The sequence below is a fragment of the Excalfactoria chinensis genome, chromosome 3 (genome assembly GCF_039878825.1).
Source record: "Excalfactoria chinensis isolate bCotChi1 chromosome 3, bCotChi1.hap2, whole genome shotgun sequence".
Lineage (NCBI taxonomy): Eukaryota > Metazoa > Chordata > Aves > Galliformes > Phasianidae > Excalfactoria > Excalfactoria chinensis.
The window spans coordinates 69,300,061-69,588,418 of NC_092827.1; the positions used below are offsets into that span (position 1 = coordinate 69,300,061).

The following is a 288,358-nucleotide window of genomic DNA, read 5'->3' on the forward strand; positions in this document are numbered from 1 at the left end:
GGAATATTACAACTAGTATATATGTAGTGCGAAGTACACTTAGTGGTGTTTCATTTCTGTTCAATTGCTGGATGTAAGTAGTTTTATATAATCAAACTTTCTTGATGAGGCAGGGTTTTTATCTTGTTTAAAACTTTTATACTCGCTGGCACTTCTGCTCTTTAATTTATTCTGGCAATTTATCACAGTGTTTATACCGATACTGTGTCATCCAGTAGTCATAGAATCATTGCATCATGGAATGGTTTGGGTTGAAAGAGACCTCAGAGCCCACCCACCTCCCTGCTGTGGGCAGGGCTGTCACCCACCAACTCAGGCTGCTCTGGGCCCCATCCAACCCAGTCTTGAGCACACACAGCTTCTCTGGGCAGCTGTGCCTGGGCCCCCTGCCCCACTCTCTGAGTAAAGAATTTCCCTCTTCTATTTTCTCATGTTAACTTTTCCGTTTAGTATGTCAACTTGAAGATATTCAGTTCACAGTTGTGCAATTTGCAGTTCAGCTCACAGGGCACAAAAGAATAATTGTTTATCACCTTCACTTGGTGATCCCCTTTTCCACTCAAACCTTTCTTCCAAATGTTCACGTGCACGTCTCTAAATCCACACTTCAAGCCAGAGTGGCATTTTCTGTCATTTGACTTGCTGCTGGGGAGGCACACCTATGGTATGTGTTAAATGAACTGCAGCAAACGTGCTTCCTTTTAGTTGTGTTCTGCTGCACTAGGAGTGCTGTGCTACATATTGATTCTCTTGCCTTTGCTGTTATTCTGTACATAATGGACAGATGAACTTTGAGCTCACAATCCCTCATTCAACTGCAGAACCAGGTTTTTAGGATCTAATCTTTCACAAGTTTGTTCTGCAGCAAGATACAATCTCTAATTAGTTAAAACATATCATTGCTATTACACTTATCGCCGTTCTCCTCTAAGACTATTTACTTGGTTATTTTTATCTACATTCCTCTTCTCTTGCAGTTGTGATAGAAATGCTGCTGGCACCATCCTATGTACAGATCTAGTTCTTTCTTCTGGTGTAGCTCTAAAATACTTCATTAATAAGATGTAGGTAATGTGAGGGGAAAAGCCTACTCTGCAAATGCAAGTGTGTAGAACAGTGGAAGAATGAGATTCCACCTCACTTTGCACCATCTCATTCACATTGTTAGGAAAGGTAAAAGAGTGCGTTCGGTTTCCCTGTGCTTCCTTTCTTGCTTTCCAAATGTAAGAGATATTAAAGTTATAAATAATTTGTCGGTTATTTACGTAACTTGAATATACCATCTTAAGGTTTTGATTAAAAGTACAGATTAAGACTTACGTTGTTCCATTACTGACTGTAATTTTCTAACAAATTTTCTATTCTTGAAGCCAAGGAAGTGTAATCTGCTACAGGCTGACTTGACTTGATCCTCACATTAACATCCTTCCTGCATAAACCCTATTAAGCCTCAGCACCAGAGTTTACCTCTTCTGCAGCGTTTTCTTTTAAATGCCTTTGGAACAAAACTTGGTGACAAGCTGATGAAATAGGAACAAATCATTGTTTTGATGCAGACGTACTTCCTGCTTTAAGGCTTATCAATGTTATAGCAGAAAATAAAGGACTTTGTGCAAAGATGTTAATTTAGTGATGGCTGCTTTTTAAATGAGCCTTTCCTGTGTTTTTCTTTACTTCATCTGTGTGTACATATTCACCCTTATTGCTGAGCCTAATGGTTCAGCTGGTGGGGCTAGGAGTAATTCATGATTCATGGATCCACTTCTGTTCAATTGTATGACCTGCAAAGTTCATAGCAATATGCAGGTTAAACCCTGTGGATTCTGATAATGTTTCTCACCTGTGTGCCCTATAAGCAAGTTCTTGCTCACTGGAAAAGCATTTGCTGAGCAACCTGGTTTATTATGGGATACCCCAAAAAAGGCCTACTGTCATGCTGCCAGGGAGAGCACTGCAAAACATGTGGTGAAACTCTGGTGTGAAGAGAAACCTCAAATATCTAATTTTCTGCTTTTGAACTCAAAAACAACCCATGAAATTACTCTCTACTCCCTTAGTCTATGAATTATATTTGGTGCCAGTGAGCACTTGTATCTTCCCTGGATCATAGCAGATTATTTTCACTCTTGTAATGTTCCGGTTGTCATCTCTGGACCATCTGGTAAAACGTACTTTATGACTACAGTAGTAAATGAAGTCTGTTAAAAAAAAAAAATAGAAAAATGGCCAACTCATACAATTTTGGTTATGCTGTTTGGAAATATACATAGGAACTGGCCTGTTGTCTTTCTGCCATCCAGCATATGGTAGCCTGCAGTTAACTTCTGCTTGCTGGGGGAGGAATAACAATTCTGCACTGGTTGCAGTTGTTAAGTATCCAGGTACTTAACATTTGCTACTTGTGTTCTCTTCATTTTGGGGGTGAGGTGGGAACATACAGGTTTAAGTAAAAAAAAACAGCATGTGAAAGAACTGTCATTGCTATTTCCAAAGAAGTACAAGGGGTGCTATAAACACTTACATTCCCTTTGTAAGAACATGTATGCTTTCTAATGCTGCAGCTGCTGCCCAGAGTTGACTGGTAGCTTCCAAATACAATACAGCAAGAGAGCATGACGTACTGCCATGCACACACATGAAATAAAGTAGTAATTCATACAAAGGAGTTTGACTTCATGTTTTATTTGGTTGATTTAAAGGTCAAGACTCTTAATGTAAATAAAACCCCCAAGGAGAGCCAGGAGAAAAGCGACTGGTCAGAATTACAGGGCTGGCTGGAAATCCACCAAGGCTCCTTTCCAATTGAAAATGCCTCTGGTGATTCAGAATGGTATATCTAACAAAGAGGTTAAACCAAAGGAACTATCTCCTATTCATAACCCGGGTGAATTTCAACTCCTCACGCTAAAACAAGTTCTCAGGTTAGTACTTGGGAACAGCGACTGACTCAGAAGCAGAGCAGGAGGACTTGGTGCTGCGCTTGTCGTTGTCCACGTAGTTCCGAGGCTGCCCTCTGCGGGAGAGGAACAGTCACAAGAACCCGGAGGAAACTGCAACGCCAGCAACTCAGTGTTGTGCTACATACTTAGGACTCACTATCCAAACCGCTTTGACTGGCATGTACTAGTGTTACCAAAGACCTGCAAACAGTGCCACAGAGCCAGCTGAGCCGTCTGCCCCAAGAACGTATCGAGTTATTTGAACGTCAGCAGAGGCACAGCGCTGGAATAGCCCCTTTGTTAGTTACCGGCACAGCAGTTCCAATCCTCGCGGCCCGAAGCTGAGGCAGTATCGTTTCAATGAACAAGCGATTGCTACTTACAGAACACATCCAAGGCCTTCAGCTTTCATCAGCGCGTACCGGTGGGGCGCAGGGCAGCACCGCCAAGAGCCGGAGGGCCGATGTCGGCAGCTCGCTCGAGGCGGCCGTCTGCACCGTCTGCACCGCCTGCACCGCCGGCACCTCCCGCCCCGCGGCGTTCCGGGGCACCGCCCAGGGCAGGCCGGGCCGCACACAACGGGCGGCGCCGCCGAACACCGTTACCCAGAAGGCCCTGCGGCACGTCCGCCTCACGCCTATGGCTCAGGGTGGCGGTGCGGAGCCGTGTGCGGGCCGGGATAGGGCGGCTGTGCGGCCGCGCGGCCAATGGCAGCGTGCCGGCCGACGGGGGAGGCGGGAGGTAGGAGCCCGGCTGCGGGACGCGGAAGGGGCTGGGGATCGGCGTGCGGGGGGGCGGCTGCCGGCGGATTCCCTCCGCGCACAGCCACCGATAGAGCAGCTGTGTGACACCGGCCGGCGCGACCCTCCCCTCCCGCTCAGAGCTGCCGCAGCCGTCGCGCCGGGCCGAGGGGCTGCTGCTTGCTCTAACGGCCTCGCGCCCGGGGCCTCGGGCGCCCGGAGGGTGCGGGCTCTCGTCCGCAACCAGCCCGCTCCGGGAGGAGGAGCGCTGGGGCGGGCGGGCACAGCTTACCTGCAGTCATCGCGCCGCTGGGTCGTGCGAGGAGAGCCCGTCGTAACAGCAGCGCCTCGGGCGTGTTAAGGACGTCGGTTCCGTCCCTGCAGGTGTGTGAGGACCGGGATGGCCGGCTGGGTGCCCGCTGACGCGCTGGGCCGGAGGGTGCTGTGTGGCACAGAGTACGGCACCGTGCGCTACGTCGGCAGCGTCCCGCCTACGGCAGGTAAGCAGCGCCGGGGCAAACAGCTGTCACGATGGCCGGCTTCAGTTATAGTGGTGCTTTTTTAAATTCAGCCCTGATAAGCAGAAGCTGACAGTGTGTGTGTGTTGTATGTGTGTGTATCCTCCCTGCGTAGATAAGGACACTTCTAACACAGGTACAGGTACAGGCACAGTGTCAGGGGGAGGCAGCCAGCAGTGAGAAAGTAACGGTCTGGGCACTTCCGTGATACCATACTCCAGTGCTTGGAACCAAATAAGATCCAGCTCCGTTTGCTGGAAGATCTGACCAGTTCAGTTGTGAGAGCACTCTATGCCGTCTTTGTATCACTGATGATGGGATGGGAAGATTGCTTAATGCTTGGAGGTGACTAGCATTGCATTCAGTTCTAGAAAGAGCAAGAAAGATGACCAGGGAACCGTAGGTTCATCATCCTCACTTCACATCACAGAAAGATCATGAACATGTTCCCCTGGGATCTGTTTCCAGGTATATGAAAGACAAGATGGTAATTGGGATACCTTGATCTTTATCAAAAATAAAAGGTCTAGTTTTGATGATACGACTAGGAATGTGGATGAAGAGAATTCCTTAACTTTAATAAGGCCTTTTAAACATTTTCTAATTATATATGTATGTATGTATAAATTGTTTGGAAGCTGGAGAAATACAAACCAGATGAAAAGAGTGTTAGGTAGATTGAAAGTCTGTCAAGCAGAAAAGTGATAATCAGTGAGTTGCCACCTGCCTGGTAATATGTGAGTAACCCAGAACTAAACTCTGGGATCGTTATTGTTCATCATCTTCATTAATGTCTGGAAATGAACAGAGTTCACCCTCAAGTGTCTGGTGTAACAAAAAGCTGAACTGCAATACAGGCCAGGCTTAATGAACTTTAGGCTTGGGCCTAAGAGATTCAAGAAATGTGAATTTCCACATGTAGGGTGAAATAAACCCATGTATCAATACAAACTGGAAATCACTAGTAGCTTACAGGGCATGTTGTAAAGGATTTGATACTTTACATGGATGGATGTGAACCAAGAGTGAACTTTTGTCATAGGCAGAGTGTGTGTTTTACTGGGTTACTGTAGAACAATGAACATGGCCAACAAATTAAGGGAATCTTTTGCCCCCTTCTGAGGGCAGAGGTTCTTTGTATGTTTGCACTCAATAATGTATCTGGTTTGAGTCATTCCAGTGCAAGAGGTATGAGGATAAACTGGAGAGTATCCAGGGGAGAGCTGCACAGAGGGTCAAAGGTGTAGACCACATGTCTCGTGTAGACAAGTTGAAGGAGCTGGACTTTTGGGTAGTGTGGTAAAGAGCAAAATTAAATGACATCTAATGGTAGCCTTGCAGCCATTTGGCAGACCGTTACAAAGATGACAGAGGCAAATTCTTCTGGTAGGTATTAAATTATATAACAATGGGCAATAGCCACAAATAGTGTCATGGGAGGTTCAGGTTTGATGACAGGAAAATCTTTTTAAGCACAGAAGTAATGCAGCACTGGAACAGGCTACCCAGGGAGATTGAAATCTCTCAGAGGTCTTCAAGACCCGAGTAGGTGGAGACTTAGCTGTCTAACTTGGTCTAGGGCTAGTTATAATCTCCTGTTTTGTGTGGAAAGGCTAGGCTAGGTTAACTTCACAGGTTTGTTCCATGTTTCTGTGTCTATGATGCCATAAATATGAAAGCGTAGCTACAATATTTTTCAGGAATTTGGCTTGGAGTGGAATGGGATGATCCTCAGAGAGGAAAACATGATGGTACCTATGAAGGAACACAGTATTTTAAATGCAGGTGAGTTTATTCCCGGTGTTAACATGTCTTGCATATTGGCAAAATGGTCTTGAGAAAATGCGCTTTCTCAATCTTTGTGGCAAATCATTTTGTTATCAGTTTGCCAGTTTATCAGTTATAAAGATAAGTCTGAATGTTGTGACTAGCTGTGCCACAAAGGCTGTTGTGTAGCTATTGCTCAGTTACAGGGATTGCAATGGGTAAACCCTTAGAAAGTAAAACTGATGGTTTCAGGGGTATGTCATAAAATGTAATTTTTTTGATATTATTACTCCTAATGTTACCTTGAGTAGCCCTTTACATTCTACTTAAAAAGGAGAGCTGGTATGTGCTACTTACCTTTCTACGTATGTAAAGTATTGATTAACGATCTTAAACGTAGTTTTGGTTTGCATTTAAGATGATTTTCATACGTACTGTTGTGACAAAATAGCAAATTCCTGTTAATTATTTGGATGTCACTTGTATCAGTGAGTAATTATTAAGTTCAGTTGTGCTTAATGTGTGGAAAATGCAGTGTGGTTGTGTGGGCTTTTTAGAAATCACTTTTGTAAATGTTTAATGTATCTGCGTACATGGTATTTAAGTTTGAAGACTCAAACAGTTAAGACATTTGAAACTGGGAATGCAGCTCTCCAAAGCCATCGCTAACAGCAGCAAGTTGTTGTTTTGTGTCTCAGAGGATACTGCAGCTGCTAAAAGCTTTAAGAACAAAAGTAAGAATTAACTGAATGAATTCATAGAAGAAAAGTCCATCAGAGACTCCTAAAATATTAAGGGCTACAAGCTCAGTGAGTTCTTAGAGTGATAAAGAATACAATAATATTTCATGGCTGTATCACAGAAATACTTGACCTGCTTTCATACTTTTGCTGACCATTTTCTATTGCCTGCTTTCAAAGATTGTGTGTGGTGTTATATGAATGGTGTTTTCGACCACTGGATCACAGCAAGTGTTGTGTTAATGAGCTGTAATGAAGATTTCTAGGTGGTTCTTCCAATTCCTATTTTCCAAGGCTGGTAGTAACTGCAAAAGGGTAGTTTGATTAATACTCATTCCTAACTTTCTAAGTGCTCATTCAAGTATGAACACACAAACACAGGCACTATATATGTATATATATATTTCAAATTATTTGACAGTGAACATGTGGAATTAATTGAAAGCTTTACAAAATATGAAGGGAAGTGGCAAAACAAGGAAATGGATTAGAAGTTGTATGTGATCTTCTACAGACATCCTTGCTTTAGGATGGAGTTTCACTTTGCTTTATCAGAAAACATAAGACTGAAAGGAATTCCCCCTGCTGGTTTACATAGATAAAGTTTAAGTTACTGACAAGAAGATAAGGAGAAAATCTTTCCTCTTTTCCTCCTTTCTGAAAAGATCTGAGATTAAAATTAATTTGACTTTGCATGATTTTTCTTAGCTAAAGAGTAGAAAATTATTCAGACAGCCACATCTTCTGAATTTATTGGTAGAAGTTGCTTCTTAGATGCTTTGAATTCAACTGAAGCATTTTCCAAGTTGAAGCCAGTTTTACTCTGCTGTAGATGATGAAGTTGTCTCCCTGTGTGGTGCTGCTGTACTCATCTGCGACTTCTGCCCTCTGCTGGCAGTAGAAGGGTGTAGAAATAAATCTGCTCTTAGTAGTGCTTGAATGTAGAACCTTCAAGTGAGCATCTGGAACTGCAGGTGTCCAGTTTTTTTCTTCCCTTGTTTTGCGAAAATTCAGCCCAGTTTTCATGTCTGTTTGACTGAGGTTAACTTGCAAGAACTTTAATTACTTACTGACATCTTCAAGGTTTCTGCTGTGTAGTCAGGAATTGGATACATCATAGCAGATTAATCCTAGGTGTTACTCACAAGCTTTGTTTGATGTCACAGTGATCACAGCCTCTATTCTAAAATGAAATTTGAAGGATTTTCATTATTACAGCATGTAGCTCCTTCTAAAAGGAGTCTGATTAATTGAGAACCTCCCCCTAAAAGGAAAAAATCTGTTTACAGACCATCCAGACAAGAGGTGCATGGATTCAAATGGCTATCATTTCTGATATCCTCTGATCCCTGTAGTGTGTATGCCTCCACTCATGATAACTATCACAGAATCACAGAATTATCTTGAACTATCTTGATATATTCATTGTAAAACTGGGCAAATAAATTTTTCTGTCTACCTTTACTATCCGGGACAATAATACCAAGATCTCTCTCACTAGCTGGTTGTCAGAGCCCCACTTGGATGTATTCCAGAATATAAGAATATAAGAAGGGCATAAATGCTGTCTCACAGGAGGGCTGTAAAGGCACTGTAAAGACAGTGGCTGTAAATGTCTAGGCTACAAGGGTCTAGAGGTCAGGATGTATGAGGAGCAGCTGACGGACCTGGTTGTGCTCAGCACAGAGCAGAGGAGGTGAGGCCTCACAATGGCTGCAGCTCTTCATAGGGAGCAGAAGGGCAGCGCTGAGCTCTGCTCTGTGTGACAGTGACAGGGCCTGACTGTGCCAGCAGAGGGGCAGTGGGGGTTGGAGATGGGGTCTGCACCACAGGGCAGTGGGCACAGCCCCGAATGCTGGGAGTGTTTGGGCATCACTCTCAGACAGAGGGTTTGGATTTGGGGTGGTACTGTGTAGACCAGGAGCTGGGCTTAATGATCCCTGTGGGTCCCTTCCACTCAGGATATTCTGTGATCTCTTTGTTTTCCAGTTATGAAGACTGGTTGCCTCTAGGCATGCTTCTTCATGAGTCCATGTGCTGTACATTGGTTGTGTGATATGGGCATGTGGCTTCTACAGCTTCTATTCCCTTGTGTGAAGTTATTTTAGGGAAACAAGTTACTGGGTGCCGCTCTCCTTGAACATGTAATCATTTTGCCTGAAAATAGGGTCTTATTGCAAAATCTCTTCTGTCCTTCTCTTGGACAGCTCTTAAAAAGGTAGGTGAAATTAATAAAATTGAACCAAAAAGAGACTGTGATATGGATTTGATTATACACTACATAAGATTGTGCTGAAAGGGAGAATACTCAGAAGTGACACAAATAGGAGAGAGAAACCCCATGATTTTCCTGTCATCAAAACAAGACAACAACAACAACAACAAAATAGGAGAGGTTTGAGAGAGGAAATGTACCATATTTATCTGTAACTTCAAATCACCCTATTGCCTGAGAAAACAGGGCAAGCTAGTTTCCTTTACTTTTTTTTCCCCCTTTTTTCCTTGAGGGTAGAACTGGCTTCTGCAAAGGCAGTGAGAGAAAAGGGGTGTCAATGGAAACAGTGACCCAAGAGGTAAGAAATGGGTTTAGAAAGCAGTATGATGATGGGAGGTCCAAAGGCTTTGTCTGTGCCAGGGATAAACAGCATGACAAGAAGGATGCTGGTATGGAGGTTTTAAGATCAACTCTGATGAGAGAGCTGGAGAGAGGAGAGAAGAAACCGATTTTTTGAGTGCAAAGGAATAGAGATGACAAAATGGGGAGAGACAAGGGGATAGGAAGGAGAACAAAAGATTTCAGAATAAACATACAGCAGGATCTGAGGTAAGTTACAGATAAACAGGAACAATTGCTAGAGCTGGTAGGGTATTGAAGCATCTGCTATCTACAGAGCTGTTTGACTTGAGTAAGTGCAGAAGCAGTAATAATGTATTTCACAAGTAAGAGATGTAATTATTAAGGTAGTGAAAATGTGATTTATTTTTAAAAGTGGTATTAAGAAAGTGTTGCAAATTTACGTTGAAGAAAATTTAACATCTGAACTAATCAAATGTTTGCAAATTATGAAGAATAACCTCAAAGAAATGGGAAGAAGGGCTCAAGAAGGGGTTGCTGGAGCAGAAATGTACATAATTGAAAATATGTGTTGAGTACAAAAAGTAAAGTATTTAAAGTAAATAATACCTTGTTTCTCTCCAGATTCTTAATTAGGATATGAGAGCACTTATGTAAATATTACAAATGTTAATGAATAAAACTAGCACAGGCACTTTCCAGTACTGATTTATTTTATTTTATTTTATTTTATTTTATTTTATTTTATTTTATTTTATTTTATTTTATTTTATTTTATTTTATTTTATTTTATTTTTTGTAATTATATATTTTTTAAATTAATATTTGAATATATGGTGCCCGTATACTTGCAATGGATCCATAGGATTCATGGTCTCTAGTTACTGTTTTTCTGAGCGAATTTTGGATTCAGTGGAGTTGATGATGTATGTTATGGTTTATTAATGAGCCACTTGATGCTTACATGATGTTTTGAAAAGAATTTTATTTACATAAGTGGTTTCTTCCTCCTGGGTACTTTCCAATCAAAGTCAGTACTCTTCTCAGCTGGAAGGCAGACAGGTAATCATAACTACCAATTTTCTTCCTGCTGTTTCCTGGCTGATCCTCCTATTATATCCTCCATCTGTTCTGTGATACCATTCCCACAACTTGTCTTTGCCAGTTCATCCTACTATTTCCCTTCTAATTTTGATAGAGATTTTCAAAGCAATTTACATGGCATGAAACTGTGTATTTTTTTTCAGCATAAGAAAAACTAAGATTTCATAGGACTGTGTAGAACATGCAGTAACTCGGAAATTTTGTTGAATATTCAGTTTCAAAATTTTACGAAGTTACTTTTAGTTTATTTATATGAGTTAGTATGAGATAAGATACAGATTGTACCATTTCTTAAGTCATTTTTTTGGATGAAACATGATTTGCTGGATAAGACTGAGTTCATAAGTTTGGAAACAACAGGTGTTGGTGCTGGTTTTTTCTGGTGTTGGCGCTGACATGGTAATTTTCATGTTTAAGTACCTTTGGCGTTGATGTGTTTCAGTTCTTACAGTATCTCTCAATGTAAACTTGTGTCAAATACTAGCAGTTATACTTTGTAAATGTTGCCTGGTTTCCCTGAGCAGGAGTAGAGGTGTCTGAAATTAGCCAGAGTTGCCCTCTGGCTGTGTTGGTTCATGGTACTTTTTAAACCTTAATAATCAATTTGCAAACTTTCTCTTTTTTTTAATCATTCTGATAGTAACTCTTCATCTTTCACAATTTCCCTGCTCTATTCCAGGCATCCCAGAGGAGGATCATTCATCCGCCCAAACAAAGCAAATTTTGGAGTAGATTTTCTTACTGCAGTAAAGGGTCGGTATGGACTGAATGAAAAACAAAATGGTCAAAATGGAATAGAGAATACGTGTGTATTTGGAAAGAAGACCGTGGAATTTGTTGGCAGAGATTCTATTGAAAAAAAACAAAGGCAAGTGTAATATGAAAATCTTAAGATACACTGATGTCAAATACTAGTTCGATAATAAGAAAAGCAAAGTGGTATGGTCCTCAGATCCTAAGATAATTATTCCATGGCTATTGGAATATTGTTTCCTCTAAGTTCAAGAAACTTGCTGATAAAGTAAAAGGTTGCTTGAAATTTAAGATATTGAGTGTACTATTTCACACAGTATTTTTTATCTGACGTGACTGCTGCTGACAAAAGGAGTGACCTTGCTTGTTCCTTGCTTTCTCTGTTTCTGCTCACCAAAAGGTGAGCTGGTTCAGCTAGTTGAGCCAGTATGAAACCATTCATTGTTTTGTAGGCTAGTTTTCTGTTGGATCAGTGTATTGACTCAACTCGTGTAGCAGCTACATGGTTGCCAAATTGCATGCAGTTAAGATAATTTTTGTATCATCAATAATGTGTTTTGTAGCTCTATATATACACATTCCTAGTCCTTTTCAAATAGGTGTAGTATGGTCTTCCTTGTTTCATCTTAGTTTAATGATGTAATGTAATGAAGAGAAGGAATTCAGAAAGTCATTGTATTGCTACTTGTGTCAGTCCATGTCAATTTCCTTTTATTTGTGAGGGTAAGAAAAAAGGAAATGATTTAATGACGTGCAATAGACTGCAGTTTGAATGACCTCCAGCACCAGAGAGATATCAGTTCAGTAGGTGACAGTCTCCTCTCTGAGCTGATACTCCACAACTGTATTCCTTGTCTCCCAGAACAAATTTAGCAGTCAAAAATGCCTTTTTTTTCCCCTTTTTTTTCATGAGTGATATGAAGAATGCCCAAATAACATAGAACTCCTTGCAAAAACTGTTACCAAAACAAAATGAAACTTGGAAATGCCAACTGAATTCCAGTTTGCATACATTTGATCTCTTTTATTACTTTTTCTTTTGTTGGATGTTTATCAGTTGTGATCTTTGGGAGGCAGAGGAGAGGTGTGTAAAGGGGAAGAGGAAAGTGGGAGAGAAGAAAGTGTGATTCAGCCAGACCTGTTTTGAAGTACAAGTAGTATTACAAGAAAGAGATACAATGTATGACACTCATCCTCCATGAGATATTTATGAGAAGAATATTATTTGTGTGTAACAATCAGGTGCTTATGTATTGTGCATGTTTGTGTTTGAAGATTACTTAACAGAATGTTCTTTTTTTAGCCAGCTGAACCAACTGGTACATATCTCAGTGCATGAATGCGCCGTGAGCCATGCTGGTCAGAAAGAGGAAATCAGTGGAACGTGTACTAGTATCCTTTTGGAAGGTGCTATATAATGCAGTGCCACAAATAAAGTTTGTATTGTAGCACTCTGAGTGCTCACCTCAAGGAATGAGGAACAGTATTTTTATCCTTACGTTATGAAAAATGTTTAAAACTGAGGCTTATATTTGTAAGCTCAGTTCAGTGCTTACAGAGTTAGAATGTAGGAGCCCACAGTTTTTGAGGCAGAACGTGGACAGTGACTGAAAATAGCAATATTATCATAGGTCATTACTGTGACTGCAATTTCAGAAGGTTCCAGCAATGGGATTTATTTATTTTTTACCATAACTCTAGAGTAGATATCCATATAAAAAATACAGATGATTTGTTTGTAGGTACCACAGGTTTCAAATATGTAACGAAAAGTGTATTCAGTGGACTGCATGTTGTGGCAATGTTGCAGAAAATCAAAGCTAGTTAGTTCATTATGGGGACTGGTAAAAATTGCTATCGATGCAGAAATTCATCCTTTTTAAGATTTGTAAAGTTAAACTCTTTTATAACAACTCTAAGCCATTTCTGTGCCACAAGTCAATGTAAAATTTGCTGTAACTGAATGGCAGTACCTCTAAGGGCTAACAGAAATACGTTCCGTCTTAGCTTATTTGATTCAAAACCGAAACCTAATTCTAGTTCCTGAAAAAGGAAGATCAGGCTTGAGATGTTTGTTTTCTTAATGTGAAATTTCAGATATCAGACATATAGATCTATCCAAAAATCTGGTGTCATTCTGGGATACAGTAATAGATATTGCTTCTCAGATTCCAAATCTGGAAACGCTTGATATCAGGTATAAATATTCATATTGGGATTTCTGTTCCTTTGGAGGTAAGGACAAAAAAGAAGAGTCTGTTTTAGATAGGAGGTCAACTTTCAAAAGATAATTGAGTGCTTCGGTATGGATTTTAACAGCAGCTAAGTTGTAGTTACTTTTATTTTTTTAAATCTCACTGTTGAAGAGTATATATACATGCTTGCATATGTGATCTCTGTCGTCCTATTAGCAGTTTCCAAAACCTTTGCTGTACGATACACACAGTGTAGCTAAAATAAAGTGAAAGCAATGTCAGCTAAACTGAAATAAACACATAGTTACTGTTATAAGAAGGCGTGCCCAATGTTTGTATTTGTTTTTATAGCTAACCTGACAAATATATATTTTTAAATAGTTGTAGGTGTTCTGTATTCTTCAGTATTTAGCACTGAATAGGTATTGCAACCTGGTACTATTTGTAAAGTTAGGGTTGAATAACAGGTGAATAAATATGCATCCATGAAGTAGGAAGGTAAATTAGGAAAGAATGAGTTTGAATGTAAGTAGAATTATATCTTGTCGTGCTTTTAGGTGCATGCAATGCAATCAGTGACTGTTTTTGAATTATGCTTATATTATTTTTGTCCTCGCTCTGTAATTCCAAATGAGTGACTTCATGAACGATTGGATTTATTTAAGTTTATGCTCACGATTACTTTCTTTACACAGTGGAAACAAAATGAAATTTCCATCTACATCAATTTCTGTGTCCAATGCATTTTCAAAGTTGACAACACTGGCACTTAATCAGACTGGGATAACTTGGACACAGGTAATAACTTTCTATATCTTTAATTTTTTTTTATGCTTCTAGATTTTTATACAAGTGAAGCACAGTAAATATTTATACATTATATTATTCTTCTGAAATGTGATCATCGTTAGGAAAGGTGCTGTAACATAATTGTATTAGTTGGAAATGCAGATTATATTGGCACAGGAGTTTAGTAAGAAATGTTGGACTTCATTTACTTCTGTAAATTATCAAGTCAAGATAAAGCAGTTAAAGTATAATTTAACTTCATGTTCCGAAGATTTGAAAAGTTTGTTTCCTTGTACTTAGTAAGAATTTGTATATACTTTAATGTAGTTAATAGAACAAATGCAAAGAGAAAGAACATGTGTCAGCATGACATAAAATAGTTGCTTTGGCACCACTTTGCATCAGCCTTAATTTCTCTTAATATCTTTGTGCCTGATAAAAATACTTTTAATATATTATACAAAACAGATTTAGCACAGAATAAACTGAGCTCTGACTTGTTTCAGGAGCTGAAACATGCACATATTTCATTGATTCTGCCCTAATATCTCATCTCATTAAGGGTAAAGTTCTGTCATCAAACATGTTAGCAATGGTGGGGGGAGAAGGACTTATGAATCCCTTCTCAGTAGTGCTGTGTTACTTATAGGGACTTTTAAGTACCAGTCCATTATTTGGATTTCTTGCATCAGATCTGATAAGTATTGCACTGAGAAATTAGCTGAATCTTCAAATTTCTGCTGTCAACTGCTATCCAGTAAAAGCATACTTAGCAAAACTGGGGTTCTGATTGAAGTGGAAGTGTTTTCAGTGTCTTGTCTAGAAGCTAGAAGAGGGTCATTGCTATGTTTTTTTAGCATCTATTTATTGTCCTTTTAAACGTAGGTGCTAGTTGATAATCTTTCTGTAATGGTAGCAGTATGAATGTTGAACTGAGTGGAAGAATTCCATGATTACGGACACTCTAAATGTTGTCTAATGCTCATCAGAGGAAATCTGTTCATTGCAAAGACAATGGCGCTGTTGGTGGCTTGCATCCCAACCAGGGTGACTAAAAGAGTTGTGTAGCTTTGATTTAGAATTGTAGAATCACCAAGGTTGGAAAAGACCTGCAAGATCATTCAGTCCAACCATCCACTTATCACCAATAGTTCTCACTAAGCCATATCCCTCAACACAACAGCTAAACGTTCCTTGAACACCTCCTGGGCTGGTGACTCCACCACCTCCCTGAGCAGCCCATAATAGCGCCTGACCACTGCTTCGAGCAGGTTGCAGTTCAGTATGGGTAACAAAGGTTCAAAGCTAAGCCTCTGGTTAGTCAGAGCAGTTTAACATTAGATAACATTTTGCGTTTGTTTTTGAAAGTTCACTCTAGCTGACAGTTTAGCATAGATGGTAAAGATGCTTTTGATGCAGAAGTCTTTTTCTGTAAAAGGAATATTAGTTTGATTTGCTTATAGACCTGATCATAAATATCTGAGGTGTGGAGGGCAGAGTGGGGAGGCCAGACTCTTTTCAGCAGTGTATGGAGACAGGACAAGGGGAAACTGCCAGAAACTGGAGCATAGGAAGTTGCACATGAATGTGTGCAAGAACTTCTTTATGGTGAGGGTGACAGAGCACTGGAACAGGCTGCCAAGGGCAGTTGTGGAGTCTCCTCTAGAGATATTCAAGACTTGCCTGGATGCCTATCTGTGCGACCTGGTGTAGGGAACCTGCTTTGGCAGGGGGGTTGGACTCGATCTCTGGAGGTCCCTTCCAAACCCTACGATTCTGTGACTCTGTGATTAATTCCTTCATAAGACACAAGCCTCTGCTTAACAGAGGTGGTGTTCCTGGGCACACAAAAGGGGAAAAATTGAAGGCACTCCATGTCATTAATACTCTGTGAAGAAACCAATTAAAATGCTATTGCTGAAGCTGCATGGGAAGTTACATCGAGAAATTGGCTTTTTAATAGAAAATAATAATGAATGTAATCCAAGCCACAGAGAAATGCAGAGACTGTTAATAGAGAATATAAACCAAGTCTGAAAATCCTGGAAATGTTTTCATCAAAGTTAGAACAATTTAGAGTATTTCAAAATAATATGTTGCCGTATGTAAGGATATTTGGCATGGGGATTGTTCTCAAGAAAGAAGACCTGCATTTCTGTTTTCATTTGTTCTTCTATTTTGAAATGCTGTAAGAGTAGAGACTGTCATATAGACTCCCATATTTACCAGTTTTGAGCATCATTTTTTCTGAAAAGTTATTTCATTTGTATATTGTATGCGTTCCTCAAAATGCATCTGAGATTTCTGTTAGTGTATCCCTAAAAGACCATACTACTGTATTATTCATTTTGGTTGTTGAACACTTACCATATAATCTTCAGAGGGACAAGATGTCCTGTAAAATAGCTTAGAAACCATTGAACTGGAAACTAAGATAATCCATTTGAGAGTAATTCGTATTTCTGACTCCAAAACTACGTTATTATTATTTTTTCTCATTCAGCATTTAGATCATAGCAATCTGTTTGCCATTCTGCTCTCAAACTAATATCTTTTGAAGTCATACAGGGGAAAAAAAGCACAGGGTTGGAGCAGAGGTGCAGCACTGAGTAGCTGGCATCAGCAAGTGGCAGGTAGTTGGGATATATTAGAGGCAATAGACAAGTATGTAGTGAGAGCTTCTTATCAAGCCATCTGGAATTCCAAGTCTTCCTGAGCTGGCAGCCATATATATATGTCTGTATTTCAGTAATCTTTGTGGGTTTTTCTTTCATGATTTATCTAGCAGCATTGAGGGCCTATTTGAAATTTGTTGTATCCACATCTTATAAAATCAGTTTAATTACATGCTGTATGAAATATATGTACATATATATATATATCCCTTTTGGCTTTTGATCTTGCTGCCTGATAATTTCATTTAATAATTCCCAACTTTTTAAAATGCAAGTAGCTGATAACAGCTCTGTTACATTGCTTTGATGACTCTTGTTAAGTTTCTTTCCATCTTTCCCATTTACACTATTTACTTCCTGACATGAAGAGACTAAACATATAGGAGCATCACACACTTGCATGGTGACAAATTACTTATCTTTATTTCTTTTGCGATAGATCTTGCGTTTATGTTTCACTTTCCTGATCAGCAATGGCTGCTCAGTGCCCAATCCTTCCCAGCCATTCCAACAGATTATCTACAACATGCCCACAGTCTTTACTGGGCTTTAACTATCTGTGTTGATAGTTCTGGACACAAGAAAGTGTCATTTGGAGGAAAGAGATTGTTAGGCAATCCGCAGTGCTTATTTCTGGTTTTGAGTCCTATGGTTAGTTCTGAATATAGTGTGAGGGAATCTGCATAAAGTATAATTTCTGGAATATTTTCTTCCTAATTTCTGTTGCATTAAGTGGTGATTTGCTCTTAGGTTCTCCTCTGTGCTCCAGGATGGCCAGTTCTAGAAGAATTGTACCTTACTTCAAATAATATTACAGTTTTGGAAAGGTAAGATGGGTAACATCCATCAGCCTTTTGTGACTGATGTACTGCTAAGTTATGTATCAGATAAAGGTTCATGCCTGCAGAGTTTATGTCACCATGTAAAGCAAACACTGCAAGCTTCGTGTGATACACTTCCAAATACTTGATATAAGTACAATCATTTGCATGCAGTTATATACATAGAAAACTAGTATTACAATTAAAAATAACCTCAAATATTCTGCTTTTGTGTGATGTTTTGTCAATGTGGCAGGCCTGACCATGTCCTGCAGACCCTGAAACTGTTAGACCTTTCAAACAACCAGCTACTGGATGGAAGTCAGCTGCATCTGATAGGACATCTCCCAAGGTAGCTGTTAAACAAATTTGCTGGAAGTTCTTTGTCATATCCTGGATATTCAGTCTTCTCTGTAGTCTTTGTGGACTGAAATATGTTTTTGTTTTTGTTTTTTTTAAGTTGCATGGAAGGTGAATGGAATCTTAAAACAGAAGCATTTTCCCCTCTCAAGGAGAGTAACTGAATCACTTAGTTGAGCTATCTTAATACAATCTTGGTTTGTTGTAAACAAGTCATTCTTAAGTTGTGTGTTAATAAGTTTTTGTTATGTAGTTACAAAACTGAAATTATTTATCACTTCACCGAGTTCTTTAAGTGTTACCATCTACAGCATTTTATCTGTGACAACAGGACTGCAGAGAGTTGTACAAACACAAAAGAGGTTTGGATGTGGCTTCTTAGGAATGGTTTCACGTCCATGACTGTCACAGAGGTTCAGCAGCAGCTGCACAGCCATCACAGTTGTTTGAGTGTGCAGAATGCTGTTAGTCTCTTTGGTGGAAGGTGTGACATTAAAGGCCATTGGCGATGGGCATTTTCCAAGAGCAGGCTATCCCATAATGGCCATCTGTTTGTCCTTTGTAGGGAAACAAAAAAACAGGCAGAACATTGAGTCTGGAGGGGAGGCAAAGCTTGAAATGATTGCGCTTGTTCCCTAAACACTCTGCTAAGGTCTGGGTGCTGTGTACTGCTGTTTGCTTGTCACTGACCGTTCATGATGTCTAAAGTCTGTTGCATCTTTGTTTTTTAAAATACAAAGCAAAACTTCAGGTGGGTTTTTGTGGAGGAGGTTTGTTTATTTTTAATGCAAAATGTTCTGTGCCAGTTACAGTAATGGTTGTATCTATTTCATTTCAGATTAGAGCAGTTAATACTTACAAACAATGGAATATCTTCTGTACGCTTTCCCGATGCTGAGTTTGGTACGTAAGAGAAGCAATGTGTTGTAGTCTTGTAATTCTGTCCACTAGAAGTTTTCATTATTGTTTGGACTTATTCTTTTTCCTAGGATGCAAGACTAAAATGTTTCCTTCCTTAAAACGCCTGGCAATAAATGACAATAAAATCTCACAGGTACGTTTGCATGTGAGAGTTCCACATTTTGTGTGTGCATCCTTGTATAAGAGTAACTCGCAATTAGCTCTTTTAAGATTAGTTTGATTGCTTGCATAAGAGCCTGAGGCAACTACTGAGTTCTTTGAAATTCCCACCTGTGACTTGACTAGCGTTTAAAAGATCCTTAGCATCTCAGAGGAAGAGATTTATGGTGGTGAGTCCCGTCCCTCCGCTACCTCATCATTCCTCATGTGGAACTGTATTGATCTAAAATGCAGAGTAGCTCCCAGTTTGTTTAGCTTTTTAATTGAATGTGCCGCAATTAGTTTCTTCATCAAAGGAACAGGATGGAAGTAGCGGGTGCTGCTGTCCAGAAGAATTGTTTCATTCGCAGTTATTGTACAGGAAAGGCCAAAGTCACCGCTTACTGTTCTGCAATGCAGTGCGCTTTATGTTTCCTCAACAGACTCTTCTCCTCCATTTCAGTGGTCAGAGATCAATGAGCTTGATAAACTGCCAAGTTTGCAGGTCCTGGAGTGTCGCAATAACCCTCTAATGGACACAGAGAAGAATCCAGAGACCCTGAGGCAGCTAATTATTGCCAAGATCAGTCAACTGGAGGTTTTGAACAAGTCTGAGGTAGGCGATGCGTCAAGAAATTGCACAAGTCTGCGGAAAATCAGACTTTAAACTGTTGCTTGATTAATTTCCATTCAGCTTCTTTTAAGATGGTTTGCTTGGATGTGGGAAAAGCAACGGACTGACTATTCCATCACTTTGTAAGTGGGGCACTAAGTGGGACCACAAAGTACTGCCCTGTTTGTTTACATTGCTAGTTCAGTGGGCACTAGGACATGGGAAAATGTAAAACAGCACCAGCATTTCTTCATCAATTCCTATTGAAACTGCAGGACCATGAATAAAAAGCACACACTTGCCAAAAAGCAAAGAAGCAGCAGCATAGTTAACCCATTGCAGTTATCTTCTGTAATAGGAGGCTAGAACCATCGGAATCAATACTTACATATTCATGTATGGATCAGTCAGTACGTGGAGGCAGAGCTTCTAACATTCCCCATAGCTGAAGGTACCATAAATGTATGGTGATATCAGTTAGTACTTAGAGGCCGGGTTTGTAAGAATGTTGGTGGAGTTAAAATGCACTGAACACGTAAGTCGGTGTTGTGAGTTAGCTTTTCTTTTTTGGAAAGCCCTGTAATTTGGTTGTGCTCCATTCTTGTGTCAGTACAGATTTTTCCTGATGAGAGAAGAGGAGCAGAGCTCGATTATCGCAAGATATTTGGGAAGGACTGGCTAGCAGCCGGAGGGCACTGGGATCCAGCGAGAAACAAACCCAGTGAAGAATTTCTTGCTGCCCATCCCAGATACCCATCTCTTTGCCTTAGTAAGTACAAATCCAATCCTGAGGTTGCTTTTCTTTGGGCTGCTGTTGAATTTTAGTCTCAAAAGAAGTGCTCACGTCTATGTATGTGTGCTTTCCTTTACGTAGAATATGGTGCGCCTGAAGAAGGAGAACTGAAGGGACAGGAGCCTTTGACTCTGAAAAATCAACTTTTGAGTAAGAGGCCAGAAATGGTCAAAGCCTTTCCTTCTGCTTTGAAAATGGTTTATGAGTTCAGAGTTTCCTGGGTGTATATGAAATACAGGGGGCTCAAAAGCCATTGAGAGGTCCTGGGGTTGCAGCTTGTATTTCTGCTCCTCGGATCTATACATATAGATGAGTTTGACTGCATACCTGCTTATCTGCACTCCATCTCCTTTTCCCCTGCAATCTAACCTGGATGATTTTCTTAATTAGGACTTAGTGAGGAATAGAGGTATTGATACTCTCTTCTGCCAGCGTGAATGATTTTTCCACAGAGGATATTTGAGATTTTAACCTTAATCCTGGAGCTGTTTCCTGGTTGTTTTAATTTATCTGACTACTTAACTCAGCTCTAGGATGGTCAAGGGAAAATATGGCTAACTTTGGTATTTGGGGCTGTTTACATACTTAAACTAGGTTGCATCCAAGATATAGAAATTCTCTTAGCTTCATTTCCTATTTATTTGACTGAATTTATCCTGTTGGTTTTGGGTTTTTTTCCCTCCCTTTTAAACAGTATTTTAAAGCATTCTATTTTTACATTTAGTTAGAAGATTGAGTAGAACGAGGAATATAAGGCTGGGGGGAGGAAACAGTCTGTATAAAAGCCAACTTACTTAGAATGCTTTTGTGTCCTGCCAGAACAGGGCCTGACATTCACTCACTAATGCCTCACTGTTCTTCCTTAAGCTTTGACAATTAAATGTCCTGACAACCCTGAACAGAAGCCTGTAGAGAAAAAACTACCAGGTAAGTCTTGTCTTGTTGTTTTAGCAATTGATTTGTTGCTCCTTTGCAAGTGACTGTTATAAAGGATGTCAGCTGCCTCTAGCTTTGTCAGCTCCTGAAGACTGTCCCCTGATGATTCTGTCATATAAAGGAATGAGAAATGTAGAACTCAGTTTAAGAAGTCATTTTGCTAATCCTCATCCACTTACTTTCAGTCCAGTTTGAAAATGGCAAGTTGATGCTTGTTATTATTACCATGGCTGCCACTGGTTTCGTGAGGCAATCAGAGGCCAGCTGCTGCATTCGAAAGCTGGTGGATGTACTAACCCAAAAACAAGAACAAAGTTGTAAGAGCCAAATATCTAGACTGCAATTCTAGATCTCTGTAAGGTCTCCTGTCTGTCTTAAAAATGACATTAGAGACTGATGTACCTGTACCAAATCTATCACAGAGAGATTGATTTGATCTGTGAAGTTTTAGCACCTGTAGTGAAAACTAAAATGAGCAGACTTGGATCTGAAAGTTTGGAAAGAGGTGTCAGAATAGAGTCTGAAAGAAAACAACTTAGTCAAGCTTTATTCTAAAATAAAAATCACATTTATTATCACAAGTTGCATAAAATCAGATAGATACAGCTTTTACAAAAACGTCTGATAGAAAAATATTTGTTTTCGGTACAATGTGTGGGAGTAACTCACTATTGCTGTGCCTTTAGGTAAAGCTTCAAAAGAAGTACAAGTTGAGTTTCTTTTTTTGTATTGAGTAGATCTATTGCAAACAGCTCTCACCTCTGGAGCAAACTACACTCACTCAAGATTCATTACAAAAAATATCCCTCGGTGTAACTGACTTCATAATAGAAAGGGCTGTACAGCTCTGCTGGCAGTCTGCTGGGGCCTGCTTAACGTAGCAGCACTTACTGGTAGGAATGGCATTGGGACCACAGTGATATTTGTGCCAGGAAAGCCAATTCAAGGTACAAAAACTGGAAGGAATGGGCACCAGCTGCCAGCAGTCAGAACCTGACTGGTACGTGTCCCAAAGGCCACTTGGTTTTAGCGTGGAGTAAATTCAAACTCAAAGGTAAATTATGAAGCCATAACACTTCAGTTTGGTACGTGGGATCCAAACACTTAAAACATGGTAGCGTGTTCTGTCCGATCCACCAGAGATTAAACCATTTCAACTCGATGTTAGCAGTTATCATTTCAGGTACAAAATACGTTATTGCAATGTTAGAACTGAAGCAGCATTACAGCCTTCCACTGTTGCTATGAGCAAGCATAGCTGAAAAAACAGTACAGCTCTGTGGTAGCAGCATGTTTCTATAAACCTTTCTCCCCCCATCTCCCTTTTGCAGAGTCCATGACTGTTCAAAGGGTCAAAGGATTGCTCTATCGCCTACTTAGAATTCCTGGTTCGGAACTGAAACTGTCCTACGAAAGTTCTAAAGTGAGTTAAAATTAAGTAATTTAGCAATAAAATGCTTCATGCTGATAAAGGTCAATAGTATGTTCTAAAGTACTGCCTCATGATGCTGATTTCGCACAAGGAGGGTGCTCTTCCTGCTGTAATTTAGGACCCCTGTAGTATGACAGATGGTCCTCATCTGCCTGATCTAAGTTTGGTTAGAATATAACGAAATTTATTGCAGTCTGATCAGGTTACTTTTTTCCTTTCTTATTCTAGCTGAAAGGAAAAGAAGTTGAACTTGACAACGACTTAAAGCCTTTGCAGTTTTACTCAATAGAAAACGGAGACTCTGTGTTAGTACGGTGGTAACAAGAGACACCCTTGGCAGACTGAAGGAAAAGCCAACACTGGAACTGCAGAAGCATCATGGACTGCCTGCAGACACCATGTACAGCCTGTGCCTGAACACGTCTGAGAGAACACGGTACCTGAGGGCGCTGTGGTAATACTGCCAGCTCCTAAGCTTAGTAGTGGTCTCCAGTAAAGCTTTTACTTTTGATAGGGGTGTCTTATGTAAGAGCACTTAAACTCTTCAGTTAAATAAATCTCCAGGGAACCCTTTTGCCATTATTTTATACACCTTCCCCTGCAGCAGTGAGAATTTGTTTTTACTGGAAGGACACCAGGATCGAGTTGTGATATCTTTGCTTATAGTAGCCCTGGGACAAAATCAGTTCTGTGCTGAAAGAAACTACTCGCTCTGTTTTCATTACTGACAAAGAACTTAAAGCAAACAAAAATAAATCAGCAGTAATTGTAGAAGTATCTACACAGCCTTGAAATATTGAAGGTCAAAATCTGACAAACCATAATTCTACCTGCAGCATTAACATACCACAGTATATAAATAAGTTCTCAGCATACCGCAGGGTGTTGCTGTTTATTTTACGTTCTCTGTTGTGCTATTCCTCTACTGTGGTATTTCACTTCCACTCATGTACACCCAGGTTCACAAACAGCACACTGAGCTATCAGAAATCCCGCCTCATCAGGCTAGGTTTGTAGTACTTCAAGATTTGGTATAAGCGAACTTTGATTTTATCTTTTTAATCTAAAATGACAATGGTATCAACAAACTGAACAAGATAAGATAAATCCCAAACCCTCTCGCTGTCTCAGCCCCTCCAACAGCATGGAACCTGCTGCAGCAAGACCGACCAGCTGCCCTGGTACTAAGCACAGCTCCCACTGGGATCCGGTACAGCTCTGTACAGTGTTAAATCAGTAGTACTTAAATTTACAAAAGACAGGCTAGTTGGCATTCTTATGTGCATTTATTAATTACAAGTAGGTCTTTGACTTTATATAAAAAGGAAATTTTTGTCTTAAACATTTTGGTTTTTGTCAGATCAACATCTATACTATAGAAATTGAATAGTATCAGTCCACTTGGAATTATCAAAAGGGATGTGCAAATATTGTTACACTTCAGTTGAAACCCAACAGTAAGAGATACCTCAGTGTTCCAAATCCTTCCAAGAATGAAGCCCAGTGTACAGTTTTCCATCATCGTGATACGCCACGATGTCGACCAATGTAAGTCCATTATCTTTCCTCACATCTGCAAGGATCTCCACACAGTTCCTTTACTCTCCAGAGCTCGCTCAGTTCCTGCGGGGAATACTGAGGGGAAGACAGCATGCCACTCTCACATGTCTTCTCACACAGCCACAGACTATCCTGTTTAGAGAGACAGCGATTTCAGTACTTGTTCTTTTAATGTATTTCCAAGAATCAGGTTTTCTTTGTCTGTGTGACAAACACAAAAGCTAAGAAGTCTCACCAGTTGGAGGTGTACATCCCTCCTTGAACTGCTGGAGCTGTTTGGAGTACTTGAATGGGGGTACTGGTGCTTGTTTGGGGTGTGTTTTTGTTCTTTAAATCGATATGAACAAGTGCTTTCTGGCTTTTAAGCCAGTAGCTGGTTCAAGCTTTGCAAAAGGAAGAAAACCCAAATGTTCCTCCTGTGTTATTTATTCTAATAGCAGTCATCATCTCTTTCCATAAGACCAGAGAATTTCTGCAGACTTACTTGGTATCGCTTGGGTCCTATAGCTGCCATCCAGATGCCCATACTCACATCTTCACCCTGAGACAAAACATAATCAAAGCATTTGCACCAGGAAAGCCTAAAGCACGTACCTACATAAGAAAGAGTAACTACAAAAAGCTGTGACTGAATACAGGAGTTCCAGTAATCCTTCCGCTTTGCTGAGAAAAAGCAGGAAACTGTTTCCACAAGGAAAAAAGTACAAGAAAAACCAAGATTACAGACCAGAGCTCCTCAGTCCCAAACAGCTGTGCTGCGAGCTGGAACATCACTGCAGTATAGTGAGCACTACAAAAAGCCAAAGCATCGATCGGGAAAATCCAGCACATACTTGAGCAGTGTGCTTTCCAAATCAATCAGCAACACGACATGCTGCTCCTCACACCAGGTTAAGATAGAAGTGAATCGCAGTTTTAATACCTGGTAAGTCTTTAATCTTTCAGAGTTGCTTGCCAGCCACTGAACGATGTCTTTGGAAATAACGTAGCCAGACCCACAAGCAAAGGCTGGATATGCAGGACTTGGGTACTCCAGCTCTTGCCATTTCCCAGTTCGATCAACGGCCCAGTTAAGTCTGAAACTGCAAACCACATTAGACCTGTGAGGTGTTTATACAAAGCTCTGTGTAAACCTATGAACACAGCTACCCTCTGAACTAACACTAAAAAAGAGCAGTACTAAGAGGACGAAGTAGAAGGCGGTCCCAAATAGAGTCCAGATGGACAGCCTCATTCCTCAAGAGCACGATATCTAATCCAGCACAATGGTTGAAAGTGATATTTTTGTCTGGTTTTCATCTTGGGTAGTAACAGGAATGAATGTAGCACTGACAGCCAGGTCTCTCACATGGCTACAGCACTGCTGTGTTTGGATCCAGGAACGTACAAGTGTCCTTAAGAGCAATCTCCAACAAACAGCCACATCTGTGTCCAACCCCGCCTGGCTCCCAGTTCCACACAGTCAATGTCTGCAAGAGGCATGCAGTCACAGCACTGTTACACATCCCATCTTCCTGATCAAACTAATGGCTGCTTTAAAACAAAAAAGCAAGATACAGTACTGAACGTTATGTGCTGTCTGCAAGACCAAGGTAACTTAGTCACAGTCACAGAAAAAGCCATCTTTTGGGAAGGAATGCTGGACAGGGCTTTATTTTCTCAACACTGATTTACTGTTGAAGCTTTCTGGGAGTCACCTCCTCTTCTGTGCTCTTTTCCAAATGAAACTTAACAAAGCAGCTGTTCAACAAAGGCTGCCATCACTCTGCCACAAACATGTTTTGGCAGTTGCCTCCTTGAGGGGACATTTTATTTACTACCAGACACCTGCAGGAAGCCAGAAGCTCAGCCTGCCCACTACTGCCACACTGACTCCCGTACCCAGGCAGCGCAGCACAGTTTCAAGGTGCTATCACACAGTGCCGTACTGCTGACCCCATCTGACTGCTGTGTCAGGCAGCGAGGAATGCCCTCCTGTATATTTCAAGGAAACACAGGCATAGCACTTGCTTTGCAAGTCTCTCGTGCGCTCACAGCTAACTGGCATAACTGTGTCAATGCAGCAGGCTCTCTGCTTTTTGCAAGCAGCTTCAAGAACTGCTGAATTTAGTCGTAAGCATAAGCTAAAACCTTGTGTGAACTTTCCGAACCGTCACCTCAGACACCAGCTGTGTAACAGTGAGCAATTACAGCTGTGTGGCAGACCTGTGTCCTTTCAAGTAATCTGTTGAAGACTTAACAAAAAGTGACAGAACCCAAAACCAACTCACTTTCCCCACCAAACGTTTGGTCTGTCCAGTTTTTTCTGCATTATCCTGTTAAAAACAGCCTCCAAATCGATGTAACAGTCGTCATCTGTTTTCAGCAACAAATCAAAACTTGTTGTTTCAACTGTCCTGTAAAAGGAAAGCGATGAGATGCTGAGATGCTGAGCTGTAGCCCACAGTTATGCAACAAAACACTTCACAGGGTTTTTTTGGGGAGCAGAGTAGAAAGGAAGAGGTAGGTGAAGACACTTCCTTCCCTCAACTAACTTGTAAATGGTTTCTCTGTTGCCTAAGGGTTACTCCTTTTCTTGTCAAAAGGTTAATGACGTGCACCCTATACTGCCCTTACAGCACGGATCTGCAAAGAAGAATCTTGCAGTCCTGTTCTCCCATCTGGATGGGGGATTTAGAAATAAATCTGCCTTTAGCAGTATTGGCCTCACAAGGATATGAATCCCCAGTAATGGCGGCCACACAGCTGCTAAAAGCTGGTGGCTTGCATTAGTGAGATGGTCAGTTCAAGGGCAGTGCAGCTGTAGGAAGTTACACGGAACACCTGAGGAAACAAGGCAGTACTCAGGCTCCCTCTATAAAGCACACTTCCAATAGGAAAAAAGCTATTTTAAACTGTCTGAAATACCCATCATCTGTAAATTAACCAAAGCTTGAGATTCAAGGGATTATTCCTCAGTCTAATCTAACTTTGTTTCAGAGGACGATCTCAGGCAGAAGGGCATTTTCCTTCAGTTTTACATTACTAAATCCTGAGGATTTTGCTGACCCGTAAGAAATGGTCACTGAGATCTACATGAAAGCATGTTTCAGTTTTCAATTACATTCTTAACCATGACATTCATTAAATAAATGTAGAATCCTGCAGGCAACTAAAACTGTCAGCTATTATTTCTTACTCCATTCGAGATCAACTAATTGAAACAGCTGTCTGAGAATAACACAGATCATACATTAGATTATGAAAATGCTTCCTCTCATCCTTTCTTCCCCACACTATGCAAAGCCTCCTGTCCTTCTCCTCCATTCAGCAAGGCTGAGAACACAGCTGAAAGACAGCATCCAGTTTGGGGGCCAACCAGTAAGAAGACATAGATAAACTGGCTGGAGAGAGCCCAGTGCAGAGCCACTAAGAGGACTGGGGACTGGACCACTTTTGTTATGAGGAAAGGCTAAGAGAGCTGGGCTCTCACCAGTAGCTACAGGTACCTGAAGGGAGGGTGTAAAGTCAACAGAGCCAGGTTCATTTCATTTGTATCCAGCAACACAACAAGAGGCAGTGGGCACAAACTGAAACTCTGCATTCACAAGCTGGCCAAAAACCATCCTTTAGAAGACTAAAACTGCTTTATCAGCAACAAAAGAAATTCAAAGATGCAATAATTTTGTCACCTGGACTCTTAAGGTCTGCCTTGCCATGTCACACTTATTTGAGGCACCGAATACTTTCAGATATACCACGTGCCTCAAAACTGTGAGAGAGAAACACACCTTAATGAAGGAAATCAAGTAAGGTAAGCATTTTATGAAAGCTGTCATCTAATGTAATACAGTGGAATATCTCACACCACAAACAACATTCCTAAGAGGAAACGCCATCTTTTCAACTTACCATCGGTAGAAGTTCAGCAGTTTAGATGGAACATTTCTGTAAGTGTCAATAACGTCTACAAAAACAATATCATCGTAGGTACTGCTTTCTTCCTTCAGTAAAGTATCTTCCTTTTCAACACTTTTTATGTGACTCGTAAACCTTTCTGGGCGAGTATGGAGGCTTTTTAAAAGAGCGTCACCTTCTGAAAGAAGCAGCAGCCATCATTAAACAAAGATGCATATCTACATAATATTTTACATTTTTCGTTTGGATCATGTGCAGCATACAGACAAATCTGAGAAGGCGTTTAATGAGATTTACAGAAGTCCTACAATGACTTTAAAAGTGTATATGAGGTTAAAAGTTGCAGAACAAGTAAAAAAGTACTCTTCAGTTACAAAAGGATTCGACCTTTTAAAGCTGTTCAGTGTAAAGAGCTGTTCACTGCTACTCTTGCCAGCAGAACAGAAAGGCTGCTGTTATAGAAACCTCAAAACAAACAAAATATTCTTTGCTAAAGATAACCAACCAGGCACTGTTCTGATGTAGCGTAGTTGGCCCCTGCTGAACTTCACCACGTACCTGACTATAGGTAAAAACTACAAAGATCTTGCAATACTGAACTTCTTGGTAAAAAGAAAGTCTGTGGTACTGAGGAACTTACTCAGCATCAGGAGGGATGGGCCTTAACGCACCTCAGTTTATGTTTCTACACAAAAGACAAGATGAGAGGACTGCCCAGTTGTATCTCTACATCTAGCTACAAAAAGACAGGAGTTAACACTCTGGAAGTCACTGCCCATGTCAGCTATGCTGGACAGGTAAGAACACATTACGGTACTATGTGGCCAAAATCATAAAGAATTGGAAAGGGCCCTTATAGAGTCTCTGAACGTCCTGCTGAAATAGCTGTGAAACGACAGCAGCGAACAAGCAGGCTGTATCAGGTCACTGCTGTTTGTTGGTTATTGATAGCAAACAATAATAATAATTCTGAAAGTAGCAGGACGGGAGCAAATGTGAGCGTTACCAAGGAAAGATCTCCTGAGGACCACATTGCACACAGGGTTTATAAACCTGGGTTTGGGTAACAGAAAACAAGGACAGAGGAGACTGTCTACTGAAAAATGCTGTTTTCTGTTAATAAAAAGACAATGAGATTAAAGTCAATTGAAGCAGCAAAGGGCAAATAAAGAAGCTACAGCAGGACATGGACGCTGCGGCATTAAAAAGAAATCATTCTTTTAGTAGAGTCAATAAGCCGGTCAAGTTAATAGAGCGAACGCTAATTTTACCTCAGAAAAGTAACTTAAAGTTCCTGTTTTATCATAACATCAAATGCAGTGCTGGCTGAGGGCTTACCTTGAATAGTGTAGATGAAACCACCTGCTATCCCCTCCACACCTTCTGTGAGTTCATGTGGCAACAGCCCTTCCCCTGCCTGTTGAGGACACGGTAATGGAAAGAAATTAATTAATCTCTCATTACTGACCTGCTTTCCACTGATTTTAGGGCATGACATTTTCCAGAAAATAAGATTGCAAGAAGTTGAAAACAACTGTAATTTAAGTGCCTGCATAATGACAGACTAAGATTTTGAACTGTGAGGTTTTATGGCATTTCTGAACGTTTCACTTAAAACTAGCGCGCCCTGAATCCAACACCACAGTAACACTCGGCATCTCTATTATACTTCTTTCATCACCCACTGAAAGACAATGGGTGAACTTTACCTCACTCAGAACACAAGAACACGTCCCATGCAGGCATCATTTCTTGTGTGCCCCAGTTCTTTTCCTGGGTAAAGCAAACTTACGCTCTGAGACATCAGAAGCCCAATGGAATTGATGGTTTACAGAGAAATGCAGGAAAGCAAAATGCTAAGCTGTGAGAGTTCTAGGAAAAATGGAAATGTGGAAGAGAAGATAAGCTGACTCACTGTAATGACTCTGAAAACACCCCCTCCGTCATTCACCATCACTTTGTGAAGGTTTCTTGAAACGAGGCCCTGAAGATCCTGGCTCTCCCATACAATGGTGCCTTCAAAACTCTGTTAAGAGAGCACGAGGTGGTCACGCAGGTATTCAAAGACTTTAAACAAATCAAACAGTTTTGAGTGGATGTTTTTTTTACATTTCAAAATAGTCAACTTCACAAAATGGACAGTTTGAACACAGCATTAATGTTGCACTTATACTTCAAAAGAAGCCTCAGAAAAATACATCTGTGGAACTCGGTAATACAACCCTGCTTTTAGGGCTAATCATGAATGTGCATTAGGAACATTAAATTTTCAACAGAAATCTCTATTGCAAAAGCCTTTGCCTTTTTAACATCAGCAAGACGTATGTTAAAACAGATTCGGAAATAAGTGTTGCTTTCTAGTTACCTGCCATACCCAGAGATCAGAGCCTCGAGCATGACATCAGCAAAACTCAAAGGAAAACAGCACCATCTTTATCCTGGCAAAGCTGTCACAAACTACTGTAGTCACAGAACTCTGCCATGTCATCTTGGCAGGAAGGGAAAGGAGGAGGAAAAATAACCGAATCTCTTCAAAACAGAATATTTTTAACTCTTAATTTATGTCATTGCTTTAAAAGATATACTGCATTTAAAAGCATTTTATCTCAACTTGAAACTCATCCCTCCAGCAGTCCAATGTATTACCTTTGTTACGTAAGACTTCCCAAAGACCCCTAGGAAGCACAAGGGGTATGCTGAAGAGTGGTGTAATAGAATATTGTCTTTTTAAATCATCTCACCTTAATCTCAAGGCAGTGTGGAGTAGTTGCAGGGATATTACACTCCAGATTGCTAAATGATGAGTGCATTCAGTTTTGTTTCTCCCAGTTTCATAGGAATAACACTGGTATCTAGCATGGGCCTCAGAACAGAAACAACGTGTTTCCACTGTTTGTGGAAGCACTTCTCTTTAATTGTACTAGCTTCTCAGCTTTATCCCACTTATGCCTCCTTGTACATCTTTCCCAGAAGCCCTCCAGTTATTGACTAACCACTGTGTCCAGCTTACAGCCCTGCTCGATTCTTTGCTTTTCTCTACAAGTAGGTCTTACCATCTGCAACAGTCTCAGAGGTTAATTACAGCTGCATATTTCAGAAGGTTCGCATCTATTATTTATAATGCCAGCTTTATAATCTAATAACAGAACTAGTCAGTGTTTACTCAAGCCTGATTTGCACGCTCAGTATCTTTCCCTCACTTCTGCAATTACCTGTTGGTTATCAAATCAAATGGGCCACTAAGACATCTCTTGGTATCAGGACCCATTAAACATCCACGCACAGTGAAATCCACACACTGAATTTCCATGTTTGCAGAGGATGTCATCTACCATTCTAGCTTGTCTTCATTTTTAAGTATGGACTGGGCTTTAATCCCACTTCTCTGCCTCACATACAGAGGCAACCACTGTTGTTCAGTAAGCTTCTAAGTCCTTTCACCATTCAGCAATCAGAAATGTTACAACATTAAAATTCTTACTGTTCAGTATTACTGACTTCAAACATGTTCCAGGAGTCTTAATCCATTGTTACCAGTGAACCCTAAATGCAAGACGTTCCAAAGCTGCAAACTATCATTACTTTCCAGGCTGAGAGAACTGTAAGCAAATTTCCTAATTACTTTAGCCTTCAGCTATTCTTACTCTAAGCTGTTTAATGGAAGCTGAGGCCCAAAAATGCTGAAAGCAAAGCATTAGTGGCACACCTGAGACTACATCATCTGTTTTTCCCCATTTAAATTCCAGCCTTGTTGTTACCAGAACACAGCAGCAATTACAGTGAATACCGAACAGGTGTACTGACATAATGCAGCCCTGCCAAACTCCTTTCCTAATGTTAAGCAGCACCGTCCTTTTTGTCTCTCCAGCTACTCCCCATCAGTGGTATGGAATACATATGGCACAGAGTTCCATTTTCATGCAAGCGGCCTTTGGCTTTTTGTCAACATAAGTGCATTGCTAGGACTCGGCTGTAGGAACCCCACGTGTGAGTTTTAGTTATCTGCTGCCTGTTCTGCTCTTCTGTGCCTCCAGTCGCTGCAAAGCGGAACCATCAGTTCAGCCTCCAGCAATCTGGCTTGCCAGATGCTTCTTCTATGCTGTATTTCCCTCCCTGTCCCCCAGATGAGGAGAAAGAGCAGCACTTCAGTTGGAAGATGAATGAAGCTCTTCAGCAGTCTGTACAATCCATTAATTCTTGAAGGTGCAAGGGCAGAGAATAGATATTGTCACAGAAACCATCTTGTGATAATTAAACTGTTCACTAAATTTACTGCTAAAGAAGTAGGTAGGAACACGTGGGCGTTCTATCTCTTCTGAATCATCTTTTATGCTTCGGCATCTTAACTATCGCAGAAGACATGCTGTGCATAAACCATATTAATCTACATTAGAAATATGTTATCCTGTAAGCACTCAGCGCATGACATATATCAGATTAAGGATGCCCACACAAAGAAATAAGTGAATACCAATATCCTCTTCCTAAATGAAATACTTCCCATCTGCCTTTCATGAAAAAATGCAGTCATTTAAATTACAACTGCCTAGAATTGTAGTGTCTCGGAACAAAGACTTAAAGGAGCGAGTCTTCCTTGTTGTACCAGCAAATTACTGAGTGAGCAACATAAGAGAATGTCTCAAACCTGATTAAGATGACAAACCAATTAATCAGCAGCAGCCCTCTTAAGAGGAGCGGGTTTCCAACTGCAGTCATTTGTACAGAGCCAGGGGAATAAATCAGGGATTAAACTGGCCCAAATGCCTCCCCCTCCCCTTCAGTTTTCTTCTTTCATTGCATTCTTCCATAAAACATGTAATTTGCGCCATAAAAACAACCCAGACCCAAAGACAACTTGTGTAAATAGCAGCAAAGACCCAATCATGTAGAAGAGCACTTCAGTGAAGAAAAGCAGCATAAAACGACAGTTGACATATTTAAAGTGGTACTGCTGGTCCATCAGGAAAAAGCCCTGGACCCAGGAGGATCTACTGAATTGGAATCCTCATTCGGAGTCAACTTGTATTAACTAACCTTTCACTGTAACAAGATCAGGATCTTTTTTCCTTCCTACATTCTGTTCCTTCTGTGTTCAATCACGTTCCTTCCCAAGCTGCCACAACTATAGTCCTACGCCAAAACCCATCTTGGACTGCACCTCCCAAAGCCAATAGGAACAAAACAAACTAACAAACCCTTCAGACCCTGGCCTTGAGAGCTTGGCTAATGGTATCTCAGGACAACTGAGAATGCCAGTGCTGTCACTACTGCCCAGAATAAAGGTCTTGCCCAAATTTCAGAGGGAGCACAGCCACAGAACAAGTTTTAAAACACAAGTTTTACTATGTGAAAACCCAAAAGTCAGCCTACTCTGTGCCACGTCCTCCTGCTTATATTTTACAAGACAACTCCAACAAAGACCTTGAGGTTTCCCCGCGTGATTCAGAGATGGAACAGTTTTCTTGCCAGTGTTGCCAGAAACACAACTAGTGAAATTTCAGAAGATCTAAGTAAGCACATCTTAATAACTATGTGGCTAACACTGTCACTGTGACCACAACACACCGCTGCTGGGTCCAAGACGTTGGAAGCAGAAACATCTTCTCCAACTATTCACGTTTTCCTTTATAACAACTGGTGGTTATCAAAATGGTGAAAAAGAAATTCTGGACCCCAACCAGCATCCTAGAAGTCTCCACCCGCCCTTTTCTGCCTCAAGCATAGGCCAGTTCTATTAGTTAATCACTCTGTCTGACTTAAAAGAACTGAATGCACTTTTGATCCCACGCATACCTCTGGCAAAATGAACTGCTCCACCGGCTTGTACCACAGTCTGTTCACTTGCACTCCACAGCTTGGCGGGCTAAAGCGTGCACTGAAGAGAGCTTCCTGTGAACAACAAATGGAGCACAAGTGCTGTGAGATTAAGCAAATCTCGACCATCTCAGTTACAATGGAAACAGACTTACAGATTGTATAAAGATTAGTGGAAACTGTCCTCCCAAGACAGCCTATGAGACTCCACAATATTCAAGCACTGGACTGAGCAGGGGGGAAGCAAGCAACAATAGAACAAGAGCGTGAGCTCGACCAGAATCCAGCCAAGGCAGCACATCATCTAGAAGACTCAGTGTCCCAGATAAAAGGCTTTCTATCTTCTGTTTAAATACCTGAGGACTATTTATTGCAACAGAGGATGCTGTCCCCTAAAACTTAATTAGGACTGTATTCAATAGGCCACCAAACAGCTCTTAGGTTGTAAAAAAGCAACATAAAGATGCTACATCACCAGATTTCCAATCTTTAGAAAGGTCTCCAAGCTTTCCTTTGATACTAATTTTTCATCTCCACTGAAAGTAAAAACCTAATGCAGATCAAGTTATTAGGTTGTTAACATTTAGTATTCTACATTTAGCAAACAGAAATCTCATTATATTATACCTTTGTTTTTTTTCTATTATAAAACAAGCTCTTGTTATTCATCACAAAAGCCATACTTCAGTATATTTTCTGTACTTCATTTTAATTATTTTCCTAAATTTAAAATTCTTTCTACTGTATTATTGTCAGGAGTCTTGACCTTGGCCCACCACATTATTAGGAGCGAGAAATACAGTATATTAAATGCAGTGAACTCCACAGGATCACGGCATGGCTGAGGTTAGCAGGGACCTCTGGGTCCGTACGCTCCATCCCCTGCTCCAGCAGGGACACAGAGAGCAGGCTGCCTGGGGCCACATTCAGGTGGCTTTTGGAGATCTCCAAGGAGACTCCACAACCTCTCTGTGCAACCTGTGCCAACGCTCTGTCACTTTCACAGCACAGAAGTGCTTCCTGATTATGCTCAATGATTTTTTTTCCCCTGCAGACACTAATTTAGTCTGTTATACCCACATCTGAGCTCGGGATTTAGGAGAATTACTACTGTTTGAACTGCACTGGGGGGAAGTTTGTTGTTTGTTACTTGTAAAAAGCAACACTCAAAAACAAAAGTCAAAACATCTTGCCAAAGAACAGACAAGAAAAAATTACAGACATACACTGCATATCTTTGTCCCAAAGACAATGCCGTGTGTTTTACATCTATTAACAGATTATTTTTTAATCCTTAAAACCTATTAATATTTTAGAATCTCAAATGTAACCAGAAGCGTATCTCGGAATTAGCTATTAGTGTTCATTCAAAAAGCACTTAAAGTAACTCATAGCACTTCATGAAATTGTTCTTATTTCCTTTTCTTTTTCTCACCTGTACTGCATACATATAGCTGTGAAATAAGAATTTATGTTGCAACTGAAGAAAAACATAATTCCTGTGCTTGCCATTTAAGCATGGCTCCTCTAAATCACCAACACAGCATGTTGCTCTCTGTAAGAAATAAGTTTGCAATGGAGACAACATGCCTCGGCTAACTTGTAACAGGTAAGCGCGATACTCTACCTCATGTTCTGCCTGGTACAGTTTGACGGTGATGTTCCTCTGGAATCCCACCCCATCAGCATCATAAAAGACCCCAAGACTGGTGATGACAATGGGGTAAAGCACGCGGAAGTTCACGCTGACAACTCTGTCCTCAGATAGCACAGAAGGTGTGTCCTCAGGGAGGCTGAATGCTTCAATTTCCTGATTCAAAACTAGATGAAAAAAGAAAGGACAGAGATAATGTGAGAAGGTTTCACAGTTCTGGAACTGCACATACACAAAGCACACTGGATACACGCAAAGCATGCTGATTAACTTGCATGGCTGGCAAGTGCACAAGGATAACCAAACGCTGGAGGAATAGAAAAGACAGCTGACTGCAGACTGCAGTAAGGAGAAACTGAGCGATGCAGCAGTCTGCAGGTTACCAGCAACAGCAAGTCAATGCCTCTGCATCCACAGAGAAAAACAATAAACCCACAGGGGGAAGATAAAAATGCTACCTGATCACATGTATGTCTGCATATTAATATATTAAAATAATTATGTACCAAAATGGCATACATTTTTGCTTTACTTGGCTGCCTGTTTGAGCATTATACCCTCCCCCGTGCCCTGAGGCAATGTTTATTCTTGGGAGACTGGCTGAGCAGTGGTTGTTGTCATTCATATCCAAAGGTTACAGAAGTTACTCTGGCTCCACAGCCAGGCAGTCCTTACATAACTCGGAATTAAAGAGCAAAAATTAAATAGAATAATAATAATAATAATAGTAATAATAATAATAATAATAATAATAATGATGATGATGATGTCAGGAAGAAATTTATCATTTTAATTGGATATTTTTGTAAGGCAGCTTTTCACTTTGCCCTTGAAAAATCTATCAGCCAGATGCCAGACCTGCTTGGGACTCACTTCACCAACAGAGAAGTCTGCCTGACACTCGTTTTCCTGCCCTGCTACTGTCTGTGCTCATGTACGGTACTGGACTGGGACACTGAAGCTCTCTCCAACACAAGGATATAGTAAAAACGTACAGTAAAAATAAATCACATGGGAGGGACCATTCCTTGATACAAGAAGAATGCGAATTCATTAGAATCCAACAGCCTCCCCTTCACACCCTCAAGACCTCTCCTTTCCATGCCTGCACTTGGCACTTACAGGCAGGTTATGTGACTGTCAGCACAGCAAATTCTAGGCAGAGTTCATTTAAGGACTATCCATCTCAAGTTATTCTCATAAAAGGCGATTATTTCTAGTTCAGATGATAGGATTTCCAGAAGTTAACTTCCATACCTGGATTACTGATGTTCAGAAGCTTGCAGGAATAGGGGTCTTCTCTGTCCTCCACCGGCACAGCACAACCACGCGCACCTATTATAAACTTCACAAGGACACTAAAATAATTTGGTTTTATTAACACCAGTTCTTTTCCCTCCTCCCTTCACCTTCAATAAACTTATTTCATCACAGCAGCCCGTCTTCCCCAGGATTAAGATTTAAAATCCCTTAAGATCAACAACGAGGGTCTCTGTGTAGAGCAACTGTATGAATCCCTGCGTGGGGACTCAGCTCCAAACACATTCCAGCCTTTTATACTCACACCACTACACTTGGCTCAGTGGGAAATACACCTCAACTTTACAGTTGAAGCTGTTAAGAAACATTTTGTGGTGCTCTCACCAAAGACAACTGGGCTTGCTTTCAAGTATTCTGGATCACTAAGCACCTCAAGCAGCATACCATACAAAGCGTACACTGCAGTGCAAACAAGGGAAAGCCTGATACACTGCTAACAAACAACAGCAATTCACTGTAAAAAATGAACAGCAGTGAGCAGTTAAACCATCAAAAGTTTCTGTCTACAGCCGTACCATTAAAATCACCTGTATAAAACAGTTCCAGTGGAACAAGCAGTACTTTTACACAGCACTAAGCAGATTTTCAAATGTCAGTATATGAGATGCTGAAAATGAAGGGGAAAAAAAGAAAAAGAAAAAAGTGGAAATCCTTTAAAAAACGACAAAGATTAACTCAAGAGATTTATGCATAATATCGTTCTCTCCTCACAGCCCCCAAAGTTCCAAACACTAGAGAATACCGTTGGCTCAGTGTCGGGTGTTGTTTCAAGTGCTGGAACCAAGTGTTCCTTATAACACTGCGCAGTTCATGGTTGTGGCGAGCTGACAGGACACCTACAACAACATCATAATGTTTCGGCTTCCACTGAGGAAAGAAGGCCAGCGGACCTGGAAATATAAAGTAACAACAGATGTATTATATGCATGGTTCTGAGCTGCAAGCAGTCATTAAAATGCACATCAAAAGCAAGAGTACTGGGTACCCAAAACACTAAAAACAGGAGGTAAAATTCCTGTTGCGTTCTTGGTTCAGAGGCAGGACAACATTTTCAGCACACCAAAACCTTTGCTAGCAATCTGTGTGAACACTTCTGGAATGAACAGAGCAAGTCAGAAATCCTGTGGGTCAGGTACAAGGTCCTACTGCACAGTCTGCCAGTCTCACGGGAGCCCCAGCCTCCTGCTTGTTTGCAGGTACTTCTTGCAGAACAGCTTATCCTAAAGCCTGAGCACCTGACGCTGCTGGTACCAGGCATTCACTGATACAATTCACCATGATTGCACCTAGAAAATAAATATTTAAACCAAGCCTGTCAGATTCAGAAACATGTCAGTTCTCCCTCTGCTTCTTCTTAAGGCTGCTGGAGCCAACAGCTTCACCACTTCAATCTAACACACCACAACCCGTTGCTTCCAGCCACTGCACCCCGTGCTTTCACCCCCGGTTATGACATGCCTGCAGAGTGGCTGAGCATCACAGCCAACACTTGTAATCCACGATTTAGCTTGTGCTGGTTTCACTTAGAGAACACAAAACCTGGGAAGCTGCAACTTGGAGCCTGAGAACAGCCACGCAAGCAGCTCAGACAACACCCAGAGCCTTGAGGAGAATCCTTTTTTGCTCTAGGGTCTGTTCATAACGACTCCCAAATCCCACAGCCAAACAAAACAGCACTCTGCTACTGATCCCTAGGACAGCACAACAGCAGGGCACATAGGCTGTGGTGCTTCCATAGGCAAACATTTCTCAGTCTATTTCCCACTAAATATTTCTGTTCTGAGCATGCGAATAGTGATTTTCAAGGGGAAAAAAATGGTTTTAGTTCCATCTTATTTCAATGAACCCATGCTGGCAAGTTTATCAGTAACTTAAGCTGAGCATCAGCACATTATGAGTAGTTTACATCAGCTTACACTCAGTAGGAATTAAAACCCAAGCAGTTATCCATTATTCCCATTCTCCAGCATCAGTTTTTCACTACAGTCAACTGCAATACCTCCTATGGAAATGGCAGACTGAATGGCTGGCAAGGCTCAGGAATATTATACGTGTGCTGATGGAGCTGAATTGAAACTGGTTGCCCTATAAAACACCCAGAGAAACTTATAAATGAAATGCATCATTCATTCAATCTGAGCACAGTTTTAGCCTTCCAGTAGGCTGCGAAATACTGACTACCTGGAACACCTGCAAGTCTTCAAAGGCCATTAAATAACCAAGATCTGCCACAACTCCACAACAGAGGTACCTGATACAGCCACACACGTCTCTAAAACATTACAACAAATTCCTCTAAGGTCTCATAGCTCTCTGTGATTATCCTCCCAGCATCCCTAGTTGCAAGCTTCCTAGCACCTCACAGGAGGACAAACGTGTGTGCTGAGTGAACATTAGACATCGTTTGTACAGATTCGGACTTTAAAAATATGGCTTTGAATTCAAAGCAGAGCAATTTCATTCAACCAAAATTTAAGACAAATGAAACTATGCACAGATGTCCATGGGATGACTTGATTTACAGTACCAAAAGTTGGCAGCAATCAATTAAATCTTGAATCAAAACTCCGTGTTTTTACTCAGTTTATATTTTAAATTGAGTGAAGCTTTTTGCTCTGAACCATTCGCACGGGAACAACATTAATGTAACAGATGCTTCACAGTCAGAAGCCTACTGCGCTGAGAACAGACAGCCCTTTCTCCTGTTTCATGCAGCCTCTCGGCTTTGTAAGGTAGTGCTGCAGCAGCCCGTACTCAGAAGAATCTCTTTCTTGTCCCCAGGGCTATGCTGTTTTACTTTCCACATCACCGAGAATGGAAAAGAAAGAAGAAAGAAGCAGCACAACTTTCTACTGGGAAGTAGTAACAACGTTTTCTAAGCTTCCAGGAAAACAGATTCAGACGTTTCTCTCCGCATCAGTACTACCAAAAAAGAGCACGACAAAGGCAGAGAGGTGGGGAAAAAAGATGAGGCTGTTGTTCACTTATACATACAATTCGTACATGTGCATCTCTATGATCTGGTGCAGCAGAAGTCACAAGAAATCAATGCTGACCTCCAAGTCAATAGGAGCTAAGTATTTATACAAGCAATCAATACTTGACACTGGGGACCAAAGTGAATTATCATATCTTCTATTTTTGTGCATTCTTAGGCCAAAATGTGAAGCGCCGATAACAAGCTTAAAAAAATATGTATTTACTATATTGCTGTTACCTTGCATTGATTGTGCAAGATAACCAAGCCATTACTATTTCCGGTTACAAAACAAAGGAAAACCTGCAAACATGTTGGGTTTTTTGGTGGAAGATGGAGAAGGAAGGTGAGCAGAAGCCTAATGTCAGCTACGCTATTGGCTCTCTGCATGATCCAGTGCACGTCTCTCCCACCCTGTGCTACTCACACTTCCATTCGCTTCACTGAGAAAGCATCTGACAGGGATGTGGTTACAGGCCTGCTAACCGTGAAAAACCATACACGAAAAGAAAAACCAACCAACAACAGGAAAACTATGCACCACGTTCCTCGATAAATCCTGAAAGTGCCACCAACTGAAGGGATGTGGGAGGGAAAGCCTTTCCAGCTAACTGGTCACGCTCCCATTAGTTGCCTTGCTTTTGAATTCTTCCCATCTTAGAGCAGCACGGCAGATGCACCAAGCATCAAGCCAAGGACTTCTCAGTAAAGCGTAAGCAGCCAAACATGCAGAGCCTACCCCACACTCCCCCAGCATCAGGCACAAGTTGCTTTCACTGCCGTTTTGCTTAAGCCCTTTATCCCACAGCAAAGCCATGAATGGAGGCAGCCTGCTTCCCAGCCACTGAGATCCGTTTCATACTACACAGCAACCATAATGAGTACTTCTGTCAGCACTAAGAATGACAGAAGCCCAGCCTGCCAGTATCTTGTACCAAATGCCTAATAAGCTCTTTCAGCAGCTTTCTTAGGCTGGGGTATTTGTAAGGACAGGCTTCCACACAGTTCTTTGACATCAGACCAAACACGTTTCTCTACCGGTGCAGTGTTCGCCTCGGTATGACCTGCCATAAGCTGCCACACCACCAATGGCTGCAGTGAAACTTGGGGAAAATGGCAGTCTTTGTGACCTCCACCTCTCTGTCAAGCATGACTGAGAGCTACCAACAGATCAACACAAGGGAGAGATGCAGGAGGAGGGGAGTAAGTCCACACAGCACAAAGATGTGCCCTTAAAAGACGAGGCTGAAGACGAAGAAGTGCCTCCTAATGAGGTGACTGTGGGAGGAGGTCACTGCTGCCAGGCAGCCTGCTGGCCCTACCCTGATTTGAACCGCCTCAGCCGCAGCCAGCAGCTCCAGAAGCATTACTTCCCACACTACAAATATTAACAAGCACCTCTCCTTCCTGTGAGACTGGCTCTCAACAAAATGTCAAGTTAAGCTGTTAATTATATTTACTGCCATTACAAGGACATGAAAAGATTGAGAGATCGTTTAGCTTGATTTTGTCAATAAACAAAGTAAATGTGATCTTGCTGCACATACCTCTATTGATGAGTCCCTGAGCAACGACTACATCTGCCCAATGTTTTCAGCCAAGTTTTACCAGGAGCACAGGCCCCAAAGCGACCCAGTACCTACATGTTTCATGGAACTGGACAAAGAAGAGACTCGCCATGAGCTCTTGCCTGGAGAGGCCCAGCACTGCATGCCTCACTGTGCTATCAGGCAGTAATCCTCTGCTGGCAGCTGCAGGAGGAAGCAAGCTGTGCAGAATGCTGGGCTCTGTGCCTTCTGCCACCCCTGCAGCTACCCGCATGTGTAAGAAATCAGTGGAAAGAACTAGGTAGGCTGCTCAGAAGTTAAGAATATTCTCAACTAATCCACTTCATAAGATAAGGCTCCAAAGGAAACCCCCCCCCACACACAAATCCAGGTGTTATTTTTGCCTATTCTTGAGACTCTGGAGATGTATCCCTGCTTTTAAATGCCTTTCTCTTCTGTGCTGCTTTCTCAAAGATCCAAACAAACACTGAGGAAGGAATTAACTGAATATAAAGAAGGTTTGTGTTCACAGAGTGCTGACACAGAAAAAGAACAAACCAAAGAGCAAAAGCAGCTCTTCCCCTACCTCTAATCTTCTTCACTTAAAGTAATCTGCTATAGCTTGTCTACATTACAGGTTTCTGTGCGAGCAGAGCTGCATGGCCTCACTGCAGGACCTTTTTTAGACCAGAGCTAACAACCAACAAGATGTGCACACATCCTGGTTGCTGCAGGAGCACGGTACTCCTTAGCACAGACAAGCCTTTAAGCAAGCTTTTAAGCACTTACAGATTCAATGAGAAAAACCTCTGCAGGCAGAAGATTTATTTATTTATTTAACATTAACGTCATTCCTTTCAGGAAATATAGAAAAGCAGGGTCCCATAGCATTACAAAGCAGCAGTCGTAATACCGGTGGGCTGACAGTGCTCTCAACACCATTAACCATACAGCACTAGCACAATTCCAGGCAAAGCCAGGAATGGCACGCCAAGCCTCAGAAGCACAGAGGCAAAAGGAACTAAGCAAATCCTTTTTGCAACCCCTAAAGTGAAGAGCAGCACCGTTACCTGTTGAAGAGTAATTACCTCTGAGTACAAAAGCCATCTCCCAGAGAAGGCTGCTTGCTCCTTTCTGGCTGTCCCAGTCAGCAGACAATTTAGAAGAGCTTTCTTCAGCCACAAGCCTGGCTGCCCAGCTATGGCACAAGTGGTGGGTACCCTTTGGCTCTCGCTCCAAAGCGAAAATGCCTTAAAATGCATTTCTGATGTTACTTATCAGGAGTTCGCAATGTATCAGACACAACAGTTATAAGATTCAAAATACAATAAAATCTCAATTCAGCTGACAAATATTGCATTGCCAATTATTTCATGCTCATCAAAGGCGAGGGAGTTGTTTTTGTCTGGCATGGCCCAACGCTGGAAAACAATGTTCTGGGAAGATCTTGTGGACCAAGACAGGGAACAATAGGCATTTTAGGCAGAACCACACAGCTAGAGCCAGCACCGAGCCTGCCTGCTGCCAGACAGCTTCAATCTCCAAGGCCACCAGACTAATCAGTCTTAACATGCCTACGAAAGATGAAACAGCTCTATGACCAAGCGACGTACTGCTCCCTGACAGACAGGATTAACAGACGCCAAGAACATTTCTTCTTTATGTTATCCCTTTCTGGCAGAATTTCTCCTTACGAAGCAAAGTTTTCACTCATAACCACAGAAGATTGTTCTACCTTTAATTATTTCCATGTCAGAAAGCCAACAGTGGGCTCAGCTCTCCCCGTTCTCTCACCTGACACATGCACAGGCCAGTTCATGCAGGACACAGCCCTAATACTGTGAGGTACGTCACTGACTGCCAGCCTAACCAGCCCCGTATGTGGATCCATTAGGACAGTGCTGGAAAAGTACGTGCTGAACCACAGGACAACAGATGGCACACAAGCAGCTTCAAAAAAAAAAAAACAACACAAAAACAACAGTGTTTCTTAATCTGCTCCGTAATATTCACTAGTAAAAAAGTGACTTCAACAGAACCACAAGGGCCGCATTGTAGCTGCCACATACCCTCAGAAACACAACTAGAATTACATCAGAAAAGGCATTACCATCAGCAAAGTAGTTTGTTACACTGAACGTGTGGGGCATTTCATTAGGTACAGTAACTGAAGGCTCTTACGTCATACTCAATAAGAATCGTGCCACCAATTAAAACCCACAATTAGCAATGAAGCAATGAATCCATGTGGAGCATTAAAAGCAGGTCTGTCCTTTATCAAGTTTCTGAGGTCATTTTATAATTAGCTGCTATCCAAGATTTCTACAAAAATTAGCCAAAGCTTCCTACCCACAAACTTCCTTTGGATAGAACCTGTTTGTAACCAGGCTGACTTCAGTTAAACCTAAAGGCATCTTCTTGCACATCTTGCTCAGATGCATGAATTACAGACCTGTTCACTGGTGAAGAAAAGGAGCAGAGAGGCAGAAGCCAAGATACTACATCAGCCTTTCATCTCAGGACTGATCCCATTTACTTTTTCCAGTTAATGAGTAAAGAAGTATACTGTCTTCTGCAGCACTGAGGTGGAAGTCATCATGAGGACAACCAAATTCCACACTGGGCCAACGAGTGCAGGCAGGCTGCAGCCTTTCACACGGGCAGTCAGGAAGAAGGTTCTATTAAAGGAGGCTCTTCCAGTGAAGGAGCAGCAGTAGAAGGACAAGCAGGACCATAAGGTCCTGGAACAGCCCTTCCTAAAGCAATTAGAATCCAAGAGAACAAACAGAGCAGCCCCAACCCTTTGTTAGATATAGACCATACAGCCACCAAACATGCAGATTAAGAGCTGCTTATTAGAAAGGGTGAGCAGAATGGGCAGTCAGAGACATCTCTTCCAGTCTTGTGTTCATGAGCCAATTGCTTCAAGGTAAATAATTGTTATAACAGGTCATCAGATTGAAACGGAAGTTTCCGTTCTGCATCTGTGTGCATGCAACTCAGTGCCACCCTCATGAGGGGAACACAGGCACAGTGCACCCCAGCTCCCACCCTGCTCACCCACCACCCGCGGTACCCAGCAGTTCTGGAAGCCTGCAGACTCGGCATCGCTGCATACAGGACCTGCCCCAAAGCATGGCTTTGTTACCCGATGGGCTGCTGGGTCTCTCAATAAAGCTCGAGGACAAAACACACCGTTCTTTCCTGACCGTTTCCCACACGCCCTATAAAAAGAACGTTTCTTAACGCTCCCAGACGGCACCTACGGGCGTCTGACAGAAGTTTCTACCCCAGCAGACGCTTATTTCTACCCGCCGTGCAGAGCTACGGCCTGAAAACCGCAGGTCGCACGATGAAGAACGCACCGCAGCCCTTCGTGATCCGGTTTCACCCGCGCCGGCTCGCCCCCAATCCCATAAGAAGCTCTTCGCCCCCTTCGGGGCTGTTACAGGCCGCCCCGCAGGACCGCCTGGCGGGCACTGCCCGGCCCGGAGCGGCACGCAGCGGGACCCGTCGCCGGCCGGTCGGCACCCCGCGCTGGAAACGGCCGCGGCCCCTCGCCGCCGCCGGCAGCCGTTGAACGGCCGGCCCCGGCTCCCGGCTCCCCGCCCCGCTCAGCGCCGGCCCCTCCGCGGGAGCGCCTCCGAGCCCCGGGCAGCGCCTGCCCTGCCTGCCCTACCTGCCGGCTGCCTCCCGGGGCCGCCGGGGCAGCTGAGCAGCAGCCAGAGGTGCAGCGCGACCCCGAGCGCACAGGGGCACAGCAGCACCAGCCAGTTTCGCATTGGCCGCCGCGGCAGCCGGCCCTTTTCCCTCCGCGCCGGGACTACGGGCCCGCTCGGCGGAGCGCGGCTCCTCCTCCCCGCGCCGCCGCCGGGCCGGGCAGGGCCGAGCTGCGCTACCCCGCGGCCGCCGGGAGCTGCAGTCCCGCCCCGGCCCCGGCGGGCGGCGGCGGCGCGGGCGGCGGCGGCGGCCGCCTACAGTCCCCACAATGCCGCGGGGCGGCGCGGCCCCGGGAGGTTGGGACCGGCGGGGCGGGGGCGCGGCGGGAGAGCGGAGTCCCGCAGGCTCGGCGAGGTGTCGGGGCGGCGGGGCTTCGCCTCGCGAACGAGCGCGGCGGGACGCGGCCGGCTGCAGCCGCGCACCTAGGCTGCCCCGGGGCTCCTCCCGCCGCCGGGAGCAAAGCCGTGCCTCGGACGGCGCGGGGGGGCCGGGCAGCGCGGGAATCCCCTGAGGGCCCCTTCTCCTCACGGCAACTTTTATTTACGCACGGCACCGAAACATCGGCGGTGACGCGAGATCCTTATATAACCGTGCCGAGGGAGGGCCGTCTGCTGGCACGGCTCTGCTGGCACCACGCGCGCCGCGTTCCAGATTTCTGCCGTCTGGAAAGATCCTCGTGCCACCATCCGGCTCAGCCCGCGGCTGGGCTCTGGGCGCGCTGCCGCCCAGCTGAAGCGCGGTGTCTGTCAGCCACCCACCACAGTGCCGCAGGCCCCGCGACCCCGGCACGGCTGCGTGTGGGCATCTCATCTCGGTGCTGGGCTTGGGCGGCCCGTCCTGTGTGCGGCTCCCTGGAAAGGAGAAAGGGCCTTGAGTTAAACGGGAGCGCTTCGCTGTGAGGATGCCCCAGCACAGCGCTTAGAGCTGACAGACGAGGTGGTCCCACTGCTGCACACCCCATTTTTACCTGCTCCTCCTCTGGGGGCAGCCCAGCTTTCCTATGTGAGATTTAGGAGATGTTCATAGTCCAAGCTCAGTCTCACATCTAACCCACAACTGCCACTCTGAGGGTAACTTCAGCCTGATTAAACAGGTTTCAATAATGTTAGACGAAGGAGAGCAGAAGATTATCGGTACCTTGAGAAGTAATTCATCCCTCTGGTCCTTCTGAACACAGACAGCAAAGAGAAAGATTTCCTTGACCTTCTGCATGGCGAATCTGTTTGAAAAAGCAATGTGGATGAGTAAGCTTCTCAGAAGCTAATGTATAAACCAGAAGTTATTGTGTAATAGCCCTAAGGCTTAAGTGAACGCTTTCTGAAGCCATTCTATCAGAAACACATAACTTAGTCATTGAACCTCTATGAAGTATAATTAAAAGAAAGGATTGAGTTTGGAGAAAAGAAGCCTAAATCTGTTCTTGAAATGCTCAAGCTGTGAAAATCATTGGAAAATATTTAAAGCCCTTTCACACAGCTTAATTAAGATTCATTTTTCAACTGGAGCGAGATATTGAAAGGAAAATCAATGACTTTATCATACATACATTGGGTATAAACAGGAAAAAGAAAAAAAAACCACGTTGAAAATACATCTGCTTTATTGTGTTTGCATACATAAACATATTTAATATGCAATTGAATGTGTATTTGTCAGCAAACAATAGCACTAGGTAAAGTATTTGCACAAATATGCTGTTGGTATTAATGGCTATTTACACTTGCCTTGCCTTTCGGCAGGTTCAGCTGCAGAAATAACAGCAGGTCCAACAGCTAATGCTGCTGTACATTTGTATGTACTCCTCATAGTTTGTTAGGTTTCCTCCGTAGGCAGGTGAGCTGATGGGAACTTAATCATAAACACATCCAGGAGTTATAATTACTTACAGGCAAAACAGAGGGTTGTCTTCCTTAATGCCTTGCTTTCCATGCAATAGTACACTCACAATGTATCCTTCAGTCCAAACGCACCATTTTCATTCTGTTCTTACTGTGCAGATGTACTCTTCTGACGTTACACACTCAGACTGGCGCATGAAGCACGACACAACATGTTGGGCACAGGAGCTGGAGAGAGAAGAGACCAAAATGTAAGTCCCCAGGCTGCCTGCAAACTCAAGATGCTTCTGTTAGATTTGTATGTTTCTGGGTAGGCACTGTCCTTTCTGACACACCGGAACTGCAGTTACGTACCACAGTCGGCCTGTCTGCAGCATTCAGATTGTTAATGTTTGTTAGCCCGTGTATGTAATTCTCATAAGCTAAGCTCATAACCTAGCCAGATTCACTGTGTGTATCGAGGGTTACCAATCCTTTCCTTAGGATCTCCAGAAGATAGAGATCTTGTTTATTTTAACAAATGGAAGCAGTGCCTCCCTGCTTCCACGTCAGGGTGAAGTACAGAAGCAGGTGTGTCCCTGGACTCTTCTTGGCTATTAACAGAGTCGGTATATTTGGGGTCTGCTGAGGACAGACAATGGAATTCCTGTGAAAACAGATCTCTGGAAAGCAGGCTGTCTCTCTGAAGGGCTGCCAGCTCATACAGCTAGCGGCAGGAAAGACAAGTCAATGGCTTGTGACCAGGCAAGTCTAAGGGTTGATGGAGAAAGGAAGAGAGATCCTATTAGAAAGCTTTGCACACAGTGTGCAGCTGGTGTGGCATCAGGCCTGTGCTCATTTGTACACTGGATAGAAGCAAGTATCTAACAATGTTTTGCCTAGGGCTACTTTCCTTAATAGTCTCCCAAGGGAGACTTACTAGACTCAAAAAAAAAAAGATGTTATGACTACTGATTCTACTCTTTGTGCCCCCTTGTTCAGAGATTCAAAGAACTAAGAAGGTCAAAAAGGCAGCATTTCCTTCTCAGAAACCACACTGACCAGCCTCTTCTTAGCAATACCGCAGTGCTTCAGGGCTTGGCTGCTCCAGAGCTAAATCTCACAATCCCTTCATATAGTTACATTAAAACAACCTGTAGGTAGGACCTGTAAGACCCACCGGAACTAGAGCACTGCAGGGTGCTGTATAAGTTGCATTGGTTTTATTCCAGGGGCTTTATTTATTTGTTTGTTTTTAATGAAGGCTGTCCTATGCTTTCCAATTGGAGAATGCAGCTTCTTGAAGCTATTTTACTCTGTCACTGTTTGGGCAGAAAAGAAATCGTACTTGTTTTCTCTAAAATTATCAGTTACTTTGCTGACCCCTTTTTTCAACTTAAGTTTCAGCATCTCACGTCCATACACAACAATGCCTTTAAGCTTGGCTGGTTTTTGTCAGCAAAACAGCACTGCCACTTGCTCTTCTTCCACGATGTTTCCTGTACAGAAGCTTTGACCGTTTTGGCACATGGCTCCTATTTGTGGCAGGAATCACAGTTTAGAATGGCTTCTCTGAGATCTGGCAATGTCCTGTAGGGTCCTCCTTTCACTGGCACTGCAAGAACCTGACACTGAGACAGCTCTCACATCATATTCAGACAAAGGTAATTCAAATTCCTCGTCTCTTTTTCCTTCATGGAAAGATTGAGGTCCATGTTTCATTTCCTCTTCACCAAGGGGTCACATGAGCACCCTGGTAACAACAAATCGCCATGCTTTGCTGTATAGGGAGACAAACAAGAACAATCCTTGTAATCTTGGCAAGAAAAGGTTGTTGGGTTTTATTTTTGTTAATTGGAGTCACCCAAACCTGCGCAAGAATTTGTAACTACCACACAGTCATTTTGCAGAGCACCACGGTGATCCAGATCAATACAGCAATAATAACTTCCATTTCTCAGTTAACAACTTGTCATTATCACAACAATCAAAAATATAGAAACAGACTCAAAACTGCCTATATGGTAGCAGCAACATATTGACAGGCAAAGAACAAACAGGGGTTTCCTGCAGAGAGCTGGATTAACCTGAAATAGCCAATAAGCAGGCAACAGCCAGGCATGGGGTTAGGTACTTCGTGTCTAACAAACAGCTACTTTAAACAAGCGGTAGAAAGGCATGAAGATGTGGATAGAAGAGATTAGGGGTTCCAGGAAGTCCCGCTGAGACCTATGGCAGCAAGTCTGCTTTTTAAGCACTCTGCTGGCAGAGAGTTAAGCTGCTGGGGGTGTTACAAGACAGACTGACTACACGCTAGTTATCATCATTTGATTATTAAGTGTCAGTGGATAGACAGTACGCAGGCTCATCTCTTAAAAATAATTTTTCATAACTGGGGGCTCTTCTGCCCACACAGTGCTTACCCCGCCTGGGATGGATGTGCAAACGCACCAGATGGCTGATTCATTTGTTGCAGAAGATGCTATGTGAGCGAGGTGGGACCATGGGACCACATTACAAGAGTAAGGTAGGTTCATTGCTATCCAGAACTCAGAAGGATTGGATTTGTCATTGCCTTGTGAGCTAGCAGAAAAATCATGAAACTGAGTACTGCACACTGCTTCATTCCCTTTGTTTCTGGGCACTTGGCTTGCAAAAGTCACTCCAGTTTGTAGCAGTGAGCAGTTGCAACTGAAGTGCGAGCGAGAAACATTGCCTTACATACTGCAAAAGCTAAGCACTCTGGGAAGGCAAGGACTGGCAATTCCATCTGTCCTGCTCAGCTTCTGCCTCAGCTTTGCACTGTACTTGGAGCACTTCCACCCTCTTGTTCCTGCAGGGCACTGGGGAGATACTTTATGAAGCAATCAGTCAGGAACACCATAGCAAAGTCCATCAGAGTCTGCTTCTGCATTGAAAGCAGATTTTGTAAGTAAATCAGACCTGGGGCTACACAATGAATAAAGACAACAAAACAGGACTGAAAAACTGCTCATTAACTGAGCACTGCCTTGTGGGAATTCCTGCAGTGTGAGTGTGTAATAGTAGCGCATACAAATTAGAGAGGCAAATGGAAGCTGCATAAGCAAATTTAGCTCTGACATTTCTCAAATGAGCGCCACTTTGGTGACCTTCTAATTTATTTGTGTGCTCAGATGCTGTTTTAATACCCATAAATGCATTCAGTCCTGTTGCAAACTTTTTCTTTGTTAAGCTGATATAAACAACACCTTCGCTTACAGCCTTCTGATTTTTTGTCAAATAGGTACATTATAGCTACTCTCTATAGAGGTTACCCAGAATATAAAGCAAACATGTACATACAGTCTGAGTGAGTAGAAAAGACCTTGAAGAGGATATTACCTATGATATTCCTTACATTTACCTATGACATTCCTACAGCATTACCATTTAGATACTGTTTTCTTGAGAAACGTTAAAACTGAGGTTCCTTCTTGATCTTCTGAGGATATGACTGTAGCCATATGAATACACCTACATTCATGTGTCAACACTGGAAATCTGTATGTGTTGTGTTCTGGCAAATATGATCAAAGATTCCTGTGCTTTCTTCAGGGAGATCTCCCAGACAAGTATCAGTTGCAGAGCAGTGGTAGTAAAAGTCTTTGCAACGAGAAAGTTACAAACAGTTTTACAGACAAAATTCAAGCGAGCTGCACTTGCCAGAGAGCAGCAGTTACACTGCAAAGATTTCTAAAGCCAATTTGGCAGACTTGCTGCAGCACACCTCAGGAGTTACAGGTGTTACCTCACTAAACGCAGACCATGAAAACTGAAGCACTCCCTGTCCAGCATCTAATGATTTAAGGTACTCCTTGTAGGCCGTCCTAGTTGAAGCTTGGCATTTTGTCCTGTCTCAAACGGCTGTTTGTCAGTGTATCAGTAGGTGGCAGTCATAGACAATTCCACACAGACAATTTCTGCTTCATAAAAGAAATACAGGAAGGAAAAAAGCTTATTTTAGGGTAAAGTTACTCCTTTTTGTGCGTTCACAAATGCAAGCAGTGAAAATCTACTTCCCAGCCTCATACTTACACCTTCCTATAACAAGCAGAAAAGTTCTTCCCGTAACAGTTCTGGTATTTTTAGGTGCACTTAATTTAATCACATCGTAATCCTGAATTGAATTAGATGCAAATATGCAATGTATATTTCAAATCCCATTTTCCCCAAAGATTAATTATGCAGATGCCTTTAACATTTCATATAGCACTTCAGTAGTTTTGCCTACTGTTTTTCACACTTTATAACACTATTTAAGACAGTGAAATGACTTAAACTCATTATTATTACTTATCAATACAAGAAACCCCTATTTCTTAGAGTCCATCCATTCCCCCACATCTCTTCTAATCTCTCTGAAGAAAGAAATCCAGCTTCTGATGCAACCCCAAAGATTAGGCACAACCGTGGCACTTATTAAGACAATACCAATACAGCTTTTTATCTTTGTTCAACAAAAATATAGGAAAACTGATACTTCAGGACATCTCAAAGCCCATTTTTTTGTTACTCCTTTCACAAAAGGAAATTCAACTGGATAAACAGTTGCTGCATTAATGTTAGTAACCGTTCTTTCCTTCTGCTAGAGTTAATGGCACTGTTGTAACTCACTGCAATCAGATGCCATTGTCTCATTATTCCTGACAGGTTCTTCATTACAGCACCCCTCAGAACCTGTTGGTAACAGCTCCTGCATTTACCTGCGTGACAGCAAAGTCTGTATTTCTTTTAATCTGTATTGTGACATAGAATGACTTACATTTACCCCCATTTGCTCATCTGCTTTCTGCATAGTTTCGTGGAGATAAGCTTAAAAATCCTCTTTGCTATCAATAGCCCAGCAGCCCGCTGCTAACTTAATGCATGGTGTAGGAAACAGAAGAGGAAATTGACGTATAATAGACTAGGTATAACAATGGAAAGGTGATACATGTAATGACAGATGGACTAACACAATTAAAAGTTCCTAAAAGGAAAGGAAAAAAAGGCCTGCTCACCCATCTCCAGGGGATCTGGGCATCCAGAAAAGAAAAACTTCAGTAGAGAGAGAGAACTCACAGGATCATAGGATGGCCTGGGTTGAAAAGGACCATAACGATCATCTAGTTTCAAACCCCTCCCAACCTGCCATATGCAGGGCCACCAACCACTAGACCAAGCTGCTCAGAGCCACATCCAGCCTGGCTTTGAATGCCTCCAGGGATAGGACATCAACTCCAACTAGAGAACCTTCCCCGGCAACAGTCAGCCCTGAAATGAGGTCTAAGAGAGGTGCAGCGGGGCTCCAACCCTTCCGCTCACACAGCTGAATTGCCTTCACCTGTGCTCCCAGGGCTGACCGGGTCCTTTCCCCAGGTGCCCAATCAGTGGTTCAGGCAGTGACTCAGCAGTTACCATACCGTAGGAAATAATTTCAATATCAAAATGATTATACTTTAAGTTCAATATAAAACAAGGAGATTATTCTAAGGAATGCAAACCAGCCAGCCCTACAAATGATTTTGATGCATTATAGTTTACCACTGGGAAGTCTTATTTCATCACAGCACAAATACAAGGAAGTAAGAGCATGAAGAAAATCTTACTAATAACACTGAAATTTCTTAAATCCAATTTCTGTTCCAAGTTTCTCATTGCATGAGATGACAGCTGCAACTCACGCTGTTAACAGAGAACATGTATTATTCTCTGGGCCTGAAATACACAGTAATAAGTCTAGTGGCATAAGAAATAAAACTCTGAGAGCGATGATTGCAGCACTAGAAGGGAAACTGCCTGGTCTTGTTCTCTCTAAAGGCAGTGGGAGCCAAATCAGATAGTTTGATGAGAATAAAAACTCATTGCTTCTGCCTTGAGGAAACCTTACTGCTGGACAAAGCCATGTTCTGGAGGGCTGTTTTCCTATAGTTTTTGAAAGCATGTTGTACTTCATGAGGTTATATGCACTTATTTTTAGAAAAATCTTCAAGAACTTTTAGGTAGTTGTTTGTAGAGTTTGAGGTAAAATGTTTGAGCATGAAACTCAAACATCTATAGCAGGTTACCTAAATCAAACGTCAAAACAGCTAGAAGTACAGTAATAAGGACATTTTATGGTTTGGGAGAGTAAGAGGAAAATACATTCTTTAGGATGTTCTTCCATTAAGTGTTATACAGTTTAACTTCTTTAGGTACATCATAGACATCCGCTATAATAAATATGCAATTTGCAGTACTCAGCGTGTTTCATTCCGTAGCATCTGAAGCATGAAGCCACCTTAATAGAGATTTTTTTCTTTTTAACTCATGAACTGGTGAAAGAAACCACAAACACAGGAAGCCAGCTATTAAACTTATCAGAGATGCAGTATGTTCACAACCACTTCAAGAAAAGCTTTCTTTTCGCAGAAAAATCTTATGTACAAACCGATCAGTCAACTTTCCTGGCTAACACTGAATTTTTGCAGATACAGCTCTTAAAATGAGTGATGTTCAAAGCTATCACAAAATGTTTCAATCTCGGATGTTAATTGGAAGAAGAAAGCAAGCTATTTGCACTACTGGAATAAGCTGCGGCAATTTTGTTATGTTAGACAGGAGTGTTAATGATGAGCCACAAATGCAAGTTTTAACAAAGCCACTGAGAATTAAGCAGTATGTCCTATATTCCTCTCCCTTGCTGTTCCAGTGAAAACCATACATGTGGAAGAACAAATGAAAATGTTGTCATGGTGATCAGAGCAGTTACCGAGTCATTTACCGTGTAGGAAGGATTCCCTAAAGAACCTTATTTAGCATTTTGTTGCTCCTTTTAATAAATGTTTTCAGGAAGCCGTTTTTATTTTGCTGTCAAAGTAAACCAAAGCATGTTTCTCTACCCTCCAAAATAAAGCTGAGCATGACAAGCATCAATAAACACTCTTATTAAAGGTTAGGAATGGGAGCCGAGACAGAGCCTAAACAAAAAGACCTACTCGTGACGTTTGAATGTATTTCAGAATGGTTACTGTGAAACAGCTCTGTGCTATCTAGACTATTGGTGTCCTCAGTTGGCAAATGAATAAACAAACCTGTAAATGAAAGGCATCGTGAAACTATTGGTTACAAGGAATATGATTTTTTTTTTCTAATAATACTACTACAATATGCAAAACAATACTATTTTTCAAGGATATTTCATGAATAAAAATGTAGTTCAGTGTTCGATCTGGTGGAAGAGCTGGCCTGCAGCAGAACCACAGGCCAAACCCATCTGTGTGTGCTCTGGTAGATGAATGCAGGTGGCTGCATTGTACTATTCAAGTTATTGGCAAAGAAGTCTAAACCTGACCAATGAAGACATCTTGTATTTCTCCTGCATAAAACAGTACAACAGGCATTGACAGAAAATGCTATATATACACTGAGAGGAAAGAACGTGCACTTTGGGCTAAATGCAAACTTCATTCAACAAACCACCAAGTTTTTAGCATCTAAACTGAACTTGTAAGCATATCACAAGACTCAGCACCTCAGCTTGTCTTTGTCTTGTAGGTACTTACGGCACAGGAGGAATCCAGGTTTCTGATCCATAATGGATGGCTGTTTGAAGCCCTGACTTATTGAGAAATAGAATTTCCTGACAAAATTGTTTTCTGCTTCACCTGTGGGGCCCCTTAGGAAGACATAATACATTACAGTTCAGTTCACTTTCTAAAATAATTTCAATCATCATCATTCGAAATAAGATGCATGCAGCCATGTTTCCCCAAAGTTTTATTGATGCAGTCGTAGTATATAACTATACATCTTCGTTTTACCTGTAGTTACAGTACTTCCTTACTGAGATTGTTTTTGTAGTCAAGTTTATTGCAGCCTTCACAAAACATAGTTACAAACATCACTTACTGTATAAGACTGACCGTTCCAAACATTGTAGATCATCGGCATTTTTCCTTAATAGTTATTCTTGTGGAAAGGTCACACCACTCTTTTTAGATAAAAACTGGTAAAGGCAAATGAATTAAATTCACCTTCTGAAGAAAATAAGAATGTTAAAAATAGCTTCAGAGTCGGTATGACTCATTTAGGTCTCAGAAAAATCTATGACTGGCAAAGATATCTACAACTCGATACTGTACTACATATTTCCATTAAGAACCACGGAACCTTTATGAAAACTGAAATGAAACCTGTGCACTGAGCTGAAAAATAAGGATTACCTTGATTATTTTTTTTAGGATTTTTATTTTTATTTTGTTTATTTATTAACAGAAAATGCACTACCTTCTAAAAACACCGTTAAGTATTGATATCTGAGGAAAGGATGCTAAATCCAAAAGCATGCATCACTGGTCCCAAATTTTAACATAAGATATTTGTAATTGAAAACTGACTCAAAGGATGGTGCAGAAGAGTTTCTTCTCCCTGAAGGGATTTTCAGATGCAGGCACTGGAATGATGAGGGGATCTTCTCCAATATGAGCATCACAGTACGCCAATAAGTCTGCTGCAGCCTTGGATACCTAAAAGAAGAGAAGAACCATTATAACACTTATGTCCAAACCAATTGCCAACGTGTAAATATTCTTCACGTAACATACAGAATTGGGAATTGTCTTCAAACAGTAAACTGCTTTACTCTTCATGTTATTAGACGCCATAGCTCTGAATTTGCTCGTATTGTGCCTAGTAAACATTACGTACGCTTTACCTAATTCAGTGACAGGGCATGGTATTGATTTATATGATTAATATTCAGCTTTTCATCTCCACCAGTATCAAGGTCAGGAGAATATACGCATTGAAATATCCATCTGCCAACTGGCTGTAAGCAATAGGGATTCTCCATGACGCACGTCTCTAGACACATGCCTTCCGAGGCCTTCTGCCTCAGGGCTTATTCACAGGCATCAAAACTGCAAGGTTGGAGAGTTTTCTACAGACTCTATCCTTTCCCCATCTGTATGTGGAAAAAAGATCTCGAGGCATGTGAGCATGGAAATGGATTTAAATAATGAAATAATAAATCGGGAGTAAAAGTAATAATTCTCATAGTTCTCATTTAAGATAATGAGATAAATCAGACTATAACCTTCCGTTTAGCAAATTATTATAAGCAATGCTTCACTCATCACATTAAATCTGATTGCTACCTAAATACTTTTAAGCTTCTAAAATAAAAAAACAGTAAGGTTTCCAAATTCTGAAACGTGGCTCATCCTTACTATGGAGTCCTATAGGAATGTACCAGTGCTTTGATATTCAGCATATTTTGCAAGTAACGAAAGATGAAACTATTTCAGGTCTAGCTAAAATCTTCAAACTTTTGCAACTTTGTGACTTGAGAATACTGTGGTTCAATGGTTTGGGGTTTTTTTCCCCCACAAGAACATCGGGCATACATACATATATGAATTACTTTTGTTCTGTTCCATTCACAAGATATTTACAATTATCTGCATTCCTTCACTTTGTTGAGTTACTGCATTTTCATATTATGAATGAGTGCAGAGTATGAGACAGTCTTTACAAAGTCTTTCCTCTGATCACCGTGATACATTCTCCTAAGTCAAACACTGAAGTCAGCATCTTTACACAGCTATAGCAAAGAGGAAAAATAAATCTGATTCCTAATATTTTTATGACAGGTGTGTCATCACTTTCAGCTTTAGCTTCCCCACACTCTGCTTGCTTTGGCAAAAGCCCATGCCGTGCTAGGCTTCAGATTAGATCTACAAAGTCAATGGGTATAAATCATGATTCACGCAACATTTGAATTAACTGCCAGAAGATAATAAGTGACTTTCTATCTATAACATACTCACTGAAACGTGCTTTTGTAGAATGCTAAAACCCACAGATTTTCTACGGTTCTATCACCTAGCTGAAGATGCGGGTGTGTTCAGGTTACTTAAAATTAGTTTGCTATTGAATTAGACTGCGAGACAAAAAGGTGAGCAGAGGTAGAACTACAGTGGTCAAAAGTCTGGGAATGCTATATTCACTATTTTAGATTTACGTGTGAATTTTTAAACAGCCCATTTTCCAAAGAGAAGCACAATGTAGGCTGATCATGAAATTCATATTGAGCCCCAAAAGATCAAAAGGCAGCAAAGATGTTTTTCTGTGCTAATGACTTATGCTGACCTCAAGAAAATATAAACGAGCAGAAAAGTCATTCACTGAAGAACTTAACAAGTTTCCAGTAAGTGTAGGAGGGATGTTCACCACAGCATCTTGGAGAACTATGTTCAGGTAATGGCAGTCACTGGTATATTCATTTTCACTTTCCTATTTCTATCTTTCAGGATCAGCTGCATTTCTCAAATTAAGGCAGTTCTCTGCTTTTGTTGATTTATTTGGTCCTGAACTCTCTTTCATACAAACAGAGCAAGTTAAACTCCGAGCCGTGGCTGCCCACAAAAGGGTTCGATGTTATTTACAGTTCTATATCATAAAAAAAACTTTACTACCATAAAATCTAATGGAGATCTACTCTGTATGTATTTATTTATTTAATGTATTTATTAAAGATGCTCAGCATCCCCATCTTCATCAATTAAAGTACTGAATACATTTATTGGGAAATATTTTATTCATGAAGCCAACAACTTTTTAAGCAGGCTGATCTAAGACCAGCTTTCCCATAATTGCCAAGATTGTTCTACATACGGACAAGCTGCATCAGCCTAAGTATGTTGCTTTGGTTTTTTGAAGGTATAAATCCAGTAATATAATTTACTAATTGTTTCTCTGCATGTTACTGTGTTTAGTCAACATGCAGCAATGAAAAGGATGGTACTGAAGAATATTATCACATTTTTGTACATTAACACAAACCCAGTCCCCTAGCCTGTACCAGGCTGTGTATTTTCATCCTTTAAGCAAGAAAAGATGTGAGGAGGAGAAATCCTCCCATGGGGATTACACTGGTTATGAAACTGAATTACAGCAATTTCTTCACTGAAGAACTGGGATAGCTTATGCTCGTGCAGTGAAAAATGACCACTTAGTATGGAGTGTTAAATGAGATGATCACACTGCAGCAGAAGTGAACGCATTGCCAACATTGCTCACAGCCACAGGAACCAAATTCAGAGCGGTGGCCAAAAAAATAAAGCAAAATATAGTTTTGCCTCCAGTACATTTCCTGCTCCGTGTGATTATTCAGACCAACGTTGGCAAAAGACCTCTGCATTACGCATAATATTAAAGCTACAGCATAGACAGATAGCTTTTTTTAGCATGTGTCAGCATGCAGAGGTAGCCTATTGGCCAACACTATGGTTTGTTACAGCACAAAATGATGTGCTACTCACCCTATTTCTGTCACAGAGAAGTTAAATGAAGGCAAGGCCAGCCTACCATAGCTTCTACTCACCTTTAGGGGAATACTGCCAGGCAGTTTCTGGTCAGCTTTTAGCAAGACTTAAAGTAAAAGCACCTAATTTGAATATTCAAACAAAACTTGCACACATTTATCATTTCAGCTCACCTGCGCTATACGGTTTGCTCTGCAGATGCAAAGTGATTTTTACATGCTGCACACTAATACTAAAATATTACACTCCAGTTTGATTGATGAATTCTAACAGAAAGTCAGCATTTCATTTTTTAAAAACATTTATAAAAGTATAGGTGGAGAGGATGGAATACATCACTATCACATCAACCTCACATTTTATGGAAGGATATTTATTCTGTTTAATGGTAAATACATCTGGTTGTCAGATTACCAAAAGAAAAAGCAAAACAAAACAAGATGGAAACACTCGACTCTGATGCTTCTGATGCTTTGAAGAATCAGTCTTGGGAGGACTGTGGAATTTTACCATTACATTTTAGAATAACAAAGGTGATAAAAACAGCCAAAGCTAGAACATAATCCTGTTAGCTGCACTAATAATTACAAGCTTCAATGACAGGGCAAAATGCTGCAATTACTGTCATCTGCCTTGTCATGGATCGTGACTAATTACCATCTTTGCTTCGACACCCACTCTGCTTATCCTTTACATCTAAAACAAAGAGATTCACACACATATATTGCCAATCCCACTGCATTTATCTCCCAACGCTATTCAGAATGTTAGGAATACTTTCTACCTTCTTAAAGAAGAAAGAAAACATAGTAATAGCTGATACACTATGATGTTTAATGTCAGACCACTCCTCCTTGCCTTTCTGCTTGTGAAGAGAAGATTAAATAGTGCTTTATACTTGGGACAACTGTGATAAAGCATCAATATTATCTTTGCTTTCTCTACTTTACAGTTTTGGTAGATGCATTATTCTACAAGTCATGAGGCCATTCTTCATCTGATTTCATTTCATGTTTTCTAGCTTTGATTCTGCACCTCCTGCTTTCTATTTACTTTGTTATAATGCCAGCCATTCCTTCTGCAGAGAAGCAAGACAAGTTTGATTTACCATCCTTTTGGGATTTTTAAGGTTTATAATAACCAGCCACAGTAATACACCTTTCAGCAACCAATCCACATGCCAATAACTTCATCCTCCTTTTTATAGCTGCCCTGTTTCTTTCACACTTTAAGGCTGAGTTGTTTTAGTGGAACCCCAAAGCACTGCATTGCTTACTGCTCTGAATGGCTATAGGACTTGACTTTAAAGTCAGTAATAAAACAAAACCAAAAATGGAATACAGTAGGGAATGGGTAACTGTAAATGTATTTTAACTACAAAACTTTTACTGAGCAGACCTCTTTGTTGCAACTGCTGTCCACAGAAAACCAAGTGCCTCTGTGGTAGAAAAATGAGCTGGAACATTTGATTTCCCTGGTCGATAACACAGGCACTTTGAAAAGTTTCTTTTTAATGTTAACAACATGGTCCCGTCTACTATGGGAATAGCTACTCAGCTAATAACTTGCAAAAGAGAGTCTGATTAAGGTATTTTGAGGGGACTGATCCTTTGTTAAATGCCTTGCTAGTTCAGGTAGTTGCAAGAAGCCAGGAAAAATAACATTTCTCTAACTTTACAGCTATGATCTGAAAACTCAAATCTCCTACTGCAACCATTTGAAGTCCCTTGGCAAACTTCACCAAGTACACACATAATTGTTTCAAAGATTAAAAGGAAAACAGATATTGAAATAAGAAAACCAACCTCTTTTCATAATCCCTCGTCTACTTATTCAAAGACATTCTAGAAATTGAGACATCAGCCTTTTGTGGATCATATTTTGTTTGTATAATGTAAGCAGTGGTTATATTTTAGCTATACGTTATGTTATCATATATTTCAGAATACTGAAACATATTCACTTCTCTGGTGTCTTTTTTGGTCCCAAGCTGAAAGGTAAAATAATTACACTTGTAAGCCAGATGATTGTTAGGTCTTGCTAGAGCCTGTGTTCCTTTTAATTAAACTAACTGCAAAAAATAACCTATGTAATTCTTACATATGTAATTAAGGATGTCATTATACATCGAACAAATGAAGCTATCTGCATAACTTAACTAATGAAAGTTATAATTTGATTACATAAAAGCAAGTTTTAAATAATCTGCTAAAGATCAGCAGTTCAATTTATGAGAAACTAGCCCACATTTTTCCAGCCCTTCCCCTCTTCCACTCATTAACTTTCCTCCTTGTCACTTCTGTTGTTCGCACAGCTGCAACATGACCCGAATTAGAGACTAATTCAACTGGAAACTCACCTGCGTGGTTATGCTGAAAAGGCAGACCCATGCTGATGGAAACAGAAACACCCATCTCTATGAGCGTACACCTATTCTGTAATGAATTTGTCAAGATACCACACAAAACATGGACATGCAAATTCAGCCATTTCTGACAAGATAACACTAATAACCAAAACAGTTGAAATTTATATTCGCATATACACAAGACTGACAGTTTGTGTCAGCTGTACTAATATTTCCGAGTCATAAATACTGTCTTTCTAATCAGTGAGTTTATGACCCGGTACTGTCTTATTTCTCAATACATGATTTTGATTTCAGGTGATCAAATCTTTTTGGAATATCATAGGGAGGTTATACCACAGATGAATTCAAATGAAGTGAATTCAAACTATCAACAATAAGCTTACGTTTACCTTCATCCTATCCATGTACGCTTCCATTTTTAGTTGCTCCACAGCTTTCCTGGCTTGAGATATATTGGTTGTACTGTTTGACGTTAGTTCCTTCATTTTGTTTTCCCTGGAGGAGGCAAAATTGAGACAGTTTAGAAGCTAGCAAATACAATTAGCAAGAAGACAGTTATCAAAATCCAACCAACGCCACCCTACCATACTGGCAATGCCAGGCTGTAGGTTATAAATACCAATCAGATATCATTTATACCTGTTCCCTTGTTCAACAGTACCTGATTGCATCACGCCTTTGCATCTTCAACTGCAAGCATTCGGTCTGAATTCTGCAAACAACGTGTAAATGCAGATTACGCTGCCAGTATTTCAGTGCAGAAATTGTTACCCTGGCTCAGAGTGCCAGCACAGAACAGCTGTTCACAAACTGACTTTTCAGTCATCATGTAGTTTGGCTCCATACCCTAATTATACTTACTAACACGAGAACAAGATCAGAAACATGCACAATAATAATGAATGTCGCACTGATCTCACTGAACATCGGGGTACTTTAAGGTAGAGAAAGAGTCAATATTTTGGCTGTGGAATCAGGTAGTTTAGAAGTGAAATAATTGAGATTGAGAAGAAATAACACAGTGGTTTCCAAATTTTTCTTGCAGATCTCCAATGATGATAAAAAAGATGATAAAAAAGATGATAAAAAGATGAATAAAAACTTGTATTGTCTAGCATACTGTACTGCACATAACTAGGTCAACTGCAGGGTAAGCAAAGAATTTGACTCCGGTACTTATCCCTTGCTTTTTAGTGTTTCCTATGGAGATGAACAGATTGAGACAACACCCCAAGTGGGGCTCACCCAGCAATTTCATAGTTCAGAGTCAGTCATTAAGAAATACTGAAGCATCAAGGCTAACTATCATGTACGGGGCTGGCAAGTCTCTCTTTTTTTCCACGTCACCTTACAGCTCTCATTCTACCACCAGTGCTAAATTACTGTAAAGCACTATCACACAAGTACATTCTGTTCACCTCATGGTTACTGATATATGCTTTTGGTGCGGCTCTTTGTTTCAGCTTAAGAGCAGTACTTCTCAGAGCCACTGTAATTTCATTACATGCACTTGTTATTCAAAAGAGTAGTCTAATGGGCTGGGACAGAAATAAGTTTGACCTTAAACGTACTCTGAGTCAGCTGATATTGTTTTTATTGTTAGTCTGATCATTTACAAATCTGGGAAATTAGTACCATTTGTCTGAACAGAAACAAGGAGGACACACAAGGCATTAATATGGGCAAGCATACACATCTGCTTTGATGAAGGGACAGGAACCCTGGTTCTGTACCTCTTCTCATCCTCAGTCTCCCACTTCTCTGCTTCACATCAAGTTGCCATTTACTCAAGGCTTTTCCAATGTATTCTTACTGCTTCTCTTAGGGAGCAGCTACAAAGTGTGCTAAAGAAAGTGTTCCTGTACCTGGATGTAAGTGCATCCCATGAAGTCAAGGCAAACAGTCCATGCCTAGTTCAAGGAACAGGTATGGTAAGGAGTGATATCCACAGGGATTTCAGTTAAGTATTTGATAGCTGTGATTTTAAGAGCTGTTAGTAGATTAACCTGAAGGATTATGGAATCATGAGGTGAAGTACTGCTTCACTGAGGAAGCTTTGGGAATAGTGAGACTATGGCTGGGGAATGAGTGACAAAGGCAGTGGAGGAGGAAGATGTCTCTGTGCCAAAGACCCAGCATCTCATAGATAAAGATAACGAAGCTGTTTCTATTCTGCCCTTAGGGGTACTCAAGTAGCAGCATTTCAGAAGTCATCTTGGTCCAGAGATACTTAGACAAAAGAATGTACTTACTGTCTGAACTACACCCAAGCTCAAGCATTTGAAGCTTGGCATTTGTTTCTAGAGTAGATTAGACTGTACCCGATAGCACTTCAACGGCCAACCCAGGGAGTTACCTCTGCAGGTAAAGGCTGACCTCGTGTACGTAAGAGGTGCAACGTGCATTTACCAAACCTTCTAAACACTCAGTAAAGAACATGCAGAAAGAGTCTGCAGTACTGCATAACACAGAAGCAACACCCAGTTTCAAGCTCTACAGTACAGTTTTCCACAACGAAAGGCTGCACAGCGAGCTCATCTTACACCTCCAAGTGCAGCCATAAAGCTAAAAGGCGACAGTGCAAAACTACATCTAACAACCCCCAACTCAACCTGCCGTATTCTCTTGTACTTCAGCAACCAAAATGGCGGACCCCAAATTACTGAACGTTCCGGCCCTCTCCAGATCTTGTAGGGCTCCCACCTCTGCAGAACGCCTTCCCCATGCAGCACAGACACACCTGGAACAGCCCCTGAGCCAGAAGGGATGGCAAACCAAACTCAGAATGGCAGAAAGAGCCTGTACGTGTTTACCCACGTGCAAACGCACCGGGACACAAACAGAACATGATCAGCCTCACAGCTGTTCCGTGCTGAGCTGACAGGTACGGTGGAGGCTGAGGAATCCCCTCCCTCCAAAGATACTTCGTAGCACCAGCGGAAGCTATTACCGGGAAGGCTGCGCTCAGCAACAAGGAGACAACATAACTCTCGTCCCGTGAGCGCGGCGACTTCACCACGAACTGCAGCCCTGCAGAACTTCAGGGCTCAGTTTCCATCTAACACCGCTCTGTGTGACCCGCAGCAGCCCAGCTCCTCCGTTCACACGCTGCGTTCTGTGCGCGACTCCCAACGTGCTTCTCAGCGCCGCAGCAGGCAGGGCAGGCGCTCAGCTCGCAGGCACAGCCCTCTGGTGCTGCCCGCGGACAACCGGCACGAGCACGCAGCCTCGGACGAGGCAGCAGGGAGGCAGAAAGTGTGAAGCACAGGCAACATCCCCCCGCTATTCCGCTTCTTTGGCCGAGTTTAAGGCACTCGAGAACTTTTAAAGAAACGCATAGGTAAAAGCGATCGTTCCAGCTGGAACTAAAGCAGAAAGCCGGAACGCTGCCGAGATGCGCAGCACCAGCACCGCCCGCGGCACCCGAACCGCGCTCAGCCCCGCCGCTGGGAAGGGGAAGAAGCCGCTGCCCCGCGCCCGGCCCCGCCCCGGGACGGCGGCCTCAGCCGGGCGGCTGCGCGGCGGGCTCCGCCGTGCGCCCCGGCTCCGGCACCCGGCTGCGGCGTTCCGCCCGTACCTCCCGCGGCGCGCAGCTCCCGGCACGCGGCTCGGCTCGGCTCACGGCGGGCGACGGACCCGGATCCCGCCGCGGAAGCGCCGCGCCCGGCGGCTCCCGAACCCGAGGAGCGCGGCGCTGCTCGGCGGCCGCTCTGCCCGTCAGCCGCCGCGGAGCCGTTAGGCCCTGAGGAGCGGCGCGCGCCGCCGGTACCCACCCGGAGCGCGGCGGGGCGGGAGCCGTCCGCGGCCGCGTGCGGCAGGGGCCGCTCGGGCGCTCCTCGGGCACCGCCGTGCAGCCGCCCTGCCCGCGCCTCCTCCCCCGCGGGCGGCGGCGCCCGCAGCGCCCCGCAGTCGGTGCGGCCGCTGGGACGCTTCCAGCGAGCGGCGCGGAGCGAGAGTCTGCGTGCTTTCAGAGCGCGGAGCTGCCACAGCCCCTCCGGCACAGCAGCTCGCGCCGGGCCTGGATCGCATCGAACGACGGGAGGGTGAGGAGGAAAAATAACAGATGCCGCTGTGGAAAAAACCCGCGCCGGGACCTCCGCGAGGTGCGCTGTCACGGCTAACGGGGCACGGCCGGATGAGTCAGCGCTGTAGCGGGGAAACGATGCACACATCACACGGGAGAAGCAGCCGTAAGGCTCGGCGGCAGTTAACGCTGCTAACTGAAAAATCAGCCGGCCCTAAAGACACGCACAGCAAGTTCTGGTGGTGGGCTGCCGCCACCGCTTCTCCCCTCATCGAGCCTGAGCGTTTCCAAGGCACTTCTGTTCTCCGCGCAGCACAGCGCAAAGTTCTGCTTTTAAAGGTGCCTTGAAGCAAAGACGTCCCCCTACCAAAGGCTGAGGCCGTCCGTGGCTTTTAGGATGGTTATTCGGCAGGAGAGAGGTGAGAAGTGCAAAATGCGTTACTGAACGCATCTATGTACCCTCACAGCCCTACCATCCACAAACTTGGGTGTCCTACAGGAAAGTAGGAAAACATCCTTTTGGGGCTCCATCATGAGCTTCCAGGGTGAAACACACCACCCACTGCCTCCCTCTTCTCACATCCACCTTTGGTCTCCACAGATATTCAGTATGCTTCAGTGAGCGTCAGCCGGTGCCATTTCTGCCACATGGAGGAGTTTGGATGCCACACCTTTGTTTCTTACTCTCTTCCATGTCAGACATTATTTTGTCAGGTTGCCCCCCTGCTGTCTGTCACAGAGAAACACAACGCGACAGAACATTGATGGGAAGGTTCAGTCTCCACTGCCATCCCACCAGCATCAGCCTCTGATGTTGTGGGCCAAAACAATAAAATGGGATGCATTACTTTTGGAGCAGCCCTTGTAGTTTTCTACTGGACTTCCTTCATTCCTTCTATTTGTTATAGTGGGTTTGCACTAAACGTACATCGCAAACCCATTATCTAGGTTCCCTCTGCCCACTACAAGTGAAAATGTAACTACTTTATGGCCTTCCCTTTGCCATTACATGCATCTCCAGTCAGTGACTGAGGCTCACCACAAAAATCCTGCGAGGCTCTCAGACAGGCCTTGCCACAGAGAAGCCAAGAGATCTCAGTCTCCAGCTGCCACCAGCACCATTCTCCCTCCCTTTAGTTCACAACCTTCCTTTTCTCCTGACCCCCCCCCCAAGAGGAGCCGCTGTGTTTCCACCTCAGCTCAGATCGGTTTCCTGAGATAAGGAGGCTGATGTTGGGGGGGAGGGGAAGCGTCTGCTTAGAGATACAGCACTTCCAGCCCCACATCCCATGAGAAATGGGAGCACATGCACATATGTACAACTGGGTTTCTCACCTCCAAACTTACACCCAACCTCGTGCAGCTTCACAGCAACGCAATGTAGTCCACAAACAGAACTTTCCTCCTTCAAGAACCTTACAAGATTAAAGGCCCCAGAGCAAGCAGAAAAGGAACTGGAGCAAAGTGAGCTGATATCTCTAAAAGAGAGGTGAAATTAAGCCAAAAACATGGTTCTGACCATCTCCATTTGATACAAAGGTCTGTTTATTACCCAACAGTGTGACAGTGTGTACAAAGACAGTGTGGAATGTGAAATTTACAGCAAGTTTCAGTACATCATGCACATCTACTATTGCAATGGTATTTCAATAGTTCCAGAATGTTAAGCTGAATAAATACTCCTCAGTTCAAAAAAATCTTTGACTTATACATAAAAATATATAATATTGCACTTCTTTTTTTTACAAGGCCAGACATTTTGCATATTGATTTGTAACAAGTGGAATCCTACTTTATAAAAATAAGCCTTTGTGAGCAACATCCCAATTCAAGGAGGACAGAAACATCCCCAAACCATCATATTAAATAAAGCACATCACTTCAACATGAGCCAAGAAGCCTTTCGGACTGTACTGGACCTTACATCAACATTTAGACAGCGAAAAACGTGACTACAGCCACCCCATACAACATTGCTACAATATATGCAGTCTACAATTCAGTTCATACAGCTGCTTGCTTAACTGAGCTAAGAAAAATAAACCAATCTGTGATGTGGTCTGAGAAGGCTTCAGTTTTTCCAGTTTGAAAACCACCAAGATCAGGAAGTTGCAAGAATTTCTATACATTTCTATATTCGTTTGGAATTTTCTGAAGGGTTCAGTTATCCTGTATGCACGTCTTCACTACCATTTCGTAACACAGTACTTGGGAGGCAGATGAGCCTTAAACTAAGACAGAGCAGTTTGTCTGTATGATGGTAGTGCAATATGTCAACGATGACAAAGCGAAGGTATGGAGAAGAAAAATGTAACCGCATCAGTTGTGTTTCATTCCTGTACCATCTGCAGGACTAGCAGGCACTCACACAGTGTCAGGCAGGTCTTCAAGTCCATCAGCTTAAATGTTAGTTTTTCTATCTGGCCTAAGAATTCAGATGTAAGCTATTAACAGTGGCAGCTTATTTCCGCCACCCCCTCCCCCACCTTCTCAACAATAGCACCTAAGAATAAACAGCATATTTGCACAGTGTACCTATATAAACTGTTCTGAATTACTCAGTGCCTTATGAACATTGAAACATTTTACAGTGCACTGAAATTCAATGACACTGAGAATATGAGCACATCAGTGCCTTCTCCAGTACCGCTTGTAGAGCTCTGGATGACCGGCTGTATGACGTATGTGCAGTCTGCCACAGGAGCGCAATAGCCAGGTGTTACAAACAGAGTTAACGCTACGTGGAACACAAAACCGAAACACGATTTAACTATTGCTTGGTGAAGCCATGAGGTGTCTGCCCATCCTCGTTTGTGTCCAAAGACCTTCACACCATCTCAACAGAGAAGACAGCAGGAGTTGCAAATAGAGATGGATCTGATTTTGTTGTTTAGTATTACAATACCATTAAATGGTGCAAAAAGCACCTACTAAGTTCTTTGCTTCCCAAAAAAAGCAATTTTGAATCATCTTGGATTTTTTAAGTTTCGGGTCACTTACCCCAGAGCGAACACCACCACCCTTGGCTCATCAGATATACGTACGCTGATGTGTTTATACATATTTACAGAGCTTCACACTGCCCGTATTTTACAAGACAGGAGGGAAAAACAAACACCACTCATTCCATTTTTGAAAGAGTTGCTTCCAAGAAGTGATCTTAAAAAAAATACTATTACATTTTGTATTGCAGCATTTTGACTTGTAGGATAGAGCATTTATACGCCACTGTGCTGGTACTGGAGCACAAAACCAGAGCTTCCTGGTGACTCCACACACTTCAGGTTTGTGCATGCATGTACAATTTGTAACTGGCTTAGACTGCCTTCTGTTTTTCATCTACGCAGCCATTCTAGAGACATTCAAACTATTCCAAAATCCAGTTAATTAAGAGATTCTATAATTTATTGTGGATTTAAAGTGCATGGAGACTTGAACGAGCAGCAAAAGTAGTCATCACCCAGCTGCATAGCTGCTAAGGAACGAATAGAACATGGGTAACTTCAAGCGCTGCTGGTCCTTGCGACACCAAGCTATTACATTTCCATCACTATTTGCTGTGAACAAGTGATGACCGTCGCAGGAAAAGGTAAGGCTGAAAAACAAGAAGACATTTTGGTATCAGATCAGGCTATTTAAAGTGTTAGAAGACGTTAAAAAGCCACATGAGCGTAGGTGACAAAAAACAGCTCTCAGCTAGGAGAAATCCAGTGAGTGCATTAACGTAGCAGTGTGTGCAAACACCTGGCTACTCAGCTTTGTAACCAAACAGGCCCACCTGCAGTTCTGTACAGCTCTTCAGCATGCTGTGCACTTTAGTATTTATTCGCAGCAACAAAGAAAGAGTAGACTGCCCTGCCCCTGATACCTCTGAAAGGAGGCTTTCAGCACAGAACAAGGCTCTCTGAACTTACCTGCTGACAAACAAATCTGTCAGATTGCACAGCACAGGACCGAACATTTCCTGAGCCGTAACTAATATATATATATATTATATATACGTATATATATATACGTATATATAATATATATATATCCTTTTAAAATCAACAAGACTGTGCAATATGCTCCCTTGCAGTTACTGCCATGCCAGTGCCGATCAGATGCTGCTTTTCATTTTTAGGCAATAGCTGTTAACAGTTTGAACTGTAAATGATATTTCAGTAACGGTCACAACAGCATTCTTCAGAGTAATTTGCACCATGCTAACATCACATTTGGCAGAACTCCACAAGACTCCTGTGCAGGGTACAGCACTCCTGAGGATATCGCTCTATCCTTCAGCTCTGCTCTGAAAGCACTTTGGCACGGTAACTCTGTTCTTCATTAATCAATGGGACTCTAATAGGCAAAATTACATAAGCACTCTAAAATGGCAGCTTCCATACTTCCAAGCCTCCTTTACTCTCTCCCATTTCCTTCCAGTATATATATATATATAAAGGGTCAGGGAAAATGCAGTCCTTTCAATTATTTGAGGGAGAAAAATACCTCTTCTATTCGAGTCTGCTGAAGTTAATATCTCCCCATTTTTACACAGATTCTGTGGAAAATATATTCAACTTAATAAGAAGGGTAGCTATTGTTCAGTTCTCAAGGGAACCCTGCCAATTTCCTTCTGCTAGCAGCAGAACCCAGTTATTACTGTCATTACAAATACGGTACGCTTGTGCCCACTTTGCTTTCATGAATAATTAGTAGGATAGCATGGCTCTATTTAAACATGTGCGTTCACCTCTTGTCTTCATTTCAAATCCATTTTCAATACTCATAGCTATTCTTGGTTTTATTTTCAAAGAAAGGATCCATTTATGACATACTTGAAATCTTTACCTTACAATAGGTTTCGCTGACTTAGAAAATGTTATTTCTCGTACTGGCTTCAAGTCCCATGTACTCCACAGTCTGAAAGAAAGATTAGTTTTTCTTAATATTATAGTCTTTACAAATATTTCAGTGATAAACACAACCTATTTTAGCAGCTACCAAGATCTGAAAATGGACAGCAGTTTGTCCATCTTCTTTAAATGTCCTATCAATTACACAGGTCCATCTGTGAGCTTATATAACACATTCTAGTCACAGGAAGTTGGAAATGCTTACCTTACAACTCCATTTTCGAGCCCTCCTGCAATCACGTTGACAGATACTCCTTCAGGCTGGTTAGAGAAAGCAACAGAGCAAATACTCTCCCTGCAGTGCACATGTCCCACGAGATCACCATTAACGGTCCAAAGCCTCAAATCGCTCCCCCCTCCAACTGTAACAAAACAGAGCATGGCAGTATTAAACAACTAATCCAGATGATGGTTAGGTCTACGTAACAGAACCTTCAACGGTTCAAGAATTTCTTGAAAGATGAAAGGTTTTGAATGACCTGAAGTGACACGTGCTGCAGTAAACAAGTACTTTGGAACTAATTCTCTGCTTTTTTCTCATACAAACCACCAAGCCACAGCAAGAGGATTCAGAAGACATCGCTTTGCATCCATGGAACGTCATAATTACAAGACTATCATTTAACGACCAATTTTCAAATACTAAGAGAAAAGGACTAAAAGAATCCAAATTTTTCTTTAAATAGCTCATTCTCATACCCCGGATTGCATGTAAGATACCTAAAGTACCAATCACAGGTAGCTTATCTAGTTATCTGGAATTACTTGCATTTATTAAAGTTCTAATAAACAACTAATACTGCTTTGTCTTTAAAGCGATTGAAACTCACATTGTCCCCAACCAACACAAAAATACAATGCTTTCCAGTACAAACTGGCTTATTTGTACAGCTGACTTCAGTCACACAAGTGGAAGAGCATCAAAGTCTCCACATCAGTTTGAAATCCTTGGATCAGTGGAAGAAAACTGTCATTTAGGTACAGCCTATTACCCAACCTCCACATCATGTTAACAGACCAAATACACACAGCAAAATGTGTGAGATCCAACTTAGCTTTGATATATATATATATATATATATATATATATATAATGCTGTTGCACATGGGTAGTTTGAGTCACTGAGGACCTTGAATTGCACTCCAAATCTACTACTCAAACAGATCTTAATTCCTTAGTCCAGAAACAGTGACTATACTAAAAAGCCTGCTTTAAAATAACATTGGGTGGAAGGTGGGGAGTGAGGCAGGGACAGAATTATTTCCCTCTGTAGGAGCCAATGCAAACATCTACATCCTTTACTATAGCTATTAGTCCTCTTTGCTCCAACACCTACCTAATAGTTTCTCAACAAATTCAAATATTAGGGTATTTTTTAGAAGTGCTCTTTGACCAAATACATCCTCAGATGATTCCTACACACAATAACCCAAACAATAACAAATCTTGTGATTTATCTGGTCTTCTGACTTGCAGCTTAGGCTGACAGATATACCTGAATCACAGACGGTTGCAATATCACCAGTTGTTTCGCTAGCTGAAACTGCAGTCACAGGACTTTTGTGTCCAGCCAGACTCTGGACATAGCACAGCCTATAAGACAGTAAGAGAACAAACAAGCCTAATGTCAGACTAAAACATACAAAAGGTTTTTTGAAGAACCCTTTTTTAAAGACTTATATTAATCCCAACCATCACTTTCCTTAGTGATGGTATTTTTCACATCAACTCCAGAATTCCTACATACTAAGAGTTTCACTTCACATTAGACGTATACACAGAATAAATTCCGTTAACTTTAAAACAACACCAGGACGTTGAAAACAAGTGCTGAAAGAAATGGTGGAAAAAGCTAGATGTATATATACCTGTTCAAATCCCATATAATGCAGGTGCCATCTTTGCTGACACTTATCATTATGCTATACGGTTTGCACACAAATAAGCTTGTTATCTCTGCCGTGTGACCATAGAGATGAACTTGTGATTCCATTTCTATCTCTGAAGGCTGAAAAACAGCAACACAAAAATCATTAAAATTCTAATATCTTGTTCAGAAAAGAGACAACGCAAAGAATAAGACTTCTCTTAGATTAACAACACTGTTACTGCTTTATTACACCTAATGTTTTATAATGTAGTACGCCAAATGAATCATTCACTCTAAACAAACATTTTGACACTGCAATGAACTGAAGAGAAACTATTTTACTGTCAACTAAGCACTTGAAATCAGCTACTTTCTGCAAGACAGCGCTATTTTCACGTGATAGAGAAACAGTAGCCCTGCTATTTGAGTATCTAAAGGAAGTACTTGGAAGTGTAGACAGATAACCCAGCTCAGTTGTTAACACTGCTGAACAAAATACAAATTACAACAGCAAGCTGAACACCAGTAACACTTCTTATTCAAGCTATGTCACTTAAACAACTTGGGCTTCTTGAAAATTGGCTTAGAGTGCATCGTCTGCATTTGTGTATAAGGGTAAAGGGTATGTAGAGTATGTCTACAGAAACCTTCAAAGTAGTAATAGACAAAAAAAAAAAAGCATATGCTTTATCTGCAGAAAATTCACATTTCTCTCGCTGAAAGGGTGAGTATAATCTGTAACACTTGAAGAGTTAATACATTTTCAACATTTGTATGCCTTATTGTCAAGGTAGACCAAAGCAGTGCTTCATTTTTTGACCGCCTTTTGAAGGTGAGGAAAAAGAAAACACCTAAAATGCAACATGGAGCTATTTTAGAATTCTGACAACACAGCTCTTCAGGGTCTCATATTGACAACATGAAAGACAATTAATGACATGATTCCCATTTATGCCTATGCATCATCAGACCAAAATAGTCACGTTTCAAGTAGTGTGTTTTATGTATGTGTCCACTGAACAGCTGACAAGATGCATCCAGAGCAGATGCTAGGAAGCAGATTTGCATTCCCTGCAGCCCTGACTTGGGTAACTGACTCAACAACAGAAGCTATAAAATTGGCAGCAAGGTCAGTCTGCCTGGGGCGTGTAAAACTGTCAGCACTGGTGAATTCAAAGATGGTCTCAAAGGCAACATCTGTGCAGCAAAAACAAAAGCACTTGCTTCTAGGAAACGCAGAGAACTCAAAAATCATAAGCCCATTACATTAAACTGGAACTCAACTCTCAGTTATTTGTGAGCTCACTAATTCTGGTGAGCAGGAACAGAGCCTGACTTAAGACCCAACTGATTTAAGCTTGTAAGACCTTCTTCAACTTTTAAAGTCAAAGCTGCTGAGCTCAGGAAGAGTGAGATGCAGATCACCAAAACTGAAAGAAAGCCAGGGCAGTAATCACAGCGCATCTGTGTTCCTCCCAGTCTGAGCATCTGCTGTTTGCCAATACCTGTATCAAGCTAAACTGGTCAGAAGAGTTTGTTATAGGTAATCACACAGCCATATCTAAAATGACTTGTCAAAGAAAGTTATAAACTCTTTGCTGAAACTATGAAAAGCAGTAGAAGTTACTGCTGAAACAAAATTAGACAAGCTCCAAAACTCTGCCTGAATCAGATGAGTTTTGGGTTTATTTGTGTTTTCATACCATGCTTATTGTTACATAGCATCTAGATTTCTGCTTGCATCTCCTCAGCACCTGCCACTAATACATTAAATACGTTAATCATGTTTCTCACTTCCCTCCACACTGCCTTCCCCCCTTTGGGAATATGACAAAGTGAAGAGTCTTAGCAGTTAGTAAATATAGTGTTTGAGAATTCACTGCCACTCTCTATATTGGAAATGTTCTCTGCTTTGGGGAAAAAAACATTCCAGTCTAATTTAAGGCTTTCAAAAGCTTTGTCGTTTATACAGCAAAAAATTACTCTCTAATTTAGCAAGCTTTACCATGCCAGACAGCCTGAATACAGAGATCTGTGCAAATCAATTATCATCCAGATGATGAGGGCCAACTAACAGCAATGCAAGAACAAAAAAGCATAAGAAAAACACAAATATGCTGAGATAAATCTATTTAACAATGTCAAAGATGACCCTTAAATATCAGTTCTGTACAAAACTTACCGTACTGCTAGTGAATCTGTTCATGTATGCTGTGATGACACCAGATTTGCTACCTGTGAAAAGCTGACAGCTGTCTGGGACCCAAGCACAACTTGTTACCTTGGAAAGACAAAGGGGGGAAAGAAAATAATGACAACAGCTACTAAGTGCTATCATCAATGCAACCATATCCTACGGGATTTTTTAATCACTTCTCCTAAGAAAAGCCATGTGAAATACCTAAATGAGTTAAAGACAGATCCCATTGTAGGTCATATATAACCATTACTTCAGTAACAAAATAAAGAGGGAAATTCTGTGTAGCTCAGAGTTCACAGCCAAAGAGCAGGGAACTTCTGACTTCCAGGACTACAGAATCTTTTCAGTAAAATCTCCAATACCACCGAAGTGTAATAGAGATTATGAAGAGTTTGTTAACAGAGTTAAGTCATCTTTTCAGAGAAATCAAACTATAGCAGAGTTCTGTTTGTAGCATAATCTAATTTTTTTCTGTTTTCATTTTCAAGTCCAGGAATTCCATAAATTCACACCAACAATCTACAGGAGGGAAATCTACAAAAACCAAATGCATTTAAAAGGGAGCTTTGTCTAGTCCAGGAACACACTGGTCCAGGAGCAAAATATGCTGGAATAGTGAGGGTTAGATCTAAAGGAGAATCCAACAGGTTACAATTAAAACATTGGACGACTGTATAAAGTTATGCTTAAACACTCATTCTCTCAGAATAAGACCTGTTACTTACTATAGGTTTTACAAAAAATGAAATCAAGTGTAATTACTGCCACATCAAGCAATGACATGATTAAGCCATGTTAGATTAAAGACCAAAAGAAGATTTTTACCTGATGGAACTGTGAGCTCTGTATGAAATTTACTGGAGGTTCGCTCTGCTTGCTTTTTAATCGTAAAATGTTATCGGCGTATCCCCAGCTTAGGATAGCTGACCACTGGATATCAGTGCTGTGCATGCTTCTCACACCTGAATGAAGGTACATAAGATTCTGTATCAGATATGAAATCAAAAGGCTGATCACTTTGGTAGTCAATAAGAACTTAAGATCCATGTTTTGTTGCCAACTAGAAAATAGAAAGCAACATTTCAAAACAAGATGCCTTTTTAAACAGCTTTCAGAGACTATGTAAACACTCAGTATTCTCCAAGAACAGTCTGCAACCTGGACAAAGCTTTTTAAAGAAGCATTACATTTAGTGGGAATGGACAGAAAGGGAAGAGGTGACAGTGCTTCCCAGCCAAAGAAATGATTGCTCAGAACACCTAAAGGAGAAAACTATGTATGTATATCTTAAATGACTAAACACAAAGCCTTCAATGAATCATTTATTTATAAAACTTCCATATTATATTATATAGAGGGGGAGAAGGGGTAGTATGAGAGTCTGTTTGCACATTATTGATAAGAATCCTTCCAAGTTTGTCTGAGAGCAGATCCTTCATCTCTGCTTTTTCCCCATGGCTTTCAAAAAACTCTTTAATTATCCCTCCCAGTGCCACATATCCTTCTCTCTTTTTTCCAGTTCCTTTTGGACCAGTCAGCAAGTTCTGAAGTTAAAGTGATTGAAGTATAAGGCGTTAATGAAAAACTTAATTACTAGACACCTATAGATACTTCTGAAAATAACAGGCCAAGTCTGATCATTAAAAAAGGTATCAGTCATGGAAGCTGTCTTTGGATTTATAGATCAATCTTTGGCAAAAGAGACTAAATGTGGAAAGTTTACTGCAAAAGAGTAGTAGCGCTAGATCTAAAAGTTTTATGGCTCTGTTTTGCATGGGTTGTGCATGTAGAGAATAATCACAAATTCATACCTTGCTCCTTGCTATATATCATCAAGAGGCAAAACTTGCGGGACAAACCACATATAGCTTTAGTTGGCAAAGCCTGCAGAGAGCCAAATCTTTCCCCATGTGGTTGGCTAAAACAGACAACAGGATCTGGGGCACTTGGAGAACCAACATATTCTCCCCACTTCAATCCTTTTATCCAGGGCAACGGACTCTAAAACACAAACGAGGTGTAGATTAAGAGGTGGTAGAAACTTTTCAGAAAATTATCGCTTAGGGAGGAAGAAGAATAATCATTCATATCCTGTTCCCATAACTGACCACACAGTAAGGACTCTGAAGTATTCCAGAAGTAACAGAAAGACAGGTATGAATCACTGTAGTATCATCAGCTAAACTAATAGCTTGAAGAGTTGAGATGGCATGCCGACAGCTTAAGTAGCGCAGTAAGACATTCCATTTTCTTTAAATGCAAGGATTCAGCTTCTCCCTAGACTCTAGAAAAGGCAGATGTCTGAAATGATGACAGTTGACCTGTCCTGCAGGCAATGAGGAAGTAGGATACAGAGAGAAGTGTGGCATGCATTTGCCTACTCTAGGTTTACATGTAGAAGTGGACACAATGTCAGTATCTTTCCCTAAAGGACTGAAAAAACTCCATTTTTCAACTGTAAATTCCAGAGGTACAGTAACTATAATATATGAAAGCTAATTGAAACTTTTCACAATCAAAACGACATACTGGATATATTATTTCTTTGGTGTGCTCCCTCGTCTCTCTGAAAGCAAACTGAACTAGTAATCCCATGGCAGCAGGAAGTTCTCCTTCCATGATGAGTCTGGATCCAGGCCTGCTAACATGCGCTGTATGGAACAGTTGGCGAGGTGTTTGCCCGTATGTTTTTATCATTGTTTCAAGGGCTCTTCTCTGAACAGGATCCTCAACAGCAGAAACATCCATCCCAAAGTAGGTCTACAGAGGAAAAAAGGCAAGGAGAGGCAAGAATGAGCACGTCCATTACTTTCAGTCAAGGGTTTTCTTAATAGACTTTTACTAATCTGTCTGAAAACAAAAGAGTTAGTGATGATAAAAAACATCAAAAATGGGGAGTAGGAAGTTCCCTATTTCAGGAAAGTAAGTTTTCTTCAACTTTTCTTCCTTCAAAATTAACCGTGTCTCTAAGCATGTGCCAAACTCTTCTCCCCAGTGGCACTGACAATGCCTTCATTTTGAAGGAAAATGAATGTATTCACACAAGCCCAGTATTTTAAGTTGCAGGTAATTTAAGTCGAAGGTAGGTTAAGTCGAAGGTAGGTTAAGGTAATTTAAGTCGAAGGTTTAAGTCAACACTTAAGCTCAAAGAAGGAAAGGTAAGGAAGGCATTTGGATGGCTGCTTTAAAAGTTACTACTGAACACGTCTGCTGTTAGCTCCTCTGACTACAGAAAGTGTAAACTCCACAACTGATCACCCTCTATGCTCAGTTCTAGGCAAATTCACACACCAGATGTTGGGACTTTATCAGTTCTGTGCCAAAATTCTTACAGCCTTTTTTTATTCTTCAACAGCTCATAAGCAAAGGAACTTCCTCCATGCTGGACGTATTCCAAGCAAGTCAGTAACTTAATGGGGGAAGGTTCAGCCTAAGTACAACAAACAAACATGAAACTTGACAAAAATACTTACTGCAGGATGAAAGACATTAATAGCCTGAACAGAGGCCTTGCCTTTTTGTTTATAGCCAAACACTAAGTCTATCCAGTGACAAATTGTCTGGGAAACATGGTCAGACTCCAAAGCTTGACGGTGGATCAAGATGAACAGACGAGGATCATTGCGAGCCCAAGGTGGAAGATTGACATGGTTAACTCTGTCACCATTTTGACGTACTCCAAAATCAAAACCTAGAAGCACGGGAATGCATGTTTCAACACTGTGGGTTACAGCGACTTCCTAAAAATCTTAATAAGGCTTTATGAAAACTAAAAAATTAAGCACTGTAATTGCCAATCAGCAAAGCAGTACCATTAGCAAAACCCTTCACACACACAAATGGAGAATCAGATCCATTGCATCTAGGACAAAATTTATGATCTATTTCTTAAGTCTTATGTGCTTCTGTAGCATATCCCATATATTCATGCCAGATTTTCTTTTTTTTTTTTTTTTAAGCACATCTATCGCGTAACATGTTCAACTGTGGGATATAAATGTTCTCAATTTTAAACCAGCCCCAACCCCACGGCTGTTTTAAGTATGTAATTTTGGTATCCTCTTAGTATACCTTCTCTGTTAACTAGAAAGTCTGGAAGGTAGAAAAATTCTGGGATGAGCTCCTTTACGTCAGTCATTGACTCATATGAAGAGAGGCGCCAGGTTGTGTTGGTTGAGTGAAAAGTTCTGTCTGGAATGTCAAAACTTTGATCTGTTAAAAAAAGAAAAATGAACAGAATTTGTTGCATGTTTGACAGAAATCGGTTGCGCATCTGCAGCTTCAAAGTCAACTGCTCTCTGGTTAGCTGAGAGCATTTAGAATTCTTCTGTACCAATTTGTGTGTGTTAAACTTGAACTAGAAGTTAAACATAGCTCAGCTTTTTATTCTAAACAGGTACTGAGGTATGAACAAGTGAGATGTACAATTCTGGGGCCTGGCTCGATAATTTCCGAATGGATCTATTTATTGTGTAAGCACAACAGATTTAATTTTACCAAACTCGGGTATCTGGAATTGATAAACCGTGCTAAGCAAAGTAACAGACAGTTTTCCTGGGCTGTAAGGACAAAACTTAGACATGAAAGCTAAGTGAAAGTTAAAGGCGATCCTACCTTGATAGGCTAAAAACATTTTAGTGAAAGGTGGCAGCCGAACTAGGAAATGAAGCACAGTTCCACTGTTAGAATAATGAGATCCGTAGTGGTACGGTTGTACAGGGGGCATCGGATCATCCTCCCGTGCTCCTTTACGATACTCCTCTTCCAAATACTAGAAAAGTCATAGAAAAACAAATTACAAACTTAGAACGCCAGCAACTTGGCTTTATTATCAAGCACAAATGCTGAGATCTCCTACACAGTGTTTCAATACTTCAGCTCCTCGGAAACTTCAGATACATCCAAGACTATCGCTTTTCTTATTTACTGAAGAATTCCACCCTCAATACCTGATACAATATACACTGAAGTAACCAGTCAGTTTCATCACCTGTCATTCAACTAGAATCCCACCCATTGTTCTGAGTGTCCATTTGAAATAATAGTCATTTTTCAAAGAAAAAAGCATTCTAAACTACATTTTCAGGCATGTTAACTTATACCAAACAAATCAGGCAGCTTGGTGCTTTATAGAAGCCATGAATATGCCACACTAGTACTAGAAAAGTAAAGGACAATCCTATTTCCTGCACTCCAGTAACAAAAATAAACACTTGCCTAAGACTTTAAGGAATAACACAAACTTAGAGGAATAATACATTTAGAAAATGACAATACAGGTAAGTAGGAAGGTCCAGCCGCAAATGCTTTCTGGCTTTAATGTTATTTTCTAAAGCCTTTGCAACAACTCAAAAGAGCAAAAAACCAAGAGCACAACAATTACAGCAGTGCATTTTAAAACAGAACACTGGAGTGCCAACAACTTTTCAGTTACTAAAAAAATAAGCGACAAGGTTAATTGAAATCATGTCAATAGAACAGCAATAGATTATATATTTAAAGATCCCTGAAGATATGTGTTCAGTTGTAAAAGCGTACAAATTCAACCTCCAGTATCACACAAAGATTAAATTGATTTATGATTTCAGTGACAGGAACAACCTCAGATTCCAAACGTCATAAAACAATTCCAAGAAAACAGCATGTAGGAAATGAGAATTCCATCAACAAAATACTGGATTTGTGTCCCACCACCACCACCCTCCACTCCCCTGCCTTTATTATTTTTATTTTTTTATATGTATCATAGTCTCCATAATTAACTTATGCACAGAACAGCAATGACCAAAGTTATCTGAATTACCTTGTAAGTATCCACATACCGATCCTCTTTTTCTTTAGACTGCACAGCTATTGGTTTGACCAGATTTCTGTAACAGAAGTAGTACCGATATCTTGTCATTTTTATAGACCTTCATTCACACCATTCAATAATGCAACTGAATTATTCAGTGCACCATTCAATAAGGCCTTTACCGTCACAAGTAGGACAAGCAAAACTTAACAGCTTTTTACAAAAGAATTCAGAAAGTACAATGGACACCTTCAGTTAATACTAAGGGTAAACTCAAGACCTACAGGCACTATGACTTTGAGCAATGCTTTCAAAGCATCTCAAATCAAAGCCATCATTGAAAGTGAATATTTTGTGCAGCATTAAAATCAGCTTAACAGAAACTTATTATGGCAGGACAACCCACATGGATCTACTTAGAATTAAGGCAATATGGTTTCATAACTGGTTATAAATATAGATTTTTTTTTATTTTTTTTTCTAAATAGCGTGGAAGTCTTTAGTCACAAACTTAACATAGGCTTTATTTAAACAATAGATTATCAATATCGCATTATGACAGTAGCTAAGTGCAGTCCCTAACAAGCTATGAATACACCCACCCATAACACTAGATATTTCATTTAAATATCCTATGTGAGACAGCTACCTAGTGTAAAAAGCTTAAGTTATTATGGGCCTTATTTCTGAACAGCTGTGATCACGTATGTGCAACGGTTTAGTACAGTGAAATTAAATAGCTGTTTCAAAGTAATTGTAAATAACCAGTTCCAAACATCTCGTATTACCTATATACTGATGGGTCATTAAGGTCCAGTGTCTCACTGATGTAGTCAGAAAGTATAAAGGGAAATACTGGATATTGCATGAGATCATTGAAGGAACGGCCTGCGTGTTTGTTTAAATGAGTCAGGTATTCAAAGTTAGTAATCTGTCCCGTGCACCACAGGTGGGTCAAAGCAGTAATATTTCCATATTCCAAAAGGTTAGGCAAATTGTTAGTTAAGATGTTGTGGTACACATCATTACGGACCTAAAAGAAAATACCAGAGGTTTAATCATATTGTTTAAAAAACTTCAAAATAAAAAGACTGAGTATCTTACAAATGTCTTACAAATTTCCAGAGCTATGTTGTAATGGATGGATGTCCAGCATGACTAAGATTCTTTCACGTCTCAGTACATCAGAAATATGTTTTACACCAAGATTTTGTCAGACTGTCTGTCTAGAAGCCCAGCTGAGAAAAGGCTTTTTTACAGATACTAAGCAGAATTTATTACTAGTCCATGCAACAGCTCACCTTAAGAACTAACATGTCCGTGTATGCTACAAAGATATTGCAAAGTGCTTTGATATACTACACATTAGCGTCACCTTACCTTTGTATTATCAAAAGCCAAGAGTAAAGTTCTGCCATTTGTCAGAAATATTTCCACAGCATTGTCTCTTAGCTGCCACCAACGCTTATGGACTTCCTTAATTTCCTCATAGGTCCAAGAGAATGATGCTGGTTCAGTTTCTCCATGAAAACTCTAAGGAATATGCAATTGAAGTTACTCTATATAGCAGGTTTTCCAAACAGAAACTATTTTACTTGGAGCAGTTTGTAATCATATAACACATCTTAAGTGAAACAGTTGTGCTGTGAAGCTTTTAAGACACTTTCTTTATAGAAATTTCCCATATTCCTCTCTCCCCAAGGCAGCAGGCAGAACATTATGCATATTCCTCAGCCTCTTCAGTATCCTATCCGATGCTCCAGCACAAGAAAGCTTTCATTGGCACTTAAACTGAAATATTGGACAATAAGAACAAGCAAAGCTTGTCTATATATCCTAATTCTGCTGGTTCTGCAAAGGACAGAACAGCAAAATAGCCGATAACACGTTAAAGCACAGGGCTGTGTGACACTGTGGAGTGGTGCACAGTGGAGCTCTGTGTAAGTATTTCAGGACTTTTAGCAGTAAGACTCACAGCTTGATAATTTTCATCATAAGGATTAAGTCACTTCCAATTTCCTGCATAAAATTATTTTCTTGAAGAGGATAAGGGAGGTGATTTAGAACACCCTATGAACTGAAAAATTCAAGTAGCAGAGGTGCTTCCTAGTACATCCAGCAAGTTGTTTTTCAGGTGCAGGTCAGCACAAACTCTATGCAGCTCTGCTGATGAACTCACAGTAACAGGCAGAAGGAACCAAAGACACCCAACACTGCTCTCTACTCATTCCCTTCCCAGCCTTAAGGAAGATGGATTCCTGATCCCACAGCTAGCTGCGATAGGAACCCAAACAAATCACTTTCATTCACCTCATCTGTAGATCTAACATCAGTGACAGCAGACAAAAGCTATTTACAGTGCAGCTTGGAAAAATTAAGACTGGACAACAAGATCCAATACTTACAGAATTTTCAATGGTGTCTGATGCGTTGTCCTCAACAAAATACATGCCACACTTTCCTGCAGGAAGAAGTAGTTGCCAAAACTACTGTTTGTGCACTGCACCTTAAGTTCATTATAAACATTCAGTGTTCAGGTGTTAAGAGAACTAAGAATAATATCTGAAGAAGCAGTAGCTGATAGACATAGATTTTAATATGGAAAACATTCTGCAACTTTAAAAATAACTACAGTCCAAACAGTATTCATGCAAATGCCATAGCCGATCTATAGGATACATTATCCATGAGAAGTCAAGAAAGCATTCAATTATGTCCTGCTCTTCCTAATGTATTCACAACAAGGACTTTCTTCAGAATAAACATCTAACTTCACATACACTGCAGGATTTTAGACAAAACAGAATATTTATGAGAACTGAGAATAGTATTTACCTAGCAGCAGTTCACCAGCAGTCTCTCTAGAAGGTGCTACACTGATACATCTTCGATTAACTCTGGAATAATTCAAAAGTTAGCAATGCTTACTTCTGGTGTGTAGTAAGAACTAACAGCCTTAGAGAGTACAGTTGAATACAATTCTCAACATCATGACTGTAAAGGTTCTAATTCCAAGGAGATAAAGAAATTAGAACACTGATGTTCTGGACTTGCATGCAAGTGTATTTGTATTTAATTTATTGCATTGTATGTTCTCTTCAGTCATTTTAAGCAGAATTAGTGCTTGTAATATGTGGTAAATTAACTTAATGCTTATTAGCTAAATTGTGTTTTATAACACAATCCTAAAAGCAGGGAGGATGAAAGAACAATTTACAGATGGAAAGACCTACCAGATCTAGTTGTACTACCTGCAGTGGGTAGATAAGTAGCAAAAAAAAAAATCCCACCAGGCAGTCCCACAGAAGATCCAAACCCACATCAAACCACGTGGTATTTGCTTTTACAGATTTCTGAACTCATGGAGACAAACCATTTTAAGAATCAGGAAACATACATGTTGGTAGCTCTGCTTCTTGGCAAGTATAGCAAGAAAACTCACTGCATTCTGACTTTGTCTCTTATTTCACTCAGTTTCTTAAGTTCACACTAATAGTAAAGAGAAGTTTCATTGTCAGGAGAGAAGGGGGAAGAGAAAGGAAGATATGAAGAAGTTACCTTATATGTTCACTTGCAGCTTTATCCTTTACAGTTGAAGAGTGAGAAGAATGTGTTTTATCTTCAAATAGGTAAGACAAGGGAGGTTTTATTATGCCTATAAAAAAAAAACCCAAAAAGCAATAAAGAACAAGCATTCATTGTTATTGAGATCCATTCTTACAATATATTATAATTACCTTCCTGCTTCTGCCTGTCTGGAAGAAGGTATTTATTTGGAATAGTTAGGTAGCACCTCTGCAAGCGCCTCCTCTCTCTGTTTGGGCCCTCTGTTGGATCCAGTTGCCAAGAAGTTGGGTAATAGACTGGGTCATACCAGAGTGCTCTGAAAAAAAAACAAGGTTCGTTACAGTGTTATTCACTCAGGTTGTGCTTAAATGGTAGAGATGCAGCAGTTCCACAGCACTGGGCAGCTTTTTCTGCAAAATAATTACAAAGGTAATTATGTTGTATATTCTTATGTGCTCCTCCCACTGACTTGCTGTTGATGAACAAGTACTGTAAGACTGCTCTTTAAGTTACTAATTCTGCTGAAGTCAGCAATACAACATAGCTGAATTTTCAAAATACTCAAGACACTGCAAACAAATTAGTTCAGCAGTAGCAGGAGTAACAGAAATACTACTCAGCTTACCTGCTCTCAAAAATTAAGAGAATAAATCAGAAGTGTGTCACAGGTCTTTAACCATCAAATGATTAGCATATGTGAGTCATTTTAATTTTATGTAATCTACATTTCAGTCCTCTAAGTAGAACGAAGTGCACATCAGGCACTAAGTGTCTCCCCTCCTCCACTTACCGATCGTGCGTGAGCTGCTGAACGAGCTCCTGCCAATGTCTGCTGGCACTCAGCTCTGCCTTATACATCCCCCTGATGTGCTGGATAACTTTCTTTCTTTCCATTCCTTGTGACAGAGATACAGCCTGCGTGATGTCCCCAGCTATTTTGGAAATATCTTTAGATTTTGTATCCAGACGTTGAAAGAGACTGAGGAAAAAAAAAGAATCGCTCTTTAACACATCGTCACATTGAAAGCGGAAGCAAAAACTCTTACAAAATGCAACCAGCATCAGTAAGTTCAAAAATTCTACACGTCAATAATAATCACGTAGGTAACTGTGAGGGAACATGCCAAGCATGCAGCATTCCAAGAGAGTTTTCACAGTTCTTTTTAGAAAGCACTCACTTTTGTCGATTATTTGCCATTGTTTTCTCCCAGGCAGCTTTGTTCACACCTTCTTCCATCTCATACTTCTTCTGATCCTGAACAGAAATTTCATGTTATTTCTCCCATCTCAGAAACAGTCAGAAGCTAAAGGATATTCCAGTTTAAAAGGAAGACTGGCAGAAAACTGTTGACCTGATATCTTGCCAGCAGTTAAAACCACACCTTCATTTCAATTAATGTCACTGTAATACACTTACAAGTCTTCTTTTTTTTTTTTTTTTTTTTTTTTTTGCAAAGAGCCAGAAAAATTCATTTTTTCCAGACCATTTGATACTAGTAGTTAACTGCAAGCTCATCTATTTGCTTTAAGTACTACACTTAACCAGGGAGCTGTAACACATGAGATTGCTGCTAAGTGTTGAGCATGCATAAGAACTATTCAGAACTCAAAGAGAATCCCAGTAAGAAACATAAGCCATGCTCAAAACAAACCAAACTCTCTTCAATAGAGCTCAAATCCCATATAGTAAACAGTTGTCTTAAGTAAATCTTCTTCACCTCTTTCAAAGCTTTTATTACATCTGGTTTTGGTCTTGGGCTCAGAGGAATACATTTATAGCCACAACATTTTAACGTATTCACAAAGTCTCCTGCTGCCGTTTGTTCTTCTTTGGTCATTTCATCAATGTGATTGCACATTAACTCATACAGATACAGTACTAATTTAGGTCCATGCTAGAAAACAAAAAGAAGGAAAGCAGGAAGAAAAAAGGTATGGTCATTCTCAATTCTAAAACAAATACAGCACTGAACTTCTTGCTTCCTCCCACCTTATTTTTCCCTTTCCCAGTCAGCCAGGACTTCTGCTTTTTCTGTGATTTAAAGAAAATGGCTGCTTTGGCGTCCAAAGTCAAACTTAGAGAACTAGAAAGAACACACAATGTAATCCTCTACATTTTTGAGCAACTTGTGACTTTCTAAATGGCTTACAGAAAAGACAAAATTATTTTGCAAATACTCCGATTCTCTAGGCACAACAGTTATACCTCAACAAGTGCGTGTCAGAAGCTCCTAGTTTACCTTGCTTGATTAACAAATTAGAACCAACAAATGAGGAAGTTAAGCAGACACAGGCACCAAATGCTCTCCACATGACATCCCCAGAGAAGTTGCTGCTAGCATATCAGCTCTTTTCCTACTGTACTTAAACAGAAATGTTTAAGTGTTCTTAAATGTTCATCTCCCCTTCGTGTGTAGTGTACTGATGTCATTTCATTCTTGTAGAAGATCCCAAACAGCAGTGTTCCTACTCCATAACAGGTCATGACTAAGAAATGCTTTCTCACAAGCATGCAGTAAGCAAACTGACAAGGAGTATAATCAAAAGTGGGGTTTTTCTTCCTTTTCTATCCCAGAAATGGAAGAGGAGTTGTTCAGGTGTTTGAGTCTTAAGACCACAGAACACACGATCTCACTTAGAGAATTAGGACTAAATACAGAAAAATAGAATACTGCTTTAATTGATGACCAACTTAATCAATATATTGTGGCAATCAGATCTAACAAGTTTCAGAAAGTCCAGGGCAAGCATAATGCCTTCGTTAATTTCCTTCAAACATCTTCCAGTTCTTCCTGTTAAAACTAGTGCTACCTTTTGGTTCTATGACTCAGAAGATGTGCTACATAGTCACAACAACCTGAAAGAATCCCATCTTTGCCCACCACAAAGCTACCCACCATCAGGATAACAGAGTAACTGCAGATCTGTATGAAGGCTACAACAGCAGCAAAGAAGTTCAGGCACAAACCCTGCCCTCATTAATTGTACTATTTAAGCCAGAAATTTGAATCCAAGTTCTACATACTTCTATAATACCCTAAAGCTTACTTGCAAAGTTGGGCTAAGACAGTCACACAGAATCTCTTGATGGTTCACTTCACGGACCATCTCCAAAGCCTGCTTTCTTTCCTGAAGCGGCCTTGCTGGAGACAAGATGTGCACAAGAAGTCTTCCAAGTTGCGTACGGAAAGTGTCTTTACATGACAAGAGGATTCTCTTCCACTGCTGCTTGGGTGTGCTCGTTCTGCTGGTGCCCTAAGTTAAAGGGACATTGTTTCTTTAGTCTTCACAGAGGGATAGGGCTTCCTTTTATAAGATTTATTTACATGGCAAAAAGAAACTTACAATTAAAGTGATCAAAGTATAAAAGCAGTAAAGATTTCTCTATCAAAATAGTACGTTTAATTTACTGTTTTATTGTATGTTTGAAGGTGTTTTATTAAAAATGAAACAAAGCTTTTTCTAACAAGATGAACATTTTCCCTTGATAGGCTAATGATGGGAATCCAGCCCTTTGCTAAACAGAGTACTCAGAAGGACTATGCAGCAATTTAAGAAGTGGATACTGGAACAGAAGGTTTAAATATTGAGGGGTTTGTTTTGATATATAGCTCATCTGCATTATTCATTAGATTGACAAGAATGGATTTGCTCAAAAGGTTAGAAACCAGGCATTTGATTGAAGTGCAAGGGCTCAAACACACATGCAGGCTTAGAGAAGTACCAAAGGTAAGGCATGATGGGAAGATACCTGACCTAACACACTACATTTTTCAGAGCTATAAAGAAAATTAGGTTGAGCTAATTTTTACAGAGATGACTTAAGAGAAATACAGACGCAAGAAGCAATAAGTTAATTTTTCCCCAACATACCATTTCAAATTACCCAAATGAAACACAGTCATCTTGGAAAGGTTGACAGGCTAACGACTCTACGTTACAAAACAAAACCCAGCAACAACTGAAAAAAAGGTTCCACTTCCTGATACACCTCAGCATCAACTGTTAAATATATTACAGACAAATTGCTCAGATAAACTATATATATATACACACACACACACACCCATATATATTAAGCTATTTATGCACCATCCGTGGACATACAACAAACCTCCCGTTATAGGGTCCAACAGCAGACCAAGATCTTACGGGAAACACAGATCTATTTATCCTTTATGTGTGCATTAAAGCAGCTGAATTATGCTAAATATTGTGAGACTGAACCGCAACAGATACATTCAGTATTTCACAATGGAAGAATAACTGGGAAGCTGAACAGGTTTTAATGATACTACGGCTGAACTGAGAGACTCAGCAAGAAATACATTTATGATAGAAAGCTTTAGGTATAAGAAGTTCCTAATAAGTAAACCTTATGAAATACACTTTTGTGCGGAAAACATGTAACTAGTTACTTACAGGGGACAGCCTGATTCCTTCCATTAACATTTTGAACATTTCTTTCAGAAAAGGATTTGTTCTGTTGGGCAGCTCTTGCTGGATCTCTTCTTCAGGAACTTCCAGCTGGGATGCTGCAAGCCGACTCTGACTTGCTGTTTCTGTTATACCCAGTATGTCAAAGCACTCTTCAGAAGACGCTTAAAATTTAACAGACAAGTTGATCAGTACCATCTCGGCAAAGCTAATCCTACATTCCTTTAGCTGGCAGCAAATCGAACATTGTCTTTACTACATACTTACTATACTACATTATTTTAAGTATCAATATGTACTCCTTATTTCAATCCCCTCACAAACCATCCAGCATTTACAGCTAGTCACGGAGCAGTTCAGTTCTTTGAATGCTCTCTTGTTTCTGTGGAATTGGAACTAACTCCACAAGTCAACACTTGCTAACAAATGTAGGCATCCCATAGCAGCACACAAACGGATGCATTTTAAAAGAGAATGCAAAAGCTTCCTTTTGCATTTTTTGCTATTTGACTTTAGGTCATAATTCAAGCAGCTTGGACAAATCAATGTAGCACTACAATAGCTTATTCAATTTATTCAGATATCCAGATTTGACTGTCAGTAATATAATACAGCAAGACAAACTTCTGAGAGACTGACCAATTATAGTAACTCCATTAAGCTAGTATCTACAATAATGCTAATCAATAGCATTACTTTCCTTTCAAACTCTCTGAAGTCAAGCGTCCATTTGTCATAGAACACTATTCTGACACTGTCAAAACAAATGAACAGAAACTCCTACCTAAATAAATGAGTCTGTTTACAGCAAGGACAGTTAGCCTCTGTAACCTTTGTACAAACTCAGTCTCAGTGGCTTGGATAGGACTTTCTTGACTCATTCTTCGTTGCATCATCATATTGAACTCCTCGCTTGCTACTGAACGCATTTTCATCAGCAGAGCATCAGACTGAGCAGGCGAAAGTTTTCTGGAACCTTCAAGTAAAGAAACATTAAGAAGTGTCCTACTAAAAACACACCAAGTTAATCACTCAGTTATAGTCTTCACCAAACAATGCAAAAATCTTTGGATGAAATCAAGCACTTGAAGTACATTAATGTTAAAAGGAGTAAGTGTCATTTGGGTGCTCGCCTCTTTCAAGACATTTCATATTTGAAGATAAATACATAAAGAAATGGCACAATAAAATAAGTTAGTGTCAAGATGAGATTTACTGAGCAACTTCAGTATCTTTGTACAAAGCAGATTTTAGGGCAGTTTTATACCTTTTCTTGCTATGCAATTATGATAAAAGATGCCATCATTCTTCATGTATTTATTTTTACTACTAGAAGACAGATTTATCAATGCAAATGAGTTGCCACTTAGAATTACAGCACATAAACAAACATTTTGTATCACATCCATTGCCACCAACATTGACAAAATACTATCAAAATATTCATTGGAGAAAAAGATCTTGAACTGCCAAGCTTTGACTGCATTTGGTTCTTTCAGAGAAATGTCAGAGTCCTAGTTGTAATTCTAATTACACCATTATATTATCTTGAGCGCCTTGCTAGATTTGCTAGCAAAAATATTTTCACTATATTTACTAGGCTGATATTGAAAGGCCTTGAAAGCTGATCATGCCAAGAAAGAGGTTCCGTAGTAAACATGGAAAAATATATCTTTTTTTAAAGAACTGAAATACATATCAGGTGTTTAAGTTATACATGCTACCTAGTCTTAAACATGCTTATTTACATGCAGTTTCCAGTCAGAAGACAGAAAAAGTGTTATAGAATTAACAAGCCATTATATAGACAGACAGTATTACTCTTGAGTTGCACAAGTGTTTTACAGGAAGTGCCATAGTGGAATCAAGCAGTCTCATGTTCCCAATTAAATTCGCAATGCAAGGTATTATCTTCAGGACAATCACTTATTTAAAGCTGGGTAATGGTGCAATACCCACATTATAGTTACACTGCAGTTAGAAGAACTAACTTTATTGTGGTGTGTCATTGTGAAGTTAGGTATTAAAGCTACTACAAATTATTTGAAAAATGTTTTCGCTAAGCAACTCATGAATTGGATTCTCTTCAAAGGAAGGCAGCATCCATATTTAGAGACTGAAGTGAGAAAATGTTGACTAAGGTGTCAATTCAGTATTCCACTCTTCCCTTGCAATACAAAAACAAGCTCAAATAGGTACAGGCTTTTCTGTTCCAAAATGTACACATGTAAATAAAGCCAATAAATCAATTTATATTTTAGAACAGGATTCACTTGTACTGTCATCAAAATTAGAGTTCAAAATAGATGTTTCACAAGTAATAAAGAAAGGCAAGAGTGCAAGTACAGACTTCTGCTGCTCACCAGCAATGCCTTTACGCTTTTGAAACATCGCACGATGTGCTGCAGATAGCGATGGGGCCACACCAGCCTGCTCCTGAGCATCGCTGCTTGCTGTAGTTCTTATTAATTCAATAGCCGCTTGAAGAACCCTTAACTGCAGAGCAACTGCCATATCTACAGGAAGAAAGAAGCACTGGATGTGTGACAGAGTCTTACTTGACAAGCACTCAACAATTTTTAATCAGATATTTGTACAAAAAAAGTGAAAGAACACAGCGTGAGAACTAAAATCCTTGATTTCAAGGAAGCCATACAGAAAGCCAGCTCACTTACTAGTGAGCACATGGCACATAAGTGAGTACTCACAGAAAAGTCACTGAATTACTATGCAATAAGCTAAAAACAACTTTACAGAATGTTTCTATTCAAACATCCCATATGAACTTAGAGCCATTGTTCCTTCAGATTAGCAGTTCACAACCACGAGACAGGCTTCAAAGGAAGAGTACCACTAGGAAAAGGATGATCTCATAAGCAGAAAATTCCCCCTTGTCCCTTAAATGGAATATTAAACAAACTGTCTGGGAATGGATGTACTTCTCCAGTCCTGTGACCCCCTAGAGTAAGCAAATAACTTACTTTGCATCCTTGTATTTTTACTGTTTTGAAGATGACCCAGCAGCACAATGAGGTCTTCAATAACACGAAAATACTGTGAACCTGAGGAGCTGCAGGCATGAATTGCAACTGCTACCAGGAGCTGCTGTATATCACATGCGAGTAGTTTGTAGTCATTCAGGGGAATGCTGCAAACAGAGTTGTAATTACCAGAAACATTACAATACCAAAAGACCATAAGCTGTAACTAGACCTATTACTATTTTTCCCCGCTACTTCTGCCAGCCATATCTAATATTATGTTGAATCTGATATAAAAACATTGCTGCTGAAAGCTAGGGAATTGCAACCAAAGAGCTTAACCTTTACAAATTGGATGCCTGACAGTAAAATTAGGATTGTAACAAAGTTTCATCAGAAAAAAAAACCAATGATTTTTATTATCAGATCTACAAGTTTAAGAACAGTTATGAAGTCTAAATTTCTCAAATAGTACCTTGAAGAATTCAGGATAAACTCTCATTTTATAAGCACCCTGAGTTCAAATTATTGCTTTAAAAAGAAAATCTACTTAGTTCTTCAACATTTCAAGAAATAAATATGCAAGAAACCCCACTTTTCCTTCCTTCCTTGTAATGACCATTTTTAAAGAAGCCCGGAATGTTCATAACTAGTGAAGTTGTTTACATTACTCAACATCTCACATGTTAAATCACAGGAGGGATTCTGTGCACTTTCAACATTTGCCACTGATACGGCAGATCGCTACCAACTCCTGTGCCTTCATCTTACTATTCGAGTTTTACTAGAAGCCTCCAGAACACACACTGAATTCTGCATTTCATAAGGTCCTTTCGCTTGAAAATTTAAGGCATTCAAAGGACACTTTACAAACAGTGTACTCTATTGTTTAAGCCAAATATCTAAAGGTTAGCTTTTATTTGGAGGTACAGTTAAAAGCTGTAAGCCATAAATGCAGCATTTTGTATGTGGTCTCTGAACATTTTACGAAGTATTAAGAACACAATATGCTTCACTTTCTGCTACTCTTAACACTGTGTCTGTGCTATCTTAGAGCAATGGATAAAACACTTACTTGGTTTCCAGTCCATTGAGAGCGGCCAGCGTATTACACAGCACATACAGCAAACCATTATCAAGCAGCAGGTCTGCGACTTTTGAGCAGGAGTTTATAATTTGTAGCAGGAGACAGAAGCAGTTATGCAGCAGAACATTATCATATAAGGAGTTCTCTATAAGACCCAGAACAGGAATAACACACCATTTTTGAAAAAGTCCAACGTTCTTGACATCTTCCAGATCAAATCTATTAAAACAAAGAAGTCAGTCTAATAGAAGCATGGTATACACAGTATTTTTAAATGCTACAATATCAGTCTATAACAGCATTCTGGCAAATGTGTAGATGGCAGATTCCTACATTTCATTTCAGTAACACTGTCACTACTGCTGAAATAAGAGTAAAATAAAACATTTCAAAGAGCTGTAAGGAAATGAAGTACATAAAAACACACCCGGTACTTCAGCTAACTACCAATGGTCTGCAGTATAGATTTCATGAAAACAGGCATTTTCAATCAGTAAACAAAATGACTTCTTTCCAGTAATAAACGTTTCAACTGGCACAGACAACACCAAGAAACCAAACAAAGCCTGACTTCACTTAAGTCATACTGACCTAGCAGGAGGTCTCATATCTTATACCCATTATTGGTGAAGTTTAGATCAAGTTTGGCAACTTCTAACTTACTTCAGCTGCAGAATTTAAAAGCAGAGCTTCAGGCCTTGCGTTAGCAAACTGGGATTATTCTAAGGTTATCATCCCATCACATATATTAATGTATAATCCTAAAAGAATGCGAGTCATAAGAATTATCTTTCCAGCCCCATAATTAGTTTTGAGAAAATAACAGTTCTCTGCTTTGGGACTAAACAGCCACAAGGTTTAAGTCTGGGAATTAAACAGGAATATTTGTACTGAGGGAAGATCAGGTCAATATGCAGAAGTCATTTAGTTACAAATACTGCAAGGAAGGAAACTGAGAACAAGCTTTTTTTCAAGATTTATGTGCTACTGACTATGCTCAGACATATTCTCCCTGTACAGTCAATAACACTGTCAAACTAATTCTAAAATACACCACTTGGTTAGGAAGATAATTGTCTTCTTGAAGCATCTCTGTTCCTGACAGCATGGGGAGTTTCTTTAGTTCAAACAAATGGCACAACTGTGAGATATGCCCTAAAGGAAATGGGGATTTACAATCAGGAAAAGTCAGGAGAACAAGAGGCAGCAAGCTTTTTCTTCAATTACTTATCAAAATCCAGTAGCAGCAGTCTAGTAGGACCACAGAGATAAAAAAGAAGTTAAGCTGACTACAGTAAATTGAAAGTGTGAAGACCTCTGAGATCCTCATAAATCCTGATTGTTTAGAACATCCCAGCTGATAGCATTCATCAGATGAAGTTGCTAACCAACAGCTTAAGGGCCATACGGTAGTCCTAAGTATTTCAAAAGCACTTAAAATCGTTAAAGCAGTAACACAACATTTAAAGTTTTTAAATGTTTTTAAGGAAGGAAGAAAAACAGGAATCAGAAACCTATCACATTTTTGCTTTCAGCATGAAAACACAGTTTTCAGTTCAAATATTAAGTCATGGAATGTAAAAGCAAAGCATTACTTACTCTTCATCCAGGCCAACAGAACGGCCAAAGAGCATTTCCAAAAAGCACTCTACAACTTCTTGAGTCCCCTGGTGAAGGTAGAGCTGGTTGGCAAGCAAGGAGAAGCCACGATTCTTTAGGAATTTTTCCTTCTGCTCTCTCCTTGCTCTGTTGAAATATGCATCCAGCAGCTAAAAACAAATACAGAATTTCAAAGTTTTAAAAAACTGTGATACTTCAGTTACAGTCTAAACTGCCATTATTTCTCACATCAGTTGAATTTATCTTTTTAATATGAAGACTACTTCTGTTTTTTAGTCAGGTTCAAGTGAAATCAAGTCACATTCACAACAAGCACTGAATCACAGAGTGGTTTGGGTTGGAAGGGACCTTTAAAGATCACCTAACTCCAACTCCTCCACTATAGGCAGGCAGAGACACTTTTCACTAGTTCAGGTTGCTCAAAGCCTCTTCTGCTCTGACTGAAGATTTCCAATAGTAAGGCATCCAAATCTTCTGTGGGCACCCCCATCACAAAAGGATTTCTTCCCTACACACAGAGACTGAATGTATCAGCTGATTTAGATTTAGAATTGTTGTATTTGTTAATCCCTGCACCTTGGTGTGCAGACCATGGGGCTCAGCACACAGATCACATTCATCTCTTGCAGATCCTTTAGGCTTGGTATTTTGGGTTTGTTTTTTTCGGGACTTTTGGTCCGTTTTTATTTTTATAATCTGTGAGAATAGAAACAGATCTTAAAACTGAGAAGTAAGCCTACAAAAATGAAGGTTTTCTCATGTTTCCAATGCTAACTAAGCTAGTAGACAATTTCACATTTTCTATTGGCCTACTTTAATGACGCCTTGTTGTATGAGAGGAGACGGGTGGTTCACAAGAACTATGAGATAATCAGGTTGGATAAGTTTGTCCATCACATCTTCTAGCATGACATCTGGTAATATTAGGAGAACTCCACGCAAAAGGTCATACAATCCACAACAGATAAGCACAAGACAGTCTTCTGTATACCTGAAGACAAAGGAATATGTTTTACCACAGTTCGCTGCCAACAATAGGAAACAAACACAGAATTGCTAGTTACTGCTGAGATTGAGTGGGTGGAATAGAGGAAATCTGACAAACATTTCCCCTATGAATCACTCTTCACTAATATTTATTTTTTTATGTCTAATATTTACTTTTGATTTTGGGTAACAAAGGGTAATGTGACCAGAAGTACTACTACAAGTTTTCTGAGGAAATAGCAGAACAAGTCCCCACTCCTACCGTACATAGTTATCATTAGCTCCCAATGGAAAATATATATTTGAGAATTAAAAATTAAACAATTCTGTAGACTACCAAGAGCTTAATGAATGGGTTTTATTACAGCCATTGAAAATATTCCCTTACTCTTGCAGATTTCCTAACATGGTAGGACAGTAGCCAAGACTAAAAAATGGGAAAATAAAGCCTTCCCCAATACAGTGAGCTGCTGCTTATTTATTATGTTTTCATCTGCTTACCTCTCAGAACTTTCATACGTTTTTCGGGGATTCTCATTTGCTGAGGAAAAAGCAAGATTCTCCCATTCCTCAGGAAGCGCATTCTTGTCAGCAAAGCTTGGCCAGCGAGCAATGGCTGAAGATCCTCCATGAACAGAAAATGCTAAACCCAGCCCTGCAAAAGTACTCTGACTCTTCTGAAGGGAAGGTAATCCTTTCAGATTGTCTGGACGACGCAGCAAAAGCTGAGGTGCAGCATCACCTTCTTTACATTTCAAGTCTGCATCTGCTTCCTTACTCTCAAATGTATTTTCAGATAGCTCTTCTTTTGGAATGTCTTCAAACATTTCAGCAGACGTTAACTCTGAATCACAAACTGTTTTTGCAGACTCACAACTGCTAAGAAAATCTTCCTGCACCCTTTTTATGGTTTCAGAATGTCCATCAAAAACAATTTTACCCTCAAGATCAGCGTAGTCATACTTATCAATATTCTGCAAGTCATCAATGCTCCTTTGCGATCTTTCCATTAGTCTTCTTCTATGTACTTGAGGTGATGAAGTAGGAGATGCTGGTAAGCTTTTGCATAGTCTTTTAGGCACTTGAGAACTTATCTTCTGCTGTACACTAGCCTCAGAAGTATCCCCTAGAGAAATAAGGACATCTTAAGCATTGTTTTTGCTCTCAAAACAACCTTTTCCTTAACTGTTTCACTTGCACATGGAATGTAACATTGATGTACAAGCTAATCCTACATAGCAAAGCTGATTCCACACTTGACATAGCTCAGATTTTGCCAAACAATCAAGTAGAGATATCAGATTATTACGCAGCCAAACAATTGGCAAGTCACGATCAAGTCAGGAAAATGAATGAATTACTTGAACAGGTTTTCCACATGAACTTATATTCTTATACTTACCTTCTGATCCTCTTAACTAATCCTCAGAAGGAATTTATTCAGAACCATTGAATCACTGAGGATGGAAGGCTGCTACCAGGACCAACTTTTTACCCAGGTAAATTGTGACAAGACAAGGGGAAATTGACTTAAACTGAAAGAGGGGAGGTTTAGTTTAGATGTTAGGAAGAAATTTGTTACTCAGACAGCAGTGAGACGACAACCTAGAAAAGCTGTGAATGCTCCATCCCTGAAGGCATCCAAGGCCAGGCTCAATGGACTCCTGGGCTGTCTGATCTAGTGACTAGCAGCCCTGCCCAAAGCAATGGGGCTGGAACTGGATGACCTCCAAGATTCCTTCCAACCTAAGCCATTCTATGATTCTATGATGAAGGCACCTTCAGAAACTGTCTAGTTCAACCTCTCTGCTCAAAGCAAAAATCAAACAGGCTGCTCTTCCCTCCTGTGTAAGAGGTCCAGGTTTAATCTACCAACACATTTCAGAGGGCACTGGCAGGCTGCTCACCAATTAGTTCAACGTTTTTACACTAGGCATTACACGCACTGTAGATCTGTAACAAATTACTGCATATTCTATTTGACAGTTTGCTTTTTAGGGGCACATTTTAGCCTGAAGAGACCCCATTTAGAACACATTACAGGTATCTCCCCTAATATTTTTATGAGGGAGAAGAGTATGGCAGAGGAAGTTCTCTGTTAGTCCAGGAAAAGGAGCTGGCAGTATTACAGAAACCACAAGTTAGTACTAATGCAACGGTGATGCATTAGAATATTATACACTTAATTCAAAGAAAGTAAGGGGGGATATAGGTACCCTTAATTCACCTTAATTCTAACTCTGAAGGGGTGCCGGTAGGGGAATAGGAAGAAAAATCTGTGGGAAAGCAATACCCCAGGACACTACAAAGGGCAGTATTTTAATGTCCTTAGGTGTTTGTTATTTTTACCTTCTAGTGGTAAAGCTGCAAATCCAGTTGGAGTTGTAACTACAAATGCAGAACCATCTGTTGACTTCCCACCACTGCTGGAATTTCTTAGGTACATAAGGGATTCAACTTTCTCCTGAAAAATTTTCCCATCTAGAAATAAAGGGGGAAAATTACACAGAAGCTTTACAAGTTCACATTCTTAGTATATAAAGATTCACAGTGATCAGGCTACAGTTCAAGCTGATCACTGGAATGTAACAAGAAGTGCTTAACTCATCTGAGAAAGAAAATCACTTGAGAACAGGGTTTTAATTGTTTTAGTGACTAATCTTCATATTTTACTCCAGACACAAAATATTGAACTATTCTGAAGTAATTACATTTAGAGGCAGTCCTCAGGCACATCCAGCTGGAAACACTGACTTTTGCTGCATCAAAATAAGTTCACCTAATAAAGCTCAAAACACCAATAATGAGTTCTGCTCTTACTTAGAATTTTATACTTATTCTTTTTAAATGATAGCTAAGACACAGCCACACTGCCTTTGAATGGAAGTCAGTTCCTAAAACTGGAGGCACAAGCACCTGAATCAAAACATTCTTAACTGATCACGTTTTCAATTTTTAAGTAGATTGCAGCTAAGGTTGTATGATTTGAATATTAAAACTACTACATTGTTAAATGACAAACATTTAATAAGCAGCAATCATTTCAGTGAAGTGGCAAGAAAATGTTTCCCAAATGGGATTTAGACCTGACAACATGCTAGACTGCAGTTTTCATTGACTTATGTTTATAATTTACTCGGGACATTCTGGAAATACTACAGAGATCTTTTGTGGCATGATGCAGTGTGAGCTCTGGTTGATAAACTTTCTGTAGTAGTCTTCTATAATGATTATTTATATGAAAAATCCTGACAGATTAATCCTCTGAAACGACCAGTTAAAATTTATTCGAAACAGTCTTTTGTGGCAAATTTATATAACAGGCCAACTAACAATTTCTCCAGATCAGGTCTCTAAGAAACAGTTCTAGTTTTAAAACTTCATATATTGCAGTAATAATTGAAATCCTGTGAGATATACCAATAAAGAGAATTGGGTGATATTATTATTATTATGTTTAACATCAGTAAAGTAGAATTACTTTTATTTTTATGTCAGACTGATAGTGTTTTAAGCAAATTTACCCAAAGAAAGACCCCAGATGATCCTGAATCTGCTTTAACTTGAACCACAATTGACTAAACTAAGGTGTTAGCATTACTGAAGAGAGGTGGTACTCAAAATGAACATCTGTTACTGATACGTATAGTCCTCTGAGCCGAAGCTTCTAATGCTGTAAATCCACATGTATCTCAGAGTCATCATACTTGTATATATTCTTAAGTATTGTGTTCATACAGGCAGCAACTGTTATGCATTACACTTAGCAGCAATAAACTTTAAAGAAAGTTCAGGACACAACCAAAGGTATTATCTATAGAAAAAAATAAAACCTCTACTCAGAGACTAGAATCTATTTTACTCTGATTGTGTATTGATAGTTAAACGTGACATATCTACCTATGTGCAGGGAGAAGTAGAAGTTGGTAGGATTGTGACAAACATATGTATTAGTGGGAGGGTGAACAGCTAAGAGGAAATTGAAGACCAGTGTCAGCAATTCCAGGTCTGGGGGAGATCCAAGTACTTCTTCAATTATTTTTACAAATGACCTACAAACTTCCCGAGGCAGAGAGGCAAGGTGTCCTTCTTTATGTTCCTAGAAAGAAAGGAAGAACAGTACAACAGTTATTTACATTACTCATCTGACAGTATTTTTTAATTATCAAGCTGCAATAGGAAAACAGACAAAGAAAGCAATAAAAATCATACCATTTGAAAAACTTGAAAAAGCGACTGAACCTACTCAACATTACCTAAGGGGATCAATGTCAAAAGCCAAGACAAACAGTATATTGTTGATGTTATGTAAGTTCACTTCCAGTAGATTGACACAAATCTGAACTCATTAAAAAGCCTGCAGAGGTTTTGGTAAGATTTCAGCCATTGCTAACTAATGACACATTTCGAAAATACACTAATATAGTCTGTGCCACATTTTCTTAAAAACAACAAATTAGTCTACTGCTAAAGCATAGTTATTAGTTAGAGGCAGCTACTAAAAGATTCTCATATAACTCATCTATCTTTTTCAGTAACGAGGACTTTGCTCTATATCAAAGGTCCAGGATTTTTTTTAGGTTCTCCCCATGCATAGATTTTCCAAGCAACCCAGTGTCTAAGCGTTCATTCAAGTAATCACAGATGGTGAAGAATTCTCGCCCCTTCTATCCATCAGTAGAAATACTGCTCACTCTGCTTACTCTATCAATGATAGGGTACTTAAAGTACTTGGGGTGCCCCAAATACTCTATCACTGTACATCAGCAATGCCTGCTGAAGAGGAAGAAAGGGGCCTGGAAGTAAGGAGGATAAAAATGTTTATAACATTTTTCCCCTATCACATGTAGTTCCATATTTTTTCCATTAAGTAAAATCAAGTACTTGCCAAGAACAAAATAGGATCAGACTGGAAGTACCTGCAGAACCTGGCAAGTTAACAGGAAGTGGTGCACCACTTGAGCTTTCAATAGCTGTTTAACATTAAACATCTGTTGGTGATGGTTAGATCTGATAAGGACTTCTAAAGCTGCTAACAGAGTTTCCCAAACACCTTGCTGAAAAACAAAAAGAACAGGAGCATGATTTAAAATATAATGTTAAGTCTATACTGAGCATAAAGAAAACGATTATGAATTAGTCAAATCAAGAGCAATTTTTTGCCAGTGTGAAATAAGATTAAGTGACTGTAAACGGTCAAGTCCAAACTAGAAACCAGTTATGCTCATTGCAAGGGAACACATCTTATTGATTAAGGCTAGAAAAGATCACGTTTTATCTAAACCACGTATCATGCACTTTTTGTTTTGTTAACACCAGATGGTAAATTTCAACAGATTGATTTTTTTCCCTTACAAACTTGTCAGAGTTAATTAAAAAAAGTTATGCATTCAATCAACAAATCATATGCACATGTTACATTTATAGAATTTAATGCACTAAGGAGACCTTCAAAACTGACAGTGGAAGCCTGACGCTGCTACCAAAAATTCAAAATAAAACAAGAACCATTTATTTTTAGACGCCCGTAATTATTCAGATTTTCTAAATGAGGAAAAGCATTTCAGACTTCTAGGCAATTTTTTTAAATTGACTTTCTGACTTTAAAAAAAAAAAAAAAAAAAAAAAAAAGAAGAAATCTTCCAAAAGAAACTAATTACCTTTGCTTTAGACCAAATCTTCCAGTCAAGAAGTAGCTTTTCTAACAATTGAACATCTTGGATAACTGCTGTAGAATCTGTGTCAAGCACGAATTGCCCATTCTCATTTATATAGAGAATCTCACCACTGCAGCATCCTTCGAGGAGGGTCTTAAAGAGGGGTAGACATATGGAATATTTTAAGTACAAAACAGATCAGTTGTCCTACCAGCCTTATAAAAAAATATGAATACACCTATCTCCTGACAGGACAATCCCATATCTACTGATCTGGTCAGCTCAGAAAACAATTGGAATTTAACTATAGGTGTTGCAGAGGTTCAGATCTTACAGCACCAGTAGATACATCTTCAAGCATTAGGTGGTTTGAGCGCCAAGATAGGCACCCAACTATTAGACAACCTGAAAGCCTTAAACCTGACCTCTTCCTGTAAGACTTGCTGGCTTGAGAATTACATTCGCACCAAAGCTCTGAAATTAGAGAAAGCTCAGCCTTTATTTAGGTAAGGGATTCTGTAACAGCTCTGACAACTACAAGACAGAGTGCGATCAACTGTTTTCCATATATACTTACAGCACAAAATATTGCTACCAGGTGTTTTCATAATCAACATACAAAGACTTCCCAGTAAAAGTAAACTTTTACAAGAGTTACTGCCCAGATGCTTCAGATAATCAACAGTTAATTTATTTATTTTCAAGACGTACTAGCAAAGGTCTTGCTGTTCATCTATCTTGCAGTAAGAACACACAAAGGGATTAGGAGATTATCCAAAGGTCTTCGTTTTCAAAGAGAAGTTGACCCCCCCCCACCCCCTCCTTGAAATAAGGATCTCTTAACACTTTTCACAACTCTCCCATCAGTAGTTTCTAGCTCAAGGTACAACGCTCAGACAGAACCGGTTCCAAATCACTGTTCTGCCTGGGAAGAGTGATTACAAATGTACAATTAAAATCAGAAGTTTCTAAATTTGTGCTAACACTCAACACAGCATCAAGTTTAAAAAGTACCTTCAGCATGTGAAATCCAACAATGCACTTTGGTTTGATCAACACTCGGTGAATCATGGAATAACCATTACAATTTTTCATTTCCTGTATTCTCTGTTGATTGTATTTTGTTAAAGATAGTATAAGCTGTAGTGCTAGAGCTTGAGTGTCTTCACAGCTACTGATCTCTACAACCTGAAGAAAAGATAAGTATAATGAAAGAGTTTATATGAGAAACATTCAGACAAAAAAGTACTTAAATGATATCTTCTGGATTAAGCTACTCTAAGATTTTTCAGATCACCTACATAGGCAACAAATGAAAGTTATGTCTGTACACTTAGATTTTTATACCTGAAGTACTGATCCACACTGTGATAAATGATCATCTACTAAGAAAATGAGGAATTGTTACAAGAATTCCTTTATAAGAAATAGATTATTCTAAACAAAATGTAAGTAGAAGACAACAATTCTTGCCATACCGTGAATCCCTGAAGCACATAGCCCACTAAGAGGAAGAAGCTTTTATTTATTTTTCCCCTAGAATAGAAGAGTTTTCCTAAATCTTTAAGGCAAGTTTTAAGTTAAAGTTCCCGGAGATGGAATGCTTCCACCCAGACACATCCAAACAGTGATGTTTTATTTTGTCCATAAAATTTTGTCAAATGAAAACAATGCACCATTCTTTCCTGTTCAAATCTTACAATTCAAGCCCAAGAAGGAGCAAATATATATATATATGTATATAGTCTATATATATATATATAGACTTCGGACAACATCTCACATTCACGGAATTCCAGTTCCTACAGGTGCTTTTGCTGTGCTATATGTCAGTACAGTTTCTTAGACAGGATAAACCTTTGAACACAGCTCAACAGCTTCCTTCCAGGAAAGCTCTCACTGTTAAAGTTCAAGCTCTGCACACTCTGTGGTTTTACATTTAACCATGTTTGCATTTTGAATACCCTGTACTTAAAGTGGTATTAGCTCTACAATTCTCCTAAAAAATTATTCTGACATTCAGAAGCCCCAGTGTACCTCTTACATTCTGGCTGTATTATAAAAAAACATTATGCAGTTCAATAATAGCTTCTAAGTTTCCTTACAGTACACTCTTCTGCCACAGATTCCTTCCACAGATTTTCTTTAAGAATCACATACAGACTTCTAAGTAAGATGCATTTGGCAGTTGGAACACGAGATTTGCTGCTTGAGATGAAAGGACAATTTTATACAGGCAGCCACACATGCACTCTCCATTTTCCATCTCTCTTACCCTAGCAAAGAGGAAGACAAATGCACCAGTTCCTCCAATTTCATGTAGTATACCCTGCAGATTTTTATATTCAACAGGCTGAAGTGCTTTCAGGTGATGAGAATCCAGCACATTGCTCTGAACTTCTTTTGAACTGAAGGGCCTCTGAGAAGGTACAGTCTTCACTTGACCTTTCAATCTAATAACAGGTTCGTATATGGTGTACTGACTGGGGCAGCACGTGGCATAAACAACAGCAAGGCTTTCCTGAAGCAAGAGAAATTTATTAGTCAGAAATGTAAGACATTTTGATTTAAAAAACAAAAGAAAAAGCACACAAGTCACCCAACAGATAGCAGCAACTTCAGTAGTTCTTCCCTGCTTTGCCATTAGCATGCTCCAAGCTCTGAATGGATGCACACATACTGAAATGCAACAGAATTCCTAAGTTTTTGCAAATCTGTGCAATTGCGTTTTATCAACTTCTGTAAAGAAATAAATCCAAAAGATCCTCCTCTTATCACTAAAGGATAACAACTATTTTCCTCAAGAAAAGTTACTAAGATTAAAAGAAAATAAATATACACACGTATTAAGCAACTTTTCCCCTGCCTTTCTAAAACTGGATGAACAAGAAAGTTCAAAACGGAAAGTGTAGAAAACCTCTCTAAGCCTTGTACTTTTTAATCTGTTCTTCAGTCAGCTTTACTATAAGAAAAAGGATCTCAGTAGAAGGTATATACGTAAGACTAAAAAAGGTGGTTTTTTTTTTTCTCAGATAGAAGAAATACACACCATTATAGATGCTGGAACACGTTAGAGTTGTCAGAATCCAACCCAGATCAACACAACCTCCACACAAAGTGTCTACTTCAAATCCCACTGAAATAAGTGGGAAGAACTCTACAGTGATTTTAATGAGAATTGGATCTAATCATGTCTACATTGATAAAGCAAAGCAATTCAAGAGACAGCAGGAAATGCTTTCCCAGTTTTATCAATTCTAAGAGACCAGAAACCACTTTTAAGCAGAAGCTTACAATCAAAGGTCCAACATCCACTTCCTTCTTTGCCATGATGAGCTCCTTAATTTGTTCACATTGTAGAATCTCTTTACTTATGTATTTAGAGTATTCAGTCAATGTTTTGCCATATTTACAAGGCATTACAGATGTGAAGTCTGGTCCACACGCATATAAGTAAAATGCTTCCTCTGGTCCAATCTTTGCACCTAAAATCCAGAGAAGACATTCACTTCTAATTACACAATAAAGCAAAATTTATATCTTGACTATTAGACCTCACAAGGAAAATTATAAGCTAGTTTTCACTGCACTTACTGTAACCTGAAGCAATGAGTAAAGTCCAGCACTAACTACTACAGATAAGTGACTTCTGCTAAGTATCACAGGCCACTGCTAAAGGAAACTGAAACCATATCAGGAAAGTAATATGTATGAGCTGAATACAACATATCTGAATATTCAATTACACTGGTTGCGTTGTTTTTAAACTGAAAAAAAAAATCTCTCCAAGCCTCTTCGGGTTTCAAAGCATATCAAGATTACAAAGTAGTACAGAAACGGCATTCAACTCTTCATGATATTATAGAGTGATTCAGAAGGATCCATCAACAATAAATAGCTCACTGCAACTAACTAGAGGAGAAAAAAATAACACTGTAAAAGGAAATCAAGTGAATCGCTCATCCTCTTTCCAGACAGCTTATCTCAGGTAACCTGTTTATGACAGTGCATCTTCAAACAAACCATCTCTATCATTTGCTTAAGATCACAGAATGACACAAGTCTATGATACCTGAGTACAATACAGCTGGATTACAGGGTTTCTTGGGAAATGTTAATTGAATTGGCTGTAGTAAAATCAGGCCATGTAGAGCTGATAGTTCGAACAAGCATCTCACCTACTGCCTGCACAAATATGAAATGTCCATACACACAACACATCCACACACCCCAGCAGCCTAGGCCACTGCACATGAGAAAACACCAGAATTATGACCAGCAGAGTCTCGGCCTTTGGGGCTAAACAAACATTTGGAAGTCCTGGACAAAAGATTCTGAAATTTTGGTCACTTTTTAATATTCTTTGTGTAATTTGAAATCAGTAGTTAAGAAGTAAATGAATCCCATTTTCTAGTAGACAAAGATTGAGTGCTTTAGGAAAAAATAGAGTGAATACTGGCTTCTCTTCATGCCCTACACCAAGGTATTATTTAAAGAAATATAAACAAATGGCTGAAGTAGCTGGAATTGCCAGCTACAGCACAGAAAGGGCAAGAAAGCAGCGGTAGAAGAATGCATTAGGAAGTACTCAGTACTGAAATGTTTACTTCCTTTCTGATATATTACACTAGTAAAGAACGTATTGCTTTGACTTTAATCAGCTGGCATGTTAAAAAAAAATAAATCAAGTTTAAAAAGATCATGATGGGGGAAGGAAAGAAGAAGTGAAGACTTATGCAGGAAAAACAAAGCATACAGAAGTACCATTGAAGAGAAGCAGGTTCCCAAGATCCCATCTGCCTGACAATCGAAGCAATTCTTCCTGAGATGACGTACAGTGGCCAATCATACAAAATGTTTTATTACTGTCAGATGACAAGCTTGATTTCCTTGGTAGAGCATAATCTAAGTTGATTTCACATTTCCTAGAAATACATATAAAGAAGTATGAATAACAGTAAGTGATCAGATTTGCCACCTCAAATATTCAGCTTAGACATAAAATACTTCTAATATTCAGCAGACGAGAAGCCACACGGTTATTGATATTAAATTACTAAAGCTATCTTCAACTTCTAGGTACCTTTAAACTCATTTTCAAAGTGGTGTATATATTTAAATACTGCACAAGAGGAAAAAAGGAATGAAGGTGACAGCTGTGTTTGCTGTACAGCCAGAATTTCCTAGACTGAAAAATCCTTCCTCATTCCACACGACCACAATGAAAAATAAACTGTATATACACTACAAAGGCACCTGAGTGACCATCTCTTCTTCTCAAACACCACTACTTTTCAAGGATCTCTATTGCTTTTGGAAAAAACACAACCAAAAATGGAAGTCTCTGACCACAGTGAAGAACATAATGAGGATTGGGGTTCACACATGCTGGAAATTATGCCAAGTATTTGCTTTTCCCAAGGAACTCTGTCAGAACTGATGTGCTGTACAGCCATGAGCAACAAGCCTGATGAGAAAATTTCATTTGAGAAAATGCCCAATGAACCTTACAGGCAATTACACAGGCAGACTAATTGAACTGTAAAGGTCATAAGAAGCTTCCCCAGAAGAATCTAACACTTAGCAAATAGATAATTCTCTCTATACAGAGTGACCTCATTAGCTGCATATGTGCATAACATGGTAGTATTTTTTCCACACTGCATCTCCATATTTGAACTTCACTGTCTACCGGAACAAAGACTGAAAAATTACGATCAACTTCTTTAAAAAACAACTCTACTTGATTTTGTTTGTTTGTTCTTGAAACTTAAGTTTTACCCTTTACAATTTCAATCTCTGGTTAATCGTATGTAGAAAAATAACATGCAGTAGCTTTAACAACAGCTTTAAGAACAGCATTCCTGTAATTGCTTATCCATGGATCAAACTGGAGAGGAATTACAAGAAAGAAACAGCAAAGAACTCGTGATGCATCTGATTACTTTAAAATGGAATTTTTAACCACTTATTTTATATCTGGAATACAAAAGAAGGCTTCACTGTCTGGACTTTAGGAAAAATATATCTGATAATTTAATCAACTCCTCCTCTTCTAACCAAGGTGTATTTCACATAGGCCCAGACCCACTCAACCTACCATTAGGAACCTCAGGTTTTTCTGTGGAAGTAGTACTTGCCAATGCCAATTCAGATCTTACCTGAGGTACATATTGCTCTTCTTCCCTCTTACTCTTGAAGAAGACAACTGACTACCTTCTCTTCAACTCCTCTTTATTTCTCCTTCCAATCATATTTCTAGCACTTGAACTACACCTCCCTAACACAGATTCTTAACTTCACCAGCAAGACTAAGCCTACTGCTAACTTCTTGTTACAGCTGGTGTTGGACCTTACTCTCACAGCCTTGTCTTATTTACCTTTTTCATTTATCCATGACTGATGAAGAACAGTGATGTCATATCAGTTTATGGTTTGGACTAAAGGTTCTCAAAGTAATCAAGACAACTCTGGAGCTAAGGCAATTCCAGGGCAAGGCTTCCCTCTCCTATCCCCCAAAATGAACTTCACAAACAGAACTTCAGCCTGTACTAAAGTAGTAAGGATATTTTCCTGTTAGAGAACATCTTTTTAAGAAGTTTAACTAATGTATAGTTTACCTCTGACCAGAAACCCACAGGGACAACTCTCCATGGATATTTTTCTTGCTTTCTTGCTTCTGCTTATACTGTATTGCCAAATGTTGCCACCTGCCCACAAGGAAAATATTCTCCGGAGATTCAGCCTGTGCCAGCAGGCCAGCTTTCATCTCATCGTTTGGATCCATGCACATACTACGAAAACAGAAAAGTGTGGGTTGTTGTTTGTTTTTTTTAAACTTGCTTCTCATCCCCATATCTTAATTTTATCAGTTACTTTGAGGTGACATTTTCCTTCAGAAAATAAATCAGTAATCTGTTTAAAATACTCAACATAAACTAGGCAAACACACATTTTCAATTGAGTTATTTAACTTGCATGAATCTCCACGTATGTAATCAATATTTAAGATGGTGTCTTGATATCACAGGGGTCAAAGTATCCATTTGTTGGATTTTTGTTTGTTTGCTTTTGTCTTAATAAACAACTTCATAAAATAAAGTGCTCCAAAATTCAAACATTAGATTTATCTTAAGGATCCGTTTCTTAAGGAAAACAAAAAAGCTAAAATATGTTCAGAAGATTAAGACAAGGATTTCCATGATAAGTATTAAGAATTTTCACATCTGAGGTACGAGAACGTAACTACAAAAGCTTTCTGTCTTCCATATGTTTATTGTGTCACTTCATTAACATCTAAATTGCACAGTGTTTATGACCAATCTTGTATTTTACTTTGGCCAATTATTTATGTTTGTGTATATGAAAACTACAAGACCCAACATGTAATAGTCCTGTAGATTTGCATACAATAAACTTCACTTGATGCTGGCAGCATGCTAATTGTCTCTACTACAAACACCAGTTTTTTGTATTCTATAGCAGCATTCTCTGCAAGCTGTTAGTAGATGTTACATTAAGACAATACATATCCTTACAAAGACAGCCTTTAAACTAATGCACCATACCGAAATATGAAAGCTCCAGTGTTCACGTCTGCCCAGATTTGTATCATCAGTGCTTTGGAACCCAATGAAATTATATGAATACAGCCATCTTCAACAAGTTTATCTCCCAGGCTTAGGTATTCCATTCCTATCGACTTGGTTTCTTCTAGAAATACAAGCATGTTTACAAAAACAATTACAACAACAATGACATTTTTTCTTTTAATTAAATGAGCTGGAATGTACAGTCCTCTTCAGCAACCTAGGTCTCTTGTGTATTGAAACAGACATTAATTAAGCACTTTGTTCTTGTTTGTAGTTAAGTACACACACTACGCATGAATATTTCATCTCACTCACTCACTCTACTGTTAATATGTCATATTATATTCCAGCAATCTCATTGTAAACCCAAAGTCTAGATTTTTAATTTATTTATTTATACAAATCATGCGACTGTTTAGCCCTTTAAAGAAGATTTTACATCCAATATTTTTTGCTTTATGTTATGAAGCGGAAGCATAGGCCTTCTAGTAAAAGCAGCCCAAAACTTTCTAAGATTCAGTCCCCCCTCACTTTTTCTTTTTTTAAGCTGTGAAATAGAGGTAATTCCAAGTGCTGAAACTGGGAGGTACATTGAGTACCTCTAAAAATTTTCCTTTTTTGTAAATTATAATCTAAGAGATTCTGCTTCAAACACTTTGGAACCTGGCAACACTCTACAGCAGTGTCAGCAGGTAAATGTTGTTACAGCTACTGATATTTGTGATGGCACACAAGAGGAAAGTTAAAGGATTTATATCAAGTTAACCTCGGGCTCGTGATGAATTAGAAGCAACTTTTTAGCCAAGAATTCCAATAATTAAATCTTAAATCAAGAAATTTTAGTAGCTCTACATTAAAAAGAACAAACATAAAAGCCACTTGCTTCATCAATACATAAGAGACTAGTTAAGTCTGACAGTAGTCATTTCCTATGACCTTTCAGCTGCAGCACTGAATATTCTCTTCAGCATAATATGAAGCAGCACAAAGACATTTTACTGGAGTTAAAAATTCAGTGAGAACACTCAATTCCTAAAGGAACCAGGCATGAACCTGGTTTATGAGCAAACTGGAAACATTTTTATCTTTAAGTATAACTCACAGTACTCAAAGAACAATCAGATTATCATTCCTGTTCAACATTTATTAAAAGAAAAAGAAGTGTAATCTTTTTGTATAAGACACATCAATTAGTAATACTTGTAACCAGAATCCCTCAGTGCTACCTAAAATAGGAACAAAAAGTATGTTCTCACCTGTGCTGTCAAAGCTGTTCTCTCTTACAGAGGAAAGCCTTTGCTTGATTTTCTTCCCCTTCTCTATTGAGTTTTCCATTTCATGAACACGCTCCAGATGAAACCATAAGGAAACACTGAAACCATCAGACATGTGTGGCCAACAGTTCTGTCCAACTAAAGGCAAGTGAACTGGGGCCACGTGCCAAGAAGAAAGCAGTTGATGACTCAAGTTTTCACCATCTGTCTCTTTCTTACTCTGTGAAAATTTTGCTTTTTTTAATAGTCCAGCAGTTTTGTTGTTGGAAGTGCCCGTGGATTTTTGTGAAGAACTACTCAAATTTGTGCCATGTAGCAAAGGGAAGGCAAGGTACTGCAATGGGTTCATGTCCACATTAGTTTCTATAATCTTCAATACACCCTTAAGCAGTATCTCCTAGCAGAAATAAACAAGCAAGAATCAATCAGTTTAATACCACACAGTTGGACATAATTGCCTAACTCAACAGAACCCCTCTCTTCATTGAAACGCAGGTTCACAACACAGGTGGGCTTTCTCATCTAAACTGCAACCTTTACAACAGCCTTAAGTTACTACTTCAACAGGCTACAGCCCAACAGTTTCAGAAACTTAACGACAGCAGAGAGATCTTTAAGTTACCCCATTTAGGAATTAGCCAAATCACGGAAGATGGTTACTGGGCAGTCTCACCTCAGATTTGTTATGTTCTAGCAGACTCATTTACACCTCAACAAAAGGCTGCATCTCTTACTTCACTTCGAGGCAGAATAAAAACATAAATGTTGGCCATCACCTTGTTATTGCATAATTATTAGCAGAATTACCTGAGTCCTTAAGCAAAAATGTGTCCCGTTACACAGCCAGTTACTGCAAGCAACCTTTGATAGACTGATTTACATACCATAATTTGGTATTATTACATGCTTTGCAGTAACTTTTAATTTCTTTCACCTTGTTTTTCCCTACAGCATCTCACACAAACTGCTACATATTTTAGTAGTATATCCCACACAAGTTGTAGATTCCAGTGTTAGACAAGCCAACTTGTGACAGTTTTGAAAGTAATTCCTGCAGATAAAGCAGCACCCATTGCTGAAAAGGAAATGCTTCACAACTAAGGAAATTACTTCAAATTTAACAGTATACAATACTGTCATCTATAACCATTATGTCAGCCTACTCAAGACAAATCTTTCTTTCTTGTGCTGACAAAAACAGTTCCCAGAATATTCAAGAACATGGATCCTTTTTTCTCTCCTATCCCACTTTCAAAACATGAAAGGCAGTTGTTTCAACAACTGAATTTAGTCAGTTACAGAGTTGCTGTTATTATAACCTTATTTCCCCCCAAAAATTGCGGGCAATGAGATTCTCTTCTTGCCTCTGAATTTTATTATTTATTACTGAAGACATACCGTACAAGGTGTCTTCTCCAAAAATATCCGTAGAAGAAGAGTTAGGTCTTCTGAACATGTCTGCGAGCTCATCAAAGAAACAAGCAGGTCTACCAGCACCATCTGACATACTAAAATATAAGAGATAATATTCTTCAGGAGAATGCGTGAAAATCTTTAAAAAAAAAAAATTGTATTTGATAATGTTAGGAAAAAGAATTAATGTGGAATTTAGAGTTCTGTGCAAACACTTAAAACTCAGGAAGTTGTAATGATTACAAAATGAATTATGAGATCCACCTACTGGATAGTATTACTATTCACAATTCACTTGAACAAATCAAGACTGCTACAGCAAGTTTGGCTTCCAGGTTTGTAAAACAGAGTCTGCAGGTTTGGGAACACAGCACCTAGGTTGCAAATATTCTCCCAACAGAGCCACGTTTTTAAGTCCTGGGATGGTTTACAATGTTGTATGAGCTACCTTAAGGCAAGCATATAATTTGCTTCCACACTTTTGGATTAGCTAGTTATTTTCTGAGTAGAAACAAAACCCAATCAATACATCACTCAGTCTGCTGTTACAAAGAATATGAAACAGCCTATGTTGTTATACTCATTCAAATTAAATGCACCACAACTGCTATTTTTCCTGAGTAATGTTTATTAACATTGTCATCTGAAGTTTCTGATTTCAATTACTGTTTCCAGATCTACCAGCACATGTTTAAATAATGTAATCCAAAATGACTCAGAAATAACACTTTGATTACAGGGCTATTTACGTGTTAGAGATCTGTCAGAAGTTAGAGACACAGGTGCATTGACTCATGTCTGCCAACTAATTCACTTGGTAAATTTTGTGTTTGCATTACGGGCTAAAAAACTGAGGATGTATACATTAAATTATAAAAAATATCCTTTGAATTTAACTTCAAACTCACCATGAAAACTGGACTCTGTTTGAGTCAGTATATTCATAAATCCTCCCAAAATATGTTTAACAGCTCCCTGTTAAAAAGAAAAACATATAGGGAAACAATCAGAAGGATACACCAGCCCAAAGAACTAATAAGCAATTTATTTCAAACAATTCACATTTACTGTTGTTTTAAGTAATAAATAATTCCAGTTATAAAAAAAACTTCCATAATTTGATGTGTTTGCTAATGAGCATGCCTTCATGTTCTGTACAGTTCAACTGCATCATAAGAAAGGCTTGGAAATCCAGATGATTAAAGGAAGACTCTCTTGCCACTATGCATTCAGCAACTAACAACTGCTGCCTTGTCTTCTCTCCCAGAAAGAACTACATAATTCACAGGCTATGACAAAACACAGTACATTAGTATATTAATGATTGAATATTGAAAGAGTGTAACACTTCCCCAATTTTGGGAGCAAGTTTTTAGAATTAACTAAAAAGTTCAAGTAGCTTCCATAAGAGCAACATCCTTCACAAGTATCTTAGATATAACTCAAAAATCTAATACATTCAATGTTTCTAAGCTCATTAGTTCAGTAGATTAATAAGCTTGCTCTAAAACACACAAAATAAAAATATTTTGAATCGTAAGTCATTTTAGGTGCTGAAATTCACAAAAACGGAATACATGTGTGCAAGAGATTTTAAGCTAGTAATTCACACAAAGAACTGGAGTACTGAATAAAACATTTTCCCACTTCAGCCTTTCCTTCTTCTGGCTTAAGCTGTCAAGCACTAGTAACATTGCTTCCTAATCAAATGACTGTACATACAAATACTTTAAAAGCTCAAGTTACTTAACCATGTTTTTTTCTTCCGGAGAAGTTTACTAAATTTAGTTACTTAACAAAAAAAACACAAAATAAGCTAACTCTTAAAAATCCCAAATGATCAGTAGACACCCCTGTGTACTTAACTGATTTGTAATACAAAATTATGAGGAATGCGTGAAATATTTTTCAGGTACAGCATTGAAAGTTTCAAAAAAGCATATTAATATAAACACGAATACGTACATATACATTCCAAGACCACCTGATGGTTTCCAAATCTGCACTGACAGCTTTTGTGGTTCAATAGTTTTGATGAAATAAAACAACTGTAGGTCAACTGCCTTACAATACATTAGTTACGTTTCTCATAACTTTTGAATTCAACACAGCCTTACCAGCAATATCAAAATAACATTATTTCAGGTCTTACCAAACACCATAACAAGCACTTCTGAGTTCAAGCTATTTATTTTTTTTCTTATATACTATTGATACAAAACCGAAGAGAATAAGTAATTGCTGAAGTGTTGCCTTTGTTCAACAACATTCTTACCTGTTCTATAAGTACAGAGGCATTTCTCTCCTTCTGGTTGATGATTTTCAGGCAGCTCTGGAATACATGAGCAAGCACATCTAAACTTGCATTACCAGCTGAGAGCAAGTTTAATTCTAACATGCAGATTTCAGGATATATTAATTCTCCTTGATTGATGTTTTCAGTTAGATCATTAAGATAACCTGAAGGACCAGTACATTCTGGTTCTGCCTTCATGTCTGCTCCTGAAAGAGAACATTTGTCTTACTCAAACATACTCAGATGAATACAGTTTGCATTACTTAAGAAGCATATCCAAGGTCAAAGTTTCTCCAGTCTTCTCAAGCATAGAAAAATAGTCACTCATGTATCAACAGTTTTCAGAAGTTCATAAAAACTTTCTATTCTGCTTCACATTTCCATATTTTCCTGCCAAAACAAGGGCAAGAATGCAGCGTTCCCCATTACATGTTCTTGAACTACACGCCTATACTTCCTGGGAACTGACCAAACTGCAATGAGAAATACACAGTTCATAAAATATGAATCTTTGTAACAGAACTTCAGCTTCTATACAGAACTGTGACCCTGCTGAGAAACAATGAATGTAAATGATCTTTATGTGAAATGGCAGGGGGGAGCATTAGTTTAGTCATTTGACTGAGAAAATGCACAACAGTACATGAAATGTCTTCATTAAAAACAAAACCCAAGCATATAAGTTCTACCTCTTACAAACCCACCTCTTCAGGACATGTCACTGAAAACTAAAATGATGTGACAGAGACAGACAGGCTACCTGCAAGTGTTTCATGGAAACATTTTCATGTTGAATTTATAATTCATAAGCACTTAAAACATGCATTTGTATACACTTCTGAGTCAATACTGATGAAGTCTAGTCATACAGATAAACAGCAGTAGTAGAAACTAAGTTTACAGCACAAAGGCAAAAATGTTGGTTACAATCAGACTTCAACCACTTTTCTTTTTAGCACTACATAAAATTTTGAGCATTGACTTACGGACAACCTACTGATAAATATCCCTGGAGAAAACTGCTTCTAGATCACAATAACAAAAGTCACAAGACAACCCAACATAATTTCAGAGTAAGAATCATGTAAACTAGCATAACCGATACAGAACAGTTCCTGTAACATTCAGCATAAGAATAGTCAGCTTCACTTCTGGGAGAATCCAGTAACACTTGCAGTGAAAAATCTAACCTATCTGCACCTGTAAAAAGTCTCTGATATCATCCTGTCTTCATACATCTCAAAAAGACAACCAAGCTTGGCTATGTCAAAGTCTGCTTTGCATATTCAGAAAGTTCACATTTACCTCCATCCTTTGTTTCACTGTCAGGGTTACTTTCACTGTCTGCTTCATATCCTTCTTCTTCAGCAAAAAGTTTGAGGCTACAGCACTGTGACTCATCAGCTTCTTCAGATATATCTTCAGGCTGTGACAGTGACTCCTTTTCAGTGTAATGGGTCTGCAGAATTTCAGAAAAACAAGTAGTTTTGAACCCTCCAGAACCTTTTTTCATGCCCACTGGGGAAAGCCACAATCACATACTTCCAGGAAACCCAAGACTCTTTTTAAGGATACTGCACTTCTACATAGAAAACTGACTGCAAAGATGGATTTTTGTTACTAACTATCCAAATACAGTTTTGGGAAACGGGTGATCAACGCATTAAGAAAAACTGTCTCCAAAAATTACCATCATAATCATTTTGACATCCACTCTTAGGTCAAGACACATGGTATCATCATAGTATCATAGTATTGTGCAAGTTGGAAGGGACCTTAGAGATCATCGAGTCCAACTCCCGGGTTTCGAGCCCTCTGTGTAGCGAAGCGGCACTTCTACCCCCTGCGCCACAGGGCGGATTCGAACCCGGGCCCTTTGGTGCCGCAAGCAGCACTTTATACCACTGCGCCACCGGGGGCACACTGTACATCTGTAGTCTCTAAGGTCTTTGAAAATTCACTTTGAGTTTTTCCATTCCCTACTGTAAAACAGAAGAGTGAGAACTTCCAACTTCAGGTATTTCCATAAAGCATAATACAGCTTGCTCTTTTTTTTAGCATGACTCACTTCAGAGCAGCAAAAGTGGGGAGCATATGAATATGCACATCATTCACCTTGACATTTGCATATGATAATCAGAATTCATTTTCAACAGTTGTAAGAATCCAACAGATTGAAACCTGATTTATTTTTAGTCAGTGCTTCATACCTTTTCTACTTTCTCTTCAGAATGATCCAGGTCAGTAGAAAAAGTGCCCAACGCAACACAAAGCAGTGAATCAAACAGAGGCTTTGCCAAGTCAGTTTCTAGCAGTTTTGACTGAGCAAGTTGTTCTCGTATTTGTAGTAAGATATCATCCACACAGATATTCTAGAGTTTGTAAGAGAAATATTTCGATTCATTATTGTTTTGGCTAAAATAGACCAGTACTTCAATTTAACAACTCCCCCTTCCACCCACACTTATCAATCTTCCCAGCTAGAACTGGGAGATTTCACCAAGTCTCCTACAATAACAAAGACTTGAGAGTTTTCCATGACAAACGCTTTGTAGGTCAGACAATCTGCACACTAAAAAATCCAGGCAATCAGCACAAACAGGGATCCAGTCCAAAAGGGATGGAAGACATATGATGTTATGTTAGAGGACAAGCAAGGAATTACAGGATCCTAACCAGTATTTTACTGCATAAAGAAAAAGGCAACAAGGTGACGCACAGAAAACTGTCTCCTCACTAACTGGAGTCTGTCCATCTGCCTACTCCTTCATGCTTGCTGACCACTACCACCATCAACTAGATATAATGCTTTCTGGCATGCTTAAGGCATGCAGTTAAATATGCACCATAACAAGAGCACACTTTCTTTAAACTCCAAGAAAACCCAACAACCATTCAGATGGATTATTGCTAAAATAACATTGTACATAACAAGTAAGGTAAACTAAGGCAAGTTGCACTTTACCTGATGAAACATCTCTACTTCCGTCTTCTGCTGTGTAGTGCTTGCACTGTGTAGACATATCGTCAGCAAAGCTTCTAGAAGTCTGATGCCCTGAAGCGCCCATTCAGTTTTTTCTCTTACAGAAGGCTCTGTCTCTTCCAGATTAGCAACTGCAGCATGTTCCCTACTTACAGAGCTGTCACAGGAGACGCATTCAGAAACCAGCTGTTCCGCAACAGCAAGACTATCAGAACTACTGAGCTCTGCTTGTGTCACTTCCCTGCTTTTAGGGAAATGAAGTGAGTCATCTTTCCTGAGATGTTCAGCACCAGCACTCCCATGCAGACTTTTGCTTTCACTTGATGTTCTCTCCCTTTTTTCTTGTTCTTTCTCCTTATTTTCCACAAGCTTCTGAATTATGAGGATTAATAGTCTATGGCATGCTTCAAAACCTCCAAGCCTATGGAACTGTCTCTGGAAAACTGAACTATACAAATAGATGCAACGACACATGGACCAAATATCAGCAGCTCTGTGAATATGTTCCAGAGAGGGCAAAGTAAGGCTTTCCAGTGACAGACATGGTAATTTACGGCCTAAGGGCTCACTAGCTGTACTATCGTATCCTGACGTATCTTCAGAGTCATTAGCTGAATCCAGATCACCATCTGCTTCTTTACTTACACATAAAAATGCAACGCAGAGAAATAGGTTTATTGTGTTAACATGGATGTCTTGACTCTCAAACTTTTTCTTTTTTGGGTAAGCCTCTTTAAGGCCTGCATAAAACTTGCTCAGGCTTTGAGGAATTTCTGAAGCAGTCTGCTGGCTACAAAGAGAAGTGTGCAAATCAGATGCAGACTCCTTGTGTTCACCGTTGAGGTCTTCTAGCTCTGGCACTGCTTGGTCTTTCTGCAGTTCACCAAGGCAGAATATCAAAGTCTCTAACACTTTCAAAGAATAGCTTCTTAAAGTATCTAGGTAGTTTAACTCAGTCATTTGATTCACTCCATTACAACTCAGAAATAAGTCTCTAATCACCCTGTAAAAGAAAGCATAACAGTTTCCTTACAAATCAACAGTGAATTCATTATCTCATAAGATTTAATGAGACACTCATAGGATATGACATCTAAAAATAACCCTGCTCTACACACACGAGTGACATCAAGGCCAAATCACATTTACAGTAAGTGCCATGAGTGTTGCAATACAGGTATGCAAGGTGGGCTAGAGGGGGGCTCATCTGCAATGCTCTAGAATCTCTAGGTATCATCCATCTAGTAGAGGAAAATTTAACTTTTAGGTAACCTATGACGAGGGACATACAACCTTATGTAGGGTTGACATTGGTTAATCACTAATACAGGTCACAACAACGTATATGATGTTCAAAGCATTAAAGTGTTTGGTTCTATAACATCTGCTTTGCAACTGTACTTCCAGGCAACTTTTTATTAACAGTTGGAGCTAGTCAGACTTCAAGTCTATGACTTTACTAGAAAATAGACTGCTTCTCAAATAAACCTGAAGTCTTAAAACAACATAGGAAGTGTAAGTCTTAACAGTTTTAAGAAAAGATTGCTGAACAGTCTCTGAAGCACATTTCAAGCACAACTTTGTGCAACCGCTAATGCCAAAGGTGTTTTCTTTTTAAGATATTGGCATACTTCCAGTGAAATTTTCTCTATTCTTTTTACTGTCTATGTATTACGCTGAGTTCATATAGAATTTGGGGTGTTTTAATGTACTGTTTGCTTACAGACGTTCACCTTCCCTACTCTTCAACTTCATTCCCACACCTACTAAATTCACTTTATCGGGACTCCAACAGAAAAGATCGGAATACCTCATATAAGAAAGGACACATTCATGTTCTTAATAAAATATATGGAATTTTATTCAGAAGCTATGAGTGTAAAACAAATAAAAAATTTTCTACTTCATATCTCAGATGACTGCTTTCTCTTAAAAAAAATAAAAATATAAAAATTCACAAACTGTAGGTACTAGGAAGAGGGAATCAGACCAGAAAATTTAGGAGAAATTCTCATCGAGAAGTGAAACGAGAATCTGTTTGACACTGACTCACTTCAGCATGAAGAATTAAGAGGCAAAGAATATACCACATTAGACAAAGACTTCGCTCTTACATGCTTTGTTTTGACTTGTTCAAGGCCCCATAACTTTCTGCAGCTCATGAATCTAACAGAAAGTCTTCCGTTATTTTTTTTATCTTGACATCCTCTCTGCGATATCCAAGCACAAAATATAGTCCAAACAAGGTTTATGTTCTAATCAGGGACAAACAGATAAGAACACGCTGTACTAGATAGTTAGTGTTTTCCATTAATAAGCAGAAATCTACCAACCTGGATTTAAGCAACGCAGGAAGTGTCTGCAAGTAAATCTGAAGTACTTCGTAAGGCAAACACTGGCTATGGTAACTGCTTGTGTGTTTATCAGCTGTAGTTAGTCCCAGTTGTTGAGCATGGCAAGCTAGCTCAACCCCTTTCTGAAGCACTGGATTATAAATACAATTATATAGTTTCCACTGGACCACTGCATTTCCCTTTTGAATTAAGTGGCAAATATGGCTTGCAACCTGCATGCCGCGTAGTTTGTCTTCTTCAAAAACAACGTCCTGATAAGCCTCCAACGCATCCCATCTCAACAACACATCTTCAGATCCACTGCTAGGCAGTATTCCCTGAACTCTGCAGGAGGAACTAGATGCAAGACCAGCATCATTAGAGTTGCCCTGCAAAGCATCTTCCAACTGCAAAAGCTGATCACAGTCAACAGTACATATATTGCATGATGCCTGTATAATTCTTGGAGAAGCTTCTGCTCCACCCAGCTGATCCAGTATAAACTTGTTAAGGATGTTCAGTATGTGCTGTTGGAAGTTTTTTAATATTGGTAACTTGGAAGCACGAAGCAATGGGACAATCACAGATTTTGGGTCCATACAACAGCATATTCCTACATTATGTATACCTGAGAGAATCTGAACACAAGTACTGCTCAGAGAAAGTTGCTGCAACAAGTGCAAACACTGGTGTGCACAAACAGCAATGCAACAGCATCTGTCAGGATAATTAACTTCTCCATCAATTGACTCAAAGGGATTTCTGGAAGCTTGGTTTTTAAAAGCAGACACAGAGAGCCCAGAGAGATCTCTGTGGTGATGCATGAAGTAAGAGTACTCACATCGTCTATGCCGCTTTCGTGTACACACTGACTGATGGAGTTGCTCTGATTTCACTTTTTTGACGGTGCTGATTATTTTCATGATGTTGTTTATAAGGGATTTCAGATGCTCCAGAGCTTCCCCGCTTACTCCATCATTCTTCATACACAGCCATTCCATTTGAAGTACTGCCACCTCAAACAGCTTAAAACCTTGATGCTGTATGAACTCATGAACAAGATCCATAGCTTGGCTAAAGTAGAATGGATTAGAGGCTGCACTCTGCAGGCAGCGGATCAAGATCTGCAAGACTCCTTCTATAACTTCAGGCAGAAGCAAAGCTCTGTGATGGTATCTAGATAATACAAAGTCATCCTGAACAAGCTGCTGTAGTGTTTCCTTGTACTCTGAAGCAAAAGGATCAGGCTGCTTTTCCAAGCATATTCTGATTTTTAATGCTGCTTTAAGCAAGTCTGTTACATTTCTTCTCAAGTTGTCGGGCATTGTTTCCGTACTGCTTATATCTAAAGACATAAGATGCAGCACTGTTCGAAACAGCATCCTTTGGACCAGAGCCACAGGTTCTTCTGTCCACCCTGCAGAAACCACTTCATTTTCTGTGTTACCACTTAGATTACAACAGTCTCCAAATCCTGATAAGAACTCAGTTAATGTGGGCACCACAGTAGCTGAAAGAGCAGAACTGTGATTCAAAGTAATATCAAACCTGCACACCTTCTCTAGCAGTGACAGTAACACATGGCATAGGTCAAAAGGAGAGTTATCCACGTTGCTCTCAGCAGTTCCTGCAACTGGCTCATTCAAAATCTCTGGATTTAGTTCATGCGCTGGAATAATTTGGCTAGAATTTTCTAGACTAGGGACATCAGGATTAGGATTTGGTACCACTTCAGTAGGTAAGAAATCACTTCTACCTACAAGGTAGCTGTCCCTAACTGGATATGTTAAAAAAGGCTGCAGGAACTGGGAACGTCTGTGCTTCATTGTTACAGTGTTCTTGTCATCAGAATTGCCTTCCGAATCTGAAGTGGACAGCTGAGATCTCCTTGCATCTCGCACAGAGTAACGATGGGTGGTTTTGCGCATACGCCCACTTTTTCGAGATCGAGGATTTAACTGTGCAGAAGCCTGAAGAGATGAACGAGTGCTTCGATCTAACCCTATTTTTTCCTGAGTGGATTTCACACTTGAATTGCTCTCTTTGGTCAGGCAAACATCTACTGTAGATGGTATATTGAAACCTGTTACAAAAGAAAGACAAAGGAACATTAAAAGAACACTCAGAAACAAATGTTAAATAAACAAAAATAGGAAAAATACTTGAATACTTTTAGCTTCAGAAGTGCGAGTAGTATCATAACAGGTCGTGTTTTTTGCATGCTTGACTTTTATAACATAAAAAGTCAGTCACAATTTATGTTCAGGAACCATACCAGCTTTCTTTTAAATCCTAGATAGCTGAGGTACTAGAGAGAGATAAACTGTGCCAGCATTTCCTAGAACTTACTTGTAGGCACAGCTATTCAATCCTCCCCCCAAAAATAAGCTAACATCAAAGCAGATGAAAGGATTTCTTGAGGGAAAGTAAAGTTTAGTTTGAAAAAAATCTTTTGGCCTGCTACAGCCACTAGTTATAATCAACTTTGGTTAAGTTAAACACACCAATACAGTAGCAGTAAAATATCAGTCAGCAGCACTCCAGCTCCAGGATCTACTCTATTACTTAGTTGTGGAAGCAGTTCTAGGCAGCAATAAAAACATTACTTATTTTCTGCCCATCGTTTGAAATTTTCACAGTAAGCACTGCCAAACAACTCCAACTCACAAGTAAAAGAAAAACTGAACTCTAAAGGAAGGAAGAAAAGGTCTTCAACTTGATGACTCAACATTGCTTCACACAACTCACATGCTATAGGAGCTGAGCGCCTTAACTCACAGCATGAAGACGTGGTTACAGATTATTGGTAGTAATAGGAAAAAAAGCTTTAAGTACAGAGAACAACCTTGAGTACACAGGTGTTAATCATTCCAGCTTTAATTGTTCCAAATCCAAGAAGCAGACATATGTTGTGGACTTTCAGCAATAATCAGGGCCAAGAAGAAAACTGAAATGAGTAACCCTTAAGTTTAAGGTACGGAATGCCCCCAGGAAAGCCAAGACAAAGCACCTTTCAACCATGCAGCATAAAGTAAGAAATATGAAATTGGAATCTTATTCAATGGGCAAGAAAATTTCCGAAGAATAAAATACAATATTTCTACTTGACTTGCATTGTTCAATTCAAACTATAAACAGTCAAAAAAGCAGATGGAAAAAAGTTTATATGCTTTTGGATGAAATCCACTATGACTTTTAATCAGTAGCAGAACAGCATCTGTGTGCTTTGTTCATATGAATAACCCAGCAAACAATGGCAAGTATTCACCATGCACTATGTTCAGTATTCAGGGAAAATAGTGACAGTTAACAATAATTCACCACTGAACCCCTAAAAAAAAAAAAAATCCCAAAGCACACAATACAGATGTAAACATTAAAATGAAAGAAAAGATACTTCCGTGAGCAATAATGACCACTCCCTTGCTGTTTCATAGTCATAGTTGCAATGCCTGTGGAACAGCTGCTTTGGAGGCAGGAAGTTAACTACTAGTATTTTATCAAATAAAGGGTATTTCCTGCACAGGAAGAAAACAAGCTAGCTAATGCAGATGGGTTAAGATAATTTATTTCAGATAAAGGAAAGCAAGCTCTCTGTGCAAAACTGTTTATAACATGTTTACTGCTTCAGTATCACAAGCTAGAAATTTGTAGCAGGTGAAAAACACATTATGCAAAGTGTAAAACCAGCACATCTTAAAACCTGCTTAAGCAGCATTTTAAACTACCACTGGAAAAGTCTGTAGGCTATCGTAAGGCCAAAATATTTAATTCAATCATGCTTCCAGGAACATGGAAGACAGATGCAAGTGGGGTAGTTTACTTAAGTATTATGAAGCTGGCATTCTAAATGCCATACAACTCCAAACATTAACAAAACCCCTATGCTTACAGGGCATTTTACAATTGTAAAGAACTCCAGGGAAGTAGGTATCCTTCAGAATTCTTTCAAACATACAAGTAACTTGCCTCATCTTCTGTTTTACCTTCAAATAAAGAAAGATAAACACGGAAGCTCTCCCTCCCCACAAAAAGCTGTCGTCACTTCATAGTTCACGCTTCTTGCACAGTTTATCTTGTATCACCTCTTTAGTCTCTTGATTTTGTATCATACCTTCTACTCCTTTGATTTAAACAGCTTTATCGGCAATTGAATCCTTCTGATTTAACTTTATGTTCACACATCAGTTTTTCCTGACACAGAACATCCAACCAAGATGCAGCCTGATTCTGTTCATAATCACCCAGTACTGTTCCATTTTCAAGGCCTACATCTGTGAGATTCATTCTACTCTCACACTCTGTTACCTGTTAGTCTTTAAGCCCCTCTCTAACATTTCTTTAATTACAGAAAATCTTCAATTTTAGAAGAAAAAAGTCTCACTCCCTCTCTGACCAGTCTAAGGCATCCTATTGTGTATTTTATTTTATTTTTTTAATTAACCATTAAGTCTGTCTTCCCCCTGCCCCACCATGAAACACTTCACATTAGCAAAGTCACACACTTTCAAAATCCTTTGTGGTCTTCCCCACCTGAAAAGCAAAAAACTGACCCACCAACAACAGCAAATGATCTCACCACACAGTTCAGATACAGAGTAACGTGAGCATTATCCTGTACATAAACCAAGAGTCTTAACCCTTTCTCTACAATTTTCCTTGTATGTTGACAGAACACTGGTATTTTTAAATTGAATTTCTTCGTAGAATTACCACCTTCATTCTATATTAAGAGGACACAGACAATGGACACAGACACAATGGACTTCTCTTTTTTAGCTGGCAATACTAGAATACAAATGCAATGCACGGCATTTTTGAGATCCTTAATACTGTCAGCAATAAATCTTACCTACTGCTTTTTCTTCTTGGACAGGGATTTTCCAGACCAGCGGCAGAAGTGACAGAAGGAGGGTCAGAAGCTCTTCCCGACACGTCAGCTCCTGTGTTGGGAAGGAAAAAACACCACAACTATCTTTCGTACTTTTTTTTTTTCTTCCTTCCCTCAAAGTGATGAATCCTCCAGCTAATTTTAATAAGCTATAAACATTCAGTTCCCTAGTCTTCTTGCTGTTCTATGCAGAACTGGAAAGACAACCTAATTGCAAAGAGTGCTAAAATCATTAACTGAAGCCAGTCAGAAAGTTTCTGAAATATTTATTGATTTTTTTCTACTCTTCATAAAAAAAGCTCTTTGAATCCTTTTTGTTGAACAAATTCCTCACCCACCACAGAATAAAACCAGGAAGTTAAAGTTGAAAGCCAATAATGTAAGAAGGTGGAGAATTCCAACAACTTACTGGTTGATGTACATCACTATCAGTACGGTTTCAGTGCTAAAACAAAACAAAAAAACTACCAAAGAAATTCTATCTCCATCCCCCCCCCAATTCAGAACCTGAGCATTTTTCCAGCTAACATCATTCAGTGACATGCAGCTGAAACAATAACTTTTCCCAAAATTTCAAAATAGCAAATTAAGGTGTGTGAAGATAAGCAACAGCTCTGACAAGAAGCTGCAACATTATGTGAAGAAGCTTACTCAGCTTGCTTTTAACTGAAGATTAGAATTTAAGAGTGCCTTGAAATGTTTGCATACACCCTCATCTAGAGATTTGAGACTCAGAGTCCTTAAAAGGTATTTGCAAATGTTAAGAGGTACAACAAAGTGAAAAACCTAGCATGAACTTCACAAGCCACCTATTTAGAGATAACCTACTTGAAATATTTAAGTATTCTGTGCATGTTACGTACCAAAATTTTAAGAAATCAAGATACTAAGCTAAACGAGTCAGGAAGTAAAACTGGCTTTGGATGACAAAGCAGCACCAACTTCTTTTTGCCCAGAGAGGTGGTGGAAGCCCTGCCCCTGGAAACATTCAGTGTCAGACTGGACCAGGCTCTGAGCAACCTGACCTAGCTGTAGGTATCTCTGTTCACTGCAGGGGGAGTTGGACTAGAACATCTTTAAAAGGGTCACTTCCAACTCAAACAATTCTATGATTCTATATATACATATACACAGACATTTCTTCTTACATATACATAGATACATTTCTTCATGCCAGTTAATTCACCTGGCTTGGTTCAAAGATCACCTCAACACTGATAAGTCAAATAAACATTCATTTAAAACAAACAAACAAACAAAACCTACTCCCTTTCAGCCTTTGAATAAAACCAGCATACAAAAATTAGGTCTGCACATTCTAAAGATTGAACCAGAAATACATCATAACCATCAAGATCCTCACTACAATTTGTTAGGTTGATAATGAAATTTCAATTAGATGTGGTTTCAGAAGTCCACTTGTATTTGTTTTATCTTTTCCATTTGGGGACGGAAAGAAGAGATCTAGTGTATTGTGCAACAAATGAAAATAAAAATTGAAAGAACAAAGCAAATACATTTCAACCCAGCTTACTGAACAGTCAAGTCCTAAAGTTTTGGAACCTTTTCTAGAAATAATACTGTCAGTAATGGATGGGACTTCACATATGGTGGTAAATAGAAGGACTGAAAGACTTATTTTTAAACACCACAGTTCCATTACATGATGAACAAATTCAAAGATCCATCTCCAATTCATATCACAATCAGTGAGAAAAAGCCACTCACAGAAGGGCACTTATCTTCCTACAAAGTGTGTTTTGTTGAAAGACATGTGCTTTTTTAACCAATTAACAAATTAGAGAAGTGTACATTTGGATTTTATTGCTTTAAAGCAACAAATGCTGGTTTTCACTACAGGTTGAGTAAGCAGATGCATTTCTCTCAAAAATTCTACCCTATTGCCTTTTTACCCAGCTGCTGAACTCAAGATTCACACAGTTTAACTAGATAGAAGTTTAATATCCATCAGCATCAGCTGGCAAACAGGTATATGGTTAGCTATTTTTCCTTTTTTGTTCTTGCTGAAGGACTGAACACAACCGTACTAAAACCTTTAAGCTTCTCTAGTCTAATTAACTCACACACTGAGACAAGCATCAGAAGGCAAGAAAATCAGAGCTAAGACAAATCCCTTATACTCAAAACAGTCAAGGTTCGACACAAACACACACAAAAAAAGGTTATAGCCAGGTAAGAAAAACTATTACCTGATCAATATTGGAGTTGAGTGTGGAAAGCAAAATAAACCCACGGCCTTGAACTAAGTACTGTCCCAGGGCAGCCATATGAGTTTCTTCCTCCTCATCTTCCTTGGCTTCTGCCCTCTGTACCACTGCATTGCACAGCCTGTTGACATCCGTCAAGAATTCCCGTGCCAGTGAGTTACTGGCACTGCTCATGTCTGAGCTGCAAGTAGAAAGCATGGAAAGTAAATTCACCAGAAAATACATTTCTTAATGAAAAAAAGAGGGAGAGAAGGTCATTCCTTCCAACTGTCTCCTCTTTGACTCATGGAGGATGTGTAGAACTGAGAAATCAATATACTAACATATGATGGAAGGGACCAGGAAAGGTAAGCTTATTACAGTGAGACTTCAGCTAACAGCCAGTGATCTCAAACATTCATTTCATAAACCTATTAGGTAAGTCTAAGACACGCTGCAGTCCTTCACATTGCAAACAAGAAAGTTAATGACTTTATTCTTAACTTAAACCTAGATGTGATCTTCAGTCTTTATCTGCTTCTGAAAGACAGCAAAGGTAGCAATTAAACAGTGCTGCATAGGAAACGCAGTCAAATATTTTATCTGAACACATTTCAGTGTTCAGTATTCCAACAGTATACAGATTGTATCATGGGAGAAAAAATACCCAAGGAATGAAGATAAAGTTGGACCTCTTAAACATAATACTTTAGATTTACTCTCTCTCCTCTCCCCCCAAGCACTTCCTTCAAAATAAGATTAACTGTGTGGGTGGTAGTCACCATCATGAACTTAATTCAAGGTATTCATTGTGATGCCCACATTCAGGAGAAAACACTAAAAGCATTGCTACTGACCCCTAAACTAATTTTGAGTTAATACACAAAAGGCACTCATACACTTCGGATAGTCACTATTACTAAGTAATATTTAAAGTTCTCTTATACTACAAATGTTCCCATCATCAGCACTAGTACAAGCTGAAAAGTTCAAAAAACAAGAAACCAAAAGAAATGTGACAGGCAGATGTAAAACTTGATCAGGGGAGTTGCTGGTGAAGTCAGAACAGAAACAAGAATATTTAATCCACAGAAAACTCCTTTAATGAATACTACGGCACGTTTAACTTCTTTTATTCCTGAATAAGCAACTCAAGTGAAATCTTCAAAAATCAAATACTTTCATCATGTCCAAGCCCAGAACGTTCAAGATGAGAGCAAAATGGCCCAAGGTCATGGAAATGTAAGGAATGGATTAGTATAGCATGATCAGATAGCATACATACAAAGACTAGGTCAAAAAATAGAGCTGGTAAGAAAGAACAAGTCTGTAAGTGCTGATGGCGAAAAGGCTCCTTTTAGTGGCAAGGCTGAACACTTCACATACAATGACATTCTCTGAAGTAACAGAAAGACTCTTACCAGAATTACTTCGCCAGCTTAATACATTTATCTTCTAATTGGAAGGAAAAGGAGATACACCCAGGAAATGTCACTCCCAGTTCACCTGTTTAGAAAAAGTGAAAAAGTGTGATGTTCAATATGCAGTTTTTAAAACTATTCATTCTATGAGAGCTATCTGAAGCTCCTTGAGGTTTTTTGAGCTTTCAAGTTCTTCAATTTATTATTATTATTTTGTTATGACTCTGTGCACAAAGTTCTATTACAGAGGAAGTAACCGGTGCATATAAGGCGAGTCAACATAATTTGACTAGTTAACTAGTTTTTAAAGTGTAAGATGAGTGAGGTATGCAGGTTTAAACATTTCCCTTTAGAGAAAATACAAATTCTTCAGTGCTGACTATCTGCACGCATAACACTCCATGCACCTGCAGGTCTGGGACAAGCAATGAAAATTAGGAGAAACTAAATTACACATTTGCATCAGCACCTGACTGCGCTTCACTCCTGCCCCTTCATTTTACCCTTGGCAGATAACCAATCGTTATCACTTGAAGCACTTGGGAAGCTGCAATTAATAAAATTGGAAAGGAACAGTATTGCACCTGCTTTGCTCTTTGTCTCCAGAGGGCACACTGAAGCAACATCGAGTTCTTTTCTCCCTCTCATGCCTCTAATTCACTTCAGCACTAACAGAGAACCCAAACAGTTCCCCAGCATACCTTACACTTCCCAAGTTTTGAGCTGTAATTAGTAGTGAAGAAAAGACCAAGAGGGATAATCTCCTAATTCACTCCACAAGGACCAGAAATAGCAAGTCCATTACCCCAACCAAATGCAACACATAAATGTCTCAACACAACACATACAGCAGCCTTGTTTCTGTGAACTCTGTGTGAAGGGCAAATATCATCTCCACAGCAACTCAAGGAAAACTACTGCTATAGAGAATATGCATTCATACAGCCCCAGCATACTGTATTCTTTGCTGTAAGCTAAGCTGTTAAAGGGCTTAATTTTTCTACATGAAAACTTGGAGTTTCTAGTTAGTAAGCTTTCTCCACACATCTCTAGAGTGGATTCAGCCTATGGAAAAAAAAAAATCTTTCTTAAATATTTTTACTTAAGCAAGACTGAGAATCTCCTTAAGTATACTTAAAACTCTCATGTATGGTTTCCTCTGGTTAAATACTTTCTCTTCTGTCTCCTAAAAGAGATACCAGTAATTACAGAGGCAGCGTTTATTACTACCATCTCCCAACATGTGCTTCCCAAGTCTTGTTCAAGAGCTAATTATTTTGCCATTCTACGGTACCAGAACTCCTTATCTGTCTTCTTTAACATTTTAAACCAGTGCTGGAGCAATTTCTGCTTGGTCTTACTGAATATGACTCCACTGAATCCAGTTTTTAGCAAAGCTTTACACCTCTCAGAAGCGGCACCTGCTAGCACACAGACATGTGAATATATGAACTGTCCAAATACACACTTATTCCAGTGTCCACAAACTGAGGCACTCCAGCTGCAAGCAGATATAAACATCGCTGGAGGCGTTAAGAGTCAGAAAGGTATTTGTTATCAGTAGAAATGTGGAGGCTCTAATCAAGAAAAGCCCACACATCATTCAACTACAAAGGTCTCTAGGCGAGTGTTCAAAACACACATTCAGAATTGTGGGTAGAAAAAGAGATGAGGATAGTAAATCAAAAAAGGAAAAGGATAAATTTATGACTGCAGCACTCAAAGGAGTTAAAGGAAAATTTGGCCAAATTAGCCTTACAACTGTGACAGAGTATGAACATCGGGTAAAAGACTGGTATGGGTTTCCCAGGAGAGCTCTTTGTAATTGGCTCCCCTCTGAGTGCTTGGAGCAATGCATTTCAACCAGAGCTGTGCAGGACATCAACTTATCCTTACAGCCAACATCCACAACTCATCCCATCTGAATGCCTTCAGCAACTCAGATTCTACACTTGCAGCAGACTTTCTTGAAAGTCACTATATTTCAGAGTCCTTCTTTCAGAAACTTTAGTCTCCAGACTTCCCACATTGCATGCCTGTTCCAAGGATTAACACATTGGCAATGCTCTACCAGAAGGGTGCATTCTCAACATCACCGGTAAGAAAAAGCACTATTTCATTAATTCTAATTGCAAGAAGATGTCAAGCACACTTTCTTAATGCACAATGTCCATATGTAGTCGATAAGGAAGTAAGATGCCTTCATTCTACACCACAGAAAATAATTTATGACTACCAGACCAGGTATCAAAGAACTTTTGTTTAGATGGATTTGTTGGAATGACTGCTAGCTGCTTCTCATTTGTACCTATTTCTTTCCTTTCAGTTAAGAATCACAGAATGCCTTGGGTTGGAAGGACCTTAAGGATTACAGAGTTCCAAGTCCCTACCACAGGCAGGGTTGCCAGCCACCAGATCTGGTAGTAGACCAGGCTGCCAAGTGCCCCATGCAACATGGCCTTGAACACCTCCAGGAAAGGGGCAATCACAAGCTCTCTGAGCAGCCTGTTCCAGTACCTCACCACTCTCTATAAAACATTCCTCCAACATCTAAATTACATCTCTCCTCCTTCAGTTAAAAACCATTCCCATCTGTCCTATCGCTATCCAAACAGACTCACTGCACACACATCGTTGGAAACGCAGCTTCTGATGTAACCTCATTGTTCATCCTGTCTTATAGCCAGACACAAAGAAAACTGAGAAATCATTAAAAAATATCCAAAAAAGCTGTATTTCCACAAACAGCCTTCTTATATGTTTGTTTGATTAGTGACTTAAGTCACAGTGCTTTTAGAACAAACTCACTGACCAATTTGCTTTGCTGATGCTGTAACACCACAAACACTGCAGAAGGTTTTTCCCTTCTTCAGAAAAATAGACAAGCAAAGAACAAACGTACCCACATCCTAAGGGTCCAGCCTGCTTATCACCTTCCCTTTCTTTTGCAGATAGCAGCACACTGACACTGCACCCATGTGGCACGGCTTTTCCTCTTACTCAGAAAGCATGTCACCTCCTTTGCTTTACGTAGGAATTACTGTGCTACGGTATTTTTTGTTTGCTTAAAATGACATACCCCTAAATTGCCATGATGCCTGGTAATACAGAAATAGATGCTGTACAAAACACTAGTAATGAGGTAAAGTGTCTTGACCTGAATTTGAACTTCAGAGAACACGTATCAGGCAAAAAAGTAACTCAGAATAAATGACAGGAACTAGGCCATAAGAGAACAGCAAGAAACCTACCAGAATCTCAGCTCAGCACCACTGCACACAAATGTAATGGGATTGTTACAGCTCTGGAAGACACAATGTGTCAGGACTTCCTTTTACTAGTATTGAAATAAATGCACACCCTTGTATTCCATTTCACCTCCTAGAATATGAACATTGTAGTTCACAAAAAACACCTCTAAGATAATATCCACTTCTGAGAGGAGAAATTCACAAGCATTAAACCAAACAAATTGCTTACGCTGTGAATGACCCCACATCCACATGTAATCTCTTAACATTCATTTTTACACCATCCTCAACTCAATCCCTACCACTTCCGCCCTCAAGCCCCTTTCTGTACCAGCTCTCAAGGGCTGCATTTTCTATTTACTGTCATGGTACAGATCAGCTTACCTGCAACTGAAACTTGTGGTTTCTACTGACTTCATTCTATTTTCATGAAGTTGCTCATCACTTTGAGCATTCTTAAGTATAGGAATGTCTTGTACTTTGATGGGCTTTACATCTTTGAAAGAAAATAGGAAAAGCATTCCTTCAATAATTTAAACCACAGTGGAACTTGAGACCAACTGTTGTTCAGTGTTGAATACTGGGTCATGAGCATATGTGCGTTCTACAGTGCTACAGAGCAGATAGTGTTATCTCTAACATCAGCGCAATGTGGGGGAATGACAAAATGGCCAAAGCTGTTACTGCGTGAATTTTGCCTTGTACTTGGTTATCTTTTCAGTAATTCACTACCCAGAAGGATCTGGAAAGTCCAGTAATATAATTAAAAAAATAATAATTATCAAAGAATTATAGCAACATTATAATAAAATTATACACTAGGCCAAATTAAGTCAAGATGTCATAATATTATTTCAAATAATTACATTCCATAAATGTTGTCCAACAGCCACAACAAGGGTTAGAGGTGAGACAAAGTTTGGTGCTGGTCTCTAGATGAACACAAGATCCCGAATTAGAGCTCTAACAAACCCACTTCCCCAGGTCTTCTCTCACTATCAGTTTCACAGAACTGGCAAATAAGAGCACACCATAAACCAGCAAAACCTCCCCTATATGTTATGAGGTAAACATCAAATTCCTACCAATCACAGACTGGTAAAAGTCAGCCCAAAATGACCACGCCAAGGACTACTCATATAGCTGCATTGTCAGGTTACAGGGTCTGAGTAACACAGGAGTTGTTCATATCAAGAAGGTGTGGATGGCAGGCAGGAACCACTTGAAAGCCTGGACTTCCCATTGTTATCTTCCATAAAAGCAGCTTTGTCTGTAAGGTTACGCACAATATGACCCAACTACATGCTGCACTGACAGAGGGATAGCCACGTTTATAAGAAAACGAATAATCTTAGGAGAAGTTGTGTTACCAACCATGCAAACGAGTAGAGAGTGTCTGGAACACGAAGCCAGTCATTTGTTTACCCTCCTTAGTACTCAGTTCCAGATAAGACACAAATGCTGCCCAAACCTTACACAAAGACATGGTTAGGAGTTCTTTGTTGAGTACAGAGTACAGTGGAGTTACACTATCAGAAGGCATTAAAATCAACACTTGGGAAAAACATTATCTAGATAAGCTATTGTACAGCAGCTATTTCCGATGCCAATTTGTAGCTGTTTTACTCATTCTTTATGACAAATAAATGGAAATAAAGTCACCACTGCCTAGTCATTGCTATGTTTACATTATAAAGCATTCATTCAGTGTAGTAAATGCTTGTCGCAGCCTCACTGCTTACACTTCACATTTACAGGTTGTGGAATATGCCTGCGACCTCATCAACGATTCCGGCATTTATGTGATAACGTTAACTATGATTTTCATCTCATTTCCTTTGGCGTCACACCCTCAGTTTAAGTTCTGGCTTCTGCTAGTAAACGACAGTAGACATGATGAAGAGCAGCAGCACATCACTGACAGTCACTCCACAGTAGGCTTTTGCAACTGTAACAGGCTGCCAGGTTTACTCTAGAAACTGTTTATCTTGACACCAACAGACTTTGCATTTGACTCCTTGGTAAGGAAACAAGTAAAATCTGGGGCAAATGCGCTGCAGAAATTAGCATTCTTCCTTTTCTGTCCTTTCGACATCATTCAAAACTTGACAGAGACTAGAAACAAATCCCAGCTGACCCTGTCAGAGGCTGTTACGCAGCACGAACAACACAACCCTTTCAGAAAACAGTACCTGCAATTCAAGCTGAACATCAGCTTGTAAAACATCATTGTAAAAAACACAAAGAATTCAGCCAAAAGCGTGTCTTAAAAACAGGTAGTGAGCATTTGTTACCCATCCAACAGTAATGCTATTCAAAAACATGAGCAAACTAAAAAAAACAAGATGCTTCAGTTCATTCTCAAAGCAGACATATCAGACAATGCTCTCACTCAGCAAAAGACCTGATTACTCTCTATTTCCAACTGTTCTCTGCTATCTTTTATCAACTACCTGGGGTCCTATGAGCAGACAGTCTACTGCTCATAGTAGCTGTATCAACCATTACCCTACATGTGAAAAGCTGCTCCTTAGGATAGAATCATAAAATGGCCTGGGTTGAAAAGGACCACAACCATCACTGAGTTTCAAACCCCTCTGCTATGTGCAGGGTCACCAACCACCAGACCAGACTGCCCAGAGCCACATCCAGCATGGCCTTGAATGCCTCCAGGGATGGGGCATCCACAACCTCCTTGGGCAACCTGTTCCAGCGTGTCACCACCACCTGTGTGAAAAAATTCCTCCTACTATCCAACTTAAACCTCCCATCTTAGTTTAAAATGAGGATATATATATATATGTTTATATTTATATAAAGACTACAGGTAGATAGGAGTTTTATTTTATTTTTTCCAATATCTGACATAGTCCTGTTTCTTTAAGGACCTCCTTAACCAGCTTTTAGTCTTCTGGGCAATCCCCTAGGTCACTAATAGAAGTGAATAAGAATGCTTACCACCTTTGGAAAAATAATGTATGCACTGTGTTTTTCACTAACCAGGAAAACAAGCCAAGCTCCCACTATGATAAACAAGTATTACTTTAATAACCACTGTTAAGTATGTTGAGACCTTCAGAGCAATAGCACTGCTGCATATACAAGTGGCTTGTATGTGTACCATCATGCTAACGCTCCTATCACAAAATCAGAAACATACTCAGCTCTCTCCTCATGTCAGTGGGATGCTTGTCTTGCAAATCACATAGAAGCAGACCTTTCTGTCTTAAGTACCTTAAATCTCCTGCAAACACGCAGTCTGCTTATGTTCGACTACCTAACAATTAAAACTTTAAGCAGTGAAGCTCAATATTTATACAACCTGGGAATTAAGAGATTTCTACCACAAAGTGGATGTGAAAGCACAAGATCTTACAGTTCAGGGAACTGCAACATCTCTGTTTCCTAAAAATCAAATGAAAAGAACTTCACAACAACAACAAATAAAATTCCTTAAATAAAAACACTTCCTTTAATATGGTGTACAGCCAGCTACCCATATCACAGGGCTTCCTAAGCTAGCAATTCCTGTTCTAAGTCAGACAAATGCTATGCTAAACACAGTCAAATTAAGGAAATAAGCACTTTCCAAAATATCCATCGCATAGGTATAAACAAGCCAGCAGACCTCATTAGCAAACACACCTGAGGCTACAGGCACCTGGAGACACACAAAATGACACGAGGCATTCAGGCAAGCCAACCTCTCAGCTTCAGAAGTGACATTCTTCTGATGGAGATCCAGATGTGCACCACACCACACAAAGTAAGGAACTAAGAAAAACCAAACCAAGAACATCCTTTCTCATCCTCAAGTCATCTTTTGCTATGTATTTTTATTGCTCACTGTTTTTTTGGGGTGTGCTTGTTTAGAAAGGGAAACGACACTCCCAAGTAATTCTTTTGGGCACTCTGTGCCAGAGTTTCATATGAAACTATTACTTCTGAAAATAAAAAAGCTGCCCATGTTTGAAAAGTATAATGTAGTTTCTGTGATTTATTCTGACTTTTAGTGCTCTGCCCAAGTCTGTTTCCAGAATCTCTTATCTCCAGCATAACAGATAGTAACAGCACCTCTGAACAAATGGCAGAAGGATATTGGCCTACATTTTGTTACTCTGACAAAGCTATGTCAGTCTCTTAAGTGGAAAACCTACTAACTTATTAGCTTGTCCTACAAAGCAAATGCAGACTGGGAGTTCAAAACAGCAAGTTACTAATTATTTAGCTGCCAGTGACTACAAAAGGATGGTAACTACTAGCAGTACACAGGACAGTGGAAACAAAAGCAAGAATAACAGTAAGGTCTAACAAATCGCTCTGAAGAGACTGCACAACCAGAGAGAATCAACACACACCAGAGAGCTTGGCAAGGAAATGCAGGTAATAAGTGATCTTAAAGCCCCAAAAGGAAACCAGTTCACCAAATGCAACCTAAATGCAGGCTTGCCCATGTACAAGCAATGATTTGCATGTTTTAGAGGTCTAACTGCACAGTCACAATGACAGAGTTACAGAACCATACAGGCTGGAAGGAACATCAGGATGTTGAGTCCAACCCCCTGCTAAAGCAGCATCTCTACAGTGGGTTGCACAAGAAAGTGTCCTGGTGGGTCATGAATATCTCCAGAAAAGGAGACTCCACAACCAACACAACATAGGACAAAAATTGTACACAAAAAGCATATTATGTTGCTGCAATTCCAAGAGGTATCACCTCTTGAAGCAAATGTTAAACTTGAGACGTGATATCTGCAAATACTTCCCATACTTAATATTTACCTTTTAAGAAGTATTATCCTGGGGACTCAAATTAAGTGCCAACTCTCTACTCTGTTTATAGAACATCATGTAAAATAGGGGAAATCTGCTGGTAGAAAGCTGTCATGCTTTAATATCTCAGTCTTGAACTAGATTTTCTACATATAAATACTTACTTGATAGATATGACAACTATTTCAAAGAAATAGTTGATGAGATTAAGAGTTCCTAATGATTAAAGTAGTTTTTGTTGTAATAATGGGCAATACGAGCTGTCATAATGGAGCAGAGCAACACTATACTAACTTTGTGTTAAGAAGGCACCCAAGTTAAATCAAGTGCACAGGGTTAGGAAAGTTTTTCTTGTTGACTTTCAGCAACTCAGTAGATTCCACCTTGTGCTATGAAGATCTGTATCCCCTTTACAAGTTAGACTACCAACAATTTCCCTCTACTGAGTCTGAAAAGAATATCACTGCAACAGTATATAGCAAAGAATCCCTCTGCTCAGCTGCATACTGCACAAGTGCTTTGGGACAGCTTCTCAACTCAATATGCAATTTTACTGAGTCATCAACCAAAATGAAACACCTGGACATGCATTCTTGTTAAGGCTGAAATCAAGTTAAAAGAAGACATGACTCATCTAGAAGATAAATGCAGCACTGATGAAAGACTGGTTCCCAAACAGCTACCTACACACAAGTCACACATTAACACCATACGTAATATGTGCTGTGTACAAGTTATTCTAAGCTTGCGGTTTTCTATTACCCAAAAAAAGTAACTACAATAGTGTTGTCAGCCACGCTATGAGCATTCCAGGTTATTTAATTCTACTTCTTTCAGACCAGTGCCTGCAGGCAGGGAGAATAAACACACCTTAGAAAAGGCATGATGAAAACTGTGGGTCTTTAAACATAATCATTGCAACATTAACTGTGTTAAAAACTAACAAGGCAGTCTCAGTGATAGCAAGCATAAGATGTTCCAAAGAGGAATCCCACCACACAATACCATGAAAATGCTAGAGACAAGCCTGGTTAGCACAAGCAGAAAAGACAAGAATGCATTCCAGATCTTATCTGAAGGACAACATCTGTAAGGAGCACATGGTGCCAAAGAAAAGAAATGAGAAATACTCCAACATGAGACAGAAATTATGTAGAAAAGTAAACTATGGAACACCACTACGTTATTTCAAAAGAACACCAGAGGATGAAGATCTTCACTGAAGCATTCAGAAAAGACTGAAATTGTACAGCTCCCAAGTAGAAGCTCCCAAGACAAAGACTAAATTCCACAGAGTGTAAACAGCAGCAGGAAAGAAACCAGGTATCACGGAAGGTAAATCCAAAGTTCAGGGCCACTCCAGCAGAGAGCCGCCCAAGACTCCTGCAAGATGCGTCCCAACTTGCAAAGACCCTCCTTCATTATTCTGCAAGATGGCAGATCAAGTGGTCTCCAACAGAGTTGGGAGAAATGGTGTAGATGTGATGCAGAACACACTGCACCCACCTGGAAACGACTGTAAGCATCTAATGTACTACTCAAATTGTGATCTGGAAGACCGTACACATCCTTCTGTAATTTGCAAGATGATGCATTCTGATTGCAGCAAAACTCAGCAAGATTAAAGAGGGAAGAAAAAACAGGGAAGAGTAGAGCAGTGCCTTGAGGTACTCTTGCTGAAGAGGTATGAGTGAGAATATGCTATTCCTAAAACTGAAAGCTACATTGGTAGAGGATTAAAATTAGAAAGTATGGTGCTGAAGATAAACTTGGCCATTGTGTCTGAGGTACTCACGCAGTGCAATTGAATAAGACAAGAAGGTCCATGATCAGAGTTAAAGGTCATTAACACGCAGAAGACTAATTCTGCTTCTGGGATTTTAAAAATTGGTCTGTGAAATCCATGTTTTCTAGCAGTAATGAGGAAGAGACAAAGCAGCAAGTAGTAATTCTGAAAGTGATGTGAAAAAAAAACACCATAATTCCCTACAGTATTTAGGAGTTTCACACACTTGTTCCAGATAAGCTCAGTGTGCTGGCTTCCTTTTCAAGTGCAAGCAGTTTTCCTTGCCCTAGGGAAGCTGACCCTGCACCTCTCAGGTTTTGCAGAAAACAAGACATCTGTTCCAGCTGTGCCAACTGTCCTGCACAGAGCTGCCTGCAGCCAGCAGGACAACTACGGCCAAAGGGAGTCACATCAAACCCCACTTCAGGCAGCTTCTCCCCAGTAGAAATGCAAGTCAAACAGTTTATACTTAATCTCATAAATATGTTTATAATATGCATACTCATAATCTCATAAGATGCCTAAGTGTAAAATTTCCCACTATTCCTACTAACAGATAGATGGATATTTAAGAAAAATTTGAAACACTATTGGAAGCCCTAAATTCATCCAGAAAGCACAAAATAATCCAACTTTAAGATGCTCTTCAGACTATAAACATCTATCACATATGAGCACAAGATTTTAAGTGGATGAGATAGTTTGGAAAACAAATTATGCCAGATGAAAACTGCATATACAGTGAAATAGTATTTTTGGTAACCAAGCACCAGATGCAATGTTTGCTGAAAGTACCAGGGATTTAACACAACCCCAGTAATGAAAATGACTTCCTAGCTGAAGGAATGGAAGCTTCTAAAAAGAGTTCTGATAGTTCCCCCTCTATTTGATGTTAGGACTATTTTGCTCTCCCACATTTCATTAAAAAAAAAAACAACAACCAAACAAAAAGGCAACAAAACAAAACCAGAGACAGAACTGTTCACCCCTTCACACTGCCATTTCTATTAGCCATTCCTGACTTGGTGAGCTCATTAAGGCTCACCCAAATCAGTTAACTATAAGGTTGACAGATCTAGCCAGACAGTTTTGCCATTCATCTCCCTCAAGAACACAAATCTTCTCCGTAATACTGGAGAGAGATGAATGAAGTCGGTCATTTGCTGAAACAGACCTGCATGAAAAGAAGTTTCAATGCTCCAAATGAAGCCTCACATTCAGCACTATCCAGCAATAATTCCAATTTACATTTCAATTTCCCACTTCCCAATTTTCTCTTGGGGAAAGTAGGAGGGTTTTCTTCTGATGTCAGAAGTCTGAAGAACTAGGATGTCTCCTGCCACCTGCATTCAGTGCTCTGATGCACACACTTTCACTTGCAGCAGTGACATTTAACTGAAGTAGAGAAGCTGACTTATGAGTGGAGGGAATGAAAAGGACAAATAAATATGTGCATTAACTGGGATTGTTATAGGATGTTGACCAAGCACCCTGCACAGACACAGCCTAACAGGTACAAGTCTTCCAGCATCTTTCACAAGCCACCACTCCTCCCTTTCACCTCCCGCTCCCCCAGTATTGCACCTCTCATGTTCCCAGCAAGCACAGATGAGCTCTTTCACTGCATACCAGGAACCAACCCACAAAGTGCCTCTTCACTACACAAACACTGCTTTGGGGGATAGGCCCACAAGACCGCAGTGAGCTACACAAGCTCAGAAGCACAGAATATAACTGTTTCAGTGCTTCTCTAGTACGTGGCCTGCACAAAACACCCAAAGCAGCAGCAGGGAGCAGTAACTTAGGTGTTGGGTGGCAGAGGGCTAAGAATGGGCCAGAGAAGCAGTACCAGGAGCCAATATGTAATAGCTGCTTCTACAGGTATCAAGAAATAACACTATCACCAGACTACCATGTGGAACACAGCATTACATACCTCCCTCCTTCAGCGTACATGTGCTAATATAGTGTGTTAATTCTTGTTCTACTTTGCTCTCACCCACAGTATTAGATCTGCACTGCCTATCCACAAAGCACAGTGCAAGTACCTTAAAATCACACTCAGAACCAAGTCTGACTTTCTAAGGAAATGAGATTTTAACCAGACACAAGCTGCAACCACAAGGCATTAAGAGCTAACAGATTATAGCAAGAAACCCCTCTTCCACAAAGACTGCCCATGACATCTTTTTCTTTTTCCCCTCCCCTTCAAGCAGCATCATTTCTGCAGTTTTATCTGGGGACAAGGCATCCCCATTCACTATTTTCAACGCATCACAGAAAAACATTCTGAAATGCAACGTCTGAACCAGAAGAGGGAGAAAGAAAAATCTCAATCTGCTACATATCACACTGCTACTGTTCCTCCCAAATTACCAACAGCTAACACAGACACCCCAGTGAGTCAAAGCAGAAGCTCCCCCTCCTGAGAGGCAGTGAGAGTGATGCTAAGCAGGGCAGCTCAGCCCACCTGGCTGCTCTGCTCATTCAGCTGCTCATTCCCTTTCTTCTCCATGCATTCACTACCACAGGTTTGTGAAAAACTATTTTCTTCTTCCAGACAGATTACCCTTCTGTTGAATCACCACGCTGAGGGCAGTCGAGGGGAACAGGCAGCTTTCTCCTGCAGCATTTTGGAGCTGCTGGGTCAACCCAGCTGGCTCAGACAAATCAGAGCCGTGGCAATGAATACAAGTGCCTGGATCCCTTCTACCTGGTCTTGAAATCAGATTCACCACCTCCAAAGCAGTGGTATCACAGCAGTCAATAGCTCTGATGATATGAGCCCAATTACGTGATGAAGATTCAGAGGCCTTTAGATAACATCAAGCAACTATGCACAAGAACCACTGACACTCACAATCACCCTGAGCTGAAAAAGATGGTACAAAATGACCCCAAACAAACATAGTCTCCCCATCCCTGCATATAATGATGTTCATAAACTAATGCAAACTACTTTTCCCAAAACAAAAAGAAGACCACATTGAAGGTGAACCAATTACCAATATTAAACAGTGACACCTTGGGCAGCAGCTGCTGCAGCTCTCCACTAGGGAAGCTCTCCATTTAAGAAGTGCACAGAAGTGCCTGACATCTCCCTCAGAGAGGGACCTTAGTGAGGTCACGTCCATGATGGCTGTTTACTCCAATCAAGTTAAATTCATCTGCAGAGGACAAGCAAGAGCATTTTTGGCATCAAGTTCTTCCTGGCACAACAGGATCCTCTTACAATATAATCATTCCACCCCATTTTCCCTCTGTTCCCTTCTGCTCACAGAAGATAAGAACCAATTTTGGGTTCAGAATTCCTCTATGTGTTGTGTTATCTCATTTGAAAAGATATGAGCATGATAACAGCAAAATTCTTCAAATACAAAGGACGCCCAAGTGTCTGCATAAGCTAAAAGGGTGTACAACTGTATATTAATAAGGAGGCACCATTAAAGAAATCACTGAGGGTAAAAAACAGAACCAATAGCTTCCCGAAGCATTTGTTAATATTTCATAGTGCTGAGCTTAACTCTAAGGAAAGCGAAATAAAAGCAGCAACATACTTGCAATAAGGGGAAAGAATGTACAGTTTCTCTTCCCTAATGTTTAGATACCCAGATATTTCTCATCACATCTTTTGCTCCTGCTCAAGTGCTCTCAGTCTATTTTCTCACTGTCTAGAGCTGCCATACAAACCAAACCAGAGGTGCACAGAAAGGCTGCAGGGGACTGAGAGAGGAAGACATGAAAGAAGCATTTAAGAGATCTAACTATATGGTTACTGACCCAAGAGAAAATACTACAATTCAACATTTCAAAACCAAAAGCACTCTAAGTACACTATAAAAACACTGACAGGGGGAAAGAGGGAACGCAGGAAGGTGGTGACAAAAAGCTCCACTGAAGAAATCCATGCACGGTTTTACAGAACAGGTAACAACCAAGTGCCTTCCTGAGCTCTCATTTCTAAGTGCTGGTTTCAGAAGCACAGCAAGGAAAGGTGTTTGATTTTAACTTTCAAGATTCTCATTCCAAAACCTGATCAAGAATAAAGAATGAAATTAAAACACCATACAAAAAGGCTGATTTCTCCTCATCTGTGACAAAGCATGAAAGCATTCTTGTTTCCCGTTCATCGAATATTTTAAGTGTCCAACAAAAACTCTTGGGGTCGTTATACTGCACACTTCCTGAATTAATAGGATACTCTCATCTTCACAGGGCTGCCAGCTTAAAGAAGAGGAAACCCACTGTACTTTTATGGCTTCTCACACACAGAGGCTCCATTCCAATAAAAGCTCCATGCAGAACAGCCCCCTGATCAAGCAAGCAAATGCAGCCAGTGTCAACAGATCCACCTCTCCTACAGCTATTTCCTGCAGTTAAGCATTGCATGCATCTCTGCTACCTAGTGTACACATGAGTAAAAACCATCTCCTTACGGTTTCTGACGCAGGTTATCGCATCACGCCATAGGCAGCAATACAACCCCGCATGGGTCTGTATCACTGACAACTTTCCTCCAGATACTTTCACAGAGCTCCAACTGGCTCATGTGGCACTGCAATCGAGGGTGCCTGCTGTCCCGATCTTAACCTGCCTCCCATCTACACTCACATCGGATACTTTCCCAGTTCCCAGCTCACCACACTCGATCACACAGCCAGTCCAACTTCCCGACTTCTTCAGTCATCCTGCTTCTCTTACACACAGCTTTCTGTCCTCTGCTCCAGCACCTGCTCTCAGCTTATGAAGACATCCGAGGCAGATCTGGGTTTCATTTGGGAATGCTGGTTAGTACCTCAATGTTAACTAACAGTTTCTCCCAGAGAAGCATCCCCACACATTCTCCTCAAGCCGGCCCCGTGACTGCGGAGTACCCAAAGGAGCTCTCATAGCTCCCCTGCCTGCCGTTTACAGCGGGCACGCAGGTGACAGACCGGCTCGGAGGCCCCGAGCTCCAGCCAGGCGCAGCCCGCGCCCGAGTCACCACGGCCGCCCCAACGCCGACGGCCGCACGCACCGCCCTCACAGGAGGGCTGCGCTCCTCGTTTCCTTTCGGCAGAGCCGGAGGCCGCACGTCAGCACGGGCGCGCGGAGCGGCACTCAGAACGCGCGGAGCCGCCGGGACCGCACCTCCGATGGCCGCGGCCCGGCCCCTTCCCGGGCAGCCCGAGCCCCGCCTGCAGCCGCCTCTTCCGCCTCCCGCCGCGCAGCCGAGGGCCTCGGCTGGCGCCGGTTAACGCGCCCGCCCCCGAGTACCGGGACCTCGGCCGGCCCCACCGGAACGCGAGGCGGGCCCCGCGAGGCCGCAGCCGCCGTCGTCCGCCGCCCCCTTACCCGCTCCTCGCCTCGTCACAGCCGCCGCGCGCGGCCGCCCGCCCCGCACTTATCGCGCTGACGGCGGCACGGCGGCCCATGGCGGGACCCGGCCCCGTCTCCCAGGCAACGCAGCGCCCGCCCCACCTGACGCCGACGCCGCCGCTCGCGCCCCCGCCGTTCCAGCTCCGCCAGCACCGGCGCGCGGAGGGAGGGAGGGAGCGGACGGCGGGCTGCAGGGGAGGCGGTGTCACGCGCTCGCCGCAGCCAATGGGAGGGCCGTGTGTCGGGCGGGGGGACTCCGCTGGGCGGGGTCAGCGCTGCCGGGGCTCCGCCCGCTGCCCGCCCTGCTCGGCGCTGGCTGGCGGCGCGTGCCAGCTGTGAGGGCGGATGCCGCGCGCTCCCTGAGCCGCGCGCGTAGCGTCCCGGAGCGCTGCGTACACGGCGCTTTGCGGGCGGCCGCGGCCTTGGTGTAAGGCTCCAGTGACTGCTTGCGGCAGATGGGCTGCGGCCAGCAGGAAAGCCCTGAGTGCTGCTTCCTCAGCCCCGCTCTGACCCGGCGCAAACAAATCACATCTGCGCATAAGTCAGTAACCCTCCCTGGGAAGCCAACGTGCAAGGCCGGGCCACCTGTTCACGTTCTGAAAGGGGCAGCAATGCGAGCACAGTCCCTATATTCACGCATCGGTGCTCCTATCCAGGGGTGCCGAAGTCTGACAGGCCCTTCCCGTACCTTGAAAGGTACGGCCTCGGGCCTCCCTGGAGCATCAGCTTTGTGCTCCCTGGCTTCAGTGTAGGCCTGGGCCCTGCGCTGTTGGCACTTGACGCCCTGTCTCCAGGCCCATGGGGGACTGTACAGATGCAAGGAGCCAGATCATGGAAAAGCTCCATCCAGGCACCAGGATGTTGTGGCTCACCTGCTAGTTAGCTTAGATGTGTAGTATAGTACAGTATAGCTGCAGTTAAAAAAGACCTCCAAGATCACCCAGCTCAACGTCCACCTTGCCTACGAACATCCCTCAGTGCCACATCCACACGTATCCTGAACACCCCCAGGGATGGTGACTCCACCACCTCCATGGACAGCCTGTGCTGCTGCCTCACTGCTCTTTCTGAGAAGGAATGTTTCCTCCCTAACACCCAGCCTGAACCTCCCGTGGTGCAACTTGCGGCCACCCCTTTTCAGCCTGTTGCTGTTATCTGGGAGAAGAGGCTGATCAACCCTCACCTCACCACAACTACTTTTCAGGTCATTGTAGGTAGGGAGTGGTAATTTCCCCCCTAAGCATCTCTTCTCCAGACTAAACAGTTCCAGTTTGGACTAAAAAACAAATATTGCTGAGAAAGGTAAGGAAATAAAATTAAAGATTTTATCAGTGCAACCTGTCTTTCAGATACATGGAGTTTCTTTAATTCTAGTAATTAAAGCTCCTGCTCCAGATATGGCAGCATGCCTGCTGCTTGGTTTTAAATCAGAGCTTTACCATAAAATACTATGCATGAGGGAATTGATTCTGAATTAATGTGAGTCAATATAAATTTGCAACATCTCCATTAAAGTGAGTAACACAACCCCAGCTCATGCCTGAATAACTTTTAAATCAAGTCTGGTTCTTTGTGTCAACATTAATTCACTGCTAACTCTCTCTAGTCTGCAATCAAAATCTGAATCCCACTTAAATCTGCTGAGTTTTTCAGCAGAATTCTTCCTAAATTGTAGCATTCTGCTCTAATTCTCCCTCCTCCGCATACATGCAGGTGGTAATAATGTGGAATACAAGCAAGATAAAAGACCATGAATGGCATTTTCCACTTGTTTCCTTGAACAATAGACCAAGCCCACACTACTTAGACACAAACAGGCAGCATCGTTACTCATGTTCTTTAGTACGAAATGTTAACATTTACAGATGGTGGATTTCAATCATTGGTTCCAAAACTGTAGGGGTCAGTGGGCCACTGTCCAATCTTAGAACTTTATAGGTACCCATCACGTTTCATAAGCCACCACCTACTCTAAGCATCAAACTTCAGCTGGAAATAGTACAAAATGCAAGGCTCACATTTTGTGGGCCATTTCAACAGTCCTTCCTTTCCAACGAGTATTTATCTTTCAGAGAAAGTTTACCTATGCTTTAATGATATAACAAAGCCTAATTATAAAACTGTGAAGTGATGCATGTGAGCTGCCTTGGAGCCAACATCTTCAGGCTTTTAGAAAGGATACCTCCAGACAGCTCAGATTTGCAGAGGATGAAAATTGATCTGTTTTCCCAAGGAAGCACATACTCCACATTTTCATATGGTACTGTGAAATACCTGAAAGAGTGAGAAAAAATGGTAATATAACTTTGCACTTAGGGAATCACTGAATGTTGTGTATGTTATTAAAATATCATACTAGTTTAGATGTGGATAATATATGGTACATACACTCTGCAAGGAAGCAGTCTGTGAGCTGATACCCTTCCAGATGAATGCTGGGGGAGACAGCTGTTGGACAAATACAAGGACACATAAAGCCAGTCTGGTTGTGTTTCATGCCTGAGTTCTTCGTGTTTGACTAGCTGGTATATAAAAACCAGAAAGGAGAAAAAGAAAACAGTCTTTAATGGATTTGCAAATGCAAAATTAAGTGAGGTTAAATGGCTTCAAGCAGAGTTGATGGCTCAGGAAGCATCCTTTAGCTGTCCAGGCTTGTCTCCTGCAAGCAAGGCTGGATCCCCAGCAGTGCTTGACTCCACTGCAGTAACTCCTGGCTAGCACAGAGCTGTCTGGTGGTACTCATTTCAGGTTTCCAGAAGAGACAAGCAGGTAGCCAGAGAACCTGGCTATAGCATGTTGTATGAACCCTATATTTGTCCTACATGTAATTGATGGGAAAGAATTCAAAATGACTCGAATTACCAGTTTTGAATTAGCCCATCTAGTCTGACCAACCTCAGCCTTCCCATTTAGAAGGAATTCATCCAGTTTAAAGTGAACTTAAAAGTCATTGAGGTAAATCACTAATTGCAAGGTAGACTGAATTGGAATTAAAATGCTCCATATGCACTGATGATGCAAGAAAGCTTGATTGTAATCAATTTCTGTAGAAACAACTGAAGCTGCAGTAATTCACACTACAAAGATGAGAGAAGCATAATGAGAAATGCAAATAGTATAATAGAATAAATATATACATATAGCACTTTGAGTTTGCACCTTGCCATGGGTACCAAATGTATGAATTACACCAGATCGTCATCTCTTACAGTTATACACTGTCGTGTGCCTGTAACCATGCCCACAGCCTAAGCCCTGTTCTACTGTAAATAAGCATTCAAAGGAAGAGCTCTTGAGCTGAGCCAGTGAAGCCAAGGAGAGATCTCAGGCCAGACTGTCATTTCTGTGCATCCTTTCTAGGTCCACCTGTGTCTCTAGTTGTATCTCCTACCCATATGAAAATACAGACCTCCTCATGTTCCTAACCCGCTGCAAAAAGCTCATCTGCAATTCACAATAACAAAGATTTTATGCCTCCCTTTATCTTTTCTGATCTTGCCTGCCTGTTTCTGTTGATTTTCTAGTTCTAGTTTTTCTGCGTTGTGAAACAGAAAAGTCTTTCTCTAGTCCATCTCACTGTACTGCCCATGGTGTTAGGATTCATTGATCAAGGATCTCCACTCCTTTTGTTCCACTCCTCACAAGTCCCAGGCTATTAATCATTCATGATGTACAAGTTGCTTCAGGTTTCTTGTCTGTTTTTCTGTCTTCTGTTGTTCTTTTTTTAGCATGAGAGAACTGGAGCTACAGACAATATTCAAGGTGCAAGTTCCCCAATAAGTTTCCTGCATTCTATGCTGTTTTCCTCTCTGTGCTTTCCTTAGAAATTACTAACATTACACTCCCCCTCCACTACTGAGTGCTGGGCTGACAGCTTCAAAAAGAAACCCACCGTAACCCAGAGATCTCTTCTGCCTGAGCACTGGGGGTTGGAAATCTGGCACTTCTCTCTCTGCCTGTGAAATCTGGGTTGTTTCAGCAGGGGAGCATTGCTTTAGATATCTTCTTCCCAGCTGACTTCCATTTTACCTTCCTAGAGAAACTAATCAGCACTTGCACCTCAAGCTGCTCTTCATTTTCCAGGTAACTTGTCTATTCAACACAAGGCCAGGCACAGATTTCTTTGAGACTTCTTGGGGAACTCTTACTTTTCACAAGCCTTTATGACCACTTCAGGTCAGATATCAAAACACAAACAACAAGCATTTGTTGTACTTATCTGGATTTCCCCTTGTTCTTCCCTTCCTCTTTCTTTCTTTCTCTCTTTTCTTCAGCTGTGTTGTTCTAAACATCATAAGTTTTATTGCCATCAGTGAAGCATTAGAAAGATTCAGCAGCAAAACTTTCTGTCTTTCACAAACAAAAGATGGTACACCATTTTAATTAAGTTTTTCATTTGCTCATTTGCTTGTTTAAGGCAAACAGATAAGCAGCCAGACTGACAGCAGAAAGCTGTTAATCACAACAATGTGAATAAATTAATAAACATAAATCATTTTCTGGCAAACAGACTGTAATTTTTGCTAACTTAACAATAAACAAAATGATTCTGCTGCTGCACAACCCTCGGACTGCATTTTCCCCCATGATTTGAGGTTGGCAATCTAACAGCTTCATCTCCAGTGCCCAGTGCAGTAATCAAAATGTTCTGGCCTGCAACATGAGAGGCAAAAAGCAAGTAAGAGAGCCATGAACTTCTCAGTGAATTAGCTCTGCTGGAAAGGGGAAGGAAATCCATCAGAGGTAGATGTTCAATGTTAACAGGCTTTTTCTCTGATTAGAGCAGTGGATGTCTCCCTCTCCAGAGGTAGTCATCCATCTCCATAAATAACAGTGGAGCATGCTACATTTAGTCACAGAAAGCCTGCTGATGGCTCTTGGCATGAGTCAAACAACAGCAGCAGCAGTGCTCCTTACAAAGACATCTATGCAGGGTGGTTGGACCTAGACAGTCTTTAAGGTCTCTTCCAACCCAAGCCATTCTAAGAGACTATGACTCTATGACTCTATTCAAGGTGCTACCCAGGAGTGTTCATGGCAGCTATTGCTAGCTGTGGAGACAGCAGGAACAGGTAGAGGCAACCTTCCTCTGGAGCTCCTCACCTGCTGGTATAGCAGGACCCAAGTGCCTTTGGGGCTGCTCAGAAATTCCCTGCAGGTGCTGGAGGTGTTGGTGAGACCTGAGGTGCTTCAAAGCCTGCCCCCACCCAGCACAGTGGAGAATGTGCACTCATGTTGGCAGGGCAAAAGGGACATTTTCCTAAGGTTCTTCTAGTGAGGATGCTTAGAGACACAGTTCCCTTCTGGTACTTACAGCCTCATCTGTGGCACAGGGGACAGATTTGGAAGGAGGAATGATGATGCAGAGGAAGAAAAGGGGTGCAAAAGCCAGCATCAGGGCAGTTCACAGGGTACGCATTGTCTGTCATTGAACAAACACAGCTCATGGAGCAGCCCCTGTGATAACACTCAGCCTTTGTGCTCCCTGCCTTTCTGTAGGAGGCATCTCCAGATGAGCATTCTTGGGCAGGCGTTTGGGATTCACTGCCAAGCACAAAGTGTGCTGTATTTCTGATGCTCCCACTTCCCCAAAAGTGGCAGTAGCCCCTGTTGCAGCCTGGGCTGTCCTGCAAGCATCGCGTCCACTCCCCTCCACACTTGCCTGGTCACGTTTACTGTTCTTTGTCCAAATATCTCCCGCATTGCTCTAAGTCACTCATTTGATGCCATAATGTAGCTTACAGAAAAGAAAAATAGCACTGATTCGAGGCAAGGAACTGAGCCAGTTTTGCAGCTTTACGTAAGTCTGCGGAGTGGGGCAGGTATTTAGTTACATTAAATAATTGAGGGGGGTGGCTGTCTGAAGTGCAACAGTTTCTTTGTTCCACATGAAAGATGATACAGGCTCAGAATGCTTCAGATACGCATTCAGAAACTGGCTCAGATATTTGAGAAACACACGCATTTATGCAACCAGAGGCTAGTGCCCAGCACCCCTCCAGGCCCTCTGCCAAACCTTCTTCTTTTCTGATTATAAGGCCAAGTCCTGTTTGCAGTTTTGCTGGCATTACTCTACAGCTTTCAGCAGTCACCCCGGAGTCTCGCTGGTGCAAGTGTGTTTGCTCCAGTCTCCAGTATTTCCCCAGTCCAACTCATAGCTCACTGAGCCCTCCCCCCCAGCTGCCCACCAGCTCTCCCTGAGTGCTGACCTGACACGAGGTGAAGCACAAATCTCAAGCCAACAGCACTCCTCACCTCTGAGCAGTCCGCAGACAAACACCACAGCTCGTGCTGCAGCTGCTACTCACCCCTGATGACTTTGGTCCTTACGGCAGATGTGGAGCCTCCCAGGATCCCCACCATCCGGCTGCAGACTGCTCTGAACCCTCCCACAGCAGTGCCCAACCACCTCACTCAGGCTCATTTTCTTGCACCTCCTCCCCCAGGACACCTGACTGCCACAGCTCCACCACAAGGGGAAAGGCTTTCCTTGGTGACCTCTCCTTCTGTTATCAATATTCCCCATTTCCATGCACTTCATCCTTACCCTGGAAATTAGGCATCATTCCAAGGGATAAAAAATATTTTAAAACCCACAGAGCATACCTGGTTTCCTCGGAGGGCTGGAGCTACAAAGCAAGGGACAGTGACACAGAATCTCATGGGCATCCTCTCGGGGACTCCTCTGCTAGCACTGGGTGAGCACCCAGCCAGAATGATGCTGCATCTGCACAAAGTGCTGCAGTGAAGCCTCGGAGTTTCTGCTGGGTGAAATCACAGCTTCCTTGCTGGTGTGCTCTGGCTCCATTTCAACTTCACACAAGCAGCCTTTCCTGCAGAGGTCTGCAACTGGGAGGCTGCTTTCTTTCTGCTTGGACTGGGTTAAAAAATAAAGCGAAGAAAGAAAGATGAGAAGGAATGCTTTTTACTATTGGTGGCTGAGTAAACAACACAGACAGCTACAAAGATTGTGTTAAGTGGTGCAAGAGGCTGAAAGATTTCCAATATGCCATTCTATTGTGTTTACCGGAGCATTGCGTATAGGCATAGAAAAAGGGAACAGTTCAGCCTTAAGGCAAAATTTATGAACTAAGAAGGCTGTGTGAAGAACTCAGAACTCTGTCCAGTATTGCCAAAAGGCATGAGCGAATCTGAGCTGATTTTCAAATAAAAGTTTCTGGTCTCCAATGGATGCTACTTCTCTAATCACAGCATTAGGGCCATCAAATCACAAAACTCAAATCTGCAGATGTTCCTCCGTGGCTGTTATTTTAGATGTCACTTTTTGAACTTTCATTCATGTAACATATACAGGGACAGCAAGGATGGGATCCCCCGCTGCCAGTCATAACAACAAAATTATGTTTGTTCTAAAATACCAAAATCACTACCTAATTTGACTTCTCAGTCTTGAAAAGTACTTGGAAATTCTCCAGGCATACACATACCTCCCATTCTTATACCTAGAGAAAACTGCTTCTCAGTTTCAGGGAGGCAAAACCTGGCACAGGAGGCAGTGAAATACTATAGCAGAAATTGCAGTCTGACAACACAGAAATCTAAAACAACACTTGCACTGTTGCTGTAGTATCTTCCTGTCATAAATTCACTCACAAATCTGTTTTTACATCTGCCTGGGCATTCATGAAAGTTTTGTTGGCTCTTTAGAATTTTGCCTGGAGTTTGAATATCCACAATAATCCCAAGGCATGAGGTTTTTCTTATCTAACTTAATTCCCCTCTAAATTAGATATACAGTCTAAACCAACATTCTTCTGTGGTCACTGGTGAGAGATAGAAAACAGAAGACAAAGCACTGCATCCTAAAAGATGTTTGTAGCATAAGTGGGATGAACTGGCCCCCGAAAATGCTCCTCTTTATCCACACTGACTATAGGATGAGCCTAGGCAATTGCCCTAAACTGTCTGAAGTGAGGTTGAATGCAAACCATCCTTGCTTCCTCTATGCTCAATTTGAAACTAAGTCTATGTAAGTGTTGTACAAATCAACTGCTTGAGTACATACTTCCACTTTTCCAAAATAGCCCCTGAAAGGATGCAGACATGATAAGGAATTACCAGCAAATAGTTTGTGCTGTGACAGCATCCTCAGTGCTCACTGTTTCTTTAGTGAACTGCAGCAGTGCTGTGAAGTTGCATATATCAAGTTGAGTGGCAACTGTTTGTACTGCTTCACACATCTGGAGTTTCTAGCCAAAGACATTCACAGAACTGTTCCATCACAGCACATTTTGTGCTCACAAATGCTCACTGTTGCAAGAATGTGTGAAATATAGGTTCTAAATGGTAAATATCTTAATGATTTTTGTGATTCACATAAATTTGATTTGCCACTTCTCTTTCACCATCATACTTCTAAGTTATGTTGTGCCCTTCAGCCACAGGACCAGTGCTTTCAAAACCTTTCCCTCTTGTTTTAGCCCAAGAACCAAAATTGCAGAGTGACCTTGAGAGATTTAAATAGAAGGAATTTTAGTATCAAAAAATGGCATGAGACAGTCACGCACAAAGGGAAATGATATAGGATGAGGTGGTACTCAGGCTGTGATGCCCAAAAGCGTGGGACACCAGCACAGCCACCTGATGAAGGCCCAGCAGTATACACCTGGAAGACATAAGTGTTCTTCTGGGGGAGGATGGGAATGTCAGGTTTTCAGGTCCATATGGGTGCTGTACAAAGTCAGCTTGCCACGTACTGGCTCACATCCAGATGGGATACAAATCCTGACATGAATACCATTTTAAGCAGGCACTCAGAGCAGATTGCAAGTATGTGTGACTTGGGAGTATAAAAGCCTAAATGCTGCACGCACTCAGCACTGAAATGATACCATTTACACGGCCTGTGTGTGTCACAGCTGATGGCAATGGAGTGGGAGTGATGGCAATGGCTTCCTTCAGGCAGAACAATCTTGTTGCTATGCTATTTCTGAGCCCTCTGCTTACCTCTGTTACTGGAAATGACTTACATCAGTTTCTAAATCTGTCTCTATTGATTAGCACTCAGTGCGTGGCTGCATGGCTGAGTGCAATGATCACGACTCCCATGCCTTTTGTTATTCCTGAAGCACAGATCGTTCTTTCTTTTTTGGTTGCAGGGTGTTCTTGTTAGTTCAGCTTAGGGTTGTGATACCCCAAAGGCTGGAGTATTTGTGATTTTCTTCTAAACTATCTTAGGTCAGCAGCAAATAGGAAAAAAGCATGTGCTTATTGCTGCTTTTGAATGACGCTATGACTATCTGTCAATACATCAAGAAAGTACAAAACACCACACACATCGTCAGTTGTTATTGCACTAGGTATTGTACTGGCTATCTTTATCACTAGAAGTGCTTGGGTTTCCTGCAAGAACATCCATTACAGTTCCAGGCAATTTTGGTTTACACCGCTTGTAAGTCTATGCTTTGACTAAAAAATAAAGTTGATCATCCGTTAGAGGAGTTATCACTTGCCTTTAAATGCAAATGCAATGCTATACAGTCACCATTTCCTGGTAAATCTCTGCATTCTCTTTATACTCATTTCCTGGCTGTTATACTGTATTTCTGGTGCTGCTGCGTTTATGGCTCTAAATAACTTCTACATAGATGATGCATTCCAGGTCCTTTTTTGAGGAACACTTGGTATCAGATGGCAGTTATTAGTAAACGTAAATTTATTCAGCCACTTTCTTCAGTGCATCTTGGTAAGAGTTTGCTGAAAACACACCTGAAATCATACCTGGTTATACCATTGGCCACAATGTTTACTGTGTATTTTCAGTAAGATTCTCAGCTAAGGCAGTAAAAATTATTCCAGTGTAGTTCAGTGAAAAGATTATATGGCCTAGGGTATGTAATGTGCCTGGTCATGTGATATTCATGTCCTAGCCTTTCCACAACAGCCCTGCAATGTCTACCTCAACATGGATTGGTGTCAGCCACTGTTCTCTGAGTTTACTGGGGAGGAGGGTCAAGCCAGAGCTTTAAGTTCCTGAAGATGTTTCTTGGGGATCTCACCTTGCTGCTGTGGTGTATCACTTGCCCTTCCTCAGCACATTGCAGAGGATCCTGGAGCAGGTTGCAGGGTGGCCACTGCTATACTTCTTGTCACACTGGTGAGCTGTGGTGTGGAAGTGTCTGGCACCTCATCCAGTACTTCTGCAGGTGTCATTCTTCATTTAGGGACTAGGAGTTGATTTATGGTCAGAGTGTGGATTTACAAGAGGTTGCAAGCAGCATGGACCTATCCCACCAGACTGTTGTTTGAAGGTATCTGACAACAATGTCGTGCACTTGGAGAGAGATCTTTATGTGTCTGTCTCTCCCTGCACAGTTCCTCAGCTGTCTCTCAGCTCAGCTGTCTCTTAGCTGTACATGAACAGGAGGGAATGAAAACTGATCATTTGCCTTCACCTCCTGTCCAAGAAAAGAACTTGAAACTGGTGCTGGTGCTGGGGGACTGAGTGGACTAGTCCATCAGACATCACAGTACTTCATCACTCCTCCCTGTACAACAGGAGTTCCACTTGGAAACAAGAAGCTGTTGCTTACAGTAGTTGGGGCTGATGACCAAGTTACCATAGCTACAGACAGAACAGATATGGACGCTGTGGGCACAGAAGGACACTTACTCTGGCTGTTTGCTGTGCATTAGTGAGGTCAGGTTTGCTTCCTCTGGTGCTGACTTGATCAGACAGTTCATGAATACAAGTTTTCACAAGGCAGCGCAGAAGACCAGAGGCTTGACCCTGTGCAATGAACTTTGCATGCCAGCTGGTTTAGCACATCCTCCTTATGCTAAACACATTTAGAAACTCAAGCTTCATATGTGACAAAGTGTCACTTCTGCACCATCAGTACTCCCCTCCCTACCCCCCCCAGCCAGTGACAGCAATACTAGGCCCTTTAAGAAAGCAAGATATCTATTCCTGTTAACACAAAATCTCCAAGAGGTGAATGAGGAAGGCTAGAAAAATTAGAAGATAATACTAATGTAGACAGACAGTTCTGATTTAGCTGCAACATACGACAATTTTTAACATCATTCATAGGATGTTAATTTTTATCTTGGCAGGCTGGTATACAAAACCACAATCACAGGAAACACAAATGACTCATTCCAGGGGTATCTGCTTCTCCAGTGCTGTTGCAATACTCTGCCTATAACCTGTACAGAGCATCACCGAAGAGTCAACAAAGGCTGGGATGGGTATCCTCTGCTGCACGCTCTGCTGGTCTCACAACAGCCTCTCTCGAGCCCATTTATGATGTAACAGCTCTTAATTCTGCTCTTAGGGCTGTTAGAGAAACACAGTGTGACTCAGACACAGATGGAGGCTGTCATTTTAATAAAACAGCCAAAATCAAAGCGTGCACCTTCAGGGTAAGATCCATTCTGAAAGGAGATTCCTTATTTGCACCCTGACCTACAATAAAACAAACAACCCACATCTGTAAACTTAGTCTAAGTGTTCTTCAATGAAAGAGAGATTTTTTGCTTCGTTTCTTTCTGTTCTTTTCATTGCTGCTTTTTATTACTAAAATGGGAGGAGGGATAGTCTTGTGATCCCTGTCTCAAGCTACAAGTCAGGAGATCAGCCTTCCCAGTTTTTCCAAAGTAGCTTTAGTCTCTGTTTGCCCTATGAAAGACAGTGTGATATTCTTCTTTAGGGCTTTAAGAACTTCTAAGATGAAAAAATGCTTTCAAGATCTCCGTCCACAATGTCAAATCTTTAATGTGGCAAGGCCCCTGATTGCATAAGCGTAGTTTCCACAAACAAATGACTTTGGTCAGAGAAGGAAAGCCTGTAATGTAGAAATGAAAGGCAGAAATGTGATGTTAGTGATTGGAGGGAAATGAAAACCCTGTAATTCCTTGACTGTGGGCCTGATATAACAAGTCTGTGGAACCATCTGTGTGCTTCTAGCACTGAAATTGGTGCCTGGGGTGATGAGGTCAGGTTGTGATCAGTGCTGGGGACACAGCATTTATACACAGCATCTATTCAGAAGACCCTTGGAGTCTGTATGATGCATTGCCATTGCCTGTTGTTAGTCTGAAAAGTCAAACCAAGACCTTTCTTCTCCCAAGGAAACATGGCATTGTGCCCTCTTCTCAGGACATTATCCACCTTTCATGCCTAGAAGACAGCTGAATTGAGGTTAGTGATCTGACTTCCCTTTATGTCCCTGATTTGGTTTTCTGATAAGCCACTGCCCTCCACAGTTTTTCTCACAGACCCGTACAGGAATGCGCATCGTCATGAAGGATTCCCTCCTGATATCAAATAATAGTTTCACAAAAAAGGTGAATCTGGTGCATAAGGCTTAACTGCAGTAGATATGAAAGCTATGAAATAAAGAAGCATGCGCAGCTCCATACAAAACATTTCAAATCAGGGACACAGAGATAATCTTTTTTCCTGCTTTCAATAATACTCCATTATCAACCAAATTGTTCCTTGACAAGGTCTTGGAATTGCTCTTCCAATAGATCTGCAAAATCACAGCTGTATCTGTGATGGTAAAAATGCCAGATTTAAAATCTAGCGATGGGGTCGAGCTGTGGGTAACCACGCTGAGTTGCATTTCCAGCAGAAAATCTATCAAATGAGTGGACTGCATACATCTAAATAACTATTGCTTGGTTATAAGTATATGCATAAATAAATAACTTTTCTTGCAAGTGAGCTTGGGATAAGCACCAGCAGCATTCCCACTGACTACGGCTTACTGATGAGATGCCATTTTCAGGTCATGGTCATGTAAGTACAGAACAGCTGGCTCTCTAATGTGTTAGAGAAATGAACGCAGCAAGCTAAGGCATGAAAGGCTGCAGTATGCAATAGCCCTACTTATCAGGAAGGAACCAGACCTGAGAGTGAGTGCAGGCTGCTGTGGGCTGCTGGAAACTTCAGAGAGGGCAGGCTGTGGCAGGAAATAAAAAAGAACATTGAATAAATCACTTGATGCTCTGATTAAGAGGCATGGGACTGCGTATCATGTGATAGTTAAAGCTGTAAGCTCCAGCCTTGAATTTGCTACACGAATGGTCTGAATGGGCAGATGGTATTCAGAAGCAGGATTACTATTTTTAGTAAAACAGGTCAAACCTATTCACTTAGAAGTGGAATTAAAATTTAAAGATCATTATCTCTGAAGGTGTGTGATTTTCTAGAGAGAGGTAATAAATCAAGCTCATTATAACTGCATTATTTTCCACAAGAAATCATTCTGCATAGCAAAGGAACAGTTTGCCTCTGTTTCCTTTCTGTCAGCAACTGACATGTGCATTTCTCAGATACATGTTTGTCTCCAAATGGGAATGGGTCAGCTGGCTGGTACTGTTAGAACCCCAGGACCCAGCACATTAGCAAGAGCAATAATGAGGAAAATGAAGGCCCCTCCCTTCACCTTCCTGTGCTGCTCAGTGCCTGCTTCATCCCAGGAGAGCCACTGAACAGCCTTAGCACTGCCTGACACCAGAATCCCAAGGCAAGCTGGGGAAGATTCACCGAGCTACAAAACCCTGTAGACAGTGCCCCAAAAGCACTGCTCTAACAGGCTAGGCCAGCCTATGCTGCTGGAAGAGGCAGGAGGCTTCCTCACTCCAGGCAGGGGAGCAGCAGCTCATCAGCCCCAGAAGAAGGCCACCAGCCTAGGACAGCACTGCTCATGGTGAGAAACAGAGTGGCTTTCCAATGCTCCTGATTCACCAGCCCTGGGAGCATGAGGAGTTGGTGCCTGGGGCTGTTACTCAGCTTGAGCACAGCACAGCTTTGCTCCACCAGCTGCAGGAGGCATGGCATGGAGGAGCACAGTGTTACACTGGTAGGGTTAAGGAGAGGGGTGGAGGTTCAAGGGAGCTGTCACAGAGCTGAGTCTGAAACAGGTGCTCATCACCTGCCATCTCTCACATGTGAAATCTGATTTCAGCTGGGCCTTTAGAAACAGCATCTGCAACAGCCAGAATCACCTTATTGCATCCATATGGGAAGAAGGGCACTGCCGTTCACATACAGGGATATATAACAAACACAAAGAGGGTCCATTAGATTGAGACCCTTGTGTAGTGGGCACCACAGAAACTCCATTCAGGAGAGCCTTTGCCCTAAGGGGCCTGCACTGCAAACAGATCCACTGGTGAAAAGGAGGGAGAGAGAAGGCAACAGAACATCACCATTGTACCCAGGGGAGGAAAGGAAGGACTGTGGGAAGCAAAGGCTGTGGATAGAAAAGAAAAAATAAAAAAAGAACAAATAGAAGAAGAGATGGTGAAGCTGCCTAGAATTGAAAGAACTGCGTCAGACAGACGGCAAAGAGGTTGGCTGAGGAGGTAGCCAGATACATGGCCCTGTGTGAGCACCTCAGCTGCACCTCCTCACGCTGCTCTTGCTTAAATGCAGTCCCTTCATCAGGTGGTTCTGCTGCTGCTGACAGGGAGACAGAGGTTGTTCAGTGCAAAGCAGATATCAGTCAGCACAGCCCCAAAGAGCAGCAGCGTTAGATCATTATCACACCAATTTCTGTGCCAGAAGGTGAAAGCAATATATCAACTGGTTGCAATATATACTAAGATATAGCCCAGTTCCCAAGGCCAAGATAGAGCTCGTTCTGTGGTGATGCTTTTATTCCAAGCTCCACACTCTTCTACAACTAATCAAAGCATGATTCTTGTTTCGTCTGCCTGTGCCCACACACAAATTTCAGATGCGTGATTGTAACACTTGTTAAGATCATGAGAAATACCAAACAGAGGCTTTTGGAAAGCAGATCCTAGTGCTTAACCACAAGAATCATGGTATAAGTGGAGTCCCTGGAGTGCTTCCCTGAGCCCATGGAGCACTGTGCTGCCTGTGAGCAGCTGCAGCAAAGCCTGGCAGCTCTGGTGATGTCCCTGCAGTGTGGGTTTGCCAGTGGCAGCTCTTCTCCATCTTCTCTACATTTCAGCTAAAGAACATTTATTGATTCTGTGTCTCCTGTGACTTCCTGTTTTTCTGTCTCTCTCTCTCTTTTTAATAGGCTGGATAAGAAGGAACACAGAGCAGGAACTGCCAAAGGGAAACTGGTGGTATCCCTTTCTGGCTCCTGGGAAACTGAAATACTGCATGCTTGTAGGCAAATGTATAAAGATCTGAATCTAAGCACTCTCATTTGGAGTTGTAAACAAGATTTAAATGCTGCATAGGCCTTGTGACTTCTCTTTTGAGTTCTACCATCCATAATTCATTATTTGTTACATGTGACTCATCGGTTAAATCATGCATTTCTTCTGCTATTCATTTGACTGCTAGTGAGTTTATCTAAAGCCTATCTATGAAAAAAAATATTCCTGAAATGTGAGTAAAAGAAATCCCTTTTGCAAACATTGATAGAAAATGAAAGGAAAACAGAAGTAGGGTAAGTGTGAGCAAAGACAGACCCTGAATAGGTAAAAGATTTAAGTTTCTCTCAGTTTTCATTTAAGCCAAGCTGTGCTGATTCACCCAGAGAGATACAAGGCACAAAAGATGTAAATGTTTGATATAGGTAAATTACTATTTTATCACATTATGTGGTCTCTTTTGGAGCTGTAATCTGAGCTGTGAATCAGGTAAAGATAACACAGACAGAAGGAGCTAGTCAGGCTCCAGTGGGCATAAGGCCTCGGAGTCAGTTTCTAAACTTTCCAGCTTGTCCTGAGCATCAGATATCATAAGCCTCATGTCTGTTCTTGTGGAAGGATACGGTTGTCTAAAAGGAACCTATGAATACCAGGGACTAATTACAGTATTGTAGCCAATTAGATTTGCTTTCTCTCTTTTTCCTCTTTCTTCCATTAATCTCATTTTATTTCTAAGTTCTCGCTAAGCACTTCTGCCAGAATCTTCACTTGGCAGCCTCCAGCAAAGGATCAGCATGTGCTGGTTTGGCTTCAGCCTCAGAGAGACAGAGTAATCTGAGCTTTGCAGACAGGATGCCCAGGAGCATCCTCAGTCAGACTGAGATGTCATCACCCAACCTTAGTGCTGAAGTGGTGCACAGGGGCCTTGGTATAAGTAAGCACTATGCTCCATGAAGCAGTGTAGTGAGCAAGCAAATGAAAGAAAAATAAATGACAACCCTGTTAGAGGCTTCTGCTTGCTATGTGTCAAGTAACTTCTGGAAAGTATTTGATACTCTCCACTCCAAGTAATATCCACAGAAGCTCAGCTGTTTCAGCATTGCTCCACCATAGTACTAGTCCTGGAGAGGGGGGCAGGGGAAGGAAGGAGACTGAAGAGAAAGGAGTGGAGAGATTCTCAAGACTGCAGGAGCATAGCTGAGTGCTGGGCACATGTAGCTCTGGCCATGGTTCACACAGCCCTTAGCATTTCTGTAGCAGATAGATGGAGGTCCTGGTTGCTCCAGCTTCAGAAATGTTACCAGTTAAATTCAAGGCCTTCTCTGTTTTGTTTAAAGATTAAATTCTCATTTTCAAGAGTAAACATCCCAACAAAACCCCCCTCCTTTACTCCATCTCCACAGCAGAGTCAATGTGTTAATCCACTTGGTTAGCATATGCTATAGAGACTGCTATCGGGGCAAAAATCATCGATTTTCTGACATCTGCTATACACACAAATGGATAAAGTTCTGCTTATTATCTCTGCTTTTAATATCTATAGTGATTTACAATAGTTAGGATCACTGAGCAGAGGTGCATTTATCAAAGCTGGTGTATTTATTTCTGTGCATATTTACACATGCACTTCCATAGCAGCTGTTTGCGTGACAGATTATAATCAGGCTAACGGGCCAAACAGAGCACAAGAGGCAGAGAAATAGCTCTCTGTGCTGTGATGCTCTAGCAGAGCAGGACTCCTCTTGTGTCCTTTAGTTGTTCTGATACTCTTCAAACATCAGCATCTTCCAAAGAGGTTAGCACTCCAGTGCCAGCTCTTCTCAGACTGCTTATGATGTCTGTGCACATCCCTCAGGCCAGGGCTCTCAGCAGGAGCTGCAGCAGTGCCAGCAGATCCCTGGGGCTGTGCCAAGCCTCCAGCATATTCAATGCCTAGGATGGTCACCAGCTTACACAGAGTCCAACCACATGGGCTCACATATGGAAGAAGTGGGTTGGGCTCAGCCTTTGGTACTCTTCCCTGCACTATCAAAAGCTGCAACACTGACTGTGGACTACACCTCCAGTTGAGATGTGTGTGATTTCTCTTCACATCCCCTAAATGCAAATGCACAGGCAAGAGAAGTCAAGCAGTACTGCTGAAGAGAGGCAGATTTAACAGCACCCAGTGGAACTGCCTCATTAAACAGATACAGACATAATAAACAGAAGAGCTCCTAATGATCAAAAGGAGTTAAGCAATGAAAAGTTGCAGAGAGCCAAGCAGCAGCAGTGAATCTTCTTAATGCAAAAAGGAGCTACCCAGCATAGAAGCTGTTTATGAAACCAGAGAAAGGAAGAGACAGATACCTTTTAAGATGATGATTTCAACGTTATTAGTAATTCTTTCAAACATTTTTTTTCTACTGAAGCTACTTATATAAATCCTATAGATGGCTACAGAAGATGTTTTAAAAATATACTTGGGAAGCCAAGTAACCCTCCTTCAGAATGCGAAAAGAAAGAGGCTCTGAAAATATATATCTTTTAAATGATAGTATGAACTACTTTCAATAACCCTGCCATGCTCCGTGATTATTCTATAAGGAGAGCATGCATATCTTTAGAGGAAAGGGAGAAGACCCCACAGAACTGTTGCTCATGTGTTTGTATCTGGCTCCTGGCAGCCTGCAACACCAGGCTGAGCTGTTCAGAGATACGAAGGTTCCCTGTGCCCAGAATGCCAGCAGCCTGCAGATCTGCACTGGGATGGGAGCCTGCAGCTGTCCTTCCTTGCCCTAGAAGAGGATGCCCACAGTGCTTCTTCAGAGGTCTCTCAGGCTCACCCTCTCCCTCAAACCAGCTAAGGTGGAACCCATATTTGCACAAATACTGCTGCTGGCTGACACAAACACAGCATGTATGCTGGGGTTGTCTATGAGGAACTGACCTGTCTCGCTGCTGCAAAGGCAGAGAGGGTATTAATGTGCAGCCACCAGCGTTTATCTGGTGAGTACAACCAAAGCAGCTGTCTACTTAAGAGGTGGGGCTGAAATGGAGATAATGACTACATGCCATAAGGCCACACTGCAGAGCAAACCAGTTCTCTTCTTTGCCTGTAGTAAATAGGATTTACAGTTTGCATAACATAAGTTTCCGCTCTACACAGACACATGTGGACCCAGATGTCCAGAGTCGAGGACTCTTGGCACATGCTGTTGCTGTCACCACAGATGCTGTCAGAAAAGGATGAAATCAAATGTGCCAAAACTGGAAGGAATTTCATCCTTAAATGACACTGAAGGAAGGAATCACCCCAAGCAATGCTCCCCTGCCCATGTCACTGTGTGGTGAGTCAGGAGGTCCTGCATGCTGCCTGTGGTACTTCTCCACTGCTGTCTGAGACCTGTCTTTATACACATGGGGTTTCATGCATCACTTTACTAACTGTTCCAAATGCTCTCTCAGCAAAATACATCATTAACAATTATCCTAGTCTCACTGCTGGCTTGGCTAGCCATGAACAAGACCACCTTTTTCACAACACCCTCACAAAGACCCTGAAGAGCATTTAGGTACAAGAGGTGACATCCTTCATTTCAGTAAACCAGTGTGTGCACTTCAAGGATGCAATGATCAGTTGCAGACTATTAAAATGTTTTTCCATTAGCACACATCAATTAGAACTATTTAACTTATTACTTTCTACAAAATTTCAGGGGTCCTTCAGCAATCCCTTTGTAACTCAGTGTAAGGTCTATGAGGAACGAGGGGTTTGGGATGTTGCTTTTCTGGTCTATATTTGTGCTTCTCTTGCATCCCATGTTCTGCTGGTGAGGAGAAAGGTGGGTCAGTAGTGAACAACTATCCTTGGCTGCAGAAAGTACCAGGAGAAGTCTGGTGTGAGACATTTGAATGGGCTTTTCCTGAGGGAAGAGCACTGTGGTGGAGATAACAGAAGCTGAGGAGTGATTTTGGAACTTAACATTTTAAAGGATAAAAGAATAGGAGGCAAAGATGTGTAAGAGGAAGCACAAATAGAGAGAGAGGAGAGAACTAGAGTGAGAAAGCAGCAGAACGTATCCGGGAAAAGCAAAACATGCCCTTAGACGTGATCTGGATTTTGCCCAGGCCCTCTAATCAAAGGGCACTGCCAACTGTGTTCATTGAGCTAACAAATGTTGGCTTGTTTTGAAAAGGGAACTGCATCACTGCAATTATTTCTGTTAGCATTGCTTGCTTGGAGGGTGAAGTGCCTTAAAAACAGACTCCTCGGCATGTCCCTGGAATTAAGTAAGAGCTTGACTCACAAATCTGGCCTTGAAGGATCTGTTGGATCTACTCTATTAAGCAGTTGCTTTGCATCTTGCTTTGGAGGATATTTGAAGAGACAGCATAAAGGCTGCAAACTTGAGAAGAAATTGACAACCTCTTCCCTGAGGAGGAGCATATTGCTCCTTTTGACCTGTGCTGGCATCAGAAATGTTGCAGCTGGGCAGGAGGGGGCTGGGAGTGGGGCAGCAGGTAACAGGGGCACTGGGAGGACTGCAAGGAGGAAGGAAGGCCTCTGTTTTCCGGTGGCAATGTGGTGTTGCAACTCCTTAGGCACAATGTGCAACTTTGGGTGCTGAAAAGGGCACGAGCACTTCAAAAAATGCACAAAGTAGTCTGGGTCATGGGGAAAATCACACCTTCCCTCAGCTGGCTTCAGCGGCCACACAGAAAGGCAGTGTATGAACTGCTGTGAGAGCAGCTCGGATTTTACACTGTGGGCTTCATGTCAAGCCCAAGGTGAGACACCACCATAAAACAACAAATAATTTGGAAACTGAAATTATCCCTTCAAGAGAACACTTGCAGCACGTGGGCAGCCTGCCCTGAGATGAGCTGTCATGCTTGCTTCCTGCTCTGGCAGCCAGGCCTGAGCTTTGCAGAGCCGCAAGGCACCACGGTGCAACCTGCCAGAAAGCACCAAACACGTCCCTATGGACTTCAACTACAACCTGTGCTGAAACCATCTTTACAACTTGCTTAGAAAGAAAAACAACAAAAATATGAGGTAGGGAAATGAGCAGGTACAATTAAAAATGCATATTATATCCAGAGCAAAAGCAGGTGCCTCTTCCATACAGTGTGCCTTCCTAGCCATGCACAGAGAAGGTATCTGTCACACAGAGCAGGAAAGAATAAATAAGGTTGGAGGCAAAAAAAAAGCCCACAGAAATCCTTTTTATGTCAGAATGATGCAGGCAAAGTCATGACTCACCCTTAACGAGTTCATCTGCTAGTTTCTGACTAATGCATTAAATTATATAATACACTAATGTCCTTCCCTTTCGGTTTTCACTGAAGGCCATTTGTTGAATTACATTTAGAGGTAGCAAAATGAACTGAAAAAGCAGGGCCATTTAGAGAAAGGGATGCAATCAGCACTAATGGATTTATTGTGCAAAAAATGATGTGATTGAGGAACCACACGCATCCATGTATGCATCTGGCTGTTTCAGCTGTTGCTGGAGTCATGATATGGCTAGCTGATGCCAAACGAAAATCCATACTAATGCCATTCTTTATTTTCCTGCTATTCTAATGTAGATCTCAAGACACTAACCACAAATGTAGCAACAACAGAAAAAAAACAACAGCTAGATTTTCCAAGAGAAAGTTAAATTTGAATAAAGATTAACCAAAGTCCATTCTAAAGAACTTAGCTAACAGACTGGCAGTTCTCGACTACTGAGTCACAGAGGAACTGTTCCAACATTTGCAATGCCAACAATGGAGACATTGCTTACAAAAGGAAAGAAAGCACTTTTCCTCTCTGAACCACAACTCTGACCCCTGCACATAGGTCAGAAGTGCATGTACCTTTGTACTAAGCATTATTAAACCATTTCCAGCAAGTGTAACTTTATTACTGAAGTGAGGGACACAGAAGTACCAAATCTTTATCTAGAAGACCACAAAAACAAGTTTAGAGGACAGTAAGTGGATAGAAATTATCAGATAGTTTCACCTTATATAAATAAGCTAAATTTCTGCCTATGGGTGTACCCAAACAAATTATGCTTAAAAGGGTGCATTTAGGAAAGCATTTGCTGAGTGTCTGTGAGAGAAAGGAAAAATTAAGATGAACTCCGAGTGCAGTATGCGAATGTTCAGTGTGACTCCAGAGCTCGAAATCATTCAGCTTCCCTTTGCTCAATCCATTCTGGCGCCTTGCATGCTCTAAAGCTGTCCTCTCAGTTAAGCCAGTTCAGGTGGGTTCATCATTAATTTCATAGTACTGAACTATCTTTCTTAAAAGCCCAGGTCTTGCATTCATGTGGTCAATGAAGAAACTTCGCTTCCCTTTTAAGAATTACTCATATCCTCAGAGTCACAGATCAAAGCATGGAAAATGAAAGCTCTAAAGTCTCAAAAAAAACAGAAAGCTAAAAGATAAATGAATATTTAGTATTTACAGAAACACTGAGGTTTTTCAAGCAAGTGTCATTATTTTCTATAGGGAGACTGATTCATGGCTGGTGAGGTCCTGCTACTTATACGGAGAAGCTTAAACAATCTTCATCCCCCCAGTAGATGTAAGCTGAATCATTCTCTGCATTCTGAGGCCCGCTGGCATTACACGCAATACAGCAGGACTTTTCCAGCCAGAAAGACAGCTGATGACGTGCCCATTTTCTAAAAGTAAAAACCATGAACGCACATTTCCTTAAAAGCTGCAAAGCCTTGAAGACACCTGGTTCCTACATTTCAACCTGTTCAGTATTTAGTTGTGCTTTCAAAATATGCAAGTTCTTTTTCTCTGGAGCCTGTTTTCCTACTCGTCAGCACTGGTTGGCAGAGGTGATCAGAGGAAAGCTTGAAGATGTCAACCTCCACATTTTTAACGTAATGCTTTTCTGTCAAAAAATCACGGTCTTAACAAACAAATAAGTAACCCCAACATGGTTTTGGGGGAAAACCTTTGGAAAAAAAAAATCACTATCATTTCAAAATTAATGATGAGAAACGATCCTGAGGAATGGTTTTAAAATGCAATGGTTCCCAGCTGTTAATAAACATCCCTTACAGATGGCAGTTATCCCACTATTAGCTGTGACCACACCATGAGTAAAACAGTGCCCTACAGAAAACAAAACAAAACAAAAAAAACAAACAAAAAACAAGGAACAAGGGAAAATTGCATTTTCAATGGCTTATTTGCAAGGAAATGGCTTGGAAAATGCTTCTGAAAGGGCAAGTGAGACCGTTTTATGTGTTGCTTCAAACTAATGGTACTGTGTGGAGGAATGTCTCACTAGCGTGCAGTGTCTGATAACAACTCTGTATGCCTACAGAATCTGCCAGTTTTAGACTGCTGTGGTACATTTAATACAACGGGACACATCAAGTGAGAAGATGTATTTGTTTCAGTGAAGAGTGGGCAGATCGAGATGAGTTAAATGAAGCTATGCCTCTAAGTATGGCATACATTAATTCCTTTGCTGGGAATATAAAAGAACACCCTTCTTTCCCCTAAATTTATGTAAAATCTTTCCTCATTAGGACTTCATTAAGTCATTGACACTGAAATCACAAGGCAGAGAGGCAGAAAAAGCACCCAAGTCCATTTAAAATTACTAATTAGCTGGGCAATCTGATTAGACATTCACAACAGCTGTTGCTTTCTGTGGGGGGGAGGGGAGGTTCAGTGATCAGCTGTGGAAACAAAGGCATATGTTTTAAGAAAGAGGAAGCACTATTTTTATCTGTGATTTAAAAAATCTCAAAGGTGGAAAAATTCCATGATGGTATAAAATACATAATCCTTCACCATCAAAACAGTGATTGGTTTTCCTGAGAGGGTTTAAAACATTGAGAACATCCCTTGCTTTTATGTGATTTACTTCCCTGTAGGGCACTGAGTGCTTTTCTGAATCACAGCCATGTCAGGTTTTAATGCATACTGCAATTCTTTGTTTCTTTTGTAATTTTCAGATGGGATTTGCATTTTTGGCCACCGTTCCCACTAAAGACGAGGAGAGACACAATATTGATTTCAAGGGGATGCAAGCGTTGGCAACTTTTCCATCCATAGTCAATGCACATATGCAGGCACATTCTATCTCAGGCTCCAGTTACTTAGTTAAAAATTAAATGTGAAAGAAAATTAAACTACTCCTTTCCCCCAAACCATAACCAATAATAACACTGACTTCAGTTTCCTTGTATTAAGGCATCAATTCTTTTGCCACTACTGCTGCAGAGGATCGGATTCTGTTGTAGATCCCGGAGAGCTACATAGATCTTTTTCATGTCATATCTTTGTAATAACTGGAACTAAACCGCTGAATGATTCTGAAATCCCAGCTCTTCAGACAAGACCATACAACTGGCCTGTCACAATTACTCCAATCACCTCTAGTTAATGAGTAGGGTTGGAATCCAGTAAACACATTTGAGTGGCAAAGGACTTTGAAAATCACAACCCTGACCACTGGCCTAACTTCCACAGAGATGTCATTTCCATTCTCTCCTCATTGGTCAAAGAGGAGACAGAAAGGATGATGTTCTGGTGTTCTGAACAATAGTTCTTTTGTCCCAGAAGTTAGGCACTCCAGCTTTTGCAATTGAGCTTGTGAAAGTTTCCCCTGATATTATCAAATGTGTTACGTACTGATTTCAGAGATTCAGAGAGCTTACCATTCTTTTTTCTGCTTGCCGTCTCAGTTGGAAATTAATCATTCCACAGGCTAGAAACCTTAAAGTACCAGTTTTATACAAAAAGAATTTCCTAATTATTTCAGGAATGAAAGTATAAGAGCTGAGTATATTCCAAACAGAACAGAGATAGCTGCGAGCATTGTCATTCTTTCTGTTCTTGACAAACTTAGCATCTCTGTCTAATAATACACCTGCACTACTGTTTAGCTTTGATCCCTTCTACCTGCTGTTGCTCTGTAGGCAACAACATCAGACATCTTCACTGAAATGATATGAAATATCCACTGATCATGACACTCATCTCCACTCTCATCGGTTTTGTTACTGATGAGCAAGAAGGCGTATGTTTTATCCTAAAAGGAAAGAAGCTGATCCAAAAATGCTTCATAAGCTACTTTCTGCTATGAAGAACACTGATTACAACAGGTTTTCTGCTGGAATTGCCTCTGTTGGTACCATACTTGTGTCACAAACTCAGCAAAATTAATAGTTTGTTTTATAAATGTGTTTGTGTCCAGCTCCGAGCCTGTCCAGAAAAGGTATCTTTGGAGTCAAAACAAACACTACACACTAACTGGTATGAGAAGTTTTTAAAAAATGGATTGTTTCTTTAAAATAATGGGGGGAGGGGAGATGTATTTGTTCACGGTAAAAAAGCAACATTTATTCACCATAGGGGTGACCAAGATAAACCAGTGTTTCACCAAGCGCTGGCCCTCTAGACTGGCTCTGAGAGAGTCACCTAAGCATTTAACAACAACCACAAACAGGACAACATGAGGAGGCTCATCCCAGAAATGAGCTCTCAGTAGGAGAGAGAATGGCCCTAGATACATTTGCAGCATTCAAGACCATGATCCTGCTGATCCTGCTCAGACCCATACCCTTACTGAAGCTGGCTCTGGAAATGGTGCATGGCAGATCCAGGACATTGCATCTCAGACATAAACAACACATTCAGTCACACCAAGACCTCCTGACCTCAGCTGATTCCAAGCAGAATGAATTCTAAGAATATCAAAGTTGCTTCTAAGCATAGTGCCTCTGACTCTGCAGGAGAATGCGACAAGACTGAGGCGATAAAGTCAATCTTTTCCTCCACAGTCCAAGATATTGTGAATCAAAAAAAGGTTTGAAAAGAAAAATATGGGAAGCAAGATGTGGCTGCATACCATCTTAAGGAACCCTCTTCTCCAGGTTTTACTTTGCTAGTCATAGGAACAGAGTTACAGTTATTTAGAGCCCCAAAGATCCTCCTCTGTCCTCATGACATGTCCTGTGCCAAGGCTAGAAGCAGCACTGAATACGTGTGATGTGAATACCTTTCTGCCTATCTTATAGAAAAACTTCAGTAGAGACCTTATAATACACCAAATGATAAACATCTGTGAGTGAAACAAAAACATTCAAGCAGAAACAAAGTTAAACCAAACTAAAAACATGCAGACTGAATGAGAAATGAAGTTAGGCACAATGAAATCTTTGATTTTTTTTTCTTTGCTTGGACAAAATAGAATGTTCTTTTTTTCTGAAAATAAAATCATTCTTTTAGCATTTTGGTCCAAAAACCAATCACAGTGCAGTTTCCAATAATTGAAGCAATAAATAAAGCACCTGCTTCAGAGCTGCATGACTGTAAAGGTTCTCTCCTGGAGATTACTATGCTGTTATAGTATAAGGAAAAAACAGAAAACAAGTGGAAGAGTGCGACCACAAGACTTAATCAAGACTTTGGATAGGCTGTAGATTAGACGTGAAGACTTTCAACTGTAAATGGTTCCTCTAGGCCCTGCAAAAGTAATGGACACAATTCTTCCTTTCTGATTACCAGCTAAACAGGAAGCCACTCACTGTATTTTACTTGATTTTGATTCTGCAGAAAACGGAGGTTGGTGAACTGTGAGTCATTCTGTTTTCCTTCTGCTATCAGCCCCAGGTGGAAAGCCTTATATGCTGAACCACCCAGAGTTTCTTAAGAGCCATGTTGTTTTAAGTGTTAAACCTTAGAGACACAAGACAGTTGATTCTGAGGTTTCACACAAGACAGAGGGAACACACGCCAGAGGGACCAGCAAGGATCAAAGATACAGATGTGCCAGTAATGGCCTTTGTACCAGGGCAAACACAGCCAGAGCACAGCATAGGGAAGCTCATTTTGTGATGAGGGTTGTGTGCTGGAGCTAAAATGCTATACACAGTGCTGCAAAAGAAGAAAGTCTTGTGATATACAACTTATGGCACTGCACATAACCTGTTATACGTTAGGAGAACGCAACCTTTAAAATGAATGACTTCAGTGCATGGCTTACATGTGAACAGCACTTTAAATCATCATGCAGACTGACTCAGTAAACGTGAGATCTACCACTGACTCCTAAGAGTTGTATTCTGTCTCTTCTCAACCAGATAAATATCAGGCCACCAGAAATCCGTGTTTCCATATTATGGTGAAAGCACACAGGAGCACTGCCATGAACAAAGAACTAGAAAAACTTGCCAACCTCTCTGCCATATGTTAAAATGCAGAGAGAAAAAGAAAATGTATATGCTATAAAAACAGGATCAAAGTCTTCCAAAACTCAGAAGGCACAGCTTTCATGTGTGTTATGTGTTGCACCTACAACCAGAATTAACTGGACCTCTAGGTGGAGGTGGATGCAAACTGGGCCTAAACAGGTCTCAAGGGCTAGACAGGCTGTTAATGGTCAGGTTGTAGATAGGGTGCTTAAATGGAGAAGTACAGAAGTATGTGAGATAGTGCTTTGTCTCAGCATCCCTTTGTCCATCTGAAAGTACTGGTAGGTGGAATATCACATGCTGTGATTATTACAGAGGCGTCAGATAAAATAAGTATCTTCATGCAAAGGAAAAAGTGTTTGTTGTTTTTTTTTGTTTTTTCCCCTCTATACAGTGCTTGGCCCAACTACCTTTTCTGAACCTGGATACCAAATCCCTCTTCCACAAACAGAGCAAAAAGGCTGCAAGAGAAATAATGAGCTGTGCAGTGCCTTCTGCAGTGGAGGTCCCCTCAAGGCTTTCAATGTTCTGAGCTGCTGGCAAGTGATATCCTGCAACAGCTCAATTTTCCAGTTTTCTTCAGGCCATAATATGTCTACAGTGTGCACTTCTGCACATTAACCACTGCCACTGTGCAACAAGAGGGTGGACAATGTCTCTCTTCTTATTAACTCTTCATCTCTACTAAAAGGAATGCAGAGTTGGGGTATCAAGAAGCCAGCTTGTTTTGAGTAGCAAAAGGAAGCAGAAGAAATGGCCCTACACTCTGAAGCAGCGACAACAAACACACATAATCAACCTCTACCACCCACTGGAAGCAAACAGTGCTATGAGATAAAAACACATTTCTGAAGAAACTCCCCACAACCTTTTCAGAAATGAAGAGCTGCAAGTTCATGAAACACAACCCTTATCTTCCTCTCTCTTTCTGCCCTGTAACTGTGTACACCACCACTGATGTTTTTTCCTAGTATCTGCAAGGAGAATTGCATGCAGAGCACTTTTTATATTGAGGTTATAGATGGATATCGTAGGAAATGTAACCTTTTTAGTTAAGAAGCAGAAAACACATTTGAAGTACCACATGAGAAATACTAAAACTGCAGCAACTGGCAAGACGCAGCACTACTGAAGAAAGAAGCTCTCTGTAAGGATAGGCAATAGCAGATACAGCTGCTTTAAACAAGGTTTGGATCACCCAAGAAAGACAGAGGTCACAATCCAGTAATAAAGAAGGAATCACCTTTTTCCAAAGATTAGGGCTCACCAAACGCTCAAAAGGAGGCAGTCTCTGAGTAGAGATGATTCCCTTGTGGCTGCCAGCCCTTCTGTGAGGTTAGGGGGGGTAGACCCAGACTCCCACCTTCCCTCACGCAGGTGAATTGCTTCCATCTGTGCTCCCAGGAATGGCTACATCCCTCCACCAGCTGCTCCATCACTGGTTCAGGCCAGGACCTAACAGTTCCCATACACACACCCATGAGGTACGGAGACAAATTTGTAAGGACATATATAGATAAGGGGAAGAAATATGATGCAATTCAGTACATTATCATCACATGTATAATATGTCTAACAACATATTTACAGACAGACGTGTTCAAAACAATGTGTTTCATTTTCCCTAAGAAACATAAATACAAAATTACATGATTTTTGTTGCAAACTCCTAACCTGCATTCTTCCCTAAGCCTGATAAGCAGTCTATTAATATTTGGGATAACGCAAGGTAAATGTTATCAGATTTCTTTAAAATATTAGAATTACATCAGAAGTTCTGAAGAATTCCCTATGAAGTGACTTAAATCTGGACTTTCTTCATCACTGCTCACCATTCATTAGAGAATTACAAATGCCTTTAAAAAGCACCGAAAGATGATAAGATGAAAGGTTGCATGCACTGAAAAAATGAATTTTCATTAGAAAGTTGAACTGCTCCTGGAATCCCACCAGGTGTCTTGCACTGAAATTAATATACAAGAATGCTCTCCTGAGTAGCTACAGTAGCTACATAAAGAGAATATGAGTCATGTGGAGTGCACAGCTGACTGCTCATTTCACACATATATTTCACATTTAATCTCACAGAATCAAGCAGACGTGTATAGGCAGATCATCACATCCCTACCCCAAGCAAAGTTAAAGAAGAATACACGAGCAGCCCTGGTACAGGAATTACCCACTCACCACACCGAGAAAACAAATCCTAAGGGCAAACCTGAAATGAAAAGATCAGGACTGCCCACTGGAAACTCTGAAGCTGAAATCCCTGAAGCGTGGTACTCATCGAGCCAAGTGGGCTGGAAGGAGAGGAAGTAGCTCTCTGACTTGAGCAAGGGCTCTGGGCAACCAAGCCTGATTAGCAAACAAGAAAAGTTACATGCTCGTTGATCCCTTTTCCTTCATCACCAGCAAGCACGTGGGCTGCACTAACCCACCTGATCAGAAGGGGAAGCTCATGAGCCATGGATGCTCTGTTGATTTGGAGATTGCTTTCACTCTAGAAGAGATGAACTCTCCCCAGTCTTTGCTGCAGGTCAAAAACTAAGGCATGAGTCTGATGAAGAGTAGGAAAAGAGAGTTCCTCATGCAGGTGGTTATTGTAAGAAAAGATGAAACCATGTGAAAGTCATTGACACAACGAACACTTTGTTAAATTAGAAGCTGCTTTTTAGTGTTTGGTACCACTGACAGTTCTGATACTTCCACTTAGTTTTAGAAACAAAGGTTTACATTTTTACTGAAGTATTCTACACCTTCACCAACAGCTGCTTGTATTTTTTGGACTGAAAGGAATAGAATCGTAGAATGGCTTGGGTTGGAAGGGACAAAGATCATGTAGCTCATCAAAGATCATCTAGTTCCGGCCCCTCTGCTGCTCCCTGTTTGTTTGTTTTCGAGATATCCCTCAGGAAAGTCCCCAATTTCATTCTCACTGAAAACTACATGCTCAATAAATGACCTGCAACACCACAGTTAAGACAGAACAGAAAAGCCTTTCGATCCTTGCCAGATGTAGAAATGAGGAAGTTCTGGGTTTCTCTTTCTGAATGTTTGTGGTCACACCAAGCTGGGTCAGTGGCTCCCACTGGCAAATGAACAGGGGATTCTCACTCACCACATCGGGAAATGTGAACATCATCTCCTCCAAGTTGATTAGGGATTAAACCATGCTATAGCAATTAAACCAAACCCAGTTTTTGAAGTTCAAGAGAAGATCATTATAGAAACAGATTATCCTATACCTATCTATTGCTTCAGCTTCACCTGCAGCCCCCACTGTCAGGAACAGAACAACAGAGTTTGGAGACACTGGGACAGGCTTTGCACATGTGGGAAATATCGTTCCACTAACAACTGCCGTAAATCAGTGTCAGTGACATTATATCATCATAAACTGTGACTGTCAGGCTACCTGCTTGCCTGCAGATATACCATCTGTTTCAATCAAGGGTTCTGCAGGCTCGAATCAAAGCTCATTGAAATTACTGGAAAACATCCCATGAATCTTTGACTCTGACTCATCTGTAGCTTATATGGTACCCAAAACATCAGGCTTACAAACTGCATTCTGTAAGCACGTCAGCTAAGGCTTAAACACAATACAGATCTCTTACACTAATATGCGAGGACTTGATCTGCTGAATCTATAGAAGAAGTAATAATAGCAGTAATAGGGAGCACGTAAGGTGGAGAAAAAAAACTGGAGCTGATTCTCTGAACTGGAGTGATGTTAGGAGAAAAAAAAGGTTTCTCTCCCAGCCAGAGTAACCAGTTCTGTTCCCATACTTCTGGGCAATACTACCTGCAGTGGGGACAATGAACCTAGAGGAAAATGAGGGCTGCAACACTTAAGGAAATCAAATACCCTGGGAGAGGCAGGAGGAAAAAATATCTGAAATAACACTGGGATGAGCAGAATTCAATGGGTTACATAAATAATCAACTTTAACTGCAGATTCAAGTTGCCTTCCTAAAAACAACTGCGCTTTTCTTTCCCACTCTTCTATAAAAGGACCCAGACCCCCGCATGGAGCTCCCCTTGAAGTCAGTGTGAGTCACTCAGACTGCCTGGGTATACGTCCCCAAGAGAGCTAATAATTGCATACAACATAATGAGCTTGCAGGAGAGGTTTTATAAACACCTGCCACCATTTCATGATCTCCCGTTGAGAAAGCACAACAACCGTCAGCCTAACTGACATGGTTTTCTACCTATTCTGAAAGTGAAAAATAAAGAGTAAGTCTTTATGACACCTTTACTTTCAAAGACATTTTCAGGTTAAAACCTGTAGTTTGAAAAGTATGCTCAATTTAATCTTTGATTCCCCTTAAGAGCCTGAAGGACTTAGGACTCTTGCATCACTTAGTGGATAAGAACGAGAAAAAGGAACCAAGATCAAGAAAAAGGACCAAGTACTTTCTTGGACTTGTACAAAACAAAGAACTCCATCAGTGCTGGTGATTCAGCAGAATTCAATCAGTTGAGAAACATAAAATTTGATGGTATAAAACCAGTAGAACAGAAAGGATGTTTTACTAAGGATAACGCTTATGTGTTGTACTTTAGGTTAAAGCATCTGTTGGTCTGGAACTGAACAGGGCTGGAAATCAAGTTTATGACTGCAATCTGTCCTGCTTGTATAGACTTAGCTATTTGTGTTATTTAGGGACCTCTTAAAACATGGGTTTGTTTTCAATTTAGTTATCTGCGTGATCACAAAAGTGGAAGGGTTAGGGGCAGAGAAAAGGAAAAGGACTTCAGAGGGAGAAAGTGCAGAGGAAATCTCAAAAAGAACAGCTAATCTCAGAACAAAACAGTGGGATCGGCAGCAGAATTTTTCTGGATTACTGGCTATTTATGTGCCTTGTACTCAGTAAATCCCCTCCTGAGCAAAACAAAAAGGAGAAAGGCAATAAGGACCATGTGATTTTTGTAGGCCGACAAGGTTCCTCAGAGTCCATCAGCTGCCTTGTGCAGCCCCTCCTTTAATAGACTTTCTGCAAAACACATCAGAGGAGGATGCAGCCACATACCTGCATGTGGTTCAGCTGGCCCTGTAGGCAGTGCAGGCTGGCACATGCAGAGCTGTGCTCATTCAGTAGAACAAGGCAACAGTACAGACTGACTGGTTCAGTGCTCATAAAAAATATTCACGCTGCCCTACATAAGTTTTACCCTATATAGTAGCAACACAAAAAATTAAATAAGGCAGCAAAACTGGAACGTGGTACACTAATGGTAGAGGAAATGCAGTCAAGGACCAGGATTTCTGTGGATCTTGCCTTTGGCTTGTCATTACTTTAGGCTTAGCAATGGCAACTTGAGAAAGCACTGATGTGAACCAAACACAGTTTGTTTTTTTCTCTTCCATCCAGACTCTCTTTGGAGTCTTTCCTACACCCATATATTCTGATGGTATGAGCAAGAAATGAATCCAGCATAACCAATAGATATTAATTGCAATGGTCAAAGCCAGAATTAAGCTCAAAAGATGCAGTAACTATATATACCCTTTGTAGCATCCCTACTGGAACCTATGGTGTCCTTCCAAATGCTGGCCATGAGCTAGAGATCCATTCCCTTTCCATTTGGCACAAACTCAAAATCCAGCAGGTACAGAAAAACACTTCTCCAGCTCCAGGAAACTGACTGGGCAGAGCAGGCTGGGTTATAATTCACAACTGGCTTTCTTTCTTTAAATAAATTAACAGACCAAAAAAGTCCCAGATTAAAAAGATTCCAGAGTAACAGTTTTGTTTAGCACTTGGCAGCAGGAATCTCAGATGCTTTGCTATATTTGTTACTGCTTACCCAATCCACACACCTTAAAATTACCTGGGAAAGCACTAAGATCAGACATTATGTGGCCAAACTGGAAGAACTCCAGGTCCTATCAGAAATACTGCACCGGCTGCACCTACTATTTTGTGATTGTATTTATAGGACAGGGGTGTGGAAACATTTGATAAAAGAAAACGCACCCTCTTATTATGGCTTGACCAATCCAGAAATTATAGAGTCCATACTCACACTTCTTTAAGAACTGCCTGACGTGGCCTGTCTAAGGAGGAAGATGCCTTCAGCCAAATTCAGCCTGCAGCTGAATTTCCCCCTTCATCCCAGGTCTTTTAATTTTCCCCCCAGCTTGCTTCCTCAGCAGAAGGGATGTAATGACACTCAGCTGAGCATGGCCCATCTGGGATGGTGGATGATGGCAGTACTTGCCAAAAGCTTGCATGCACCACAGCAATCTTGCAGAAAAGCCTTCTGTATGAATGCCACTGTGTGGAGGCATTGTCTGGATAAGGCTTTTCCAGAACAAAGAAGAGCATCCTGGCCACGTGTACTCAGGAAAAGTGAATTCTTGCTGGAATGGATTTGGAGAAGGATGTCAGGAATTTGAGAGTGTTTTATATAAGAGGAGTCTAAGACAGCAAACAAAGCTTTTTTGGTCTAGTGAAGTGCAAGAGAGCACACGATCACTTCCTATAAACCTATTGGAAAGGAATGGAAAAGAGGGGTTTAAGCAATGGTCCAATGTTGGCACAAGGACACGTGGCCATGAACCAGCCATCTACAAATTCAGAAAGAATTTAGTGATTATTTCTACCCATCAATAAAGCAATGTTCTGGAACAGACTTTCAGGCAGAAAGAGTGGCTGCAGAAGAAGCCTAATCAGTTTTAAGACAAATCCATTTAAGGGATAACAAAACCAGGCTGCCTAGAACAGCAGACAACTGGACTCCCTATTTTAGAAGATGCCTCCAAGTGCTGAGCTCCCAGACAAACATGCAGAACTCCTCTAAATGAGGCACCTTTTAAATCAGGGATACAGTACTACAGCAGGCGGTCAGAACCTCTCCTTGTCAGGGAAACAAAAGTGCTGGAATAGAAAATAAAGTATGGCCAGCTAACTCAGCGTTGTTCAGCTCCAGTCCCAAAGACCAGCAAAGGCCCAGCAGGAACAGGAGACTCTTTCAAACGTTTTGTTTATTGAACTACGTCCTCACTCAGGTGACAGAGTGACTACAAAGAAAACCCTGCCTGACTGAGGAAAGTGGCTGAAACCTTAAAGGAAATCTTAGCCTCCCCCTGCCCCTGTCCCACCCGGCTGCCCCTCCTCGGGCACGCGGAGAGCCGGGCTGTGTTGTTACACCGCCACCTAGCGGTACCTTTCGCACCCGCCCAAGCTGCCGCATTGGGCTATCACCGAATCATTGCGGTTGCAAAGCCTACCAAGATCACCCAGTCCAATTCCAGCCTTCCCCCACCATGCTCACTAACCATGCCCCTCAGTGTCACATCCACACGTTTTTGCAACACTTCCAGGGATGATGACCCCACCACCTCCTGGGACAGCCTGTGCCACTGCCTCACTGCTATTTCCAAACAGAAGTATTTACTAGTATCCAACCTGAACTTCCCCCAGCACAACATGACATGCCAGCTTCCCAGGAGTCTCAGCTTTGTCATATGGTTTCAGAGTGGAGCTCTGGAAAGTGCTATTGCTCATGCAGTGCCCATATATTGCTCATGCAGGCTTTCTCGCTGCTACTGCTCTTTCACTTAGCCACCAGGAATAGCAGCACCAGTTCTTGTCATCACCTTTTTTGTACATTGGCTGTCTGTCCCTTAGAGAGCCCTGCCCAGACCAGCAGTCCTTCCATTGAGAGCCAGAAGCGGACAGGGCTAAAGCTTGGACAGATGTGATCAAGTGCTGCCCCAGCAGAAAATACTGCCATCTGGAGATCAAGCTAAGTAAGCAGCCAGGATGTCTATCTGCAAGATAGATCTGACCTTTCAAAACTGCTGTTTTGAGGCAAACTCCAGTTGAACCAGTAGCTCCCCAGAAAGACATCTCACTGACAGGACCACCTTCAGCCCATGCCAGTAATATCAGCAGCATCCAGCTTCACAGAATGCCCCAGCTCACAGACTTGTCTGCTAACAGTTAGCTGGGCTGCAACCAACTCTGATAGAACATCCAGCAAGTAAAACAAGACCAATCAACTCTCTAGAGCTTTGTCTAGCCATTGTTCAATGACCTTAAAGTAGCAGCTGTGTGCACACTGATGGTAGAACAAACAGCTTGGGCACCTTTTTGAACTGAAGTTACCAAAGAGGTGTACTTGCCCTAGTTGGTCAGACTGGAGACCTGCAAGACCCTCTTCCAGCTCGTATCAGCCCACTAAACCGTACACCAGCAACAGGCCATTTTGTCCTTCCACTAAACCAGGATAGCAAAGAACAAAGAAAACAAAACGCATCATGACCCTTGCGTTGAGCCAGAGGGCTCAAAATGCTTTGGAAGAGCATAAAAACACTTATGCCCAAGCAATATAGATCAAGCCCTGCAGAACATATCTACCTGAATACACACACACACAATCATGCAGAGTCTGTGTTTCAATCTCATGTCTCTGAATTAATCTGTTAGGGTTTTGGGGCATTCTGTAGTTGTCCAGTAGCCACTGGAGACCTGCAAGATGGGCACCAATACTGAACACACCTGTGTGCAAACCACTGCACATTCATCAAGTGCCTTGGGGTTGCTTTCTCCAAGAGGCTGTCTGCATAAAAAGGAACACTTCAAAATAAAGGCAGCTGTTAAGACACAGATACACCTCTTGTGGTTTTCTGCATGAAGGTAAGAATGCAGCAAATTTTATAAATACAGGATGTGAAAATGTGTCCCTCATCCCCTGTCAGAGCTCAGTTCTGATACGAAGCACCAGAACTGCTAAAAGTGCTTTCCAAGGTCATTAGTACAAGCAAGTTGACCATTAAACCTTGATTAGCTCAAAATATTCTAGAAAAAAAATATCTATTTGGAAGAACAATGATTATTTTCCCCCAGTTTTTCTTACATTTCTTCCCAAATAACCATAATAAGCATGGCTTCTGCTATACTTGTATAGTGAGAGTATTCTACCAATGACACGGTTGCTCCTCTGAAGTCAAGCCCTTTGTTTTTTAAGGGGAACCTCCTTCAAACAATGTAACATCTTGATGTTTTGCAAGGGAGGAGCAACCAAAATGTAAGAATTTAGCAACCTGCAACACAGCCCTTGGATCTTCTTTTGCCATAACTCAAACTTAACAGATAAATCATGACCAATAAGGAAAAAGTGGACACTAAGAAATATCTTCAGCTTGAAGAAGAGCTTCTCATATGATGTAATTCTCTCAAAGCAGTCCTATCTCTATGCTTTTTTTTAGGCCTTGCTCAAGAAAGCATGAGAAACAGACTAAGCTACAATAACCTTTTAACCATTATAAATTTCTGCAGATTCACAAATGCTATGCCTTGCTCTGGTGCTGCGCAGGCCCTCAGAAACCAGGGAACAGGAAGGGCATAGAAATGGCCATTCTTTTTCACCAGAATGAAGAAGTGAAGACCATCTTGCAAAAACAAACAAAACAAGTATCTCATTAATGCAAAATGACACCAGATTCTGATCCCTTGATTTGTCAGTGTGAAGACAGAGCTGCAGAGCACTGCCATTTGCTGCTGAGAAGAGGCATGTGAGTTCCGGTCTTAAAGATTTCCTCTTCAGCTAAACTCCAGCCTCTTTGCTTTTTCTTTACTAGACAGCAGATTTTAAGACTGGAAATGCAAAAGAAGGGTTAACAATGCCACCAGCCAAAATATGTAGTGAAAACACCCAACAGTGCAGAGCTCAAACCTCAGCATTCCTTGGAAGGGAACAGAGAATTCTTTGCAAAAGTGCTTGACATTTTGTTTCAGCTCATTTTGCAACTCTGCGATTTTTCTTCTTTTATTTCCCATTCTCCAAGGATCACAGCCCCCTAACTGGGACCGTAGAGTATTATAGGACAGTTATTGTTTAGTAGTTCTTTATGTAAAGTATTAACAAAATGAAGACTGCCTTTTGTATATGCAAACTGCACAGTGTCCTAGAGGGAGGGACACACCACCAGCCTCCTTTCTGAAACTTCTCCCTCTACCTGTCCTGTGAAACATTCCCGTCTTCCAGCAATACCATCATTCAGGTCCATAATTAACACTGCTCAAATTGTCATCCATTTCCGTACACCCTATGATTTGGAAGCTCACCTACTCTTTGCTGATCCCGATGACTCTTCTGTGTTGCCCGAACCATCATGGGCACTCTTCTCAATTATTTTTCTAACTGTACTCAACTTTATCTACCTCTTGTTTGTAACCAGTTTCTTGCTCATTCTTCCAAATACTTCCATGGTCAAGTTCTTCCTGACAAGAGGCAAATTTTCCACTGCCCTTCCATTTTAAATGGCCTCCCATGTTACCACAGAAAAATCTTCCTCTCATGAGTCACTGAAGTTCTGATGCGCTATTGAATTCCTATTCAAAACCATCTTCTTCACTAGCATGCCTTGCTAATTCCAACTCAGTAACAAAAGTAAGCTGTGAGATTCATGAATACTAATTTTTACCCACTTACTTTTGCTCACTTTCTCCAGGCCCAGCACTTCAAGATTTCCTGCCTACACATCTCAGCTGGATTGAGTGCACCCTCAGCAGGTCTGCAGATGACACCAAGTTGAGTGGTGCAGTTGACACACTAGAGGGAAGGGATGCTATCCCTGAGGGACCAGAACAGGACTGAGAGGTGGGCCCATGCCAATCTCATAAAGTTCAACGAGGCCAAGTGCAAAGTCATGCCTCCATCTGGTTTGGGGCAATCCCAACAACAAATACAGGCTGGGCAGAGAAGGGCTTGAGAGCAGCCCTGGGGAAAAGGATTTGGGAGTACCAGTTGGTGAGGCTCAAAATAAGGCAGCAGTTCACACTTGCAGCCCAGATGGCCAAACAGATCCTGGACTGCATGAAGAGAAGCATGACTGGCAGGTCAAGGGAGGTCATTCTGTCCCTCTACTCCACTCTCGTGAAACCCCACCTGGAGTATCACAGCCAGTTCTGGAGCCCCCAACACAAATGTTTAGGAGCTGTTGAAGCAGGTACAGAGGAGTGTCACAAAAATGATCAGAGGATTGGAGCATCTCATCTATGAGGACAAGCTGAGAGAGCTGGGGTTATTCAACCTGGAGAAAAGAAGACTTCCGTGGAACCTTATAGCAGCCTTCTGGTATCTGAAGGAGGGTTACAGGAAAGCTGGGAAGGGATTATTTTTTATAAGGGCATGTGGCTACAGGACAAGGGGAAATTGTCTTAAATTGGAAGAGGGTAGGTTTAAACTAGATATTAGGAAGAAATCCTTTACTGTGAGGGTGGTGAGACTGAGGAGTAAGATGAAGTTAGGAAGTGTGCAACAGGTAACGATCTATTGGTGTTGGGAAAAAGCTTGACAGGAAGTTGCAAGGTCTTTTCATCCAAAAACCTTGGCAGACTTCAGGAAAAGAGCTTTAGTGCCTACTAACAATATATAATAACTGCGTGCAATTAAGACTGTGATTTATACCTAACATTAAAATTTGCCTTTATTCTACTGGGAAGAGAGCAATACCAGGAAGCCACACTATCAGCCCAGAGTCTCCTCAAGTCAGTCATCATGCCAACACAAAATGCATCACTTAACATCCTGTTTGCAGTGCATAAGCAGGAAGTGAAAAAAGAAATACCTTATTTATAAGTGGCACTAAAGGCATAGCAGTTCTTTGTATAAGCAACAGACAAAACTAACACTGAACTATATTCTGCTTTTTTAGACATTACTCTTCCTTAGTATCAAAACAACAGATTGTGTGGAGTTTTAAGAAAGCACTAGGGAAAATTTGTATTGCAAATACTAAAGATATACTTCCGTTGTAGAGCTGTTCTTAAGCTCTGTGTGTTGAAAAAGACAACACTTCTAAACTAGAGCAGATAAAAGCCAAAGAAAACAAAAACAAAACATCCCCCAGCCAGAAGGGAGCTGATTTGAAGAACATGACTGAATTCTGTACATCAGACTGCTCCTAAACAACATACTGAAGGACTGCATCCATTGGAAAACCATTTCAAAGGATAGTTGCAAACTACCGGCAAGGCAAGAAGCTGGTATTGTGTCCTGAATTTGTCAGCCACAACAACTAATACATTTCTGTTCCAATACCAGAAAATCCTCAGCAAGAAGATTCAGTATTTAGCCCATCAGAAGCGTTTGAATAAGACCCAAGAACAGACTGACACAGGGCACTTATCAGGCCTTTGGCCTTGTGCCACAAAACAGTGTCAGTTACGGGCACTGTCACCACACCTGCATTAATCGGAAAGCAGCATTCAGATCTGCTGACTTTTACAGCTTGCTGATATTTTGGGTAAGTGCTTTTCCAGCAAGATTTGGCTTTTTGAAGTCTGATCTCCCTATGATCTTTAAAACTTGGAAGGAGAAGTCTTTGATGTGGGTTTTTGCATAAGCAGAAGCAATGAGTTACACAGTATCTAACTGCAAAGAAGGCAGCCCTGGCCAGGGCTCAAGGAATGCAAAATGACCTCTCAGAAAGTAAGGGGGAAATGGAAACAAGAAATCCAAGTAGCAAATACCACCACCACTGCTCAACCAAGCTAGCAATAAAGACCACAAAAGCCAACCCGAAAATAAGAGATACCCTTCTTGAATGTTGGTGAGCTTCAGGTGTGGTCTTGCATCTCTCATTTGACAGCTACAGTAAAGCCATTCTGATGTGAGGAAGACTGCAAGAAAGGGTAGGAGAGCACTGAAGAAAAACGCTCAGAGCCAACTAACACTATAAAACTGTAGAAGTTACTTATTCGAGACCTAGATCACAACGTGCAATAGGAAGGAGCATTTTCTCCTACTTTTACTCCTCTTTTACCCAGACAGAAGCATGGGAAATGCAGCGTGCCGCTCCCCTCCCCTGCTCCCAGCGGCTGGCAAAGCGGGCGCCAGGGGGCCTCCGCTGCTCAGTACCAAGCAACGAGGGCATGGAACTATGGGCTGAACCAGCACACTTCAGTCCTAGCAAGAGTAGAAACTATGCCTTCAAGGGAAAAAAACACAACAGAAGGAGCAACGGAAAACAGGCACCACGGCTAATCCAGACTGAAACCTGCAGTAAAACGGCTAGAAAATGTGATTCTTTCAATGCAAGAAAAACAAAACAATGGCAACAAAGTTACTTAAATGTGTCACAAAAGAGAAAGGAGTGATTTACAACTGAATTAATAAAGTAGAATAAATCAGATTGAGACCTTTTGATCAACTGAGTGATCCATCTGGACAGGTGTTTCGAGCTGCCTGTGCTTCTCATATAGAAAGCTCAAGTCAGAGATGAAACCCATGACTTCAGGGCAGTTTGATTGTAATTTAAAAGAGCTCTCCTTCATGTTTTCCTCAAAGTGATACCTGCACAGACACGCACAAGTCAGGCACTTATCCTGTACGAGTATTACGAATCACAGAATCATAGAATGGTTTGGGTTTAAAATATTTAGAAGTGTTTTAAATGTTCAAAAAGTTTAAAACGTTACATGTATTGCACAGCTTGATGCTGTACCTTGTCATCAAGGATTAAATTTGATGACTTGCCTCACTCAGCTGTGTTCTCCTGACTGATATCCTGGTTCCAGACTGACTGTCTTTTAAACATCCCACCTTCTCATGGGACCGATGGCAACTCAGAAAGGAACCAATCCACAATCTGAAATCCAGATATACAGAAAATAAGAGATCTCACCTCTGACCACAGCCTTCACTACACACGACCATCTCCACATTCAATACTGTGTTTTAGATTGCTGCTAAATAAATTTGTTTGTATTATACATTTTAAGTATTTATAGTGACAGAACCCTTAGTTCAAATATGTTTCACAAGGTTCCCTTTCCCATGACCAATGCTAAGTTCACTTCAGCATAACAAATCTGCTAGATGAAGGCCCTTCTTGCCCCATTGAACCGTCAAGAAAACATTGGACTTAAGGGCTTCAACACCAAAGTGGTTCAGCCCTGAGATGCAGCCATGGAGAATGCATCTTCTGAGATTTCAGAAGCTGGCAAGAGAAGGCCTTGAGCAATCTGCTCTCACACAGAAGTTGTCCTGGCTTTGAGCAGGGCACTGGACTGGACATATTGCAGAGGCTCCTTCCAGTCTAAATAAACTTAGAGACAAAAAAATATCGTAGTGCTGCACTGGTCTTCTTACTTCCACTTTGGAGTCAAGAGTACTGGGGGTCATGTAGATAAGAGCTGGGGCTTTAGGAGAAAATATTTTTCTTGATAACAGTTTTTGAGCAAAATTTTACTGTTTCTTCCTTGTTGTACATTTGTTGCTCATTAAATGACATCTTAAGAAGTTTTTTATACAAGAGCATGCTATTCTTCCCTCTGTGATTCTTCATTCTAGTAAAAATCAAGCTGAAAATGAAAAAATACTGATTGCATAACTGTAGGAATATAAATCTGTCACAGAACTGGAGAACAAAACTGAATGCAAATGTTCTTGTTGCACTAGCAGTATAATACTCCATCAGAACCAATGTACAATTTAGAGAGGTTTCCAGACCCTCGTGGCTGCCCCTGAGAGATGTCAATTTAGCAGACAAATTATGAACTGAATGAGCAAATGCAAGTACTGCCAATTTGTATCCAAAACAGTTTGGATTCCAGGAAACACCCAGTGGGGACTGGGATTTCATAGGGAACATATCAATCACTGACAGCACTTCCCCTGAGAGAAACAATTTCCTCCTCCTTGTATTAATCCATGGTTAACATTAAAAACATCTTTTCTGGCAAAATAGACTCCTAAATTCATAAAATTAGTCAGTAAAATCTACCAGACAGTGGAGCATAAGTCACAGACAGATACAGTAAGTACACGTAGACCGTAGCCATCTGTCACTGCTGGAAGTTGTTTCTGCCATGATAGTGCATAGACGTGTCTACCTGGAGAAGATACACCATACCAAATCTTTAGCCTGGGACCAAATTCATTTTAACTGCTTCAGAGACCATACTAGGCTTTGTAGTTCATCTTACAAGATGGGTGCAGTACATTACAGGCACTCGGAAATGATGTGCCATGGTTTTGGCTGAAACAACTTAATCTTCAGACTAAGGTCAGCTGAAAATGCTATTGTGGCATGTCATCATGACAGCTGAGTTACAAAGCACGTAAGCACAGATGCTGACTGAAGCACATCAAACTCTTAGTGTTATGAAGAAATCAGTGTCATGGTTGCATTGCTATTTGGAAGCCAAGAACCTAGAAGGACCTCATGTTTGTAAGAGAAAGAAATTAGCTATGTGGTTTGCCATTTCCACTCACATGTATATGTTTGAAAGAGCAACAGGCCTCTAAGATAAATGATTAAAGTACAATCACTTAAAAATACATTGGATACATCTGCTCAAAGGTTAATAACCACTAGGATAGCCTTCAGTACATGACAAGGGAAAGAATCTCATGCTTACAAAGCATCATCAGGGACCTTTGCATTCCAGCTGCTGGAGATGTTTAGCAAATTGGTGGCAGACCATTGCTTTGTTGCTCTGCTTTCTTCTGGGCTATCTGCTGAGGTCTGTTCTCTGCGTGTAGCATGGAGGAACCACAGTGCCTAAAGAGAGTGCTGTGGTCTGTGGGAAATTCTGATTCTAGTGAGAAAGGAAGAGACTTGAATGGTTTCCAAAACCCATTAGAACTCAGTGACTCCACAAGTTCATCTTCCTTGCCCTACTCCAGCAGTGTACTGACCACAAAAGCACCACAGTCCCCATGCTAGCTGCTCCTCCCACCTACACACAGATCAGCAGCTGCTGCCCCAAGATCTGCTTTTCCTTCAGTTGCCTTTCATCGCAGTTGCCCTTTCTCCGTAACCTACATACAGCTCCTGGGAAGATTTCCATTGCCATCCTCAGTGCAACAAGACAAGTTCCTGGGTCAGATGCACAGCCACCATGTGGCATCAGTACCCATCTGTATCTATACAGCAGGCCATGTTTCTCACAACACAATCCCTCGGTATGCCTCATGTGTGCTCCAGATAGCACATCAGGTTGGAAACACTGCCTGCCCAGAGCAAATGAACCACAAATTGAAATTGGTTTTGGTGGATGTTTGAAATAAAGAAGCCAAAGGCTGAAATAAGCCATGCTGGCTACTTGTGAGACTAGCAGCTTTCCTCTTGGCATCAAGTCCAGAATCCCCCTGGAAAAGGAAAAAGAAAAAGCAAAAGAAAATTTAAGAGGCATTACACGTTACTGTAGCTCCATCTGCTTTGCCACAAAGCATCAGGGAACTCCACTTGCTGAGCTGCAGAGGCAGCTGAGCCTCTTGCACATTATACAAAGCCCCAGAGTCCTCAATATGTATATTTGTAGGCAACAGTTTTCAAATCTTTCACTTATTTTACTGACAGATTGCCCTAAACTTATTTATCAGTTAAAATACAGATTTCAAATGGAGCAGAATTTAAACAAAAGAAGTGGTTCAATCTTTTAACAAACAAACTGCTGCCAGATCCCCAGCTGGGGACTTGGATGCTGGAGGCAACAGGCCAAGCAGGGGGTGTCTCTCAACTGCATTCCCTGTGAACATGTGTGTTTCACAAGCTTTTTTATTATTATTTATTTATTTTTTCCCCAGCAAGATCTCCAAGCAAAAAAGATCTCCTTCAGCATGTCCCCAGCCCTACTTTGCTGTTTCTCTGAGCGCTGCTGGCTGCTGGTAGGGTTCTGCCCCCCCTGAAGCTGCCCCAGCTCAGGAACCACCCCCCCCAGTCATCAATATCCCTGATCAGTCAATAGGGGACTGCACAGCACACCTCCACTAATTTGCATTTAACCATAGATTAAACTGATGCATTGTGACACTGTCACTGAGGGGACATTATCCCCTACTAATCATCTGTCGTTCTTAATTAGATATCTAGGAATTAAAATTGTAATATGTTGTGACAAAATTGTGCAACATGGAGAATTGCAGAGTAAGCAGTTTGCCAACTTGGAAAAATACTGGATGGGATTGTGGGGTTCAGTAAGCCATACTGGGCTTTTACCACGAGGAAAGAGTTCTTGAGAAGTCAAAAAGTGAGTGAAGCAGTGTTATTAAACACCCTTCAGACAAAGGGGGGCTGAAGCACTCCATTGTTTCACCAGGGAGTTAATACGACTTTTACAATCTGCAATTGCTTGCAGCTTTTTACGTCACTGCTAAACATGAACATTTAATATTTTATACATGACAGAAGATTTGAATGGAAGGAATTAAAAAACATTTCACTTAGCTATGCAATAAGTCTGACATATTTTGTCTTTTGTTTAACCATTAAATGAATTTTCTTTCCTGGAAAACCTGGAAATCTACTGTTTGGTAGGAAAACAGAAAAGTAGAACTACAATTACGTTTAATCAATCATCTCCTCCAACACCATAACAACAGAAACTGTCATGATTACAGTTCCAGACTATTATGATAAATTAATTTTGAAGAAATCCCATTTTCCATAGATGAATTAGATTCACATCAGTGTGAGAAAGCACAGCGTTATAAAATGATGCCATTAACTCTCAGTGTTTAGAGAGAAGAAATAGAAAATTCACATTTGTGAGTTCTCATTCAAAACACTCGCAAACATTTAACTACAAAAGTTATGACAGACACAAGACAGACACCCTGCCATGGGCTAATGCCAGAATCTCCAAAGATTGGGTTATCCCCAGACTGCAATTAAAACAAGGAATGCAACACCACAAAACACCTTTGAGGCCAAATATTTAGCAATACTCAATGAGGAAGCAAATATTTAGAGCAATAAGGAAACTCCAGAGCATCATGACCCAGAGCACACTTCCTAGCAGCTGAGCTGGTCATATCAGGCCAGCAGGCTGATAGGAGGTATGAAGGAAGCCCAAAGAAACTTCAGCAGAGGCTTGTCCTCAAACATTGCTTCTGAGAGGCCCCACTGAGAGCCACTCTCCTTCCCTTGGGGGCTGCTCTTTAGCTGAGGCTCTCACCCTGAGCCTTTCCAGAGCTGTGCTACAGATATGCATCTCATTGATACTTACCCTGGCCAAGAGACTGGCTCCCCAGCTTGCCCACAGGCCTGCCTCATCACAACAGACCTGCCTGGCAATCACGGTACAACCTGATCCTGGTCACTGCATCCAGATCTGACACTGGCATACTGATGGAGTAAAAGCAAAGGAGTTTAATCTCAGCATCACTACCTCCAACAGGCTGCACTGCTTAGCTTTCAACCTGCAGGTACAGCACACCTACAGCCACACACACAGCTCACATGCCGCAGCACCAAGTGACAAAGCACCCTGCCACCACAAAACTCTGCACCCAGGCCATTTCTGGGAAAAGCAATGCATTCTGTCCCTCGCTTACTGTAGTCCTTGTCCTGTATTTCCACTAATGCACAAGTGTGAAGTATGGTATAACTGAGTTAGGTTTACCTGACAAAGTTAAATATCCAGTAAAAGGTCTCTGCCATCCAAGTCACAAAACAGAGGAATCTGTATGTTCTTCTAGTGCTCTCATATTCGTTTGGCATAAAAGAATCCTACCGCTTTTAAAATACAAAAGCCCTATTCTGTTTCATCTCAGATGAGAAAAATGATGACTAGACAGAAGAGTTCGCTAAACCCAGACTTGTACAAGAAGAGAGAATTCAGACACTGCACATCACCTCTGTCCGCAGGCAGGACATTTCTTTTTAAAATAGAAAAATAATAAGATCTTAAAAAACCAACATCTCTTTATTGACCATACTGTAGATACCTGTACAGAGTGTAAACTTTAATATTTCACCAGATATGTGAATAATTCTGGAGAAAGAATTATCAAGCACCTTCAATTCACCTGATTAAGTGTATGAGTAAAATGAATTGTTACAAAAAGTTACAGCAACATATCTTTAAAACGTTTACATTGTTATTTTATGAAAAATATACAGTTAAACAGGAAGATGTCACACAGTTGAGACTCAGAACTGGCTCTTTATGAAGCTTAACTGTCGTATCTGGAAAAGGAGTGAGGAAATAGGGATGTTAATAGCTTACTGCTCTTATCACAGCGTTGTGAAGAATACACTGACAGAAGTGGTCTTGCACATGAGCTTGTTTCCCAACACACTGTGCAGAAGCTAAACTTCACCCTTGGTTTAGTATGACATTAAGAATATGCATATTTGATTTTGCTTCCCAACTCCAGCTCACTGGTAGTGCTGAAAATGTGCTTCAACTTTGCTTGTTGTTACTCAGCAGTGGCACACAAAGGGGACATAATGATTTTTACCTTTAAGCACCAAGACACAGCCAATCCTTCCGGAAATCAGATTTTTAACTGCCATGTTTATGGTTAACCAAAAAAAGCATAACGTAGTTTGCTAAAGAAGAAAGATGGCTACAATAAAATTCAAAGATCATTTTCAGGCTTATAGAATCAAATATAGAAATATTATTTTATAAGCTCTCAGGAAACAAATACGACTCTCTCTTTATAAAACAAACACCTCCAAATGAATTAATATCTGTGTTTTTTTATGAACTATTAGCAACTGAGATCTAAATCTAAAAGTTTGTTTAGGGGATTTTAGGAAACTACAAAGGAATCTACATCAGATGGAGGAGAAATTAATCCCTCAAACTCCAGCAAAAACTGCACACACAGCCATTACACAGCTCTGACTCTAAAGAATCACATGCCATGGGTATGGATCACATGAGGGCAGTAAATAATACCCTGACAGCATGTCGATAAAGTATTTCCGTAACGAGAAGTCAAAAGTTGAGATTCAAGTTTTGAAAATTCAATGACTGGTAAGTGGGGATGAATGCAGTTAGGCACTGAATCTGTGATATTACCAGGTGTTCCCACCTACATCCATCCATCCATCCTTAGGACCCTCTGGCTGCTTCTCAGCTAAAAATACAGCCTTCACGTATGTGAAGGGCCAAACATGGCATTATGCAGATAACTGCTGTGTGCTTTGAGGTGCAATCCAGTCTTAAGGTCACACCATCCTTTATTCCATTCTGTGTTCAGCTAAGACACACTTACCTCCTAGCCTGCCTCAAGTACAACTAAGGCCCCAACGTCTTTCTTTCAAAGCAAAAAGATTGTATTACAAGGATTAAGATGCAATTGGACCCAACCTGGATGGCTCTGTCTTGCCTAACTGCTACAAAACAGTCATTGCCTGTGTGTCTGCATATGCACATTGTGGCTTGCAGTCAACAGCATGCAGCACTTATCTCTAGGGCCTGATTGTGTTGATAGATCTGAATTGTTTATGGCACATTCCCAGAAGGTGCCTGCTGCTTGAAAGCTTATATTAATGCTCAGTTTCTTTCTATACAATCCACTCCAACTGTGTTGTCAGGACAGCGGCAAGAGCGGCCTTCTGGGGTAGCCAAGCAGAGGTGAGTACAACCACCATTATTCACTGTACAGTAGTTATGTCCTGAAAAAGAAGAGATGAGAAATGTTGAAGGAAAGCAAAAGCAAACCCCCAATAAAATCCAAACACATGTGCAAAATGTGCAGATTCACAACTACATCAGGGAAACAAACTGAGATAGAAAAAACTACACGCTGGGGAGATCAAAGCCATCAGATCCTTGCTTCTGATATTCACCTCAAGGAAAGGTCCAGATATCAGGACAGAGCAGAATAGGCAACATCAAAAAATATGCTCAGAAATGTACTTCATAAATTGGCCGAGTGGTCACAGACATTAGAATGAAGAAAGGGTAAGGAAATGCGAAATGTAACAAATGAAGACCAAATTCAAAATGGTACAGGACTTCATTCCCATCTTCCTACTAGAAAAATACTGAGGAATGACTAGCAAAAAGACCAAAATAGGGGGGTTTAGGAAGGAATGCATTAACATATTGAGGGGTAAAATGAAAGATGAGGGAATGCCCAAAGCAATGGATTTGAGGGAAAAGACATCAGTCAGAGACAAACATGTGAAGTCAATAAGAAAAATAATGTCAAGGTTCCTAAAATTACAAATATAATCTTCTAGTCAGAACTCAGATTGTTGTTTTGTTATACGGTGCCTATCACACTGGAAATATTAATTATTAACTAGTAGTGAACATTATCAAGTTAACTAGTTAACCAGCTAATTAACTACTGGGAATAAAATATCTAATTTCTTAGTTATGAAATTCCTGTGCATATTTTAATACTCTGAACCAGACATGCAATTAAGTTTTTACTGTATGTACTGAATAACTTGAGCAGATCATAGTAATAACAAAAAAGAGAACTCTTCTCATCACAGTGATTTGATAAGAAGAACATAACTGGACAGTGGTATTGCTTCCCAAGGAGTAAGCTTATTTCAAAGACTATCAACTTCCTCTTTTCTAAGTTTCACAGGGCGCTTTTCAGTAACGTATTTGAAAAGCTTAACATTCAAGAGAACAGAAAGATCAGTCCACTCACTCTGCCACCTGCTGTTTTTTGATCATTCCTGTTTTAAAGACACTGGATCTCATTAAGAACATCTGGAAGACCATTTTGAGTAAATAAGACCCTAGCCATAAGTATAGGATTCAAGTTAGATACTGACAAGACAGCAGCTTTAACCATGTCTAATGATAGAACAAGACTCCTCTGCCTATTCTGGTTGGATATGGCAACAACAAAAAAAACCCAAAAAATGTAATTTTTACTTTCTCTGAAGACTGAAATCTAAGCAATAACCAGACATTCACTAACCACCTACATCAGGTGGCATTAACAGCTCCCACTGAAGGGCTCCGTTCATTTATGTGCTAAGATGCTTCACAGCTGGAAAAACTTGAGGATCATCTGTATTACCTCCTGGGCACTGAGCAAAAGCTGTAGTGATTCCATAGAGACGGGAGCGCTTGTGGGGTTGGAAGTTATCATTTTCTACTGAAATCATGCGATCCACAGCTACAACAGCATCCCTGACAAATACAAGAGAGAATACACAGAAGTGAGATTTATATAGGAATACAAGACAAAACAAACAAAACAAAAGAAGGGAGAAGTCTAGAATTGCTTCTTTTCCCACTCTTAGAGAGTGATGACTGAAGAAAAATCCCCCACAACCTCAGCTTGTATGGACAACTCAAGTACACATATCACAGCCCTCATCCTAGGTAGCAATGAGACTCAGTAGCAGGGAGCCAACTCAGTTATTTTGGAGGTAACTCCAACACGTCCCTCTACAGGAACACATCTGTTAGTGGTTTTGATGCGTTACATATTCTGCAATCCCATATTTTCTGTGACATAGGCAACACAGCTATTACACATAATGATTACAGACAATGTATTCCAGGTGGAGTCACATATTTGGAAGGAACACTGTCATAAGGATTTTTTTTTTCCTAGAAACCAAAGGGCAGTAACTGACACAACTTAAACAGATTCCCATTTATCCAGAATAGCATTTCCCAGCTGTTAGTTTCTAGCCTGGGAATCCTTAAACACACTAATAGCTCTTCCTGCTGCAAGTGACAGAATTGTTTGTATACGAGTTTGTGGATAGAACACACAACTATTTACATCCAGGAAAGACAGTTAAAAATACATGAACTGGATATTTTTTTTCTGTAAATACATAGGAAACTCCAAAGTCTCAATTGCATTTCAATGTTTTACTTTATTTGCAACAAAGGAAATGTCATCAAGACAGTAAAAATGTCCTCTTATTTCTAGTGAAGTATTCAGATAACATCCAGCATAAAAAGCCCTGAGTGACTAATTTCTGCCCTCGACAATACAGCAACTAAAGCCTTAAGGGAAACATGTTAACTCCCACTCATTTCCCAAAAAATGTTTAGTGCTATAAGTATTTTCTGAGAGGACAAATCATTATGCTAAGAAGAGAACTCAATTAAGTGGCAACATCGATAGGTCAGCTCTACAGAATCACTCTGTATTGTAACAGCTATTGCCAGAAATAGAAAGAAAAAAAAATAAAATAGAAGAGGAATGTGTGACATGTCAGACATGAGAAATACAGTATAAGCTTCGCTTCCTACCAGACAGAAGAACAGAATAAAGCACTCCATGATTTCTTAAGCAGATAACTTACCTTCTCCAGTCTGTGTAGTACAAATTCTTCCCATAGCTTGTAACACCAAAAGGATACTGAATTCCTTCAACAATCTTTCGTCGACCAAGCTGATTAGGGTTCATGCATTCCAGTCTCTTGGTACCTGGGTGAAGTGAAGCAATTCAATTTGTTCAAAACAAAGACCAATAGAGCTTTCATGAGGAAGAAAGGATAAGCACAAACATGCAAGCACAAACAGACTAAAGTCTTCTGGATGTTCTTCAGTCAAAGCTCAGCCAAAGGCCGTCCCATGCCAAACCTCCAAACAAGTCAAAGGCTGAATGGCAAAGCACTTTAGTGCTAATATAATCAGCACAGTACCTAACTTACAGAAGCACAAATGTCCATTGCTCACAATTTGAAACTCCAGGTACAGAAACCAGCATCCTCAGGCTGAAGTAGAAGCTGACAGAAGGTCTCCTCCATTCTGGAGGGATACTTCAATAACTAACCAGTTCTACCTCCTCTGGAAGGCACTTTTTAAATTGAGCTAGGTAGGCATGTTGCAAAATAATTGCTGGCTTGGGCAATCAAGGCAAGACTGCAAGAAGAACACCTAACTTATGGATGAAAATAAGGGGTAAAGAGGCCCAGTTTTAAGTCTACTACACACCTCAGGAACACTGCTAGCAAACATAAACCCCTGTAGAATTTTGTTAACTAGTGGGCTTCAAAATTAGGAGAAGAAAAGAGGAAGAGACAAATTTGAGAACAAAAGACAGGAAAAAGATAAAGACAGCAGAGGGAGAAATGATTAAATGCTAGAGAAAGTCTCTTACAGTGAAAAACAGAGCTTGATCTTTTTAGTTTATCATTAACTTGAAAGGTCACTTGAAGTATAAAAGCACCTCCACAAGAAGAGATCTCTGGCAGTCTACAGTGAGAAAGACAGCAAGATGGAAAAAAAAGCTTATATGAGAATTAAAAGCATACTTTTTGTCTTTAAGCATAATCAACAAGTCAATGGCAGAATTCATCTCTTGATCATAGTGTCATACAATGGTTCGGGTTGGAAGGGACCTTTAAGGAATCACCCAGTTCCAACCCCCCACTATAGGCAGGGACACCTCCCAATAGATCAGGTTGCTCAAAGCCCCATCCAGCCTGGCCCTGTATGCTTCCAGGGAGGGGATACCTGCTGCATCTCTAGACAGCTTTTTGGTCAGAATTAAAATCTTTCAATTTACTCAGAACCCAACAGAGGTAGTACGAACAAATGAAGTGATTCTACTAAAGCCAAAAATCAAGGCATGAAATCAAAGCTGTAGCCCAAAGAGCTATAAATACTAATTGGCTGTGCATCTTCTCAGGATTGGATGTACGTAGTATGCTAATACTATGAAGAAAGACTTCAACACCTGTTTACCTGCATCTACCCAACACAGCATTGAGGAATAAGGATCAAACGTCAGCCCATTTGGCAATCCCAGATCATCCTTCACAAGAATTCTTCTGTTTGTGCCATCCATGTATGAAGTTTCAATTTTAGGAGCTTCTCTGTTCCAGTCAGTCCAGTACAGGTTTCTTAAGAGCAAGAAAAAGGTAAAAATAAAGACTGACTGATCTCAAGTGACTGTTGTAATCAAGGGAAAAAAAATAGTAAGGATAAAAATGACACTACATTGCCAAAGTAGTAGTTACATTAATAAGAAGCACCACATTGCCCTTTAATATCGAGGTGACGAAGCATCATGAAGATATACTGAACGTCATACTTCTTGTATGTGACTCTTTTCTTTCTTGTTAATATAAGAAATGCTTTCCATGCTTTGTTTAGGTTATGTGCTAGATGCCAGGCAAAACCAATTCTATTTCAACAGTTCCGTGGACTGTTTAAAATATACAACCACAGCCCTCCTCCCACCACCCATCATATCTATGCAGGCTAAGCAGCAGAAGCAGCAACATTTGGCACGCATCTGTGGGATTCATTCAAAATCCTGTTTTTCTTTTCAGCACATCAAGCAGTGTACAATGGAATCGATCAGAGTAGTTTGTGGTCAGGGGAGAACTTCAGAGAAGGTCATTAATTCACTGACACTTTATTAATGGCCATTTGTTAGTGGTGTTTTTTTTGCCCTTGAATGCTCTTTCTGAGGCTAAGAATTTCCTTGACCCCTCTAAAAGCTAAGCTTTGCATGTGTATTTTCAAAAGGTATCCATACCCTCTCACAGGATCCACAACAATTGCACGAGGGTTCACCAGGCCAGTGTCAAAAAGGATGCGACGCTGGCGCCCATCCAGTCTAGCCACTTCTATTCTATCAAGTTGAGAGTCAGTCCAGAAGATGTTGCGACCTAGATGATCTAGAGCTATCCCTTCAGGGCTTCCCAGGTCTGCAAGAGAAAAGAGAAAAATATTCATAGACATCACATTTCTTAGCAACATTCACCTCATAAGCATTCACAGCTCTTAACAGAGAATTTTATTTTATTTTTTTCAGTTTTCTGGTTGCAGGCAACAAAAGCTACATCAGTTGGAAAAGCTTAATAGCTTTTTCCCCAGGCCTCCCTCAGCACATTTCCCGCCTTGGGAACACATCCTTTAAATAAACCTCGGATTTCACCTATATTTCATATGTAGCTACAGCACAGATAGCCTCCGGAGAGTTAAGATACTCACTTATGCTTCATACTATGTATTATACCAGACTAACTGTTTTTCTGAATGATAAATATAAGAACCAAACCAGCATGCATCCCAAGTCTGCATGTAAACTTGCCTTGAGGAAGAAAGAAAAAAATAAACAAATAAGAGTAGATAGCAGGGAAATAAATAGAGACTATGAGAATCCTACTCTACTGTCCATAGCAAGTCAGGATCTAGAATGATTTTATAATGTTTAATATATTATTTAATATTCCCCCTTCTTTGGTAAGTGGTGCTCATTTGATAATTGGATTTTTAATAAGCTTAGTCAAAGCAATACAGAAAGCATGCTCCGAAGCACTAGAGATAATGCTATTAGTTAACTGATGGAATTTAGATTCTGTTCTTTGTTTTTGCACAGCAATCCTTTTTGGAACATATTTTAGTACTGTATGTGCACTATTTGTCTTGGATAGTTAGTTGTTCCAAAAACAACAGGAAATAACAGATAACATCCTTTCTGCTTTAGCATTAGTAATTTCTAACTCACATGAAAGATGCAAAATAAATATATAGCTCTTCAAGGTTTAATTCAGCCACTGTGGAAAAGCTGCTTCTATGCTTTTTCACATTCATCCATTCATTGAAAAGGAGCGTGAAGGCTGTGTGGGATGCTGTGAGACCAAAGCCACTACAGATCACTTCTAGGCTGATTTCAGTTCCAAAATAAGTAGAATTGCATGTGGTCACTCCCCAAATAGGCAGTGACCCTTCATACCAGCCCAGCTGTCAAGAAATTCTTTAAATGTGGATTTACACATCACTTAAATGTCCTGCAACAAAAGAATGTGGCAAATGAGTGATTTACTAATTTTCAAGTGTATTTACTGACAGCCATTAAACAGTGTGTGACACAAACGGTCCCTGTGAAGAAGAGGCATTAGTGACACAGACGTGCCCCTGCTGCACTGCCATCAAGGCTGGTACAGTCACAGGCTCTACTCCTTGGAAACAGACAGTCTTTTATAGACAGACAACTAATATAATTTAAGCAATTGCAACAAAGATGGAAGTTCTCCTTTCTGACCTGCCCCCACAGCTGCAGAGCTCAGAAAGCCTCCACAGGCAACACAGCTGCAGGAATAGATGGGAACTGGATGGGGTTCCACAATAAAACATGTTTCTGCAGAACAATTCAACTTGGATTGCAAGAGCTTTAACAACAACAAAAAAGTGCATTCTACAAAAATACGTGTGAGCTGAAGAAAGCAGCTGCAGCCCTCCAGAGGAAAAAGGCAAAGATCAAAACAAAATAATAAATTCTCATGAGCTTTCTAAGAGCGAGGCATTTTCCCATTTACTGAAATTTTAAAGGTCCGGTTTTGAGTACCACAGAGATATTCAAATACTGAATATCCAACCATAAATTGTTCTGACTCTTTATTAAAGATCCAGTTAACATTTCCACCCAGGAAGTAAAGAGAAACATTGCTCAACATCTCTTCAGGAACGCCAGACACATCCCATGACAAAGCAATATACGTAAAAATATCTCAAAATTTCTAAGGTGTTTTTTGTAGCAGATAAAAACACAAGGTTCCCATGCAGAAGTGGTACATTGTAAGCACTCTGAGTTACCTAAAATAATCCAGTTTAGTTGAAAACCTTCACAAATATTCCAAAAACATTTTATATACTGCAAGGCTTTCGAGGCACACACACACACAGTCTCATTAGAACAATTCATACATACACAAAATCTTTAGCAATAGCAATTTCCTTCACTTTTTAAAGTGCACAATCTGACAAAATCCCTGAAGAGCAGATCCTCAAATGGTAGAGACTGGAAATCCTTTCCCCATTGATGCTGTAGTGATACATGCATATGCTTACACTATGTTTTAAAGTCTCTCTTAAATTAAAAATGTTAGGATTAAAAGGAAGTTCTACAAATTCCTCAGCCAACAAGTTGTACAGAGATACAGTTAAGCTGCACAGAAACAGTTGCTGCTGTGGTTAGGGATGGCTTTAAGTTTTCCCTTAACCCTTCCCAGGACAGAGCACTATCCAAGCTGCTCCCCTCTCTCCATTGCCCCTGAGAGATGAAACGGAGTACCAACAAACTGGCTATACTGAAGCATATTTCTACTCCAGGTAGAAATATGCAACACACCCAAAGAAAACCAAAGCAAATTTATTGTAGAGTTTTAGAACTTGTTGATTATTTTGCGAAATTAATTTCCTACATTTCAGTGACAATACCTGGGAAAGATAAAAAGCAAGAAACTCTAGTACTTTACAAGTATTCTAGGATCCCAGGGATGCGAATGATTATATAAAAAGTGCTTCCCTCTAGCTTCTTTTGCTGTTTGTTTGGATTTTTTTTTTCTCCCCATGCTCCACATTCACTTGGTTCCCTAAACCTGTCCTTCTTCTTAACCTTTTAAGAAAAGCTCTAAGCTTTAGATACCCCAATTCCATCATAAGCACCTGCCATTTACTGCTATCCTTGTTACTTATCTTTTAGTCAGCCAATAACAAAATGTCAGTTCAGCTGAGAACCATTACAGACCTATTCAGAGGTCCCTTGCAAAGAACTTCACAAAAGCTTTTCAAAAATCCAGTCACACAATACTTACTGGATCACCTTTATCTGCACATCCACTGACTGATGAAAAGCTTCCATGATTTTCCTACATTGAAGAGTCATCAAAACCGTAACCCAAATTGTAATGTAGTGTAAGCACTGTAATGAAGTGCTACTACACAGGAAATAGATCCTTCTTCATTTTAAGTCACCAAAGCTTTTGGGGTACCATTTATCTGAGTAACACTCACTTGTAATAAGGCTGCAGCTCAAGTAACACCTGTGAATTACCAAATTCATGTCTTTAATGCCATTAATAGGAAGTAGGAAGAGGAAGAACTTGGTGCTGTTACCTGTTCTGATGATGGTCGTTGGCTCCCCACCATGCAGGCTAGCTCTACTGATCGATGGACCGCTGATGTCTGTCCAGTAAACCACTTTGTCCATGCAGTCATAAGCAACTCCAATAATAACTTTGTCCTGTTGATCAGCAAGAAATTAGATCAAGCAGAGAAAAGGACAATGTGGGCACTCACTGTACAGTAGCTTAGAATAGTGCTCCCAATTGTAAGTTCCTTTTAACAAGCAGACACTACTCACAGAGCTTACTTCAAAGAGGTAAATATGTTCATTTAAAGAAAGTTCTTGCTTACATCTTGCTGTATTATTCCTCATCTGTTTGTTTGGTTTTTTTCCTTTCATTCTTTCTGCATGTTCATCAGTCCACACATAGTGGCTGCATTTCAGCAGTTACTTAAAAGTATCAATTACCACAACAAAGTTCTAGCAATGGAAGTTCATTAAATAACAGTTTTGGAAACATTCCACAAATAAATCTTGAATATTGTCCCTGGAATAGGGAAGAAGTCATTTTTTGGACAAAAGAAGGTAGGTCTGAAGATTTCAGTTTAGAGTGTAAACTCTTTCCTCCAAGCAAATGAAAGGCACTTTTTGGGTAAAATGCTAATTTATCACAGATTACTGAGTCTCCTTCCTTTGCTGATTTTGCTACTTAAGATTCTCATTCATTTAACAGAAAATGAAAGATGAGCAGCTTTTTAGAGAAATGGTCCAAGAACCCACACCAGAACAGGGATGACTTATTAGTGAGCCTACACTAATGCTGCAGAGTACTGAACAATCTAAATGACTTAGATTACACAACTCTGAGATAACAAAAAAAAGGAACAATGCTAATAGCAGAGACTTGGAGCTTAATTAAAGTATTAACTAAGAGTTATTAATTGCATGTTATCTTTTGAAAGCTCTTTCCTGAAAATAGTCCTAAGCTAGACCAAGTAAGTAATAAGACTAGCTGACAGAGATTCAGAATTGTGTGCCTATATCATCATAATTCCAATTCTAATATAAGTACTTTCTTTAAAGCTCTACTGCAGCAGAACTCAGGACAAGAGAAAAAAGCTAAGTTTTGCCCTTACATCACAACACAGTTTTCAGTACTGTTTACTGAACTGAATTTGTACAATTTAGCCTATATTTCCTCTATTAGGCCAACATGATATCTGCTGTTGCTATTATAAATATTCTCACTCTGGAATGAAAACAGAAATGCCCATGTTTCAGGCAAAATGAATGTGACAAAACTGGAAGTGGGGAGAGTTTGTATGTTTCATAGGTGATGGAGAAGAGGTTCTCAATATCAGGGATTCATTTTCAGGGAAAAAAGATTCTCAAGACAGTAGTAAGAAGAGTGGGAAAAATATCTACCGCCCACCAGGCTTGCATATGAAAAAGGAAACAAGAAAAAAAAAAAAAAAAAGTCTGTATTCTGTATATCTGTAGCCAAGAAATGCTGAGAGCTGACTGAAGAACAGGGATAGATTAAGATGTATGACAAAAATTTGAGAGGAGAAAGAAAGGGCCTCTATAGGTCTTGCAGGTCTTCTAGATTTTTACACCAATGGAAATGTGAGGTTAGCTGTATTTATACAGTCGACTGCTGGAGGCATGTGAGATCACTAATATTAATTTCTTGTCCTATGATGTATTCTTTTAAAGCAAATAACTTTTTCTATAGCTCAGTTATCTTCCCCCTTTACCTCCCCATACAGTCAGGTCAAAAATTCACTGACAAAGTGCTGAGATACCAAAATCTTAAGAAAAACATAAAAATCAAGTTTGAAATTTAAATGATCAAACAACAAAAATGACAAACAATCACTTTCATCTGCATTGCAGCTCCTCCAAGACACACTGGTTTTTACAGTAGGTTACTTACTGGAATATGCAAGAGCGCTTTTGCACCATTTTTCTTCATGTTGTTTCCCTCCAGTGGAACATGCTCAATTTTCCCACTTTGAGCAAAAAGCAAATGTGTTCCTGGAGGCAGTGGAATTGTGTCTGGTCGAACAGAGGGCCCAATACCAACAGCAGGAGCAGCTGTGCTCAGACCTGGTCCATAGAAAAAGAAACAGATGGCAACACAATTAGCTGTGCAGTGCAACAAGGCTCCTTGTTACATACAAGGACAATTCCAGACAGGCTTCTTAGAAAGGAATGGCCTGATTAAGTAGACACTAACAACTCTAATCAGATGCAGAAAACTTTGGATTTATTTTTTTTTCCCCCTTCTGCTGACAGAGAAGAAGCAATTGACATAATAGATCTTTTCATGTTCAGCTCTGTAATTGCTCCTTCCTTCAAACGTTCAAAAAAGCCTGTCTTATTTTGCAATTGAAGCGATGAAGATGTTGGAAGGAACATCCTTCATTTCCTGAGGCAGCAGCCATTTACCACACATTCAGAGGTTCCCAGAGGGCAGAAACTATAGGGGCCCCTCACAGTTTCAAAGCAGGAAAGAAGTCAGAAAGCCATCTCACCGCAGCTGTCCGGATTCCCTGGCTGAAGGAAAAGCATAAATGGAATTGCCAAAGGGCTGCAGCATGAGGCAAACTGTCACTGGCTCAAGAGAAGCCTGCATTGCTCTAATTCAGTGCTACATCTCAGGGGCCCCATGTTTGGGAGAAAGTGCACATCAGAGAAGAGACACCCAAAAGAAACAAGTGCTTCAGCCACTTACATGGTGGTCGAACTCCTGGGCCACTTCTGGTGCCGTCAATCTCATTTCCATCCCTATCCACACACCAGCAATATCCAGTGCTGCCATGGCACTGAGTGGGTACGTAATTCCCATGTTCATCACACTGGGGAATGAACTGACCAACTCTTATTTCTCTTTGGAAGAAAGTGCCTCCACTTCCAAGAGCTACTTCTTTCTCATGCTGGCATTTGGTCTTTACCACTCCTATGAAGAAAACAGACCAGTGAATGTTTCTGCTTTAATTAATAACTATGCTCCATTAGCAGTTGCCATACACTGACTACTTATAAAACATGTATTCTCGCTATTGGAGGAACATGATGCAAATTTAGAAGGCAGACACAATCTGTGTACCTTTGGAAACAGTCTGCCCTATGTAGATCCTACACATTTGCCTTGATTTTACATAATTTTCAATATTTTTCACTGTTCAATTTAAAACAAAACAAGAAGCTCCCTTGCAGCTTCCTACATTGAAAGGTCATAAAAGAGAAGCTGGAAAACATTATTTCTCCTAGAAGCACATTAGAAAGAACATTCTGTCCAGCTTGTGACCCCCAAATGTCTACTTGTTTGGCAAATACCCATGGACTTCAAGATGTGACTGATTAGCCAGGCTACACAGTGGATAAAGTTTTTTTTGTAATGCTAAAAGTCAAGTTTCCCTTCAGAGGGGCAAGAAAAAATCATGACATAAAGCAGATGCTGAGTTCTACATAGAGCCTACAAAATGAGACAACTTACTGCTCTGATGTGTATTAGGCTTTTTAAAGTTCAGGCATCAAATCTGAGTGCTCACTTGATACTTTTGGACCCAAGAAAGGAACTGCGGGAACAAATGGCTCAGTTCCTGGTAAGGCACACAAGTGAGGCTGTACTGAAAGCTGGATTACTACTACACATAGAGAAACATGTAATACACAATGGCTATATGTGTTAAATACAGAGATTACAGAAGAAAGATGAGTTTTCCAGATTATCAATAGATTCAGGGATCAGTTTCTTCTGGTTTCAATTTTACAAAACAGTCTGGACTAAATTATAAATCTTCCTTTGCTGTTACATGTCATGTAATAGGGAATGTCACCTAGACCAATATATCCTTCCAGATACCAAACAGCACAGTGAAATTAACAGAATACAATAAACTTTTTCCCACTCCACACAAATAAATCTGTGCTATTTTTACCCTATACTTGAGACCTGAGGGAGTCTGCACAATGAGAGAGAAGGACATCTAATAATGGGGGAATATCCTCTTCCTGATTTCTATGGACAGCTAGAAACACTTAACACAAACTGTCTGACAAGGAGATCAAACATTACACTTAAATTTCTTTCTTCCTCGCTTTGACACTGTCTAGTGGGCAGTGTTAGCTAGGTACGGCTCAGAATAGACCCAGACCAGCAGAGTGAGAATCTAATGCCACGTGCCTACAGGCTACTGTGGTGTAACAGTCACACAAGTACCAATAATAATAACAATAATAATAATAAAAAGTTATGCAAGGAAAAGCTTTGGAAAAGTTCTGTGCACCTGGAGACAATTAGAGAAATACAAATGTCTGGAGAACAGCTCAGTCCAAACAAATAAAATATTTGGCCTCAGCTTTAGTGTGGGTGGCAAAGAGTATTGAGTCAAGTTATAAAATCAAACCCTGAAGGAAATTGTACATTATCTCAATTTTTTTTAATAGCACTCAACTCACTATGCAGGTTAAAAACAAAAACAAAAAAAAAAGTTCAAAAAAATGAGAAATATTTGAGTCAGTGGAAAAAATGTAATTAAGAAGTGGTATTTCTAGCAAGTTACCACAGTACCTTAGTTTGGTTTTAAATTTCCTTATTAAGAAATTTCACTTCTTCATTAGGGCTCTGGAGGAAGATACACAACCACAGATCATGTCATTTGGAAGAGAAATAGGACACAAAAGATGAGAAGGACGAGACCTCATTACTGGCTGAATAGAGCTCATTAAAATTGACACACTGATTCATGCAGTCAAATGAACAGTTACACTTGAAATACACCATGTACACCAGTCTCTAAAGACAGACACTTATCTTGGAAAACAACAACTAAGAAAAGTCATCCGCAGGTAACTATCTCAATGTGAGCACTATGCTAAATCCTATGGGGATTGTGTGGGAGCATCACATGGGTGTACAGAAGCAATGTTATTGCTCTGGGTGGTACTAGTAAGATAATTCAGGGAATACTGGGTCCAACTCTGGTATCCAGAGTTCAGAAGGATAGCAAAAAATTGATCAGCATAAAGAAGAGAAGAGCTGCTGCAGTGCAGAACAGAAATGCACACTGCCCAGGACGTGATGTTCAGCAGGCCACAGTGCACACTAGTCTAGTTCCATGGAAGGGTGCACCCTGAGCTCAAGTTATGTGAATCATCTTCCTCAGAAAAATAAATTTGCATTTAACATTTTCAACACATTTTTTGGTTGTTTTATAAACCACCACTAGCAGTGTGGAATTTAAAACTCTGGAAAACAACACAAAATACTGCAGGTGGCCCAGATAAAAAAGACACACATACACATTCCCCACATAGTAAAGAAATATACAGAATTGGGGTGAAAAGCAAACAAAGAAACAAACCCGTATACAAAGATTCAAAGTCACTTTTGGTCATAATGGAAAGCTCTTGTAGCAGTACTGTAGAAGATATCTATGAACTTTAAAAATAAAAAAATGGAGGCTGGAAAAGAGGGATGAAGAACAGGGATTGATGGGACTTCTCTTCCACCCTGCAAGAGGGGTTACAACTAATGCACTATACTGAGCTTAATCAGTTTTTGACAGCACTCAGAACTTTTCAAAGCTCTGATATAACTGCTCAAACAGGTTTTCATTCACAAGCTAAAGACAGAGAAGCGAAAACAAAGCTCTGTCCAGTACGTAACCAGAGTAATTCTTAAATTTCTGATGTAGCTCAATTTATTCCTCAAATATCACAGTTACACTGGCACTTTTAACTGCCATTCTCAGACACTGCCAAAAAAGGAAGAGAACAAAACAAAACAACACGCTGCCCTTTGTCCATTCATTTTGCTTTGCAGCCCTTCATTTGCAGCATTGCCCTGTGTGTTTTTCATGTGAAACAAACTGTGTACAGAGCACCAGCAAATGGCTCTAACGGTCAGAACCCCAGTCCAAGAACCCAGATTTGTTTCTGTTTAGTAAACAGTGTCTGGGGTCTGCAGGGGTAGAAACACTCAGACATCTGGTTTTTTGAAATGGAAAAATGAAGCGTGAGGAAATAATGAAGTACAGACATTCTTAATAGCTGTGAGCAGTGAGACATTCCAGCATCATTAACTCTTTCATTAACATATGGTTTTACTCCTACAACATTCACTTATGTACAACTCAAATCCATTTTACTTGTTAGTCTCCTTGCTTTGAGAGCAGCCATTCAGCAGTGGTAAAATTCAATAGTATGTTCCATATAATAAAAAAGGCACCAAACAAGCAAGCAATTGAACATACTGTTTGGAAAAGGACAGCAAAAAGAACAGAGTATTCACATGAATGAAACTTTCCATGCTATTAACAACCAGGGAGGACTTCAGTGAGTTGGCTGAGGCTGAACAGATCAAAACTATATCAGGTAAAAGGGGAAGAAAGGCTTTCTAATGACATCTGAATACAATGGATTCTCATCTGGAATCTCCATCCTGAAGTAAGTTGGTTTACAAATTGGGTGCTAAAGTAAACTAAGCTGCTTTTTGCACAGCTTCAGAAACTTGTTTGACTCCAGCTACTGGCAATGATTAACTGTTGGATATATCCATTTTAAAAGTACTCGAGCTTTAGCAATAAGATGACATTCCAAGAGCAGCTATTGTTCTATTAACTCTCAAAGAAGGGAGGAGTAGCCATGCTTGTTGTAAACACTGCCATTGCCACAGACCAGCAGGGCAATGTAGATACTCCTACTTTAGTCAGGATTTCAGCAACAGCAAGACTTCTCATCTATAAAACTTTTATTTCCCTGCTCAGAGAATTTCATGAGCAGAAACAATGCAAGTGTTTCCAAAGCATGTCTTCTACTCCTGAGACAAAACTTACAGCTTACAAAGAATAAACCAAGCCTGTTACACAAAAAATTTAACTAGCCTCAGCCTGCAAAACAGACAAGCATTCTGAGCTTCAAGCAGCGATAAGGGCCAAAGAGATGCCAGAGAGGCAGCAGCACTGCTGCAGAAGCAGCATTCTGCGTGCTGCTGAGGCCCAGCAGCAAGGTGTCCAGTAGCCAAGCTGAAAAGGGAGTCATCTCCATTCAAGCTACATTTATGTTGAGTATGAAAACAAAATCAAGAAGCATCTAGGATGAGTAGAAAAATAATATGAAGCTTCAACAAAATAGTACTTCACACTTAGCAGTTGGGTAGATACACTAACCACACAACATGTGAAAAGGTGTTGTCCTCAGCAACAGCAACAAATACACTATCTCATATACTTAGAAGAAATTAAATACGTCCTAGTAATAGAGCTGATTGAATTGAATTGATTGAATTCAAATATCAATCTGGCAAATGATCTGATTCATCTACAAAGGGGAATGTGCCAGACATGAAAGCAGTATTTCTCATTCTGCAATCCTTCTTTAAGAAACAGAAGTTTTAAGGTTTGTTTTTGCTTCAAGCTACTCACATCAAGTTTCTCCTTAAGGAGTATAATCCTGTTTTTATCAACAGGGTCGTTATATAAATGTTTTAACTCTGGTCAGAAACACCAGGTAGTTCTCCCTTCATCCAGCATTAAACTGAAAATACGCATGAACATTGGCACATGAAAAACAAGTTGAAAACAACGTTGAAAGACTGACATAAAATTGGAAAAAGCTAAAGCTTCAGAATTAAACACCACCAAACCTCCTACAATTGACCTACAATGGAAGAGTCTACAAACACTCAATGATCTGACATAACATATGCTGTTGAGCACCTGATGAAGTCATGCAAACATGATTTAAAGCCAGAAATCACTCTGTGATTTCTTTTGTTTTTCCTGTAAGTCATCCATCAGCTCTTTGCTCTGAGGCATTACTATCCTACTGTACAAGAATGTCAGATCTTCAAAATTAGGGAAGACAGTGGCAAAAGAGAAATAAAGAAGTTCAGCAACACATCAGGTAGAGATCTGGGTCATACAAACAAGCACTTTTAAGTCAGATCATTCAGTAAAAAAGAAAAATCTAAACTTTGAGCCATCAAGTACTTTGGACATCATTAAAACACAGTGCAGAAGCTGATTTACAAAGACAGCCTCCCTCCTCAGTCCTACCGCTTTTTGCTTTTTTTCCCCTTGGCCCTTTGCCCTTTTTACTCTTGATTTTGAGTTTTATTCTGTGGAGAGGTGCAGTGTCTTTAGCCCAAGAGCAAGAATATCAGAAGCCAAAGTAGGTTCAAATGTACTAAGAAGGTAAGCTTTGTTGGTTTCCTGGATGAAAGTATTGAACTATCATCTATGTTTGCCATGCTTTTGAACTGAATTAACAGTAACAATGCTACTTTGAGCCTTAGCGTTCCTCACTACTTCAAGGTCCAAACTAGACTGCAAGAATTGTAGTGTGGAAAGAAAGAGCTTTATGCTAACTAGAGAATAAACTGAGTAAATACAGAAAAATCTAACATCTAATTAGAACCAGGAGTTAGTCCTTCTGGACTCAGGCTGCCTACACTTGAAAAGTAGGCATCTAGTTCTTGCTGAATACAACAGTACAGATCCTTTGGTTTCACCCTCCACTTTTTTTCTGTAATTGCTGCATTTTATTTACATCGCCAACAGTTCCACGTGTTTTATGATATGTGACTATTGTGCATGGAAATCAAAATTAGTCTGCGGTCAAATCATTACATAAGGCAAATTCAGAAGATAGCATCAGCATGGAGCTGATTGCTGCTGGGGGGAGACAAACAAAACATAAAACAATAACTGAGTAGGAAAAGCAATAACAGTCAATAGACAGACATTGGCACAAGCTTGGTGTTCAGACCTCAAGGGACACAAGAAAGAACAAAGCCTCCAGTGAGACAATATACAATTCTTTCTCCAGATAAATATATATCCTCCAATTCCCAAGTTACATTTCTGCTCTAATTTTTTAAGAACTATAAAATTTTACCTCCTAACACACACTGGAAACCATCCCCACGATAACCTGCCTTACACTGGCAGCTGAAGGATCCGGGTGTGTTGTAGCAGAAAGCATCTGGATGACAGCGGCCCTGCTGACATTCATCTATATCTGTAAAATAAAAGATCAGTCTTCGATAAATATTCCTCATGATGGAGAATAGCTTACAAACCAGGGTGAGAATTCAAGTGCAAACCTGGCTTATTACTATCAGGCTTCTATTTTAGGCCCTATGTTGAGAATTAAAGACTTTTGGATGAAAACAGAAATGAAAAGTAAAAAGCAGGTGTGTATTTTAGACTCTGTCAGCAAATCCCTCTACCCTGTTACTCTCATGGGTACTGGCACTGTAAATTCACACAGTATTTTAGAAATACATGCCCATAAGAAAGAGGAAAGAGGAAAGGAAAAGTCATAAAATGCAAGAAGAAAGGCTGGATTTGGCCAACAAGGTTTCTGATGTGTTTAGGTAACGCTTCTCTCCCACTGCACTCCAACTGACATGAAACACAACATAACATCTTTACAGATTCTGAGTTCTGAGCACTGTCACCATCTTAGTCATCTAAACCAGAACAGTGCAGACTGTTCCAGCAGGTGTGGACCAGATCCCCTAACTGCAGCTACTGCCATTTGTGCAGCTACCTCGTCTTGGACCTTCTGGGGCACAAATATTGAGGAATGAACTCAAAAGCGGGAGAGTAAGGAAAGAGAGCTTACGATGCTTGCCTGCAGGACCTAAGGTACAAATCTTCCCTATTTTAAATCAGAAGTGACATTGCAATGAGCAGCCAAGTTGTGCAATAGAGTATGAAAAAAGCACAGCAAATGGTACTACTCACCCTCACAGGCTCGCCCATCTCCAGAGAAGCCAGGGAGGCATGTGCAGATGTAGGCAGACCCCCCAGTGTACACACACTGAGCACGCTGAGGGATATCGCAGCCGTGTGTGCCCGTCTGGCAGTGGTTTATGGCGTATTCAACAGCTGCAGGTTAGACACACAAGAGAAGAGTGAAAGTTTGAATTTTCCTCCTCAAAGTTTGAAGCTCGTAAAACATTTGTAGAGAGCACAGCTGTGAGGGCACAGAGAAGAAAAAAGAAACAAAGAAATTGTGTTTTGTTTGGGGGGTTGGGTTTTTGTTTGGTTGTTTTTTAAAGCTCTTCCATTACACCAGTATTAAAACTTAACGTTTTACAAGGTATTGACTGTCTGCAGCACCTCATAAATGCCTGCTAGCATAGAACAGAGGAGAAAGGATCTATGGGTGTCATAGCCTAACATCTACACGAGTTTTGTTTATAAAAAGCAGTCCTCAATGAAGAAATGTAAGGCATCTCCTAGAGGCACCTCACACATTGGCTGAGCAGCCAGTTCATTGCACTGGGAATTAAAGATCCTGCTACGCTAACCTAGCATTGACCCAGGGATGTCATCACTTGGCAAGAGATGGGAGATGTGACTCACTTAATAGGAGGTAAACACATTTGTCAGCTATTGGAGAGATTTTGATCAACTGCAGCAGCTGGAGCAGGCCTGCAGCTTTTCATGATTTTCTCATTAGTGACAGTGCTGATATGCTGATGGCACTGCTTTATGCACAACAGTATGTTAGGTAGCTGCAGGAGCTTTGCCCAAGCTTACCTGTAATGTCAGAGAAGAGGAAAAGAAACCATTATATTAGAAAAAGAAAGAGGCAAAATGCCACAAAAATGTTAGGGCAAGAAAAATGCAGGTTTGCAGTGAGCACGTCTGGGAACAGATTAACAGCTGCTATAAGAGTCCACTGAGGCTTTCTTTATGCAATTCCTTCCTAGGAGTTGACAGGGGACCAGGACCAGACTCCACAATGCTCCTTTCATCACAGCACACAGATGGAAATTACCACAGTATCAGCAGGGAAAATAAATAAATAAATAAATCTGCCATCATAGCCAGATCTGAAAACAGACATTTTGTTCATTTCTCTGGAGGAGACGATGTCATTGTAAGAATCATTTTTATCTGCTCTGCTTCACAGAGTAAGATTCAGGTTACAAAATAATCTATTCAGAACAGCATTAGCTTTAGAGCTGAAATTCCTAGGAAGCTCCCAAGACCTCTCATTCCTCAGCCTACAAATATGAGAACTGGATTCATTTACTATTCTCTTCTTAACACAGTGAATCACACAGCTGGTATGAAAAGCTGTAGTTCCACACTGAGACACATAAGCACAAAGAAGGATGCTGCTTCCCTGTCTTTAGTTCAAGTCATTCAGGGGCTGTAAACTGACAGACAGAGGAATAAGACTGCTAAGTTTCTTTTGGATTGAAGAAAGGGACCAAAGTCCTTCAAGCTGGATAAAGGATACCTTGGCACTCTTCTTTCATGATTTTGTATTTTATTTCTATGCGAAACCTGGAACTAAGTCATGGAACATAGAAAAGACAGAAGCATTCAATAGATATTTCCATTTTATACTCAGAAACATTCTGAACAGGGACTTTTTATGAGATAGAAGCAAAGTTCTTTTGGGACCTCCTTCAGTTATCTAACAGATGGTAATCACTAACTGTAGCAGAAACTCCTACATTCAACTGGAGTTTGAAGCCAGCATGACCCTAGAAGTCATCCTCTATTTCTGTAAGATGAACAACAGCCCGAAAGCCAGTGGGCAGTGCTTTTAAGAAGTGTGAAACTCACCGACACAAGTCCTCCCGTCTGCTGCAAACTGGTATCCATCAACACACTCACATCGGTACGTTCCCGGCTGGTTATTGCAAACTGCATTGCTGCCACACAGACCCGGTTGCTCTGAACACTCATCAATATCTAGAATATTATATAAGGATTCCCATTACTATAAAAACACATTTAAAACTGATGCCAGAAAAACGGAAACTGTGCAAGTGTTAAATAATAGCAGGCTTGTGTATCTAATCCACATCTTGGATAGTCTACACTCCTTAAAAGTAATTAGCAACTGGAAAATACATTTTCATGTAACTGTGACCTCAGCTAATCTGCACAAAAACAAACAAACAAAATCCACAGGAGAGGTTTTACAGAGGAGTGGGCCAGGAAACCAGGGAGGGAGGAGAAGCCTTTGGGAAAGAAGAGGCAATAACTTTAGGAAAGAATTCTCCTTCAGTTATCCATACATCAAAGCCTAACATATTAAAAAGAACTTGGAGGTTATTCTTTAGCACAGTAAGTGACAAATACACAGAATTTATGTGTATTATCATGTTAAAATCCAGAGTAAAGTAACACAGGGGATATAACCATTAAATTTAGTTCTAAAACACATTTATATGTGTGTATATATATATATGTATTATTTTATATGTAAAAAGCTCTTAATTCCAAATCTCATTGTCTACTAATAAATATATGTGCATGTGTAAGAGGTAGAAACTCAGAAGCTAAAATGATTTAAGATTTTAGTAAACTGTGCAACAAAGCAGACACCATCTGTAGTTTAGTTAAACTGCAGAGGTTTTGCTTCACTACTTTTTGCTGCAAGCTGTGTATATCATGCCCCAGAAATGAAATTTTGGAAGTCTCCAGCAAAAAGGCCTCTACGAAGTTTATGCTATGTGTATATGTATGTGCTATGACCTGGAGCATGCAGAAGAGACTAAAATATGAGAAGAAGGAAACTTCATAGTGAAAAGCTTATGATTTATCATAGGTTTTATTTTAGATTCAGATTTGTACACCTAGCAACACATTTCCTTGCCAGGAAGACAACCAAATAAAGACATGGAGTTTTCACCATTGGGGCAGCTCTTACAAAGCATCTCAAAATCCTGTCAAGTACTACAAAGAGAAGATCTTAGACAACAGTAACAATTTACATTGCTGGGAAACAAACTTCCCTGGAGAGCAAGACAAAGAATTTGGACCTTTGGTCCAATAGACTTGAACAAAAGGGATTTTCAAAGCATATCCTAAAAAAGATTATTTCACTGGATCCCGATATCCATGCCCTGTGTACATTCCTCATTGCCTTTAGGAACTTTTAACTTAGTTGACCCATTTTAACTGGAATTTGCAGAATGTTGCATTTCTAACAGTTAAGTCCCCACAAGTCTTACGAGAAGAGGAACTACGTAGGAAAGATGCTTTGCAAGCTAGCAAAACATACCCAAGGTTTGACTCTTCAAGACAATCAAACTTACTTTCTGTGATTAAGATATATTAGCTACCCCAACATCCCTTTAACCTACTGTTCCTCAAAAATCTTCAAAATGAGGGTCAATACATTCCAAAGAAACCAAATTACACATTTTTTAAAGAAAATCTTCCGATACCGTAACAAACGTTTCCATCTCCACGGAATCCAATCGAACATTCACAGGAGAAACGATTCCCAGTTCCTGCACGACATACTGCATTGGTGTCACAGTTATGGGTACCAGTGTAGCAAGGATTCCGGCTAATATCAGCAGAACCATCTGGAAAGAAAGACCATACTTAACTGTGACAAGTCTACCCAAGTAATAACACTCAGATAAGGTCCAGAAAAACGTTGCTTATAATATGAATGAAAAAAGCAAAAAGTTTGTAGGGACTTGTAGTTGATGGGCAAGACATCAATCTCAAGTGACAATATCACTGATTTTTTTTGTAACTTTGGCAAAGGACCATAAAAATTTAAAACAAGAAAAAAAATTCACTAAGAACAAACAAACAAACAAACAAACAAAAACACCCTAACCAAGATAATGCATCTTCCTGAAACTAGCCTAGACTCAAAATGTGATCCTTAACAGCTTGTTTTGCTCATTTTAATTGACTAAACTTCATTTTTGGAATAAATAGAAGTGAGTGTTGTCCCTTCTGTACTTACCTGTTATGCATTTTCCAATGGCTCCTTTGTTTTTATTCTGATTTCAGTAAACACAGAAAAAGCTTGGAATGTTCTCCTAGAATATACATTTCAGAGGCTTCCTACCTTACAAATGTTGTGCTATGTACCAGGATTAACTACAGAAACTAGCTTTTTCAAAAGTAGACTTTTTTCCCCTCTTTTGCTCTTTGCTCTGACGACACACAAAACAATTGTTAATAAAGAACTAGGTATCAAGTGAAGAAAAACGACACACTCTACACATCTAAGCAGCAATATATTCAAGCTAGTATGTTGAGAGTACTTCAAGAAATTAGACACAAACTCCACTGGATTTCAGGAAGACATGAATACCCTTCCCCAAGTAAAAACACCAACTGCAGCAGTCTCACTTCTCAACTGCTGGATCCAGATCTGCTAATAAGCGTAACTAATTAATTTAATTAATACTCAGCTAATGCAAGCTAAAAGAATACAGAAACATACATTTAATAACAGTAGCGACAAAGAAATACTTTGCATTCATACATACCACTGATGGGGCCAATGGAATTGCTCATAGCATATCGCAGAATTTGCTCGTCTCTGTTATACAGAACAAATATACTGTCCACTGAGAGCTGCTGAGTAGCAGAAGCAGTATGGAAAGAGTCATCATGAATGCATTCATCAAAGGAGATGGTCTGTCGCCACTGATAGGCACCAGTGTACGTGGAAGCAACCCCATCCCTTTCCGGCTCTGTCACTGTGTACTCTCTGGTGGACGATGAAGTGATCACTGCAACATGGCAACATACTCTGATCAGAACAGAAAGCAAAAATCTCTGTTCACTGCTATGAGGATCCATTTTCATGCAAAGGAACAGGCATTTGATTAGACTTGCTCTGTGCTCGACGCAGTTGTAAGGGATGGGACACAACTTATCTTGACATAATTTAAAAATTCAGCTAAAATTTATGGGTTGCCAGGAAATTAAAGGAAAAATTAGCTCAAGAAACTTACAAGTTCCTTTAGATGAATCTGCCCAAACAACTCCTCCAAATCTCTGAAGTTGTTCAGCACGAAGTTGAATCTTCCTGCTGCTGCTACTATTTCACAGCTCATAAGGACAGGAAAAGCAGCAAGAGCAGCTCAAATACCAAACACCAAGGTCAGACATCAGCAGATATAAAGCAGTGATGGAGCAACTACACTACTTCAAGCTACCTGTAGCAATCAAAGGTGCCCCTGGAGCAAAATGCTGCCTCTCTCCTACCCAGATGCACTTGGGAGCACTGCTTACTGCTTCCTCTCTATTGTTCCTTGATGGTTGGGCTGGCTGACCAGCAGGAAAACCACAACATCACTTTGTTATTGCTGAGTTGAGACATACATTATATTATTGAGGAAGAAGAAAATAAAGAGATGAATATTCCAGTGTAAATAGCAAAATGAAGAACTACTCTCTTACCACATCTCTGAGACAAGGAAGAGAATTACTGAAGAGACAACAGAAAAAACTGATAATGGAATTAAACAACTAGACAGTTGTTCAAATTCAGCTCAAATAATACTGATAAATCTTTCTTACTGACATAAGACACAGTCATTGAAGTGCAGCTTACACAACACTAACTGCCGTGTAATTGGTTTGCATGGTCTCACTGAACAAGATTAAAGCCCATTTACAGACATTACTACAGAAAGGTATATCCCAGTTCAGCTCCTACTTGGGAGCTATAGACTCCAGAAAAAGCTCTGTAATTTGTACAACTACCACTGACAATGTAAGACCAATAAAAAAGAACAGCTAACATCAGCTCAGACATTAAGCTCACATTTTTTCAATAGAAAGTTCAGAAATATTTGCACTGTTCCACACAAAATCCACCTTCTTTTGGAAACAACAACAACAACAAAAAGAGTCAACATTATATAAACTGAAGGTCAGAAGTGCATCCTTTTAGGAGGTAATGATCTTCTCTCCACTCTAAGAATTGTGCACTTACATGTCAGCTCCTTCTTAGGAAATCTTACCAGAACTAGAGGCGTGATAGAGTTCAGTGTAAGGTTCGATATGGACTGATGAACCAGAGGGGATCTCAGGTACTCTGCCTTCCATTTCTGTGCTGATGGTAAGGTGACCATGCTCATCAATTCCACTGAATTTCTGCTTTATAACCAGCTTCTCATTGTTGCCAAGAAAAGTGACTTCAGTTTGCCGTGTAAACTCCCCACCTACAGAAACAGTATTAGTTAAACCACTGGTGGTGGTTTCTGAATCCTTCTATTGACCAGAACTGCTTCTACTAAATAAAACTAAAACTATTTTCTGCAAGCAAGCTTTGGTGTAACTCAACTGTTAATATTCTGGATCCTTACAGAAATAATTTGCAAAGACATATTGATAATATCATAGGAAACTCTCTTCTTAAACACCGAATGTGCTACACATCAGTTACAAGTGAAACTAAAGAAGCAGTTATAATAAGTAAATATATTCAGAAAAGCTATAAGTATTCACCCTTTCCCTCTTAGTAAAAACTGCAAATAAGCTGTATATTGTAGAGAATATGTCAAGTCAGAATACAGTCAGTTAAAAACAAATCAATAAAATCCCCTACATCTGTTTCTAAATCAAAACCAGGTGACATGTGTGCTGTAAATTCTGGAACAAACTTCAAACACACACACACACCAAATATTAAAATCCCCAACCAATAAGTTGTACTCAAGTAGATTCATAGCATAGGGCTGTGTAAGGTAAAAATTTAAAAAAGAAACACGTTTCCTCCTAGGACAGACTGAACCTACAGTTTGAACTGAAGTGCACAAACAGATAATGCCCTGGACAGTTTTTTAAAGCTATGTTTGTGAACAGAGGCTTCCTTCAAGTAAGTCAGCAGGGTCATTTGCATTCCATACATCATTTTCTTTTACAAAGAATTTCAGACCTCCAAGAGGTCAGACTTTCATTGTGCTTTGTTTCATTGGCACAGTGAGGAAATTAAGATGTTAGATGTCTTGTAGATGTAGGGGCAGGGTTTTTCAGTAGCTCTGTACACTTTAACCAAAAATCAGATATGTTTTAATAATCTCTCCCTTGTATGGGAATGGGCCAATCCGTTCTTCTCTGAGAAATTTACATGCTCGTACAGAGACTGTAAGATAAAAAGCCCAATATGTAAATAAGAAAAACAGTGAAAAGTTTGATAACAAAAGCAATTAATTTACAACTCAGATTAAACAGATTTTTGTCATATATTGCTTTTCTTATATACATATATGCATTTCTTATCTCAAGACAAGGGAAAGTGCAGCATAGTTTTTAAATGTAATTTTAAATAAAAAGTTACCGGTAATGCTGAATCCATTTTTATATCCTTGCTGCTCCACAGCAAACATCCACCCTATTACACCTCCAATAGAGGCAAGAGGCAGTAAAGAATAACCCAAAGCTTCTGGGATCGTGCTGATAGCAGTATAGGCACGTCCATGGTTCATCACAACATACGAGTGGAGATCGGTGTTCTCAAATGTAACTGGAACGGGGTTATTTCCTACAAAGATTCGTCCTTTGACTTTCCCGTTGACTCTCTGAGGAGAACCTGGGAAATGAGTGCAATGCATCAGAACAAAACAACAGTTCTCAAATACTCTACAAGGAATGAGTTCAGAGCATTCCGTTCAAAGGTATCAGTGTCAAAAGGAATGGCAAAGAAATGCCTACTCAATTCAGCAGACAGGAAACTGCATACAAAGATCATGTTAACTTGGTTACGTGTGTACTGGCATTAGTTAAGCAGCCAAAATTGCCTCAAGAAGTGCCGTTTATCCTCATCAACAACTTTTCCTTTAAAGACAACTCTGTAAACAGATGATGCTGTTACAGTATCCCTGACAGTAACAAGATTACATTTCATATCAATACCTACTGAATGTAGGTTTGCTCATTCCATGTTAGAAACCTAACATCACTAGGTGATCAGAGCAATCAGACTAATAGCCTTCAAAGAAAATTTGTTAGAAGACTGTCAGTGTTTTACAGAAGTAATCACTTTGGTTTACTAATTTTTTTTCCCATATATAGTTTTCTACATGCATACAAATTCAAGTTGCATTACCTTCAATCCTTTTCTTTCTCTGAAAATCTCAGTTCTATGAACTGAAAGCTGTATAGTAGGTTTTGCTTCCCTTCTTTCTACAACACAAGTTTGCAGTCAGCTAGTTCAACTGTTGAAATGCATCTATATTCTGAGTCAAGTCACTACAAGGATTACAAGTGTATACACAAGAAATTCCTTTATGGGATCTTACACAGGAACAAAGTTGAAATGGGTATCTAACAAAAATCCATCAGATTAGCCCTTTAGTAAAGAAGCTTAAGAGTCAGACAAAGAGGAGCCATGCTCTTTACTTTGATAATCAGAGTTAATTTGTTCATCCCCTTTAGACAGCCCACTTCTAGAGTGGGGACCATATCAGATTTTAAAACACTGTTACTTCACAACTAATTCTAACAATGACTTGGGATGCTATACTATCAAGTTATTTCAGTTACATTAAGTTGCATAATTCATGCAGTCGGCTACTTAAACCAGTTTGCTTCATTTAAAAAACAAAACCACCATCTTAGAAAGTGTAGCTCACTTAAAGTACCTGTCAAAACATCTCTAGTGATAACTCTTTCAAAAACCATGTGACCATGTCTTATTTTAACTACTGAAAATAGGTTGCCTTATTCAAGAACACCAAGTGTAATAGCTGCATATGCAGCCAAATTTCAGAAAAGTTACCTTCTGCTACGCATTGTCTGCCATTTCCTTTGTATCCAGCAATACAACTGCAACAAAATCCATTGGGGTAATCTTTGCAAATGGCATGAACAGAGCACTGGTGGCGATTGTTAGCACAGGTCTGTTGGACATCTGTGTGGTAGCGGAACACTGCAGAAAACAACAGATGTATACTAGATGCTTATTATATCTCTATTAATACAGAGCATTCAAACTGTCCTGATGAAACTAGAACACAATCATTTCAACCTATGCTTGCTTCCAAACCAAAGCAAAACGGAGTCTTTTCAACCTCAGAACAAAGAACGTCAGTAAAGGACCCAGGAATGTGCACCAAATACGTGGTAATCCCAGTTGGCTCATCCTATTATTGCATGGAAATAGCCATCTATTTCAATAAACAATACCTGGGTAGTCAGTCATGCTGCTTTGAATTTTCTATAAACACTTCCTTGCAAGCTAGAATTGCTAATTCTGCCATTGTAAAATTTGAGGCAGTGAAGCCCAACACCAGCCAATGATTTTTACAGCAATCACTATTTTCAGCCTTTATTCAGTAACTCACATCAGTGAGAGGAAAAAAGCCAGGATCATATCATCTTTACCAGGAACAACCACTTACTTAAGTTATTAAAGATCAGATCATAACTTAAACAACAGTCTTGGGTGAAAGACACGGAAAAAATCACTTCCCACTAAGAATGTGTCAACTTCAGGAAAACCATTATCCCCATGGGAAGCTTTCCTTAGGAGAAAATCAGGTTCCACAGGCACTGTAAAACTTGCTCTCCTGTGAGCCAGACTGCAGGGCTATCTCACGAGACTGGCAGGATGAGTCTGAGGTGACATTCAAGCTAACTGTCCCAAATGAATAACACAACATCATTAAAGGTACCCAGAACGTCACATCTGAAAATCTGAATCTTTTTGCTGCCTGTCTGTATTAGAACAAAACAAGCTTTATAGAAAACCTTACCTATACCAGTTTCATCAAATTCTTCCACATCTATGACCTGGGGTCCCTGTGGGGGGAACTGCTGGGCTGGGAACTGGCGAGGAGGAGCTTTTGCTGTTGGGAATTCTCGATGACGATAAAAAGATTCAGTTGAAGGTGTTCCTGTTACATCTTGGTATGAAGTTATAAAGTCTTCCACAGCTAACTGAGGAACACTGTATGTAACATGCTGGTCCTCTTCTGTACTGTCCGTGCTACTGGAGATGTACTGCGGTCTTATTTCAGTGGATCCATAGTCTGAGTTGAATGGTTTTGAAGTCAACTCCTGGTCTTCTTCACTGGGCTCTAGGCTTGCCAGAACATCGCTGACCTTGGCAGGCACAATAGTGTCAGATGAGCTACCAATCTCGAACACCCAGACACCTTGTCTCCCAGCATTGCTGCTTCTATCAAAGAGAGCATAGGCCAAATCAAAATGGTCAAATGCACGTTTTGCGGTATTCCTATCCTACACAAAATGCTTAGAAATATTAGGACAAATTGTTGATTACCTTATCTACATAGCATTACGCAAGCACAGTTTATTCAACTATAAATCACCACTGATAGTTTGGACAGCATTTTTTTCTGCAAAGGTGCAGACTTAGCCATCTCTTATGCAATGGCTAATGGAGTCTTACTATTTCCTTCTGAGTCATGATACAATTCAGAAAAACATACAACTCTTTGATTAATTAAAACAAAAAAACCTACTTGTGCAAGTTTCTAATGCTGTCTTCATCATTAGCAATGACGTTGTAGGATCCTGGATTTTCCCAGAAGTAGTAGTTTGTGGAGGCCTGACTAAAGCCAACCATCGCAGGAATCTTTCCACCATCATTCTTTGAGTATGTGCTATAGAACTGCAAACCATCTTCTGGGTAAAGGAAAACAGCATAGGAACTGGAGTCAGAAGAGGCTAGAACAGCCTGGAATGTGTTCCTCTGTGGGAAATAAATAAACAAATGAATAAATAAAATCCATTTACTCATGGAAAAACAGTCAAGACGGACAATAAAATAACATTTTTTTTTAAACATGAAGACAACATTTTGAATTTCCATAACACATAATGAATGCGTCATGTACTTTATGAGGAGAAAAAAAAAAACCAACACAACACCAATATTATCCAACTTTATGTTCTGCTGAAGCAGTTTTACAGCCAGCATGCATAAACATTAAGCAGAAAGCACTACCAAAGGTATGTTGAATCTCTCAGGACACAGCCGCAGGGGCTGTATACAACATAACACATCTAAGCTCAATTACAGGCACTTCATGCTCTACTGTCGTCTAAATAAATAAATATTTTTTTAAAAAGCACTAAACTAAACTAACTGAAAAGATGTAGAAAACTGACACAAATGTATTGGTAAACAGCATATCAAATAAATAAAAGTTCAACTTTCATGTTGCTGCAATTGCCTTTTGCTATCTAAAAAACCCTACAAATTGTGGGAACTATCAAGATATCAGCTAGTCATTGCTACAGTAGTGAAGAGTCATTACTGAGAAAAGAATGGTTGTGTCAACCTAGGTGCAAGAGATTACCACATTGTGGTAATGTTCTCAGCTTTATCCATTGCAAGCAGGCCCATCAGTTGGGACAACTATAATGTAGTCACCTACATGAGATCTCTGCTGAACAGCACCTAACATGATTCTGAAAGAGAAAATGGATTGCAAGTAATACACAGAGTATCCCTTAACTGCTTCTTCATTCAATACTAGCTACACAGTATGAGGTTTTCTGAATACAGGGTCATCTCTCCAAAACAGATGCAAAGCCTGAGGTTCCTTTTAGTCCTTGTCGGGTTTTAGATACTTTGAAGTCAAAATGACTTCAGAGTCTGTCGAACAATGCAAGCAAAAAGGATTGCATTCCACAGATGGAAGGCAGGCGATAGCGCACTATTACAGTTATTATCCCATCACAATTAATATTTAAAGCATGGGAATGTCAGGGAATATAAATAAGTCAGATATTAAGATTCAAGTACTTTCTTCTGAATGAATAAAATACTTAAAGAAAAACTGTAGATTTGTGTTCTGTTACAGCCTTTTCAGCTAAAGAATTCATTCTGAACTGTGCTGGATTAATTTAAGCACAAAGGAATTCAAGCCTTCAAAACAATAGATAACAATGTTACACATCAACTGGACACGTGTCCAGTAATTCTTAGACCTCTCATTAACATTCACCTTTTCTTCCAAAGGAAGATCTTTTCCAGGTCCCTGGTATGGAGCCACAAGCTTCCAGGTAACAATAACAACACTGCTGGGATCAAAAGCAGCTTCGGGAAACCCCCCTTTGATATAGTCTGTTGCGAGTTGTAAGACATCTGAGGACGAATCTTCTCTGTAATAAACATTTCCACGTCCATCTGTTGTATCCAGATCAGCCATAAAAGGAGCAATAGCCCCAAAACTGACTGGGAATTGGCCAAGATATTTATCTTCATTCTTAGGTTCATTCACTGCAATAATCCCATTTGTGGTAACCTAATAAAAAAAAAAAAAAAAAAAAAAAGGATATTGTAAGATAAATACTGCTTATAATGGTTGTCTCCCACATCTGTGTGATCCAGGTCACAACATTTTCATTGCATTTCTAGAAGAAATCGAGTCTGGAGTTGTGTTTGTGGTGGCCAAACGTTTCTATCTCTTTTAGCTGTTACTCCCAGAGAGTTGTTTCACAATGGCATGACTGAGAACAGGAAAGGTAAATTTTTAAGAGTTACTTCATTTGGTTAAGTAGTGATTCCTTTCTGTAGCAGATATGGGACACTCTGTAAATTCCCTGGCAGGAAAACTGCCCTGCTACTGTAGTGTGGAGGGCTGTCTCTTACTTGGAAAAACAAACAAACAAACACCCCTAAAGGGTATTAAATAGAAATGAAACTCTTGGTCTGAAGATACAGACTTAATAGCAAGGCAGGTCATACCACCTGTGTGCAGACATGCATTTATGGCTCCAGAGCCATTGCCACACATGCAGACAGCATGTGTCAAGGGGCAGAATTCCCAAAGCCAGTGCCACAAGATATGAAGCTAAACCAGCCACTTCTCACAGGTTTATCTCACTCACTGTGTGTCCCAGAAGAATAAACCACCACTTGACCTTCTCAGACATTTAAGACATTTATAACACTAAATGGTCTTTATGAATGCTTGGAAGGGCATGTGTATGCCTATAGCAGCTTGGGCTGCAAGGCCACCCAGCTCAGCTGCCTGCACTTGACTGTAGCTGTCAGCTTTTAGGTTCAGAAGAATAGCTCTTCCTGCTGTTGCGGTCCAGAAAATCCCCCTCTACTCTGCCCTGCTAAGGCAGACTAGTTCTGGGCTCCGCAGTACAAAAAAGACAGGGATCTCTTGGAAAGAGTCCAGCAGAGGGCCACAAAGATGGTGAAGGGCCTGGAGCATCTTCCCTATGAATAAAGGCTGAGTGAACTGGATTTGTTTAGCCTTGAGAAAAGAAGACTGAGAGGGGACCTGATCCAGGTCTATAAATATCTAACGTGTGGGGGCCATAGTGGTGAGGCCAGACTCTTTTCAGCAGTGTGTGGAGACAGGACAAGGGGGAACGGGCAGAAACTGGAGCATAGGAAGTTCTGCACAAATATGCACAAGAACTTCTTTATGGTGAGGGTGATGGAGCACTGGAACAGGCTGCCCAGGGGGGCTGTGGAGTCTCCTTCTCTGGAGATATTCAAGTACCACCTGGACACCTACCTGTGTGACCTGGTGTAGGGAGACTGCTTTGGCAGGGGGGTTGGATTCGATGATCTCTAGAGGTCCCTTCCAACCCCCACGATTCTGTGAAAAGAAGGCCCAGATGCACTTCTCCAGTCAACCTCCATCCACACACAGCCGAAGGGATTCCCTGTGCCTTGACTCATCCTCAGTGGATCTCCTTCAAGTATTTGTTAAGTCTTCCTTTCCACATATCTAAACATCATGCTTCTACAAAATCCTTTAAAAAGGAATTCTGCAGATCCATGACTCATACCCTGATGTCTCTCCTACTTTGCTTGTTTTCAGTCTGGTTCCCTGTTTCCTTTCATGGTCCCTAGTTCTTATACTGAGACATATGCCCAAATTTGAACCAGCTATGTAATTTCTCCTTCAGATGAAGACCCCCTACGCTAATCTGCTTGTTAGGACATTTCAGCAAGGAGACATGCAACATCTTTAAAGTAAAAAAATTAGAGTCAAGTCAAAATCTTTCTCTTTCTTCTTGCTTATGCTTTCTGCACACAAGCACCCCTACTTCCACTCCTCAGAGAGATGACCTGTGTTTGAAATATTTCATACAAACTCCTTGCTCTTCATCACATTTGGTGCTTGCAGACCAAGCCTGCATGGTCCCCCATCTACAGTGACATTTAGAGCAGCACTCAGAGAAAACACAATCAGTACTAGTTAATGTCACTGAACAAAACAGAGACCATAAGGAATGACCTAAGGTTTGGTCTCACTCTTTCCATCCTTTAGGGATATGCCTCTATTTATTGCCTATCATGCTAAAAACTGAAACGTAATAAGTAATGTAATGCAGGGGACACAAAAATACTGGCCATTCTCATTTTCTATTTCTACTTTATAAACAAGAGATGGTTCAGGTCTAAATGTTAAGGAGAGTGTTTGGTCGCTAGTACTCTATCACCAAGAAAACATTTGCAAGCTATTAAATGAAAATAAATACACTGTCTGAGCACTTTCTGAAGAGATCTGAATGTAGAGAAAAAAATATTCATCACTGCTAAAAAATGTTTTTAGTTTTTGCATTTAGCAGCACATAAATATATTTGCACAGAGAGCAAAATTACACGATTTAAACTTCATTTCTTTGATGCTCACACTGATACACTAAAGCATGAACCCCAGAATGCAGAGAGGTAATTTTGAATAAGCATTGGGTTTTATTAAAGCACAGCTGCAACCTGCAGTGGGGAAACTGCTTTGGCAGGGGCTGAAATGGGTGATCCCCAAAGGTCTCCTCCAACCCACATGTTCTGTGATTCTCCAATCATTCCCATCAATAGGAAAAGGGGGGAAAAATCACCAGGTGGGCGTTGTCTAAAGGGTAGCTGTAGAGCACGTCTTTCCTTTTAGGGTATAACTCTGTTTAAATGGACAGGAACTAACAGAGATTTATTTTTAGCATGTTAAACTTCTGGATTACACGCATAGCTGACATACATTCATGGTCTGTAGCAGAACAAATCACACACAGTCTATTACAGTCCTGTCTTGAGAAATTAAGTGAGAAGGAGGTAAGAAGCAACAAAGTATTTCTACTGAAAGAAAAAGTGGGTAACACAAAATGTTTCAGATGAATAGCATTTTTCTCTGTCCAGTTATGAGGCTTTTTATGGATGTGAACATTTTTGAGGAAAAAATAAAAAAAAAAAAAAAAGAGCTTAGCAATCAAATTTATTTGTATAAAGAAGCATCGGTAGATTTAAATAAGATTTTCTAATTAAAACATGACTAACGATTAACTTAAGCATCTCAAAAATTAACAATTAACAAACTGCCCCACACTTGACTTAATGGACTTTGATTTGTCCCTAAAAAGAAGTCACCTCCAGTCATTCAGCTTTTCCACAGCTGTGAGCTCCACTGGAATTGGAAAAGTCTGAACTGAAGTGTGTTATCAGAACAAATAGGTCTGAATAGGCTACTGATAGGATTCAACATTATAGAGCTCGCATAGAAAAATACAGCATGTGAAAGTCTAATGTTTCAACTTATATTAAATAAAGATTCCATCTGCCAGCAATGAAAAGGGAGCTTTTGTTGCCAGGGATTTTATGACATACTGATTACAAACAATAGTTCCTCAGAGGTCTTTGCCTTTTTATCTGCACGTAGAGGTAACTCAGCTTGGCTCCCCAGCTGCTGGGAAAACAGGGAGGATCCAGTGATCTGTGACTGTTTCAACCAACTGAAGATGAAAATTGTAAAGAAACAAGCATGAACTTACCATGCAGAATCATACAGAAATATGTATATCATCCCGAAAACTCAAAATCTGATGAAAAACATCTTTAATGTACAGAATATATGTATTTTATACTGAGCTTCAATTCATAAACTTGGCAATATTCACCTTCTGCTGGAAATCCTTGACAAAAATCTGCTTACTGAATATCATCACAGAGCTCAGTAAGCACTCACTGCCAGCATACAATAAAACTGCACTCTGGGGGTGCATTTATGGCTGCTCAGTACTTTTCATGACACAGACTCCTTTCTCCACCCCCATGCATTCTGTACCATGCTTCCACTGAGCAATACTTGTGACAGACTAAACATGAGATAAAAGCCTCCTGTTATCATGCAGACTGACACTAAAACACCCCTCCCGATCTGATCTGGCCCACACAATCACGCTAAAAGGGTCCAAAAGCTGCTTCTGGAATGGTCTCTGCATCCACATTGCTCCCACCAAAATCCCAGGGGACACCACAAGCTGAGGAAACCCGGTGGTGTTACCCAACATACTACCCTTTGGGAGCTCTGCCCCCTCTCTGTTACTTATCTGATGCAGCACTGCTATCATCTCACTGCCTCTATCTTCCAAGAACACCTCTGCACCTTGAAAAGAGCATATCCATGTGAGCTGGGTAATCAGTGACCCAGCCAAGAGCTTGGGAAGCAAGACCATGAACTGGAGGCTGGGCAACCCTCGTGCGTCCACCCTTCATCTTCACCGCCAGCCTCAGGTCACAGCACCCACCTTTCCACACAGCACAGCTTGAGTCCTTCAATCTTTTGGCACAGACTCGAGCACGTGGGAACTACACCCAACCCTGAATGACCGCGGCCACGTGGGGGTCCTGCACGTTCCAAGCACAGGAACTAAAAAGAGCCAAGCTTCTCAAGAGCCTCCATTAGGATCGGTCCCAACCATCGGACTCGAATTACCGTAGCCAACTTTTCCAGTCCCGCTCTCAGGTCAACGCCTCCGCGAGCCCCGTGCGGATACGCGGCGGAGTCTGCCTGTAGCCTCCAGACCTCCCTCCGCTCTGGGGCCGCGAGCAGCTGCGGCAGCTCAGGGAGCTCGGCGTGCTCGGGGCACAGCCAGGATGCCGTCCGGCAGGACGTACAGAGCGTGTCTGCGGACGGGGCTCGTCCTGGACGGGCACCGCACGCGTCGCTCTCCGGACCGCCACCCGCCCTCGCCAGACGGATCGGATCTAGGGGGCAGCGAGCGTTCGGTACCCCGCAGCCAACACTTCGCCCCCCCCCCCCAGCCCGCACTCACGTAGAGGGAGCGGACGGTGGAGCCGTAGAAGCGCAGCGCCGTGCCCAGCTCCAGCGCCGCCGAGCGCGCGTCGTCCCCGGGCTCCAGCTCCGCATCCCCGCGCTCGGCGCCGTGCGGCAGCAGCAGCTCTGCGGGCAGCGCCAACGGCAACGCCAAAGCCAGCAGCGCGCAGGGGGCACAGCGCGACCCGACGCCCATACTGACGGCTCCCGACACGGCGGCGCGGCCCCGCCGCTATAAGTGCGGGGAGGGGGCGGGCCAAGGGCGGTCCTGAGAGGAGGGAGAAGACCCGGGACCCCCCGAGGCCCAGAGGGGCAGGATCTGGGGGAAGTCGTTAAGCTCAGCAGCGGACTGAAGTTCCGGCGCTTCTGTCCCGTCCCCCAGCTGGTGGGGTTCCTGCGTTGGACAGTGGCTGTGCCCTCCAATGCTACACCAGCAGCCGACGTACTGCAACGGAGCAAGTTAACAACTCGAAAGCAAACCTAGGAGTCCCCGCACTGTTTTCTGGAATCACCTTGGCACTATCTGCTCATTGTCAGATGGAAATGAAGAAACACACAGAAAAGCATTTTGTAAATTAACCTCATCCATACCAGAGCTTCATCCAATTGTAAAATAAAACTCAGAAAGCACAGAATCATTAACACGGTTAGAAGAGACCAGTAAGATAACCAAGTCCAGCCATCAACCCCATCCCCACTAATGGGCCACGTCTATATGTTTCCTGAACACCTCCAAGAACAGTGACTCCATCACACCCCCAGGCAGCCCATTCCAATCCTTCACCAAACTTTCTGAGAAGAAACATTTCCTAATATCCAACCCAAATCTCTCTCTGGTACAACTTGAGGCCATTGTCTCTCATCCTATTGCATATTGCTTGGGATAGGATGCTGATCACTACCTCACTACAACCTCCTTTCGGGGAGCTGTAGGGAGTGACAAAGTCTCCTTTCAGTCTCCTCCAGAATATAAATAAAGCCTCCATTCTGTAAATGAAAATTCACTGATGATGGGAGTTGTACAGAAACAGAAGTATGGGGCATTGAAATAAACTCAATGTCTTCCTGTTTCACAGTCTGGTCCTGCTCCCAAGTAACACCCAGAATCAACAGAAAATGGATGAATTTCATACATTTTCCCTAAAGCTTTCAAGCAAAGACACTTCTAGAAAACAGCAGCATTTAAGGAATGTATCTTGTCTAAAGTGTATGCCGTGACATTCCCACAGAAGGTTACTTCATCATTGCTAGCAACAGTGCGTGGCTGTATTTCATGAAGAAGCTGCTGGGAGGCATCACCCAGTGCTCTGGAACAAGGAGAAACCTTCTTTTTCTCCTCACCATCCAGTTCACAATGTACACTGTACTTTCACCTGCAGCCTCCCTCTATGTATTCACAGCCTGCCTGCTTGTAACTGGTGGATTTGGGGGTACCTGGCTAAGGGCAAGCCATGCTTGTGGAATGCAGCTCCATAACAAAGAGAAAGCCTAAATAAAAGCCTACAACACCTCCAGCACCTTCTATATATACACTCAAAACAAAAACATAAATCCCATTGTTCCTAAACCCCATTCTTCCTCATTACAAAAGTTAACCTGAGCCAGAGGAACATAAAAGCGTAGAAAGGAAAATCCAAGGGTGAGGTTTTCCTGCCAGATCCATATGGTTCCTTAATGTAACGTCCAGAATTTGGAGAGTAAGGACCATTGGAAAGCCAGAAACTTCTTGTAGTAAATCTGAAATGGATTTGAAGGCTGTAGAGTTAACCATCTGGGCATTTAAAACAGAGTGAGAGCAACGATATGGCAAACCCTTCATTCGTGAGTCAGTATATTGTGATTGTTTAGTCTGTTTTTAGGTTAAGAAGGAATGCGGTGTTTCTCTTTAGTAAGTTTACTGCATATGCATCTCCCATGGTGATGAGTAATGAGAAATGTCAGCTCTCCAGACTACAAACTATTTTAAGTTATCTTTTTTAGCATCTTCAATGAAAGCCTAAAAAATAAGTAGAGAAGCAAGTTTACATCTCATCATTAATTGGGAAATATTAATTTCTAATGCCAAGTAGAATGGAGAATGCAAAATAATTCAGTGAAATTTAGATGGGAAGAAATAATTCAGAGGCAAAATGGAATAATATCATCTTATCTCCAGAATATCCATCATGCAAAATCTTCCAAAACATACCTCTTAAATGCCAATGACAGCACATTTTCAGTGGATCATGAACTAGACCTAGCAGCAGTTTACAAAGCAATGTGGTTCTCAGAGCAGCCAGTGAGCTCCTGCACAGTACATGAGCAGCTTTATCAAGTTACACAGACAGAAGTGACCTTTTCTAAAAGGATATGACAACAGTTTCCTGGAGACCACTTGGGAAATCAGAAATCTCACAGAAAGTGCACTACTGGACACGGTTTGGAGTGAAACATTTTAAAAGATTAGAGGATCTGAGGGAGGGGCATACAAAGCATCATTAAAGAACAGAACTGTGTATTTGGCTGAATGATAATGGGGAGAAAATTTGATCTCTATCTCTCATCAAAGATATGAAGCATCTTCCAGTATCTGAAGGGCATTGCGAAACAGAGGGAGGAACTGCATCAGTGAGTTATGGGGAGTACAGATAAGCAGGGATCAAAATAACAAAAAGAAAGCATGAAACCAAATAGCAGAAGATGTTTCCTTACCATAGGGTCTATTTTCAGCAGAATCAGATATCAGGCATGGTGGAAGCAGAACAACAAAAAGCTTTGAATAGACTATAACCGGAATGATTGCATTGCAAAAAATAAAGTATACTGTAAGGAATAATTCTATATTTGATCCTGGAATGAGGCAGCCCAGGAGATTTTTACTTGAGTTGCTATATTGATGTGGCACTACAACAGCTAACAGGTATGCACATGTGTATATTTGAAAGTTTCCACCACCCACATGTGAGGAGTTATGGAAATGAAGGCTGCAGATATGGTTTATGTGACCACTCCAATCTCCTCTCAGGATCTGTGAAAAGAAGAGGGGTGCAGGAGGATCCTCTGTGCTATCTTGACTGGAAGAAGGAATGCAGAGACCAGGGTCTTCATGGCAATCATCAGCTGTTCAAAAACGAGGAAGGATTCTAGTGCATGGATCATCAAAAGGCAGATTAACCATTCAGAATTAAACTGGAAGGAACTGACCGTTTGTGATAATGTCAGGAAAGAATAGGACTGACGTCTGCTGAGAAAGAACATTTTTAAGAAGGAAGGTCATAAGAATCAGGTCACAAACAAAAGCAAGGCTTGCAGGAAGACAGCAAAGTGAGCATCATGAATTTACATTATTGGTTGTTGTTCACTGGAGTGGGAGAGGATGAGATTCCCTCTGCAAGTCTAAATGAGCCTATGTCATTGTGGGGGTGGCAAGATCTAGGAACAATTGCTAAATATATATATGTATATATATATATTTTTTTTTCCCAGCAAAACACAGAGATTAATTCTAAAACTCTGTTAAATGCTTGAGAAGAAATGCACACGATGAACAATATTAAATGTGACTCTCTACATCAGTGCAGGGTACAAAAGATCATCAAGTGCCTTCATTTTCTCTCACTGGGAGAACTTACAAGGCAACAAATCTTCCTTGGGAATGCATATCCTGTTCTGGAGAGCAGCAGGGCAGCAGTGGGGACATGGGACAGTTGGCCAGTGACCTGATCGGTATGGAAGAGAGAATCTGCTGGGATGTAGTGATGCATAGCGTTCACAGATGAGTAGCTGTGCACAGTGGGGGAAGAAGCCTGGGAGAAATATTGGGTCTTGGCCCCTTCCTAAACCCTCTGCTTGGAGGGAATGCTTACAATTCCAGTGTTACCCATCACGCAGTGAAGTTACACTTACACAGATCTATGAACACTTCATCTCAGTCTACAGTGTAGGAAAAATGAGATGGAAAATGAAATAGAAATATATAATATAACAGAAATTGGCTAGATAAAAACAGCCTCACTGTTCTCCTATCTGTCATGTAGCCAGATGGAAAACATGACCATTTCTATTGCTTCCTTTCTGATATTTTATCAAAATATCCTTTCGATATCCCAAAGCCCATTGACTGAAGAATGCAGTTTCTAGTCCAGGAAATATACAGCAATTTTTATAGTAACAAAGTTAGAATAGATTATAAAGTTATCTAGTTGTCCTTCTATTTAAATTTTCAGCACAGCACTAACTATTCCAAGCCTTACTGTTCTGTCATTATCTAAAAGTTCAGCTTTGTGCAAAAAAAAGACTCCAAACAGACCCTAAGAAATGACCTGAAGCTTATTATAACACGCAGGAGTCAGGAAAAGGCACAACCACGCAACAAAATGATTACAATATGAACAAACAGTTGTTTTTAAACAATGGGATGGGATGTGGAAAAGCAATCTGAATGGGATGGAAAGACATATGGAAAAAGTATCCTTTATCTCCTGACTACTCTGAAACTAAAGGAATAATAACCTGGTCTTGTACAGATCTCACCATATGCACTTCAGAGCAGAGACGGTGAATACAGGGGAAAATCACCTCCTTGTAGTCTAGTGATGAGAAAGTACATAACACACTTCTTGCTAACCCATCACTTCAGATTAAACTTGCATCCAAATGAATTTAACATTGCTGAATTTTATGTTCTCGTATTTTACTTGGGCGTTTACTTTCACCACAATGAAGGCGAACTTCAGTTGAATGTGGGATGCAAAAAAAAGGAGTGGTATGGATTCCCTGCAGCAGAGCTTCTAGATGGCAAGCAAGAAGGAAAGAGAGGCCAAGCACTGCTCTGTTGCTGGCAGAGGCTGGAAATTCAGTGACAAATGGTTAGTACAGAAGGTACTTAGCTTCTCTATGAACACTCAGAAGTACTAGTAAAGTCAGACACTCTGGCACAGTTTCTCATGGCAGCCAAGCTATTCTAAGAGTACATGATTTCTCAAGTGAGTCTAAATAATCATGACAAGTTAAAAACAAAATTTAATCTATTCTTCTCCACCATGACCTGGTGATCCCTTTTAGAAGGAAGAGGGCTTCTTTCTGAAACTTATTTAGCAGTGGAATCCATTGCCTAAGGCAGCAAAACTCAGCAGGGAGGAGGACGTATTACCTTGAGCAGCTGTGAATAAAACCAAAACTGATTTTCACTAGGAGTAAATGGTGCCGCAGTACAGCAAAAGCCAACAGTTTGAATACCTTTTTTAAAAAAAACACAGTATGACTGGTTGAGGGAAGCACATTTAGCACCTGTTCTTAGTAATGGAAAAGCCTCAACATTGGATTGTAGTTCATCTTCACATGCAGAGATATAGAGAAAGTGAGAAAGCCCAGCACAGATGGAGGAGCATTCATCCATCCTTGGGCAGACTGAACACTGGGTACTGAACTCACATGCAACCTCTTCATAAGTAGTATGGAGAATTTACTGTAAATTTTTAACCTAAAATTCTAACTTGTGTACATGAAGATATCGTGTTTTAAATCAGTTGAATATGATGCCTATATCTGGCTGCAACATACCATGCATTGCACATATCATACTGAAAAAATATTTTTCACTCTTTTTTTTCTTTAAATAAACTGTATAAAGCCTGTAACTCTCCTCTGGCCTGAAGCAGTCCAGACCCCCCAAAACAGGAGTAGTTCCATGAATTACAGCTATTTATTCTTCCTGACCTAAGGACTTAAATTTCTGTTCACTCTGCTTGGAAACTGCAGACTAATGTAAACAGTGGCCCACTCCTTTCTTCCCAAACATAGTTTAGAGTTTTAGCCTAACACGTAGCACTCTAGCTGTGTCACAGTACAATAAAACAACACGAGGATCTGCACTAAGCAACTCTGCACAGAAACAAGCATGCTGCCCGTGAGAAAGGAGGCAGCATTTGCAAACTGCAAGGTTGATGTGATAACTTATTCATCAGAGGAGTGACAGGACAGAAGCAAGAGTAGGGACTCTTCTTTTTTTTTCAGCAGAAGGCTGCTGAGAGCAGTCTGAAAGCAGTCTCTGCTTGCAGTTCATACTCCCAATTAAACGGAAGATGGGGCGCAATTCCTGAAGCCATGTTCCAAGGGCTGGTTGTGTCCAAACAGTGTGGACACAACAAGGCCTAGGCTAACCTCTAGAATTACTTCACTGTGTCCACACTAGGTAGCCTTTAGTCTGGGACCTCTGCAGGGCTATGGAAGTTCTAAGACACACAACAAAATATTTTGGTATTTTTCTCAGAATGGTGTCAAAAATAAAGCAAACCATTACACACCAGTGGTCTCCTTACAGCACAAAACTGTCATGTCTTCCCACCATCAGCTCTCTGAACCAATCATAACATCCTCCTTCTCTAACTCTCCCCCCAGCAGCCTTCAGCTCCATACCTCTATGTCTCTCCCAGCTTCCTTCCCAATCTTTTTTCAAAGTAGGCTTTTATAAACCTTTGGGGAATCCAGGACTGACCCACTTTATGGCTCATTGACCAGTTCTCATTCCGTATGTTCTTTCTCAGAGAAACTCATGTGCCCTTTCCTTTAATTGCAAAATCTTTTATGATTCTCTTATATTTCCTGCATGAAAAACATTTGAATGTTTTCCAGCACCATAAATCTTTCAAACCCCAGTCCTGGCAGTATGGACTATTCTTATTTATGAGTAAGGGCGCTAAAATAAAGGGAGTGATTTAGAAAAAAGTATTATTTAAAATAAGATTATCTAAATCTGGTCCTTAATTCTCTGCTTTCGCATTAAATACATTAATTTTTATAAGTGCACAAGATATATTTATATCAGTCCCTTAAAACAGTGATCTGATCCAGCAGAGAATTTTATCCTCCAAGCAGAGAATCTAAGTTCTGAAAAAAGAGCCACAGCCTTTGAACAAATACGCTGTGCTCTTCCTAAGGGAAATCTACTGCCCTCTGCTTCTTCCATGTTAGTAAGTACAATTCAGTCACTGAAGTGTGTGGTGCTGGACTTTGCCTCGTCCAAAAACATTTTGGATGCAGCCGTTTGCTGCAGCTTATCCCCTGCAGCAGAGCTCAGCTCCAAGCAGATTTTCATACAGCGTTCACAGTTTTATAGTGGCAGCACTTTTCACGATTACTGGGTCAGGTCTCAAAGCCTCTCCCTTTGACCTAAGGAACGTTATTACTCCACAAATAGAAAAATGAAAGCACCAAAGGAACGCAGCTGGTCCACCAGGCAAGCCAGAAGACAGGAAACTCAGCAGAGGTTTCCTGACAACCAGAAGCAGCTTTCAGAGGCAGAGCAGATCGTGTTTCTTCCCAAGACAAATGCCAGCTTAATAACTCTCTCTGTGGGGATCCAAAGCCCAGCAGCCTTAGGAGAGCTCACCAATTTCACAAATTTAGGGGGCTATCACATGGCAGACATGAGCAAAAAATTCACAAGTAAATTATAGAGACAGCTTTTTTTAAGGTAAATACCTAATTGAAACAATTCAGTAAGCATAGAAAGACAAAACACTTGCAGCAGTTCCCATTCCGTGAGGAATTAAGAGGCCGGTCTTAAATATCTGCAAGCTGTTTCTGATCACTACAAATTGCGCCATGACTTTGAACACAGGAAATACGTTTCAGAGCAAAGTAAAACAAACAGGCTGACTTCACACAACAGCAGCAGCACATCTCCCCTCCAGCAGCACGGTATTTCTCAAACACACAGCTGTCCAAAGACAGGAGAGCACAAATACAGAAGCATTAGAGAGAAGCTTCCACTTGGAACGATTCTCTCTCAGATAGCACCTTGACATCAGCAACATTTCACATGGTAAACTATGACCAAACCTAACTTCATGCTCTTGTTTGCTGTCATTCACTTTCACATCTCCACCAGCATGCCCTGCACATTTTATCTGTGTTGTCAAAAGCCTGGGAACACCAGAATGTTCACAACCTTAGGGCTTATATTTATCTCTCTCACATGTTACACTCACAGAAGAATGTGAAACTACACTACCCTTATTATTTCACTGCCACTAACTCAGCTAATTCATTATCTTTCCTAAGGTTACTGAATATTTCCTACAGCACAGTGGCTGAGCTGTTACTGGGTTACTGTCCCAGCATTAGAACCAGCTGCACTGAGCAGTTGCTGGTGTGGTGGAGCTGGGAAAAGGAAGCATGTCGTTCCTGACATTAAGGATGTCTTTTTTGCATTGAGAAGGAATGAACCGGGGTGGGGAAAGAGTGGATTTTGAAGAAGAGTCAAATGAGGATGGACTGGGATGGTGGAAAAGAGGATGTTCACCATTTAAGTTGGAGAATCCAAAATTAAACCCTGACATGGCCAGAATTTTTGTTCACTCTTGTTCTTGTTTGTTTGTATACTCTTGTTCACTCTAAGAGGGCTGATCACACAACAACAGCAAGCAGAAGAAAAAACGTGGGCTATCGAAGTCTGCATATGAATTCCCAGCACTACTCAACAACTCCCAGGGTTTGCTGGTCTTCGAACCCTGCATGAAACACCTCCCCTCCCGGGCCCCCAAAACCAAACCAAACCACATCCAGCCACAAATATATCTCTTCTCTGACTGAGGATCTCACTTATCTTCAGCAAGGAGAGTGAATTATCAAAATGAGCACCTCTGGCTGTGAAGGAGGAAATGCTGTCAGCTAGGAACAAGGACAGGGGTTTGAAGAAGGTAAGGGGCGGGTGTCCTCTTTGGGCACAAGAAAGAGCAAAATCTGGGTCAAGTTAGAGCCAATTAAAAAGACAGCAGCACAGGGGAGGCTTAAGCTGAGTATTTGAGAGTTACTTTTTGCTGAGACTGACTTCTGCTTCATGTAGTTTTATATAACTTTTTTCTGCCTTCAGAATCCACTCATTGAATGTTAAACAGCTCTCAGCACTGCAGGAACTCAAACTACATTTCTCTCAAATCAAAGATATCATGAAGCAGACGCTGAGGGCCCCAGATGATTTTCCCATCAGAGGACCCACAACTGTGAAGTCAACCATTAGAGCTCCAAGCAAATGCTCTTCAATATGTATGGACTACAGTATAGGAAACTTAATACTGCATATCTTGCAACCTCTAAAAGGTGACTTTTCTAAGTTGGCACAGGATTGCTTGCGAACAGCCAAGCAGCTACAACTTGCACAAAGGAAGCATCTACGCAGCCAAGTTTATGCTAAAAGAGCTAACCCCCATCCTGCAGCTCTGCAGATATACTTCAGCACAGAAACAGCTCAGACAAATGCAAGCAGTTCGCATGACAGATCGAGTCCAGGGGCTGACGTTTCCAAGTCTTACACATATAAAGTCAGAGAAACTTCCGACTTATACCAACTTTTTGCCGCTGCAACCGAGATTGGGAAGCAGCAGCAGCACCCTCCGCTGGTCTCTGCCGTAAATGCAGCAAACGAGCTGGTGGGAGCCGCTGCTAGACCTGTTAGTTTGGAGAACGAGAGCTTTTTACTCATCATACCGATCGGGCGCTCTGTCTCTGTGCGTGGCCGGCAGCTGCCTCCAGCCGCTACAGACACGGGCTTTCTTAAAAGCGAGAGCAGCGATGTGAGAGGTCAAGCACAGAAGGAGCACGTAGCTATGGAGTTAGTGAGCAGTATCAACTCTGCTCCATACGTAAAAAAGGTACATTCCCCAAAAAGATGGATGCTAAATAGCACTTACAGCAATAACTTCATTTGGGATCCTGCAATATCTAAGTTCACTGTTCCTTACCATCATCACATTTTTTTTTTTTCTTCCTCAGGATTTCAGACCACTTGATATGCATAAAATTCCAATAAAAACAAGACAACCCAAGCAACCACTCTCCTTATTGCACACAAGGAAGACACATCACAGAATATTCCATACATATCAGTCAGACTCAAATTCAGCTGCTTGGTTTTGGTCATTAAGGTATTCTGGAATTATGTTTTTATATTCGTTAGTCAAATGGCTGGATTAGATTTACTTGAGATTTACTTTATTTTTAAATCTGAGCCATCAAGATGTGAAAAACAAAAGACAGCAGTTCCAGCGAGACATCCTCTGTACGGCAAAGTTAAAAGAGAACACAGCTCCATACAGAAACACATCTCTTAAAGTGTTTTAATAGCAAAAATGATTGAGGTCCTTTTAGGGCACATTGTCTGTTCCATAAGAGGATTGGAAATCTGCCATTATATCACTGGATTTTGCTCCAAAATAAACTAAAGCCAGCACAGCTGGAGGTGACAGAAGCATGTCCAGGGTAAATACCTACTCCCTGCCCTCCTTCCCAGCTGTTAAAGCATTCTGTCCTTGCTGCTTTCACAGTGTGTAACACAGGACTGCTTCTACCCTCTCTCTGCAAAGCTCCTCAGCTCTCCTCATCCTCTGCTTACTGAAATCCCCCAGATAATGCTCAGGCCAAGAATTCCAAATAGCCTGTAGTCACAAAAACTTTGCGTGCCCTTATGCAAACCTTTATTTTACCAACCCATGCTTCTCTTATATTTCGTACCCTACAAGCAACAACATCACTTCCCAGCAGCCTGGTTTCTCCCAGAGCATTTGCAGTACTCCTCACACTCATCACTGAACGAAGCAAGGATCCTGTGAGGAAAGAGCCACTGAAGGTAACACTGAAAAGCACTTGCAAAGGGGGTTTAAATCAGGCTTGCACTGACAACCTTAATTCCACCACCCCCTAAGTTTTAAGCAGTTAACTTCATAAAATTATTATGACTACACAAAGATGCTTAATATAACATATATGGACAGAAACATATCTGAAAAGAAGCCAAGAAGACAAAGGTCCTGCTATGTTGGAATCTTCAAACCACTCATGAGAATCGTACAAAGCTGCAAGATCTGCATGGGACTTCCTTTCTACAAGCAGAGATTTTCTTTAATGTAGTTCCTACAACAACTTCTGAAGCTCTGCTTCTCCAAACTCTCCGTTTCCCTTTCTTTCAATATTCCATTTTCCTTGGTTTTTTTCCACGCTCCTACAGTTCCCTGCTCTGATCCACCCACTGAGCCAAATTTTCCAGCTGGGCCATCTCAAGTCTAATGCATTCAAAGTTCTGTCACAGTATAAACAAGCATAAATAGTCTGCACAATCATCCAACTCGAGGAGAAATCCTCTTTTCTTTTACTGTGTGAGAAGCAGCATTAGCTCTGTTTGGAAACATGCGATATATTCTTAGCACTCTTCCTCCAACAAAAGCAACGCTTTGCTGAACCTGCTCCCATCAACTTTATTTGCCATGTATTCTTATGATTTCAGGGCAGAGACACAGCTCAATTTCTGCCACCAAGTCAAAACTGATGAACAAATTAATCCCTTTAGAAGTGAGCAGAGCAAAGAACGGGGCAATCCTGGCAACTGCTTTGCAACAGAAGCAGCTTGGAAGAGCTGCTGGTTGGGACAGGAAGCTGTCTGTCTGCACGCAGCTCAAGGCAGAAGCCTGTAAATGCTCCTGTATCACTTCCAGGAGAGCTTTATGGAGAAAGCAGGCATCTCCAAAGGCAGTACAAAAAAACCCCAACCCAAACAGATGTTGTCAGGACGCACTGAGACAGAGAGGGAAAATTGGAGCTGTGACCTGTCTCACTCTGGTCAGTCCTTCTCAGATGATGAGCAGAAGCAAGCCCTCTGCTCCTCTGGGTCCAGCGCTCCTATACAACCCCAAGTGTTGCAAGTACACGTGGACAGCCTTACCGGCACCAACTGCTTACAGTTAACAGGTTACGCTTCCCGAGCTCCCCACGTGCGCCCTCGCTCAGTCACATGCCGGTCCTCTGCCGCTAGGGGGAGCTGTGGTGACGCTGCGCTGGCGGCCCGACTGAGCTGGCGTCGACATTTTGGGGCGCTGTTGGGGGCAGAGCTGTCCTGCATGAACGCCATGGGAGAGTGAACGGCAGTGGGCTGTGCAAGTCAGCTGGCAGCATAAGGGTAATAGCACAAGCACGTACCTATTAACGCGCGATACTGCATACAAAGGATACATGCACATGGAGCTAGGAGGGTGCTGTTGGCTGAACCTTCTATGTTAGGTGCTGAACACGCACCAGCTGTGAAGTGTTGTTTGCTCCCTTGTTTCAACCCTGAAGTTGCATGTTTCTCGGCTCCTTGCAGATGCCTTGTGTATGGTTTCACTAGTAAACAAAGAAGCCTCGTCCTTGCAGTAACTCATTCCTGAGCAGTAGTTCAGCAGTTCCCAATCCTCTGCAGAGCTGTTGTAGGTGAAATGCCAGACAGAAGAGTAAGCAATCCTTCACTTTTTTTGAGACTCTGGTCTCTCTTTTCCAGTCACCTGATACCCAGCTGACTGAAATATCTAAGGGAATTCCCACTGCAGAGAAGTACCTAGTTTCTGTAGTTCCTCTTTTAAATGTTTTTCCTACAGGGGGGTGGGAGAGGGCAAAGAATGGGTAAACCCTAAGGCAGAGGAAGTACTGAAGGCTAACAGAGAGGAGGACGTGTCTATTGCTTGAGCTACTGAAGAATTAATGCCTCTGAGTTACAGAAGCATCCAGGAAACTGAAGGCTGGGAAGAACTATTTAAACAGTGAAAAGAAAGAAATCTTTTCCAGGGCTTTTTAGTCTTACCTCTGCAGATTGTTGTGCCTTCTCTTAATCTCCAAGGAATGTACAGCATGGACAGAAACTTCAGAGTTTTCAAAACTTCGTACTAACACGGAATAAAGATTTCATCTACAAGATTAAGCCTGCTCTTATTGCATGTTGTGCAATGGGGAATTCTGCAGAAGAGACTGAAATCATTCTATAATCAGCTAACAGAGGCAAAAGTCCAACGTAAAACAAAGGCTTGTAAGTTCTGATGCATCTAGTCCATGGATTCTGTCCCTTTCTAGTTTCTACTTGCTGAATAATGTGTTTAATTCTCCCAGAAATCTGTTTTTCTGGTCTAGTACCAAATGAAGTTATCAAACCACAGATTTCATGCTTTAAAGCTACTTTAGTTACTCCAATTAGTATGTGAGGGTAAAGTCCTGCACTTGGTGCATAGTCATTACTTCATTGGAAGCCAGTGGAAGCTTTGGCTGACTTAAGGATTATAGGTTAGGACCCTACTTGTACTGTTGTACGCCACTGTATGACCTAAATGAGATTAGAATAATAAACCCTGATTTATTATGAGGGCTTTATTTAGATATGTTTTGAGTACGAGGGTCTGAGTCAGGATTAATGATGAAATCCAGTGTGCCCCAGCACTGAGAAAGCTTAACAACACAAGAACCCTTTTTCCCTTGAGAGCACTAGTTCCCAGCCCTCTGTCTGGCTTTCACCAGCATCACTAGACATTGAATGGCACAGAGATGCTGGATCCCAAAGATGGTGACGTAGTCTGTGACTTGGAGATAAGCCCATGATGAGTGAAGGATGGAAGTATCCCATTGGCAGCTTAAGTAATCATTCTCTGCACGTTCAAGAAGTGTCCAATATAAGGTTTTCAGAAGCCAGAGAAGAGAGAGAAATGACCATTTCAGGATTTATGGGCTAATATATCTGTTGTGTTGGGCAGGCACTAGTTGAGGTACCTACTCTGTAGTTAAGACAGAGTCCCTCATCTGTTGCAAAGGAACATCCATTCTTTTCAGCTAAGTGACACCTGGCTCTCATCAGGAAACTTGATACCTTGTCATACAGCACACCAAATTGCAGCGGCCTTAGTATTTGATGCAGAAAATGTGCGCTTACACAAGCATTGAATTTGTCTGGCTTAATAGCCATACTGCTACAGGCTTCAGAGGAACATGCCCTTCCAAGTAGTAATTTAACCAGAATGTGGGGGAGGGGACTGAAATTAGTGAACTGCAAGAGTATGGGACATAGCCTGAAGAAAGAGGACTTTTAAGTGCTGTGGTACCGCCAGCTGCAATCATCATTAATTACACAGTATCTTCATTTTTTTTTAATTTTTTTTTTTTTAAGCCCTAATACTCCCACTCTCCATCAGCTGACTGACTGATCCATCTCATTCAACAGCAGATTTCTGTTCCACTTGTTTGTAAATTCTTGATTCAGCCCTCAAGATTTAAACCACAAAACCAGGTACTAGAAGAGATACAACCTGGAATCAAGAAACCTCAAAAGAATGAAAAGCCTCCCAGTATAACTGAGGACAAATTCTCTGGGTTTCCACACATTACAATTGGAAAAGTCAACACAGTGTAAAGACAAATCAACTAGTGAGAACAGAAAGGTGTTACAGAGGAAAAGCAAAGATGCTCACCTGCCTCCAAAGATCTAGGCTTACAGAGAAAACTCCTCAAAGAAGAGATCACCAACCAGAGAGCCTCTCCAGGGGCAGGCAGCCTTGAAATGAGGTCTAAGAAAGGTGCATCCAGGCTCCACCCCTTCCGCTCACACAGCTGAATTGCCTTCACCTGTGCTTCCAGGGCTGACCGGGTCCTTTCCCCAGGTGCTCAATCAGTGGTTCAGGCAGTGATTCAGCAGTTACCATACACCACAGTATAGAATATACTGTGAATATGTGAATATAGTTCCAGATCTAACAAAATGTTAAATTTCTTTTTTTTTTTTCCTTCACTTCTTAGAGGAGCCAATTTCTGCCAAACCCTTTCTCAAAGGCTTTTTAATTCTACACACGATATGGTGGGAGTCACTGGGTGCATGGTAGCACACAGTGACTCACTCACAGTCTTGCCAGCAAGTTTGTTAAGTCCAAATGACATCAAAGACAAGAACCTTAGACCTCTGCACAGGAGCAGAGCAACACTTCAACTTGCAGAATCCAGATACTTTGTTATCTACTTTTGATCATTTGAAGTCAAAGGCAGACTGACAGCCTAGCTAAGCAACCTTTTGAACTCTCAAGCTCCACTCAAGTTTATTCCTTTGGACAGTGACCCTTAAAAATAAAACAGTAACACAGACAGATCCTCTGGAATTGCCTAACATCCCTCCACAGCAGTGGCTGAACTTTTAAAGGGCTGGAAGGCTGCATGGGTAGGCCTATGAAGAAGTTTCTGGTAATGTTTGAAAGCAGTTTCTCAACCAAGTTTGGGTCAACTGTCAGCAAGGACACAGGTCTGTGACACTGTGCAACCACTGCTCTTTGTTGTCCCTTAACAACTCCTGACAGTGAGCAGCAGCAGTCTTTATCCATTTACAATATGCTGATCATGGGTTGTGAGTGGGCCATCATCTCCACAGGGGCACTAAGGGAAACCAGTACCTTGTTGAGTGGAAACATCTTCCTGCTTCTCTGCACATTTTATTGTACACTTCAGACATGTGTGTGATTCTGAAAATCCTGGTGTTTTTGCTGATGGTATGTTACGGAAGCCTCTACTTTCATTTAGCAAGTTAGAGTCTTATGGCACAAGCTGTTGTTATAAGTCACTGAAAAGAATCTGTAGAGGGCTCATCACCGCCATGGTAATGTTAGCCACAAGTATAGTCAGCATGTTTGTGCTGAGAGCAGAGGGGTGGTGGGTAACCTGCTGAATTTATTGTCACTGCACTCTGGCCCCAGATAGAGTGAATGTGTGCTGGGGTTGTAGAGATGGAGGGATACTTATGGCAGGCCTATCAGTGGAACTGGGAAAGGCTAGGGAAAAGCTTTCCCTTTTTTTTTTTCTAGAAGGAAGTATGTATCAATTTAGGGGAGATGTTTTTTCTGGTCTGGAGGACAGAACCTTTCCTGTGTGTATCAAAGTAACTTTTTTTTGGTACTTATTCTGTCTGTTGTACCTGTTGTCTAAACTCCTGTCCCGGCTCTTTATTTTTCCCATCTTTGCCTAATGAGTACAGGCAGCTTTACTAACAAGCTTGCTTCAGTAACTGCTTTGTTTCCTGTGATCTAGACTGATACTGAGTCAGTTTTCCTTTTTATAATCCGGGAAATGCGCAGGATCCAGGAGCAGGTGCTAATTTAAAACAAATCCCAAGTTTATTTATGTTGAAGTTGTAAAATTCTCTTTCCGTGCAAGCTGTAACATATCTGTGTATGTATGTGATCCTCAGTGTTTTGACATTTCTTATCCTCACTCCTCTTTCCCGTCACTCACTGTGTGCTCTGTGTTCCTGTACTTTGTCCAGCCTACACAGCCACCTGGTGCTGTGCGTCCCACTGCTTCCAGGGGCTGCTCATCCAGGATTCCCAGAGCTGACTCCTCCTGGTAAGGGTCTTCAAATCTTACCTAGGCACTTTAGTAGAAGTGACCTGATTGATAGAGAGAGTGAGAACCTGCAGATCTCCTTCCTGTCAATGGGAACTATCTTTGCTTTGTACCTTTAAAATCAAGCCACTTATATTTCAGCACATAAGCATGGATTTTGAGATGTAGTCTTAAGTACTCAGAGTGGATATTTTTAGGGGAGGATGAGCTTCATTGGAAGGTCTTTTTAAGGCATTATCCACACTTATATGCTCTGTGTTTATATTAATAAGCACAGTTATAATAATAGTCTTTTTCAGCAAAATAGTAGCATTGAACTCCTCTTATGGTGAGGCATTAATAATTTGTGTAATTATCATAGTTACTGCCCTGTGCCAGTATCAACATCTCTGTGCTTTGTGTCGAACATTATACCTGCACAGGGAACTCCTTGCTAAAGGAATCTGTTCTCACTGCTCACTAGAAAGGCCAGGTCCTCCTAGGAGACTGTTCTAGGTAACAAACACTTCTCATAAACAGCTTGCTGTAAGTGGTGGAACAACACGACAGCGCTCCAACCATACAGCTAACATCTCTAAAAAAAACCCAAAAAACAACCTTGTTATTCAGTGATATATTTGACCTAGAGATACATTAAGCATTGCTATCATGCTGCAGATATCTAAACCACTAAGTTTCAGTTCTCGCTTCTCACCCCCATGAGTCAAAGCCAGCAGTCTGCCATAGCACCTATTTGTGTATAGATTTAATCCCAGGGGCACGTCTGCACACTTGCAAGAAGGAGTGCCTGGTCAGCTTGTTGCCACAGTGATAGCACACACAAGCAGCAACCAAGAAGAAGAGAACCTGTAGCTGCATGTGTGCTTTGGTGAATTTGGATGCTTAGGGGGATTTTATTTCTTCCTGCACTCAGTGTATCTGGAAGCTTTGATGTGCCATTTCTTCCATTCTAGTGACAAGTCTTGTGTTAGAGGGGAAAAAAAAAAAAAAAGACAGTATATGTATTAGGTTTGTTGTGCAAAATTTTGCTCTAAAAGCAAATGTATCTGCAATGCAGAGCTGAAATGCTTATTACAGTGGTTTGAATTTTGTGAGTAGGTGAAGGTGTTTAAAATCATTCCTGCCAAAGTGCAGCTAAATAAAGTACCCATTAAATGTGGAACAGGACAAAAAAATCATACAAAGATCCAACGTGGCTGCCACTGGGGAAACGTTCAGTACCTGCTTCTTACAGAAAATACAACATGGCTTAAATAATTTAAAACCCAGAATGTTTTCCAGGGGGGAAAAAAAAGGCAGCCATAAGCCATTTCAGGGCTGCTGCATTTCTTTGTTTCCTAAGGATGGTGGGGATCAGTGCACAAACATCAGCGAAGGGCAGCGTTCGGAGCTGTTCCCTGCCAATTGCTGACAAAGGCAGTCCTAATGAATCATTCTGAATTGTGATCATGTGCTACCAGCCCACAGCGAGCTGCCAAAGAGGAAGTGCAGCTTGTTTTCTTTCATTTTCTTGATTCCTGTGCTGTAGGAAGATGAAAGGAGAAGGAGGAGGAGGCAGCAGCGGCAGCCAAACTTAATAAATAATTCTGACGATTCCTGATATCAAATGGAGGCCCCTGAGTGGGACCCACTGAAAAATGACACCCTTCCACCGACCCTGACGCCTGCTGTCCCTCCGTACGTGAAGCTGGGCCTGACCATTGTATATACCGTTTTTTATTCACTGCTTTTTGTGTTCATCTACGTCCAGCTCTGGCTGGTCCTTCACTACAGGCACAAGAGGTTCAGTTACCAAACTGTCTTTCTATTTCTGTGCTTGTTTTGGGCCTCTCTTAGGACTGTGCTCTTTTCATTTTACTTCAAAGACTTTGTCACAGCAAATTCTCTCAGCCCCTTCATCTTCTGGCTCCTCTATTGCTTCCCCGTCTGCCTCCAGTTTTTCACCCTGACCCTGATGAATCTTTACTTCACACAGGTAAGCAACAGATATTTGATTAAGTCTGACAGAAGGATAAATTATTGTTTTGTAAGATTTGTGAGAAGAATGTAATTTCTTAATGTACTTTGGCAAAGCAAAAAGCAGACAGTTTAGTTTGGAATTGCAATGTTTGATCTGTGTGCAAGCAATCGGTGTTACAGAGAAAGTGGAGGCTTCAGTGATCATTTCAGGAATGGCAAATAGTGTCTGTTGTCTGTGAAATGGGTGTCATTTAATTTAAAGAGGGAAAAAAATACACAGGAGGGATTAAAGGCTCCATGTCCGAAATACTGTGCTGTTATTATTCTTGTTGTTCTTACTGCTTAGCTTAGGCATCGTACGCCTCCTGGCTTAACAGACTTCAATCTCAATGATTTTGCAGGCATCTCCCTGCTCTGATTTTTCGCAAGTCAGCTGAGATAGTTCTCAGTGGGGAGATTTCTATTCTGTGTATCAACAACCAAAATGCAGATTGAGTCCTACTGCAGACCCGAGCTCCTATAATGGTCCATGTTACAGCAGTGAGTGTGGGCCCCAGTAAGTGCTAGGTGCTGTACAGAGGTGCACTCTCTGTTTCAAGGTCTCTGTGATGTAAAGGTAAACCAGGTGTATTATGAAGGAAGCTGGTGTCTGAAAGACACCATGAGAACATATCTGTGCTGTGGACAGCTAGGAAGCTAGATGCATCAGGCTGCACAAAGCTCTGTGTTGCTGCAGCTAGACTTGCTCCAAAGTATTTCTGGTAATCTTGGGTATATTGGTACCAGGTTGCAGGATGAGATGTCAGCATGCTGAGGCACAGAAAGGCTGTTAGACTTGCAAGGAAGCTTGCAGGAGAGCAGGGACTAAATTCTCTGTCTCTTCAATTCCAGTACAGTGCATGCAGGAGGACACCCAGCCTTCAGATGACTCTTGCCAGAGGTAGCTTTTCCAATGCAGGGGACAGCTGGCAAGGGGAACCCTGGGCAGTGCTCAGGATGCTCTGTGTGTAGCTGTGTGTCCTGCTTGCGACCAGCTCAGTGCCTCACTTTGGGTGCTTCTATAGTGCCTGCAATGCTTACAGTGCTCTGTAGAGATACAAGGCTGTGAAATCAGAACAGCCAGGATGGAGAGGTCAGGCTGCTTGTAAGAGCAGCCATTCCAGAGCTGAAAAAGCAGAGCACGTAAGCATGAAAGCCCTAAGAGAATCATTTGAGTTGCAGAGGGTATTACTTAGAACCATGTACGTAGTTTTGCTCCTAGGTTTACTTCTCTGGATTCAGCACCTTAAATGTCTGCAACTCATACCACTCCATTCCTCAGGACTTGAAACATATTATGAGATTACAGGAACCTTTCATCTACACGCTACTCAAATCCAGCTCAGGCATTTAATCACCTATGCTTGATCCCATGACTTTTGATAATGATGCAGTTCTCCTGGGGCCAATGTCCATCATCACATAGTCCATCGCCATCACCGCAGCTGGGAAAAAACCATAGCCCTAGGTGAGATTCTTCCCTCAGACACACAGCAGGGCTGCCATGGAAGGCTGGAGAGTGCAGCGTCCTGGCTTTTATCCAGGAGAAGTCGGGGCTGAAGTGAGCACAGAGCATGCATGTTGAGCTGTACTCTGCAGCATTTGTGCCAGTGCTCAGAGGCTGTGCCATCAGGAACTGATTCCTCTTGTTTAAGGGAGATGTAAAAAGAGAGCATACAGAATGTGCGCATCTGTCCTTTTAATTTATTTTTGGCATTGCTGTCTGATATCACTAAGGAAGTACAAGACATTGGCTGGAAACACAAAACTTGCAAGGCTATTGGCTTCTGTCTTTGACACGATTTCTGCTTTGTCACCATGAGTCCTCCTGATCTTCCCCTGAGCCTGCCTTCAAAAGAGCAGCATGGTTACCTGTCTCGAAGAGCTGCTGTGAGGATTTTGAAACATTTACACAGGACTTTCAAGCTTGTGATGTGTGTCATAATCTCTAAAGATTGTGAGCCACTGTAGACAGGCATATTATTAGCAGTGCTGTTTGCCTTAGAGCTGGTCGCTCCCAGTGAAATCTCATCTCAAACATCTCCCTAACCGTAACAAAGTCTTAAGAAATACAAGCACAGCCATTGTAGGAATGCAATGTAAAGACAGAATAGGCACATGTATTTTTAATTCACTGTTATTTACTTCTAGCCATTAAAAGGTGGTTTGGCTTGAAATTCAGCATCTTCTTAAGACTGTATTTTTAATGCATCTAGCTTTCCACAGCAGGCAAGCAAGAACTAGTGTGAAAGGGGTGGGGAGAGAAAATTTTGTTTTCAGTAATGGCTTATAACTTCACAGACCTGTTCAGAAGCAACATTTATACTTCGTTCTCTAGAAGAAAGAAGGATCTGCAGCTGTGTCTCACTGCATGAAAACCATGCTATTTAACCTAGCTGCAGGGAAATGAGTGATCTGTGCAAGGTGTGGGAACAGAGGGCGAGAAGACCTCATGGAATTTGCAGGTGTTTACCTGCTGTCCGGCACTCAGCACTTCTAGAAGCGATACTGCTGAGAAAACTTTCAGACATAGAGGTGAGAAAAAAAAGTGATTCCAAAAGTACTGCAGATCTTCCTGGCCCAACAGAAGAAATTCATTTGGCAAGTGCCTGAGGGCATTTTTCAGAATAATAAGCACCTCTGAACTTGACAGAAAGTTAGCCACAATTATTCTGTTTTTAATTGTTATCCCAAAGCAATGAGGACATAAATTTGGACTCACTCTTATGTGTAGCAAGGCAAATAAGCCACAATGGCATCAGCCCAGCAGGGGTTATTCTCAGCCTTGGGCATTGCCATCAACAGATACAGCGGAAGCTCTAATGCACTGGGATGTACGGCTAGACCAGAGGACCTGTGGACAAAAGTAAAGCTACAATCAAAATAGTTTTGAGTCAGAACTGCTCCTGAGAATTGTTCTTTTGGTGGGGAGGTATGGCCAGGGTCCTTTGCTGTGGTCTTGATGGCAGAATAAAAAGAGTGCTATAGGTAGGGCTTGTGAAATGTTACCTTCTCTCAGAAATCAAACACTGAATTCAGTCTCCTGCCTTCTAAAGGAGAACATGAATGGTAACTTCCCACTCAGGTTAACTTTCTGTCTTCTTAAAAATTAATAAAATAAACCTCAAAGGAAGATGAGAGGAACCAACACTTACAATATGGCAGCCTAACATCCGCAAATGCCTACATTGTACCAGGCCAGGGCAGAACCCAGGTCCATCCAACAGAGAGCTGCAGTGTGCATTTGCACCTACTGAAACCAAAAATCCCATAGATACATCTGTATCTCTCATGGGTTTATTTTGTCTGCTCAATAAAGCAAACACCATATACCAGAAAAATACCATTTTCTACTTCAGCTGAATGCAGGCAATGAGGACCCCAGGAGTCCAACACTCTGTTATTTATGTCTTTCCCAAATCTTTCACTCTTCCCAGCCCCAGAGGAGGGCTTTGGGCTTTACGGTCAGTACTGTGGGCATAAGTTTAAGAAGGCTCTGGGAAACAAAATAAAACATTGCCCTTTTTGGTGTAGAGGTGGGCAGAGAAGGGCTTGCTTCATTTTGTTCTGTTTCAGGCTTTATATTTCCCCGGGGAGCAGGATGCAAGGGAATGAAGAGGCAGGCTAGGATGTACAGCTACCGGTTCAACAAGGTCGAGGCCAAAGAACATGAGCCACTGGGGATGCTGGAAATCCCAGTCCTCCACTGCAGGCAGGCATGGTGAGCCTCTTGTTGAGCTGTGGGTTTAACCATTGGTTTGGGAACTTCTCCAGGATCTGGGGAAGGTGGTGCTGAGTTGAAGATCTGTGAGCCTGTATAGGTGGAGAAGGGCTGCTGGGCAGATTAACCTCTCTTTTTTCCTCCTTAACCATATTCCCTTTTTTTTCTGGCACCCAGACTGAGGAACTTACCCTGCCTCCCAGGCAGGGCTGATAAAATCAGGGACTTTCAAATGAGGAGAAATTGTGCAGAGTAAGGCAGTCAGAGAGGAGCTGGCCATGCTGGAAGTGCCTGGCAGGGCAGGGAGAAACCAGCACCAGGCTTTCAGGGAGGCTGCATTTATCTCCGTGGAGCCAGGGTACATGTTATCTGTGAAGGAAATTGAGAGATCCTTATCCTCCAGTTAGTCTGGGCAGAATTTTAACAGCAATACTACCAGTGAAAGAATAGAGAGGGTTTGTTTACAGCATGCTTCAGGTGTACATAGAACTACAAACGAGTCCAACTACAGATGGTAAAGCATCAGCATATATATTTGACTTTGAACATTGCCCTCTGTTTTAGATCTGTAGGAGACAAACTGAAATGGCAGACTGGCTGTCTGTCAGCATCTGACATGAGAAATGATCTCATTTGCTTTGGAAAATAATTTGACAGGAAGGCTACGCATGCAAACTTAGCATGGCTGTTGGGCCTGCAATAGCCCCAGCCCTTGTTTTTGCCAAGCTGCACAAGGCTGAGCAAGGCAGGTGGTCATAGCCCACATCAGTAGGCTTTGCAACACACACAGAGTTTAGGGAGTAGAGGAATAATTTGGCGTACTTGGCAGAATCTGATCCAGGAATGAGGGAACAGTTAACAGGAAAAAACAAATGTGGAAGAAGGAGAGAAAGTTGGCCTGGTTCTGGAAAATACACAGGTAAAGAAAGGTGATGGTGAGAGGCCTTGGGCCTGCATGAGACTGGGTCATGTTTTTAGAACACAAGGACTAGTTTGCATGGAATGTGATCGCGGAAGAGAGGGACAATATTGAGAAGGACTGGGAAGGAAAAGTACACTCTGTGTTCCACATACAGCTCTTTGAAATGAGGACTATTAAATAAAGCTGAACCTCATTCCACTGCAGAGGGCTGGCTGGGCAGGTATGAGAGCACTTAACACATACCTGAGGCTTTTGGTGAGCTGAGCAGCCAGTAACAGTGAGTTGAGCTGCCCGACACAGGGGTATCCTGGTGGCTCATGCCTGGATTCACATCAGTACAGCTAAATCAGAGCAAAGTCTGAATGCTGCTCCAGTGAGATTTTTTTTAATTTTTTTTTCTCTAGGAGTACATGACCTGGCTCTGACGCCTGTTTCATTGATCATGGACAGGGTGGCTCCTGATGTAACTTTGATAACCACAGCTGTAACCCCCATAAGTCACAGCAGCCAGGCCCTGCCTGCCTGCCCTGCTCTCTGCTGAGGCACCCTCCTCCATCCCCACCTCTCTTCTGGTGGGGCTGGTGAAATGCCTTTAAGGTCAGCTGTTTGCATCAGTTCCTGAAACACAGGAATTTTCCCTGGCTGTATCTAGGTCTTTTTTGGAGTGCTTTTGTACTGCTGCCCTTTAATATGCCAGACATATACCTCAGGGGAGTGGAGGAGGGAGTGTGAGAATCTCATTTGAGGTTTCCAGTCCTTCAGCAAAGAGAAAGTCAAAAACAGGATAGTTCTCTTCCAGAAAAAGAAAACAAACAAAGAACAACCAAAAAAAAAGTGAAATGGGGAAGAAATAAGGAAGAAAAGTTACCCTTTGCCATTAGAAAAACAGCAAGGCATTTTGCAGAACTTTCCTGGTTGCTGTTTCTCTGAAAGTTCTCTTCTAAGAGGCCTGCCTTCTGCGTACTGTTTGGTCTATTCTTAGGAATAGCTTCTTTGCTCTAGTTTGCTGGAAGCCTGGCTGAGATGACTCAGATACTGACTGGAAGCTTTCTCAACACTCTTGCAGGGAGGGGCCATTGAGTAACCTTTTCTTCCACAGCTCTTTGGAGTTAGAGGTCTGCACCCACGCATCTGAGGTATATTGAGCTCAGCTTCAGACACCCTTACTCCCCACTGAATGGCCCTTTATTCTGTGCCAATCACATTGCTTCCAGTGAGGTTACTCATGAAATAAGGCATCCCTGGTATAAGCAAAGGCAGCAGAATGCGGCTGCCCGTGTCTTTGTCTGGCAGTCAATTTGCACGAGTATCCATGACTTACACAAGCACTATCCCTCTATGTAGAGTCCTTTCTTAATGGTCATTTTGCTCTGACAGAATTCAGAAGCATTTGTCCATTGGGGTAGCTCCACCAAACCCAGCATCCCCACACACACATCTGCTCCAGCAATCCCACACTGGGAGATGTGGCCCTGAGTTGTACCAGCAGCAGGAACGTCATTGTGTGGTTCTTGCTAAATTAGATGTGTGGATTCTGCTGAGTGGGGCAGCCTCAGGCTGTTTGATGTGAAAGCAGCGTTCTGTGACATTACGGGGGCGGTTGCAAACTTTTAGGGGAAGTACAGGAGATGGCATGGAGGAACAAGTTAATTTCCCAGGCTTTGTGGACCCCACACAACTCACTGCAGACTGTCTCGTGGAACTCTTTGCACAGGCTCTTTCTTCATCCCTGTTCATGAAACATCTCTAAGGGATATTGCCAGAGATGTTAAATACTGGGAAATAATGTCAATGGCTGCAGAATATTTTTAGAGATTTCCCTGCTTGATGTTTCCCTTTTATTTTCAGCTGTTACTTTTCTAAGGTCTGCTGAGAGGCTCAGTGCTCTCTGCTGGTTCCGCTAGTACTAAGCAGAGTGATGTGTCATAAAAGTAATTTTCAAGTCAAGGCAGCTGCTTCTGGTGAATAGCAGCTAAATGACACGTTGTTCCAGGAGTGCTGGAACAAATGAAGCCTGATTTTCTGCAGTTCTGTGTCTCATGCTTGACTTTGAGCTGTGTCTGAGGCTGTTTCCATAATGGGGTCATTTCTCATGGTACTTGGCTGGGCAGTGTCTCTCAAATCAGGTAATGTGTGGGATCACCCTGCAGGATTCTCCTCACCAAGGTCATATATCAGATGCATTTCAAGCATACCTTACTTCTGTAGGGTCACTGATTTTCAGGAGGGTGGTAGAAGGATCATGTTTCCAACTAAGTATTTTGGTGACCAGACTGTTTTGAGTCTGGTCTGAACAATCCAAGAGACCTCAGCTGCTGCTCATACATCTTGCCCTCCAGAGCCTTCGCCATTTTGTTTGGACAGATAAACATGCTGACAGGCAGATGTGTGCCCATTACCTACACAGTGATCATGTAATTCCTGTTTCCTTGGCAGAGCATGATAATCATAGTAGCTGTTTTGGAAGTTTCACTAAAAGACATGCGATACTAAATGAAGTGGATAAAGGTGGGATGACTTGAGAAGAAATCAATTGGGAAACAACTCTAGGGAACAGCCACGCAGCATGATATTTTGTAATACCAGTAATCAGTGTGCTTCAGCGGTGACTGATGAGTTCAAAAAAGCATTTAGAAAGGTCTATGAGCCAAGCATGCTTAGTAACCATGCTAACTGATGAAAAAGCAGCGATACTTCCCTGGATTATCTTCAATAAACAAAACGCAAAATATGCTAATGTATTTCTGTACAATTTCTGATGGTGGTTAAACACCTGTGACAGGTACTACCTGCCTACATTGCATGTCCCAGTATTGTTTGCTTTTCAGCAAGGTAGCTATTGTGCCTGGGAGCTGTCTCTGTAGAAGTATATTGTTCTGTTTGTGAACATACAGCCAGTAGAAGCTGAATAAACCTCAAAGTAAAGCGATTTCACTGGCATCCTTTTGGGAAGCGACATGGATGCAAACTGACAGCACCAATTTCAGCCCAAGGTATTCCAGCAAGCTTTACATGTCCATACAGCGCCAGACCCAACCTGCCAGTATGAGCTGGTCTGCATGAGAGGCATGTACTTGTTAGATGTGTAAGAACCTAGTAATTATTTACCTCTTGATTACACAAGGTCTTGTGAATACTGATGTAAAACTTTATATCAGTATGAGATACTGATATCAGTGAAAACACTGGTGCAGACAATTTGTATAACTGTATGTGATCATCTCTTGCTGAGCAGTCTTAATACTTTGTTTATATCTTGCCTACCATGGACAAGACATACAGGTGAATCTATCATTACATTTCATGTGACATGTGAGACAGGATTGCTGTGGGCACAGCATTTTTCTTTACTCACATGTCCTATGTCTGATGCAGTATTTTTCTGTTTTGCAGGTGATATTTAAGGCTAAATCAAAATATTCCCCAGAACTACTGAAATACAGGTGAGAACTGTGGAAATCTTTGATGTGGTGAAGAAAAATTGCCCTGTACTTTGAGGAACACTGATAGTTTGTGATGATTGTACCTCTGCTACTCATATTTAAATACTGGTGTTTCATGACAATGGTTCTGAGGCCAGCTTCTTCCTATTATGTTTCCTAGCCTGTGTCATTTCCCAATACAAACACCATTTTTAGACATTCATGTATTTCAAAGGGAAATATTTCAGATGCAAGCACTGACCCTGCCGACTTGCCTACAGGTTCAAAAAGAATCTGTGGATGTTAGGTGAATCCAGGCCCAGAGCTTCAGTAAAGGTAGCAGGGTGACATACTCATTGCAACAGGAAAAAGTGGGACAGGGGGTGTCTTAAACCAGAAGTGAGGTCAGCAGTAATAAAAGGCTTAAAAGTTTTGGGGAGCTGAGAAAGGAGTTATAAAGGGAAGGAGCTAGAAAGAATGGAATCAAAACAATGATGTTTTGGGGAGCTTACTTCAATTCCATAGAGCTGAGATCATGATGGCTTTGCATTTAGGTGGTAAGATCTGTTTAGAGTCTTGTTTGAGCAGGAGGGATTGACGGGAACTACTTGAAAACTCCTCAAAAGGCCTAATGTCCAGATAGTTGAGGAAGAGATCAGTAAATAATTCTTTACTGTGGCAACACCTCAAACCAACGGTCAGGGAAAATACTGCTTAGATAGGGCAAATGGGAGATAGAAAGAGGTTGTCTTCTTTCTAAATATGGAGTTTACTATCTGAAATCAGGATAGGAAAGCAGAGCAATTCACAACTGAAATCTGACCCCTTATTTACTGACCATTCAGGAGAAGCTGGTACTGTATCAACAGGTGAAATACTAAGATTGTCTGTGACCTGGAAGGTGTGCTATCTAGATAGGTTTTGACGCAGCTGGAGCAGCAATCACCTGGAGCAAGTGCTTGAGAAACCTCATTCGGTGGAATGGCAGGACAGTGAGAGCAGGCTTGGGCTGAGCGGTGCTTGGGCTGGTGATGAGTGAGGGTATGAGACATGAGGTGTGGAGGCTGCCTGATGGTTGGGGGCTCTGTGCTGGTGAGCAGCTAGTGCAGAAATCCTAAGGATGAAAACTGAGAGGATGCATCTGTTTTGGTGGCCCCAGGAATGCTTTCAAGTTAGTTGGCCTGTGTGCATTCTTTGGCCACATCCCAAACCAGAAAGGGCAAGAGCCAGATGCTCACTGGTGAACACTATGACATACAAATACATTCATCCCCCTTTGGGCTCTGGTTTCTGTGGGAAGGAAATCCAGGAGTATGGGTTGGCAGACAAATACTGCACACACTCACCAGGTGCCCAGCCAGCCCTCAGTGAAAGTGAGAGTGTGTGCCTGGCCCTGATGGTACACGTAGCCAAGAGGAACAAAGAGGAAAGCTTTGCGCAACACCTGAGTTGCAGGTAGGTCATGATGTAGGGAAAGTCCATGAACATGTTTCTGGCTGGCTTTAAAGGTGAGGCTTTGAACCTTGTACACTACTGGCATTTGTGGCAAGGTTTTACTCTTCAAAAGTGCTTGAAACATTCTTTCTTCAAGCAAAGAGAGCTTGTGATGTTTATTTAATGTCCACAAAGTGAGCACATACTTCCCTGCCCTCAACAGTTCTATGTCCATCTTGATTCTTGTCTACTACATTTCTAACACTGATCGACCACGGATCTGGTCCAGCCTTATCTTTCACTTTCTGCTCAGTTGGTAAAGGACCACAAGAAGGGTTTTGTTTTAATATCTGAAACTATTAATGTGAGTGTGGTTACCCTGTTTGAAAAAGCCTAATAAATGAAGCTGACCTCATTTCAGGGCAGTTCAAGTGATGTAAATATATGCACACCTGCAGCAGTGGTCCTGTGTCTTAAAAGGCTTAGTGAAAAATGGATGACTTAGGCCTTTATACAGGGGCTGGGGCCTACACTTAAAGTATTTGACTTATCTGAATGTTCAGGGTTTGGATTTTTTTTTCCTGTTTTTGTTTGTTTGTTGTTTTTAAGTAGGTGTGAGACTGTATATTACCTGGTGTCATTTCCGCTTCATGGCAGGAACATGGTAACATAAACAGATCAGCAGAGAGGTAGGACTGTGGTCTGTGTACTACATAGGTCTCATAAATCAGAGTCATTTCAGATAAGGAAGAAGTCTTATCAGAGGACCAGTATCTTAAGTAAACTTTTCTCAGCATAGCCTTTGCAATATTAGTCATTGTGGCAAAAAGAGCTCATGGCCAAGTCTGTACCAGCCCAGCTTCATATATAACAGTCCTCCTACACATCTCCCTGGTCTTAGGGACTTCTTACAGTCACTGGGTTCAGCTGAGGCTTACTGTGCAATGTGTTTATGCCTTGTTGCACACAAGCCTCAGATGGTGTATACTTTCTGAGGAACCACATACAAAGTGTTGTAGTTTCACACATTTTCTCATTAATCAGGGCAAAATTCACTGTGTTCGGTACTAAGCTCAAAGGAAAACTAACTAAAGGGATGCATCCAAGCCTGACAGAAGAAAAGCCTTGGTATGTGCCTTCTCTGCCAAACCAGGTTACACATAGTTCCTTCTATGGGACTAGCCCAGAATGGGAATTATGCACAATAGGCTGTTTGAACACTTACTGGTGTAATGTGGAAGCACTTCTCCTGACATGTTTTCTTTTTTCTGAAGCAAACAAACAAAATCTGTTTATTCATGGTATGTAGGTGCCTGTGTAGCTGAGACGTAAGGATGCATTCTGCTTTTAAGTGGGGCTGCAATGCTTACTGCAGCTGCAGAGGCCCTAAAACTGCCACGAGAGACACAGACTCCATCTCTATCAGTGCTTATTTAGGACTCCAGCAACAATGCTTCTTTTGTCAAAGTAGGCAGCCATCTCCCCAGCCTCATCATGTTAATAAGGGGGTTGGAAGTTCGTTATGTGAAGAGCTGTCATGGCCCATCAGTTGTGCAGCTCACACTGGCATGTATAGGGGTGTGTGGGCAGGAGAGCTCAACAGTGCTTTTTATTTTTCTATTTTTTGGCTAAATTCCGTCAAGGAGGAGCCTGGCTGGTTATGAGAAGCATCAAGAGCAAGTAGGCTGCACTGGATCAGAAGTTTCTTCTGACTAAGCTGAGCAAAAATAGAGTGCATACTTACTGTCCTGCAAGTAGACACCATGTAAAATACTCAGCATTTTACTTACACTGCAGTGAGGGTGCTTATGAGCAAAGTGGATGCTTGTGAGGCTGTTAAATAGGCTTTGGGAGGGGAAGGAAAGGAAGATGCGTGACCACCACATAAAGACTTCTGAAATATCAATAGAATCACAGCATATCCTCAGTTGGGAGGGATCCACAGGGATCATTGCGTCCACACAGCACTACTCAGAATCCAAGCCCTCTGTCTCAGAGCGATGTCCAAACACTCCCTGAGCTCCAGCTGTGCCCACTGCCCTCTGGTGCAGACCCCATCCCCAACCCTCACTGCCCCTCCCCTGGCACAGCTCCATGCTGTTCCCTCGGGCCCTGTTGCTGTCACACAGAGCAGAGCTCAGCGCTGCCCCTCCGCTACAGCCACCATGAGGCCTCCCCTCAGCTCCTCTGCTCTGCGCTGAGCACAACCAGGGCACTCATGTGCTCCTCAGAGATACTTCACTATGTTCATAGCCTTCCTTTGGATGCTCTCTAATAGTTCTATATCTTTGTTATATTGTGGTGCCCCAAACTGTAAAGATAAATAAAATATTCACACTACAAGTGGGAACTGCATCCTCCAGAGGAAGCTGTGAGAGAGAGGAGCTCCAGGACTGCAGTGTTTCTAGCATTAGGCTGTGAGGTTTAAAGAAGCTGCCTCTGCTGCTTATTCTAAGGACAGAGCCCTGCCCTGGAAGAATAAGAATGAGCACAATCTTCCTCCTGAGAGGGAATTTCCATGACCAGCAAGGAAAAGACAGCAGTCTTGTTTGCTGCCAGATATAGCTGGAAAGAAGGGCACTGATTTGTTGACACAATCAGGCGCTTTGAGGCTTTCAGTTCTCATTATGCATCTGAATGTTCTCAGAGGTGTACCTCTTCCTTTCCTGCCCTCTGAAAAGAAGACAACTACTCTTCTGTTTTGTAGCTGGGTTGATAATGTCCCGAAAGGATGTGAACACATGCAAGACATCTATCACCGTGAGGTAAAAATATTTTTAAACAATCCCAATTTGATTCCTCAGAGACAATCAAATTCTAAATTCACGTCAGGCATGAAGGGCTAGGGCCAAAACCACTTGCTCTGCGGCTGTAGATTATAAATCCTATCAGAAATTGCCTCAGACAACAAAGATAACGAAATAAGCAAACACTTGAAATGTAAATATGTTTATGTTTGTTTGTTTGTTTGTGGAAACCTCTGCAGCTGTGTGCAGGAGTAAAGAGAAGCAGCCTTCCTTGGGTATATGGCTTGCTTATGTTGCAGGTATCACTTCTGAGTGGGTGGGAAAACAAACCGGTCTGGCTCCTGGGCTTCTGTCACATTTCTATTCCAACTCTGCTCCTGTGGTTGTGCAAACAAACCCTTTACCTGGTATAGATGGCAAAATGCCAACCCAGAATTAATGTGCATATTTATATTTCTTGGTGGTTCGTTCAAGAGGTTGCCCATGACAGAAATGTTTAAGAAAAGGGGCAGAGAACAGTGCTGGGGAGCCAGTAACTCAGACTTCTCCTATGCTTAGGCCTTTCCCTAATTTAATATGAAACCTGATTGCAAGCACTGACAGTCTCTTTTCATGGCAGCAAAACCAGGATCAACAACTCAACCTTTTGCAAGGTTTATCCTGCCAGCAAATAGTCGGATGGTTTGTGCCCATGCATGAAGTGCATATTTTAAGGAAGTACATGTGTATTTTAAATGATCTGTAAGAACCCTTTCAAATTTTATTACCTGACATTAGTTTATTTACTTATTGCTTTTTCTATGGCTGTAAAAAGAGGTCTGAGCTCTGCTCATCTCTCCAGCAATCCAGAGTGCTTGGATTTGGCTGTAGGTCACTGGTCAGCTGTGATAGCCCAACATGTGCAGCTTCCATTACTCAGAGTTGTAGCTTCCATCTCGTGACCGACACTTGCTGAACAATGTCGCTAAAACTGTTTTCTCCTCACTCTCCCAGGTTGCCCCTCTACCTGGCTTCTCTTTTCATAAGTCTCCTCTTCCTCTTGGTGAACTTAACATGTGCAGTATTGGTGAGGACACAGAATTCAGAGAGAAAAATCATTGTCTCTGTCCGGGTGGCAATTAATGACACGTTGTTTGTGCTCTGCGCTGTTTCACTCTCCATCTGCCTGTATAAGATTTCCAAGATGTCTTTAGCCAACATTTACTTGGAATCCAAGGTAAGGTACATTTTCAGTTCCTTTTAAAGTACCTTCTGAGAGACATGGGTAGTGCAAGGCAGAGGCATGTTGTTCTTCAGATCCTCCGAGAACTAGAAGCCTTACACTTCACAGCTTGCACTTGGTTGTCCATCCTGCTCAATAAATAAATACTAAGGAATAAAAGGGTGTTTTTGTCTAACCCCAGAGACCCCAAAATATGTATTTGGGACAGAGTCTACAGAACTTCTGGCTGGAGCTCCTCAGAGCTGTTTTTAAGATGGGTGCCACCCAACTATGCTACAGTATTCCTTCGGAGAGGTGGTCTTTACTTTGAGATCCTTCAGTTTGTCAAATTACTGGCTGATCATTCTAAATGTTTAAAGTAGCTGTGTGCTGAAGGTAAACCAGAAAAAGGAATGTGAATATCCCTTTATAATTTGCATAGTGTCCTATAGATAATGTTTTTTTGAAAGACTTAATGTGTTGTAAATTCATCCAAGCAGGAGGAAGGGGGAAAAGGTCTCTCCTATTAATCTACAAAATATTCTTTCAAGAAGTGTTAGTTTCACAGCTTTGCTGGAAGGGTTGGGTCTGCAGGTGTCATAAAAGCTAGCAGTGCTTGTCATAAAATCAGTCAAGATGTTTTGTATCTATACAAAATGAAACAGGGCTTTCAGAGGTCTTTGTATTCACAGTATGTGGTTACAACTTAAAGCAAAAGTTTAGTTCAGCCAATGGCATATTAATGTTACAACAAGCATTCCAAAACTCCAAGTTTTAGCTTTCAGTTTGAAAATCTTATAAGAAAATCCCTCCCTCCATTTGGTTAATCAGATGAAAGGAACACTTCTCCTGTTTAATCAAATCTGGCTGTACTGCACAACTAAAAGTTCACGGCTGAACAGAAGATTTAAAAACACAGCTTAGTTTGTTTTGCTTCTTTCCAGCCTGTCATTTGCTGACCAAAGGGCACAGGCAATGGATTATTTTTACTGTTGAGAAAAGTTTATCTACTGCTGCAAATCACAGAAGTGTAAATCTCTGTAACAAAGCAGTGTTAACCTACATGAGGCTTTGGTAGATTACTTTGTTGTTTCCTCCTTCTCCAGGAAACTCGATCCTCTTTACTTCAAGCTATTTCATGAAAAACAAAGAAACTTGAGCATTATTGCAGAGAGGAAAAGACAGGACATGGAGCTAATGGAAGTCTGAATGTAGAAATGAGAATTAAAGAGCACTGTTCTGCTGACCTGAAACCGAGTTCCTCTGGGGACTTCCAGTAGGATTTGGCTGCACATACTTAGGGATACAGAAGGCTGGGGCCAGCAGTGAAATAACATCCTGGTTTAATCTGCTACTGCTGTGCTGAATAAACGACCTAAAGAGCTAAAGTTGTCTTTGCAGTGATACAATAGAAGCAGCATTGGAAGAAATGTGCATCCCGTGTTGCTTGGAGATAGGGATCAGTGCCGGCAGCCTTTTCTTTGCATCTCCCATCTCGTGGCGCAGTCTGTGACCTCATGTGGAAGTGCCAACAGAGACACAGCATCACCTGCAGGATTTGGTGTGGGGCTGAACCTGGTCCTGAGCTGTGGCCCAGGCAGCACCAGGGAGGTGCAGAGCCCAGCCATGGATGCTGGGCCAGAAATGTCATGCACTTTGTCCTGCTACCTACATAGGGCTTCCTTCTTTCCTATGGGCCTGTGGCTGAAGAGGAGATTCTTCCAGCTTGTTGAGCTGCACTCTGCTTTCCCCAGGTCATCTGACTAGGTTTGACTGGCAGTGAAAACAGGGCGAGTTTAGGCCCCCCTTTTTTTGTTGTATTTGGTGGTATTAGAGTTTGCTAAAGCTGCAGCATTTTTAACTATTAAAGAATGACAGCCTTATGGGGAAACTGGCATGGGGCAGCAATGAGCCGGTGCTGCTCCTTGCTTCTGTTTTTAAATGCTGCTGAAGTGGGAGGTAGTGTGTGCCCATTAGCAGCTTCTCCCTGCTCGCTCCCCTGGGTTTCCATGGCAGCCCCACTGCTTCTACAAAAGGAGAACAAGGAAATGTTGAGTGGATATTTTCCCTTTTTGGTACTTCCCGCTTGCTGCTCTCACTGCTCTGTGCTGGGTGTCTGTTCCAGATCCCACACGGCAGCCCCCCGGCTCACTCCCGCCACGGCTGCAGCTTGGGCCTGTCTGGCAGCGGTATCTGCAGCAGCACTGTGAGCAGGTCACCAGGCAGACTGATGGTTTCATAATACTCCTGAGTAATCAGGCTGCTCTCTGAAGCAATATTATTTTTGCAGGAATGCAGGCAAGCTATAGTTTCCTGATGCCTTTTTTGACAAGACCCTCTTTACTGCCTCTGGCCATGAACACCTGGTGTGAAGTGTTTGCTTGGCAAAGCCACAGGACAACAGCCACCAGCACATGCATGCAACAGAGGGGCCAGGTGAGCTCCTGAAGCCAAAGCTTCAGGACTAGGGTTAGTGTTAGGCAGGGCTTCAGGATTTGGTGACCAGGTGGCTCGTCCTGACCCATCTTGTATCTGAGCTCTACCTGTCTGTGTCTGGGGCTGCCAACCTGAGTACCTGAGTGGGGGTAAAGGTGCAGGCCTTGCCATCACCTGTCCAGGTATAAAAGGTCCTGTGAGGGGGAAAGGCTTCACTCTTGGCTAGTCTGTATCAGCTAGATGAAAAGAGCTCATCTGCATCATGTAGGTCTCTGCCAGGAAAGGGAAGGCAGGGCTAGTGAAGCAAATGGCTGTATTGTGCTAGCCTAAAGCATGTTTCCTCTGAGCATTCCTCCTTTGGCTATGATAAGCACTACTCCAGTGCTAACTACACAGCATTTGAGTTTCTTCCTTCAGAGCCAGCCTCATTTTGTATGCAGGCCTGCTGCTACGATAGACTCACTTAACCCCCACAGCTATGCCTCCTGGACTCCTCTGCTGCCACAACTCCTGTGCTGATGCCTCAGTCCCGATTCCAACCAGCAGTGGTCAGGAGCTGCCCTCACACTGGTTGAGGTTCTTCCCCATGCTCTGACCCTTTCGTTCTCCAGAGCCTAGGAACTGTGATGACTTCATACTTTGCAGTCTCATTCCTGCCCTGGTGCTGAAGGTCCCACTTGCAGACTACCTAGCCATGGTCACTTTGCCCATAGGCTGTGCCTTTGCTTTGTCTCCTCTATGTTGACTTTTAGGTGAGGCAGGATGTTCTGTTCCTGTCCGTACTGTGTTTAACTGCTGACTGTTGTGATCTGCTCCATACTTAGAAAATAGGTTAGCAGCAAGCGGTTATAAAAAGCTGCAAGGTTGCATCATGCTAGTAGCGAGTCTGAGATAGGATGCTCAATAGCTGGCATGCAGCTGAATTCTCTAGCTCTATCCAGCTGCTCTCATTGCTGTGAAAATGGCAGCTGTGCAGCAGTGACAGGAGTTAATCACAGCCCATCTTGGCTCAGGTTGGAACCGCTGCCATTCCCTGGAAACCACTGTGCAGTACAAGAGTGCAGGATATACTGATCAAAGAAGGAAAACATCAGTCAGTCACATTAGGCAAAACGCCATAACAACCCCCCAGAAACTATGCAAAACAATATCCTTGTCAACCTCCCATGTGACTAATGACCTGTGTTCAAATCTTTTCCAGGGCTCATCGGTGTGTCAGGTGACAAGCATAGGAGTGACTGTTATACTACTTTATACCTCACGCGCCTGTTACAACTTGTTCATCTTATCATTTTCCCAAACCAAGAAAGTCAATTCTTTTGATTATGATTGGTACAACGTATCAGATCAGGCAAGTATGAAAATATTTGCTAATGAGAAAAACTCATTTGCATCCTCTCTCTGCTTTGAAAGGCACAGGTCCCAGTAGTTTTCCATTTTTGGGGCTCAAAATCCCAGATACACAATGCCTCCCCACCACTGAGCAAGCACTTGCAGAGCAAAATCAGAGATCCAAGGCAGCCAGGCAAGTGCCTTTCAGTGCCAGGTGGGCCAAGCAAACCTGGAGCCATTTTCTGTTGAGCAGCAAATAAAACTAGAAATAAGAAGCAGGTAAACAGCAGAGTAAGACTGCCCAGAGGATCTTGTTAAGAATTGTTAGAAAACAATATGTTAAGGATAGACCTCTAGTCTTCCCTGCTGCAGTGTGGGTAAGAGTGCAGCTAGACAAGACCACTTCGTGCAATTAGAAGACACAGATTTTAGATGGAAGAGCAGTACATTGTGATTCATCTCCTGAATCCAACATTTTCCCTCCTGCTGTTGGAGCCTGGAGCGTTGGTGGCTGCTGATGGTCCCTTGCAAATACTAGCAATTCATGGCCAAAATATTTGATTCAGTTTCCCACCAGGAGGCCATGGTTGCTTGTAGGAAGCTGACTGGAATGCTGGAATGCTTTAGGACCTGCCACGTTACTGCCTCAGGTCACTCTTCAGAAACATTTCCCTTTCTGATTCCATACAAAACACATAAAAAGACAAGACTGCCCTCTGTAAATATGGCAAAAAGCTGAGGGGAAATCTAGAGAGAAGATCAAAGCTAATGCTAGAGTAACAGTGTGGTTATTCAAGATAAAGTGTACCCATTTGAAGAGTTCCAAACCTTAATTTCTAAAGGTTGCCAGCAACACCGCTGAAGACCTGGGCATTGACTGCTCTTTCATGTATTATTCCCACCTGAAAAAGGACCAGAAAGTTAGTTTCTCAGTAAATCAATTTTATCACATTCTCCCCATCCTAAGAGCCTGGCAACCATCCAGTGAACTTTGATTTTGCTGAAGGAAAGACAGAGGATGAGAAAGAGGAAGAAAGAGGGTAAAAGGAAAGAGAAGTACTCAACAACATAGAAAATTGATTATTTATTTTTTTAAAGTATGCCTTTAATCATTAGCCAGGTTAATCCAGCTTTACTAGAAAGAGTTTCTGGCCAAGTTGTCAAGTTTCAGCCAATTAAGTATAGGGCTTTGTAAGAAGACATGTTGGTTCTTGCACCTCCTAAGAAATTGCCATTTTTGTTTGTAAATATTTTTCTTTTTGACTTTTTAACAGGCAGATCTAAAATGCCAGCTGGGAGATGCAGGTTACATAGTGTTTGGAGTGATCCTTTTCGTCTGGGAGCTCTTGCCTACTTCCTTGGTTGTGTATTTCTTCCGTGTCCGAAATCCTACCAAAGATCTAGTGAGTGAAATTTGCTGCTTAGTGGGATGTTCTGGCAGGTCTGGAGGGCTCAGCATTCAGGGGAGCTTTTACTTCTTTACATATTATCTTTTTCAACATGTCTTCAACAGAATAAAAGCAAACCAAGTCAATGATTTTGTTATGCTAAGTGCTTATAAAAGAAACTCATATTTAGCCAGAAGAAAGACAATGTGTTTCTTGGGCAATTACCTTAAGAAGCAGTAACCTTAAATTTAGGGACATGTTCCTTGTGGGTTAATGTGGCACTGTACTGTATTCAGTGGAAAAGGAGTCAGTCTGTTCACCAAACACAGTATTGTTCATAACACAGACAGCAGTGAAATGGTGGTATGCTAATTTCCCATGGCATATATGAAATAGCTTTAATTCTTCTAGCTTTGTGTCCACTGAATTGTTTCAGTGCCAAAAGCTAATAGCTGTAATAAGCTATTATACCTGATATTTTTGTTTGCTACTTCAGCAAAACAGAGATTAAAGCAGGAGTTGTAACAATAATCCTAAGTATCCTTAATATCAAAGTAGTTAATAGATGGACATGAATCTTTTAATGGCTGCAAGCTGCACTTCCAGGCTAGGATATGCTGGTTGACAGCACATGGGTTTATCAGCCTTGCATGAGGATTGCCTGGGTAATCTGTGGGTCAAATCCAATAAAAGCTAATATTCCCCCAATGGTAAATTCACAAGAGAAGCAACTCATAAAATACACTTCTAGAGAAGACCATGATTTTTGTTCTCATACACACCTTTTTCAAAGGCAATTAGAAAGCCAAACTTGGGAAGGAAGTAACAAACACCATTTATATGAAGTCCATCTTACAGTTCACCTGTGATTCCTGATATCACACTAGGAAACCTACCACCATCCACCAAAATGAATACATTAAAATAAGATCTCAGCCCTACTCCTGCTTAGGAGTTAGCCAGGATAACTGCAAAGAGAAGAAATGAAATGTTTTTAAACAACACAGTCTGGTGATGCTGCTCTTTTAAGAAGTGGCTACAGAAATCTCTCATTTTATTTGAGGTGATTTTAGTACTGATAGACATGGTCTTAAATTTGGGGTGTTAGAGAGATTCACAGAAAATGGAATTAAGAGCTGTGATCTAACCTCTGCTTTACAAAACTGATCACATAAAGACCCGGAGTCTTACTTGGATGAGGGTCAGGCAGGCAGCATTCTCTCACACGTCAAAAAGCACTACGTTAACACATGCAACATTATGTTTTTGCACTGCAGCTTTTAGAAAGCCTCAAATCTCAAACTGAAAGATAACAGTTTAGGAGTCAATCAGCATTATCAGTACTCTTGCATGGGACTTTCTAAGGGTAGACACTATCTGTCATAGTGGATCAATCAGACACGATTTCTTCTACACCAGATAAATGTTTACACCAAACACTTCTCTGTAATAGGAAGAACTGGAAACAAGAATGTTAGAAACAACTGTAGCAGGGCAAAACTGAACTTCTATGCAAAATATGCCACAAGAGGGAGACTAAGGACCACAGTATATTCATTAGACTTAAAACAGTTGAGGAGTAGAAAATGGTCTACCCGTAGAAAATACCCAGAAAGCATGGGATGGGAATTAAAACAAACCCCTCTTCAGTTGAAAATAAATAAATAAAATAAAATCTTAACTGCAGCACTTGGGCTTTGCTTTGCCATAGCTTCATCAAGACAAATGTTAGAAATGGGGACAGAAAAGGGCCTATTTTTAGTTCATCTTAGCTAAAATTATTTAACATCTGAAAAGATAACGTGAGGTTAAAGTGCTCTTCTACCTAAGGCCAAGGAGACGACATCATCCTGCCTTATCCATGTGTACTGGGAAATACATTCCCTAGACATAAGCACTGAATGAGTCAAAGAAGCTCAGCTGGTTCCCAGATGTCTCTGAGCACAGTGTCCAGACTCAAATGGGTATTCTGATCTGAATCTTGTCTACTCTCATTTTCATTCCTATGAAAGCAAAATGCTCTGTATAAAGGTGTTACCTGAGGAAAAATTGTTAAGATATGAGACCACCTCTATGTCAGCAGAGAAAAAAAAAAAAAAAAGAAAACACAGATTTTGTTGACTACAGCATATGTAAAATAGCCTATTTTATTTTAGAAGCCAGGAGCTAAGTATGCAGTGACTTCTTTTGGAAGTCAGGCACCAAGCAATTTATCTGCTGCAAGTACTAACTCAAGTTTAACCTTCCCTCAGGCCAATGCAGGAATGGTCCCGAGCCATGGCTTCAATCCCAGATCTTATTTCTTTGACAACCCTCGCAGATATGACAGTGATGATGATCTGGCATGGAATATTGCACCCCAAGGAACACAGGGCAGGTAAGGTTCAAGAGCTTACCTCCCATAGCAGAAACATCTAGAAGAGAGGGAAGGTGCACACTGTATAAGACTAATGAAAATTGTTTAGATTCAACTGTTGCCTAAATAATAAAGGGTGAGAGGAAGCTGATGTGGCAACACTGAATGGCCTCATAGAGACTACAAGGACACAAGAATGAAAACGGTTACATCATTTAAGAATTGTCTTTGAAAAGTCAGGTCAGATCTTTGGACTGCATTTCACCCTCTACTTCTTCAAAGACATGTAATTTACTAGTTTAGTGCATCAGCAAGGCACCCTAAAAAGTAGCTGCTCACCCAGCTTTGAGAAGAGCAGGGTAAAGCCTGAGACTGCAGACATGGAGCTTGCCATGGTGGCAGAGAAAAGCCCATCCTGTAACGTGGTTGAACATCCCAGGGCTCACCTGAAGTGAAAGTGCTATTTGCTTTCTCATTTGCTAAAAGTGGACCCAACTCTGCTTAACTTTGAGATCCCACATAACTCAGAACTGCCATAAGAAGCCTTTCTGTATGCATGTGTATTTCCTTCTGCGTAACCATGAGGTTTATAAGGATTAACTCATTCTTCAGGAAGGTGGAGTTCACAGTAGGAACAACAGCACCTCACTCAGTGAAGGAAAAGCCAGTTCTAAGAGAAAGTTGCTATGTTTTACTTACCTTCTATTCTTGAATCTACAACATGCTGGTTTTAGATCATTTAAATAATCAAAAGATAAGACTCACTAACAGCAGTTAACAAATGCAGATCTAGTTCCTTTAGTTAGACAGTCACTCTAGACAGTTCCTCTAGTTATAGTCACTACTTAGAGTTATCATCCTACTCCTGCACTAGATTTCTATGTAGTAACTCATCCCATTGAAAATGCTGCAGATGGTGCACTCCAGCCACTACCTAGCCTATAGCTAGAGATGCTTTTCCTTACAAAGGCATGAAGGAACAAGCCACATTAGCACAGCTCCCAGGGGAAACTAAACCCACTGATCACAAGTACAGGCAGCATACCAGAGCTGTTCACCAGATCCAGGTCCCTTGCATGCAGACATGGAAAGATTCAGGTCTGTCACAGGATAGGCATGGATTAGAAACACCAACTCTCCAGCACTCAGATGTTCAAACACCTTCTGGATTAGCAAAGCAGAGAGGTCTTTAGTGAACTAAAAGAACAAGGAAACAAGTAATGAGTCATCTCAGTATGAGAACCGCAACGGTGCAATTGCATTTTGCCCACAGTAACTAACAAGCTATGTACAGAACCAACCTGCCACTCACCAGTTCTGTTTTCTTCTCAAGTTTCTCTCCAGATTACTATGACTGGGGCCATCAGAACAACAGCTTCATGGCTTACATAGGATCCCTCCAGCAAGATCCAGCACTGGACACAGACAGGCCAAGCCCTATATGACTTCAATCAACTACCACATACTAGGACATTCCAATATTAAAACGATTGTTCTGAAAAACAAAGCTTAGCAAATTTATTCACCTTTTGGTTTTTAGAAGTGTTCCTATGCACAGATAAATGAAGAACTTGTCTTTGCCACAAGCTTTTCATAGCCTAAGTATAAGCTAATGATTTAAACTTTGAAGACTGTTCTAATTATATATGTTGCTCCAAAAGCAACGCCTCTTCTTTATTTCTGTGGAAACTACTACAACTGATACAGAACACAACAACACTATTTGACAGAGCAAAGTCACAGCTACAAAACACTATTTTTCAGCACAGTCACCAATATTAGTTACGCATTTTCTCTGGTGATGAACAAGAGCCTGCATGTCATATATTTATCTGCACAAGCAGTGGTGACCAGCTGTCACCATTGCTATAACGCACTACCCGCTACCTCACTGTGCTCACACCCACTGTTTGGTCTTCAGAAATATTCAGCAATCATACGTGAATGTCAATGGATACAATTTTTTCCACACAGAGGAATTCAGTAACACCCCTCTGCTTCATATGCACTTTTAAGTCAGACACCATTTTGTCAGACTGTCCCTCTGCTGCCATTTCTCACACCACAACAACACATGACAGAATATTGCTGGGAAAGTTCAGCTTCTACTGCCATACCATCACCATTCATCTCTGACTTCGTGGGCCAAGATGATAATAATAGGAGGCATTACTTTTGGAGCAGCCCACATACCACCTTGTTTTAAGCCATGGCAATTTTGGCTTTAAACAGTGTTTTTAGAAGGTATAATTTAATCACTTTATGCTCATTTTAAGAGAGCAAATTCTGTGAAGTAAAATAGCAATTATTTTCTAAGTATTTTTATTTTTACACTATGTATAAGAAGTATATGATTATAATGAGTGTACTGTAAATACATGAAAATGTTACTCAAACGCATGACAGTAAGAGATTCTTACGTGCACATAACAGCCTGTAAGGAAAAAATGCCAAGACCATTAAATATTGTCTTTCCAAGATATTGCTACATTCTTGGAGCACAACACATCTACTACGCACCAGTTGCCATCTCAAAACATGCTGCATTCCTCTAAAAATAAGAAAACTTTACCTTCTCAGCAGTCATAGGGACAGTCTTAAAGTAGAAGAGATGGTTATTTGCTCTAGTTTGAACTACAAAACCTGTAAGCTTGAAAGAATAAAGTTATATGATAACTATGTGAATCACTTCTAGGTATTTCCTATAGAAGAGAAATTCAAGTGGCTAGTCAATGACCAGAGGGATGGATACATAAGTTTCCTTGATTCATTGTGGGGAAAGGAGTCCAGACTTCTTCAAGGGTGTTCTCCCACATCTGTCCCCATAACCTGTGTTTGTGGACACCAGAAGTCAAGTCTCAAGTGTGTAACACAACCACCACCTTTGAATAACCGCTACTGTCAATGAACTAATAATACTAAGTATATTAAAGGACAACTGTTCTTTAAGGGTATTATATTGTTGCTGCAGCGAGAAGGCAGGCATCTGAGAGAAGCTGCCAATTGTTTTAGTGGTGGACAGGCAGGTGCCACTTCCTGCTGCAGAACCTCTTGCCATTTAGTGCGAGGGTGTTCTCTCTTCCTCTGTGAATCAGAAGCACTCCTGGTTACTTAAGATGAATTAAAAACCTGGATTTCCCTGAAGGTCGATGGTATTCCAGGTTGGAAAGGGAGCCCCCTGGAGTTCCACCATGCCAGAACAAAACAACTTAGTGAACTCTGCAGGATTTACATTTTCTTCACAGTAGATAAAGCTGCACTGCAAAAATTTAATTAGAATTCTGCACTTTAAACAAGCTTAATCCTTACACTGATGTATACATACGCACAGAAAGTGGAATTGTAATAGCCACAGTAACAAATTACTCTGGGATACATCAGAGTTATAAGACATCTTTAGAAGAAAGTAACTTTAAATTACATTGTTATCATCTTTGTAACAAGCGCGGGTAAACTGAGGGTGAAAAATACACATCAGTAACCAAATATATATTGAGATATGTTAACACAACGTGAGAATGAAATCTTGCCTGTCATCTAGGCTTAAATCACAGAATGACTGGTATGAAAATAACTTAAGCTGCGTGATTTCTAAAGAGTAGTTGAAACCTACACGAAAATAAACCAAAGAAATTCACAAGAGGGTATAGCAGAAAATACTTTAATTTGTATCTCATAGATTCAAACGTAGCAAAGATTCAGAAGTGTTCAGATCTCAGTAAGCAGTTTTAACATTGATTTCAATAAATATTACATTTTAATAGACTAGATAAGTGGAGAGATCGTAAAGTGATGAGTTGCTGATTACTAGTTTATAAACATAAGTATCTAGATTATTTACAACATAATACATAATAATAGTTTTCCAGAAAAGCACAAAGCGAGGTCAGATAAAGACCCAATCATCAAAACACAACTCAAAGTGTGGCACAGTGTATTTCATGCATATACAATGACATATAACACAAATCACCAGCTGAAGTAGGAGAACACACATTATTCCAGCTTAAGTCTGTATATGTTACTTTTTAAACTCTGTATTCTCACCTTCTTCCTCTGGCACTTCGGAGCAAGTTTGTTCAGCAACAAACATTTTAGCTATGCTGTTTGCATCAAGTCTTTGAACATTTTGCTTAAGTCTTCATGACTTTCTCTTCTTGCTACCTACGTGAGTACAATCATTCTGTCATTTGTAAAGGGAAATAAGATCTTAATCTGAAATGAATGGCGGACAACATTGATGAGCTGATCTCAAATAAGGAGCTGGAATTTAAAATAGTTTACAGCTCATGGACAGTGTATCTAACCTTATTTTTGGTATAAAAATGGATCTGTACATTTCTAAAATTTAAGTTCAGGTATAAAGAACTTTGTCATCCAACTCACCGAGCAAAACCTCATAGGCAGCACAGTCAAGGACTCGACATCAAATACAGGAAAAAAAATAGTAGATGACAGGAAAATGGTTTCAACTGCATTATACCTTCAAATGCAACAGAGCCTCCCTATATATAGAATCACCTTTCATGATACAAACTAAAAGAAAAAAAAAAAGATATGCTTATGTCCTTACCTTAAGGACCCTGCCTGGATGATGTCAACAAAGGTTTTAAGGATCAGGTACGCAAGATCTGTACATCTGAATCTCTCACCTGTCCCATAAGAAAATACATGACACCAGACTATAGTGCTGCTTCAGTGTCCACAGATTTTGGCCAGGCACAGGTGGAAGAACAAAAACAAGAAGTTGAGTCCCTAAAAGGTTGGAAGCAATTCAGTTTCTCCAAAAAGCAAAGTAGGGGAAAAAAGGAAGAAGCAATTTTGGAGCAACACAGACTACAACTTGTTTTTCCATCAGAAAATCCTGCCTAAAGCTTTAGGCACTGCAATATATAACTGCAGTTTAATGTTAGCTATACAATATTTTTCACTTGCATGAGCCTGTGGGTTTCTAGCCCTTGCTGGTCAATCCAAAAAGGGAGGAATTAATGACCAACTGAAAAAACAAATACACACAATAACCCAGAAGACTTCAATACTCAGCATATAACTTATTTGATCAAACACAGCCGCACACATTTGAGCTGGTCATCTAAACTTTCAAGTTAATGGAGAAAGCAAACTCTGGGGCACAAGTTATTGAATCCTAGAGTATGTCAGACCAACCTTGGAAAAGTCCAGGTGAGTCCGCCTTGACATCAACTGCTCTCCTACATTAACTAGAAAGGGAGCCCATGGTGACTTGCTCAGACAGGTGTCCACAAGCAAGAAAGGCTTCTGAGTTAGCATTAGCCTTCTCTAACACCACATTAATTTATTTACTGGCTTAAACAGGAAATAAGGACTGGAAAGCAATCGTCAGTTTGTGCAACTATCACCAATTTATTTAAATTCTTTCACTTTGCTTACCCCAGAGGGTAACTAAACTCGAGAGGGTTTAGTTAGGAAAGTATTGTTTCCTGAGAAACAAGGAATGTCAGCAGGAGGGTCTCATTTCCAGATGATACAAGTTAGAGTCTAGTCTGGCAACAAAGGATAGAGCATATTCCAGCTTTCAGGAATATTTCCTCTGTAAAGGATCATGTTGCAGAAGCCAGTATCAGTACAATAAGTTACATCAACAGGTCACTAAATATCCAGTATAAATAAAAAATATTTAAGAGCACTTTGTTTCAAGATTTCTTTTTCTTCCTTTAAAAAACACAAGAGATGTTATCTACACAGTACCAGCACTTCCCACATTCATTACTCCTAACTTCACTCTGTAACACAATTATTTTAAAAAAAAAAAATCATTTTAAATTTAAACCACATTTGTTTGCTAATAGTCAGTAGTGCTGTTTTGAATTCTGTTTTGGATAATGATAAATTGCCATTGGCATTTGTGGACAATGATACACAAGTAGTTTCTTATTTTATGAAATGTACACATACCCGTTTTATTACACTGAATATCCTTTTCAAGAAGGTACTGTTAGGGATTGCATAGATACAATATGCAGTATTAAATGTCAGTGTGATTACAAATTCCAAAAAGCATTTTTTTCTTGAAGTGACTGTAAAAACAAGTTCCTCCTTTTTGATCTTCTAACACCATTAAAATATAACCCATTACAAGCAAACCTATTCTCAGTGCTCAGAGAGCAAAATGTGCTGTTTCAAGACAACTTCTGGAAACTGAACCTGTGATTACAAACCAGAAAATGAAATGGACTAGATGCAAATTTGATGGAAAAACTTTCCAGCTAGCCATGCTCCACTAACCATCTTCTCCCCATTTCCTAGCCCTGAACCCTGAAGCAAATGAGGCTGCCAAGGGGCTGCAGAAGAGTCACAACTGTACTGTGTCAGAGAGAAGGTAGTTATTTTGAAGAAAGTAAGAACTTCTGAAAAGCAGCATGTAAGGGAAAAAATAACAACTTTGATATCGACGTGATGTAAATAAGATTGGTACAAAGTAAAGTTTTCTGCTTGGTAAAATTAAATTTTGTATTACAGTAAGAAGTAAGAACTCAGCAAGAGCCTTATTTCCTTTTCTGGTTTACTTCTAGACAGCCAGAATCGGCATACCCAGTCCTCAGAACATACTGATGCTCAGCACTTGGGTGAGGGGTGAACCAGCTCTCGCAGGACAAGCCAAGTCAGGACTGAGGTACATATGTTTTCATATAAAACAACTTTCTCAGAAAGACAAGAATATGAAGAAAACTTATGGTGTATCAATACAATAGAACTGTGAGCAGAGAACTTAAAAGATAAAACAGATCAGCATAATTTACACATTTAAAAACTATATACTTCATTCATAAATATCTTTTCTAATTAATAACCATTCCTAGTTTAAACATAAATATTCAAGTTGGTATTTGATTTTACTTTTTATCAGTTCATGGGAGTCCTGTAAGGATCAGTTCCTTCTGCTCAATGCAGTCATGTAAATTGTCTTCACTAAGAGGTTGCACAAAGGCCTTCATTACCTTGTTTGCTGTAGTAAAACTTTAAAATTCTGCAGCTCTTTTATACTTGTGGAAAGCCTGCAAAACAAAAAGCCCAAAGTATTAGAAAGTAAGCAGTGAAAAGAGAAGTGCAAACTGCAGCCTTTCACGGGGACTTTATTTTTGTTGTTTTAGATTAGAAAAAACAACCTGTGGAAGACAGTTGTGTTGTTTAACGCTTATGTTACTACTCTCTCATAAAAGATCCAGCTCTCCATCACATTTATGTTACAGAGATTAAAATCTACATGAGATACATCTTAAATATCTAATCATGTGTAATAATGAATATCTTATTTTAAACAAGAACTGATCAATACATTTGAGATCAGAAACACTAGCATGATGAAAGACACAAGTTTTACTATCTTTTAAAGCCATTAGGAACAACTTTTTTGCTGTATCATGAATTAATCAGAACAGGAGTTTTATTACAAACATCTACACCAAAACTCCAAATCCAAAAGCCTAAGGGCTAAATGATAGCATTGGAAAAAAAAAAATAAAAATCAGGTATTTTTCTTCCTTCTCACATATATACATTTAGAAGACAAATACAAAACGTACTTCTGTAGCTGGAGTACAAGAAGCAGGACATATCCAAAATTTAATGCTTAAAATCATTTAAGAGATTTATGGAATGAATGAGATTTGAGATAGAGATGAATTACATACAACACGATGGCCAAGGCTAATAATCAGTGCCTCACAAATTCAACTTGATAGCACAGGGTTTATCACTGATAATTGTTCAGCCTTTGAAAGTCACAGTTGCATTCACAAGTCTTTTCCACGGACCTTGGAGTGCTGACACTGAAGTTTTGCTTGTGTGTATTTTTGGTTTTTTTTTTGCACTATACAAATTACAAAATCTTACCTTCCAAAGGCATTTACAAGAGCAACTATTTCTTGACGTGTTAGTTGAAAACCTTTTGATGGGCTGTTCTCAGGAAGGTTCTGTATTTCTTTCTCAGAAAATAAAATCTTCAGAGCAGTTCCTAAGCCTTGAGTCTACAAGAGAAAACTCAATATTTTAATGTCAATAAGGTCAATTGGTAAGGTCACCGCTTCCAGCTCTCAGAAAAAAACCAAATGTTTTAGACAAAATAAACAAAAAATTGTAACCCATGCAAACTGTAGTACCGATTCTTAGAAACTGACACTCCTTCAACCTAAATAACTGCACACAAGCCGAGACAATAATGCAAGTGCATGCCATCAATTGTACTCCAAGTTCATTCACTTAAGAATATGTTTCCTCAAGTATACTTACTCTAAACCCTCATATTTTTAATCTCTTTCCCATCTCTTTTCTTCTCAGCCAGACCAGATGCATATGAAAGCATGACTGTTACAACACTTCCAGCTCCCTCCCTGCTACAGTACAGATGCCTCAGGAGCTGTGGATCAGATCTCCGCTTTCCTTCTCTCCTCCCCCTACCAACTGAAACTATGTTTTTATTATGAGGTGTCACAACACTCCTGCTTTCTCCATCTTCAATCCCAGTAGAAGACACTGCAGTTTCAGTTTCAATCCCTACTTTATACACAGAAATAGAACAGAAAAAGCTGTTCTTATTCCCCATTTTAATCAAGCTGGGGAAGCAACCACTGGACTTTGATACAGTGGTTGACGCAGGATACAAGAGAATTTGATAGGTCAGGAAATCTGGCCCTAATTCATTTAGCATAAGAAAAGGTGGTAACAGATCAGAAGTGTGAATGAGTACAGGATAGGCAGAACTCTATAAATTCAGCAGGAACCACTACAGCTTTGCTGCTATGAACTTATTTGAAACTTCAACTCTGATAAACTTAATGTTGCTGTCAGTCTGGACTTAACTCTAGCATTAAGGGTTAAAATCTTGCTCTCAGTAAAGTCTTCAGAAAACAAGACTGCTTTTCAACTCTTGGCTTTACTGCACTTCATGCAGCATTTTATAACAGTGAAAAATCTGAATTACTTTACTTTTTTCCCTTATGCATCAATTTGTGGAGCTGAACCTCATTAAGCAAAAGTGCACTATTCCCAGAAAGGCTTCCCACTGCTGACTCTACAAGACTCATCTGTTCACTGAATACTCAAAGTACTGACTTTGCCTAGAGGTTGCCTGCTCTAAACACTTTTTTTCCAGAGAATACAAGCTATACTTTTAGTAAAAAGAACCACCACTGAGTAAACAAAATTGAACACAGCATGCTAGTTTAATTGTTAAAAAGCAAACTAAACATATGTCTGTTTTTAATACACAGGTAAGGATATCAAAGACCGAAACTATACCTGCAGTTTGCCCCACAGCCTGCATTTATCACATCCAACACAATCCATTATGCGGGATATGTTTTTGAAATGCAATCTGAATTCTTCCTAGCAATTAGAAAACAAACAAACAAAAAGTTAGGTTAAATTATCTCTTAGCTTTACCAAAATTCACTTAGTACTACTAGAACCTAACTTGTCTTTTCTCTAATTGAACCCAACCACTACCATCTGGGGTGAGACTATAATAAGGATTCACGTAAACCCAGAATCTTGTTTCCAAGCCATTGATAATTCTCAATGACTTGAAAAAGTAGGACATGCAGAGTTCAGACTTGCGTTCTATACACTCAGTTTCCAGAAACTTGCTCAACATTTTACGTTTTAATTACTTCCCTGTTTCCCTATGCAATTTTAATTCAGTTGTTCAAATCCTTTTGAACCAACCTACATACCTGTAAGGTGGAATGATACAAAGATGGTAACAAAGATGGTAACAGATATTCAAAAGGTTATTTATGAGGAAAAACTCACTGAGATTGATGCCTTCACTGGGAACTGCTGAGGCAATCTCCACCAGGGAGCAATCTCCAAGAGATGCTACCTTAGTGGTGGTCAGCCCCTAAATGAGGTCTAGAGGAGGCGGGGTCAAGCTCCAACCCTTCCGGAAGCACAGCTGAATTACTTTCACCTGTGCTCCCACACCTGACCCAACACTTGCCTCAGCTGATTAATCAGAGATTCAGGCTGTGATTAACAATTTCCCATACAATACCCATCAAACTTGCAAACAGGTGCCAATTCACACAAGACATTTCCCAACTAAAACTACAGGCAGACAGCTGCTTTGCAGTTTCAGAGAGGAAGCAAATGCAATACAGAATTAAGTAATGATTAATTAACTAATAATTCTAAGTAATTTTTAACTAAAAATTGTAAGCAATGATTAATTAACTAATCATTAACTAATTCAGATCATTCAAATAAAGGGCTGATAAAGTACTGGTACCTTTCGAATAGTATTCTTTTTAAATGTTAATGAAATTCCGTATAATACTACTAATTTCAATAGTGGTAGGTACTAGTAAGTATTCAAACAGATATTTACTGCAGTGAACCACACACCAGTTGTGGTAATGTTTTGAACACCAATCTGAACAGTCCGGTAACAATGAAAGTTACTACATAGTACCAGCATTCACAGTAGGATCCTGTGTCCAAGAACACTGCTTTTCTAGAAGCATCAGCACACTGCTGATGGCAAGCAAGGCACCAAAGCAGATTCTAGTTGGCTCAACTTGGCATAACACCTTGCATCCAGTTACAGTGAACAATTTTGCCAGGCTTCAGACAACTCCTTAAGTTTTCACCCCTGTCTCTTCTAGGGTACCTCTCAGAAGCACGTTGCTGAGAAGTTTCCTAAAATAACTTCTGAAATCAATATTTTAGATGTTAATCAGAAAAATAGCTTCACCTTCAATGACTTGGCTCCTTTTTTATCTCCAGCAAACATGGACTTTTCATCAAAGTGCATACGGAAGGACCTAAGAAAGACAAAATGGAAAAAAAAATAAATCACAAAGCACACAGACCTGTCATGAACTACAGTGTAACTCAAGCTTGCATGACAGCTGTTAGAGCAAATACTGAGTTTCTAATTGGTTCACATCAAAAAGTTACTCAAGTTTCATATCATTGCTCTTCAAACTTCATATGGTTATCAATTTTACTATTCAACCATTATATCTTGAAATCTGTTACAGTTTGTTGAGAATTTTCTTCATTTTCATTGATCAAGACTTACAAGTATACATAGAGAATGTCTTAATATTTGGCCTTTCAGTTGTCTGAACTTCGTATTTGTCATCTGAATGCATCCTAAACACCTAACATGACTACAACCAGGCACAACACTGAAGCCACACAGCATGCAACTGATCACAAAAATTACCAAGAAGATGAGCAAAGGAACTGGACTGAGGAACCTCATAGAGCAAACACTCTTCCTTCTATGTTAAGTCTAAGATAGAAGCTGGATTGCTTGCTGGATCATTAATTAAAAGAATATAAGTACTAGTTTTTCGTTCAAAATAGATCATGTATTTTACACTGAAGAATCGGACCAAAGAAACAAAAAGGGAGAATCCAAGGGTGGTATTTTTATTTCCTCCTCTTTTGTTTTTATTTAAAGATATAAGTATTCAAATCTTGGAAATATCTTTTTTCTTTCATTATTTTACTTCCTCATACTATTCTTCCTTCTCCTATTCTGTCAATAAGTCATCTACTTTCATTCACACTTGAGAATATAATTGAGAGTTTCAAACTACAGAAAACAAAAAAAACCCAACAACTTCATGCCTTACTTTGTATCCCTGAAGATTTCTAGTAAGAGAGCTTTAGATTCAGCATCCTCATGGCCATTTCCAGTGTAAAGGTCAACAACAGAACGCTCAAAGTACGGTGCAACCTTTGACAAAGCCCGGAGCTCTATCAAATACAGGAAATACAAGTTTTTCAGCCTTCTTGGTCCTTCTCCCTTTGTTTCGATGGGGTCAAAACGGCGAGTGAACTCTTTCACATTTGGTCCCCAGCGAGGTTTCCCCCAGGTTTCTACACAGGAAATAAAGTGTAGGGGGGAAGAGGTTAAAAGCACACATTTGGAAAATGCAGCACAACAGATAATAACTGAGTCTACATAAAGTTAAGGAAAAAAAAAACAACAAACAAATATGTTTCAGATATTACAGCGTTTAATTCAACAGTTTTATCTCAACTCAAATTACCTTCAAGAAGATAATTGGCACACAGGTGTAAATTAATGCTAGCATGAAGTCCCGAAATAAGTTTATAAAACACTCTTTTCTCAAGGCAAAGACCTGTTGAGGGAGGAAGAAGAAAAAAAAAAAAAAAAAAAAAAAGACAAGTGAGCCTCAGCCCAGGTACTTGAAACAATGCATTAAAATTAACAGACCTTGACATTTCACTGATATAAGAAGTCTGCATTTAGTCTGATTTAACTGTCAAGAATTACAGTTATAGTGCCTCATTAATTTCAGAAGTATCATCTAGAAACTATTATACTCTTGGTAAAAAAAAAAAGTATACCTCACTCTTATACATAAAGTAACACCAAGAATAAAGTTTGACATTTCTAAGTTGGTTTTTCAGTGTTTTAATATAGTCTAATAAGCATCCAACGAAGTGATACATGAAAGTAAGATGCTTATATTGTTTACGCAACGGACTTAAAATAGTCTTGAATTCTGATTATCTGGAAATCAGAACTCTAGTGTGACCTTATCCTAGTTAGAATTAAAGCTACCATTGCTTTCGGGTAGTGTTCTTACAAAGACATAAAAAATCCTGAAAGCCCTATGGCACTGGAAAACAGCCAAAAATATTTCTTCCCAGCTGTACTGTAAATCCACTGAAGATTTAAATGCACTGAGTAAAGCCCTGAAAACATGACTTTGATGAATAAAGGCTTTCACAGCATAAAAAGAAATGTAGTGGCAACGGGTGGCCAAAATATAATTTATATGCAGGAATTGCTTTGAAATACAGCTTACACCAAGAGACAGAGACTACATTCAGAATTTAGGGGGTTTGCTTCCTTCATAAATATGTTTGGGTGATTCCCCTGTCACTCCAGTTTCTACAAAAAGAAGGAAGAGCTGATGGGGAAGCCTATCTGTGAGACTGAGATACAGCCTCATTTACAGCCAGCATATTTTAACAAGTATATGAACATGTGCTTTTCTACAACAGAACCAATTAAAGCTTTCCAATAATAGAACATTTCTGAAAGGCATAGTGAACTAATTTGCAAATTATGTATACTTAATACATTTACTTTTTTCCCCACGGCCTACAAACTAGTACTGAACTAGTAACTAGTACTGAAGTGAACTTCCACTTTACAAAAGATGAAACATTATAGAGCTTAAAGAATCATCATGTAAGCGAAGAAAAACTTTTCAAATACACTCAAGTAAGAAAAAAGTTATTTGAATGACAGTCAAGTTCTGTACAATTTATTAATAAGACTACGCTATGAAAAACATTTGGAGAGAAGTAAAAGTACTACTGTGTTCTTCCTAGTGAATTTTGATATTATTTCATCTGAAAGGATTTACCTTCTAGCCATGTGTAGAAAGATTCTCCTGTAATGTTAGAAAATATGGTTAAAATAAAGAGCATTCATTTTCACCAATAAAGTATCTTTATATTACTGTGTGTACTAACATTAGCTGCCATCTGGACATAAAACTAAACAACTTAGCTACTGAAGTGAGAATAGGCACTGACATGGCTGAAATTTGAGAACAGTTAAAATCTGCTGGGGTCAGAACAAAAGAAATACAAGAATAAACATGGCTAAGCTACTAGTGAAGTTTATGAATACATTTGACTAAATGCACTAGCGGTTAAAAATGTGTCAGGAAAGTATAACTGAGAAAAGAGGAATATCTGTGGAAAGACATCTCATGTACATCTCCCACAACCGTCACTGTTACATTTCACAGCAGTTACTTACATAAAAACTATTTCCAAAAGCAAAGAAACTACTGCATCCTGGATTCTAATATATACCAGCAAACTTCAGGTTTGAAGAATGACCCAGGATTCTAAATTAAACATTGCCCTACTCAACTTACAGGTACACCAGTTCTTGGCTGGGTGTGTTCTTAGATTCTAAACTCAAATTGTGGCTGGAAGACTACATAGAGTAAATGGACCTGGGGGTATTGGTTGATGCTCAGCTGAACATGAGCCAGCAGTGTGCCCAGGTGGCCAAGAAAACCAATGGCATCCTGGCTTGAATCAGAAACAGTGTTGCCAGTAGAAACAGGGAAGTGATTGTCCCCCTGTATTCTGGTGAGGCTGTACCTTGAGTACTGTGTCCAGTTTTGAGCCCCTCACTGCAAGAAAGACACTGAGGCCCTGGAGTGTGTTCAAAGAAGGGCAATGAAGTTGGTGAGGGGTCTGGAGCACAGGCTTTATGAGTAGCAGCTGAAGGAGCTGGGATTGTTCAGCCTGGAGGAGGCTCAGGGCAGACCTTATTGCTCTCTGTAACTACCTGAAGGGAGGTTGTAGTAAGCTGGGGGTCAGCCTCTTCTCTCACGTAACTGGTGATAGGACTAGAAGGAATGGCTTCAAGCTGCACCAGGGGAGATTTAGGCTGGACATTTGGAAATACTGCTTCTCTGAAAAAGTGGACAGGCAGTGGAATGGGCTGCCTGGGAGGTGGTGGAGTCACTGACCCTGGAGGTGTTCAAGGAATGTTTGGATGTTGTATTGACGGACATGGTTTAGTGAGAACTACTGGTGATGGGTGGAGGGTTGGTGGTTGGACTGGATGATCTTGTAGGTCTTTTCCAAACTTGGTGATTCTGTGATGCAGTGAAATACTTCACAATTATACTAAGTTTCACATGGATGCTCCTTCTACACTACACAGTGCTTGACATGATCAGCAACAACCAAAAATAAAGTGAATCCCTGTGCTCAGATCCAAACAAAGAAATACTGAAGACAAAGGAATATCTTTTGATACAGCAAAAATCCATCCAATCAATTTCTGGTTAACTTTGTTAGTATCTATACAAGCCCTAAAACCCCTCAATTTAAAGATCTGCTGAGGAAACACGAACAAAAAATTTAAGTGATCAGCACAGAAAGCAACTTTATACTATAATCAATCCTAAACATCACGGTACTGCTTTAAAATAATATGAGCTTTGTTTATATATAAAGTGAACATCACTCATTCCATCCAAAAAAATGTAAATGTTATCCATTTCTACCTCTAAACAATAAACCTTTGGAAGTCAACATTAACTAAATTCAAAACAGAAGAGGAAAATGCTATAGGTGACTGTTACAAAATTACTTCTTGAAGTTCTTCCTCAATTACACACAACAGGCAACTAATCTTTGAAAGCTAAGGAGGAGAAGAAATCCTGCCTGCTTCTTTTAATCCTAACCAGTACATCATCTTTTCTATAAGTGTTATGTATTTGGATCTAGAAGAGCTTCTTCAGCTCAAGAAGCCACAGGTGATCACTGGTATCACAGGCATAAAACACACACAGAAAAGCAGAATAAAATGACTTACCATCATCTCCTCCTAGGAAGTTGCAGGGAAAGAAAAAAAGAAAAATCCATGACTATTAAAATAATTACTTTCACAGCAAAGCAGTAATGAAATACAAACTTTACTATAAAAATTGAAGAAGTACAAGAAACCTTATTTACATTACCAGAAAATAGAGTCTACTTTCCATCCTATTCATCCTCCTCAGAATGGCCTGAGACTAAACACATTATTATAATGAAAGACACTAAGAATTTAAAATCCTAGTACAGCTTCTTGAAAGCCATGTATTAGCTTCAGAAAGACACGAACTTCAGGTCACATTATTCAACAATCTGACTCCTTTCTGAAATTCCAATCTGAGATAAGCTACTTATGCAATTATTTTTATTGTATCTGCCAGCAGTAGTTAATTTGAGCAAAAGCTATACTGAGTTTCTAATATCTGTTGATGTTTTCTAACTACCTATTGGTTAAATTACATTTCACAAGAGAGAGATGCTGGCATAGTAACACACAGTTCTGGGTCATTATGCTTGTTTGTTTTAAATGAATAACCAAACCTTCTTAAGCATTTATTTTTTCTAAAAATAATTTTATTTGTACACTTTCAATGAACTAACCATTGTTTACAGAAAAGTATACAGCGACTATGCACTAAAAGGATTAAATTAAGTGCTGTAGAGGAAAAAGAAGACAAGGGAAGAAAACAACTGCTGGATTCATTGAATTTTAACTCCTTCCCAGTCACAATATAAAATGACTGTACACTTCCCCATCAAATAGTTTTAGATATCCTTTAATTTTCAGGTGGCTCCCCTCACATTACTAAGCCTACTCATGTGCATAAAAATCAAGCATGTTTGTAATCCAGCATCACAAACACAGTGTAAATATTGACAATGCATGGTTGCTTCAACACAGGAAATTTAAAAAGCAGAGAGCACACTAAGAGATTAAAGAATATTATTTGTATCATTTGTACTGAAAAGTCACAATGTTAAAAGAATTGCATTTAAAAAATAAAATAGACAAGACCCACCCCTACTAGGTGCCAGTGGATTTAAAGGACGATAGACAGATCGAGGCCTAGAAAATAAGTTAGAAAATGCAAAATCAGTTCTAAGCTAAATTGCAGTGCAAGCATAAAAGTAGCCTTCCACTCCCACCCAATTACTTGAAACAGTTTTCTTCATAGATGCTGTTCCACACTCTCCAAGCAGAGGGCCCTTTGTATCCTGTGTAGCGCTCTGGATTCAGCAGTAAATCCACATACTGTGCATCTGGAGATCTCTCATCTAAATAAGAAATGTTTTGTTATGTATTCTAACTGATCATTTAAAAAAGACTTTAAAAGTCAAACAGTTAAATACAAATAAAAGTCTTGTATAATACTCATTTCTCCAGTTGTGCTACAAATACCTTGTACATAGAAATAAAGCAATATACACTCTAAGCAGAAAACTAAAGAATATCATCTCTTTCACAGTCTCTTACACTGCCATCACTTCCATGATTTCTTCCCATTTTTTATGTGGCTTCTTCAGTTTCACTGCAAACACTACATGCCACATACTTTTATACCTTACACAAAGATATGAATACTGTTTTATTGTAAATGGGCCTCAAAGTCAGGGCTTAGTTGACCACAGTGCTCAAAGTGAAGAAAGGAGAAGGGGAAGAGAACTGCTTTTTTAGAACTAGGTACAATACAAATATAGCTCGTTGTAAACATAAAGAAGAACATCTTGGTGGCGGAGCATAGTCTTCATTAACTGAATCACTTTTATTTCCAAGATAACCTTGTACAGTTGCATAAAGCATGGAACCTATTGCTTAACTGAATGAGCTTTCTGCACAGCAGAAACATAGACTGCTGCAGCCCTGCTATAGTGATGAACTGCTGGGATGTACTATTTAAGCTATTAGGATACAATTGGATCCTTAACTCCAGTGCTTCTGTTGGAGCAGTGAACTTTAAGTTTTCTGGACTGCAGTTTACAGTGCATTGGTTTGTAGCTGGACTTGATGAACTTTAAGGCCTTTTCCAACCCGAGTAATTCTATGATTCTATATTCCAGAACACGCTGTTGGTCATGGAACAAAATAGTACTGAAGCAACATTTCAGCAAGTTATATCCTCATCTCTAAAGCTGACTTCAAATTCAGGCAAAACATTCACATTAAATCACTGCCTGAAAACTCTGTACGAACAGGAAGTTTCACATTACAACTAGTAGAAAGTAGGGATAAAGCACATGCACAGAGCAGAGGGAAGATGAACTAGCAGCCTAATAGTGGAGCAGAAGTCTTTACAAATAAGGGTGAATATAATACAGAGATTGTCCGAAACATACCAAGGCTAGAAGAACGTAATGAGCGCAAGCACAGAGAACAGAATAGAAGCAAAAATAATATGGTAGTAAGAAAAAAATTAGGTGTAAATAATTTGTACGGGATGCAAGTCTTTTGTGAAAAGCAGCTTTTTAATGAAAAAAAAGCTAAAACTCTCCCGTTTGCTTTCTCTTTATTTCTGTAAAAGTCTCCTGTCCACTGTATCAACAGCTGGTAACAGTGAATATATAACATGATTATTTTGTTTTTTTGTTTTTGCTTTTTTACAAGGCTTTCTTTGCATGCAAGCAAATATGAACTGTCACATATCAACACAGTACAAAATTAGAACAGGTATTTGCGGAGTAGCTATAATCTTATTTTTAAGACAGTAAATAAAGCAAACACTGAAGAGCTTAAATATTTTTACCATCAAGTTCACAAAAATGATCCTGTGAATCATCGTATCTTGCCCAGTCAATGAAAGCCTCCTTACTTTGGTTACTGAGGGGAAGAAAATGCATTTGTTTATTTGGGAGTTTAAAATCAGATCAGTAAGAGTTACTCAACAACACAGCCCACATACAGTGATTAACTTAGAACTTAATTCTGAACTATTGTATCTGGCACACTAAAATATATGGAGTTGGGGCAGAGATACAAGCAAGCACTGTGGTACTTTCTGAAGTCAGTTCTGTGTCAGATAGCGATTTCACCATCATTACTTACATCTTTACTTATATCATTACTACCGCATCAGTAGTGACTTCTCTTCCTTCAGTAAAATAATTTTATAGCACACATTTTTAGCACTTTCAGAAGTACTTTGGCAGCTGTTACTACAGGGGGAAAAGTCCCTGTATTCCTTGACCTATGCTTTCAAAGAAATCTACAATACTTAGCCTTGCTTTTGCATGGGAAGCTGGATCTCTAGGAGTCTATCCCAAGCTAAATTACTCTACGAATATGACTTGAGTCTTTTAAATAATAATGTTAACTCCACTCACTCCAGCAGTTTCAAAGGTGCACTGTCCAACACCATCCTGCAGAATTTGTACCCCCCAACCTTGTTTGCTCCATTCAGTAGGCAAGACCAGGGAACTGATCCAAGTGAAGAATAACTTTGCCACCAACAAAAATAATTCACAGACTCCCTGACCTGGTTCACTGAGTGATCACAAACACGCACACCACTGAAACAGAGAGACTCAGACAGAACCCCTTACCTCACCGTGGTCATCAAGAAAAAGAAGGCTGATACTGGTAAAAACTAAAGAGAACGTTTCCGTTTGCAAACTTTATCTCCTGCTGCTGTAAGGTTGCTTAGCAAATACTTAGAAACAAAACTAGAAGTACTTTTAAGACAAGGAAAGTGTCTACTTCTCACATAATACCTTCAGGTATTTTTGCATCATTTCATATTTGCTTTTTAATGGGCTATGGAAAGAATTAAGGACAAAAAAGAGCACATTGCAAAACCAAGACAGACAAAAAAGAAATGCAGCTCCCTTGCTACTTTGTATATATACACAATTTCTTAATTGCCATAAATCTCAACATACCTTAAGGTACTGTTGACTGCTCCCAGTTTGTTAGCTTGCTCACAATCTTCCAATTCCTTGGAATTATTTGCAGCTTTTGAATACTGTAAGAAAGTTCATATTTAATATACAAATAAGTTACCTAAAACCCACTGAAAACAGGTGATGTGAAACATACTTCAGCATCAAATTAGTTAGTATCAAGTAAAAAAAGTAAAAACCCTGAATTCTGGATATGGTTAGTAGTTTTTGGAACATTTGTTTTAATTTTCTTCACTTAATTTTATCAGGTCCATTTTACCCTGTGCATTTAACTGCCACAGAAGATTCAGCTAAATATGTCAAAAGGCAGTCATTTGCCACCTCCCAGAAACAGTCCAACATCCAGTATTTTCTGAGAAACAAGTACTTTGGAAAGTCTGTCTCCCCCTACTATTTCATGCTGAGCATGGTGTGATATTGCACGGATTATTACTTTGGTTAGTTCAGATCAGCCAACTCAGCCTCTTGGCCACCCCTACCTAGCCTGCTCACTGCTCAAACAGGGAAGAGGGCAGAACAAGAAACAGAGGTCTTAATGTCCTGCAAGCACTGTTCAGCAACAGCTATATTACTAGTATGTCATCAACATAGTTTGAGTCAGGAATCCAAAATACAGCACCATACGTACTGCTATGAAATTAATTAGTAGCAGCAAAACCTACTGAACTTCAAAGTAGTTAAAGAGATTAAAAAGTGACTTAGAGCTCACTAGAAGAAACTACCAAACAACCAATCATTACTCTAGAAAGAGCTTCTTGCTCAATTTTCTCGAATTTGCTAGGTGTGGGGCTTCTCTTCACATCATACAGAAATACGTTTAATGGAAAAACGTAAACAAGGAGTGCATCTGACCTAGAATTAAACAGATACTGCTGATGAAATAAAATACTGAGATGCTAAGGTAAACATTCTACATGCCTAGAGTTGCAGACCTATCCCTACCCTGAAGAGAAAAACATTGCTGCCAAGAAGATCACACTAAATGTAAGTTCCCAAATTGAACGAGTGTTCAAGTCCAAGTCATCCTTCCAGGCTTTGCTATCTCAAGTGTTTACCAACAGCTATCCAAGACTATTTATTTTTGACTTCTGACTAGATCTGGACAAAATACAAAATACCTTTTGACAAAGCAGGGTCTCATTTAAAAAAAAAAAAGTTTCTAAAAGGAAATAGAGGTGTGCAGTTTAGTGTTTACACATTGGGCTTACATAACAAGGTTTAAGTAGTGGAAGGGCTGCAGGGGTGCCCTCTATGAGCAGAGCGCAGCAGCTGCCCTATTCTGATCAGAGCCAGCTCCACAAGGGACCTGCTACTTCCCAGAGCTGATCCACAAGTGACACTGTGTGTGTAACATCCTTTGGAAGAACAGATTATAGAAAGCAGGGGGGAACAAGATCTGCACAACAGCAGCTAGGAGAGAAAACTGGGAAAATGCGAGAGTAACAGTCCTGCAGTCACCAAAGTCAGTGTAGGAAGGCAGGAAATGCTCCAGGCACTGAGCAGAAGTTCAGTGCAGCCCAGGAGAGGCTGACAATGGAGCACGCTGTTCCCTGCAGCCCACGGGCATCATGTGGAACAGATCTTCTGACGGCAGCCTGTGGAGTAGCCCACAGTGCAGCAGGCAGATGTGGCCTGAAGGAAGCTGTAAGCCCATGGAGAACTCCTGCAGGAGCTGCAGCCCACAGAAAAGAGCCCAAAGTGGAACAGCTCATTCCTAAAGGACTGCACACTGCAGGATGAGACCGCTGCTAGAGAAGTTCTTGAAGAACTGCAGCCCACAGAAAGCTCATGTTGGATCTCTTCATGAAGGACAGCATCCCAATAGGAAGAATCTCATGCTAGAACAGGGAAATGGAGCAGGCAGGAAGGAGTGGCAATGACAACGTACTAACCAACTGCCCCATTCCTCCTTCCCATGCACTGCTTGAGGGAGATGAAGTAGAAGTTGCGTGGAAGGACAATTTGAATTTAGTTTTCAATGTCTGACTCTGTTATCATTGTCAATAAACTAACCTTCCCAAAGCACAGTTTCACCCCAAATGGTAATCAGATGGTGAATGATTTTTCCTTTCCTTGTCTAAACTTATAGATTTTTTTTTCCCCCTTAATATTATCTCCTCCAGACCTGATGAGAAGAAGAGAATGACAGCAGCATGGTACTTAGCTAGTTACCAGTATTGTGACACCGTAGCCCAAGATGTTTTCACTACCTTAATGAGACAAGCCTGCAGAAAATGAAGCTACTTTTGAGCCTCTTTAGCACCATTTTAATAAGCTTACATTGGTGCCAGGAGTTTAAAAATGTCTTCTATTGTTAACTGCGCTTCTGTGGGGAACAGGCCTTCAAGGCTAGATGATCTTCCAAAGGTAGAAAACAAAAACACATTAAAAACACCCCACAGAAGTGTGAATAAAGTTAGAAGTTTACAAGCTATGCTCAGGTGAGATAAGTAGTAACTATGGCCATTCAGGTAGGTGGAAATTGCTGGGGAGGATGTAGATAAAGATAGGAGTAAGCGTGAATCTACACACAGCCACGGTACTCAACAGTAAGAACTCTGATTTGGGCCCTATAAGTACTCTTATCCAATTCATTGCTAAAACCCTTATTCTTGGGCACTGTGTTAGGGATTTGGGCATGAAGAAGAGTTATCTGCCATCCTGCTCTGACCTTTTTTTTTAGGTGACTCTCCTGCTTTCCTGGCTTTGCTAAGATCACTTAGTAATCAAATAAGGTTGGCTTGGAAAAAAGCAAGCAAAAGCCAGCAGCACAAGTTGACCACTTAAGTGTATCATCTTTAGGCTAATGACCTACTCAAGATCAGACATGTCAAAACCACACATAATTATTCATCTTTTTTTGGAATACTACAGGTTGTGTTTATATATGCACCGCTACTCATCTCAACCTACAGCTTTATAGAAGGCAACCTGTACTCAGAAAGGTACAAAGAATTTTACATCAGGCATTGTGTGGTCATGTTCTACCAGCTCTGATCATTCATCAATTCAGCCTGTACCAACTCTCAAGATTTTAAAGTCTCAGAATGGTGCAATCGTACCAGCTACATCAGGAGCACTCTAATTGACAGAAGGATAAGGAATAAAGGAATAAAACTCAGCATAAAGGAATTGATGTTAACAACTGCGTCACTGTTAAGACTAAAGATGTGCAAGAAAAAGCCACATGTATACTGCAACATTAAGATTACAAGTCAGAAGAAGCTTAGAAAGTAACTGACTACTTACTTTATTAGAGCTCCCAGCTTTAATTCCAACAGGTATTTTGCTCTAAAAAACAAACAACAACAACAAAAAAAAACTTTTACACTGCTCACAGACATGATTATGCTTGATTAAAATCTAGCAATTAAGCATTATTTCTACAGAGACTGATTAGCTAGCTTCTTTGCTTTCCCAACATGTTATATTCAGAAGTGCTCCATCTTAGACTTGATCATTTGTACCAATAATATAAATAATTTTAGGAACTTAAGCCACTGATTACATTCCTTCTTGTGAAACAAAATATTTTGTCACCTCTTTGTTTAAACATAAGTCCATTAATAGTTAGAAACTAAAATGAACTTTGTTAGCTGATAACTGATTTTAAGTAAAGATTAGCCTTATAGCTGAACTTCAGCATAGTTATTGAAGCCTGCAGAAAGTTATGCATATAATACCTTAACAATTAAAATTTTTAACACCAGATTTTAACCACAAGAAGAAGATGACTACATTTCAACTGAAAATGCAGGATTCCAAACAGGCCAACTAAGAATCAGTTTCTGCTTCATATGCCTTCTGAAAACCCCTGCTGCACATTAAAATACCTGCCCTGATCAGTTACTTGAATGACAACAAAGTGTCAATCACTGCAAACTCTAGTCTCAGCCATAAAGGTTTGTTATACTATGTTTGCAAAATGCTTTGTCACCTGTAAAAGAAATAAAATACAAATAAGCTATTAGGACTTACTGTATACTTAATATAAAGAATTCTACAAATGGAAATTTAAGTGTCCATTCTTCCAGCTGCCTACTCACAAAATTATTTCAGAAATCTTTGGTTTCAGACTTAGATTAATACTTGCTTAGGCTGACAGCATACAGAATATCTTTACAATATCAAAAGTAAAAAGAAATTTTAAACATATATATATTTTTAAATTTTCCTATTTTTCTGCTTTTCAATACAAAAATGTAGTTTTAACTTTAACGCAACAAGGATAAAACGCAGAAAAATATATTAAATTAGTGGAAGTTAGGGCTTTTTTTTTTTGTTTGTTTTTTTAAGTTACTTGTGTAACTATCAGTTCATATTAGATGTGTACTACTTAGTTCTATTTCTGGCCAAACCTATAGTTAAAATATTCTACTGTTAAGCTACTGAGATTTTTCTTGCAAACTCAGTAATGGTTTGCAGTTCATGAAATCAGACAATTCTGTCACCATTTGCATCAGTGACAGCAGAAAGCATGTTTTGAGTCATTGAATGGGAGAGTTGGGAAATCCCAGCAAACAAAGACATCAGCTCACTTCTACAAATACATAGTTCTGAACTGTTAAAGATAAGAACCTTAGAGTCATATGAACAGTTTCTAAATACTAGAAAATGAGACGACTTATAGAATTTGTTTTCCCACCAACAGGTAAGTTACCCATTTTACACTCATATTTATTAGGAAAGAATAAATCTATTAGTGGTGGTGATTTAGTGTAAGTGTTGGTTTTAATCAGAGAGCTGAATCAAGATGTACGTGGACAGAATTATACTGCTGATGTACCAACAACTATCCCAGCACTGGACTTAACAGTATAACCATTTAATTTAGAAAATTATATAGCATAACTAGAAAAGAGATTAAAAAAAGTAATTTCAACTTATTGAAGCTACAAACTGTGGTATTACAACAGACTTCAATTTTACTGTAATGAAAAAGTGCCACAGTCAGAATTACTCACTGAAATTAAACAAGCTGTTCAGCCAAACCGCCTTTCCCTACCGTACAGTATCTGATGCATACCTCAGGACAAGGCTCTACATGACAGTCTTTGATAGAACAATGGCCATCATCAGCCCAGAATGGACACGGTCTCTTTAGATTCACCTAAAAAAAACAAAAATAAGAAGTTAAAATCAATACTTACTTAAGGCAATAAAAAATAAAAAAATAAGCAAAAAAAAGAATTTCCAGTATTAGGAAATAATTTCAAATTAAATAAAAGGAAAAGGGTTAAATTTACACACACACGTATTTAAGTCCAAGAGCTTTGGAGTTTTTAATGGTAATGGTCTCCACAGGAGAAAAAGGTCGCAATTAAATCTCTCACCATTAATACTACACCAGAACAGTAAACAACTACTAAAAGAAAGGGAAATCAGAGAAAGACAGATATAAAATAGTCATACTTAACCAGTTGTATTAGTTCTGAACAGGTCAAGGAAATACATTTCACAGAACACAGACACTAGTGAAAAAGTTTACTGGTTCAAATCAAGTGTTTGGATGATTTCAGATTTCAAGTAGTAAAAACAGACTCATTACCACACTTCATAATTGCCAAGTGTATGGGAGATTGGTAATCACAGCCTGAACCTCTGATTAATCAGCTGAGGCAAGTATGGGGTCAGCTGTGGGAGCACAGGTGAGAATGATGTAGCTGTGCTCCCGGAAGGGGTGGAGCTTGACTCCATCCCCTCTGAGACCTCATTTAAGGGCTGACTCCCACTGGAGCAGTATCTCTTGGAGATCGCTCACCAGGGAGGACTGCCTCAGCTGCTTCAGTCAAGGCACCACCGTTGGTGAGTTTTCCCTTTACTCATTCACTTATATACCTTCTGTACATTTTGTTTCCATCTGTACATTTAAAACCAATACATTTGGCGAGCCAGCCAGGAGCCTGCGAATATCGGAAAAAAAAAAAAAATGTCTTTCCTGTGGAATGTGTTTAGTTGGTTCAAGGGGGAGAAGATCACCCCCTTAGGGAAAATCCTCCCTGGACAAATACCAGGGTTTGAGGCGTCCCCATATTTTCAATTAGCAACGATTATCGAACAATGGGGGCCCTTACGGGTAACGGGCAATATGTCCCCTTACCATCTAACTGAATACTTTCAGGGGTTGCAAAAAGATATTTTGACAACCAAAGAAAGGCAAATGGCTGCATCCATGGCTGCTTGGCCTTTATTGAATGCTTTAAATCAGGCAGAGGTTAAATCAGATAAGATTGAACATGAAAATCAATTATTAAAAGCCCGCATTGAAAAATTGGAGGGCGAAATTAATCTATTAACGGGGAAAAATTCATCATTTTTTTTCAAACACCCCCCAAATTAGATACATTACAATGGATGATAGTAAGGATCCTGAAACATCGGATCAAACTAAGGTCACTAAATCTGACCTAGAAGAGCCACTTAAGACGGACTTATTAGAAGTCCGTCCTATGGTAACCCAAAAAACAAAAAAAGTCCAGGAGCGACCAGCAGGGGTGCCTCCTGATCAATGGACCCCTGCTGACTCCTATTTACACGTAACAGCACGTCCATATACGCCCACCGAACTTATGGATCTAGTACAGCGCTTCAGGCAAAGACCAAGGGAAAGTGTCCCAGCCTGGCTGTTACGATTATGGGACTCGGGAGCAGAAAGTGTAATAGTTAACGGCTCCGAGGTATCTAAACTAGCAACTATAACAGTCCATCCTGCCCTGAGGCAGAGATTGTACTCAGGGTCCCAGTTCCCTGAAGAGAATCATTCGATCGTAGATTGGATAATGGCTGCCTGCCGTATGGTATGGTCAAATAAAACAGACATGCCAATACATACAGGAATGTGGTCTTCTATGGAAGACCTACAAAATTATATCC

General features: G+C 40.8%; 7 protein-coding genes and 1 long non-coding RNA gene across 15 annotated transcripts in view; 3 read left to right on the forward strand and 5 right to left on the reverse strand.

Annotated features, from left to right (window-relative positions):
- The first annotated feature begins 3,577 nt into the window (after nucleotides 1–3,577).
- On the forward strand, nucleotides 3,578–23,379 carry TBCE (tubulin folding cofactor E). 2 transcript variants are annotated; one of them, XM_072331901.1, is made up of 17 exons: nucleotides 3,578–3,680; nucleotides 4,064–4,179; nucleotides 5,898–5,982; nucleotides 11,063–11,255; nucleotides 12,444–12,528; nucleotides 13,234–13,333; nucleotides 14,027–14,129; nucleotides 17,546–17,622; nucleotides 17,873–17,968; nucleotides 18,815–18,879; nucleotides 18,966–19,030; nucleotides 19,499–19,651; nucleotides 20,264–20,417; nucleotides 20,523–20,591; nucleotides 21,309–21,368; nucleotides 22,709–22,800; nucleotides 23,038–23,379. In XM_072331901.1, exons 2-17 carry the CDS (start codon nucleotides 4,080–4,082, stop codon nucleotides 23,128–23,130), a joined length of 1,590 nt encoding a protein of 529 aa, XP_072188002.1. In that variant the 5' UTR covers nucleotides 3,578–3,680; nucleotides 4,064–4,079; the 3' UTR covers nucleotides 23,131–23,379. The 2 variants fall into 2 exon arrangements, with proteins under 2 accessions (XP_072188002.1, XP_072188003.1); XM_072331902.1 differs by having other exon boundaries at nucleotides 11,063–11,251; nucleotides 12,440–12,528.
- A 147-nt stretch (nucleotides 23,380–23,526) lies between these two features.
- B3GALNT2 (beta-1,3-N-acetylgalactosaminyltransferase 2) lies at nucleotides 23,527–45,486 on the reverse strand. The gene is made up of 12 exons (XM_072331903.1): nucleotides 45,258–45,486; nucleotides 37,797–37,944; nucleotides 36,992–37,092; nucleotides 35,708–35,901; nucleotides 34,060–34,155; nucleotides 30,182–30,292; nucleotides 29,605–29,683; nucleotides 28,261–28,444; nucleotides 26,640–26,765; nucleotides 25,292–25,451; nucleotides 24,854–24,910; nucleotides 23,527–24,501 (listed from the first exon to the last, which is right to left on the reverse strand). The coding sequence occupies exons 1-12, from the start codon at nucleotides 45,358–45,360 to the stop codon at nucleotides 24,367–24,369; spliced, it is 1,494 nt and encodes a 497-aa protein (XP_072188004.1). The 5' UTR covers nucleotides 45,361–45,486; the 3' UTR covers nucleotides 23,527–24,366.
- Nucleotides 45,487–47,370: 1,884 nt separating this feature from the next.
- LOC140249997 (uncharacterized) lies at nucleotides 47,371–54,755 on the forward strand. 2 transcript variants are annotated; one of them, XR_011903099.1, is made up of 3 exons: nucleotides 47,371–47,434; nucleotides 49,532–49,637; nucleotides 54,652–54,755. It is a non-coding gene; the product is annotated as an uncharacterized lncRNA (long non-coding RNA). The 2 variants fall into 2 exon arrangements; XR_011903100.1 differs by lacking the exon at nucleotides 47,371–47,434 and adding an exon at nucleotides 47,971–48,779.
- A 106-nt stretch (nucleotides 54,756–54,861) lies between these two features.
- On the reverse strand, nucleotides 54,862–65,087 carry GNG4 (G protein subunit gamma 4). 4 transcript variants are annotated; one of them, XM_072332328.1, is made up of 3 exons: nucleotides 65,045–65,087; nucleotides 61,182–61,287; nucleotides 54,862–55,622 (listed from the first exon to the last, which is right to left on the reverse strand). In XM_072332328.1, the coding sequence occupies exons 2-3, from the start codon at nucleotides 61,275–61,277 to the stop codon at nucleotides 55,494–55,496; spliced, it is 225 nt and encodes a 74-aa protein (XP_072188429.1). In that variant the 5' UTR covers nucleotides 61,278–61,287; nucleotides 65,045–65,087; the 3' UTR covers nucleotides 54,862–55,493. The 4 variants fall into 4 exon arrangements, with proteins under 4 accessions (XP_072188429.1, XP_072188430.1, XP_072188432.1 ...); XM_072332329.1 differs by lacking the exon at nucleotides 65,045–65,087 and adding an exon at nucleotides 64,566–65,025; XM_072332331.1 differs by lacking the exon at nucleotides 65,045–65,087 and adding an exon at nucleotides 64,370–64,530.
- Nucleotides 65,088–66,341: 1,254 nt separating this feature from the next.
- On the reverse strand, nucleotides 66,342–141,663 carry LYST (lysosomal trafficking regulator). 3 transcript variants are annotated; one of them, XM_072331588.1, is made up of 53 exons: nucleotides 141,470–141,663; nucleotides 126,326–126,410; nucleotides 124,908–125,106; nucleotides 122,659–122,749; nucleotides 117,807–119,889; nucleotides 115,456–116,476; nucleotides 114,701–114,862; nucleotides 113,796–113,949; nucleotides 112,470–112,696; nucleotides 111,103–111,169; nucleotides 110,180–110,289; nucleotides 108,764–109,178; nucleotides 107,484–107,628; nucleotides 106,536–106,709; nucleotides 104,680–104,840; nucleotides 103,210–103,400; nucleotides 102,191–102,436; nucleotides 100,930–101,103; nucleotides 99,919–100,068; nucleotides 99,178–99,315; nucleotides 98,159–98,357; nucleotides 96,608–96,739; nucleotides 94,760–95,384; nucleotides 94,085–94,262; nucleotides 93,251–93,420; nucleotides 91,640–91,870; nucleotides 90,565–90,731; nucleotides 89,947–90,099; nucleotides 88,368–88,559; nucleotides 87,569–87,747; nucleotides 86,195–86,401; nucleotides 84,865–85,041; nucleotides 84,325–84,401; nucleotides 83,937–84,125; nucleotides 83,317–83,462; nucleotides 83,138–83,234; nucleotides 82,415–82,476; nucleotides 81,985–82,040; nucleotides 80,960–81,112; nucleotides 80,368–80,612; nucleotides 79,589–79,655; nucleotides 78,400–78,556; nucleotides 77,857–77,997; nucleotides 77,259–77,476; nucleotides 76,315–76,545; nucleotides 75,597–75,786; nucleotides 74,611–74,747; nucleotides 73,768–73,866; nucleotides 71,584–71,723; nucleotides 71,211–71,308; nucleotides 69,920–70,076; nucleotides 69,650–69,721; nucleotides 66,342–68,411 (listed from the first exon to the last, which is right to left on the reverse strand). In XM_072331588.1, exons 3-53 carry the CDS (start codon nucleotides 125,097–125,099, stop codon nucleotides 68,273–68,275), a joined length of 11,382 nt encoding a protein of 3,793 aa, XP_072187689.1. In that variant the 5' UTR covers nucleotides 125,100–125,106; nucleotides 126,326–126,410; nucleotides 141,470–141,663; the 3' UTR covers nucleotides 66,342–68,272. The 3 variants fall into 3 exon arrangements, with proteins under 3 accessions (XP_072187689.1, XP_072187690.1, XP_072187691.1); XM_072331589.1 differs by having other exon boundaries at nucleotides 141,596–141,653; XM_072331590.1 differs by lacking the exon at nucleotides 141,470–141,663 and adding an exon at nucleotides 140,776–140,800.
- A 44,797-nt stretch (nucleotides 141,664–186,460) lies between these two features.
- Nucleotides 186,461–223,336, reverse strand: NID1 (nidogen 1). The gene is made up of 20 exons (XM_072333430.1): nucleotides 223,109–223,336; nucleotides 218,038–218,337; nucleotides 216,547–216,776; nucleotides 215,815–216,239; nucleotides 214,839–214,988; nucleotides 213,399–213,650; nucleotides 212,080–212,280; nucleotides 210,595–210,840; nucleotides 209,524–209,667; nucleotides 207,911–208,039; nucleotides 206,069–206,212; nucleotides 205,215–205,337; nucleotides 199,045–199,269; nucleotides 198,244–198,416; nucleotides 196,358–196,484; nucleotides 192,993–193,164; nucleotides 192,194–192,351; nucleotides 190,807–190,930; nucleotides 189,558–189,670; nucleotides 186,461–188,184 (listed from the first exon to the last, which is right to left on the reverse strand). Exons 1-20 carry the CDS (start codon nucleotides 223,304–223,306, stop codon nucleotides 188,063–188,065), a joined length of 3,756 nt encoding a protein of 1,251 aa, XP_072189531.1. The 5' UTR covers nucleotides 223,307–223,336; the 3' UTR covers nucleotides 186,461–188,062.
- Nucleotides 223,337–240,408: 17,072 nt separating this feature from the next.
- On the forward strand, nucleotides 240,409–264,898 carry GPR137B (G protein-coupled receptor 137B). Its single transcript, XM_072332473.1, has 7 exons — nucleotides 240,409–241,231; nucleotides 249,291–249,340; nucleotides 254,494–254,716; nucleotides 258,339–258,492; nucleotides 259,748–259,872; nucleotides 262,110–262,234; nucleotides 263,547–264,898. The coding sequence occupies exons 1-7, from the start codon at nucleotides 240,863–240,865 to the stop codon at nucleotides 263,656–263,658; spliced, it is 1,158 nt and encodes a 385-aa protein (XP_072188574.1). The 5' UTR covers nucleotides 240,409–240,862; the 3' UTR covers nucleotides 263,659–264,898.
- A 960-nt stretch (nucleotides 264,899–265,858) lies between these two features.
- The window catches only part of ERO1B (endoplasmic reticulum oxidoreductase 1 beta), a 34,010-nt gene continuing 11,510 nt past the window's right edge, over nucleotides 265,859–288,358 (reverse strand). Inside the window, exons 3-16 of the mRNA XM_072332537.1 lie at nucleotides 286,512–286,595; nucleotides 284,735–284,776; nucleotides 281,465–281,547; nucleotides 280,333–280,406; nucleotides 278,746–278,866; nucleotides 278,611–278,657; nucleotides 277,590–277,601; nucleotides 275,608–275,634; nucleotides 274,255–274,347; nucleotides 273,835–274,081; nucleotides 272,943–273,012; nucleotides 271,490–271,576; nucleotides 270,086–270,219; nucleotides 265,859–269,247 (exon numbers count right to left, since the gene is read on the reverse strand). Of these exons, the coding sequence (XP_072188638.1) occupies nucleotides 269,187–269,247; nucleotides 270,086–270,219; nucleotides 271,490–271,576; nucleotides 272,943–273,012; nucleotides 273,835–274,081; nucleotides 274,255–274,347; nucleotides 275,608–275,634; nucleotides 277,590–277,601; nucleotides 278,611–278,657; nucleotides 278,746–278,866; nucleotides 280,333–280,406; nucleotides 281,465–281,547; nucleotides 284,735–284,776; nucleotides 286,512–286,595 (1,182 nt within the window). The 3' untranslated portion in view covers nucleotides 265,859–269,186. The remainder of the gene's footprint in view (nucleotides 269,248–270,085; nucleotides 270,220–271,489; nucleotides 271,577–272,942; nucleotides 273,013–273,834; nucleotides 274,082–274,254; nucleotides 274,348–275,607; nucleotides 275,635–277,589; nucleotides 277,602–278,610; nucleotides 278,658–278,745; nucleotides 278,867–280,332; nucleotides 280,407–281,464; nucleotides 281,548–284,734; nucleotides 284,777–286,511; nucleotides 286,596–288,358) is intronic.

Coding starts and splice junctions, on each gene's coding strand:
- LYST (XM_072331588.1), bottom strand. CDS start 125,099: ATGAGCAGTGCCAGTAACTCACTGGCACGGGAATTCTTGACGGATGTC. Junction 106,710..107,483: donor ACTGGAGCTTTCATATTTCG/GTATGGTGCATT, acceptor CTGTTTTCGTAG/TATGTGCATGGATCCAAACG. Junction 74,748..75,596: donor GATATATAGCAAGGAGCAAG/GTATGAATTTGT, acceptor ACCTTCATTCAG/GTGTGAGAAGCATGCACAGC.
- B3GALNT2 (XM_072331903.1), bottom strand. CDS start 45,360: ATGCGAAACTGGCTGGTGCTGCTGTGCCCCTGTGCGCTCGGGGTCGCG. Junction 35,902..36,991: donor TCTGAACATCAGTAATCCAG/GTATGGAAGTTA, acceptor TTTTTCATCTAG/TTTTGAATCAGGAAATTGAA. Junction 24,502..24,853: donor TAGGACCCAAGCGATACCAA/GTAAGTCTGCAG, acceptor CTCTCTAAACAG/GATAGTCTGTGGCTGTGTGA.
- GPR137B (XM_072332473.1), top strand. CDS start 240,863: ATGGAGGCCCCTGAGTGGGACCCACTGAAAAATGACACCCTTCCACCG. Junction 254,717..258,338: donor ACATTTACTTGGAATCCAAG/GTAAGGTACATT, acceptor AATCTTTTCCAG/GGCTCATCGGTGTGTCAGGT. Junction 259,873..262,109: donor GAAATCCTACCAAAGATCTA/GTGAGTGAAATT, acceptor ACCTTCCCTCAG/GCCAATGCAGGAATGGTCCC.
- GNG4 (XM_072332328.1), bottom strand. CDS start 61,277: ATGAAGGAACTAACGTCAAACAGTACAACCAATATATCTCAAGCCAGG. Junction 55,623..61,181: donor CGTACATGGATAGGATGAAG/GTAAACGTAAGC, acceptor CTCTTCTTTTAG/GTATCCAAGGCTGCAGCAGA.
- NID1 (XM_072333430.1), bottom strand. CDS start 223,306: ATGGGCGTCGGGTCGCGCTGTGCCCCCTGCGCGCTGCTGGCTTTGGCG. Junction 206,213..207,910: donor AGACGGGAGGACTTGTGTCG/GTGAGTTTCACA, acceptor TCTAACCTGCAG/CTGTTGAATACGCCATAAAC. Junction 189,671..190,806: donor TACTACACAGACTGGAGAAG/GTAAGTTATCTG, acceptor TGTATTTGTCAG/GGATGCTGTTGTAGCTGTGG.
- TBCE (XM_072331901.1), top strand. CDS start 4,080: ATGGCCGGCTGGGTGCCCGCTGACGCGCTGGGCCGGAGGGTGCTGTGT. Junction 11,256..12,443: donor TTGAAAAAAAACAAAGGCAA/GTGTAATATGAA, acceptor TTTTTTAGCCAG/CTGAACCAACTGGTACATAT. Junction 12,529..13,233: donor AATCAGTGGAACGTGTACTA/GTATCCTTTTGG, acceptor GTGAAATTTCAG/ATATCAGACATATAGATCTA.